Consider the following 239,038-nt stretch of genomic DNA (forward strand, 5'->3'; position numbering starts at 1 on the left):
GTATATATACAGAGGAGTTCAATGACTGCAAGGTGTGCAGGTCCTGAGGCTACAAAACAAGCTCAAATCATCACTCCTCCACCGACATGCTTGACAGCTGGTATGAGGTGTTTGTGCTGATATGCTGTTTGCTTTTCTCTAAACATGGAGCTGTACATTATGGCCAAACATCTCCACTTTGATCTTGTCTACACAAAGCACATTGTTTTAGAAGTTTTGTGGTTTGTTCAGGTCTAAACCTTTTTGTTTTTAGGGGGCAGGACTTTTGCCTTTATTAGATAGCGTAGCAGTGAAGATAGACAGGAAGCTGGGGAGAAAGAGAGGGGAGGACACACAGCAAAGGGCTGCAGGTCAAACTTGAACCCACGTCACTGCGCTCTGACCATGTTGCATGCCATCACCTGCTCACCCACTGAGCTAAAGTGACACCCCTGCCATGTTTTTTTAGAAGCTTTCTCCTGGTAACCCTTCCAAATGAGCCACACTTGTTCAGTCTTTTTCTAACCGTACTGTCGTAAACCTTAACATTTAATGTACTAACTAAAGGCTGTGGAAGCTAAGATTTAGCTCTTGGGTTTGCAGTTTCTCTAAGCAATGGATGATCTGACCTCTGCTTTTACACAGGTTCTCATACTCGCTAATGATAAATTAATTAGGTGCATCTGACTCGCAGCATCTGGCTGCTACTTATCTTCTTGATTCCCGTGAAAGCAGTGGGGAAACCTGCAGCCAGCTGAGACTGAAGAAGTCACTTTGATGAGTGACGAAACGTTTCTCCCACTGAAAATGCTATGTCCAGATGAACAGAATCAACCTTTGGAGATTTACTTACCTGGATGATTGAGAATGCATCAAGACGAGGGTGTACTTTGTTTTTCACAAGTCTGCATAGAGTCCAGTGAAAATGTTCTTTTTCATGTGATTGTATCGTTTATTATTTTAAGGGAATATCTTTGTAGGTGAGATAAAGAGCACAATGACTGAATGAGCCTTCCTTCATCGTTCAATCTGGGTCTACCTTCAGCCATACATCTAGATACTGGTAGACATTACATTTTTCTTCTAGGTCCTCATTAGACTTTAAATATAAAAACTTGAGTTTATACAGTACCATGCAAAAGTCTTGAATCACCACTCATTTATTTATATTTTTCTAGGAAAATTGGTGCTGTGATTTACTGAAACATGTGCAAACATACATAGAAATATAGTATGTAAGGCAATAACAGAGTGTGAACAATTCAAATGAGTTTTAAAGGAAGTGTTTGACCACCTTTATTCTTCAGCACAGTCTGAACTCTCTTAGGCAAGCTTTCTTAAATCTTCTTTAAGTAGTCTTCAGGAATAGTTCTCCAGGCTTCTTGAAGGAAATCCAAGGCTCTTCTTGGGATTTTGGCTGGTTTTCTTCTTGTTCTTTTTCCAGATGATCCCACAATGCTTCAGTAATGTTGAAGTCCGGGCTCTGGGGCGCTTGTCCATGACTGTGTTAATTGTGTTTCATCTTGTTTTTCTGTCCAGGTATACTTTAGTGGCAGAGCAGGTCATCTACTAGTCTCTGGCTCGTCCAGTCTGCATGCCAAAATATCCTTGGGCAAGATACAGAACCCAAAGTTGCTCTTCATCTTTCATGTCTTGTGTCAGATCCCCCCATTTCTTTGTTTTACATGACTTTCAGATACATTTTTAAATAATTTTTAGGTCTTCCACTTCTTGTGTCCTCTCGTTTCCTGTTTCCACATATTTGTTAAAGACTCTGCGTATCATACTGGGATATATCAAATGTTTAGCTAACAACTCTTGGGAATCACCTTGTTGGTAAAAAAAAAAAGAGTGGTTATTTTATGCCTTGTTATCTTTGGGGTCTGAATGTGTAAACACAGCACTGGATCAACTCTTGAGTTTGGTGCATGTTTTTTCTTTTTCTTTTTTGTAAGTTTTGCGTGAATGATTCATAGGTCAACTTTAAGTGACTTAAACTAAACAAAAAAAAAAAACCCCAACTCATCTGAAAATGGTCTGGTACAAAAAATGGACTATAAATGAGTGAAAAAGAGGCCAATGTTTGTGTTTATCTGAAAGGGACTCTCAAGCTCAGTATCCATTTTCTTTTCTTTCTTTTTAAGATAAAAAAAATTAATGTTATTAAGAGATAATAAACCAGATGCTTTATTTTCTTCTTTTAAGGGGCAATGTTAAAAGTATACTTTTTTTTTCTCTTTGATTGGTAATAAAAATAAAAACTTTCATCCAAAGTTTTGCAGCTTTCTCTGTTCACCAGGGGATTCCCCTTTGACTGGCCAGCAGGTTGTTGGTTTCCCACATGGGATACTAGCGTTTGAATGTTTGTCTGTACAGAGATTCCCAGAGACCAACTGGGCTTTAGACTCACACACACATTTGCACATACAAAGGGCCTGGGCCCACAAATATAGAACAGTCATAAATAGAACTGGTATTCCATGTGCAGGCTGCATTACCGAGGACATTTGTGTATGTGTGTTTGTGCGTCCCCTGGGCAGAATTGTCTATTCCCACGACCTGCCCTCCATCCGTTCTTCCTTCTCTCACTCATTCCCTTCCTCCCGTCTTCCATTCACTGGCCAGCATAATCAAACAGACGCTGGTCTGGCTCAAAAATGAAGAATAAGATGCATCTCACAGTCCATCTGTGACACAACCAGTGCAGTAATGTTCAAACAGCCATCTACAGCAGTGGGAATTTGCTGTTTTGTAGTGATTTCTACCTTTTTGAGAATTTCAGAGGCAGATATTTTTCTCCATAACGTCTATTTGACATTTATGTTATATTTAAATAATAGGGATAGGATAAACTGGTATAAATACAACTTTTTAGCCTGCTAACTCTCAACAGACATAAATAAATAAATAAAAAAAGCTGTGAAAGTAGTTAGAATCGCATCTCTATCATGTGACTCTTTAGAGAGGCTTTGTTGCTGGCCTGTTGGCTAGGAGCAAAAACCAATCACACCACCTTGACCAGCTTCATTGTTAAAATTCTAAATTTCTACTTATACACGAGTATTAACTTTTGAATAATATGGTGATATTGCAGTCAACTGAGGCATATATTTTCTGCAGACAAAGTTCTTACTCACTGCTGAGATGCTATTTTATAATAACCTCTGTAATAAATTCTGGTATTATTTCATTTCATTCACCAGCGCAGGCATTCAACAGTCTGCAATTTCCGTCAAAATACAGTATATTAATATAACATATGATTCATAAAACACTATATATTCCTCTGAAAAACACAATTCAGTTGTCAGATGTCATCAATAGAATCGTTTATCACTCTTCTCCCTGTCTTTACTATGTCTGCAGTGACACATGTAGATAAAAAGCTTTATTCTATTACAGAATGGGTGGGTGGTGATTTTGCGCTATGGCACTGAACAAATGAATACAGGCTGGGTTGAGTCATCAGATTCACCTCCTGATTATAGCCTGCAGTGAGAATGACATGAGGCTCGCACATTGTGAAGTTTGTATTCAGTGTCAAGAAACAATTACATGGGCTGTCCAGTGCCATGAATAGAATCAAGAGTACCTTCAGTACTTTCTGATGTATTATTGAACCTAAGTATTATGTTTGTGGAGGTTTCTATAAGGCCTTCGTGCACATTTGATGTCTAATGATCATCCTTTAATTTGAAATATTCAGATGCAGTTTGTGTCTTCTGAATTTATCCACTAAATAAAGGCACTCAAGGTTCTTTATAAGCCTGAAATAGCTTGTTTTATCTTTTTTATATCAAGCTGCCTGTGGACAGCTTTTAAGAAGCCAGCTCAATTTAAGAACTGACATGTTATTTGCGCAAGAAGCTCTATCCCAAAGCCTCTGTGAGCTATAAGCGAAGCTGACTCTGTGCCATGGAAGCCTGGTCAGAAGCTATTTAGTTAAGAGCTGATGTTGTTGACTTTGTTTGACATTTTACTCTCAAATGAGCTTCAATTCTTTGTTGTGTTACCTAAGAAAGTGAGCCCATGTCTCCAGAAAATGGCTTTGCGTGCCTCAGGGGCCAGGACAAATTTGTTTCTGGCCATGAAGCACAATGTCAAAGCCTACTTCACTGTCCTGATAGCAAAGGAGAGCGAGAGAGAGACAGAGAAAGAAAGAGAACGAGAGAGAAACATAATTAAATTCCCCAAAAAATCATTTTATTGCCCTCTAGATAAAAAGGTTCACAGTCAGTCCTTGAGCATTGACCTTCCTGAGCCCGTCTACTTTATGAGATTTGAGTTTGCATTTATACAGCATCCGAGGATCTAAAAAATCAACTTCCCTTCAGTTTCTTCCTGTTTAATAGAGCCATGAAAAGATCAGAGCTTGAGTCATAAAAGAGCTGGAAAAACCAGATATTTGGTGTGTGTGTAAACACAACGTTAGCCAAAGAAAAGAATGGGGTTGAAACAGTCCAGATGTGTGGGCACTACGGACAAATCAGATGTACACATAACTTCTCGGATCTCTGTTTGTTCCTGCAGAAATTAAAGTCTTTGTAGGGCTCAAGCCTGCCATGGATCATTATCCCGCTTTATTTCCCTTCTCTCATACACACGCAGGCACACTTTCCCCTTCTTCTTCCCTGTGCTCTCTCCCTCTCTTCCTGTCTGCAACACACACTCTCACAGGTTTCAGCACCTTTCTTTCATCGAGCCCTCTGTTCCCAAATATTTTGCATTTTGTGGGCCCTCCTCTCCTTTCACCACCCACACACTTCATCATCATCATCTTTGTCTTCCTCCTCACCATCCTCATCCTCATCTGGATACCAGCCGCCAGTTCCACACTATTGCATATACAGTCTCCCTCCTTCTTTCGCTCTCTCCTCTCTCTCTCTCTGGCACACACACACAGGCACACACACATCTGGAAACAGTCAAAGCGTCTACATGCACTGGGAGGGGGGCTACCTCTCGCTCTCTCTCTTTCTCTCTCTCTCTCTCTTTCTCACTCTCTCTCTCGGTATCACTGCAGAGCTGAGCCGCAGAGGCAGCAGAGGCAGAGAGAAGAGAGAGTTCTAACTCCCAATCAGTAAGACACAGGCAGACAGGCACACAGACTGACTGACAGACACACTGCCGGACCATCATGGACTGGATCAAGACAGAGAAACCCGCCTCCGGATGAGACAGGACGGCCTGGCTTCTGTTTTTTGGGGGGACTCTGCTAAAGATACGTGGAATAACCGACAACCTTTTGGGAGATTTAACCCCGTGCTTCCCGTGATGGAATATTTACGCTCTTCTCATTTTCTAATTTTTCTCCTCTTCTCTTCCTCCTCCTTTTCTTCATCCATCACTTCCACCTCCCGTGCTTCATTCTCTCACATTTTGACACGCTGTTGAAGATGCGCCCGAATGCGTCTTTTGCGCACTTCCATTGCGACCGTCACTGACAGCGCCCGTTCTTTATAACATTTTCAATTGCTTTCTTTCTTTCTTTTTTGTATACATTTATTAAAAACACGAGAGAGGGGAGGAAGAAAGAGAAAGAGAGAGAGAGGTGTGAATTGAATTGAACGCGGTGCTGGTCTCATGTTTCTTGCCTAGGGCCCGGATGTACCGAGGGATGCACCGGTGCGTTTTCCCAGCCGGTTCCGCCGAAAGCTCCCTCTTTTTTCTCGCCTTCACCTCCATCATGGGGATTAGGTAATATTCACTCCATCGGAAGAAACCCTCCCCATAAACAAAAACAACGGAATACCCAAAACTGTCCGTGTCAGACAGTTCTTTCTTCTTTCCTCCCCTCTTCTTTAATTTCTTTATTTTTTGGGGGCTTTCCCCCCCTCTTGTTATTTTCCTCTCCAGCTTTTCCCCCTCTCTCTCTTCCATTTACCTATAGGGATAACGCCGGACTACATTTATGGTAAATGAAAGCAAAAACATGTACATCCCGGAGGACACCCTTGAGAACCATCAAGGTATGTGGTACCTTTTTTTTTATTTGTAACTAACAAACATCTAACTGTGCATGAGGGAGGGAGGGAGTAGGTAGCCTATGATGTGGTCTCGAAATGGGGATGGGATGGGGAAAGGAGGAGGTGGAGGGAAGGAGGGGGAAAAGGGGGTGGTAGCTCTTCCCTCATTTTCAACAGATGGACAGATGCAGCTCTCTTTTCTCCACTTCCCCTCTGTGTGTGCAGTTTGTCTATTTGATCTTTCCCCGCAGGCCCGCAGCACTTTGTGCAGCAAGTGAACTTGTGCCATGATCACGCAACAGAAGGCTGCAGGTAGCCGCGAACAGATACGGATGAGGCCTTTTTTCCTTGCTTGATTTCGTCCACGCTTGTGGGTTTGACAGGCCGGAACTCTGTGAGCTCTGTGGCACAATGGGTGGGCAGTGGTCATATTTAGCCAACAGGCAGTTGTAGGCGGTGTATATTATTGTTCAAGAAACATCTGACAGCATTTTGCACAACTACACGAAACTGCAGATACAGAATGTTGACGGTACTTCACAACCCGGCGTAAGGCGCTTGCCAACGAGCTCGATCACTATCGATCCCCTTTCTCCTAATCACTAGTTTTATTTTTCACATTTTAAAAGCAAGTTTTCAGTTTTCTCCTTGATGGCAGCACGAGAGAAAATAGCAGAGATGACAGGTGGCAGTAGGAGGGCCTGTAGGACTTATTTGTCTGCTGAGAATTGGGTTGATGGTGTGCTATTTTTGGGATGGCAGCGAGGACAGTAGATTGTTTTGCACAAAACACGACCCAAAGTTCAACCTTAAGGAGTTTTCAAGTGTTTAAGGGAATCCGCGGGCAAAGAGTGGATTGAAATCCTGTGCCGTGCTCTGTTGTACTGTGGAAAGGCTCTGTTTGCATTGCGCAGTATTACGCGTCGCTCCTTCCACCCACGTTGCAGAGAGCAAAGCCCAGCAATGCATTCGCCTATGGCCAGCCGAACCATACAATTCAGCTAACCCTTATTTATCCGATCACTATTATCACCCTCCTGACCATCATCATCGTGGTCGTCGTCGACTTCATCCACCACCTCCAGCACAACCACATACCTCTTCCTTGGCGACAGGTTCCATAGCAACAGGGGATGAGGAGAGGGGTGGCGGTGTATGTGTGTGTGTATGTATGTAGCCTATGTAAGTGTATCCGTGCGTGCATCTGTGTCGCAGCGAGCCACCTTCACCAACAGTTTGTTTCAAGGAGGAACTTACCACAGGGTGGATGTTACCCAGGAGCCTGAGAAGCTAGTTTGATGACAGTCAGAACAGCACGATGATGTGTGTGTTCAGGTGTGTGTTCAGTCTGTAAGACAAGTGTTGCCCTGATTGCCACAATGTCATCTTAATCCATTATTATCAACGGAAAACATTTTTTTTGTCCCCTTTAAACGATATCCAAACAAGTAATGGATACCATCACCACCAAGATGATCATTATCGTTGCTTCATGGGGTGTAAGTGTGAGTAAGCAGATCAAGAAAACTGCTGTTTAACACATGTGATTCTTTTTACGATTAGGGGTCACTGTGCATAATGCTGTCTAAAAGTGTAGCATGCGAACTCTGCAAAATGTATTTTACTTTAGGACAAGTCAACAGCACATGGATACAGCACAGTTTAACAGTCATGTCAGCTTTTTCTGATGGAGATTGATTTATGACTTCACTTGTAAAAGTGAAGTTAAACCTTGTAACAACCTTTTCTGGAGTGTCAGGTTCAAACATTGAAAAAAAAGTCAGATTAAGACTTTTAAACTCTTTTAGAGAAACCTAAGTGAATTTTTGGGCCCTGTTATTTTTGGATTTAGCATACTTATCTCAGGCTGCACATGTGGGTGGTGGTTTCAGCACCACGGACAGTTCATTCTTCATTGGTCTATTGACAGCTACATGACAGCTATTAAAGAATTACAAAGACATCGACGCTGAGATAGCATTCTTTATATCCTGCTCTACTCTAGTCATTTGTTTTTTGTTTGTTTGTTTAAATAGTGAATGAAACATTTGCATGTATGGGTCAAAGTCATAGAAACCATATTAAATTATGTGCTATATTTATCTGTAGTTTTCATTTGTTAAGAAGGGTTAAGTGGAGGGAAGGGAGGTGGATATATTTTAGGAGCCACTTAACGAGTTTTCCACACATGAAAGATGACAGCAGCCTCATGCAGTGTAGCTATTACAGACATCATGGTTTGGCTAAGTTACAGCAGTTCGGTTTTAACAATAACCACAGTTGAGCCCTTCCTGCCCCTCCTCTCCATCCAACCCTGACCTCTCTTCTCTTTATCGATGGACCTGAAAGAAAAGACAAGTCTCAAGCCAGTCGATATGTGAAGCTTTAGTTTACAGTTCCTGACATCTAACACCAGATCTGACATTCTCCTTCCTTCATCGATTAGCGTGCATCTTTAGATCTACCCTGTAATTCAGAGTTGATGATCATCTTTACTGCATAATCTCAGTTTTAAGGACTCTTTTGAGTGAGTTGTGAAAGTGCACTCTCGCACTGAGGCACATACAAACCTGTTGCTGCAATGCACGTGTGACCGACAGGGCTGGGAAACAAACAAACACCTGTGGAATCTCTAGTTATTGTAGAGATGCACACGCGCACAAGTATTCACACACAGAGACATGCACACTTATTACAGCAGCAGTTTTTAGCTGTGTAATCAGCAAGTTGATTTTCCCTGTGGGCATTGTGCTGGAGGCATGATACCTCCGTTAGGGGATATTAATTGATTTGCAATTGTTACCCAGGGGTGTTGGCCATCTGCCAGTTCACCTCACTCTGTAATGACTTGACTCGATTTTCTAAACCCCTGCACTGACGTTTTTTAAGGTTGTTTCTCACTTACAGACGTAAGCAGAGGTTTTTAAGTAGAAGTGGAGCTATGCAACTTTGACAGCAGGTTTAAAAAAATCTTCAATTCCTATGCAGGACTAACAAGGAGGCTTAGACTGGCTTTAGGTTTGTTAGACTCGATGACAATAAACGTAATTAAAGAAAATCCAGATGAATCAAGGTATCTTTTGAGAAGTCAGATTTGCTGCAGGTGGTAAAGTTGTTGCTTTATTTAAAAAAAGGGCAAAAACGAATCAAGCATTTCTTCCAGACGTGTTTTAATTAGAATCCACAGGGGCAGAGTAGCTGCTAAGGAAGCTAAGGCATCAATCAGTGTGCTTGACATAGATGGAAATCTGGGCAATTAGGCACCAGTCAGCTGTTACCCAAACCAGTTGTTGCTCAGTATTGGTGGAATTGAATTCTTGGTGTGATAAAATGAACAGAAACCAATCATTCAACAGTGTTTTGTAACATGAAAAGTGTCATTTAAAAATAATACGAGTCACAATTATCTTTGTGATCCCTTTATGTTAGTTTGCATTATTCTTTTTTAAAACCTGCTTTCATCCACAGTAAGGTAAAATCAGCTAATGTTGGGGCTTGTATCATGTCTTCAGTCACTGCAAGTTGAAGAAATAATCCTAGATACATTTGATTTAAAAACCAAGAAAAACAAAAAACCTTTTAAACATTTTTCAAACTTTTCTGTTCTTTAAAGACATACATGTCAAGCAGCAAACACAAACACAGTAGATTAAAAAAACAATAAAGAAAGATCCAACCTTGCTAGTTATCCCCCAACACCTTACATAGGATGGCTGTGGCTCAGGAATACGACATGTTTGTGTCCACGTCTGTGAGCTACATGAGAATATAGAGACAGGGTCATCCTTCTGAGCAGTGATTTACACAGGACATAATCACCTTCAATAATTCAGTGCTGTGGCTGAGAGGATTAAATAACAAGTCAAAACTGCTGCATGTGTGTTCAAACCTTTATTTAAACCAACAAGGGTTTGTTATGTTTTTTCATTTTTTAAATCTTTTGCAGTTTTGCCATTTGCATTCAACTGCAGCCCAGCATCATTATCTCACACGATCAAACCGGGCTGCTGTATGTCGGGAAAAACTGAGCTCTATATGCTGCAATAATAACTCAGTTCCCAGTACTGTAGTGGTCCAGTCAGATAGAGGAAAAAATACAGATTAGTTATTGTGAAATGGTTATGAACAGACAGCCACACAATGTCCACTCTACACTCCACTCCTGTTACTAGAGCCTGCTTTTTACAATATATACATTTATGTTCATCTTATTTATTTAATTGTGTTTTCCCATGGTGAACTTAACATATCTGAACTATCATGATGAATTTATTATTATTGGTATGTAGTCACTTAGGTCATCGGGATGAAAGGTTACCATAAACATTTATACATTGTTTTAGATATTTTTAGATATTCCTTTTTGCCACCGTAATCAGTAAAAAGATATTATAAAAGAATCCTTGAACACAAACTTTATCTTGTTAGAAAGTTTGGCAAGAGTGTTGAGGTACTTTCAGAACTATTTTGAGCTGATGGCAAACTTGCGTCTATGATGCTGAATCAACTTTTATTTTGGAAGTATTTTTCAAGCAACACTAGATGTCATGAAAAGATGACCAGCCAACAGTTATTCAGTGTGGAAATATTATCTGAGAGTCTATTCCTGGTGGTCACTGCGCTGTTTCAGCATTGTAAATTGTGTTTAGTAACTGATAATTTACTAAATGTTTTAATGAAAAGATGGCCATATGCTTACTTTATCACTAACAGGTACTCCGGCTTTCTCCCACGGTCCAATTACATGCATGTTAGGTTGGCTGTAGGTGTGAATGTGAGCATCTCTGTGTTAACCTTGTGACACACTGGAGACCTGTACAGGCTGTACCCTGCCTCTCGTCCTCTGACAGCTGGGATGGGCCCCAGCCCTGTCATGACCCTGAATTGGATAAACTGAAGAAAATGGATGAACTGCAGGCTTTGGGTCAGAGAGACCCAGCACCAGTGATGACTCTTGACATGAACCTTTGGTCAGTTTGACACCGAAGCTGATGTTTTTACTCTGTGTAGGCATGTGTAAATGTAAGTGGTCAGAACAGGAATGACATAAACTAAGGAGCACTAGATGGTGAAGCACTTTGCAGAAAAGTCTTCTGAAAGTCTTTTGCAAAGATTGAGCCAGTTTAACTCAGATATGTTTTCTGATTTTTAGAGGGGATACTAGCAGAAATATTAAGCAGTGCATCAGATTGTTGAAGAGCCCCTATAATTTTGTACTGCGCTTCAGAATCCCTTTAATTTGGTGAACCCCACCCTGGAAGTTGAGCAAAACCACTTAGGTTTTGAAAAAAACTGATTTGCCAGTTATCAAATGATAATTCAAATGAACTCTTAAATAGAATTTCTCGCAAATGAGCTGTGGGCTTGCAAATAGGTATTGCTTTATATTATAGGGTCACAGACAAAAACATCTGGAAACTGCTCTCTCACACTACCCTTAATTCAGGCTTTACAAGAGTAGTATAGAATCATAGAGTCAGCTTATTGTTGACGGGATGTGTTTGTGAGGACGTGTTAGTCACGGCGAGGTTGTAATGTTGTAGTGGAGGATGTAATGAGCGATTAAAGGCCAACCAGCATTAAAGAAGCTTATATTAGCATTTTAGAGAGTATAATGGCTTTAACTTAAGGCTGTGACTCATCAACAGCTGCGCTTAATGTAAAACTCCATCTGAAAGACAAAAGAAGACATCACAAAGATGGTAGGAAAAGAGGGATGGGGGGAATGAAGGAGAAATTAGAGAATGGAATGACAGATTGCATTAAAGGTGATAAAAGAGAAGCAAGACTCAGAGAGTGGAGGGCAGAGCTGAAAAGGAGGGATGGAGCAAGAACACTGCCTGGCACTAAAACAGAGGGATCGTAGAGGAGCAGGCAATGGAGAGAAGAAACAGAGCTGTAGGAGAAGGGAATAAAGGGATGGAACGACCATGAAAAATAGGGAGCATCACAGGTTGGGGGACAGAGGGAGAACAAGAACTGATGGAGCACAGTTGGAGGAGGAGAAGGAGGGAGGATTATCCGTGACTCTGTCTTGCTTAAGCCTCTGGTTGGGTATTGGAAATCTATCCAGAGGCTGTCCTCTGCTCTTAGTGATATCGGGCCTCAGTCTTCATTTCTGGTGGGACAATATGCCAACACCGGCAGCACTGAGTGTGTTTTGTGAGTGTATGTGTGTGTGAGAGTGTGCATTTGCAACTGGCTGCCTGCCTACATGCATTGTGCCTGCTTGGCTGCCTCAGTGTGTGTATGCATCTGTGTTTGGACATGTGTCTTACCTCTCTGATGCAAACCCATACACAGACACACACGCAGCCTCCTATTCTATTGATCTGGCTGAAGCCACCAGTGGAAATAATGAATCCGGACCTGTAGCATCTTCTGCGCTCTCTACTCTTCACCACGCTCCCTCTTTTTGACTGCACGTTCTCCGTCTCAGATGCTACACCTTAGCTAACCCTCAACTTATTGGCCGCTGTTTGACTATCAAAGTTCCCTAAAGCTTCACTGAGGATTAGTGCTTCAATAATGGTGTTATGGTTAGATTCTTCAATGTTTTTGCAGGAATTTTCCAGAGATTGTGTTGATGTATGTCATGAATGCACAATTGATTATGTGGCAGTGAAAGTATTTTTCCACCTTACATGAATTTAATGATAAAACATCCCTGCAAAGCATTTTATGCACTTCTATGTGCTTTCAAGAAAGATTTATACAAAACCAATTCTACACTAAACATAAGAGCAATGAAATTCAGTGCTGCAGGCCTATTAGAAAATAGTTGGAGGGACTTAATTATAACTTATTCCACATTTAAGTCACATCTAGGCTCTTGCATGGACATATGGAAACTGGTTAAAAATTTACATTTCAGTCTTATGTGCCATGTCTATGTTTCATGTGATGCCTGCAGCATCTACAGCACCCATGTGTGTTTAACGCCTCCACTGCTCAGGAGCTGTATGCAAGTTTGTCTTTGGGTGTGTTTGCCTCCTCTATGATGAAGAAGTGAGAGAAGAGTCGGGAGCAGTCTGTCATTCATGATCTGCCATACATTTGCCTCTTTCGATTTTTCAGCTTTTTTTCTCTCTCTATCTCGCAGTTTCTAAAGAATTTCTGCCTGTAGAGAAATTACTTTGAATTCTCTCATTTGCTCTCAACCCCAACCCGACCCGCCCTCCAATCAATCCGCTATCCATTTGGTTTTAGTTCATGAGGTTTAATACGTTTCCTTTCTTCTGTGAAATAATCGGTCCATCTGCCTGCATTTACTGTAAGGCTCGATAGCATTTGCTGTAGATATAACCACAGAAAAGCAAGATAGAAAACACTCTTTATTGCCCCAATGGGGGTGCTCTGCCTATAAGATCAACACACACACTACTCAACACAAAGTAGATAAACCACAAGTCAGTACACTAACAAGTATGCAACTGGCCTGTTGCTCTAATGTATATGCAGTAAGAGCTTTCCCCGTAGCCGCACGGATGTTTTTGATAACCACTAGCCCGTTCTTTGTGCACTCATGACTTGATATTTATATTGTGTATTGCTTTAAGAAAGGTGTGTGCTTGAAAGGTTGACTGTGGAGATTTCTTTTTAGATTGTGTAAGTTTTGTCAGCAGACATTTAAAATCAGCTTTAATAAAGTAGGAAGCAGGATATCCTCTGTGAAGCAGGAACATATTGCCTTATTTTAGAGGAAACACCAGAGCGGTGGATCATGTTACTACTGGAGCTTTCTGAGAATTTACTCTGTCCAAATTAGTAGCCTGATGTTAGAGGAAATTGTCTTTCCACCCCGTTTCCAACTTCAGCCTGATATTGTTCCCACTTTAAATGATTTCCATGTGAGAGGGGAGACCATAGTATCTGCCTCAATCTAACGTCATTGTATTTTAAAAGTGAAGCAGATCATTCAGCAGCAATGCCAGGATTTGCTCCTGGTACTTGACAACAGCTAGACATTGACATTAATCTTAGCTTGTCCAACCCTGTGGTGTTTTGTATGTACGAGGAAGAAGGGTGTGCACGTTTTGATAAGTCTGGTGCTTTCTTAGCTATCAAAATCCACAAAATGACACTAGAACAGGGGTCCCCAATCCCAGTCCACGAGGGCCGGTATCCCTGCAGGTTTTAGATGTGTGCTTGATCCATCACAGCTGATGTAAATGGCTAAATGACCTCCTCAACATGTCTTGAAGTTCTCCAGAGGCCTGGTAATGAACTAATCATGTGATTCAGGTGTGTTGACCCAGGGTGAGATCTAAAACCTGCAGGGACACCGGCCCTCTTGGACTGGGATTGGGGACCTCTGCACTAGAAGAACAAAGGGGATGATGGTGATGCTTTAAGCGTGCAGCACCGTGAACTTCCACCTGACGTCATCCTTTTACTGTTTATGACAGTCAACAATGTCAGCGCACGTCACGGCTGTCATTTTGTCTTCACTTCAAGAAACACATTAATTCCAACCAACATGAAAATGCCAGGAATTTAAAATAAGAAGGGGCTTTTTATAGTCTGTTGAAACACAACAGTGTGGTTTGCGAAATGATGTTCCTAAAGTTCCCGAGAACTCGGCTCAAACTGTTGCCTATAGCATCAAATATTTATGGGAACAAAACACTCAGCGATATGATATCATTGTTTATGAAACATTTGTGTGCCGCACTCATTCATCACCGTTTAGATTATGCAGTGTAAACACCTTTTTCAGTATTATTGTGTTATTTTCATTTAATTCTACTTGTCAGTAACACCTCAGTAGTCAGTAAATTAGCTCAATTTCTTTTGGTATTATTGTTTTTTGGGGTATTGTTTGGCATTATTGAATAGGACAATATTAGAAGGAAAATACATGGATAGTAAGACAGAATGGTTCCAGAAAACTGAACCATTTGGCATACAGGTCACCTGTTCAACCAAGTGAGCTATAGTTTTACAAAGAGCTACTAATTGATGATTGGTTCATGGCCTTCACCAATGAACCCAGATGACAAATCGCAGCAGAAATCTGTCAAGTCAAATAACACAAAGTGTTCAGTTTTGGCTCAGCCATACAGATTCTAATAGCTTATTGCAATAACAAATGCAATGAAATGCTTTAAGTTTTGACAGCCTTTAAAGTAACAGTAGTGTCCATGATGTGTTCCAAATGTGCACACTTGATGTTGAGATTATTTCAGTTGCTATACTTCACATTTATGACTATCATAACCTAATCAAATAGAGTGACATGTCGACTAGTTTCTTTCTGTTTAACAAAGCAACTATATTTGTAAATAACATCCATGTTTTCATTTCACACGCTGTATTTCTCCTATTCTGACACCCGGTGACAAGTTTAACTACGGCTTGCCAGATCACACCCAACTTTGACCTATGTTACACTTGAGTGCACCAGCATGAAGTGTCAACTGTTCACACTCGCATTGAAGGAAGGACTTACGCCGTGTGCATCTGCAGTATAAGAGCAGTCTTTCCCTTGTTTCCAGCTGAGTGTTCAGGCGTGAGGCTGAGCTGTGTAATCTGCAGAGATGATGAAACCACTGTCAGCATTAGAGATTCTGACCCTGTGTGCTCAAATATACACTGATCACATATGTGTGCGCCAGCAGTGGTCCCTACTGTGTTATGCAGGCATGCACTCGTGATTCACCAGACATAAAACACACCAGCCCTTTATCATTTATTTTAGTTAAGGCCAATTTAAGAAGGTGGGGCCTTAGCAGGAGGAAAAGATTTAAAGAAAGAGAACATTTAAGATAGAATAATGGTACAGAAGGCACAGATCCACGAATTTCTGCAGCATGTTAGATTTTTGAGTCTGTGTTTCTATAGTCAAACCAGTGAATCCACTTTTGCTACATTTTTCTTCTTTCAAATTGAATTAATTGAATTAATGATTCCAGTTGTTCATGAGTGTCCCAGCAGAAAACAAAGCATTTGGTTAAAATGAAGATTTGGATTGCATTGAAGCAAATTGAATTTTATGGTATAATGTGTTCCTCTGTTATTAGCTCCTACTGATATAAGAAAAAGTACATCACCCTTAAGGAAACATACCATAAATGCTTATTTATTCATTCATACGAGTATGCATCTTGCAGATATGTTTGTTGCTGGGCATGTTTGACTCTCAGGAAGTGAGCTTTAAAGCACAGAGGATTTGCACTCATGTGTTTTTGTCACGCTCCCAGTTCCAGAAAGTCTAGTTAGTCAGGCCTCTGGTGGGCTTGTCATAGGTGAAAAGCTGCCCTAAAGAGAAGCTGTCACCGTAGGCATCTACACGTAAACACACACTTTCCTCTGTGAGTGCATCACCCCACTTGGTGGCGGCACCCAGACAAGACAGATAAACCTAAGAGTGGCGTGATGCAAGTTTTTGTGTGTATTTGCATGTATATGTGTTTACCTGCCTCTGGGTGTTTGTAGATGTGCATTTTTTTTCTTTTCCTTTTTGTTTTTTTGGTCTTGGGCCAAAAGCTGTCAGATGACTTCTTGCAGCTAAGAGTCACAGGTGTCAAAAGCCTGTTGTGTAGCCCAGGGCACAAAATTCACTCTTTTACTTTTTCTATTATGCAGCAAGACTGGCAAAGGTTAAGTAACACCTCAGCTTGGAAGCGCAAAGGGCTGTTGGTTGACAGAGGTCATCTTGTTCTAAACAACACCATTTCCAGAAAAGATGCAAAAACCCAACATATTCTAAATCATATTTAGCACTAATGTTAATGTCTCGCCCCAGTGTTTTTAAAATTCTTTGTGCAACATCACTAATGAGAGGTTAGGAAATGAACTTATCAGAATGACTGCCATTCTGGTAAGTTCTTAGATTTACATGCACAACAGTTCAAACATCAAGAGAAGGTAGCCTATGAAAACATGATCCTTGTAGAAAAAGTGTCTTGGCAACTGCTTTCAACTGAGATTTTGACTTAAAACAGTATCAGGAAAAGTCACCGGGAAAACCAAGAAAAATTATGTAATTACTTTTAGGATTATTTGAAAATATCTAAGTATTTTTTGGTACAGTAACAGATAAAGCGAGAGACTGTTGTACTTATACAGTGCTCTTCTATTGTATTTAGCACTCAAAGCGCTGTCCTTCTTCCTTCTTCATCATGTCCTTCTTCTTCGTCATTCACCCAAGTGCTGTTTTCTGTGCATATGTGCTTTTAACCTAACATTCACACACACTCAGACTCGAAAGGATGCATAAGGGGCAACTTGGGATTCAGTGTCTTCAGGGATTCTTGTCTGTGAAGGTTCTCAGTCATTCTGGTCATCGTAGTCTAAGGAGCTTGGAAAGAAAAGTATCTGGACTTCTTTAAGTTGCTTGAAGACGTTTCACCTTTCATCTTCAGAACTGAAAAAGCTTCTCGGATGAGAGGTGAAACGTCTTCAAGCAACTTAAAGAAGTCCAGATGCTTTTCTTTCCATTCTTTGACATGGAGACTAGAGAAACTGGGGATTGAATAACCAACCTTCTGATTGGTAGATGGCCCACTCTACCTTTAAATTTATGGAAAATACACTATTAAGACATGCAGTCTCAAATTTAATGGAGCAGTTTATTTATATATTTTTGAATGGCCACAAAGTCATGGCGCTATGAGGGCTAAGGTAAAAAAAAAAGAAACGTTTCAATGAAAGCAGCAGCAGTAGTAGTTTGACTTTTAGTCCTTGGCCACATTGAGTTCTCATGATCTCTAAACATTTAAAATGATCAAAAAACGCCTTCTCTCTGAGGACCGAGAAGACATTATATTATAACTGGTCACACACAGACAGTAAAAAAGAGTTGCCCTTTTAAGCCTCTGTTGATGCTGGTCTATAGTGTTTTTTAAAGAAATGTCTTATATGAGACTTGTCATTAGCAAATGCACTGGTTACTGTACTGGCAACATGCATCACCCAAGTAGATTTCTTAAAATAAAAAAAACAGGGTTTATTATCCGTACATGAATTCACATCTGTGTTCTTGATCTTATCCTTTCTGTTTATTTCTATTCTGTTACTTTATTCCAGTTATTTTGTCGAGTCGCCAGTGACTCTGTTCTTTTCATCAACTCTCTCTGCAGAGATTAGGGTAGGATTGGAGAGGATGAAACTAAGGTTAGAAGGCGAATCTTGAGAAAATCCTGCAACAATTCGTCTCTCTTTCTCTCTTCTTTCACACTCCAGTGGCCCCTCTATTTTATTTAGTGGTTTCATCCCATCATTCTATCTTTCTTGTGCCACTTGTGTGTGTGTGTGTGTGTGTGTCCCCTCCCCCCCCGACTCCTACTCTTTTCATATATAAGACAAGGGTAAGGTGTTCTGGTATGAAATGATCCAACTATATAGGCCATAAGAGTGTCCTTGACTTTCTATGTGTGTAAAAGAGAAGAAGCTGGTATGTGTGTGTGTGTCCTGCCATCCCATCTATCTAGGCCAGTCTTGATGTGTGTGCTCTATGGACCACTTCCCCACAGACCACTGTATGTGTGTGTGAGAGAGTGTGTGTATTACAGAGAGACAGAGAGCAGTCCACTTCCCAAAAGACCAGACTCACTTTCACACTCTGGAGTTATAATGGCAAAAACAGGCTTGTTACATGACTCCTTTTACAGTGTATCCATGCATGTGCACGTGGACTTCCATCTCCAGAGATTAAAAAACAAACAAACAAAAAAAAAAACAAAACAGGTCCAGCATAGTTCGAGGTTTTAAATGGCTGGTTTAACTGTTGAGGATTTTTTGTGTTGTTTGTAGCTCTGTGGATAACAGTGTTTGTACATGGGTCAGTCATTTCACCTATTTTGTCTCTACTGAAATCTAAAAATATATCCTAACCTAATAACTTTTGGCAAATCTTTTCTCTCATAGATGCGTATGTTTGTTCAAAGGTTTTTGTTATGTAGGTTGGTTGGGATGTTTGTTGCTTCTGGCATGAAAACTGATGGCGACCTGTCTTTTTCCTGGCTAATGTTTGCTAAGATTAGCTTTTCTAGCTTTCCCGCTAATAGGGATTACTTTCTAGCTGCTGAATGTAGCATAATCCTGTATTGATAGTTATTAGTGTTACCTTTCCATTTTATCTACATTACAATCTAACCACCATCTAGATAAAATGGTAGCATAAATGTAGATAAAATGGTAGCATGTAGCATAGCTAAGTAACAACTGGCTGGCTAATGTTAGCTTGTTTCCTTGCTACTGTAATGGAGCAAAATACTGTCTTGGTGGAGCTGTTCTTTAGCTAAATTGTAAAATTTCTTCACCAGGTTTCATGAATCACATATATTTCATGAAAGAGTATTAATTTTATGATAAATGGACAAGTACGTAGCCCAGCGGTCCCCAACCTTTTTTGCGCCATGGACCAGTTTATGTCCGACAATACTTTCACGGACTGACCTTTAAGGTGTCCCGGATAAATACAACAAAATAAAACCAGTACCGGTACCAAAAAAAGAAGATTTATTCATAACACACGAGAAAAGACCCAGGGAAACTGAGTTAACAATAAAAACAATAAAAAAAATAATGCTAAAACCGAGAAAAACCCAGAAAACCATGAATTTCACACCCAAGCCTCAACTCTTGCGGCCCAGTACCAAACAACTCACGGACCTGTACTGGTCCGTGGCCCAGGGGTTGGGGACCGCTGACTTGGCCTATATACATTTTTCTGCTCTGAGTTAGCCAACAATAAATGTTGTAACTGTATAAATCCCAGAAAGAAAATTCTGTTCATCTGGACTTTGTATTTTCAGTTGGAGAAAATGCAATGTCCAGATGAACATAATCAGCTTTCTGGGATTTCCTTTCCGGGATGACTGAACGTGCCTCACATCTTTAGCTAATGATTGCTTTCCACAGTAGAGGTTTAAAAAGCGATTCAAGGCAGGGTTGGTTAACAGATTAGATATATAACTATATAGCTATGTAAGATGTCTATGTAGCATGAATGTAGCCCTTCACTGTCAAAAGATTGACATTTAGGTATGCAATAGACACACTAGCTTGTCAGTGGCAGTGGAACCTATTACCACATGTTGTTTAAAAAAAGCAAGAAGGGAATGGTCAAAAAGCAATTAGCCGTTCTTACTAATGGGTGACGTCACAATGCCTATGTCCATCTTTTTATACAGTCTATGGTCTCATCTCTCAAGTAAAAGGATCCTCGCTGTTGTTTCCTTAATGTTCATGTCATTAATAGCAATGGAAGTGCAAGACGTACTTTGTCATTTTGAATATTCTTGGAAATGAATGAGCTATTTCACATTTGCCCATCATGTATTTTGTTTACCATAGACAAAAAACATATCCTAGTAGGAAATCCCAGTCACAAGAACTCACAGAGAATGCAAAACGACTTAACATTCTCCTTGCAAAAATGGATTCAACAAATTGATTCTACATGTGTGTGCCTGTGATTTATACCAAAGTCACTGAGTATGGAACACACACTCCATTTCAGACAGCTGAGGGGAGATAGTGGGCATGGCAGTAGTTCAGATGTTAGTATAGCTATTCATCTTTCTCCCTCTCTTCTCTTACATTCCTCTCTTCTTCTTCTTTTTTTTCATCTCGTCTCCTCACCTTTTACCTCCCCTCTTTCATGTCCGCTTTGCATCTGTGATTAGTATTCCAGATCAATATGTCCCAGAGAAAGAGAAAGAGAGGGAGAAAGAGAGGAGATGATGGGGAGCTTTTTTGGGGATTGGCTTGGCGCCTGTAGTGATGTCATCAGAATAGGAGGCGCGACATCGCCTGTCTGTTGTCATGTCAACCGAAAGAGATTCAGCAAGCTCATAAAGCGAGATAGATGGATAAAAGGAGGAATAAGGAGAGCGTTTATAAGGTGTGTCTTTGCCTGTGAAAGCACTGATTTACCTCAGTGTACACCTCAGACTGTGTGCCATTGCTCTTTAATGTCTGCAAGTGTACCTCCCTTCGATGGTTTCAGCAAAATGTCATAGCTGGTCCTTTGCGTGCATGCGTCTAGGTTGCAGTGTGATAAAGTTGATGATTAACGACATTACCTCAGTGTGGCAGACGGGTAACCATGGCGACACCGCATTAAACAAACACTGTGCTCCAACAGGGACACACAGGGAGAGAGAGGGTAAGAGGCAAGGAGAGAGGGTGCAGGAGAGATGGATCAGATGGGGAAGAAAAAAAGGAGAAGAATAGCGAGATGCTTTTCTTTTTGGTCTTATTTTTCTTGCTGATTCATTGCGATTGTATTGTTGTAACATCCTGGGATCTTGATTGGTACCCACAAGTGGAGGTCAGACTCCCGCCTCAGACCTTTAAAGGGTCACTTCAGCTATACACTGTATAATGAATTGCCACTCTTCCAGGAAAGAATGACATAACTGCTTTTCTATTTGTTACGGGAACTGTTTCATGGTCACTCATGTACTGAGTGATTCAATATCTTTGGTTTCTGAAAGCTGTTAGAAACCACATATGATTTAAAGCAATTTCTTCTGGTCTGTATCCATTTTCCATCCTTCCTAACACCTTTTCTCCTTTCTGCTTTGCTTCCTCTTGGGTTAGCAGCATTGTACTCAACTTCACTTGGCTTTTTGCTTCTTTGCCACCCCCACCATTACCACCCAGCCCTTACCCCTTTCCACTCTCATGTCCCTTCTCTCTCCTCCTCCAGCTACTGTGAACTCTCCTGCTTCCGTCTCCCTAGTCTTCGCTAATGAAGCAAAGATCTGCTTGGGGCCATTTTCCTCTCTATCAATATTCTATGCCAGTTACCAGGGTTCGGTTATTAACAGTGACACAGGAAACCATGTCACACTGCTAACCCCCCACACGTATGTAGTCACGGTAACAAGGTAATATGTACAACAGCCAGCATATGGGCATAAGAGACAGATATTTGGGTGACTGGTAAGAGCGATGATGATAATTCACACGTAAGTTCTCGTCAGTATTTTGTAGCTCCGTAATTAGATCATGCATGTGGGAATTTGTGAAAATATGCTTAATACTCTGACTTCTACTGAGAAAGTGTCAAGAGACTATTACAACATGCAGTCATGTGACCCACCAGTGGTAACATGAGCACTAGTTAGCGACAGTTTGCTGTGGGTTTGACTCAATCTACATTAAATTTAGTCCAGCGTGAAAGGATTGGTAATTATTGAGTTTGTAGTGTTTCTACAAATCTCTGCATCACATTAATTTTCTTAACCAGTTATGCAACCAAAGTCACTGGAGCTTAGGGTTCAAACTAGACAGGTCCCCAGCCTATCACAGGGCTAACACAGAGAGACAGAGAACAATCCACACTCACAAGTAACCTACGGCCAATTTAGTATTGCTAATTAACCTGACATGAATGTTTTGGGACTGTGGGAGGAAACTGGAACACCTGGAAAAAGCCCACACAGGCAAACAGAGACCATACAGGCTCTACACAGAAAGGCATCGGCCAGCAGCTTTGAACCCAGAAACATCTTGCCCACAAACAACAGTGTTAACCCTTGTAGGCCGTACTTTACATTAGAATTTGCTCAGTGAGAAAAACAACTGTTGGAGGTGTTGCAGCATAATTTGGAAACCACTGCCCCCCTGAAGCCTTTCTGTTTGCAGTTACACATTGGTAAAGATATTAGACATCTATGTCGTCATCATCGTCATCATCTTTTCCCTCTAAGCACATTTCACTTGGCCTTGGGGTGCTCCAGACTGAATATATGATCCAGCAGTTGCATAAACTTGACTCCATCCATCATTTTAGTTCTTACAAAATAGCACCTGCTTGTGGGAATCACTATTTTCCAGTCATACAAATATATTACAGATGTGTTTCAATTTTATCCTGTAGTTGTTTCCTGGATATCTTAAAACTGCAGTTAATATCACCCTCTGCTTGTGTGTTCAGTTCCTTATCCTTTCTATGATTAGCTTGACTCTGGGGATTCTTCCATTCAAAACCTCAGGAGAAGTATTTTTCTAAGAAAATCATAACAGAAAAATTTCTATCTACATGTGAGATATGATACATTTAAAACATAGATAAAAGAACATTATTTTTGATACCTGATATTGCTGTTCTCTTTTGTAAAAGTACATGTTGTGTGCTTGTTAGACTATCTACTGCTTTTATCAATAGCATGTGTGCATCAGTCTTAATATTACATTCCCCTTAACACTACTTTCCCCTGTGTGTTGTCAGTTACTGGGTGGAATATTTAAATGGCGAACTAATATCCAGTGCTTCTATATGCTAATGTTCCCCCAGAATAGCATTGGCTGTGTAGGTACTACCACTGAGCAGCTTCGAGCTTCCCCATAATTTTCTTCAGCTCAACTCCAACAACAGCCCAGTGTAGCAGCACAGTAATAAATGCAAATGTTCTCCACATTTAACTTATGCTAATGCTAATTATTACAAGTGCTAACAGCTCAACATAACAGCAGGTTGTTGAGTGTTAATGATGCTGGATGTCGCAGCACAGTAAGGCTGATTGGAGCACAGATGTTGAGGAACTTGGTAGAGTGGTTCATAAGGTGTTTTGCTGAGGTGGGTTGGGACCTAAGAGAGAGAGTGAGAAAGAGAGGGCGAGAGAAAAAAAATCAATTATACATTTTTAGATGCTAGATCATTGGGGTAATGGTCTTTGAAGCATCCTCACCATGGGATCTCAAATTGAGTTTGGCTAAATATGGTTGAGTCTCACTGTAGGAGTCAGCTGCAGTAAAACAAGCACATAATTTGCGATAAGCTGCAACAAGTGCGATGCTTTGATTAGGATCAGGCCATGAAAGGAAGTCCCGTTCACTTCATGTCAACAAGCATGCCCCATACTTACAATAATATTTGCCAACTGCACATTACTCATGCAGGCAGTCATACAGAAGAGGTTTGTTCCCTTTAAACTAAAGCTCATTTTCTATTTTAAATACATGCATTTGTGGAATTTGGATTTTATTTGATATACGGATGGACTTCTGGAAGTCAGAAATGAAAACATGAGTCCCTGATCCCTGTTTTAAGCACTGCCTTAAATAATTTAAATGGTTCCTGTTTTAGATTGTAGTTGGGCCTCGCTAATTCTGTTAGATATGCATTCCAACTGATAAAATGGAAATATTACACTGTAAATTGAAAATAAATTACTGTATCATGTCTGTCATTGTACATATATTCATATTTTTTATGTGTTTCGTCAACAGCAGTTGTTATGACAGAGTCTAGGGTTTCGGTGTTTGGCTGTTTTAGAAACGCAATACCAATCGAGTCCCACAGTCTGAGCCAGCTGCTTTTTGACTGCTCAATCTGATAGGCTTGACTGATAGCGAGTTTCCAGTGAACACACACACGCAAACACTAGGGGCGAGCACATGCATGCACACACGGCGATGTACTGTCCTGTCACACACAAGTGCCCTCTGGGAAGCAAAATGAAAATAAGCATTGTAATCCACCACCACCTCATCGTTCTCTCACACACATACATACATGCACAAATACCAGAGAGCAAACAACATCTGCAGCATCTGGCCACTCAAAGCTTTGATCTGGGGTCACATCCGAGCCATTCTGAAAAAAAAAATGTGACAGTCATCTGCCTTCACTCATGTATTGTTTGTTCTCCAAAACAAACCTCACAAGGAGCGTGGGCTTTTTGAAAAAAACAAAAAAACAAGTAGTACAAAGTCAGCACTTGCTGTACATGTTGTAGCAACTTCATAGTGTACACACATGCACCTCTTTCCTCCTCACTCGCTCTGTCTTATTTACATGGCACTCCCCCTTTTTTTCTTTGCGGTCTCAGTTTATGTCCATCTCCTATTTTAAAGTTTTTATGTGTGTGTGTGTGTGTGTGTGCATACCTCTGTGCAAGAGAGAGTGTACCGCTATGTTGGGCATCTGGTGGCTATCAGAGTTAATCACCCAAGCTTCCTACGACTTGCTGTGTCACACAAACTGACTTGAACACACACAATGAGACACACACAACTTTTATTGGAACATGACAGCGCATTAGACGGTGTTGGAAAGAAATACTGACAGCCTAGCAGTGGCCAAAATGGAGGGGGGATGGGACAAGAAAGGGAAGAATGAAGGATAGGCAGAGGGAGGGAATGAAGGTGGAGAAGCAGGAAGAAAGGTTCCAGGATGTGTGAAACGGGCTATCGCACAAAAATAGGAGGACTTGATAATGACACAGCTGTACAGCTTAAATGGATGTGAAAGAGAGGTGTGAAGTGGCCTGACAGCAAAAGCAGTATTCGTTTAGTGTGTGTGGAGGCAGGTGAATGAGTCAGGAGAAACACACATGAAAACAAAAACATCAGACTGCCCACAACAGAGTGATATCTGTTCTTCTCGTGAATTCATCTCTGAATAAGTGAAAAATTTAGACCGAATGCATTTCATCATTGCTCATCTTCTGATCAAATTGTGGTATAAAAGAAGGCGGTGGGGTGATCTGTAAGCACAGGTCAGAGTCAAAGTCACATTTAGCAACCTTAGAGCTGCTGTATAATATCACAAGTTCTGTGATTTGGTCAAAGACTTTTCATGGTCAGGGTCAGCAGTAATTTGCAGGGCTGAGTCAGAGCAGGGCCGCCCTGTCAGGGAGGACAGGTCGGAGCCTGGAAATGATAAATCCACTTAGGAATGTAAGACAGGGAGAGCAAGACAGGCAGTTCTTCTCTGTTCTTTTCCACTAACGCCCTCTTGTTATGGGTAGCTTTAGAACTGAGATATATTACTGCCATTATGAAGTCAGAGAGGCTTTAAATTGCAGGCCTATGTAGTTTTATTATTTTAATTGTTTTCTTTTCAGTGAAATACAAATTCTTATGCCCAATGCTTGCTATTTGTTGGGCTCTCGTTTTTACTTTGTTAAGGCTTTGACTCACACTTTCCATTATTGATTAGCAACATTTTTGCCCGTGCTGTGAGCAAGGCCAAGCGGCGCCATGCTGCTCCATCCACCAGAGCAGTTGTCATCCTGTGTAAGGACAGCCGTATTCCATCTTAACTCCTTAATGTCAAGTGGACAAGGTTGGGACACCTGACACAGTCTTTGTGTGCCTGCCATTCTTTCTTACTCTGTATGTTTCTGTGTTACCATGCCTTCTTCTTGACCTATATCCGCGCTGCTCAAGTCCTTCGTTCACTCTACATACAGTGCTTGCAAACTTTATACACGTTGCCAGCATTTGGCCAAGTTTGGACACTGGTTATTCACTTATAGTAAATAATATAGTTCAATAAAATGGCATAGACTTCATGAAAAGCACTTTGTCGTGGACAGTAATATCAACACTAGCACTCTGACCTTTCTAATACAGCACAAAATGACAGGAAATGATGTGTAGTCAATTTGCTCCACTGTTTGTTCTTATGGGTGTCGACTGGATTCTTTTATTGGTTAGTTAGCATAGACGTCACCTCTTCCTCATATTTGTGGTATGGATGCTTTTGTGTGCGTTTGATGGGTGTGTCCTGTAATTGCAAAATTATAGATTTCATCATTTTAGGGGGAAATTTGTGTGTTTTAAAATGTTTCTATTTATTGACACCATTTAGTGCATTGTGGTGATTGGCAGCATTGCCTCACAGCAAGAAAGTCCTGGGTTTGAATCTAGTCTGAGGCCTTTCTGTGTTGAGTTTGCATGTTTTCTCTGGGTACGCTACCTTCTTCTCACAGTCCAAAGACATGCACTGGGCTAGGAAAACTGGCAATTGGCCATAGGTGTGAATGTGAGTGTGAATGGTTGACTGACTGTTTGTGTTTTACCCTGCAACAGACTGGCAACCTGTCTAAGGTGTACCCTACCTATCACCCCATGACAGCTGGGATAGCCTCCAGCCCACCCTGTGAAGAAGATGATTGGATGGAAATGTATTGTTAATGTTCTCTATTTCTCATTGAAATGTTTTTTTTTTCTTTTCTTTTTTAAATAAATATTGTTGTTCAAAGATACCTTACTTGATAACCAAAAAATCTCTTTGGCACTGACAGAGAAAATCTGGAATTATTATCATTTTCTCTGTAAACACAGAAGTTGTGCTTGTACTGTTCTAGAAATAAACAGGCATAAAGGCGCAGTCAGAAATAGTGACATCACGGGAGGGAACCCATAATATGCACAATATGGAGGGAAAACTGGTGCCACTACTTAGTGTCTGCTGTTATATCATCCCTACACACACACACACACACACACACACACACACACACACACACACACGAGTCATGCCACTTCCTCCTGGGATGAGTGTGAGCAACTGTGCAAGCAGTGCAGTTGTAGTAAATCAGAACTTTCTCCTAACAGACCTGCCTGGCTGAATGTAGGTAAAAACGAAAAAGGTGCCTGGAAGAGGAGAAGTGTTTAAGTCAACTAAGCACAACGACCACAGACTAAACTATGAAAAAGTGCAACTGAGAAACGTGGCATTGAGTGTCTGTGCTCTGGAAACCTGCGCACTCAAAGAATGGACCAAGTGTTTGCATTTGCTTGTTTTCTTCTCCACATTGTATTTACTGTTATTGCTCTTATTAATAATTAACTCCCCTTTAAAAAAACCCCAAAAAACACCGCTTCCATCATCCCTTTGTTCATTGTACTAAGATTATTGTTGGAGTTGTCTTATGATTCTCCTCTCTGAGCGTGCTCACTCGCATCGCTTTGATTGGGTGGAGAGAGAAACACCATAGCAACAGCCAGCTGATGGATTAAAGCTGTAATTGGGAAGAGAAAGTCACTGTGATTACACACGCACACACAAACACACACACACACACACATGCACGCACACACGCACATATAGACATACACAGTGTCACTTGATTAAACAGACAGCGGAAGCCGGAAGAAAACTTACTTTCTCTCTCTCTGTGCGACACTGTTATCATTTATGTTCCCGCACATACAAACACACATGCACTCAATCAGGCTGTCACTCTCTCCCACTGCACTGTAGGAGCCAAACATGGAGGCTTCTCCCATGGCTACCACTGTTAGTATTAACGAAGCATAGACGCAGAGTTTTCCCCATTCCCCCTCCATCATCTGTGTTAATCAGCACCGTGTGGAGCCACTCCACTTTCATTACTGCTTGATTAATCCATTAATTATAAAGACATCTCTGTTAGATTATCACAGAAAAATATGAATGTGCGTCTCTGTTTGTGTGAGCACATGTGCTTTGTGTTTTTGCACATGTAGCTGGGTTTTTCTTAACTAAAGCCGTGTGTGCAGAATACACTATTATGTGAATGTGGATGTACTCTGTGGAGGACTAACAGAAAGTGCAGGCAGAGCTAGCCGTGCATTGCAAATTACTACACCCGGGCTTCTCGTTCTTGAAGGTGACATTCAGCTTCATGTAGTTCACCTGAAACGGTGTGTGTGTGTGTGTATGTGATGGCGTGTTATCTCTGTCTCCACTAGCTTTGAAGTCTCCGCACAAATAAGAAGACCTGCAGCGCCTTGATTTGTGAGGGCTGTTTCTTGATGCTTCCTTGGAAAATGATTCTGCTTGCGGTCTGCAGCCTTAGGAGAAACTGATGAAAATATTAATGCATGTCGGAGTTGAAAGCGTTCTTTAGAATCAGTGATTCGTTAGCATGATGTTTATTTGAGGTTTGTATTTAGAATCTCGCCACAGCTGGCATTTGTAATCCTTTCCCCCCACCTCACATGTATCCATTTTTAATGGGGGTTTAATGGGTTTCATGCATTTTCCGTAATTTCTTTGTCATTTCTGGAGGTAATGCTCCTTGAATAAAGGTCCTCGTGTTCCACTGTGAACTTTCAGTGCTCCATATTCAGCTTTTCAACTTTTCAAAAGTGCAGGCCGAGGATTCTTTCTTTGTCCAATAATTGAACCAGCAGAATAATCAGCCTTTCCATTTTCTGCGGCTTATCTATGTGTGGGTAACAGCCACAGCAGCAGCGTAGTTTTCACAACATTCTCCTCAGCCGTGTCCTCCTGAAATACTGGGCAGACACTTGGGGTGTGGGGTACGCGTGTCTATTTGCACGATTTATGCACCAAGATGAAGATAATTTAGACTTCTTTTGTCTTTACTTTGATGGAGTAGCTCATAGCACAGAGTGTGCCACCTAAAATCCAAGCTGACTCATGTACTTATTACTCATTACTTGATTTTTTTTTCAGTGTTTTGATGCTTTATTCCTATACAGTAAAATATTTAAGAGGAAAATATTGTGCTCTTTACTTGATTATATTTACCTGACAACTTAAGTACCTACATTAATTGAACAAAGAGCTCTTAAAATATTTAATAATCCTTTGTTAGACCGAATAATGTACACATTCTATCGTTCCAGGCAAATTAGTGAATTCCTGCTTATTGAGAATTTAGAAGTTAGACTGTTGGTTGCACAAAGCAGCATGGTGTCATTCTGAGCTCTGACACTATTTTATACCCACCTTTTAGTTGGGTATAGAGACTTGCTTGAACCACTTGCGCTTCAGCCAGGGTTGGAAAACTAAACATAGCAAACAAGTGAACTGTTTTACTCCTGCTTCATCTTTTCTGATGCCCAGAGCATCGTCAGTTAGCTTATAGTGAAAGAGGAGGATGTAGCATCCCTCCCCAGCTGACACAATCTAACACCAACCTCCATGGAGTGGCACTCAGAAGGCATCTCATATCCCATACTCCCCCTCCACACTTAGGTTGTGCTTCCATTCCATATTGGCTTGACTCCAAGATGCTTGATTACCACCACTTTTAGCAGCAAGTATAGATCATGACCCACCATTTTTCCAGTCAAGCCATGCCTTCAGTGCTTGGACATAGTAACTCTAACCTTGTCACCTGCTCTGTAAACTGCTAAGGAGTATCTCCAAAACAAGGATGACCTAATTTGGAATAAAAATTTGACCGTGTCTTGTCTGGATGTGCATTAGAACAGATCAGCCAACAGATTATATGAAACGGCGAGGAAAGGAATGCTAATAAATTCACGCACAGGATAGAGTCTGTCACTGCTGCACATTGTCATTGTCTCCACTTCTTGCTTTCACTCTGCCTCTTTAGTTTCTTTTTTGTCTGTTTTATCATTTTGCTTGGCTTTATTTCTTTTCATCTTTAGTTTTCACCACCCCGTTTTCTCACCCCCACCCATCCTCTCGCTCCCTCTCCCTCTCTCCTTTCACCCATCACTCTTTCTCTCTAGCGGTGGATTATTTTTGGGCTGCCTGGTTAATTTCAGTAGGAAGTCACGCTCAGTGCCAGGGAAAGTGGAACGCATATAAAGAAGCCAAAAGACAAACAGAGACATCAAAAAGCTTCTCGTCTTTTTTCAGCATCTCACCAAGACACTGCATTACAGCTTTGTTTCCAATATCTGTGGGTGCATGCATGTGTGTGTGTGTGCGTGTGTGTGCTTGGAAAATTTTCCATTTGTAGTTAAATTATGTCATTAAATCACCTTTTTTCTCTCTTTTTAAAAAAAAAAAAAAAAGCTGCCCCATGATCAGTTCAAATTACAGCATTATCGATCTTTGGGTAACTTTTTGAATCTTGAATTAACTTTAAACATCATGTCTTAGGAAAGTCTCAGGTGCTCGGTGTGGTGATCCTGTACAAACTGACAGCGTCAATCCCAGAATTAAATAATCTGTCTATCAGCTGCTATGCTATTAGTCTCTTTGAGCAAGACACTCTACCTCCACTAAATCACTGCAATTTACTTTAGACAGCAGCACCAATTAAAAGCTTCAAATGAACTGCAACAGTTTTACAGCCTCCCCAGAATTGATTTTTTTTCCCCTTTTTGCTTTGGGATGTAAGAAATACGCGTGTTTAATAATTCAAGCAGCAGTGGGCTTGATGCTGATGAATGTCGGTGATCCAGTCAACAGTTAGAGAGGTCTGAGAGCCTGAGTGGAGACACCAGATTATACCGTATTACACGCAAAGAGGATGATGGCGGTTATTAATTGAAATGCGGCTAATGGAAAGATGACATGTGTGATGCTTGAGAACACGAGCCAGTTTCGTGCGCGTGTTTTTCATCTGTCTGTGTGTGTGAGTTTATTCCCCCTGCTGTTTAATGCTAGCACTGCTTACGGCTGTGGCTCAGCGTGAGTAAGATTTACACTGTGTGCTGCGCTGACCTAGCTTATTACTGACTCCGAGGATATGTGTGTGCTTGAGTATGTGTCTGTGTGAGTGACAGCCACAGGTTACACTTTAGATGGTCTCCGTATGTAGGTGGCACATGATAGGCTTAGGGGACAATACGCTGCAGGACACACATGCACACGCGCAGACACACACACACACACACACAGGTGTTAATATCCTCTTGGGCAGGTCTGACTCATACAGTCTGCTCTCTCTCTCCTTCTCTCTCTCTTTAACTTGGTGACTCACAGAGAGGTAGATTGCCCTCAGGTGTCATGGAGTAAGATGAATAATTCACCCCAAGGACCCCTTCACCCACTTTCCTTATCTCTCTTTTTTCTATCCTTCTCTCTTTCCCTGCCCTTTCTCTCACCTCCCCTCTCTCTCACCCAGACTAGTTCTCTTTTATTTTCCTTCTTCCTTTCTCCTCCTTCTGTAATTAGTCTGTGTGTGTGTGTGTGTGTGTGTGTGTGTGTGTGTGTTCGAGACAGAGAGAGAGAAAGAGAGAGAGGGAAGTGGTTGCATATGTTGCAGCGAATCAGTCAGAGAAAGCAGAGAGGAAGAAAGAGCTTTAGAGAATGAAGAACGTAAAGAGATAACGAAAACATCAGTGAAAGTCATCAGGCGGAAGGAGCGGGGTTTGACAGCAAAGACAGAAACAAAATAGGTGAAAATAATGAAGAGTGAAAGGTGAGAGTTAAGGGCCGTATGGCGTGTGAGCAAAGCAAGTGAAGGAAGGCAGGGAAGGAATCTGGTTACCAACAAAACAAACAAACAAACAAACAAACAAAGGAAAAAGCCCCCACACAAAAATGCACACAGTTTAGTTGCCCTGTGTTCTCCATGTCAAGATAGAGGAAGGGCAAGGGTGCTATTAAACGGACTCGGTAAATTGTGTTTGGATGGCTGACAAAACACACATTTAAAGTCATACCTGGGCAGCAGTGCAGCTGGATGCATTTAGAATTCCTAAGATACACTTTTGGCTTACTGGAAGCCCTATTCTTGTCTCTGCTATGCCGGTTTTGAACTCAACAGAGCAAACAACACAGCAACCCCATTCATTTGAATAAGAGTGTTGCTGGCTGCGAAGCTAAGGAATTATTATGTGTTCAAGTTTTTTTTATTAATAATTTCTTAATGTAATAAAAACAGAGGGTAAAATAAGTAAAATCAGTGTAAACAGTGTAATTATTAGTCCAATCAAAACCACTTTAGTTATCTGTGGTAATGTAGATTTGATAACATCTCTGTTCTTAGAGCTCTGTTCTCTTCCATGCGAAGAACAACAATAAGGCCCTCATACTAAACAAAGCAGGAATCAATGACATGAAATGATGCTCTGTGTAATATTGTCTATTATTGGTTAAATCATTGTGAAATTACAAAATACTGCCACATTCATGCTACTCTTAACAGCTTTTTTGTCACCAAATAACCTCATATCTTATTTATTTATTAGCTTTAATATCCATCCACCCATTTTTTTTACTGCTTATCCAGTGCTGGGTCGCAGGGGCAACAGCCTAAGCTGAGAAGCTTAGATATCCCTCTCCCCGGCCACCTCCTCCAGCTTGTCCGGGGGAACACCAAGGCATTCCCAGAGCAACTGAGAGATATAATCTCGCCAGCGTGGCGTACTCCCAGTGGGACATGTCCAGAACAAGTCGCCCAGGAGGCATCCTTGTCAGATGCCCAAACCACCTCAACTGGCTCCTTTCAACATGGAGGAGTATAGGCTCTACTCTTAGCCCCTCCCAGATGGCCAAGCTCTTCACCCTATCTCTAATGGGGAGGCCAGCCACCCTTTGGAGAAAGCTCGCTTCCGCCGCTTGTATCTCATTGTGAGGTGAGGGATCACATAAAGACTTATTAAAAAACATCTATGAGTGAAAGCCTGGAGCCAGGCTTGAGGAGGATGCCCAAGGGTGAGTGCCTGGTGGCCAAGCCTTAGTCCGTGGGGCCCGGCCGGGCACAGCCTGAAAAAGTCACATGGGCCCAACATTCTGTATTCCCACCACCTGCAGGAGCCACCGTAGGGTCGGGTGCAGGGTGTGTTGCGATACCAAGACTAGCAATTGGGACATGGAACATCAACTCTTTGGTGGAGAAGATATAGTTGGCTAGATATAGTCAAGGTCACCTCAACGCAAGGTTTTGACTCTGGAACCAGTCTCCCAGAGAGGCTCTGGACTCTGGCTCAGTCTGAAGTTGCCCTTGGTGAGAGGCAGTGGGCTGGGGTCGAAATCTTGTAGCCCCTCAGCTCGCTGTCTGTACATTGGAGTTTTTCCCGGTGTTGTATGTTTGTTCTGGACACTCGGACGAAGAGAGGTCACCACCTGGTAGTGAGTTGGATCAAGTGGCAGGGGAGGATGCTGGACAGACCTGGGGCATCCAAACGTATAGCGAGGGTGTGTTGGAAACGCCTGGCAGAGGCCCGCATCTGTGAGATCTTCCAATCCCCCGTCTGACAGAGCTTTGACAACAATTCCAAGGGAGACTGCGGATGTTGAATCTGAAATGACCACGTTCAGCACCTCTATTGCTAAAGTTGCTGGGCTGAGATGCAGCTACAAGGTAGTTGGTGCCTGTCATGGTGGTAATCCCCAAAACAGATGGTGGACACTGAAGGGATAGCTTTAATATATAGTACTTCACTGTGCAAATGACTGTATGTGGAAGCTTCTTTGGTTGTCTCAGGATTTCGTCTTTGCTTTTTGCGTCTCTCCACTGCTAGAGCAGTTCATAGCTGAGTGTGAAGTGGCAGGAATGAGAATTAGCACTTCCATGTCTGAGGCCATGGTTCCCAGATAGGATGGAGTCCCCACTCTGGGTCAGGGATGAATTGCTGTCCCAAGTGGAGGATTTCAATTATCTCAGGGTCTGCAGTGGTGCATTGAGGAGAAAACAGAGCTGAGTGGTAAAGCAAAGCTGCAGATTTTCCCGCTGATTTAAATCCCTGCCTTCACCTATGATCACAAGCTCTGGGTGAATACCAAAAGCATGAGATAGAAGATTCAAGTGGAGGAAATTAGTTTGCTATGAAGGTTAGCTAGGCTCCTGGGCACCTCCTGGGTGAGGTGTTCTGGCATGTCCTACCAGGAGGAGGCCCTGGGGTAGGGATAGGTCTATGACACGTGAGTGGAGTTTGCTGGAGGAAAATGAGGTCTAGGTTTCTCTGCTTAGTCTGTCTGTCTGTCTGGTTAGCTTGGTTGCCTGGATGGATGCATTGATGGATGATGGATGTATTGATGGATGGATAGATGAATAACTGTGTGTTGCTTTATTCTTTCCTTTGTTCTACTGTTTCATTGCAGATTATATTGCATAATCATATTAAAAGGCTTGGGGCAGGTTTGAAAAGTGGCTTGCATAGGCACAGGAAAGGTAAGGAGGCTAAAGCAGGTTAAGTAGTAGTAAATCTATTAGCTTTATCAGCTGGATGCATAGAAAGGTGTCTGTTGAGCCATAAGCTAATGTGGGTAAGCACTCAGGTCAGCTGTTAGCAGCTGATTTGTTGGGACTGGAGAACTAGCCTGACTTCATGGCCTTCCTGAACTAAGGAAGGCTCTAAGTAGCATAGCATACCACAAGAACTTTTGGAAGTATGATCATTATTACTCTAGCAAACTTCACAGCTCACGTTGATGTTTTCCCATCACTTACACCCATTGTGTTGTTTTACATTCACACAGTTAAACAACATCACCATTAGAAGGTTCTATTGTACTTTATTTTCATTGTGATTAACTAATGCACTATAGATATAAAATAGTAGCAGGTTATAATATGTTATCATAACATATATCATATCCTAAATGCTGACATTTAGCTAATTTAAAAAACAAGAATTTATATCTGCACAAATCACCTGATTCATTTATCTGCTCTTTAATAGGTTAGCTTATGTGCTAGGGATCTGTGTTCCCATTTTGTGTCCTTAATGCATCAATAAGTTGTCAAAAATGAAAAGAAAACCAAGACAAAAATATCTGTTTGGACAACTTAAGATTCTATTTCAGTCCATTTCACGTTAGCTTTGAAGCTACTTGAAAAGCCTTCACTGTCATTTTCTCCTCCCTATTCACTCAAGGATCATCTGAAAACGAAAGCCTTCTTCTCTCTCGCGATCAGACCTCGGTTATTCAAAGATAAGCCCTTTACTGCAAATCGTCAGGAGTAGAATGCATTGTTGTATGAAAACAACTGTTTAACTGAAGTCTAAAAGACAGAAAAAAACAAGTAGAAGAAAGACAAAGTGTAGATCTAGAGATGGCAGAGAAAAACATCAGGAAAAAAGGGATTTTGACATGAAAAGTGTTTGTTCACTGCCAGCATCCATCCGTCCGGATAGTCAGTTTCCGCTTATTCGCTCATTAAGTTCATCAAGTTCACTTCCTGTTAGGCTAGGTCACATCCTCCCTGGTATGACATGATTGGGTGAATAGCTACCATACGCTCCTACTGTCTTACATGCTCTCTCTCTGTCTCTATCGCTCTCGCACACACACGCACACACACGCACACACACGCACACACAGAGATATCACTCTCCTCCTCATCCTTTTTCCTTTCCAAAAATACCTTTAAAACCAATTAGTGGAATTAATTTCACTTATAGCAAGTTAATTATTTTGTGATGGATTGTAAGAGGGAGGAGGCAGGAAGAAAGGGAGGAGAGGAGGACGTTGAAAAGAGCAGAGGAACCTGAGAGGAGTCCTCAGGGGGAGTGCTAAACTTAGTCTCTCTTTTTAGTCTTTCTCTCGCTCTCTGTCACTCTGCCCGTCTGTCCGTTTGTCTTTTTTCAGCCTGTCTTTCATCTGCTTTTTTCTGCCTTTTCTCTTTTTTCGTGCTCTGTCACATAGCATTTATTTGTTCACTTTCTTTGTTTGCAAATGACATATTCAGAGTCATTTTGATGAGTTCTAACTGTACAGTTTAGCTGCAGGGTAAGACTTAAACATGTGCGAATTCTAATTGAAGTATTTTTTTTATAAAGATTTAACTTCTGGTTCCACATGGCCCACAAAATGCATAAAGATTGATTGTTTAAGTCTTAGAAGATCCATTGCTGAACAGCGGTCTTCCAAAAGTTATTATCTTGTTACTTGAGTTGGGCTACAGAGCTCAAAAATGAAGCCAAAGCAGAAGTGCAAAAAACTGAAGTTCCTTAAATGGCCACTTGGGGCTGGCTCCAAATCAGTCCCCATAGAGAGTTTGCAGTCCATGCCAGATACAGCCAGTTATAGCTAGGAGCTATATGCTAAACTAACTAAACTGTACCTTTAGATTGTATTTGTGTTGTTTGTACCATTTGGAGAATTTGAAGCAATTAAATGGCAAATTATATGTCCTGTTGTGTAATTTTATTAACAGCATGGCTAAGAAGCATGTTACTTAGCACTAATTAGCAGGTGTCTGTACAATGTACCAGCACATTCTTGGATTATCCTTGCTAATAAGGGTTGGTAGCATTAGCTACCCCTCCTATCCTCTAATGGTTAATAAGTAATTCTGATTTCAAGTAACCAACATAGTTGTAGCCATAAAGCAACTTCCATCTTTCATAGCAATAAAATAAAATACTAATCACCAAAGCATATGTGACCTAGTCTCTGTGTGTGGCACAAGTTTCTTATGGTGATTTCTTATGCTATGATGGACTAGTACACGTTTATCGACATTTAGTTTAGAGGTTACAAAGCAATAGTGGGCGCTATTCATTAGTAGCGTCAACCACATGCATACACTTTTTTGTTCTGTCCCCATCTAAACCTTCCTAATACTCTCTGAGTTATACCCAACATTTCCTGGATTAAGCTCTAAGATCAGCTCATTGTTGCGCAGTGACAAAACTGGTAGGAGGCTGTCCTCTGTGTGTCCTGGATCCACTGCTTTACATTGCTGTCAAGATGATGCTAAGCAAGCTTATGCCAGTTGATTTACTGAAGCCAATGCACGAGGCAAGACAGAGCAGATAAATGTTGAACACACAGAGGTCAGACTTCTGGCAATCTCTGCATGTAATCCTTATACAGAAGGGCAAAAAGTATCTTAAACAGAAAAGCTATTATACCATAAAGAAGACGGTGTCTAAGTCTGGGCTACCAGTTAAAGCTAGACTTACTTTGCTATTTTATGGGCTTTACATTTTAGTGAATCATTGATCTCAATATTGTTTTATTCAGGTCTACTGAGCAGATCGTATCTACTAGTAATTAAATTTACTTCTCTTCTCTTGTTGACATTAGTATAAACAGTAGTCTGTGGTTTTCCCTAATTTTCCCTACTGTCCCCCATCAACTCTATCCTAGTCTGGGAAAACTTCCAGTTGTAAATGCCACATGGCTTCCCAGTATTCCAGATTATTTTTTTTCCTGAAAGTCTAAAATTCTAGTGGAAACTCGGTCATACCATAACTTTTTTTAGCTGAGGAATGCCTCCGGGAAACACTTCAGCCTGCGTGTGTTTTATTAGTTAGCCCATTACTTGAACAGGACAAACTCATGATGAGAAGAAAGAAAGAAAAAGCGCAAGAGGAGAAAGTAGTAAACTTTAGACACACACATAGACCTTCATATGTGTGCGATGGCGGAGTGATGGCACTTCAGTGTAAGTGTTTATAATGGGACTCGGTTACGAAGAGAGGAATGCTGGAGAGAAAAAAGTCCGTTCGTAGCAAGCTATCTAATAGCTTTATGACTCAGACGTAAAGGCAGCCATGAGGTGCAGTTCTGTGTCTGTGTGCCTGTGTCTTACAGTCAAGCCTTGCACAAGCGGTAAATGAGAAGTCACTTGTTGTTTATTGAAACATCAGCCTCCGAACCACTTAACCACATATGCATACACAACTCATACTGACACATTGTGGCTTTTTTCTTGTACTTGAATACCATGGAAATATGGACACAGACACAAACCCAAACCCCCACACACAAACCCACACACACACACATATCTTCAGGCAGGGGGTATTTTGCTTCTGCCCAACTCTCTGTGTGTGTGTTGAAAGTAGTCCAATGAGGCTCTTTCATACCAAGATGATCTGCTCACCCTGAACTGTGCTATGTGAGCTTGCACACACCCGCTTGTGTGTATGTACACATGAGACAATGCAGTCACTGTTTATTTTAGGTACAACAGTAAGCCCCTATAATGTCAATCACTAGATTGAGGAGAAAATGGATAGATGGATGGACGGATTAAGTTTAAGCTTAGGTTGGGTTAGGATAAGGTTATGGTAATACATATAAAACTATTACCATAGCATCCAAAGGACATTAAAAAGAAATAACAAAAAGGCAATATATTGCCTGATAGTTATTAACAGTTCTTATAAAAAACAGACCTAGTATGCACATTCATGTTTTTGTTAAATATTAGAGACTGATACCAGATGTCAGTCTAGAGTAGGCTATACAGGTAGTAGACAGTTTAGCAGGATGAAACACATGAGGCCAGTCATTTTGACTAGTGAACCAACAACTCCATGCAGCCCTTTCAAAAGCATTATGGAATATGGTTGTAGCCACCATAAGGATACTCAAGAACTACAATTGTGGACTTGCATTTTGAAGCCATGGATGTTACCATGCTGGTTTTATCAACAGAGCAGTTATCAGCTAATACTAGCCAGTTTGATTAGTGTAAAAAACTAAGTTCACCCAAGCTTCCATTGTTCCAAGAGTGCTGCTAATCAAATACACTTGTTTAATTGATCATCAGTAAGTGTGAATATCTCTATAAAAGCAGATGCTTTTGCAATTTGATGATCCAACACTGTCTGTGTATTACCAAAATGCAAAAGAGACACTTTTAGCAATGACCTGAAAGAAGGAATTCATGCTGCAAATAAGTCTTGGAAAGGTTTTAAGGTCATTTCCAAACAATTTGAAGGTTTACAGTGAGAAATGTTATTCATAAGATAAAAAAAACAAAACAAAAAACAAAAAAACATTCAAGATAGCTGCTAATCTTCACACAAGTAGTTGTGCCAATGAACCCTGAGTGTGATTCTCAGAGAAAGGGGAAAATAAAATGAAGTCATCTCAGACTCTACAAGCCTCAGTTTGCATGTTAAATATTAAAGTTCATGCCAGTGTAATTGGAAAAAGACTGAACAAGTATGACCTGTTTGGAAGGGTTTCCAATAAAAAGTTTTGTAACTCTAAAAAGAACATGGCAGAGCAGCTGAGGTTTGCATAGCTACATCTGAGCAAACCACACGATTTCTGGATCAATGTCCTTTGGAAAGATGAGACCAAAGAGTTTTTTTTGCCAACCTGAAATGCTGTATTGGGATCTTAAGAGAGTGCCACAAAAATGGAATTAGGCAGTGTTTTAAGGAGAGTGAGCCAAATTCTTCCATAACCATGTCAGAGACTGATAAAGTTATACAGAAAACAAGTCATACTTGCTACTGGAGGATGGGGGACATGGGGATTTTACACACTGCTTCTGAATTATGGCCTAGTTTTTGTTAAATAAATAATGCCATGTGTTGCTTATTTCAGGTGGTATTTACAAACACGCTGAGTCCTTGGCAAGGACTAGATGGTTTTTTTTATTATGTCCTGATATGATATCTTTTCACCATGACTCTATGGATTTGTGTACGTGTGGTTCTGCAAATGTGTGCTTGAGGCAATGTTTCGACCGTAAAACCAGCAAACACATGATCTCAACCCTTTCAGCACTCTGATTGCACAGTGGGAGGGGCCAGTTTAGTTTTACAGAAAATGTGACCCCCCCCCCAAAAAAAAAAGAAGAGAGAGAGGAAGCACAATGAAGAGAAAAAGGCTGAATGAGAGAAAGTGAGAAAAAGGGAAAGTTAGATGTGCGACAAAAGAAAGATGATGCTACTGGAGCACTTGAGGATGACTCATCCATAAGCTGGTGATGCCTCACGGACCGATGCGCACACACAAGTACACACAAATGCACACAGAATCATGCATCCTCAGACACGCATACGCTATACACAAATATTTAGTCACGTGATTGAACACACACCCAAACACCCACCCATACACACACCAGTACACCAGTCATCCATTAGTCTGAAACTGATTCAGTGAGACATGCGTGTTGGTTCAACAGCTTGTTACTAATGAGCCAAAATGGCTGCCGCCGCGCCACAGTTTCCAGGCCAGAGCAGGGAACGACGGCCCCTGGGGCAGAAAAACTGGGCGAGAGGAAGGATCAGAGGGGCTGGATTTAAATGGAGCTCATTAGCTTGTGGTAGCCATGAGAGGTCCCTGCACACTAAGGAGAAGTGCACACACACACATAACACACACACCGTGCACACACGCCCACACACACACTCAGGCATGAATGCAAACACAGATGGATTGTCTTATACGTACATTATGGACACACACAGGCAACTATAAAAGCTTTCTGCAATTTCCAGAGAAGAGAAAAGAATTAGTTTAGAGATCAGGAGAAGAGGAAAGAAGTTAAGACTGAAAGGCAGGAAAACGGAGGGAAAGAAAGGCAGAGAAACAATCATTTTTGGTTGGATAGGACCACTGGCAGGGTGGTGAGTTTTCCAGATGGCGGAGAGACTTGCATGTGTGTGTTCGTGTGTGTGTGGTTTTCGCCAGTCGTACCCCCTTCCCTGCCTTCCCTGCTTGTCCACCCACTCAACATATGTCCTTCCATCCTCTCTTTCCTCCCTTCTTCTCCTCATCCCTAATCCATTTAATCATCAAATATTTTGTCGTGTCATTTCTACCAGTTCACTGAGTGAGCTGAAATATGGGTGGCACACATGTTTCTTTTGTCACAGGAAGTGCCCTTTGTGTTCCACTTGAGCTTTCTGATGTATTTATATCCATAAACACACACATACACACACTGTGCCTTTTTCACTCTGCAGCCAAACTCTCATCAAAGGGGTGTTTGATTTCTTCTTCTGCTGCCCAGGCCCCACATGTCCTAGTAGGCTGGGGGTAGAAAGAGCAGGGAGGGGCTGAGCTCTAAGCCTGGAACTCTCTGAGGCTCAGAACTATAAATCTGCAAAAACACCCAATTAGACGCTTCGCATTTGTCAGTCAAACATTTTGCTAATCTTTGTTGGAAATTTTCAATGCGAGATTTGTCATGAATCTGCTCCACTTTGCTGGGATTTTTAGAATTATACATTGATGACTGGTAAAATGCAATTAATGTAGAATAAAATGGATAGATGAATGGATATTGTCAGTTTGGTTTAGATTTTGACTGACTGGCAATAATGTGTAATTCACGTCCTGGTAATTTATCATTAATCTTTAAAGTTCATATACTGTTCCCAGTACAAAACCTTAATGTGTATAGTGTGTCTTGGCACATATTCATGTGTTTTGTCCACACTTCTTAGGGCCACACAACAGTTTCTCATGTAAGAGCATATTTGTGCATCGTTGTGCTGGGAAGAGCTGTGCATTTGTGCAGCTGTAAATCAGAGAATGCGGTAATCTGATAAACACAGCGAATATGCTAATGTGGGCACTGTGCTCACTCGATGGATGCATGTTGGATTAGTTTTGAAGATATCCAAGCTTTAGGCCATTTAACTGACTGAAACTAAGTTTTACTTTTCTAAGTGTAAAGAAAAAGAACAGAGGAGAAAGAAAAGAGTTTGGAAAGTAAACATCACAAGGTGCTTTGCATGATGTGCAAATAAAATCACATTGCAAACTTAAAACCAGCATGCTGCAAACAAATGGATCACATATTGAATAACCTAAAGAGATATGAAATAATGGAATATAATGAAGTTGGTATAAAATCAGGGCAGCACGTTGCTGCAGTGGTTAGCACTGCTCCCTCACAGCAAGCAGGTCCTGAGTTTGAATCTACCATCTGGCCAGGGCTTTTCTGTGTCAAGTTTGCATGTTCTCTCCATGTTTGCGTGGGTTCTCTCCAAGTACTCCGGCTTCCTCCCACAGTCCAAAGACATGCAGTTAGTGGGGTTAGGTTAACTGATAGTTCTAAATTGCCTATAGGTGAGAATGGTTGTCTCTCTGTGTGTTAGGCTGGTGACTTGTCCAGGGTGTACCCCACCTTATGATCTCACCCTCATGACCCTGATAAGGATAAGCGGAAGAGAATGGATGGATGGTGTGAAATCAGTTCACAATTTCAATTTTCATTGGTGCCCAATGCCTGTTGGGAGGCCACATCACAAATGAATGCCACTAATTATAATTTGTCTAAGCAATCAAAGCACTTGCTGAGGTAGTTTGGGACACTTCTGGACAAATATCTTTTGCAGCATAAACGCTTATGTGTCATGATGTGTCCCCAACAAAGACACAACCAAAAAATCTCACCACTGCAGGACGGGGTGTTTCTTTTTCATCTAAATCTCATGAAGCATTTTTGCTCGACAACTGGAATATTATTACAAACCTTTGTTCTTGAAATGCTCGCTTTTAATTTATTCATTTGTGTGTTTTCGCTAGCTCTTGCTTAACAAATGCAGTGCCTGACTGGTGATGGACCAGGGGGTTAATTTGGCTGTCAACTTGTAATCCTATCACCTAAACACATATCTCAAAAACAATGGTCCAGGATTTTACTGTTTACTCTTCTGTATGTGACAAAATATATTTTGTTCATTGTTAGATTTAAATGCCACCATAAAAGAAAATAACTGGGAATGATAAAGGAGAGTCAATTGAGACTATTCTGTCTGAAAACTCTGTCTCATCTAATATAAAAATCAAGTATAATGGGGGGGGGGGGACAGTAACCTCCAGATGAACTGGAATTCCATGAAATCTATTAGTTATGGCTAAAGTGAATAAGAAAGGCGTTCTGTTGGTTATAGCGTGATTATAGAGTACAGGTGTCACAATTGTTTTTTGATCTGTTCTAATGACTGCTGTTCTGCTGGACCTTTGTTGACTCCTAGCTTCTTTACTATTTCCCTTCTTTATGTTTTCCTTAATAAAGGCAAACATTTTGAGCCAGAAGGAGACAAAAAACAATTAAAAAAAAAACAGATACATGATTCAGTGAGATATTAAAGAGAGAGAAACAAGGAGTGACATGTTCAAAGTCACAATTCACCGTCACTGTCTTCACCTAAGACACAGAAGAAGCCAGGATGGAGTCTTTTTTTTTTTAAATTTACATTTATTAAAAGACCAATGACATTTTTATCCTGGTAGATTTAAAGAGTGCGCCAGGTGACTCGAGAGATCATAAGTATTCCAAATGTGCTTATCATCAATCTGTAAGCAACTTGTTTTATTCCTGTTTCCTTTGCCTTTTTTTTATTGTACTTTATAAACACAGAATACTGACTGTTACATAACTTGAGTTTAACCACAAAAAAAACAGACCTTTGTTCCCATGGCCCCTCATCACCTGATGGGGGATGTGCAGGATGGGTAGAGCTGGAGCTATAAACTTAACGCACCCTCCGAGACTGTGGCTCTGCCAGACTGTGGAGCTAAACTATGAGAGTACATTCATTAGCATTTTATTGCTTGTAGGCACATCAATTAATCACAGACGTGCATAGCTCCAAGCACACACGCACACACACAGACATACTTTTTTTGTCTAAACATGACAACACTCGACAAAGAGACACACGCTCACCTTTGCTTCTGAGCACACACGCAGACATTACAGCATATGTACTTCACTTGATGGCTCCCTGGTGTGTTGTACCTTAGACTACAATTTCTCTCTGGGTCGCCATATCACACACAGACATATTCGCTCATGTAATGTCTCTGTGCAAACTGTGAAGACACTTATTGACTCAACAGTAAAACGGCGTCACCTCGGCTCTCCTCTAATTTCTCCATGAAGGTTTTATGGAAGGAATCTTAATAGTGGTTAATTGTAGTTTCATTTATAGTTTCAGGGCCATTTGTATTTGTGTCAGAGCTCCTCTTAATGACAACTGCTCTTCTTAATGACTTTTAGTCGCGGTACAGAGTTATTAACCATTTTACAAGTGAGATCGTGATTTGCACTGCAATATTCTTCCGTTATCTTTTATCCTCAAGGTATTTTACGCTTTCGGTTATTAATTTCTCTTCTTTTTTTGAATTAACCAAGAGCTTTTGGACTATGTGACAATTTTCATTCAGTCTGATGTTCATGACCCTTAAATCCAATTCTGTTTTGGCTGGTTGTACGCTTTTCTTCTCCTAGATTAAGGTGGCAGCATCGGACAAGTCTCATTTCAATCAAGTTTTAAACATCAAAAAAATAAATAAACCTTGTCTTTCATCTGAAGTGATTGTCTTTAGCTCAGAGTAAAGCAGATTTGCAGACTGAATTGGAAAATAGAATAGAATAGAATAGAATAATCCTTTAATTGTCCCACAAGGGGAAATTTGGTTGTAACAGCAGCAAAAAGACACATATACAAACAAACAGTACACAGGACACAGAACAGAAACATACACAATTTTTCTTAAATATTTGTATTTACAAGTGAGATCGTGATTTGCACTGCAATATTCTTCCGTTATCTTTTATCCTCAAGGTATTTTACGCTTTTGGTTATTAATTTCTCTTCTTTTTTTGAATTAACCAAGAGCTTTTGGACTATGTGACAATTTTCATTCAGTCTGATGTTCATGACCCTTAAATCCAATTCTGTTTTGGCTGGTTGTACGCTTTTCTTCTCCTAGATTAAGGTGGCAGCATCGGACGAGTCTCATTTCAATCAAGTTTTAAACATCAAAAAAAATAGCCACCATAGTTGAAATAAAAGCATTTCAGCAGGTGTGAAACTTAGGAATTTGTAACACACTGAAAAATGTAGACACACAATAGTCTAAGGAGCTTGGAAAGAAAAGCGTCGCTAACAAATTCACATGACTTTACAGCTAACTGTGTGGACCATAATTCCAAGATTCAGTAATAGTGATATAGTTGCTGCAGTAAGGTGATTTACATGGTGGCCCTGAGAGGCCAAACGGACTGCAACTTAAGAAAACACCAGCAATAAGAAAAACGCTGCAAAAGCACTCAAAACACAACAGAAATAGGAAAAACGACAACGGAAATAGGAAAAAACTAAACAGAAATTGGAAAAACGAAAACAGAAATAGGAAAAACAGATTTCCAAAAGCACAAGGGAAGTGTTTCAGGGGAGACAATAAACCGACGGACCAGTTGCAGGAACCCAAAACATGGTAGGTGTGTTTTTATCATGATTCATATAATACTGATGACGGATTTTTAGGCTAATAGTTAGGTTAAGACACTTACCTCTCATCTTTTCTTTCCTCACAAAACCGATAGATCCTCCACTTCTTTTAAGTGTCTCCCAGCGCAATTCTTAGCATATTTTGGTTCCTGCAATTGGTCCGCCGGGTTATTGTCTCCCCAGAAACATTTCCCTTGTGCTTTCGGAAATAGTGATGGGAATTCCGACTCTTTTTAGAGAATCGGCTCTTTCGGCTCGCCTCACGAAAAAGAGTCGACTCTTTCGGACTGTTTGGTCTCTCAGTGCCACCGTAGATTTAACTGCAAAATGAAGTAGGCACTTAGCATCCTTGCTTTTATATGGGAATATATTCACAATGCAACCTGCTAGGAACAGGCTGAACTGAGTCGCCTGTTGCAAAAAGACTCGCTACAGATCAGATAGACTCCAATTGGTTGCAACTTGTAGGGAATCTGTCTGCATTCATAGATTAAATGGCAGTTATTCATAAAAACTTGCCAAACTGTGAGTGACTGCTTTCAGTTCAAGTTGAACTGCAGTTGTTTGGTGTCAGATTGTTTGGCCTACGTGTGCGACTTGTGTTGTCACCTTGAGATCGAAAGTGGTTGCCCAGAGGTTGAGGATTTTGCATGCTCTGACTCTGTGCTAGCACAGCTAAGGTAATGAACAAATCATAAATAAGTGAAATCTGAATTGAAACGTGTGTTCTAACTAGATTAGCTGTTGTTTTTATGGCAAGGTACACAGTCACAGTGATGTTTATGAAAGCCATAAGCAAGGTTCAAGTATTTCAAGTATTATTGTAGCTACAGGCTACAATGATCATTTTAAAATAAAAATGCATTCATTCATTTATCCAGCGGCCTTTTGTAACTTCCAGTAACAAGGCAGTTTCATTTTATGAGAACACAATTTTGAATAGAATACGAATACGATTTAAAATACAGTTTCAGCCCTGATTGAATGCTTGATCCATCTCTTATCATCGCTTATGATTTACTATATCTGGGGTGACCTGTATCAGCTGTAAGGTTGAGGTGATGTGTGCAGTGGTGTTAAAATCCTAAGGTCTATTATAATGTAAACATTGCGGTTTATTTGTGAGAAGCTTGAATAATATGGATTTGTCAGGAACTGAGTTAATGTTAAACAATTAACAGCGTTTTCAAATGCAGGCTTTCCCAATAGGGCCTGTTTAAGTTCAAGAGACAGCAGTCAGAGGGAACCTGCTGGTGAGACTTTCACCTTTTAATTAACTGAAATTAGCTCAGTGAAATCAAACTCATTGTTTGCATATGCATATCTGTGTAATATTGTTAAAACACTTAAGAAAAATCTATTTCAGATCTAAACTGAAGATTAAAAGCAGACTGAGCGCGAAGCTGTGAAATGTGAATTTGTTATTGCTTAGATAAACTCAAAATATTGATTTTTAAATTTGTTTTGGCCTAGTTAACAAAAAGAAAGGTTCCCACAGGAGGCAGCTGACAAGAAAGAAACCCAGCTTTGTTCAAGCTAATTGTACTGGGATGTTTGCCTCACTACATTGTATTGTGAGTCCTTCACTCTCTCAGCACCTGAAAACTATCTTTTAAAAGAAATTTTTAAAAAAAAGAAGAAAATATCATAAAAGACTGAAAGCTTTTTTGTTTGATTTTGGTCACACTTGCACAGAAAGTGGTGTTACAATTTGTAACTGCTTATCATCAATGCTCTGCTTCGCAGTAACATATCTTCACACAATCCCTCCTCATCTCAGCTGCAGAGTGCATCCACAGTCTCCTACTGCGGCTCCTGGAGCAAATACAATCCTTGCTTAAGGGCATATGGGGAGTGTAAGACACATTGTTATTGAGCATTTTTATTGTCTTTGATTTTGGCATTTTGGTTATTCTTTATGTTTCATTTTTAACCTCTTGTTGAACTCGAACGAACAGGCTCTGTTTAATGGCTAAGCCAGGCGACTGCTGCTGGCATAGCTGAGAGATTTGATATATTCTGCTGTTTGAAAGGTACATGGTCACACGATGACTTGAGAAAACGAGTGACCGGGTGGGCAAACGGGTTGACCTGGTTGGCTGCCAAAAAGATAGAGATAACAGCCAAAGCAGGCATCCATAAATATTTGAAATCTGGCTGGTGATATTTTGAAAGCCCAGCTGTAGAATCAATATAAATTCAACAATGCAGCATTTAAACCAGCAACAAACAGATTAAGAGATAACATATGTTTTGTCGAAAGGTTACCTCTGAGATGTCTTGTGGTGCAACTGAGGCCTGTGAGCCCCACATAAACCGTGCCTCAGGTGACCTCAGTGGATCACAAGATAGAGGGGTACAACTGTTAACTCTCAGTTTTTGTAATGACTGAGAACTTTTTTCCCACTTGGCTCATGTGATGATGCACAGGATCATTAGTCAGTCCAAAGTGTACAACCAATAAGGGTTTAAACACCTGTTACTCTCCACCTGTTGTTTTTAGAGCTGAAAAAGTCTCTTGGATGAGAAGTAAAACATCTTCACAAACTTAAAGAAGTCCAGAGTGCCTTCTTCTTTCAAACTCTTAAGACTATCATGACCAGGATTATTGAGAACCTGCTCAGACATACAGTCTTTCCATCTATTGTACTCCTTGAGGTTTGGGGATTGTTAAAGGCAATCTAGGATTTGATGATTTGTGTCACACACCTGCTACTATAGTTATAGGAGCTAAATGAATACATAAATTAATGAATAAAATTATTAATACAGATACTGCAGGGTGTATGCAGTATGTGATTTGTATTTTTCTTTTGCAGTGTGCTGATCCTCTAGTAGATGGTTGTTGAAATTTCTTTAGTTTATTCTAACCTGTGTATAACCACTACCACGCCACCTGCAATGACTTGATTCTGCACTATACAGGCAAGGATCAGTGGGTTTTGCATAAAATGACCTTGCCAAGGTCATGATTTCCATTCAGTGGGATTACAAAACGTATGCATTTACTTTAACAGAAAGGCTCTTTAGATGAACACATGCCTGAATGGCATAAGCTGTACAATGCAGGCGCCCACTGTGGCCTTTACAAAAGTAAAGGGCAGATGTGAAGTGGGAGGTGAGCCAGACAGGAAGACAAAAGCAGAATAGAAAGAAAAGGACTGAACAGGAGTTGTGGAGGAGAGTGGATAAGGTGGAACCTGCCACTAATAAATATTGCATGCCGCTTTGTTTAAGCGTGTTTGTATCTCAAAAAGGAGAAAATGCATTAGTTAGCGATGCTATTGTGTGGAACTTGTGTGTTGATAGTTTAGCTTTTGACCTTACTGCATTCAGAATTTCTGCAGCAGGAGTGTGGCTAATCAGAGTGCAGGAAATCAAAATCAACTGTTTTAGCCAGCAAATATGTCCAATAAATGGTTAATATATACATTGCTAAGGCAGAGATTGATAGAGATCACAAACTTTAGATGCAAGGAACACACGCGCGCACACACACACACACACAAAGACAGGTAGAGAAAACTGTTCGTATCTGGGTTACTCTGGCCTCACATCTCTCCACTGCAGATGAATATTAATAAGGAGTTATTAATATCTGCTGCCTGCACTGTGTGCATGAATACTCGTGTATGCGAGGTCGGCATGGAGAGGCAGTGCGAACGAACCTTCCTCCTCTTGCCTCTCCTCCTCCTCTACATGTCACTTTCTCCTCTATTTTCCTCCTCTTCATGTTCACGCTTCTGTTTCCTTTAAGTTCTTTTATTTCTCAGCATCCTTTCCACTGGTTTCGCTCACGTTCTTCACCCTCACATTTGTCCTTTGTGTCTATGCTTTGTGACACAATTTTCAGCTATTTGTCAGCTATTAAGACACAACTCCTCTGTTTGAAATGTATTATACCCCAGTCATTCTGCAGTGGCTTTTACTGTACATCACTTAGAGGGCAGATGTTCACTGACTCTATTTGACACCTATAGTGGTAAATGGCGCAATGCTGAGACAGAAAGTGGCTGCTGACTGTTGCGTTCATGTTTTTAGGTCTTGTCTGGGTAAAGAATAGGCTGTATGACCATGCTAATTAGCCCTCAGCCAATCAAAAGCAGAGATAGACTTACTAACACACTGCTTCACAAATTTGAGCTCCTGACACAATCCCCAACAGATTTATGTCTCCTCTAAGAATCAAACCAGGGATCTTACCACTATTGCCAAACAATATTTAAACTCATTTCCACTCAAAGGCTGTGAAGAAGAAACACACCATAGTTGAAATCACTCCACAGAAACTGTCTAAAAATGCCAAACTATATAATGGAAGTGAAGTTTAGGGAGGCTATAAGGCATAATTTGGACAGAGCTACTGTAAGCTTGTTGAGTCTCTAAACTAAGCTTATGGGGTGCTCCTTGTAGAGTGCTGTTAATCTAATCACTTATTTAGATATGGAATAAGCATGCTGTCCAGAATGTTAAATAATTTCTTTGAAGGGACAGGTAGAAGAATCCTGAAACATTACATTACAACAAATTATTACCTTAACTAAAATCCTGTTGTTGCCAAACCTTCAGGACTCTCAGCATCCAAAACATTTATTAAAGTTACTTAAAAAAAACTAAATCATCTGAGAGGAATTCACATTTCACTGTGTAATGAAAAAATAAGACCTTGTTGGATGTGGCTCAGACTCAAACAAGTCAGCCAAGCGCTGATTTGACTTTCAAAGTATTAAACAATTTAAAATCAACCTCTTATCTTTAGCTTAAAGTTAACCTCTGAGGATTTAAAATAATGTGTCATTGTTATAACAAGTGTCACTTCACAAGGGATAAATTGCAATTAGCTACATTTACAGTCCCGCAGTGAACTTGTTTTATTAATTTTCTGAAAGCTATGGCATTTGTGTGAATAAACATCCACTGATCAGACTGTTTTAAGAGTGGTGGATTTATCACACGGTATTAAATCCTAAATCCTATACAGACTGAATACTAATTGTACTACTATATATTAGTATTAGAGCTATATTTAATTTTTTTACCCTGTGCTTTAAAGACATGTCCTTTGTGACTTCCTGGGAATATGGAGACAACAACCAATCATTGCTTTAGAATCATGATTGACAGAAGGAGGGCTGAACCCATGCAGTGTTGAATACAGGACGTTAATGCATAATTCATACAACATTTACATTTTTCTGCGGAATATCCACATACACATTTTCTTCACTTTTCATCACCAGGTAGCTTGTTTAGTTTAATGAATAAATCAATTTACGACAGGATTTTTATAGATAATGCTTACACCAATGAATAACTGTTACAATAAAAAAAATGGCTTGAGCAACACAAATACACGCACTTGTTGTTAGTTTATCATTTATAACCAAAGAAATGTCAATATGTCTTGCTGTTACCTCTTTGTGTTGACATCGCAAAGTGGGACAAACTACCTCCGCTGTAAGAGCCAGAGGTGTGTGTGCTGACTGGTTGTATTAAACCAATAAGAAGCATCTTACTTTCAGTGTGCGCTAAATGAGCCGGAATTTCTCCTGACAATAGGCTGCCCTTTTGCCCATTAACAGTAAATTTTCTGTGCAGTGTGGCAAATTTTCAGTTTGTTTGGTTGTCATGATTGTTCAACAATGCCCCGATCACAAGCATGTGATTTCCACTTTGTGTATTTTCCTTGTAAATTACATGCGTGTCCTGCTTGTTTTATGTGTGTGTCTGCTGGGGAGTATCATAGATTAAGAAAAGCAGGTGTGTATGTGTCTTATTTTTCAAGGGGAGCAGGTATGCTTATGTGTTGAGGGTAGCAGGTGTGTGTGCATGAGTGTGTGTTTGTGTGCCGTGCTCACTCGGCCAGATAATGGGCACATATGGACAGTGTGAGAGAGAGACAAATGAGAGACACACATATGCGCACACAGTGTGTACATGAAGGCATAGACTGTGTGTATGTAGAACAGATACAGAAACCTTTTAGCTTGCTTTGGGATATGTGAGTACACTCGCTCCATGTATGTGTAAGTGTGAGCGTTAGTGAGTGGATGACACATAAATTGGATAAAAATAGTATTAGGCTTACAACTGGTATTTACGATGACAGCGATAATGAGGGTTAAGCGTGATGGGATGTCATTCAAGATCTGAAAAGCGTGGAAGAAGTGACAAGCTTTGTCACTAAAATATTTATTTGTGCTGTCTTTTCGCTTAGTGTCTTAGTCCAAATGTGAGGCCGGAGGTGACTGCTAAAGGCAGCGAGGAAGGAGCGGTGTTGTGGATCAGATTAGTTATGGGCTAACCTCTCTTTTCAGCTAAGGAGATGGGTGAGAGCAGGAGTGAAAGAATAATTGTCAGCTATTTGGAGATGACAGAGAGGGAAGTGATGGGAGAAAGAGTGAGAAACAGCGAGGCAAGAGAGATAGGGAAAAATGGAGAGGCGATGGGTGAGGGGTGGGGGTAGATTAATGGAGGAAGGGTGCACGACTGAAAATGAACTTGTCTGCTGCTGGAGAGTCAATGGAGGGAGTGACAGTTGTATAGATTAGGGAGAAAAGAAGGAAGGGGAAAAGAAGGAGAGGATGAGGAGGTGCAGGTTAGGGAAGGAGAAAGAAATAGAGATGAAAAGATAGAGGGCAGGCTTTTAAGAGGGTATTTGGCAACAATCAGGAGGAAGAGGAGGAAAAAAAATAGGAGAGGAGGAAACAGAACTCTTAAAACAAAGGAGATAGTATTTTCATAAGATGGAAAAGAGACCAGCTTTCGCCACAAAAATATTAGTTTTTTTCTGCGTCTTATTAGAGGTGACATATGTTTGTGCGTGCCTGCATGTGTGGACCCTAGCTCAATTAGTGTGCGATCAGGTGTCATCATCAGTTAACTGACTGATAATTGCATCTTTACTGTCCGTTCAAGCAGATCCCTGTTTAAAAGCAGACGGAGAGTGAGAGTGTAAAAACGAGGAAAAAAAGACCAGATTGAGGGAAAGACTTGAGAATGATTTTGGATGGCATAATCTGATTGGTCCTTGTCTTTGTTCGTTATCTGGTTGAGCCAATTAACAGAGCAAAGCGGCATAATACTTTGTAAGCTTTCCACTAATGCAGTTATTGACACTGTAAATAGCAAAGGAACTGTACTTTGCTGGTAACCAAAATTAGACCAACCAATCTGGAGAATACTCTCTGTGTGCAAGTGCAGAGCAGCAATGATATTTTGAGGCAGAGTGCTTAGAGTTGCAGTGATAGTATCTTTCGCCAGTCTTTATCTTTAAGTAGATAACAGCTCCACTGACTTTAGTTTGAATTACAGCTCATTACAGTCTCCAGCTCTGTTCGCAGTGAAGTTTGACTCAGTTTCACTTCAGGTTCACTTCAAGTTCATTAAGAGTGAATGCTGACTGTCTTTACAGTACACAGCTGGATGTATAAAGTTGCTGTGCTTCCTATTCATTGATTTGACCCTGATTTATCCCTGGACGATCATATATGAATTCATCACGGTTTATTTTCCACTTGCTTTAGCTTGTATTCATTTAATTCCCATGCATTTTTAGTTTACTATTATTATATGTCACAAGGGAGGGGACCCCTTGGGGTGCCCTGTGTTGTCTCCCAGTGTGACGTTGGCAGCAGATCCTTTGGGTCCTGTGGGCTTCAGGGTTTGGCCTCTGTGGACTGGCTTTGTTCTGGCGCTTGCTGCAGATGCTCGTACAGATTGGGATCTGGGGACTCTGAGAAGCACAGCAAAGAGCCTGAGGCACCGATGAGGCTCCCAAACAGTTTCTGATCAGTTTTGGCGGTGTGGTTCAGCTGGGGGAGGTCACTGAATTTTGGGGCGTGCCATTGTTATGGGAAGCAGGTGTGCTTACTCTTGCAACAATGTTTAGGTGAGTTATATTCATCAGAGTAACATGAAAGCACATACCAAAGAACATTTATGACGAGTTAGCCTGGCCTAAATGGTGCTACACTACAAAACTTGTGGTGGATAGATGTTGAAAATGAAGAACCTTATGTCTGCGAGTCTACTAAAATAACAATGACAATAACAGCATAAAAATGAACCACTATTGTCATTACAGTGTCGTGTAATGACAATAGTGGTTTTAAGTCCTTTACACTTTTTTCTGTTCGCTTTTTCTGATTTCATTCATATATTTTTGTTTTCCCCTTCTTTAGTCTTTCAGCCTCTTCTTCCATTCATCCCACTCTTTCTCATAGTTTAAACTCCCTTCATCCTCCACCCTTTTCCCTCCTTCCCCTCATCCTTTGCTTGTCCCCCCTCTCCCTTTCTCTAGGAATCATATTTCCATGGAATGCTGTGTTTCCATTAGAGCTGCTAATGGAATTATAGTCGGTCACATGAGCTTGTGCAACACACACAAACGCATGTCCGTGCATATGCATGTGAGAGGACGGACACACAGGAGAGACACGCGGTCAGACAGATTAGTATTATTAAAGTTTTACTCTCCTCTAATCCTCTCAAACTCGCTCATACAGCACACATACTAACAAACACACACTCTCTCGGTGGGGTACACCCTGTGTGAGGAGCAGGCTATGTGAGATAAACTGATCACACAGCAGTACAATATGCTGAAAGTGATTATGTGTGAGTGTGTTTGCGCGTGTGCATTTGTGAGAGATAGAGAGCAAAGGAGAAATGATGATGTGCAACAGCAGTCAGGAAGCAGTTATTAACTTGCACTGGAGGAAGATATGCTCCAGTATAAAGGAGCATCTGAGACAGAGCCAAAATGCATGTTTGATAAAAGTAAATTTTACTATGCTGATTTTAAGAAAACCTCTAAATTCAGCCCCTCACTTTATTTAAAAAAAAAAAAAATGAGGGGAGCGCAGTTTCAGCCAAGTAATGAGATGAAAGATATGCTCGAAAATTGAAACCACAGTGGTTTTTCTCATAGGACACAGCTGCATCTGATACCAAGTGACTTCACTGCTGGTAAATGTAAAGAGCACCTCCTTGGGCATGACTGCTCTATTCAAAGCACACTACTCTTTAAATATTTGCAGATCTGGTGCTGTTGTTTTTTAGTGCATTTGTTTTTTTTTTTAAGATCACTTCTACCTTCAGGGCATTGCAGTTTATTTTGTAATAGAAGCAATAAAGTTTATTTATATAGCACTTATCCAAACAAATATTTTAGCAGACTTGCCATAAAAAAACAACTTACCCACATACACAAATAAAACCAGCAATCCACATTATTAATAGAACAAATCATAACAGAAAAGTCTGAAAATGCAAAACCGCTATATCAATAAATACTAAGAATGAATAAGAGTTAGCTAAAAGGCTAGCTTTGAGTTATATTGTTTTCCTTAAGGATGACAAGCCAAGCAAATGACGGATGTTATCACTATGAGGAGTGGAATATGGCTATCTATTCATATTTTCATATAACATTAACAGTAAGACTGCATTTTGGTTGTATATTTCAGTCACTAATCCTAACAGAAGGTCGTGTTAGTTGCTAGCTAAGAGTGCTAGCTGTTGCCTCAAAAGTAGAAAGACTCTTATGGCATGTAAACATGCTGAGTCAAGTATTATAAGGATCTACTAAGTTATTTTTTTATGTCATTGCTGTATTATGGTTTTGTGTCTTGACTTCTGCAGTGCTGCAAAAAGTCCTTGATCCCAAGTTAACTTGTTGGTGATAGCTGTGAGTCAGAGTAGCTAGTTCTTTGCTATATTTCTAAATGTGTTGTGCAAAGTAAATGTAGCTGTATGTGCATAACATCTTATTCACTGTAGGTTATTTACGCAAAGTAGGCTACGGATAATTTTCTACAATGTCTTAATATAGCTATATCTAGCTGTACCATTATTTCTTTTGGTCAAATTAAACTTATTAATGGTATAAAGTCAATAAAATTAGGCCTGCTACCATGAATGCATCAGTAAATTATCTATCTATCTATCTATGGTTTATGCCACAGTTGCATGCAAAAAAGCTGAAATTAGTAACTAACTTCTCAAATAAGTTCAGTGTGTTGGTTTTTTCTGTCATGTGTGTATAATATTTGTTTTTTCCTGTTTTTACGATTGAATGCCTAACACAGTTATCATCATCATTATCATGCATATTTATATAAATATTTGACTTTGTTGGATCACTTAAGTAGCATTTAAATTCAAGCGCATTTAAGACTGTTGTACTGTTTTTCATGGGAGTATCAGAGTCCAGTAGCTGTACATATTTGAAGATTCAGTGTGCTTGTTGAGGCTTAAGAGTTGTTGTAAGAGGCATGGTACATGGATTAAAAAGAGAGGGAAAGAAAAATAGGGAACTAATTATACTGATTAAGTAATTAGCAACTTCAGTAATGAATTTTAATATATCTTTAGTAAGGGACAAATTATTACATTTTACATTGCCAAAAAGCATGTGAGATTTGCCAGCACCCTTCTAAGTTGCTCTTGATGAGTCAAATTCTGTGGATAATGCTACAGTCACAATGAATTTATAATCTTGTTGCCTTTTAAATAGTTTCTTCGAAGACAAGGACCAGGTCTGTGACCACTTGCTACTGTTTTCAAAACAACTTTGACGCTTAAAGATGGCGATGAAACGCTATCAGTTGACTATCAGTTTGGCAATTACATGCAATTTGTTTGTGATGATATGCGAATTAACTCTTATAAACGCAAATATGTTAAAAATATTTTGCAAGCAAGTTCTGTTCATCGGCACAGGCTGACTGAGATGGATTGCGACATGTTGACAATCAATCACCGCAACTACTTGCATTCAATCGTTGAATACGAAAAATTTTTTTTAGTCCAATCACCAGGCAACCATCCATTTTCCCTAGTCACAGGGATATTGCTGTCCTATTTTTACTTTACTGTGACTGAGTAAGAAAGCAGCACTTGCAGATGATTAGGCGATAGATGTATATACACTCTGTGCATGTATTATAGTCACTATAGTCCTCAGGATCTGATGTACTGTTCCCTCAGGCCATCGCCCAGTGTGAGTGCATTTGTAAAAACCTGTAGCAGTGAAGTGGGAGGAACAGGATTTTAGCAGACATTGTGAATGCCCTGTAATTGTAGGATAAATCTACTTCTCTCCTCCTCCTCCCTCTGAACCCACTCACATTTCTCCTTCCTCTGTCTTTCTAGCTCCTTATCTCTGTTGCAACAGCACAGGATGGATTAACTTTACAGAGGTTCTTTAACTTTTGGATTCTTCCTCTTCCAAAAGAATTGCACTTTATGAGATTTACGAATTCGACATTGCTAAATCTACAAAGATTAAGCTTTTCATTTCCACCATGCATTAGTTGTGCTAAAAGATCTAGTGATCTACTATATGGAACTGCAACATCGAGATAATGATATATATTCCAGTTTGTATGAATAAATAGTATATCTACTAAATCTATTGCGTTCAAGCAATTTAACAATTTTGAAATTAGTTTTTCTTTATAATCATTAAAAACAAACATTTTCTGCTTTGATATCAGTAGCTCTGATTACTGTTTCACAAACATACCCTTGTCTCTGCAAAGCACTGTTACTGTAGAAAATTTCCATGTGCACTTGCACGCTTGGCTTTGTGTTAATAATAATTGTTTGCATAAAATTTCAGCGTATAATCTATATGCACAGTGGGAACATTTGTTGAGTTGTCAGAGAGAAGGAGGGCTGAGAGGATATTATAACTGTCTTTAATCTGGCTAAGCATACAGTATGGTTAATCCGGTGTCTTCGTTTTACACCGTCTTATTCCCACGATTTGTTTGCGTAAAACTATGTAATCTCACAGAGATTATTGTAATTCTGTCTCTCTCTTCTTTTTTTATCTTTTATTTCAATACAAGCATTTGTTGTCCCCAGTCTTATTCTTTTCAGGGCTAAACGCTTTCTGGATTTTCCAGTGTGTATTAGTCTTTAAAGCTGGGAGACCTATCATTTTAAACATGTTAGTTCCCTACAACTACACCCAAAGAACTGTTGCTACTCAGTTGTTTTTAATCTCCCCAAGTAGACATTGCTAAATTCTTGATTGCAGGGATCCAGCCATGCACAAGTGGTACTAGTGCCATCAGGTTTTTCAGATGGATGTTGAAGTACTACATTTGATGGCTTGTGATGAAGACATAGAGATTAGATGAGATGGCATTCAAGACTGCCAAGACCTTAGACTTTCAGTTAAAGCGGTTAGCTCTTGACTTGATAGCTAACAAAAATATAAAGCACAGGGCACCATAACTGATGAGTTTGTGCTTTATCCAGCCTCTTCAGAATAATCTAACAAACCAAAAACTAAACAGTTTATAAGCAATCCATAAATTTATGTAGCTAACTTCCTGTCTCCTCTGTTTTTTCTCTCTTTCTCCATTCCAGGCTCCGACTACTCTCCCCCTCCCCCTCTTCCTCGACCTCCTCCACCTGGCCTGACCAATGAGCACAGTGGTGGCACTAGCCATGGCGACCATGGTGGAGGAGGGGGCGGGGTCAACCATGGAGTGGGCGTGGTTGGTCTGGCTCCAGAGCACATCCCCACACCGGGGGCAGCCCTGAGCTGGCAGGCGGCGATCGATGCCGCACGGCAGGCGAAGATGATGGGTAATGCCGCATCGGGGGGAGGGGCGGGGCTTGGGTCCGGAGGGCGAGGGCCAATCTCCACGGCCAGCTCCACGCAACGGAAGAGACAGCACTATACCGCTAAACCCAAGAAACAAACCACAACGACAGCCACAAGGCCGCCACGGGCTCTACTCTGCCTCACACTCAAGAATCCTATCCGCAGGGCCTGCATCAGCATCGTAGAGTGGAAGTATCCTTCAACAAACTATGGGCAGAGGGTTGTTCCCTGTGTAGTGCTTTCTCACAGATCAGATCCTTATCGATTGGTTGCATAGTCTAAAGAAAATCAGTTAAAAGTAGAATTTGTCCATGTCAGTTTCAAAATGTAAAGGGTTATGGCCGATCTTTATCAGTGTACTGGAGATTTGTATGATGACATTTCTATATTTTACAACTATATATAATGTTCCTGTGCAAACATATACATGTAGGATAACTATATTTCACCTGCAAACCACGGACTTTATCTGATCGTATTTCTTTATTGGTCCTGTCCCATTGTGAAGCCTCAAGCTAAGCTTTTTTGTTGTTGGCATTTTTGAGTTTTAAAACTGGATGTGATGAGAAAGGGGTGAATCTGAGAAAGTGATATATATATGTAGCAGTCTCCCGGAGTAGAAACTTGTCACTCAAGCGGTGACTCAAATCCTTCCCAAAAGCCCATAAATTCATGAGTATTAGCAAAGGCTATAGAGCAAGGGGGCCAATTACAGTTTTCCCACAGACTTCTAAACAAAAAGATATTCGCCCTCTGCTGGCCATTGTATAGAATGCAGGCTTAAAGCACTTCCTCATTGGCTCACTTTTAAGGCCCAGAAGCTACATCCATCTTTTATATACAGTTCTTGCTACAACCATATTCCACCCCCTATTTTCAGATTTAGGATGAAATTATTGGAGAGACGCAGATGGAACAGCATGTAATAAAAAAAAATTATAGCTAATTGATGTCTTTATATGTATGATTAATAACTGGTGGATGATGCACAGATGGATTTACAAACAGCTGATTCTGAAGCGTCTTTTTCTGTTATTTCAAATTGGATTTATGTCTGACTTTTGGGCCTTTATGTCCTACCGAACATCCATTCCCATTCTTTAATTTTAACTTTAAAATTTCTTTCCAGGACAATGAGTAAAAATTTCCATGGTCCACTGAGAATATTTTATCCCCTTCCTCCCCCCCATAATGATAATCCCGTCCGTATGGGGCTTTAATCAATCTCTCTCTGTCCTCTAGCTCTCAATAAGTGTGATTTTCCCTCTTCACTCAGTAGTCTTAATCCCTTCTCCCCTTCCTCTGCCTGCCCTTCTCCCTCTTTTTCTACTCTTCTCTTTCATCTTACATTCTTTATTTCTGTTTTTTCACAGGAGGATGAAACAAATTGTCTCATTTTCATCCCTCCTTCACACTTCTCCCCTTGCTATTTCAAAGTGTATTTATCCTCTCTCCCCCAGGTCCATCCACACCTCTGTTCATCCTTTACCCCCACCCCCCATCCTCCACCTAGCAGTCTCAACATTTAATAGCCAACCCTCCCTCTGTCCACCCAAATCCCAAATTCTTACTGTTCTTCCTTTTAACCCTGCTTCTCCAGTTTTTTTAAAAAAAAATCTATTTTTAAGTTCCTGAACATAATGACATGGTTCTCCCTCAGGGTGCAAAAGAGACGGGGAAGTTGAGAGATAGACAGAAATGGCCTGTGTCACACTCAAAATAATCAATAATAGGTGCATGTCCACATAAGCCTCGACTCAGCAAGAGCACAATTGCACACGGTTCTTAGAGGAACAGAAGGAGAGGAAGAGGAGGGGTCAGGGAAATGAGAAAGGCAGGGATGTGGGCAGGACATTGATGTCGACAGGAGAGATAATGGAGCTGAGTAACAGAGAAGGGACAGAGGGAGTGAGAGATTGAGGGGAGGACGGAAAAGGTAAACAAGAAAATAGTGAGTGGAGTGGAGGGAAGGAGGTAAAGGTGTGGGTTTCGAATAGAAGGATAATAAGGGAAGAAAAGAGGAAGGAAGCAGAAAGCAGGGCAAAATGGTAGGAAATAGAAGAAGATATAGGAAGTATGTGTTTTAATGCATGTGCTGGGTGGGTTGCATTAACAAATTATCACATCACAATAAATCAGTGTTGATAATATTATAGGCTCTAATGGACAAGTGTCTTAGTGTCTCTTAATGAACAAAAAACAACACTGCATTTGGGCTGCCTAATGACTTCCAGACAGAAAGATGAATATGTTATACTAGCTCTTTTTGTAGAAGGGACAGATCTAAAGGGGGCAAGGGGAGCAACTGGCCCCCTGCTGTAGAAACTTGCCCCATCCAGCAGCCGCCCCAACTTTTATGTCCTTAAAATACTTTTCGTCTGTGCGAGACTGCCATTGTTTTGCCAGTGAGTACTGCACGGTGTGAGCAAAGTTTTTCTGCTTTAAAACTTGTAGAAACATCCCTTTGTCTTTGTTTTCTTAGAAGAGATAATGATACTTTAAATGGTTTTTGTGGATATTTTGGTAATTTGCCCCTGCTTTGCCCCACCATGTAAGGTTTTCTAGATTTTCCACTAACCCATTGTGGATACTACAAAATTTGTAGTGTTAAGAGCTGTGCTTTGTACAACTTTACACCTGGAAAAACAAAATGGGAAGGATACTTTGGCTTTATCTAGGTGGTTAGTTGCTAAAGTCTCTTTACATTCTTTTCCTGGAAATTGCTAGCTAGAGCCTCCTTTCCAACTGTCATGAATATGGTGAAAGACAGGAAGAAGGAATAGTCAAGGATCAGACTCTCGTCTTTCAGGTCTTTCAGTCATCAAAAAGCAAGTTTTATGACTATAACCTAGCCTAGCCTGGCACAGTGGGCATTGTTATAGTCTGAGCCTGACATTACAGGCTATATTTATCAAAAAACTGCAACGAAAAAAGTGCTTAAGTTTCACAAATTTTAATTTGAATGAAAGTTTCCATTTTCATAGATTCCCTCCATCATGCAGGTTAACTTGTGAATCTGCCATGAATTCATGAAGGTGGAGTCAGACCTATATTATTGAGTTTGTTTATGGAAACAGTGAACGTGTCTTCCCGACGGTCACCTTGTGAATCTGTCATTATCATGCTAATAACCTATCAACTGTCCAGCTGTGCAGAAGCTGGAAAATATAAGCCAAAAGCATGAATAAACCCTGAGGGCTGCTGGAACAATCTAACCCAGTGACTGATGAGCATTCAGATCATTAGCCACAATTCCCTGAAATTATTCATTTAAACTGCTCTAAAGTGTGGGAAGGAAAAGAGCATTGGTGAGGTGACAGAAAGAAAATGGACATTAAAATGTGCTCTTAAAGAAAACTGCAGCTAAAAAGGCATGGCCTCTGAGTTACGAAGAAACGTGGAAGAAACACAATTAACACCATTAACACCAAGTCTTTGTTTTTCTGCTTTTCTATTTAACCTCCCTGCTATGGGATGTCCTTCGTAACCGCAGTGCAGGCATGCTGTTGAACATTAGCATGTGGGTGACTCGGTGTCCACTCTGGTGTATGTTTTGTTTATATATGTGAGGCTTTATGCGTGCATGTCCTGTGTACTGTGAGTACCTCTGTCTCTGGAGATAGAGATCCAAAATCCTCCGCTTTTCCTCCTCTGTTACCATGACAACTGCTGCTGCTCTCAACAGGTCAATGGGGCCTGTCTAAGCTCACACAAGCACGCACTCAGATTAGAGAACACACAGCAACACTCTTGAAGAACACACACGTACTTGAACACAGATGATAAAGGACTAAAACACAGACACACAGTGCTCTCGCGTGCTGTGTAATTATAGCCTGGAAACATTACCTGCACGCTGCAAGGTCAGCGAGAGAGACGTCTTCCTAACTACCATGTTCTCTATATGAAATCACACTAAGTTGTAATTTTCAAAAGGTGTTATTTAGCGCATTTACAAACAGACACATGCATGCACACACTTCCCAGCTACAGCTAATAAACTCCACAGGCTTACATGAAGAATTGCACTGTTCGTATGCATTTTCAAACTCAAGAAACTAGAAATTGGGATATCAGCATAACAAGTAACAATGTTGACCTCACTCTCCTCGATAGTTTAAGTATAGCCCAGATTCCTTACGGGCTTTTGAAAAGATAAGAGATTATCTGAGTTATTGTAAACTGTATGTGGCGTTTATGTGATCCAACTGTATGGAGAGAAGCTTCAGTGGTACTAGGATGCAATCCCAAAGTGAAATTCTGTTCCAAGCAACACGGTTAGCATGTCAGAATGCAGAATTTATATATATATATTTATATATATATATTTGTGTGCTGCTGTCTGAGGCATGTAGCACCCAGGAAAATGTTACATTGTATCAGCCGTAAAAGCCTCTCAGCTTCATGGATGTTGATTTCAATTTTATTTACTGTGGTTAATTTTAGAGCTGTCAGTTTGCTTGCAGCAAAATACTGATTCCCAGTGATATTTCTTTTTTTCCTGTGGTCTTAAAGATGCATATTGCTATTGTTGTTATGCTAATTAATGTACGTTACGAATAGATTTGGTACAGACCTCCCGAATTTCCTCCAAGTGTTGTTTTGCTCTCAACAGCACAGCAGACAGTAGATTTATTATCATGCTGATGGAAGCAGACCTCAAGGGTTTTTTAAATTATGGGTCAGGAATGCAGAATGAGTCACAGGCCTATTTTTCAGTGGGTCCCCACATGTCTGAAGTGAGTTTAATGAGCCCTTGGTAGAAGGGTGAGTGATTAACTTTGATGCATTTTGGTCCCAAGCTGAACGAGCTGAATGATCTTGTGGCCGATGATGTTGAAGAGTCAATTCTTAATCCAAACATAAACAAAACATTTGCTTGATGGTAATAATGTGAAGCTCTTTCTCTTTTATGTGTTTACAGTGCTGTTCTTACAACAGAAGTTAAGCCTCTAAAATGAGTAGGAGGTCTGTTTCTAGTGAGGCCACACACAGCAATTATTAATGGTGCAAGTAGTATGATTGCTAAAATTGTTGGGGGCATTTTTGGGGAATTACTTACCCATTTCTTATTGGTCATCTAAACCTATTGCAAGCAATACTTCAGAAGATTATAAGGCTGTGATCTGTAGAACTTGTTGGGGTTAAAATGAGAAAATCCAAAGTAAATTCAGACTTTTGCATCCAATTCTTCTTCTTCTTCTTCTTTTTTTTAAGTCATTAAAGATGTGTGCTGCAGAATCATTCCACTCTGGAAAAGAACAGTTCAAAGAAAACATTAAAAGCCCCCAAATTACCATGGCATTCATGCCCATGTTGAATGTATGTAAACTTCTAACCACATCTGAATGTTGATTTATTTTTTACCATCTGCAACTCAGATTGTCTAAATAAGAAGTTTATGACAGGCCAGACAGATCCATGCTTTAATGATTTCTGCATCAAATTCTGACCCTACCATCTGAATGTAGCAGCAGAAATGGAAACTCATCAGACCAGGCAACATGTTTCCAATCTTCTATTGTTCAATTTTGGTGAGCCCATGTGAATTATAGCCTCAGTTTCCTGTTCTTAGCCGACAAGAGTGGCATCCAGTGTGGTCTTCAATTCCTCTAGCTCATCTGCTTTAAGGTTTTATGAGTTGTGCTTTTGGTGATGTTCTTATGCAAACCTTGGTTCAACAAGTGGCCTCAACCATGTCTACATGTATAAATGCAATGAAGTGCTGTCAAGCGATTGGCTGATTAGATTAATTTACCAGTTGTTACAGCACCTCCCAAACCGCCACTTCCAAGTCCAACAGTCAGATTTGGTGTAGTGAATAATTAAACTCTGGTCTCAAGGACAAAAAAACCCCAACTGCTTTCGCGGTATGATGCAATATGTTAGTGTCAGCTAATATATATGACTTTGCTGACGGTTTGTCTTCAGGATTGGAGGTTTTGACAGCCCGAGTCATCAGTACATTGCTGTTTACATTATACCTTGAGGTCTGGAGTCTAGACTAATTTGATATGCAGCCGAGAGTGAAGGCAGACAGGAGGGGAACAAAGTAAGAAAAGGAAGGTAAGAATAGAAGAAGAGGGAGGGCAAGAAGAAGGTGGAGGGAGGTGACAGCAGTGGCAGTTTGTAATTGTGTTGATGAAAACCAGAGCTCCTCTATCTCTCCTTCACACTCTCTCCCTTTCTTCCTCTTTATCTGTAGCTCTCCTCTCTCTCCCACCCCTCTCTTTTTCTCTCTCTCTCTCTCTGAGGCCCAAAATAATGAGGTCACTCCCCTCTGAAGGACCGTTCCAAATAAAAGCCCTCTGTGTCTCTCTTCTCTTATTCCATCTTGCTCTCACTCTTTCCTCATCCCGTCTTCCACGCGACAGGCCTGCTCCTTGCCGCACCCATATTAGGCCATGCAGCGTCTCTCAAACCCTCCCCTCCCTCCACTACGCACAAAGAGGTCTCTAAGTAACCCAGCGTGTGTCATTGTTAACAAAAAGCCAAACTCACTGACTTTGATCTCTCTCCTTGTGTACACTCCTTGTGCACTCTGCGATGTTTATATATACCTATGCTTATGTAAAGATGTATTACTGTGGTTAAAAATACATCTCTGTTGAAACAACATGCCTAATATGAAGACTTTTTCTATACAAGGAGGTCAGAAACCAGAGTCTATATTATTTTGTGCTTTCCATCACAGATTTTAAAACCAACTCTGAGGTAGATATATTGATATTTTACAACCTCCAAAAGCAGTAAAAATGGGTTTGACTCAGTTTAATGTTTTTAAAGTGTACTCAAGTAAACCAAGATAATTATTGCTGTGTAAATGCCTCTGTATCTCTTGTTTTGTGTACACTATTCCACCTTAACTTTTCACTCAGACCATTTGAGATCATCATCCTGATGACAATTTTTGCCAACTGTGTGGCCTTAGCTGTCTACATCCCCTTTCCCGAGGATGACTCGAACGCCACCAACTCCAACTTGGTGAGTAGTGCATGATATTTAAGCTCTTTTACAGCTCAGTATGCTCGCTTGCGGCTTGGTATAATAGATGCTGCTTGGTTCACTGGGTATGTTTTTGCAATCCTGTTGCTTCGTCCTGACACTTGAGTTTCCTTGTGTTTGTAGGGGGTGATTTATTAAGCAATTCATTAGCAGCATTTGCTGTTTTTCCTTAGCGTTCTAGCGTGTAATTTGCACATTTCCGGTTGATTCATCCTTGTATGATTTACTGTCATGAACTGTATGCGGTTTTGCCAAGTTAGCGAAGGTACAGCATAAGAATGAGCGAGTGAAATTAATGAAAGGCAGAAACTTTGGGGAAAATGAGCATGGAATTACCCTAATTTTTTGAAAAGGTTATTGATTATAACTTCTAACTTCAGTTCAGAGTAGTATGAAATATACAAAGCTTTGTAGGTTAATCTGATCAAAGATGAGGCCTCATTTTTTGTGGGCGAAAACATCATTTTGGTCTGCATTGAGGAACTTTTGCTGGTGGTCTGACTTGACTTGTTTTGATTGGCTGATTTTCTTTCTTTCTTCTTTCATATTGTACTAAATGTTGCATATTGAAGCAAAAATGAGTTACTACTAAAAAGAGATTTGCAAATTGTATTTTTGGATTGTCCGTTCATATGTTAAGAGTTGATAAAAAGCTTTGTAGTAAACCTTTGAAAAATTTAAATGGGTTTCAGAGCTACACTGACAGTACCCACAATGATGACACGTTAAACTCAGCTATGATTCGATAAGCTTCTTGTGATGTCAGGAATGCTTGGCTTTTTCAGTCATAAAGCGTCCCCATAAATGCTCAGTGAGGCTGCGGTCAGGTTCTTGCAGAGTATTACAGGTGAAGATTACACTTAGCAGTCAGTTGATTTACTGTTATTGTCCAGCTTTACAGTGTCCAAAATAGTCATGATTACGTTTTCCTTGTGAGTTTGATACACTACAGTATACAGCGTCAGCTTTCTCCTGTTCCTTACACGCACCTTTTTGTTACTGCTGTCATTCCTTTTTAACAGGTATTTAGTGGACTGAAGTGCTGTGTACTTCATTTAGCAAATCCCGTATCTGTGGTGAAGCTACTTTTCTGTCTTTCTGTGAAAATAACGCCTGATATATTGATCTTTTGATTATGTGGTCAGTTTTGTTCTGCCTGACCGTGCTTGGGAAACAGCTGAACCAGTTTCCCCCTAAGAATCCTTCAGCCTAGCCATGAGTTCATATTGAGAAATACTCTATTTAGCCCTACTTTAGCACACTTGATTTTCATGCCATGTCACAATTCTTCACATTTAGCTTCTCAGCTTCTTGTGCTTTAAAATGTTTGCAAGTGCTCAAAGGATTCCAAAACTTTTAGACTCGACTGTACATGTGATTTATGTGCGTCACATATGTGTGAATGTTTGTGTCAGCTGGCAAATGTATGCCAGTGTGTAGTTACAGGGTTTTTCCTGGCTCGAATCTCTAGGGCTTGACTGTGACTATTAAAATAGTGAGTCTATTTTAACTCAAGCGACGGAAATCTATGCATTTTCTTGTTATTTCATAGAATTCTTCCATATTTGGTTAAAAACGAATGTTAATATAATGCTGGTGATTTTTCCTTTGGCTCTGGCTAAAACCTCTTTGGGAGATGCCAAAAAATCCTGTATGCAGACAAAACCTTATAGTTAGAGGAGACTAATCCCTCTGAGGCCTTGTAACATCTGGCGCTCTGTTTCCAACTCTTTCTTTCCTTCTTCCTAAGGATATCTTGTACAACTCACACTTTACTATGGCATTCACATTTCCACGCATCTCTACATGCTTTGCTGCATGTTTGGAGAATGGTTCCGTCTTATCTTCTGAATACAAATAGCAGCAAAAGAGGCCCCATTTAGGCTTTTTTCACCTTGCATACTCATAATGTTGTGTTGGACTTACAGCACATCTGTGAATGATTAAATATTTGTTTTTATTTGTTTAACTGTATGCCAACCCTCTAATTTCTCGCATAAAGATACAGTGTCAGAGCAGGTGCATATGAGTCAGCAAACAGACAGCTGTTTTTTATCTTCTAGATCCATGCCCATCACCTACTCTCTCTGCTTATCACGCTTTGCTTTTTAGCTCTTTAATCATACTCTTTCATATAATTTGAAAGGTTCTATTTATGTTATCAAACCGTTAATAAGATTAGCAGCACAGACTGTCAGAACTTGATCCTTCAGAGGCATCGAGAAAGGCTGAACTTTCAGGTGAAAAGCAGCTAGCACAGTCATTCATATTGGAAACCCAAATGGAAATTCTGTTTTATGTAAATTATTATTTTGTCTTTCAGTGCAGAAGAGGTTTTTACTTGAAATCTGAACTGTATAATAAGTCTCTCAGTTTTTCCCAACGTACAGAAGCACCATGAAGAGGGCCTTAATGTTCCGAAACCGTATAAAGCACAAAGCCCTGGCACACTGTGAGGAACACTGTTAGATAAAATGCAAGGCCTAAACAAAACTACTGTCAAGTCATATATTTTAGCCAAGTTTTTCTTTTTTTTTCTTTTTTGGACCCTACGGGTGGCCCCTCCCCACCTCCTAAGTTAATGAACAGATACAACACACACAACCACTACAGCTGTGCTCAATTAGTTTTATAACCTTCTGACAGACAGGAAGCAGTGCGCAGATGGACCAGAGTCTTAAATATACAGGCGAACCATGTATATGTAAGTGTCTGTGTCTGTGCAGTATTAACAACTAGGCAACTTAAATCAAAAAGTACTTCTTTTTTTTTTAGGTGGGTGGGGGGATAGATCTATTGCACAGCTGTCTGGCTGATTAATGTGTGGAGGCATCAGTGGTTCAGATCTTGTTTCACTCAGACACAGATGTCGTCAAATGTGTGACGGTACAAAAAATATTGTGGTGGAAATATTCCTCAGAGGTTTTGGTGCATATTGACATCATAGCATCACACCATTGCTGCAGACTTGTCAGCCATGCATCCCTGAGGCAAATCTCCCGTTCTCCCACATCCCAAAGGTGCTCTATTGGTTTGAGATCTGGTGACTGTGGAAGGTATTTGAGTGTATTGAACTTACTGTTATGTTTAAGAAACAAGTTTGGGATAATTTGTTACATCTGTTGGAGTTTCCATTTTTGGTACTAAGGGGTATCCTATTACACCACCGGTAGCAGCCTACTGTTTGATACAAGATGGGATTGATCCATGCTTGCTTTTTATGCCAAATTCTGACCTTACCATCTGAATATTACAGCAGAAATCGGGGCTCTTCAGACAAGGTGGCATTTTTCCCAATCTTCTGTTGTCCAGTTTTGGTAAACCTTTGTGAATAGTAGCCTCAGTTTGCCGTTTATTAGCTAATAGGACTGGCATACGGTGCGGTCTTCTGCTGCTGTAGCCTGTCTCGTTCAAAATGTGATGTGTTGTATGTGTCTCAAAGATGCTCTTCAACAAACCTTGCTCGTAACAAGTGGTTATTTGAGTTATTGTTGCCTTCCTATCAGCTCAATGCACCCTGGCCATTCTCCTTTGACCTCTGGTATCAACAAGGCAATTTCACTCAGGGAATTACTGCTCACTAGGTAATCTGTCAGACACCAAGGAGCATGAGGCAGTAAAAGGCACTTAAATCACATTTCTTCTCTATTCTGATGGTCAGTTTAAACTTCAGCAAGTAATCTTGACCTTGTCCACATGACTAAATGTGATAGGCTGGTTAGATACTTGCATTAATGTGCAGCTGAGCAGGTATACCTAACAAAGAGGCCAGTGAGTGTATTTTTGTCTTTATTCAAACATCTGCCACTAAACCGATACACCATTTAATGCTTTTTTAATGTTTTTTGGTGGGTTTTTTTGTGACAAACACATGTCAGAATGAGAACATCATATTTAATAACAGTGCCTTCATCTGATAATGCCATAAGGGCCTCTGAAGCATGTTCTCTTTATGTTTACACTATTTAACAACTGGCCCTATTGAGCTTTTTTTTTCATTGTGTTTGCACAGCAGTAATTAAACCAAAGACTGCCAGAATCCATATTACTTTCCACTTTTTAATTCGCCAGAGTGTCTATTGTGATCCTCATTATATTCACATAATAATTTAGAGGATGGCTTTATCCAGAGCTGCTTTGATTAAGGACACTAACGGCCCAAATGACTCTTAATGCACATTTAGGAAGAAGGAACCTGTGACCATATTGTTTAACCAGCAGGAAACTCAGTGGCATGATCATTCCCGTTACACTAAGATAAGTTAGTGTCACCTTTCCAGTGCTGCAGACTGTGAGGCAGCCCTATAATGTTAGTTTGAACCACAGGAGTCTTATAAATACTGCCTTCCTCACAGCTTAACCTTAACCTTTTGTTTGTTATTTAGTATTGTTGTAGCATTTTCCATCCTTGTTGGATATTGCTGCCATTAATTTTCTTTCCCATGTAGCTTATCACTAAGTGTTTAGTCCCGTGTGATTTTGTTTGTTTACCAAAAGCTTTATTTCTTTCCATTTCTCCTTTTTTTATACAATTATCCTGCTGGTTGCATATGGCTGTTGCAGTTTGGAATCCATTTGCACAAGTTTCTGCCTTACCGTCTTCGCTGCAGCAATGGCACACTCCCAAGCTACGTGTTTCTCTTTTTTTGTATCCACTATTTAGTCCACCCAATGATCGATGCCACCTGTCATCAGTCCATTCCTGTGATCTTGTCTTCTAAAGTTTTTTCATTGGCATTATATAAGAAGAAGTTGCAGAGTAGCTGACGTCAACTACAAATGGAACTGAGGAATATTCAAAATGTTCTTACAGTTATACTTTTAAGTATACTTGTAATAATGTATTTATAAATATACTCCCCCCAACCCTGCGTTTAATCATACCTGAGTTTCAGATTCAGTGTGGCACCCCCTCAGTAGGTTTGCAAGTCCTTGTTATGTAATACCACAGATCTGTTGTATTTCTCCCAGTTCAAGATTTCTATTTCTGTCTGTATCCCATAATGTGCCGCTCTGTCTCCTTGACGACATGCCCAATAATAGCAGTAGGAGAGGTTGTCATGGATATGGTAACCGTAGTGATGTGCCTCATCTGTCCTTGGTTACAGATGGGAAGGATAGGAACCAAAGTGTGAGAAACTCTCTTCTCTCAGGGAGGATATATATGCTGCACTTTGGATCGTTCAGTTTAGCGACCACACTTTTTTCCTTTTCTTTTTTTAACTGTAAAATTTTCTTTTTTTAAATGTGAGGCTAAATTTAAACACATTCACTTCACCACTTCTCTCTTTCCCCCCAACGCCTTTGTTCTATTCAGTCACATTTTTACTTCGCTGCTCTGACTAATCAGATCAATATCTTTTAGATTGACAGAATAATGTTGCCATAACAAAGCAATTAGCTAATCGATACATCAGACTAGACACTGAGTAATTGAGAGGAGGGGTAAGAGAGCTACTTTCAGCTCGCTGTGGCATCCTGTGTGCACAAATACACATAACTAGTTAAATTTCTTTTGCGTTTCACAAGGGGTATATTTGTGTGTATCTGTAGTGCGTGACGGAGTCTTCAGTGTTGGATGAAGTAGCTGCCGGCTCTGCAGAAGGTGTGTGAAATGAGCACCTTTGTATAAATGAATCACCTGTTTGAGGGTAATGGACCCCGGCACATCTCAAACACACTCCTACCCAGTCTCTGCGTCTCATCTTTGCTTTTCTATACAGACAGCAGTATTTGTTAACACAGTTAACATTTTTTTTAAAACCAAACAGGATTTTTCTCTTTTCTTAAAGTTTATGGTGCTAAACTATATTGAGTGACACATTTTTGCTTTTTAACCACCTCCTTTATTTATGGTACAGGTTTTGCTACATATTACAACAACTAAAGTACTGCCTGTCTGCTGGTCTGCAAACTCCCATACAATCAGGAGTTGAAAAACCAAACTTCCCACACTGGTACATCTTAGGTCCCTTAAGATTCTTATCTATATCAGATATTATGATGTAATCATGATGCCTAGCAACCACCTACCAAATGGCTAGAATAACTCATTTTTAGCATTTATGCACCTCATAAAAGCTTCTTGTTATTTTAATTTCACACCAATCTAACTTATATCCACAATCCTTGAATATATATCTATATATATGTGTGTTCATATTATAACACCCTGCCTGCCAAACACTTAACGATGAACTAAAATGATATTTACATGGCAGAGCAGGACAAGGGTATAGGCATGTACGATTAATTCACTGTACATAACTTCAAAATTCATCTCTGATGATTGCATAACAATTTTTTTATTGGCTGTGCCTGTTTAATTTGAAAGTGGATTGTATTTGCTAAGATTTTACCTCTTGATGGACCTACATGTATCCTTTGGATTAGTTTTCTTTTAATTAAAGTAATGAAAATTCCATTACCCATTAGTATATATTATGTTTATATTTCACATAGTTATTAAGTATTATTTATCACTGGAGCTAGTTGGACTTAAATAGGCAGTTAGCTCTCTGGACAGCAGAAACCCAAACTGAAAGCTCTGTTGCCTTCCTTTACCCAGGTTTACTGTGTTGATCATGACACTACGAACCACTTCTTTTTTTTGCAATTGCATAAGGTCCCTTTGACAAGAACCTTTTACATGGTGAAATTATAGAGTGGCATAGTTTGAAAAGCTGCTTCTTTGGTACTTAGAGTAAGCATTTGCCTAGATAGGTTTTCTTACTGGCCCTGGGCCAGTGAGCCATTGCTTATGTTAAATTCTGACCTGCATGTTCCTCCAAATATTGCCTGGTAAACTCTAGACTCTCCACTTGTCTTTCTCCACTTGTCTTGTCATCATCTCATCATTTGTGCTGTAGAGGATCAAGTTGACATGTTGTTCCATTGGGTGCTACTCTGCTGGTTGCTAGGAATGTCTATTTATAGACCTCAAGGAACGATCAGCATCTGTCTTTATGTTCACTTATCTAACCACATTGGGTCTATGTTTTCTTTTATTGATAGCGATAGTGTGCGTGTGTGTGTGTGTGTGTGTGTGTGTGTGTGTGTGTGTGTGTATGTCACACAAAAAGTGACTTTTAAGCAAGAAATTGGAGCAACTAGGTGGGAGTGAAGGATGTTTTGACTGACCCAAAAAAATCAAGCACCTAGCCATCCAGTGTGGCTAGGTTGGCGGATCGATCCCTGACTCCTGTAGCTTGCATACCAAAGTATCCCTGGGCTAGATATTAACTCCCAAGTTGCCCATGATGCCAGAGAAAAGCACTTAGGCATACATAATGTATGAATGTGTGTGTGAATGTTGCTTGAATAAGACTGAACTGAGTAGAAGTTGTTATGCAAGTACTAGTCCATTTACTAAATTAAAACTTTTATATTTATTCTTTTATACTTTTTAAAACTTTTTATAGGATACCACACCTGCAACAAGTGAAAACTTTTCCCTCCTATATATTTCAACTCCGCTAGAAGTGGAAGACCACATAAAGCCACAGAACAGTGTCGCCGAGTACTAAAGCACATAGTGTATAAAAGGCTCTGCTGACTTAATAACTTTAGAATTCCAAACTTCCTCTAGCATTAACATCACCATCAAAACAGTGCACCAGCGGCTTCATGGTCAAGCAGCTCCTGTAGATGTAATGTGTTGATGGCCCAGTACTTTTGTCCATATAGCTGCCTGTTTAAAGGCAGCTTTTCCTGCTGCTGTTGCGAAGTGCTTGGTGAAAAGGGGTCATTTGATAGTTGGGGTTTTTTCTCTATTATTGTAGGGTGTTTGCCTTACAACAAGGGCCTGATGCGACTGCTGTTGTGATTTATAAATAAAATTGAATTGAATTGAATAGCATACGATGCAGTGCGAAATACAACCGGTGACTCTTGCAGCCACAGCCTGCACTTGCCACTAGCAACCCACTGTTACCTGCAAATGGTTTAGCAATGAACAAATTGCTTTACATATGCACAGGGAAGGGCTTTTTTTTCTTTCTTTCTGCTAGAGTGACTACTATGAAATGTGTCTGATCATCTCCATCTGGGTTTAAATTAATTCAGTACTTTGTGTACTAGCAAAGACAAATAAAAAATGTAGTTGGCATGCAGTATTTCCATACATGGTGCTTTGCCACATGGAAGAGATACTGGATTATAGCTCCCAACTTGCTCCCAACTCATCATCACAGTCTTGACCTTACAGGATAGTGCTTGAGAATAGACTTTTGCCAGATGAGGAAGCAAATGTGGAAGTAAATACTTAAAAAAAAAAAATTGGTTAGTGTTTGGTTGGTCTAGCTACCAAAAATGATCGTTAAAACACGAATGATCAATAATCTACACGTGCATTATTTAAAAAAAATAAAAAAAAAAAAAAGGAAAAAGGAAGCTGATCCTTTGCCTACATATTATTTGTATTCCAAAGGAAATCTTTTTAGGAAGAGTACAGGAAATACAAAGACACTTTTCCATGAATTTAAGTGTTTAGCAATATCTGCTTGTGTAGTTAACCATTTTCACACACTGGGCAATTTTCATTCACCCCTTTAAACTTTACACATTATACGTTTGTGCCGGGGGGGGGGGGGGGGGGGAGTGCGTTTTGACACTCAGTTTGTTTTCACACTGTTTTGAAAAGCTTTCATGGCATGGTTGTTAAATGGAAACCATTTGACTAAAGCAGAACATTTTATTATCCGCTTTGGTGATATCATTGTTTTGAACTGAAACTACACTTAAGCAATAATTTTTCTTCCTTGCTGCCTCAGTCTGCCCCTCCCTCCCTGAGTCTTTCTCTCCTTCCCCTCGCTGTGCTCCTCTACCTCTTATAAAAATGAAAGATAAAGACTAAATGATGGCAGCTGTGGCACCGCATCCATTACAGCGCCGTCCTTCCCCTCCTCCCCCTTTCCTCCTCCCTTACTTTTTAATAGTCACATTTTGATGATAAAGATTAGGAGATTTCCACACAAACCTCCTGACCTCTGCCTCATTTTTTTCTCTTCTTTTTTTTTGCATGCATCTTTCTTTTTTTGTGAAAACACTGTCTTAAGCATGTATTTCATGATTCCTGAGCAAATCCCTGGAAACGATCCTATCCTACACCCCCCTGCTTATGCCAAATCTGCATAACAACCCCTGCGAGTTCTAAGCCATGTTTGTGTGTATATTTGTGTGTGTATTTGGTGCATTTTTTGTGTGGGAGGAAATATATAGGATGTACCATACATGCTTGTAGATTTGAATTGCTGCATTGGCATTCAGTGCTGGAGTAATTTGGCAAGTGAGTAATGCTAAATCAGGTCAAATGAGCCTTATGAAACTAAAATAAAGTTTTCCTAACGCTCATGCCAATGTAGGAAATAGCATTACATAACTGTCTGAAATAGTTGATGCAGAGGTGCATTTTTTTTTAATCGTTTATATGATGTTCCAGATGTGCCAGCAGCAATGTGGAGAGAGGCAGAGAGGTGGTGAGAAAGACAGGGCGACAGAGAAGGAAGAGAAAGAGATAGAGCAGAATATTTTTACTGAGCTAAAAGTGTCCACCTCTGCCTCTGTTCGACCCACATTAGAGCTCACACAGAGCACGCAGGGAGATGAAAGAGTTATGTCTCTGTCCATCACTGAAACTTTGGTTCTCACTGCAACCTTTCCACAGGGAGCCGTGTCAGTCTTAATGTCCCCATTTCTGTCAGGAGCGTACTTGTCTTAGTTTGCTATTATGACAAATACGGTCGGCTTAAACTTAATGGCTCCTCTGCCCAGTAGGAAAAGCAGTTCATTATGGTAAGAGCAAACAAATCACAGAGCAGAGCCAAACATTACACATGTGTTGTGTAAATGTAATTATTGCAACATGCATAGAACGTCATAGAAATAGTGATAAAATTGAGCATGAATCAGCATGAGATTAAATAATGAATGAGTGATCACCAAGACAGTGGGTGGTGCAGAGGTTAGTTTCAAGTTCTGAATAAAATATAATGTTTAATTTTACTAAACCGCCCTGGAGAAATTTGAATTTGACCCTTCTATATTATTTTAACTCTGGCAGCCACATTGTTCCCAAATTATCAAGGACAATGTAATGTGCACTGTCACGGATGGAGGCAATGAATGACTTTGCTCTTTTTAAAAAGAAAATCATTTTGTAAACGTAGGTTGATATATGACAAGGCAAGTTTATCGCTTTTTTAAGTAGAGAGGCAGCTTTTACAACATTTCAGGGACGTGTGTGCAAAAGCAAAAATGTACATATTAGTTAGCAAAGTAAAGAGCAAATGCAACCCATCAATAATGACACTTTGGCTTGGATCAGCAATTCCATACCAGCGTCTATTTAGTAAGCTGTGTTCTGTACTGTGACTGGGAGTTATTCCCAGAAAGTTGATTCTATTCAGATGGACGTAGGCTTTTCAGTGCAAGAAACATTTCGTCGCTCATCCAAGTGACTTCTTCGGTGTCGGCTGACTGCATGTTTCCCCAACCTCAGAAAAAGTACAGTTGCATAACAACCAAAACTAGCACCATTTGCCTAACAATGAGCAATGAGCTTAGTTTCACGATTACTGATGCGCAAACTGACTGAGATTCTGGGAATTGCTGCAGTCGTGGCATTTTGAGATCTTACAGTGCTGTGATTGAAGACACTTTCTAGGATTTCCTTACCTGGATTATTGAGCATGTGTCAGGACACTGTGAGTAATTCTTTTTATGTGCAGTCCAGCCGGATTTCGACATTTATTAAATTTGATGATGTAGGACAGCGGTCCCTAACCCCCGGGCCCGTTTGGTACCGGGCCGCGAGAGTTGAGGCTCGGGCGTGAAATTTATGGTTTTCAGGGTGTTTATCGGTTTTTAGCGTTATTTTTTTTAATAGTTTTTATCGTTAACTCAGTTTCCCTGGGTCTTTTCCTGTGTGTTGTGAATAATCTTCTTTTTTTGGTACTGGTACTGGTTTTGTTGTATTTATCCACGACACCTTAAAGGCCAGTCCGTGAAAATGTTGCCGGACATAAACCGGTCCGTGGCGCAAAAAAGGTTGGGGACCGCTGCTGTAGGAAATATAGATTATCATGTAACTGAATTTACAAGATCATCCAGACCTGTTGTGACAGATACCTTATTCAACTTTCCAAATGAATTTCAAAACAAGTATTGGATCTAGGATCTATAGGGGGAAACCAGTAAAAACATGAAAACCAGGCTTCATAACATTACACACATGTGCCTAGCAAATTGTGTATTTAGCAAATATCAGAGCCATGGCAACACATCGGTAATGGAAGATCACAGTAGATCTTTGGGTAGTTTAGGGTCGCAAACAGGTGTCAGTGTGCATACGCATGCCTTTTTCAATCCAGACTAATATTTGACTAGCCATAAAAGCCTGTTGTGACATCACGAGGAGAAATGCAAACTCTGCATCAGGTAATTTCGGCTCCCCCCACTCCCCATTCCCCCGCCTCCATCCTTCCCCAAGCAGCAGGAAGCAGACTCGTCAGCAACAGATTTGCAGAATAACATGTTTGGTTTTTTTTTTTTCAAAATCAGCATGAAAATTGTTGTTGCTCTGTCACTCTGTGGTCACGCTCCTGCTTGTGGTTACTTTTTCGAAGCTCTGAAATGAAGTCTCAGCTCACTTGCTCACTGAATTAATAGGTGAAGCTGTGTTGCAGTGTGTACTCGTTCTGTTAGGGAGAAGTAGCTGTCATGTTGGTGTGGTATTCACTGACATTTAGCCATCTGGTCGTGGTTCTGGCAGCCATGCACTCTTTTTTTTTCACTCCCGTCCCTCTCTGTCGTGCTCTGTCTTGCTGTTACACGCAGACATGCGATGTAAAAGTTTTCATAGATGTACTCTATACACCTGTGTTGAAACTGTTGACAGCGTGCATTAGTATGATGTCGAACATTAGTATGTGTGTAAGTGTGCGTTTGTGTCTATCGGCACACTTGCTAGCGTGCTTTGTGTGTTTTGCCTGCATCATCAAAGGGCTGGGTTCCCATAGAAACAGATGTTTCCATTTTCCTCCTTGGTGGCAACATGTGACACAGTGCTTCATTGTGTTTATTTCTGTTTATCTGTGATATACACAGAGATTCTTAACATAGGGACATGTATTTTTTGGATAAATACATAATGAGGTAAATACAGGTAAACATCTCTATCCCCTTTTGATAACCCTTCTTAAAACTAAACCAACCACAGCGGATATGTACATAAAAGTTAATCACAAAGAATGTTTTTTTTTGCTCACTATGAGAAACAAAATCCTTACATTTTGTACATTCATCATTTAGATCCACCTGGCATAAAGTCAGCAGCTCCAGGATTTGTTTTATTCTTATGATGACTCATTCACTATGTAATAGTGATTTCACATCAAAAGATGAATATCAGTTAGCTTTTGCCGCTGGGTCTTTATCGTTCATTGTTGAGAGGCTGGTGGGAGGCAGATTGGTCATGATCAATAGAGTGGCCTTGTTCATACTGTAAATTGCTGCTTCCACTCATATCTATTCACTGAAATCAGTTTAGTGTGGAATCAATAAGCATAAAAAGCATCTACTGTTTTCTGACAGGCAGCAGAGTGGGAGCATTTGTGATTAATGCATTGAGTACACAAAACCTTTTTTTTAAAGCATGAAACTGTTGGATAACAAATATGGAAGTTGCAATTGATTTTCAGTTCTTATTTGCCGTACTACTGGCTAAATTAAAACTAATCAAAAATACTTGTACTGGTACTGATTTCATTCAAAATCTGAAGAAGCTTGATAAACACCAAGGGCCGAGGGAATAGTGAAGGTGAAACGTGAAGGCAACAGTAGTCACTGTGGTAATCAAAAGACATGGGACAGTAGACCCCAAATTGGGTGTGCTGACTCCAGTACTAGGTGTGCAGTACTAGGAATAGCTAAAATACTACCAGGTAGAGGACCTGAGCTTGAAGGACAAGACAATATATATATGAAAATAAAACTTAAAAACATAAATATATATACTTATTCAGTAAAAAAGCTAACATAATGACACCAATTATATCTCTCTCGTCTCCCACACTTTCTTTTCCTGTATCCAGCTTTGTAGGATAAATCAGGTGTGTCTATCCATATGTGTGTGTGTGTGTGTGTGTGTGTGTGTGTGTGTGTGTGTGTGTGTGTGTGTGTGTGTGTGTGTGTGACAGCGACCTCCCTCTGCTGCACTCACCGCACCCTCCCGCTCCTGGGAGGTGACCCAGTTTCCCATGATCCAATGCGGCTGCTTCTGCTGCGTTGTTGCCGTAGCAATAATGCAAGGTCCTTTAATGCCGACTGTGACTGTGCCATGAATAATGGATACAGAGAGTGACAGAGTATTAGACGCAAGGAGAGGGAGAGAGATAACAAAGAGAAGGAGTGATGGAGAGAGTTGCGATACTGAAGGAGTGTGTGGATAGACGGGACAAGAAGTCCGAAATGGAGGAGACGGAAGAGGGGTAGGGGAAGAGAGATGAAAAAAGTACTGAAAGGAGAGGTGGATGACAGAAAGAGAGATGAGAAGGGAAAAATGGGCCAAATATTCGTACTACTGAACCATCTACAGTCAGTTCAATAGCAGTAATTTTGTGCACTTTGTCTCTCAAGACAGTAGCATAAGACTAGGCAAACAGCCAACAGGTCTTACTACTGACGTTAAACTTACCTTTAACTGAACATTATATATTATTAGTAACAGTAAGACTGTATCTGTTCTATTAGAATATTTGTATTTTATGTGTTTGATTTATGGCAAAGGAAAACTTTTTCTAAAAAGGATGAATTCAGTTGGTTTAATTATTATTGCTGTTATTATTATAATGACATTACTCTCTTCATCTTAGTTGTCTTTCTGTCTTTGATGGACTCTTCATAGAGTTAAACACTCTTTACAAAGCACAGTAATTAAAGCTGTGTATTTGAAAATGAGCCCAGCAAATAGTAGTAACAGACGTGTTTACATGTGTTACCATTTCATATCAACATGGCTGCTTTGAGAAATTGTTCTTATTTTCAGATTTTAGCTTGTACCTTGTACCTTGGGCCCTGGGCAAAGGCCATGCCGATCAGCTCCTGTCTATGTCATTACATTTGCCTTCGAGAAAGTACACTGTTTTCTTTTCAGTGTTTTTAGTGAGCTGGGTTTTGTTGTCTTGCGCTGTAGCTTCTGAGTCGTTGAAGGGGTTAGTTTCAAACAAAACACACTTAGGTCTTCTTAGAATTCAACCAGAGGTCTGAGTGACTTATTGATGGTCTCACGTACATCAGCATCCTGCCATGAGGAGATGAGAGTCTGACCTTTCTGTCATTTGAAAGGACTTGGGAAATGGCCATCTGCTGCTCGAGGACCCTGTCAATCATGACCTGCCTAGATCCCCAAATAGTTGCCTTAGCAGACACTCAGGAACATTCACCTTCTGCTGTGCTTCTGTCCAGCTTCTTATAGAGCCTGATTGGACTATAAGTTGTGGGATCCTTCGCTCAATTCTACAAGATTACAATAAATGTGAACATATTTAATATCACAAGGATGTGCATTTGTGTTAGTGTAAAAGCGAGATTATCACAGAGTAGTGGCATATTCGGTTATTTTTATTCTTGCTTGCTTGTCAAAATGACTCATTATTACACACATGTAAATCACAGCACAGTTGTATATGTGATGCAAATTGATATTTTTTATTTGCCGTTGCATATGTTAATGTAGTTCATTTATTTTTAAAGCTGAAGTTCTAAATGGATGGGTTAGAGACTGCTACTATACAGTCAGTGAGTAAAAGTGTGTGTGTGCTTGCTTTTATGGCTGCTGTGTAGCTTGTATTAAATCTCTGTTACTGCTGACTGCAGCAGCCACCTGTTGAATAGCATTTTCACACACTCGCACAAACACACACACACACACACACACACACACACACACACACACACACACACACACACACACACACACACACACACACACACACACACACACACACACACACACTCTTTCTGTGCAGCCGACACATACATACAGGGGCATGTAGAGGTGACTGCTTTTTACCTTTCTACCAGAGCTGTCAATTCTTGTGACGGCATAAAGTTTGTACAAAAGTGGGTCTGAACAGGCAAAACACACACACGCACAAACAACAAAAGCCCTCTCATTGGGTGTTGTGAATAATATATTTCACTTTATCCGAAAGGCTTTAAAGTGCCCACACAGCCTTTTTACTTCAAAGCACGGTGTTAGCACAGGCATGCATACATTTGCTTAGTAAAAACAATTAAAGAAAAAAAAATACAACATGTAAGCAACCATCAATGCTTGGTGAACGGATGTTGCGGGGGCTAAAACCATGTTTAGTCTCTCGGTTTTCCTGTAGTAAATTTTTTATTGCGTTAACTGCATGTGCATAATTATGAAGAGCCAGCTCTAAGTCTGTAATAGCCTTTTTGTTGTAAACCAAGACCTCTTTACAGACAGAGCGACAGTGTCACTGCAAGATCTGCAGGACAGTTAAAAGTCTCCGACTGCAGTTTCGTCTCACACAAACCTAATCGACACGGAGGAATTTGTTCAGAAACTACATTTTAACACAATTTCTGTGTTTTTTGCAAACACTTTTTATACAGTATTGTGCAAAAGCAGAGCCACTATTCATTTCTTTCGATTTTGCTAGGGGAATAGGTCAAACAGGTTGAAACGTGCAAACATAAATGGAAATAGAGTATATAAGGCAAAAAAAATGGGTTTTGTGCAGTTCTAACCAGCTTGAAAATAAACATTGGGTATGAACACCTTTATTTTTCAGCATAACCTGAACTCTCTTAGGCAAGCTTTCTTGTAATTTATTCAAGCAGTTTTCAGGAATAGTTCTTCAAGTTTCTTGAAGGTCTTTCAAGGCTTTTCTTTGGATGTTGGCTGCTTGTTTCACTCTCTGTAAAGATGATCCCACACTTCCTGAATATTCTTGAGCTCTGGGGAGGCCGATCCATGACTGATTCCATTATGTTTTTTTCTATCCATGATGCTTTTACTGCATTTGCCATGTACTTGGGATCATTGTCATGCTGAAAAATGAATATCTTCCCAATCAGATGCTTTCTGAATTCTGATGGTACTTTTCTGCATTCATTATTCCATCAATTTTGACAAGTTCCCCAAACCATGACAGAGCCCCCATGGTGTTTTACTGATGGCTGCATGCATTCATTCACCACTGTCCTACATAAATATTGACAATTTGAGAAACAAATTCTAAATTTGGATTAATCACTCCATAACAAAGTCTTGTTCAATTTTAACCTTCCACCAAGCTTCAGCAAACAATAGGTCGGGTGAAGGGTCAGATGTATGTCTCAGGTCCTGTTTCAGGTCTTTGTGGGATTTTTCCTATTTCCTAAGGATATGACTTTTAAATACTGTCAGGCACAAGAACTGGACTGAAAATGAAAAAAAGCAGAGAAATGTCCAAAGAAAAACTTTTAAAAACCTTCTGAAACTTTCTAAACCTGTGGCTCAGGCCATTTTAAACAATTACAAGAGAATCTGGCTCTTTGGAACCAAAATGTAAAGACATAACTAATGTGTGCCTACACTTTTAATTGTAGGAGATCAAATATGTTTTGTTGTTGTTGTTGTTGTTGTTTTCTTTCAAATGTCTAGTCCACCTTTCTGTTCAGGTTGTAACTAAATGTAATGGAACAGATTCCTAAGCCTCCATGAGGGTGTATCTTTCCTCTTTCACTGATTGATCATTGTATCTATAAAATGTCAGTGAACAGAAAAATAATGTTATTATATTTTCCAGAGCCAAAGGTGGCTTTTTATGAAATATAATTTTGTCTGGCTACTGATTAAAAAAACCTTTTTATGGATTCATGAAGAAGACAGAGTTCAAAGTGGCTGACCTTTAACACATCTGCAGCACACACAAGCACATTCTGCACACTTTATCCTTCCAAATATCACATTATTCAGAAGATTAAGCAGCACATGGCTTCACGTGTTTGGTATTAGCCTTTACTATTAGTTTCACCAAGGTGGCTTGACAAGGGCTCTGATGTGTGTGTGGGAGCCAAAGTATGAGACACAGACAGTGAGATGGGCAGAATAGACACAAGTAAGTACAGTATGTAGAGGAGCAGTAGCTCACATTAAAAATGTATATTTTTAAGTAACGTAAAAGTATATATATAATACTATATTTTAACTTTAAGGCTTTTTAGAGTGGTCACAATCAGAGTTGAAGCAGAACATGTCTCTCAAGAAGTTTTAGTATTATTTATATATATTGCTAATATGACGTTTTTACTTGGTTATGAAGCCTCTGAAATACACTGAGGTGATTATTTTGTGCATGTAAACACATAACATATTATTTTGTGCACCCTGGGATGTCTGTGGAAGATTGTTCATTCAGTCAACATGTCAGTATCTGACTGTTCTATCTGAATTTCATAGACTAACATTAGACTGACATTGGATTGAAGTTGTCAGAGATGCATATGGATTTAAACAAAGTTATCCTGTCTGCACCAATGGGAATTTGGCTTATAGCACTTTCTAGTGTCATAAGCAACAAGGCTCTTCACAATCTATGTTCACCTGTATTCTCACTTGTCTGGACGGAGGAGCTGGGGATAGATCCAATTATCTTCCCACTAGTGGACTACCTGCTCTACCTACGGAGCTAGAGCTGCTAATACAATAACGTCTTAGATCAGATAATTATCATGTCCTCCCCCAGAAAATAATAAAAAGATACAACTTTAAAGCACAAAGCAAGGCAAACCATGAAAATGCAATTTCTTCCTCATTTGTGCTTTCTAAACGTTGTTACACTGTTTTGTTCTTTTGATAACTAACAATCCTTTATGGTATGATGCACTGAGGCCCATACAGCAGTGCTACACTGAACCTACACACAAGACCTCAGTTCTATCATAAATAAACACTGTCCAAAGCATCCGTGTTCATGTCTCTGGTCTATTTTAATGAGCCTCTGTTGCTTTGCAGTGTGTGAAGTTGCTCTCTGCTAAATCTCTCTCTTCTCTCTAGCTTCACTGTAGTTATAAAAGGATACAGATTGTTTCACAGCAATAATGACTTGGCAGTGAGATTCAAGCCAAACTTTTAGGTTGCCAGGCAACTCGAGCGACACCAGCGACCGTATATGGACATTTCTTTTTTTATCTTTGCTTTAGACTTCATGTCACTGTGACTCTCAGCTTCTTTCTTCTTCCACTTTCATTGTATCCTTCTCTTTAACTCTCTCTGTTTTAAATACAGTGAGGTATTTTCTTTTTCTAAGCTGTGTTTTTTTTTCTAATTCTTGCACTCCAAAAAAGGTTACATATATTCAACTACAGTCTCTATTAATTGTTAAATTGGCTTTGTTAAAATCATGGGTGTGATAGCTAAGGGTGAAATTATGAGTTAGAAAACTTAAGAACAAGAAGAAAGTGAGAAGTGCACAAAGAAAAGATATATATGTATATGTATATAAACAGTCTAACTCTGTGTGAGTTCCTTTAATTTCAGTAAACAGTTCAACTCATTGAATCCGCTCCAGATCTTTTATCTGCTTAATTTGTCATGAAACAACAAGGGAATAGGACTCACCTGGGCATGAAACTGCTTGTCAGGGAATTGCTCAATTACATTTGAGCCTGAAAATGCAGGACAGTGTAAAGAAAATTCTGTATTTCATAAACAGTTAATACTATACTTTTGTTAAACCCCTTGGATTAAAGCTGAAGGTCTGCACTTTAATTTAAAATCCACTGTGGTGGTGTACAGAAGTAGAACTACAAATATTTTAACATGGTCTAAAACCTTGTGGATCTTACTGTATAATTTTAATTGTACATTTCCTTTAAGTGAGGGGTGTCGAACTCCAGGTCTCGAGGGCCGGTGTCCTGCAGGTTTTAGATATCACCTTGGGTCAACACCCTAAATCAAATGATTAGTTCGTTACCAGGCCTCTGGAGAACTTCAAGACATGTTGAGGAGGTAATTTAGCCATTTAAATCAGCTGTGTTGGATCAAGGACACATCTAAAACCTGCAGGACACCGGCCCTCGAGGCCTGGAGTTCGACACCTGTGCTTTAAGTCATTTAAAATCTGTGTTTATCAATTAATTCCACAAAATAAATGCTCTTACCAATTTTTGGACAATAGATTTTATTAACATCCAGTGACCCTGATTGTTCATTGAACATCACATTTTTCTTCAGCAGTGGGTGAACCTGCAATGTAGCTGCAACTAAAAAGAAACAAATACAAAATTAGAACCTAAGTATTTTGCTTTACAATATATGAACTATTTTTTAAACGATTTCCACTCTTATGAGTTTTCTTAGTCTTTTCTATTTTGAAAACGTTCATTTAATTATGATTTTTTTTTTGGGGGGGGGGGTTACTTTGCTCACAGGGTGGTGAAAATCATCACAACCATCATAATTTCCTTTCAGTTAGCATATTTAAAGATCCCCTTTATGTAAAAAATGCCTCAGCCTGTTAAGCTGAGTTTTGAGCTGCTTTTAGCTTAAGGAAATGTTCAAACACCCCATCTTTTTTCAAGAGCTTGGCAGTCATGTAAAGCAGCAAGCCTGTTTGGCTCAATACAGTGTAACAAGTGATGATTGCATAGTTATGAAAGAAGATGCTTTTTCCTCTAATTATATAGCCAAAGGCTAACAAGGTAAGATGCATATGAAAGCATGCTCCTTTTCATTTCTTCCCTCTTGCTCCAGTCTTCTCCTCCCATGCTTGCTATCTCTTTGCTTCTCCATCTCTTCCAGCCTCGCTCATTCCGCGTCTGCTCCCTGATCTAATTAAAATGCCATCTTCAATTCACTGGTGAGCACCCTCCCTTCTTCTCTCTGTGCTCTGCTGCAGTGTAAACACGCTGTGTCATATTAAAAGTCTGAATCCGCTGTGTCATGATTTGGAAGCTTAGCAGCTGATCCGCCATGTTTGACAATTTGGCTGTGCCTTGTTAGATGGGACTAAGGCAAGGATTTTAAAAATACATTATGTTTAGGGCTGCTCAGGGCCGTTATTGCCTTCTTAAGAAGGAGCTGGCAGCTAGCAGGTTCATGTTGCATTGAAGGTTGCAGGTATAGATTCAGCTGCCATTTCAAATACTTTACGATATGCACTGATGTTTTTGAAATTGAATTCCCCCCCCCCCCCAACTCTAGCAGTTTGCTAGACTTATTTTATATCTGTCCTTGCCTTTTTCCTTTCTTTCTCAGACTCTGCCGCCTCATGCAGTCGCACACTAGCGCAAGTAAACACATGCACAGAAGTGTTTAAAGAAAACATAAGCCGAGTTCACGAAGGTGCTGTCCTCAGAGACACACCAGCGTCTTCACTATATTGTGTTCATCTGCTGAAATCTCATCAGCTTTTAATGAAAGCTGACAGACTGACAGTGTGAAGCACCATTCCTACTGGCCCAGACCTGTGATGTAACCTTGTCTGTGTGTGTCTCATACATTGTTGAATTAGTGTTAAACTCTAATCTAATTCTAATCTTTAGCGACCTTCAAGTCAGATTTAATTATGAACTCGAGCACTTGCACATTCACACACGGGAACATATCGTGTGATGCTCCACAAACAAAGGTTTAAATGCAGCTGTGAGGGGGGCAGAAACAGATGAAGTTTTGCTCTGATGGCTGACCGCTTCATCTTTCTTAAATAAATGCTGCCAGAATGCAGCTTTTATTTAACAGCTACCTTTCATAAGGTGTGCTTCACTGTCACCAAGCGCTATAAAGAATGCAAAGTGGAAAATGTTGGAAAATGTTTCGGCAATACCGAAACATTTTCCAAAATATGTCAAAGGACTGGAGTAAAAAATGAACACACTAACTACTATGATAGAGCATTTTAATTTGTAAGGTGTCATTTAAAAAAAGGGAAATGTTCTTGTGTTTTCACACACGCGGTCTCTCACTTCTGTCTAATTTTGTCTTTTCTCTCGCTCTCTTTCTCTCTCTCTGTTGCTACCTGGCAACAAGCTGGTTTCCTTGGTGATGGAGCTTAGTAGCCTCACATTTGCAGAGATGGGAGTGTGTATGTGACAACTGGTACACACGCAGAGCATGCAGCAAACACATGCTCATACTCACGCTTGCATAAATTGCAGGAAATATTTTACTGTTTTTAGTGTGAATATGTTTAAAAGCGGGATAAATAAGGCAAATGTGTCACCAGTGCATGACAACAGTTGCCATGCTAAGCATTCAGTTAAACAAGCTCAACAAATTCAACTTTGCAGTTTGAGAGCTTAATGACATGTCTAAATTAAAAATAGCCCAAGAGGAAGGACACGGAACATCATGTATAAACATGATCTTAAGAACAGTGATTGACCATAACACACAAAGTTCACAATATATAAAAAAAAAAATTGATCAATAATCACAATTTTCTTTATTATTTGTTGTGCCTTTTGATAATTTAGCAATTCCACTTAAACGTTCATGGCAGTAAAGCCCTGAAATTTGAATAAACTGAAGAAGATCTCTTTAATATTATTGTTATTACTATTATTGTTGTTATTGTTGTTATTGTTATTATTATTATGCACGCAAGAAACAATGGGGTCACAAGTTTTTTGCATAAAGCACTAATTTTCCCTGGAGATCTGGAACACAAGACCACAACCTCAAAGTTATCCACATTATTTTGGGGTTTTTAATACACCACGACCTAATGGGAAATGATGGCAAAATGCATAAAGTCCTGTAAATGGGGCAAGTCAGGCTTCTGCTTACACTCAAAGTTCAGGAAAAGCTATCTAATGTTGTCTGTGGCCAGGTAACATTATCTGATGTCAGTACTCAACCTTAATGATGCCATGGAGGCTGAATTGGAGGAGAAATCTTTTCAAGTTTCCAGCATCTTTTAGAAGGCCTTCACAGAAATGCATAAAAACAGGATATCAATGCCCAGGGCTTCAAAAAATGTATTTATTAGCAATTACCTATACAGGCATAACTTGGATGGCAAATGGTGCTCACATACTTTGGGTTACATGCTTTTCTTTTCATTGAATTCTGAAAATAATTATGATATTTCACAGTACAGTAACTTCTTTTGCATGTTGTAATTTCATTAAATGTACATGATAATCACTTATTACATTGTTGCTAACAGGCTTTTTTGTCATCTCTGTTTTCAGACTGTGTCCTCGCGTTACCCTTTTCATTCCTTGGGAGCAAGGTTTATTTGTAAAAATGACTTGCCTGAGAGGTGTGCAGCAAATTTTAGAAATTTTTAGTCAGTGTATAAAAGTACCATGAGAAATGATGTCCCCATCTGGCTTTCACACTCAAGTTTTAGGTTGCAGTCACAAAGGAGACAGATGGGCTGTGAGGAAGATGGGTTTGGTTACAGTGTGTCCTAGGGAGAAAGAGAAAGATGTTTATCTACCGCTCAGCAGCGCACACACTCACACATGCATATTCTCAAACTGCGGTGGTGAAGCTCTCCTCTGTTTACCATGTTTGGAGAAAGAAGGTGAACGAGTGACACAAAGACAGAGGGAGAGAAAGAAGGAGAGAGAGAGAGAGGGAGAGAGAAACAGTGTCTTCAGTGTAAAGATGACATTTTAATGAGCCAAAGAGGCAAAGAGAGATAGGAGTTAAAACATTTTGAATTGCACAGCCAAAATTTCATAGCGTGTATGTGCATTTTGTTCAACCGTTTGAAATCTGCATCATTTAGTCATACAAAGGAATATTAATGCCAGAGTTTTCTGTCTTTCCTTGTCTTACAATTTACCAGCTGTTTGGCTTGCTGCTTAAGCAAAACAAAAATGTAATGATTTGACTTTTTGGTCTAGAAAATGTTAATGTTTTAAACAATTATTCTATAAATTAAAATAATTATTCTAGACAATGGAAGTGGTCTTTACCATTTACAGTTACTGTTAAGAGTGATTATTTGGGGGCGGAAAAGGACTGGCAGGTACAAACACAAGAGGGAGAGGACCTGAGGCACAGGAAGGACGTTCTAAGCTTGATCAACAAAGTGCAAAAACTGTCCCAGAGAATAGATGGTAAAGTTGGGATATCTACTCGAGATGGGCATTTTCCGGGAAACAGAGTATTTGAGATTTACAATGCATCTTTTTTTTAGCAATGCTTAAAAGATCCCCCGTGGCACATTTATAACATGCTTGCTTTACCTGGCACAGCATGCACAAGACCTCATTTTCCACACAGAACTTTTTGATGGCTGAAGTAGTCTTTTCATGCATTTCCTTTTTCCTTTCCTTTGGTTTTTGATAGTTAGCAGCATTCAGTTCTTATTTTAGTCAAAGCGTGGTGCTAATATCAGTGGAACATGTTAGTTTAGAGTACTGCTAATGCTAGCTAGCTAACAGCTGCGTTTTGATTTTTTTCAGGAATTAACATAACGTGTGTATCTGTCAGAGCCTCAGGAAATGCTGAGGCAGGCAGCTAGTGCATTTGTTTGATTTGCGACAACACTGCCTGGTTTAGTTTTATGCACTACACTAGCAAATATATTGTGCATGTAGTGGTGTCCAATTTAAACTATTTATGACAGTGAACTTGATTGTTGTTATTGATTTTTAATACCTGCTGGAAGAGTAAAACAGTCTCTATAGTTTCCAATTGTCTTTAGTGTCATTATCTTACATTGGCTACTGCATTGTCGTATTTAACCTACTTGACTATTCTTTTATTGTAAGTCAGTTGGAGGGGCTTGTTTCATTAAAATCTGGAAGCGAAACATAGTTACAATTCTTGCAGCAGGGCAGTAGCAGTACTAAGAACAGCAGCAAGTTGAACTGCTTAAGTGGGATCAGGTGAGATTTGTGTGTGAGGGTGGCTTCAACTCTGAGTGGCCTTGTCTGCTACTGCTTGCTCCTTTACTGGTCCTCATATCACAGAGAGGCTAATTGGAGAGGAATTACCTCAACAAGTCTTAATGATATGCTAGCAACAGAATCAGAGGGCTCTCCTACAACTGTAATGACTCAAACTCTCAACATGTCTCAGTGGCTTGTTCTGATTTACCTGCTTCTTAGCCAGACGAGGGGTGTTGTTAATTGCTTGAAAGTGCACGACAGAGCAGTGTAGTTTATGGAGAACATCTAGTTAGAGATGGATAGGTTTAAAATGATGGAAACATTGTCACATTGTAAGTATGATAAATGGTTTTTGTATATTTTCGTGTGATGTTTTCATTCAGAATATATATTTTTCTCAGTTTATTCAGAGCTTTAAAGTCCAGTGAGTGCAATTATAGCAAAGGAACCACAAAACACACATACACACACTTTGTGTCGTTCTCTCTCAGTGGGTCACTGACCTTGGCAGAGATGCTCGTATGATTGGCCATCTCCCTGTGGTTAGTGCGTTGCATGTGTGTTATGTGTGTACTTTGCCTGTATGGTCCTGTAGGCCATGTTATTGTCCTAGCCTGGTGTTATAGTCCATCTGTCTAGGCTGCTAGCCAAACAGATCTCTCTGTTTGCTCTCTAGTGGTTTTATCATGATGGCTATTGAATGTGTCTGATGGAAATGATATGGCCCTCTGGTGGAAATTGACTGCTTAATTGAAATATGCTTAACTTAGCATGTAAGATTGATCATTATCAAGTGAACAATTGGATTAAACTGTAATTTCACAAAGAGTTTTTTAAAAATCACTAATAAAAATAAAAACAAATAAAAAACATTTGTCAGTTCAGATCTTTGTACGCCTCTGTTGCCCTGCCCTCTAAAAACAGTTAATGAGCAAATAGTTTTCTTTAGGCATCTTTAAGAAAACATCATGGAAAAATTACTGCGACCATGTCCAAGAAACTAGCAATCTTGTTGCCTTAGAAATGACTGACGCCAGGTATCAGGTTTAAAACCATTTAGGTGCTATCTTCAAGGGTGACTTCAGTGTGTCAAGACAGTGATAAACCTGCAACAATATGCAGTCAGTCTGGTTTAGGTTTGTGATTGAATGGGACAAGTTGGCATTTACATGCAAACTGAAATAATGTGGCGATTAACTGTGATGAATCAGTGAAAAATGCAAATCTGTTGCTATCTGTTGCAACTTTGATGTCCAAATTCACATTACACAGAAATTCATATAACTATAAAACTACTTAAATTCAGAGTCCAGCCAGACCCTCATAGAGAAAATCTGAAAATCCATCACAAATGATAATTGCTGCAGGACGTAGGACCTCGGCAAACTTGCTTTGTTAAAAGAGTTATAACTAGAATACAATCAGCTGGGACCCAGTTGCATCTCCTGTTGCAAGGAGATGCAGCACAGACATGTTATACTCATTGGTGCAGACTGATTGCAACAGTGCCACCCTATCTTTGTGTATATATATGTATAAATTAGCTGGTATTTATTTGCAGACCTTTGCCAATCTGTCTGACAGTGACTGTAGTCTCTCTAAATCAGTCCATGATTGCTTGAACACAGATTTTTTTTCCCACCAGGCGACTTGTATGATCACCTTGCGATCAAAAGCGCTCACCGCAACTACTTGCAGTCTGTTGGTGAAAGTGGAAAAATTCTATATAATACTACAATATGAAGCAACCACCAATTTTTCCTAGTACAAGGAGGTGAATGAGTCATTAGCAAGTCCTGATTTATGAGTAAATATGAATTGAAATGCAATGTAATGTGACAGTAGAATGCTCTCATCTGTGCATATTATAGATAGATAGATAGATAGATAGATAGATAGAACATTTTCAAAAAGAAAATAAATACGGGCTACAAATAAAACTAAATCATGTATTATTGGTCTGATTTATTAGAGGTGTGACATTACTTAATTTGATTTACAATTTGATTTGTGTTGTCAGAACACTGGCATATGAAGATGTGATGATTCAGTGTTGCATTTTTACATTAATCATTCAAATTTGCTTCCTGGCAACCGTCATTATTGGAAGAAAAAGGCAAAAACAATGACAACATAATTCACAAATGGCCCTCTGTTAAGAAAGCAGCCAATATTAAGTATTCTAAAGTGCTGGTTATTGTGGCTGTACTATCATGTTTGCATTGATTATGCTATTTTCTATGTTATCCAGCACTTTACCAGGAATCAGATTGAAGCTTTTTATATGGGCTCAGCTGATTTGCTTTCATCTTCTGCGTGCCCTCGGATTGCCAGTGCATGTGTTTGTATGTGTCGTGTGGTTTACTCGTTTATCAGAGTAGTCATCTTCAAGCTCTGTTAAGCCATCGCCTCTGAACCCTGAAGTCTAACCAGATCAATCTGCAGACACATGGACAAGTATACATAGATTTAACTGACTGCATAAGCTAAAAAAAGAAAGCTCTGCAGATCTAAAAAATGTCCACACGTCCAGAAAAGAGACAAACATTTACATAATCAGAACCTACTGTACACAAGCAAACACACACATCAAGTGGATCACGAGTGCCGGCTTCCAGTAAAAGAGCAGACTTGTCAGTTAAGTCCGCCTCATCTTCTTCTTTTTCTTTTTTTTTCTAAGCTGCATTTCTTTGTATTATAGTCAGTTACACTATGGCAACTGTCTTTTGTTTTTAGCAAAGTAACCTGTGATGGCAACAACTTAGCTGCACAACAGACATTAACGTACATAAAGTACATACAGGATTAAAGTACAGTAAATGAATGGATAAGAAAAGGAAGTGGAAAGATGACAAACAAAGTGAGTGTAACAAAGAATCCAAATTTCAGTGTAGTGACTCTCAAAACTCTTTAAATATTATTACAAAAGTTAATTGAGGTGTATAGAGACCACAAAAAATTTGTGCTTTCACTCAGCTTGTATAACTACCTGCTCCAAATATGTGTAAAGCACACACAGGGCACATTTATAGTACAGTGACACAGCGATGGATAAATGTTCTTTGAAGGCATATTTTCCAGGAAAACCTTTAAACCTCTTGTGCTCTTGTAGGTGTGTCTTTTGCATGTGTCAGAACCTTTTAATATGCACTTATCTGTGTGAATTGTGAGCTTGTGTGACCAATTGTTCAATCAGCTTCTATTTGCTGTCACTCCCCTTGGCTTCTTTTTTCACCAAAGGGCATGGAAACCATTTCATCAGAGCAGACAAGACTGTACTTTGTGTTTTGTTATTTAATATATGTGTCCTTGTACATCTGCTGTCAGACAAGCTTGTGCACATTATATATCCATTTAAAAAGATATAGTAATTGAAGACATAAACTACTTTGCATACAACTTGGGGCATCCCTTATTTCTTTATGGGAAATTATTTGGTATGAACACCTTTAATCGTTAACACAGTCTTCTAGGCAAGCTGTCTTGTCATTCCATTAAGCAGTCTTTAGGATTGGCTCTCCAGACTTTTTGAAGCTTTTCTTTGGCTGCATTGTTTTTGTTCTCAAACCAGCATCTACCTTGATTACAGATGGCAGTTGATACCTCCCCTGAGGTCTTCTATTTTGGTGACAATTTGAACCACAAATTTTGATTTTGATCAATTATCATTTCAAATTTGGATTCGTCACTTCATAAGACATGTTGCCACTGATTTTCAGTCTTGTTCTTGTGTTACTTGGCCTACCACACCCCTTTCTCCCTGTTTTATTCCTTAAGAATGGCTTCTTGACAGTCACCCTTTCATTTAGACCATTTCTAATGAGGCGTCAAAGAACAGTAGATGGATCGGCTGAAGGGTCAGATGCACCTCTCAGGTCTGAGTGAGGTCTTTGCTGGATTTGCTGTTTCTTAAAGACATGTCATTTCAGATACTGTTCACCTGTTGTAGGTAGGTTTTAGGCCTTCTACTTCTATTTCTCCAGTTTCCTTAGAAATTTTTAAAGACACAATACACACCATGCTGAGATGCCAAGATTTTGGCTAATAACATTTTGGGAATCACCTTAGTGGTGCAAAAATACAATTTTATGCCTATCAAACTGTATTATCTTTAATATCTTTGGTAGACCTAAAGACATGGGAACAAATTGTGTGCTTTTGCCAAAGGCTGCAAGTAGCAAAGTGCCTAAACATACCATTTAAAACTGGTTCTATGCTGTGTCTGTTATGTGTAGACACAACACTGGATCATCCCTTGAGTTAGGTGCCTTTTCTATGCTTGAATGATTCATAGGTCAGTGTTAAGTGGTTTAAAAGAAAGGGGAAAAAAATCACACACACAAAAAAACATTATTTTGAAAATGGTCAGATACAAGGACTGGGTTGAAAATCAGTGAAAAAGCAGCTTCTTGTGATGATGTCAAAGCCCCAACTTTCTAAGTGAAACTTTGTAAACAAAGGATTAAAGATGAGTCATGAGTCAACAAGAAACCCACAATGAAAGTTCATTTTCACGCCAACTAGTTTTAAGTGTAGGTGTGATCTTTTCAATATTCTCTTTTGGAATAAAACTTCTTCTGGTGTAGGACTGCATAGTTCATCCTTTGATCAACAGGACTATTAAACTTTCAAAATGAAGCCCTTCAGTTGACTTCAGGAAAATCCTGTTAATGTGATTTACAGCTACGCAGAATGTGGATATCGGGAAATGTTGCTGGCATATTTTTACATGAAGTTATTTTTCCTTCCCTTAAAATGCAACCTTATCCCCTGGCAATAGGATAACTGGAACTCTGTTCAAACTGTTGGTATCCTTTCTCAGAGATCATACGCACATGGACACACACCCACAGGCACACACACACACACACACACACACACGCAGAGAGGAAAACTTAAAATAAAGCTGGAGTGGGGCAGCTTAGAAGAGGAAAGAATGAAGCCAGATGTTGAGACAGAAACGGGAAAAGAAAAGGAAAGAGATGGAGCTAGAGAGAAAGAGAAAAATAGAAAGAGAGAGGTATGCATGGTTTTCTATGAAGCTGACCTAGATAGAGAACTAAGAGAACTGGACACACTACGTCTCTGGAGGAAAACCGTCTCAGCTGCAGAGGACTGTGTGTGCGTGTGTGCATGTTTATATATGTTTACAGCAAACTGTGATGTGCCGTTTTGGGCTTTTTATGGTATTAAAATGTCCCTAAAACCTAACAAAAGTAGTACCTGTGTGAGAGTGTGTATGGGAGGATGAAAGGAATGACAGAAAGATGAAGTCAATGAGCCAAACAGCCCATGTGGAGAGACAGAAATCCAGTGAGCCTTTTCATCAGTTTAATAGGATGAATGAACATTTACGTTATTATTAAAGGTGGAGGGGTCTTATTATATATGCTGAATTTGCTATTTTTTTGATTTCTGTATCAGCATGTGTATGTGTTACTACTTGTGAAAGCTACCATACTGTTGCTTTGTCTTTTGGATATGAGTGCATATAAGTATGGTAGTGTTTTTCTACCCATTAAAAGATAGTGGTACACCACAAGTATTTATACACATCATCTGATTGGTGAATAAAGTCTAACCAGAACCTTAAAAAATGTGTTGCTGTATTAAGTGGGATGGTATAAAATGAAAAAGAAAGGGCAGTGATGGCAGGGTTTCAGCCAGTTAACAAATCCTATCACTCTGAGTTTTTAGCAGCTCTGTCTTGAATTGCATCATATTGCCATAGTATATCCGTCGTAGCTGAAGATAAATGCTGCATCTGGGGAAAAAAAGCTGTTTAAATTGCAATTGCAGTTCACTGCTTGCTGACGTTTCGCCTTGTTTCAAGCTAAAAATCTTACAGTTAGGTAACAGTGTGTCTTGGTGGAGCTGAGGTGTAACAAGTGACAACTGTCAGAAAGTATTAGAGTCAAAGAGTCTGACCTTGAATAAACAAAAATACCTCAACATATTTTGCCTGACTGAAATAGTATCAGTCAAAGCTCTTTAAGTGTTCCAGAGACAAATTAGTACAAAAATGTTTCGGTTGTCTTTGGGCTTCAATGGTGTGACCTTTTTTATTCTTATTCTTCTTATTATTATTTATTATTTTTATTTATTTTATTTTATTCATATTTAACATTAGCACACTGACCTCTGACGAGTACACACATACACCACACTGAGTGTGTGTATGGGATCTGACTGATTCTGTTCTCCTCTACCTTCCACTTCCTGCCGTTGTTCTTTCTGGACTGTATTCCTGAGCGGACTAGGGGTTTTAATGTTTAATATGCTGTGTCCTAGGTGGGAAGGATGGAGGGAAGAAAGGAAAGCAAAAGATAGCCAGTGTTTGGCACACAAGCTTGCGTTTCTTTGTTGTTTAGCCCTCCATTTGGTTACATCTTTTCATAGCTTACATACATTCCAGTATCCTGAATTTTGTCTGCTCCTTTTTTTCTATTTAATGTGACTTTTATCTAACTCTACGTGGGCCTCTGTTAACTATGCAGGAACTAAGAAAATCCTGGTCCTCTGATCTGCATGAAAAAAGTTTGGTTAAGAGGTGATTCACTTTTAACTCTTTGGCATTTTTTCTCTACAAAACATGCAGCTGCGACAAGTGATCTTTGTGCTATGAATTTCCCTTCCTGTTCCCATTCCTAAATAATTAACCAATCATGAGTCAGAAGAGCGAGTGAACAGGAAGTTTAGCATGGTCAAATATGGCCGCCGGCTCTTGCACGCTCCTCCATGGGGGACTCTGGATAGAGGGGCTAGGAATGGCTCTCGGCTCCGTGTGTACATGTGAGAGTGTGTAAGTGTACGTGTATGTGTGGGACACGGTGACGCATCATGCAGCAGTAGTCTGAATATTTTAGCAGGAAACATTAGTGACGCTTTCTCTTCTTTCTTTCATCATTCTCTCCGTTTCCTTTTCCATCATTTTTTGTCAGTGTCTTCTTTTCCCATTCGGTGTGATGAAAAAAAAGAAAACTAAATTCTAAATTCATCTAGTCGAAGACTGTTAATAGATTTTCTGTAGCGTACAAACCCAAGGTTTTCTAGTAGCAGGCTTATGCAAATTAAATCAGAAGGTAGACAGCGTGGCAGGACTAGGTGTGCACACACTGAGTTTTATTTTTATTTATTTATTTTTTGTGGCTTTCTGGTGGGGCTCTAGCTTCCTGCACTGAGGTTTTTTCAGGTGAAGATGTTCTGGAGCACACTTACTATGCAATTGATTGATATCACATAATTCTCTGATGTTGTGTATTTATTTTTTGTACAATTGCACATGTGAATGTGTGTCTTTTGTGGCATAATATTATCCATGTTGTGCATACAGTATGCACATTGTAAACATTTGCTATTTTTCTGCAGTATTCATTATAATAGCCTGCAGCATCTTTACTCGCTTTAGCCTCTCATAGACCCCATAAATCATGTTTTATTCTGGCCTCCCATGTGTGTGTGTGTGTGTGTGTGTGTGTGTGTGTGTGTGAGAGAGAGAGAGAGAGAGAGAGAGAGAGAGAGAGAGCAAGCGAGAGAGAGAGCAAGCGAGAGAGAGAGAGAGAGGAAGATGTTTAAAATGAAAATAAAATTCGTTTTGAACCTGATTCATTTGAGTATGTGTGTAAAAATTGCCAATAGAGACTCTTTAATTCCATTACTTGCCTCTTGAAGAAAAGAAGACAGCTCGAGGTGTAAACCACTCTCACACACTTAAATACACACACTGACGTTGGGCTACAGTCTGGACTCACCCTCTCTTGGCTGACCATGCTGTATGCTTGGTTTCAGCCATTGTTTCTGATGCAAAGAATGTATGTATAATGCATATAATATGTATGTGCACTGTGTACTTCATGTCTTATACTTTTCCTTATTTCACTGTAGTTCTTAGTTCTTCAGTCAAAAAAAATCTTGTCCAATCTCAGCACACAATTGACTGGAGAGATAAAGTAAAAAACAGTGCAGCCTTTTTATCCTAAATAAATTATAAATATAGAGGAAAAAAAACATTATTTGTCCAGTTTTTATTATTATTAGTCCACAGCCCATTCACAGTTTTAATTTCTGAAAAATGAACTACAAGACCTGGCAGTCCCAACACAGTAAATATAGAGGAATAACACTAACTGGCCCCATATAGTGAGGATTATATTCCACAGTTCCCATATGTGATATCTTCTTTTTCCTTTAAAAAGAGACAAGGCTAAGTCTGGGTATAGCTGCTGTTACTGAAAGACCTTGAACTTCCTTGTCTCCCATCACTTTGTAGTGTTTACCCAAGCTAAGGTCTAGTTGTTAGGTAACCCTGTACTTTATATTCCACACTGTCACATTTCAGTCAAGGGTTTGTTTGATTGGTTTTGTGTTTTGGTTTTTCTACTTCCATTTGAAGAGTCTAAAGTAATTTGCTTCTTTGAAAGTAGTTCTACTCAGTCAGTACACTTTGGATTTCTAGTGCTTGGTTCATCTGTCGTTGCTGCAATTGATGGAAATTCACTGCCTTTCAGCAATCTCCCCACATTGCCACTAGTCCCTTCCTGTGTGTATATTTAAAGAATTAAGCAGGTGACATTGCTTTATTTTTCTTACTGGGGGTGAAAAATCATAATAAGTCCATCTTGGGTTACAGCTCTGCAGCATCAAATCTGTAGAGCCGCATCACTGGGATTGTGGTTGACTGCCGCACATTGCTAGTTTTGATCTTTTCGCAGGATTGGTTGAATAACAATAAAACTCCAGAAAAACCAACACCCTTATCCTCCAGCGTAAACGTTACTGACAATCAATCAAAAGTCTCAAAGCATTCATTCAGGAGCAGAGATTGAGTTTGAAGTAATCTGCAAAAGATGCAGCAAACAAAAATATCAGCGTAGAAGTCTGCGACTTTATATCATCATTCATGTGCCAATCTGTTCATCTCTGTGTAAATGACAGTTGTCTTTGAAAAGCTCCAGAGATGTCAGACCAGAAAGAGGGGGGAGAACAATTAAATCACATTTGGCATTTTCATATGTTTTCAATATTGTTTTCAGAAAATATCGGCTCACACACATGTACACACGCTATGTACAACAACATCCCTAAAAATTACAAACTTGTTGCCTTGGAAACACTGAGGTAGGCTTTCTGCCAGCTAGTTAACACAATGGAATTATCAGCACGCGTGCGCGTCAGTGTATGTGTGTGTTTGTTGGACACAGCAGTGGAATTGTGGGTATGTTCTCTCCACGTGCAGTGTTGCCTCTCTGTTGTCTCGCTTCCAAGACACTGATAGCTTCAAGATGTAATAGAGAGAGAGAGACTAAAATGAGAGTACAGCAAGGGAGGAAAAAATGACACAAAGTGGACAAAATGCGAAATAAAACGAGGCAGAGACGTCTCGCTACTGCTTGCCTCACTGAAACCAAGCCCTGACAATTCACGGGAGACTCACAAATCACAAGCGCTGGTTTTTAAAAGGCAAAGTCAACCTTCTCCAAGGAGACTTCTTAAAATGAGCCAGAATGAGCTCAGTGCCAATACATGACTTTATTACACAAGCAACATGTTCTTGTGGTGTGTATCTCTCTGCAAGAGGGTGGTTTAGGAAATAAAGCTTTAGATGATTTGGAAATTACATCGTTTGAACAGAAGTAAAAGTTAATGGAATCGTTCTCAGAAGAACTATATTATATGACATAATTTTAGGTTAGGTTCACTCAGTCACATGGGCCTATGACCTCCTGGTAACCTCCTGTTGCTATGGACAACTGTGTACTGCATGATCAGTTTGCGAGCAGCTGCTGGAGGTTGTTAGCAATAGCTAAGCGAAATCAGCTGGAGAGAGTGTTGCACCAAGAACCTCATTGTGATTGTTTTGGTCGGTAGCAAATTGTCATGGTTGCCCATAGTCTGCATGGAAGATGGCAGCTTCTCTATAAATACCATTTACTCTCTGAGCTGCAGTTAAACCTGAAAAAATGCTTTAGCGTCGCAAAGAGCATATATGTCAAAAGGCACAGATTAATTTGAATACTTATTGTCTCAGATTCTGGTCTGCGTCACACAGTTTCATTAATGCTTGTAAGTGTTTGCTGACAAATTTCATGCAAACTACTGGCAACCATGACAACCTGATAGCAACCAAAGCAATCATGAGGAGGTTTTCAGTGCAGCATTTTATGCCTCTTTGCGTTTCCCTCATGACAGGTGGTTGCTACATGGTCCCTGACTGGTCTTTAGGCCTGCATGATTGGGACACAAATGTCACATTCCATAATTATTTGGTTTGATATTCTTCTTTAACCTACAGCTTTCACACATTGATGTCTACAAAATTTTGCAACCTGTACCTGCTGGAAGTAGCTTTTACTCAGGCTTTGGTGAGGTCAGGGTCTGATGGTGGTTGGCATGGCCTGCTGTGTTGTCAGGCATCCAGTTCAGCTGAAAGATGTTAGATTGCTATGTGCAGTCCAATCACATTTTTATGGATCTGTCCTAAGTGGAAGTAAGTTACTGACCATATCAGGAAACACAGACATAGACCAAGTATGTACAGTCTTGTCTATTTACTTTCTGCCTGTGTTACTGACACCTTCCCCGCTCCCCAGGATGTAACTTGTTTGCTAAACAGAGATGAAATCTGACAGTTTATTCTCAAGTACTTCTCTCTAAAGCTGATCTCCAAAACCTGCTAGAAATATGAAAATATATTTTTCAAAAAAAGTGGCAAGATCATGCAGCTAATCCTGCTAAGCTTTGAACAACAGCCCAGAATCTACTTTGTGTCTCTACCCACAGGGGGAAAGAGAAAGTGAGAGAGGGAGCGCATTTGTGTGCCTGTGTGCCACTGGGTGTCCCGCAAGGCTTCGCTATCCATTGTTAGCCTAGGCCGCTTGCCTGAAACAGACCTCGGGACCACTGCTCACTTGTATGTTTGCAATTGTATATGTGAATCCATGTGTGTAGGCAGGTACTGCACGTAAGGGTCTGTGTACATACCTTATTGTGTGTCTTTTTTGGCAGACGAGTCTTCAATTACACTAATCCCAAGTCACTCACACATTTACATGAGCAACAGAAGACTCAATAATCTTTAATGTGTGTGTGTGTGTGTGTGTGTGTGTGTGTGTGTGTGTGTGTGTGTGTGTGTGTGTGTGTGTGTGTGTGTGTGTGTGTGTGTGTCATCAATGACTCATCAATGCAGTGGCACAAAGCTCAGTCTTATAAAATAGTAAGACAAAGAGGGAAGGATTGTGTGTAGTGTTTCAGTAATTATATGAACAGTGAGGGGAGTATAGTATGTTGCTCATTTGTTTCTATGTACATTATAAGTGATATGGACGTAATATGGAATGTGTCTCGTAAAGAAATGCTTTCTCTGTTAATCCTCATAAACCAAAACATTTGGGGTTTTTCAACTGCATGAAAATATTGATGTTTCCTTAGGCTTTCAGAAACTGTGATTGGCATTTTTTATTTCTTTTGTACATTCGTACAATTAAGTCAGATTTCCCCAGGAAACACAAGGGTTTTCTGTTTTATGGAGGTAAGCCAAAAGGGTGGCTGCCAGATCTTTTAAGAAGCCAACTAGATTGAGTGCCCAGACCAACAGGGGGAAACCCAGGCTGGGCAACGAATGAACCACACTTCCTGCTGGATCTATAAATGTGGTCGAGTGGCCCTTGAGCAAGACACTTAACCTCTGCTGCTTCAATGAAGCTGCTTTGAGGCCAGTCAGACTGGTGGTTAAAGCGAGCATCCGCCCTAGGGTGACTGTGTTTTGTCACATCATGACTGAGGCAAAGAGGTTGCTGTAGAGGGGATTTCCTGGTGCTAACAGTCTGATTTTTTGGGATTTAATGTCAGAGTCACTGTTTTTGGTTTTAAGCAAATCTGCGTGCAGTGAGTTAGCTTCCGGCGAGGGAATCTGTAAAGGTAGTTTGCACAGATAAGTCCATTTTATTGCACATGTCTTGTCACTAATACCCTTTAATAGCCTCTTGATTATTTATTTTACTCATATTCTTAAGCCCATATTCATAGATACTCATTCTTACCCCTCTTCTGTTTTCTCAGTTGTTTTATACTATGAGTGATGTTTAAACTGTGTGCATTTGATTGGTAACTTATTCCAAATGAGTCTTGCACATTTGAGTCGGGTGTGTGCAAGTGCACATTATGTTGGGTGCTTGTAGGTATGTAGGGGGATTACACAAGGCCCTGTAAAATCCATTTATTGAATGCTTATTAACCTTCTTGCCCTCTACTGTGCTTTTAGTGTATCAGCTTAGACCGTGAAATCTTGTTGCTCATGCTGACACACACACACACACACACACACACACACACACACACACACACACACACACACACACACACACACACACACACACACACACACACACACACACACACAGACATGATAGAGAGATGGCCACATGATATACAACAGAGCACTGCTGAAGGGCTTGTGTTTGGAACGAGGCAGGGACAAAACAGTTGCTCTCCGTTATTGCATCAGAGGTTTAGTACCACACCCACAACAATCGCCATTCCTGCAATTTACCAAGTACCTACTCTCCATTCTCCATCTCTCTGCATAACACTTTGGGTTTTTTTGTGTGTCCCCTGCCTCTGTCCTCTCCTTTACCCTCACGTCTTGTCAGCCATCTTGGCTCCAGGTGGCCAGCAGGGACTGTGCCCCTTGAGTTTCCTGCCAGCTGCAGGGTGATTGATGAATCAGAGGTTCCATGGCGGCTCCAGCGGGGTCTCTGAGGGGGCCGGCATGGCGGACAGGCTCCATCGAACACCAAGCAAGCAGAACTAATGGGCATGCTCTTGAGGAAAAAGAGGGAAGAAAGGAGGGAGAGGTGTGCTCATATATAGGTGAATAAAGCTGACAGACACACCGATATCAGAAATGGTTTGATTTTAAGAGGCATCCTATTTAAGTATAGATTAACGAATGAACTCCAAAGACGAGAAATGTGGCAAGGTTGTCAGTGTGCTGAGTACAAAGCTGTAGCATGGGATAAAGTACAAGGACAGGTAACAGAACGACAGATGGATGGAAAAAATACTACAGGGAGGAAGGATGAAAACAAGATTTATGAGGAGGTTGTTTGATTAAAGGACAGTTAAAGGAGCACTGAAAGAGGAAGAAGAATTCAATTCCCTACTTTGAATGCTAATAGCTCAGAGATTACTAAGCAGGATTTTTTCATACTAATGCTAAATTCATATGCAAACATTTAAACTTGCATTCAAATGTTTTTAAAAGAAGTAGTCGTATCATTCATCCATCTGGGCTATCATGTTGCTTCCTCTCCTCTTTTGTCTTCAAACATGCATACTGGGTTCTGTAAGAGCATCCCATTTATTTTTGTTCCTTTTTCTCTTCCCATACTGTCATTGGCTCGTCCTCATACAATGACAAAGTCTGAAGGACGAATCTCTTTGTGAATCTTTATGATCCGGCCACAAGTTTACACGCTGGGGAGTGACTGCATGTGTCTGTGGCACACTAATACACAGCAGCCGGGCTGCTCTGTATATCTGTATGTCATTGTGTCCGGTATCGGTACAGTGCGTCCTCTCTGGGGAGGCGTTCCTCTGTGTCTGGTCAACCTTATGACATCACCCTCTAGCAGACCATTAGGACACTTTGTCCTACAGATGTGCTTCCAATGGAGATGAAGAGGCTCAGGTTTAATGGTGACGCCACAGTGTTAATGCTGTCCCTCAAATCACTTACATCTGCTCTTCCACTTGCTATTTTGAGTGCATTATTCATTCACAATGACAGGTATGGCTAGTTGGGGTGCACTGAGGTTACTTGAAAGATGCTCTCGTAAGTGTAATAGTTGTGTGGAACACTTTACTCATCTCTCTGTGTTTGCCATGTCGGAGGGACTGTGAATCAGTTTTCAGGTAGTCAGAGGACGATAAGTCGTTAACAGCAGCTGATTTTTGTGAGACATTCACATTGCATGCGTTGTGATGCATGCTTTTAAATTGTCGTCTTTAGAAAAAGTAACTACGTGTAGTCATTTTGAATATTTTCAAAATGTGAAAGCTAGCAAGACAGTCATGGTCAAATACTATGTTTGCTATGTCCAGTAACTGAACACACTTAAGAGGCATCAACACAGGAATGATTTGCAGTAATGAGGTGACCATAGAAAATCAATGATTGTCAGCAAGTTCCACCAGTAGTAAGTGTAACTGACGTGAAGTGATTGGTGGATGGTGCCTAGATAAACTCATCTCATCTTCAAGATGAGCAACAGAAGCGACTACATATAAGACAAGAAGATAAAAATGATTCAAAGATGACACAATGGTAGATACATTAGAGGGTTACGAAGGCAACCTGAGCCTGTAATGTCCTCTAGTGACAAAGCGGTGCGCCACGAGCAAATCGCTTCATGCGTGGATGCCCCTTTACTGTGTTCCATTTAAGAAAATTTAGATTTCACATGCTTTAAGAGACATTTACTCCTTGGACGCTTGGACACTATTTCCTGTTACCTCTTAAGTTACTGCATTTATACAGGAAAGGGTTCATTCATTCAGGTGCACCACTGGGGGAGCACAGCAGTTTTTAACTGTGTTCTCTGAGCAGGTATGTCAGCACTGGTAGTGTTAAGTTAGACTGCATTATAAATCTTGAACTGGAAGAACTAACTTGTGTATGTTTAAATAATAAAAGATGCAGCAACAACGATGTTTGGACTGCTTATATAAGGTGGCATGTAAGTTGTGGTTTATTGGAAAGCTGTTACACTCCGCAAGTGGGTACATGGTGTGTACCATGTACTACACGGAAGCTTAGTTATGGAAGGATCCAAAATAAAACATGGAATTAGTTGGGAAGTAGGTTAACTTGATTATTAGCTAGGTCTACTGGTACACAACAGCATAATGATAATGTGATTAAAGAAGTCATTCAGGTAAGCTAGAACTTGTGTACTTCTAAAGTCTGATTATGATCATGTGATTATGTCCAGCATAGATGTTTTGAAGCCTTGTACTTATTTTTAATGTGACCAGAATTTTAAAAGGAGGCGATCATCAGGACAATATTAGACATTTGGCTCATTTGCGTACAGACTTGAAAAAAAAACCTTTCAAATAGACACCATTTTATATATTAGTCCATGCTGTTTGTAGTCATTGCAGTTGTGTCTCCATTTAGTCCTGTGTGCCCCATGTGTTCAGTGTTTAGTCCATAAAGCTTAGTTAGTGAATTCCTGGTTTCTGCCTGAGTTATTTTTGTTATTTTGTTATTTTAGCTTAAACAATAAAGCTATTGGATGTGTTCCCCAAAAGTTGATTCTGTTCATCTAGACGTAGCGTTTACAGTCACTCATCCAGGTGACTTCTTCAGTCTCAGCGTACTGCAGGTTTCCCCAATCTTACAATGCTGTGATTGCAGCCATTCCCCAACTCTCTGTGGTACTCATGGCCATTGATCAGTGATCTTTGATTAATTGGCTTTGATCAGTGGTTGTTGATCAATGGTCATGAGAATTTGCATATTAATGATCAAGGAACTGACCTCCCAGCCCATTGTTCCTTCAGTGGTGCTAGTCTCAGTCATTATGCAAATGTACTGTTTATAAGATTGGGGAAACCTGCAGTCAGCTGAGACTGAAGAAGTCACTTGGATGAGTGACGAAACGTCCAGATGAACAGAATCAACTTTTGGGGATTTACTTACCTGGATGATTGAGCATGCATCAAGATATTGGTTGTATTCATCCCTGATTTCGAGTCCTCCATTTGAGTCCTACTCTGCCTGCCATACAGCGAAGCCTGAAAACTTTAACTTGAGATCACGTACAATCACGTTGCCATGCCTACCCCCATTCCCACAGAATCCCAATCTGACTTGTCTATGGCCGATTTAAACTATAGTGCTGTCCTTGATGCTCTTGCTAAATATAATGCTGGCCGAAAAACACTGACATTTTGTACATGACCTGCTTTATCCCCAAGCCAAGTGTTTGTTTTTGCCCATGGAAATGGGAATTTTAACAATGGCAACAGATGCTGGGATAAAGACCAAGCAGCATTCAAGAGTCGGTTGATGAGAGGCTTATGCTAGTCCAGAACAATGACTCATCATCTCTTTGACAAAGTCAGGATCAGTGGCTATGCGAATGCCAACAGCACGAAACCTTCTCAAAACTTGTCAAAACATAAGTGCTGGCATGTTCACACATTCAAGATAATATAATGGTCTAGCCATACAATATATAGAGCAAAGGAGCAATATTTTTCCCACCATGTTATTTAGTACAATCTACAACAAGCTCAAAAGTTGCTCTTTGGGCCGCTCACAGTTTGTGAAGATAAGCATTGAATAGCTCAGCAAATTGCATGAATATGAGAATTGTTTATTTTGGGAAAAGGAGATGATCCATTCTCAGTTTTTATCATTAAATCATTAGCATTCTCATAGGCAGCAGAGGAATGCCAGAGAAAAGTCGAGCATCAGAAACAAAAGCCTCTTAATGATACAGGGACGGTTTCCTAGAGCTGGTCAACATGCCAGACTCAGCGGGAGTTTACATCACAACGCTGGGGTGGATGGTTAATGAGAGGCCAGCTTTCTCTCACATTCAGTGATAGACACCCGCACACATGGGGTCCAAAACTGAGCCAATATAAATGATTCAATCAAAAACTAATGTTGGTGTGCAAACAGCTTTTAACAGCGAAACACACATACACAGTAAAAGGCGGGTCTGAATGCATTGCAAAAAGTTTGCAACAGAAGTTATTATGGAGACTGCTATACTAAAGAAAGATTAAATAATGTTTGTGCATTCAAGAGGCAGAAGTTGCATGGCAGTGAAGCGATATGGATAATAGAGAAACACATACTGAATAAAGAGAGGGAGCATGTCCTTGTATCTATCCTATCTGTGTGATACACTGCTGTGGGGCAGAACTCTGTGTTAGTGTGTGTGTGTTTGTGTGTGCCTCTGTACCTGTGTGGTTGTACACGTCTGACAGGCTAATATCCAGCATCATTCATGGCTCATCACACACTCCCTGTGACTCATACGCTCATGCATACACACACATACATACAGCAGGGAGACAATGTGTTGCTAGTGACAGCAAGGGTAAAATGACAGCATGCAGACTGTAAGAACACAAGATACTAGATTCATTTTATAACCCCATTTCCCCTCCATCTCTCTTTTTTTCTCTGCCTCATCCCTCTTTACATTTCTCTGTACCTCTTCACCCCTAAGCAGTGCATTATGATTTCTGTAAATGGGAGAAATTGTGCAACATATATCATATGTTAGGCAAATTGCTTTGGTATCTGATAGAGTACAATTTCATTACCCTGCGCATATGTAATCAAATTAGGAACACTGGGATAAAATAAGCAATACCAGATCACTAAAGTGATCACTAAAATACTATTGCATCAGCTTAAATTCCAGAAAGAGTAATGGGGTTAAAAAGCAGTGTGAAAGAAAGAGCGACTGTAATTGTCTGTAATTATAATTACAGTTGTTGTTCCTTTCATTTTCACGTCACCCCTTTTCAGTGCTTTTGCTCCTTAAACCTGTCTTTCCCCTGTTTTGTAAACTATGTCACCCCAAAATCCAATTAATGCTATTTCCCCCCTCTGGTCTGGAATGTTGTTTATCCATCATTTGTTTTGGTTTGAGTCTGCCTTCTCTTGAATACACTGGAGCCTAACTTTGCTTTTTCTACACTCTACATCTGCCCAGCAAAAAAAGACCATGCTGTCAAACTCTTTAATAAATGGTCAATATATTATTATTTATGAGAATATAAATAATAGATCTTTGTTAGGTTACTATCCATGTGTGAAATTGCATGTTATATTTCCTTAGTGTTTCGAGCCGTTGCTTTTTAGCTCTGTTTTCTATTTGTTTTAGAGTTTATTGGTCTCTTTAGGGTTTTCTCTGTCTAGTCCTCCTTTGACTTTCCCCGTTGTTAAGTACAGGCACAAGTTCATTCTTGTGTCTGTCTTTCTCTGATTAGTAGTTGTTTCTCACTTCCTGTTTTATTTTGGTAGTCATTTGTCTTCTTTGTCTTGATTATCTACACATGTGGCTCATTACCCACCTCTTTTTCACTGATAACCCTTATGAGCATCTATCCCAGTCATTTCCTTCAGTCCTTGTTGTGACTTTTATTCTTACCTGAGTAATTCCCCTCACATTTCTACCAGAGAGTGTTACCTAGCACACAGGGCTTTGAGTTTTTTCTTCATGCATAATAAACAGCTTGACTTTTGTTGAATCAGTCTGCCTCCATAGCCTGCATTTGGGTCCCTCTTCCTGCACTTTATGACACACGCAGCTTGCTAACATTAAAGTCACATAAAGTTACATAACCCAATATACAATGTACTCCAGCATCGGCATTTATTTTGCTCGTACCAGCTGGTGGTTGCTCAGTAACTTATAACTACTGTAGTGTGTAGAACTCTATTTTCCAAGGTTGAGAAAGCTGCACTGTGCTGGGTCTGAAAACTGAAGAAAATCAGTACAATATTAAATAAAGTCTTGTTTTTTCATGTGATTGCAGTTGTAGCCCCGCAAAAGATACATAATGCTACATATCTGCTCAAACACGCTGAGAATTAAGTGCAGTAATGTTTGTATCTTGTCACTGTCATTCGTGCTTTTTTCTTCTGTGAGTGAGGTTAACAAGTGTAGTTTGGTATTATGAAAATAGTCAGTACAAGATTTATGGATTGTTTGTTTCTAAAGCAACCGGGTTATGATTTATGGGAGAAAAAAAGCGACACTGTTGCTGAGTTTTTCAAATGTGTTTTTCTTTTGGCATATGTTTCCATCATGTTTAAGAGAAAGCTGACATCCCTGCAGCTGATATCTTTAAAACATTGGAAAATATCATCTAGTTAGAAAAATAGCACCACATGCCACAAGACAAAGTTAATTTTTGGGATGAGCTGTGCCTTTAATTATCCCATCATTAATCACAATGTTTCTGTCTGTTTTCACACTCGCAGCTTTGATGATGTGTTTGATTTTGAGTCAGTCTGCACAGTCCACACTGGTTATACCAGAAAAGTCGTTCTTCTTCCCCCCAGTGAGAAACCAGAGAGTGAAGTACAGATGATGCAAAAAGCAGCAGTCCAAGTGCATTTTAAGAAGAGTTTTACTTCTGAGTTACCTTCCTAAGTACTTTGAAGTGAGGGCAAAGTGATGAATATGGTAAAAGAAAGTGAAAGCACAGACACACATGTATACACAGGCATGCAATATCAGCATTAGTGCTGCAGTATTATGCCTTGATGTGCAAACACATGCATACAGAAAGGTTGGACTTCTTCCAAACATCTATTGACATGCACATATATTACAAAATAACTGCACAGGACCGTAGATATGTACACATACAAGCTCACATGCACTCACGCTCTTTCTTTCTTGCCCTAGCTGAATCAGTAAAAGCACAGAAAGGCTGAATGTTTTATCAAAAACACCCTAGTCAGCACCAAACTCTGCACTTGACCACTACACAGTCAAAAAAAAATCATGTCTTTGCTGCATCAAACTGATCACTTCAGGAAGACAGTGTGCTGACTTGTTTTAAATTTGTTTCAACAAATTTTGATATGGAGGTCAATATGAGGGCTGTGGGTACACAAAATAACCAAAAGTCATAGTCCAGCCTTCTTTTTACTTTCCTGTTATATTCCCATATGTTTATCCTGTATGATTTTGACACTTTACCTCGCTCTAGTTTTTGTTATTCCATTTTACATCTATCAGCTTTCCACAATCTTTCTTGTTTCACTGTCTCCCATAGGACTCTGAACTAACCAAAGCCAGTTTAACTGTTTTTAGGTAGGCTGAGGCAATTAATTGATGTTCAGTTGGTACTAAGTCCATACCATTACACCACCAGCAGAAGGATGAACTGTTGATACAAGGCAGAATGGATTTTCATGTTGTTTATGGCAAATTCTAACCCTACCATCCAGATATCACATGTGTTCTTTTGTCCAGTTTTGGTCAGCCTGTTTCTTGTTTTTAGCTGACAGGAGTAGCACCTGGTGTGGCAGCAGTAGCACATTAGCAATTTATAAAGCAAAGCAACCTTTATTTGTCACATACACAATCATACAACATGTAGTGAAATGCTTGTGTCCAATGTAGCCACACCATTCCTTGGTTTTAACATGGGGGGTCTAGCCAGGACTCTTAATGGATACCGGGTGGGAATCAAACTTGCGACTCCCACTTCAAAGGTGTGTAGTCTTACCACAACACCTTCCAGCTGCTATTTAAGTGACTGCTGCCTTCATATGAGCTTTAATCAGTCTGGCCGTTCTCCTATGACCACTGGCATACGGTACTTTCACCCAAAGAATTGCTACACCCTCTTCTCTGGACCATTCTCTGTAAACCCCAGACATGGTTCTGTATGGGAAAATCCCAGCATAGACATCCTAACCACACATCCAAATCTTGCTTCTCATTGAAATGCTAAGCTTTCTGGTGTCTAAGGGTCTTTGGACCCTGCAACTATACTGAGACAGTGAGTTATGTGTGAGATGTGTTTGTCTCTGTCTACATGTCTCTTTCATGTGGTTAATTATGGCCATGTCTGAAAAGGGCCACAAGCAACATCTACTGCGCTCCCCGCTGAGCTGAAAGGGAAAGTGTAGGTGGACCGTGTGTGCTTTGTTTTCTCTTTGATCTGAGAAATGCATACAATTCAGACAGATGCCTCAAAACACAGCATATTGTTCACCTCCTGATTTGTAAATGCTTTTCTGTAATTTGATTGGTTTCAGGAGGAAGAAGGAAAAGAAATGTGGCACGCTGTATGCTATAGGCCTGTCGAAAGGTAGCCGTAGTTCAGGATTTGTCTTTGTAACTGTAACACAGTCTGTACACTCATACAATATCACACAGATGTGGAGTCTACATTATTAACAAGGTATGAGATGCTATCACAAACTGTGTTTAGTATGAAGGTAGAACAGGATGATGCTGGGGTACAGGAAAAAATAAATCAGCATAACCAGTCACAGGAGCATGAATGATCAGAGGAGAGTGAGAGCGCAAGCTTGTCAGATTATATAAACTGAGTCAGCTGATACTGATCAGCTTAGGGTGTGTGCAACTTCAGTGCTCTGCCTAAACCGGTGTGATGCTCTGCAGGTTCACTCATCTCGCTTCTTTCGCCATCTCTCCACATTTAGTGATCACATCACTGAACTCTTGAGAAGTGTCTGTCACATCGCATATGAAAAAAAGCCCAAGTTTGATTAAATGTTTGTGTTTATATATTGTAAAGATTTATATGATTTATATTTATATTACTCATGAAAGTGACCTGATACATTTTAAATTTAAGAATGAAATATGAATCATAGTAGCAACATTATGGTGTCTGAGAAAAACGATAAAGGGGCCACATTTATGAGTAAATCGTAGTATGAGTCATCGAACTCTTATGGGATGCATCGCTGCTGCTGCCTTGTTTGATTTTGTATGTGCTTCCTATACTGAATTTCTCACTTATGGTGACAAAATACCTTATTTTGAGAAAAACTAAAGATAGTTAAGGAAATATTTTTGAAGTCTCAGGTTTGAAGAAATGAAAAAGTCCAGAAGAAAGTCCTTGTAACTTTTGGCACATAAATAACAGAGTGCAAGGAGCTGATTCACTGATTAGATATCAGAGAAAAAAAACATATCTGACTAACCTTTTAGGGTAAATTAAAAGTAAAGATGAATATCAGTGCTCCTAGTTCTACAAATGTAAGTGTTAGTTTCTGCTTAAGATCACTGCAACCGAATACATCTGGGTTATGTCTTTTTAAATTGTTTGGTAAAACAAGTATAGTGTTGGAGAATTGTGCCAAAGTAGTTGTACAATTATTTTAAAAGGAGAGTTTTCACAGGACTCTGTACACCCTTACTGCTGCAATTGAAATTAAAAGGTTAAGTAGCAGCCAGGTGTTGCTAATCAAATGTATTTCATTAACTCATCACCAGCAGTTGTGTGCGTGTTGTGTTCAGTTTGGTAGTTTGCTGCTCTGGAGCATTCAGGTATCTGTTAACACAAAGCCACACTCTTCCCTGAAGTGGACGTCCCAGTAAATCCACCACAAAGTCAGACTGCAATGTTCAAAGACACTGCAAAAAACCCTAGAGCTACATGCCGGACTCTGCAGGTCTGTTAGCATGCTAAATGTTGAAGTTGATATGATGGTAAACAAGTATGGCTTGTGTGGAAAGGTTGCTAAGAGAAAGAATTGCATCTGAACAATCTACAAGAACAGCTGAGACCAAAGTGGAGATGTTTGGCCATAATGTACAGCACCATGCTAGGTGAAAACCAAATGCAGCACCTCACACCAACTGACAAGCACAATGGTGGAGGGGTGATGTTTGCGGTTTGTCCTGCAGCAATGGGACCTAGCTACCTTGCAGTCATTGAGGCAACAATGATCTTCTCATGATACCAAAGTATTCTAGAGTCAAATCTGTCCAAGAGCTAAAGCTTGGCTGAAACTGAGTCATATAACAGGAAATCAGAAAACCTGCAACAGAATGACTGAAAAATGTGTGGAGGTGCTGCAGTGACCCAGTCAAACTGTAAAGGGAGCAGTCAGTGGACTAAAACAACACTGTTAAGGAGAGACGGCCAAAATTCCTCCATAATAAAAATCGTTGGTTCAAGTTACTGTTGGTAAAGGTGGTTCTACGAGCTACTGAATCATGGCAGGGCTGCATAGAGTCAGTTCTTGTACACACAAACTTGTATCTATACCTAGTGCCTCTTTTTCTCTCTCACACTCTTACCTACAACCTGTCCATGCTTGTCTGTCTGTGTTTTGGTCACATTTCCACTCTTCTTTAATTCCAACTGACTCTCAGACCTGCTGGCTATACCTTCAGCCTTCATTCCCTTTCCTGCTATGATTATAAGTGAATGCCCATATCAGTGGAAATTTCAGGAAAGAGACTCCACTCTTTTTAAAAAAGAAAAGAAAAATAAAAGTAGTGTTTTCACGCTCTTTTGTAAAGCCTTACTTTTGCTTCATGGCCTTACACTAACAAATTTTGATAACTTATGAAATAGATCTGTGGTTATGTGGTCGTATCACTCTACCAGAATTGTCAGTGCGCGTAATCTATTTGAAAAAGAACCAGAAATTATTCATATTTAAAAATATATGTATTAATAATTGTTGGTTATTGCGTCTCTAACACATGACAACGAGAACACAGAGAGAGGCAGTGTCCAAAATCAGATGTTTCTCTTGGTTTGGCAAAAAAAAGTGAAGGTTGAATTTCACAGTCAGAAAGGAGAGGTGATAGGAAGACGGGGCAGAGGCTGAAAGGAGACAAGGTGAGGACAGGTCCTCTGACGTTTCAACAGTGAAGGAGGAAAGAGAAAAATGGATTTTGTTCTGGTTCATCCTCATAATAACCCCGTTTGCCATTTTAATAGTCCTCCACAGCTTTTCCCTCCATCTTTCATGTCCTGCTCTTTCTCTTTTTGACCTGTCGGTTAAAATGTGCTTCGGTCAAATCAAACAAGTTAAATACCCACAAAAGATAAGTTGTTACCCCTTTAATTGCTTTCTTTTTCTGTTTGATTCTTTGCTTTTTGAAGTTTAATTTGGCTTTTTATAGCTTGTGGGTCGCAGTTTCAGCAGTGCTACTATGGTAACAGCAGGGGAGTGGGTGTTAGCAGCTAATCCTGTTTGGGTGTCATGGTGACATTGCTATGGCACCAAGTAAGAGAGCTAAACAAGCTTTCTTCTTTTTAATAATATTTTAATATTTCATCAACACAGATTAGGTTGATCACTTAAAGTCATTGCAGTTCCGTTGATTTCTTTTAAAGGACACTATATGCATTTTTTGAAAATATATATATATATATGTATGTATGTATGTATGTAATTTTGTCCAGATTACATACACAATACATACTTTGAAAATGCAGTGTTAAAAAGCTTTTCTCTTCCATGTTATATTATCATACATCACTTACAAGTATGTGAAAATGAAATAGCAAAATGTATTATTTCACTTTCATTGGATTTTTTGTTTTTTTGCTCAAACAGCACATTTATATATATATAAAAAACATATTTTCATTTTCAAGTTTAAATTATGATTTTAATATAATCCCCTTACAGTCTCCACTAGGAATTCTTCAGCTTCAGATGAATTATGGCCTCATAAGTCCCAGAAAAGATTTTCCAGTTTTCTTCTTTTTCCTGGTGTTTTTTAATCTGTTTATCTATCTTTAGGTAGATATCGTGCTAAACCACAACACTGTCTGTCTTTGTACTGTCTTTGTACTGTACTGTGAAGACTCTACAATATTAGAATGAAAGCACCAGGCAACAGTAGGAAGGAAAAACTCCCTTTTAAAAGGACGTGCCAAATGGTTCGAAGAAGAAGAAAAAGGAGAGCATAGTGAGACAAACTATGAGAAAGCGATAGCGAAAGTTAATTATGCGCAGCAGTTGTATACAAAACACCTGGAGAGTGAAAAAAGGTAAGAGGAGAAGAAATATTCAGTGTATCAGAGAAAGTCCCACCGCAGGACCCGGCTTTGACAAAAAGGAAAGTTAAATCTAATCTTAAAAAGCATCTAGTGTCTGGAGTCCTTTCTGTTGTGAGGTGACAAGGAGAGGGACCTGCAATTTTACCTTTAAGCTGCATACACACTGTAAGCGGTTGATCCAATACCACAGAAAGGGAAAGATATTTTACGACTTCAGGTGACTACGAGTGAAATGACTGCTGGCGATGCAACGTGGGCAGGACTCGCGCTAAACTTTCAGGCGAGGGACTGAAGAGACAACAAATGAGAACGATAATGCTAAACAAAACATTTGAGGGTCACCTAGGCAACTGGAATCTGGAATGTCCGCAAGCAATCAGCTGGCACGCAGCTTTAGAAACTTTAGGAACCACAAACTAGCCTGTAGCATGAGAGTTACGTGCACTATTAGGATACTAAGATATTATGAAAGTTTAAAGACATTGCATTAAGGGGGACAAATTATTCAAGTTTTTTTTTTTTTTTTTTTGCTGTGAGGAAAAGGATTTTATGAAAATGATTTTTTTGTGTGTGGAAACAATCAGAATTATATTATTTATCCATACTTCCATCTATATTTTTGGAGCATCTTATCTAGCTTGGTGATCCAGAGACAGACAAAGGCTCGTGCTTACATTCACATCAGTGGCTAAATCTGAATCCCTGATTAGCCTAGTAAGTTTAAAAAGAAGAGCTTCCGCATGTAGTCAGTGTACAAGTGAAACAGGCGCCGTTTATGTGAAAGGAAATCCAAAATTGCAATATGAAGATAATTAGAAAAAAAGCAGGAAGGTGATTAAAAAAAATAAAACTTCCAGTGTGTCTGTTCATTCTTTCTATAATCTTTTACCCCTCGATTTAAGTTTCGCTTCTGTAAATTCTCTCCTCTAGTTCAGTCGCACCTTGCTTATCAGCTTTAGCTCCTGAAATATAGTACACATCTCTCTCCACAGCAATCAAGTGGTGCAAACATGTGATAACTTCCCAGCAACAAATGGCACATGAAAGCATGATCCCATATGACTTGCTTTAAATGGCATGTTTAAGTGCACTTAATGACCCTGTAATGAAACCATGTGTAGTTTACTAAGAGGAATTGTTATTGATTCCAGGTGCCATTCGAAATAATTGACATATCTGTTGCAGTGCTTTTATAGCTGAATGACATTCGCACCTCAGTGTTATTTATTCTTTTTTACACACACACACACACACACGCACACACAGCCAAGCCACACATGTCAGTGTTTTCCCATTGTATCTCTGTTTCTCTATTTTCACCGTGTTGTGCTCTGGTCTCGCTCCACTGAACATTAACCAGCGGAGGAATGATGGAGCAATTCTAACAAAAATGCAAACAAGCGCACATACATTCCCAGGCAGGGCTGCTCGAGCCCTCTGCGGAGAGATAGAGTGGTGTGCTTGCTTCTGATAGGAGCAAATCAACATGGACAGAACAGTGTTTCCTCTAGGATTTTTTTCTTTTATTCAGCAAGCGGGGAAACAGTTTTGTTGTGGCACAGTGTAGTGCGCTGGCAGTCAGTGTGAATATCAATAGGAAATGAAAAAGCAGGAAATAAAGTGACGTTTAGTGACTATAAAGCAAAATATAAAATGTGTGACTGAATAAACATATAATCTGAAATGCTTCAGACTAGAAACATTTAGAGGGGAGTTATCAATAGCTACTTTTTATGTTAAATATTTCCTAAATTTCTGAAGCGAGGACAGCAGTCATTTGGCTGTAGCTGGTCATTGCTGCAAAAATCCATCCTGCTCTGTTTTTATGCAAGTCAAGTTCAATTCAGGAGGTGGACACACTAGCGAAAAGATAGATGCAAGTAAAGGTAAGTTGGCTGGGGAATAGTATAGAGTCATGGTAAAAAGAAAGTAAATGTTTTAAATGTCAAAACACAATAAAGAATTGTGAGATCTTAAAATTATTCCAATACAGACTTAGATGCACAAAAAAATGATATATTACACCGCTCCATTAATTATTTAACAAAACTGTATTTTAAAAACTAAGTACACCCTTACTGCTTCCATCTGTGTTAAGTAGATAAGTAGCAGCCAGGCCTGCTAATCAAATGGAGTTGTTTAACTGATCACCAGCAACAGATGAATTTGCATCACAGTGACCTTGACCTCAAGATCAGAGGTAAGGCTTTCTGAAAATCTTGAGCATGCAATAACTTGAGAACAAGTTCATGTAGGGGGCTGAGGGGTAGTCCTGGCAGCCACCAATATTTCTTCTTTTATGGTCACTCTTTCAAACAGTGAGCGAGAACCCAAAGGTATTAAAGGCACAGTACTGACTACTACCAATACTGGAAGTAAAATATAAAATACATTAAAATATTCATTATTCGCCTTGCAAATGCATAAACATCACACTCTGTGTAAACCTGAGGAGTTGGATTTATTTCTGTTTTAAAAAATTCTGTCCGTCATTTAAAGATTAAAAAGTATCACAGCTTCACTGAACAGCATTTTCCACGATTGCCGGCCCATCCTGGATCATATCTGAGGAAAACTTATGTCAGCACATCAGCGGGCACATACTCATGTTATGTTTGATCTCAGTTGGCAAAGAACTAGAAGGCAAAACTCGGTCCTCCCTCGCATACAGCGCATATCCCACATCATCACCGTATGTGCGTGTGGTTAATGCTGTCCTATGCTGGCGTCATTGTGACTAATAGTTAAAATTGGGTTTGCCATTGCAAATCTTGTGTTATAGTTTTGGATAGTTTGAGTAGTTTTGATATTCTTTTTAAGAATTCTAATCGTTGGTTTTTCAGGGTAGTCTTTTTTTCTGATTGCTCGGTTCAGTTGATGCCAGGAGGAGAACAACACCAGCGACGTCCTCTTTCTTTCTTTAAGTGATTTGTCTGTTGCTTCAGCCATTTTCATTCTACACCGTCTTATTGTGAAGACAGGACAACTGATTGAGATTTGAGAAGAATCTAAAAAAAAGGACAGAACGATGTAAAGGTGGATATGAACAGAAAGGGGGAAAGCTTTGGGGTGACAAACCAAGCCCATACTGCACATACTGGCGTATTTAAATCCCCCATTTATTCCAGTTGGCAGTCCGAGATGTTTAAGAGTTACTTTGGTTTCTTGTGTTCTCAGTTTATTAGTTTTTTACTGTAGACTTTACTGTAGTACTCGTATTCCTGTAGATGTGTGCACAAAAGTGGCATGTTCACATAAGACAGAAGTGAAGTGCAACTATAATCGGGCGACATTTGTAAGAGATTGACGAATAATGATGCTATTTTTAATATTCTATATCAATATATGCTGTGGTGAGGTCTTGTCATTCTATACCACCTTTCAGTCTCTCCGTGTTCCTTAGAAGTCACAGCAGCATGATCAGCCCAAGAGGCATATTAGATGACTCACATGCATGCACGCACACACACACACACACTCACTCTGTACCATGAGTCATGCAATGAGTTATAGAGTATAGTAATCTATCTCTTCCTGCCAGTTTAGCAAGCAGCTACTCTGATCTTGATGCACTACAGTGATCCCGCGTCTCACTTCACTTTGTCTTCATTTGTACCTTTGCATGTGTGTCCCCTTGCGCGCACAAATCTGTGTATATTGTGAGCGTATACGTGCGAGGGAGGGTGTGAACGTGAACTCCAAACTCAGGACTGTGACTTTTATATGTGTGTGTGTGTCTGCGTGCAGCATCTGTCTCCCTGCGTGGTGAGGCAGGACGCAGGCGAAGTCGTGATAAGTCAGGCACAACACACTCAACGGAATGCAGAAGTGGAGGGGTAGCATGTTTCAATTGATCGGGAGAAAGGAAAGGGAGTGTGTAAGCTGGAAAGGAGGCAGTGGAAAAAACCAGGAAGACTCGCTTCTCCAACCTTTCATCTGGTCTTTTTGTTTATTTTCTTCCTATTATGTACAGTATCTTTCTTTTTCTTTCTGCAATCTCCAGCTTTCTTTCTCTCCTTCTCATCTCTCAAGGGTACCAGTTACCTCCCCCCAGATATCAACTAGTGTACACACATTTATCAACACTCTCTAGTCACACACACACTGGCTGTCTATATTACATGATTTATGCCCCTGTGTTTTTTAATTTTTAGACCAATTACTCTGGTTCTTTTTCTCGCTTTTTCAGTTCTCTGCTTACGTTGACAGCCTTCTAAACATTTTATCGTCTCTGGTTTTCTGCTCTTTGGTCTATATTTGAAGATGACTTTAAATGTTTTGTCTCTGTCAAAGGTCAGTTTGACTTTTGCTTGGCTTTATGGCTTTATGGATGTAAGACTACTTGTGTGTTAAGTTATTTCTCAAACTTCTTCCAGATGCATTCTAGGATAGGCTGCCAACATTTTAACTCAAAGGAAGAGAGGCAGCTTAAGAGCATAAATGAATGAATGAATTATTCATTTAGAGGAATAAGAACTTGATGCTACTTGCTGTCTGGTTTCCAAAAGAAATTTCAGCTGGGATGTGGTTTATTGACATATTTAATCTCTCTGTGTGTAGTATGTAAAAGTGAGATCAGTTTATAAAGGAAGAAAGAACTACCTCAGAAAACAGAGGTAGATATTGTTATACGTTGTTATACGTTGTGTACGTTCATATTGAATTTGGTCACAGTTTTAAATTAAGAGGCTTGTATACATGTAATCCCAGTGAGCAAGAAGCTCTAAAAGCTCAGTTTCAGGTAGTTTTTTCTTCTCTTCGATGTCAAAGATCATATTCTTAGCACAGTACAGTTGTCTCCAGAGGTATAACGCATTTAAGGGGAAGTAATTATTACACATAAACATGAGCCTAAATAACATATAGAAGACAATCCCGTTGGTATCATCACCAGTGTCCATCACACACAAGGAAATGAAAAAGGTGAAAAAACAGCCAGTGGCATGACACTATTTAAGGTCCATAGGCTGCGGTTGGAGTAGATCAGCTTTATAAAAAAGTGAGCGAGCATAAAAAGAGTAACTGTTTTTAAGTAGTAAGTCATTTCAAATGAGATGTTTCTAACAGCTCAAATGTCTGCTAAATACAACTACAGCTGCTCTATTTCACAGGGAGAGAAAAGATTGAGAGAGAACTTCACATTTTAGCGCAGGCTACACTGGTAAGTTTGCAGCACTGCGGTTAAGTTCACTGTAATACACTATGTTGGACTGGTGCAGAGGAGCTGTGGTGTTCATGGTCAGTGTCGGGTTACATCAAGGGTAGCGGACATCAATATGAATTTAAGCTGATGATGATGATTAGATTAATTTCGGTTGAATTAAAGTTTGTGTTCATATTATTTTATTATTATATTAATATGGCATACAGTTCTTTTGTTTTGCGCAAAGGACCTGGTAGAATGTACTTCTAGTTATGTGAAGAATGTCTGTACTTTTGAACAGAAAGAGAAACTGATAAGAAGAAAGGTGGTTTAAAGGGCCAGGAGCTAAAAATAGCTTGTTTCATACAGTTAATAGATTGATGTATAAAGTGGTATGAAGGAAATAAAGATTATTTCAAACTATCGGTCCAATTTAGTACCCCAATTAATGTAACATGCATGTCTTTGACAGTGAGAGGAATCCAGAGTAAACTCCACATAGAAATGCACCACAATACCACCAGATACTCTGGAGTCAAAGTATAAAAAGTATAAAACTACATTGCTGCTAATTCATAATTGTTCATATATATCTATATCTATATAAGAGCATAAATGAATGAATCTCTCTCTCTCTCTCTTTCTCTCTCTCTCTCTCTCTCTCTCTCTCTCTCCATATATATATATATATATATATATATATATATATATATATATGTACATATATATAGATATAGATATGTAGATGTAGATAGATAGATAGATAGATAGATAGATAGTGTTGTCCTACAATCCATCTATCTAAGCTTTGAACTTCAGTGTTTCTGAAATGATTGCATATACTGACATACCAACAGTATGAAATAAATCTCAGCCCTTCACAATACTCATCACTCTGCATTCTTTCTTCACATTATGTCATTTCTTCCCCTAAAACTTGCCTTTAAAAAAAAAAGCTACAGCTAAAATGTGCAAACTCCCTGGACCAGCATGAGAGAACACAGCATGTCATCTGTATTTGTAAAAATTGTTATGGAAAGACAAATGTGAATCATTTTTATCACATTAGACACACAAGTCTCATGATAATCAACCTCCACAGACAGATTGCGTGTCAAGACGTTTGTTGCATGGATACAAATGTCTCAATTTCCTTTCTTCTTCCCTTCTTGTTTTCAGGCTTTTTCTTTTTTTCTTGCTTGCTCTTTTTCTTTCATACTTTCTTCCTGTCTTCTTTTCTCTCTTGCTGTTCTTATTTGGTAGTTACAGTGCTAGTTGCCTAGAAACTGGAGTTTTTGTCTTTATGTAAACTTTGATATTCAGTATACTGCAGGAAATAAACAATGACAGTCTAGTATTTTTCCATTCATAGACAAAAGTTCATCAGTCATATTACTGTAAGCTTGGGCCTACAACCATTGTTGTGTGTGTGAGTGACTGTATGTGTGTGATCTATCATTGATCTATAACTGTAGATCAGGGGTCATGACCCTTGATAAGTATAGATCCCTTTTCTTGTCATCTCTCCCCAGCTGGATGCATGAAGACAAGATGTAATTCCTGCCAGAGTCCCACAGATTGGAACTGAATTTTATAATTTAGTCTTGATTTAAACATGTTATGCAGCATGTTACCACTGTGTTCAGATCTGTGGCCTCTCAACAACTAAGAGACTGAAGTTGTGCAATAATAGACTATTTATAAAGTTGTTACCAGGAAAATCTCTAAAATAATTGCAATCACCTGTAAGTGGCAGAGATACCACCGCTTACAGGTTGAATATGTGTTGGTTGGCCTTTTTTCAAATGAAATCATAATATTTGCTAAGCTATGTTTGCTGAACACACGCTGTAGCTGAAGGCTTCTGGATATCATAATTACATATTATGTAGACCTCCTTACGTCTTGTTTTGTCCCCTTCCCTTGTGTCAGCCTTTAATTATGTAGAACATAAGCACTCGTGCTCTTACTGTCATATATATTCAGTGAACCAAACTCATACCTAGTGTCTCACTAAAAGCTCAGAATTAGTCAGTTACATTAAAGGGAATGAATTCAAAGCCGTGTTGAACCTGTAGTATAACCTAGCATAATTTAGACTAAGTTAAAGGTTTAAGTTTGACCTTTATATTACAGAAAACTGCAGAACATGCTGAAATTTTCTTTCTTTTCTTCTGGTGTTTATTTCTGCTTTGAGATCTGTTTCATCAGGCAGTGAGCACAGGAAAAAGACACTTTTCCATTTCCGACTCATGGAACAGGGCAGGAGACATAGATGATTGACAATATATTAAACTTTACAACCCAAGGTGCTGCCATCAAAACTCAACCTACCTTTAAGAGCCTTTCTCAATACAACCTCAATAGTAGACTTTGGAAAGAAAGAAAAGAGTTCTCTTCTCTTGAGTGACCATGAAAAGCTGATAGCTGGATGTCCTTAGTGCAGAGCAGACTTCAGGAATGGAGAGCTGAGTGTTTCCTTTTTATGACTGTCAGATGTGGTACTCAGGATGGATTTTTGGCCTCCAATGATTGTGAAAACAAGGTAATTGAGATAAAAGAATTATGTGCTCCACTCATTTACTATAATGATCTTTACAGTTTACAGTTCACCCTCTTTTAAGTCTAGCCTGAAGCCAAGTGACATGCCTCACTGTCTACACAATTGAGTTAGAATAAATTCCAAAAACCCAAGTAAAAATTGATATTTTTAATTTCATTAAATTCATATTGTTTATAAAGTTAATGATTAATTATGTTAAATAATTGGCATCTAAATGTAATTTTGATTAGGATTTATTTTTTTCATTTTCAAGCAACCCTTTACAACTGTGACAGATGGTGTGATGTGAATAAAGACATGATGGAAAAAGAAAACTTTGCTTACAAAGAATCCGACTTTATTCAAATTTTTTAAATTGATATTGAGCAATAGTTTTTTTGAAGGTTTTGAAGGTCAGTCATCGACTCTTTTCTCACTTATTTTTAGTCCAGGCCTTGTACCTGACTAGTTTCAAAGTAATGCTTCGGTTGAATGTTGGAATGTTGAGGAAACTGAACAATAGGAGGCAAAAAGAAGAAGTTGCAGCCCTGAAAAGCAGATAAACAATATCATGTCCTTAAGAAATGCGGAAAAAAAAATCCAGCAAAAACCTGACAAAGGACCATTGAGCCTGTGGTGTTGAGGAATTTGACAAAACGTGTGGAATTATGGATGCAGAAAAGACCCCCCCCCCCAGAAAAAAAAAAAGAGTCTTGGATTTCTCAATAATGTTTGAGGCTGGACCTCAACATTATTGAAGCAGTGTAGGATCATCTTGGCAAAGAATGCAACAAATGGCATTCAACATCCAACGGTTTTGTGTTACATTATTCTGTAGATCACAAGTGTCAAACTTATGGCTCGTGAGCCCACTTAAGGATCTATTCTGGCCCACTCATGGTCCACTTTGGACCTTAACTGTACCTTCCACTAACAGTGCATTAAGCCATTAAGAACAGATCATGGCACGAGAGTGACAGTCTGAATTGTTTATTTCACCTGAGACAGAGGTCTGAAATATGGTCACTTTTTGCCTTTCTACTGGCAAAGACGTGCTCATGGTCATCCATACCAAAAAGGCTAAGGTTAATGTTATAGATGAAAGGCCTGTGTAAAGTGACACTAAAGTTTTAGTATACATAAGTGCACAAAGACTTACAATAGGAAGTTTGAATGCTGATAGAAGAGTAGTAATTAGGACTATGTGCTGTGGATATTCTTAGTACTGTACTGATCAGTGTCATCTGTGTGTGTGTGTGTGTGTGTGTGTGTGTGAGAGAGAGAGAGGAAGAGAAAGTCTGCTGCCGCTGCTGTTGCAGCCCACAGTTTCCATGGTAACGTCGAAACCCATCTTGGTCTCTATGGTAACTTCTTGTTGGCACCCACAGAGATAGAGAGAAAGAAAGAGGTGAAGATGTAGAAGAGAGGAATGAGAAACTGAGAGAGGGATAGAGAAAAATAATTGGGAGAGGAGGAGTTGACACTTAGAGAAAGAGAAGAAGACAGAGCCTCAGGTGTGGCCCTAACTTTACTTGGGGTTAAAAGAGTTCGAATTCAAAGCATCATCCTCTTACTTTTTTGTCTGAGCTTCTAATATTGTTATCTACAGCCTCACACAGGTTTTTGGTTGGCTTCATATAGGAAAGAGGTGGTTGCTAGTTTAGTCTGATGTAGGTGTTGAGCATATGACTTACATACAGAGCCCACGTTGTTTAAAGAATTTCCATCTGTTTAGGGTGTTGGGTATTGATATTACTTTACCAAAGTCTTTCAAGAAGCAAGTCTTGCCACTCAGCCATGCATCTTAACAACTCCTCTGGGCAGTTATTTCAGCAGTTATTTTTAAGAGAATCAACAATAATTCCAAAGGTAGATGTGGAATCAAATCAGATTAGAAAACATAGGTTTAAACAACTCCCACCCCCTTCACCCCTGCAAACTATATTAATAATTCTAATGTGCAAACTTTTACAACATTGTAACTTCACTGATAAGGATAAATTGACTTAATCTAAAGCGCTGTAAAAAATAAATGAAATGATTAACAGGTTTTTCCACCAATTTGGGCTAAATTTAACCCCTTACTGTGTATTTGTTCTTGTTTTTACCCGGCAACTAAAACCACTGAGTCATTGAATATAGTCTACTGCAGCTATTTGCCATTTTGCACTTTTAAAAAAAGCTAAAAAAAATTAAAAAAAAGACAATGAAAAAGTTTTTAAAAGGAAAAAACAAATTAGAGAAAAGTTATAAAGTCATACTGCTTCACCTGATAACATTAATTAACTGGAACTACTGCTCCTGCTACACTCATCTGTAACTTGATTAAGCGCACCAGCAGTACAACTGCTCAACTTCATTCACACCTGGTTAATAATAATATCTACGAGAGGTTTCAATCTGGCTTTCGCTCATGTCACAGTACATCTGCTTTACTTAAAGTTACTAATGATCTTTCAGCCTTTGACACTTTCTCTCACTCCATCCTTCTAAACAGACTTTCCTCTCTTGGCATCTCCAACACACCCCTAACCGGGTTCCAATCATATCTCCTTGACCATTCCCAGTTTATTCAACTTAAATCATTCTACTCTCGTCTATTCCCAGTCACTTTTGGTGTACCCCAAGGTTCAGTCTCAGGCCCTCTTCTCTTCATAATATACATCCTCCCTTTTGGTACCATTTTCAATAAATTTGATCTTCACTTTTACTATTTTGCTGATGACACCCAGTTATATCTCTCCTGCAGGCCTGATTCCTCCAGAATGTTTATCTGAATTAAAATCCTGGTTCAGCTCAAATTTTCTTAAGCTCAATCAGGATAAAACTGAAATCCTTATCAGTTCCAAATCCAACCTACTAAAGGCAATTGAGCCTATTGAACCTTTGTGGTTTTCGTTTCACCTCGGGTTAAGAGCCTTGGTGTCATCCTAGACAGCTCACTATCCTATAAATCTCACATCAGTGATCTCACTCATTCTGCCTATTTCCGTCTACACACCATTAACCGATTACATCCTTCTCTTTCCACCCAGTCGGCGTCCCTTCTTGTTCATAGTCTCGTTACCTCCTGCGTTGACTATTGTAATTCTCTCTTAGATGGTCTCCTCCAAAAATCCCTCCATAAGCTTCAACTGGTTCAAAACTGCCCGCATTATTACCAGAACCCCGTCCTACCAGCACATCATCCCTATCCTTCAAGAACTTCCGAATAGTATACAAGCTTCTTCTCCTCACCTTCAAGGGCCTTAATAACCTTGGTCCTCCTTACCTTTCTTTCCTTTCTTACCTTTCGTCCAGTTATATAACTGCATCTGTGGATGTCAAGTAGACATGCTGAAGATCAAACCAAACACCAGAATGTGGAAGAAAGATGATTTAAGTGGCACCAAATCATTTCACATTCACTATTGACAACTTCGCGGTTTTCATTTCACCTCAGGTTAAGAGCCTTGGTGTCATCCTAGACAGCTCACTATCCTATGCCAGAAGGGCTAGTCTGAGTGTTTCAGAAACTGCTAATCAACTGGGAGCTTCTTGCACAACCATCTCTAGGGTTTACAAAAATTGGTCTAAGTAAGAGAAAATCTCCAGTGAGCAGCAGTTCTCTGAGAGAAAATGGGCTGTTGATGCCAGAGGTCAGAGGAGAATGTGAAGATTGCTGCAGACTTATAGAAAGGCAATTAAACTAGCTCCTGATTGCAACAAAGTCATGCAGAAGAGCATCTCTGAATGCACAACACTTCAAACCTTGAGGCAGATGGACTACAGCAGCAGAAGACCACACCGGGGGCCACACCTGAGGCTTCAGTTCACATAAGTACACAAAAGCTGAAGATTAGAACATTACTGGCTGGTCTAATGTGTCTTGATTTGTGCTGCAACATTCAGATGATCGGGTCAGAATTTGGCAGGGACAAGTGAAGAATAGGATATTTCTTCTGTGGTTTTGAATTGTGCTGTTGTAATACTTTTGATATGATACTTTTTTTGTCTTCTTCTTGCACACACATGCCTTAACACACACACACAGTGCGATATATCTGTGGGTTCCTTCAAAAGCAGCTTAATAGCTAATCCTGTCTTGCAGCATACACACAAACACAGAAGGTCATTGCAAATGGAAACAATGTCTGCTCTATGGTAGAATGTCGATACTATAATCTGATTGGCCTAGTTGATGGATAGGTGGTTTGGTTGACCTATCACAGTTAACTGAATTATTGCCCCCACATGCTTACCTTTCGGTCATTCTGTCTGCTTTCTTTTCTCGCTCTCTCTGTCTCTATAGTCTGCCGCTCTTCCTCGTGTACTCTCATCTTCTCTCGTCTTTTTCCAGTCACTAACCAAATTAGTCTTGCCCCTTTGGATTTTGCCCTTTACAGGTCTGGATGAATTGAAGGAAAGGAGGAAGTGTGTGTTTTCTGTGTGTGTGTGTGTGTGTGTGTGTGTGTGTGTGTGTGTGTGTGTGTGTGTGTGTGTGTGTGTGTGTGTGTGTGTGTGTGTGTCAGGCTAAGCTGTTCCTACCAGATGTTTTTCTTTGTTTTATGTTTCTGAGCGCCGCACTGTCTGCCTGTCACCAGCAGATACACAGCTCGGGTGTGTGTATCTTTGAGAGAGCGTGAGCGTGATAGAGAGCTTTTGTATATTCGAGAGGGAGGATGTGTGTGTTTGTGAGATTAATTACTTCCGCATACACTGCTAACACTCCACTGTGCGGTGAAGGGTCGGCGGTACAAACGGTGAATATTAAACCAAATCAATTCTGCCGGCTTTGAAACTGATACTCGCACGCAGAAAAAAAAAAAAAAACAGGTGTCGACTGTGAAAATCTCAGTTTTTATCTTTAAGCTGGACACTTTTGGGCTGAATAAGACACTGAACAGACTTGAATTGAAATGAGTGAAGGTTAGAAACTTAGAGAGCAGGAGCACAACAAGTTTAAGACAGCTTTCTGAGCAGGTGACTGAGGCGCAGAATCCCTGGGCTAAAAATCGACTCGCCTTTCACGTATTCTGTGTTTAAATCCACAGAATTATAATTCATGTCACTTCCTTGACTGTCAAGTTACTTGAGCATTTCTAAGTGTGGGAAAAATCATGGTTTACAAGTTTAATTGCTTCATTATGAACAAAAAAAGAAATCAAAGGATGAGTTTTTTTAGTTTTTTTATCAGCCTCTTGCAGTTGTAATGTGTTGGCAGCTGTGATTCACGAGACATTTTTGAGATGGCTCTTATATAGAGCTCTAAAAAAACCCAAGTTTAAACACTTGAAAAAAACTACTTGAGAAAAAGTCAGATCAGTGGTTACAAAAATGCCTGATTCCCATGGTACTGGAAATGGCTGTGTTAAGTGTCACTGCAACTGGCCTAATGAGAGTCTGATGTAGTCTTTTCTTGTTTGTTTAGCTGGATGGCCTTTGGAATTTCATCAGCCTGAACATCTAATCTTAATGCAGCTACTGTATACACAAGTTTTTCCAACATAAACATTAACTTTAGAAACACTTTAGCGATTATAGACTGATCGGACTGACTTGGATTTAACACCATTACAGACATTTAACCTTCATTCAGCAATGATTTGAGAATGTTCACTCTTTGTACTGTCCTTAAAATCACCAGCAATCAAATAAATACATTAAAGAATAAGAAATTTTATTCTCAATGAGAAGGTTGGCATTCAGTTTTAAAATGCCGTCCCTGTATAAACACCGGTGTTGAACTCCAGGCCTCGAGGGCCGGTGTCCTGCAGGTTTTAGATGTGTCTTTGATCCAACACAGCTGATTTAAATTGCTAAACGACCTCCTCAACATGTCTTGAAGTTCTCCAGAGGCCTGGTAATGAACTAATCATTTGGTTCAGGTGTGTTGACCCAGGGTGAGATCTAAAACCTGCAGGACATCGGCTCTCGAGACCTGGAGTTCGACACCCCTGCTGTATAATCTACAGAAGAATACATTTTTATTTTTTCCAAAACCAATGTCATGTCCATTTTATGACAGTGGTAAACAGATCTTTCTTTTAGATCCTTGCTAATCACTTATTCCTTATCAGTTTTAAGTTTTAAAAGATGTTTCCGCTCAGTGCAAATGATTTAGTATTTGAGAGCCTCAAAACAAGCCAGAAACAAAAAGAAATTTAAAAACACAAAGGCCAGCATGTGACTCAGGTGTTGCACAGTCAGTGACGTCAGCTTTGTAGCTGTCAGGAGAAAAATGTCAGCATTGATCAGAGGAAATAACAGGCTTGAAGGCATATAATTCCAGTGGATTGGACAATTTAGAAGCTGTTTTCCATCAGTATTGTATGTGGTTATGTAAGTCAATGATGGAATCCAACCTAAACTCCTTTGTCAGTCAGCCTGTGAAGATATTTTGGTAAATTTAAACACAGCTTCTTCAGGTTTAGCTGATTCTTCCCAGGGATGAGACTGGAGCCTAGAGAGACCTGCCTGGCCTTCTGTCCCAAACCTCTGGCCCGCTGTGTGTATGTATCCATGGGAAAATAGAGGGAAGAAGAGGAGGAGCAGGGAATAAAATGAATGGATGGACTGATAGATGGAGCTAGCTATGTTTTTATTACCCACCCCCAAAAGAAAGAAAGAAAGAAACTGGGCAGAAAGCAAGAGGATGTTGAATAATTCTATATATAGGATGTTGTATTTGCACAGCAAGAAATAAATAGATTTCTGCATTGCTTTGATCTCATTTTCCTTAAAAACTTGACAAAATATTTAAAATCAGATATGAAAAGGGATTAGGTGGATGATGAATTGTTTACGACTTTGCAACAGTCAGAAAGTTATATGATCCTGCTCTCTTTCAAGGCCATTTCAGGACATTTCCCAGGACCCTGTCAGGCTGGGGTCGGCAATATGACAACAATCCCTGAGGAGCTCTGTAGTAAAAATCCTGTTGTGTGTATGTGTGTTTGCGTGTGCATACATGTGCACATGAAATCATTCCTTCCATCAGACAGTAACCTCGTAGGACAGGAAGAGAGCTGGTTTGATTAAATAATCAAAATGCTTTGATTGTGTACACGATTACAAGTTAGACAAATACATGTTAACATATAAATAATCAAACATGCGCACGCACACACACATGCATACGCACAAAGCAGAAGCCACATAAACAGCGGCAGAACATCTTGTTCTGGCTGATAAATTTGAAAGAGTAGGCAGCCAGCACTTCAAGTGCTCACAAGTCATATACAATGTCCTTAGTGTTGATGTGGGAAAAATAAAAAAGTTTTATGATTGTGAATGAACGTGTGTGTATAATAGTGCTCCAGCATGTCAGTTTTTTCCAATAAGTCACCTCTCACGATGAAAAGATTTACTGCACATAGTTCAAGAATACTGAATCATTCCTTTGCAACATGAATTTAGTATTTAATCTGATTTCAAATTTTCATTTATAATTACCTCTGATTTTATCTGTGTCTGTTGCTCATTTTATGTCACGCTGCAATGATGCCCCTCAGATGACTAAATGGACTTTTTTATGTTTGTGTCTGCACAGGAGCGTGTGGAGTATCTGTTCCTCATCATTTTCACGGTGGAGGCGTTCCTGAAGGTAATAGCCTACGGCCTGCTCTTCCACCCCAACGCCTACCTGAGGAACGGCTGGAATCTGCTAGACTTCATCATTGTAGTTGTAGGGTAAGCGATCAGAATCACACAGAAAAGAGACAAACTGTGAGGTGTTATTTGATGGTTCTCTGTTACTCCAAGTGAGTCTATGAAGTTTGACAGATGAAGCAAATTTCATAGATTCAGTTGTGTAATTGTGATGCATAGTCTCTTTTCAACAGCTACCTGACACACACACAACCTCAGCACATCATTAGCAAATTAATCATAGTACCTTAGTATAATTACTGTCAACCAATGGAAGTACAGCCAAGTCAATTGGCAGCCTCTGTCTAATGTAAGAGGTAATCATAGTGTTAGCATCTATCAAAATTACAGTAAGATAGCGTTTCACGTGGCCTTCTTTACTTTCAGTTGCAAAGGCAAAGAAGCAGGTATATTTTATCTTGTAGCTCATCTTTTACTCTACTTCCTGTTAGTAAAACCAGAAGGGCACTCAGACTGACTCCACAAGGCCAATCCCATATTTTGCGATTTTAATGAAAGTGATCCAGGTCTGCACTAACATTTTATAGATTCTTCTACTGCTCCTCCTTGCTCAACATCTCCACTAGGTTTCGTAAAATTCAGCTCGACTCGTCTCATTGACAGAGAGACAAATATACAGCCTTGGTGAGAAGCTGAAGTCTGTTAATTTATTTACTAATTTAACACGACAGTCATGTGTTTATTTAACATCCAACCATTGAAATAAAAAGTTCAGTTTGTGCCAAAATTATGTTCATCTTTCACAGTCGAATTGTCTGTGTTGATAGCCTGGATCAGTGCAACTTCTGTGATCTTGTCAGCGTTATTGAACACTCTCTCTATTTGTGACAGTAAAATTATTTGATTTGCAATGTCCAACCTGCTGGCACACAAAGTAATTCAGAATTAGGAAGCTGATTGAGGATATGCATGCTCTTTTTTCACAATATCTCGAGTATATTTAGTATTTTGTTGTATTTTAGAAAGATTACTGTAGTAACCATTTGAGAGGAGTATTGTCCATTGACAAAGCTTTCTTTAGTTCACAGAAAATCTGTGCTAAAGCTGTAGCAAACTTTGGCCATCAGTGTATTGGTGAAGCTTAAACTGATTAGCTTGTGAGATGCTGATAGCAAAGCTCTGCTCTGTTTTTCTTTATCTGCAACTCAGCAACATAGTCCATCTGCTAAATCCATTTTGCCTGAGTTTGTGTGTGTGTGTGTGTGTGTGTGCGTGCCTGCGTGTTTGTGTGTGTGTGTGAGACCCTTGCCAGCTGTGCTGTATGTACATAATTGTGGACTTGACTACTGGACTTGACAGTTACATTTATGCCATAAAGATGGTCTAATTGAGCATGTGCGCCTATGTGTGTGTGTGTGTGTGTGTGTGTGTGTGCATGCTCATGTGCGTGTGTGCACGAAAGCACCCTCAGCCTGGAGGAAGCCTTTGTAAATACACCAACACACAGACATGCACATTCAGTGAGTCTTGTTCATTGCAAGTCAAGTGTTCACTCATATTAGCCATCACTAACTGAACACGTTTGGCTTGAGCCTATAACCGCACACACCACACACACACACACACACACACACACCAACCACACACACACATACATCCCATCGGCTGAAAACATGGTGCCAGTGCCCGTGGCATAAACACAACCTTTGCCACTCTTAAGCTGTTATCTACCCTCACTGTCTGTCTCCCTCTGTTCATGTCTCTTTCTCGATGTGAATTGTGCCTTTTATTGTAATGTAACATGATTTAATTTACAAGTATAATGCACTGATGCCTGCAAATAGTTTTGTTTCTCTTACAACCCTGCCAAAGGAAGTTCAGAAGGCGAAATACACGCCTATTTGACTGCATGACTCTATTTGGAGTCATGCAGAATGACACATCAGTCTATTTAATGATTAATGTTATAGGGGACTGGATATGGATGCCTCAAAAGGCTAAAAAAATATGTATACTAGAGGGTTAGGGCCACTGAACATATATATATAAACTTGGCACAAAATGTAAGGAAATTTGTGTTTGGTGATTATTTCTTTGTCATAACTTTGCTTCTTCTTTGACACATTTGTAAACATATTTAAGAGTTGAGCAGCAGAGATGAGCAGTAGAGTTGAGAATGTGGGTTGCACCCAGAGGGAACACCAAATCTTCTATGCCAATGCCAAACAGCTTATTGACTTTTGATTAGTGTATTTTATTAGCTTGGATGATTAAAGTCTGAATTCTGGCTTCAGTCTCCAAATTCAGATATTTTTTCCCCCAAATTCGGATTTAGATCTGAGAATACTGAATAATTTCAAAATTCTTAGTTTTTTAACTTGAGATAGAATTTAGTGCAAAGGTCATGTATGCTCCTTTTTTGCTGCTATGTAAATCAGTTGCGAAGATGAACATGATCATGATCATAATTCTTTCCTAATATCCCCCAAGCAGCTTATGTTGCCTAATCCTAACCACTTCTTTGCTAAAGGGCTAACACATTAGAAAGCACTCCGCTAATGTCCAAACTCAGTTTTAACTTGACATTTAAATGAATTGGAAACCGAATAAAATCCACTAGAATAGATGTGAAAAGCTAACAAACACAAACTTCTTCTGTTTCACAAGCTGCAAGGAGTGTGTGTGGCTGGGTGTCTGTGTGGCTGTGTGCATGAGTGGCTGTTTGTCTCTGTGCCCTTGCGAATCTAACTGCCAATCTGTCTGTGTGTCTGTGTATAGATGAGAAGTGACAAGAGTTCACTCCCTCTGGATTATTCACCATATGGGTGAAAGAGCTTGTACCTGGTGCTGAGCAGCCTCAGAGACACACGCACACACACGCACACACACACACACACACACACACACACACACACACACACACACACACACACACACACACACACACACACACACACACACACACACACACAAACAACCATAGATACTATGGTCCATACTTGGCTGGCACTTACCTGAGAGGTCATTAGTTAAGGCTCAGTAATTCAACAGGCTGTGTTCATGTGTGCATGCGCAATATGAATATGAATGAGACTCAAGCTCAGCAGTTTTCAAACTTTTTCTGTCACAGAGAAAAAAATGTGTACCCCATACCCCACCCACATTTTTAATAATCATTAACAATTAAAAAAAAAAAAGACCCACGTTCAATTTTAATAACTTAAAGATCAGATTGGAAAATAAATGTTAAGAACCTTGGTCTCTGCATTCATACGTACCTTACTTCTTCATTTTTGACTTCACTCTTTCACTCTTTGTCATCACTTTTTCCACTTTTGTTTTTCCTCAGATATATTAGGTCCATCTCCTTCCCCATGCAATTTCATGTTTCTTTCATTTTACTTTCCCTCCCTGTATTAAGGGTGTGATCAATACAAAATACAGAGTGAAGGATTCAGGCAAAAAAATGATCTATTCCATTTGTTCAGCATTTACAGGGTCAGAAAACTACCACGTGACACCTACTGTACATCCAGGATGTAACATTTGGGCAGAATTAATACAAGCTGAATGAATATTTTGCTTTACACTGTAACAACAACAACAACAAAAAACAGGGGACAAAAGCCTGTGGAACAACTCAGATTCACTCATATTCGGCACTACAGGCAATACTTTCCATGCTGTCGAGTTAAAGACGACAGTGAATGTGATGTGAATAAACTTTCATGGCCTGACCCGCAAAAGCAAAAGCATTTGTTTTTTCTATTGAACTTTTCTTGTTTGGAGAATGTTAGAAATTATTGTGAAGCAAACTTGTGTGTATTTACACAGATATATGTTCAGATTACACAGGAGTACCATACACCTTTGGATACTGAAGATGAATGACAAAACGTGCTGGGAAAGAACTTTTCCTTTCACGCATACAGAACAATTTATAAAACAATTCATTTATATTATAAGCACAGAGTTTGTTCTTGATGCTTTTATTAAAATGACAGTTTGTTTGAAGAGTTTTATAAACTATGTTTGCTTTTATAAGAGATAATATAATGTATTGTGGTTTGGTATAATATTTCATGAGTCAGTCGTAGCTTTTTGTAAAAAAAAAAAAAAAAAAAAAAAGTCAATCATTTAAACAGTAAGAATAAACTGCAGTATAAGATAAGATAAGATAAGATAAGATAAGATAAGATAAGATAAGATGACCTTTATTAGTCCCACACGTGGGAAATTTGTTTTGTCACAGCAGGAAGTGGACAGTGCAAAAGTTATGAAGGACAATTAGAATAAAATAAAATAAGAATAAATACAGTACACAACTGTACAGAATAGAATAAAAATAGAATACTATATACAGTAGAATAAAATAGAATAAAATATACAATAGGATAAAAATAGAATACAAATGCTATATACAACAGAGTGAAAAATACAACGGTGCCAGAAAGATTATTGCACATTTGTGTTATTGCACATTTGTGGATGTGTGTGTATGATCAGTTAAAGTCTTTGTTGTGGAGTCTGACAGCAGTGGGGAGGAAAGACCTGCGAAATCTCTCCGTCCCACACCGTATCTTAGACTAGCCAAACTTGAGGAAACTTTCAATATAAAAGCATTAAATTTAGATCAGAGTAATGATCAATATCATTACCATCTCTTATTACCTGATTTGATCCACTTTTTATCTAAATACATCCCTTTATATAAATATAAATACTTCTGTTATTACTGAAGCTCACCTGCAGTACCATTACAGCCCACAAGGGATTTCCTTCCTGCACAATGACTGTGTAAAAATTTTTATACAGTCATTGATCCTGCACTGTGGGAATCACTGTTTTAGAGACTTGACTGTTAATCAGAGCCTTTGATGGATAGTAATACTAGATAGCAACTCCATATACCTCGTATACCAAAATGAGCTAAATTAGGCTTATCAGTGGGCTGATATTATCAGTAGATATTAACTATCAATATCAGCATTTATGACAGCCAATAAATAAAAAATGTAAAAGGAGAGATAGTAGAAACACCCTTCAATATATCACGTGTTTGGAACACCACAAACGCAACAACCAGCTGATCCGATCAAAGTTGGCCAAGGCCTAAACAATCACACAGATAACTACACAAAAATAAAATAAATTCAATTCAATTAAAAAGGAAAGAACAAATAAATAACTGTAGATATATACAGACTATTGGATGTTTAAATCCACAAATATGTGTCAGTCAATTTTTCTCTGTTCGCAGGATAGCAAACAAACAAACAAAGGTATCTAAAGGTGTAAAGTATGTGTATTTACAGCATAACACATTATCAGTTCAAAGTTGTCTTGAGTGAGTCAGTGCATCAAGGACTGTAGTGCCATCTAAATGTAAAGCAGAGACTCTGCATTTACCTTATCACACTTTGCTACAAGTGCTATTTACATCGCTTCAAGAATCACTATTTAAACATGCTCAAGCTTTTAAAACTGTAATAATTAAGTGTAAATATTTTTTTCTCAAGTGACGCGGTGTTGACATTTTGACGTCTGTGATACCTCTCAGCCTTTTTCTCTTTCTGAATGCGTGCGGTTGGTACTATCTTTAGCTGTGGATGTATACAGCTCACAATGTGGTGCTACACTCCAAGGCTCTAATTACCTTTAAACACCCTACAACAAAAGAACGTGCTGGTGGTGCAAAATTGTGAATCTCTGACGTACTGTTCGTGCTCAGTTTCAAAGGAGTGCTTCCCACCAAGAGAGAGGGGGAGAGAGAGGAAAAGAGAGTTAATCAAATTGAGAGGGAGGTAGTGCGAAATAGAGAGGCAGAGAGAGTGTGAGAGGGAGAGAGAGGGAGATATGTTTGAGAGGCCTTTTCAAGTGGCCATTTCATCTGTGCTAATTGATAATTCACCATGACTAACGTGCCACTGACTAGCCTTTGAGCCACGCTAGCTGGAAAATGGTATTGTATGGTGATTTCTAAAGGATCTCAGAGAGCCAGAGACAGGAAGGGGAGAGTGATTTGACTCATGAAATATTATACCAAACCACAAACCCGAAGAGTACAGTGTGATTGCTGATCATGTCATTCAAGACATTTCTGGGCACTGGCCTCTGCTTTCCACCACAGCCTGCCTGATGGGATCAGTGTTGTATTTCATCCCAAGTTCTTGCAGACCAATGTGAGAAATTATGACTTCATCGACCTCGGTTAGCACTCATGGGCACTGTCGCGTTATACGACATTTCGCTTTACATTTACCACAAACTTTTACTGCTCTACAGTAAAACGGTGCTGCCCAACCTTATTGGCTTGTGACCCTTCAAACTCAAATTCAAGGCCATCCTCAGAGTGCACCTGTTTAGCTGTTTTGGCCCTTTTCTGTAATGATGTCCTTTCAGTCCCAAGGTTGGTAATTGCTGGTCACTCTGACTAAAATCAGTAGCCCAAAGTATGAAAATCAGTCCCAGGCCTGAATTTCACCAAAGTAAACTGTTCACACATTTTGGCCAAAGTCCATTAATTTAAACTCATGAGCAGTTCTTGCTTAAATCTTTCTTGGCTGGATGTTTCTGTTTTCATGGAGGGTAATAACTAAAAAGGGCAACAGTGTAAAAATACATTTGACATTTTAAAAGAGAGTTTTTCTGCATAGTACCACATAACCTGACTGTGCAGCTCTCTTCACTACAGTCATGCACAGGCTTCTGTGGAGCTGACTGTCAAATCATTAAAGCCACATGCCTCACATTTCCTTATCTGTGAAAGACAGAAGAAACAGATGAAACATTTTCGATTGTTTTCTTGGAAGGATAACTTGCTAAGCTGTTTTATTTTTTGCTTTCGAGTTTCTTCAAGAGTCACATTGTGAAACAAGACTGATGACTTCACCAGGCCTTTACCTTCTAAAAATCTGTTCCCAAATTTGACTCCTGTAAGCACATTTCACTTATATTGCAATGTTTCCACTGGTGATTCATTTGGTATACGATTAATGGAAAAAGTGTATAAAAAGGCCAAACCCACACTACCTCGACAACAGTATTAAAATTTCACCTCAATCATACCTTTTCCGATTTGCTTTTTCCAATTACCCTTTGCATACTGCTTAATTTTCTGTCAAAGAATTAAGTGTTTTATTTCAACTGTAACCTGATATTGTGCAACACTACTGCCAATGTCTAAAGTGGCAAACAAAGATGTAAAAAACATGGCCAGAATGACATCAACTGTGGTGGGGCCTTTACAGTTGTATCTCTTTTATTGTTTTCTTTCTCTCATATATTCTCTAGTATGTGGAAATGGGATGTCAATGTGAAAATGATGGTTATTGAAGTTATTACCTTCTGTCTTACAGGTTATTCAGTGCAATCTTGGAGCAGGCCACAAAAGGGGATGGGGCTACTCCTATTGGAGGGAAAGCAGCGGGCTTTGATGTCAAGGCTCTGAGGGCATTCAGAGTACTCAGACCCCTCAGACTGGTCTCTGGAGTACCGAGTAAGTACTGAGAGCTATGGAAGTAAAAAAGAAGAATGAAAGAGAGAAAAGCAGGAGCACAAATGGTGCTCTGGGGATCAGGTGTGAATGGTGATTGGGTGTTGTGGGGGGTGGAATGGACCAGAGATTGAAGCTTGCATTGGTGCTTGACGCCACACATGATGACACACATGTACTCACACCCAGTCTTCTTCTTGTTAGAAATGCAGAGGCTTTCAGAGCTGGACGATTTATGTGCATACTTGTCTGTGAAGACACTCTTAATGAAAATAGTGTGTTTCCACCTTTATGTGCATTACACTTGCAAACAAATGCAGAGGATGCAAGTGCACAGCTATCACTTTGTCATTTGGTGTAAAAGTGCTGAGTGCCGTTGTGCGCTGCGCTGTCCAACATCACTGGGCTGTGCGTTCAGTCGGTGTCATGGCAACTGATCAACAGCGTGTATGCCAGCTGACTTGCACACAGATGGCATCCAGTTGCTTATGTGCTGTGGAATTTATTATCTTTTTATTAAAGGCTGATCATTAAAGGAAGAAAAACATGAGGCTGTGCAATCTAGACATCTTAGCCATGCCAGTTATTCACACCTGACAAGTGGAAAAACTATCTAAGTGTTCCTCACTCCATGACACCATACTGATTTTGCAGTTGCGTTTCAAAAGTTCAAAAGAGTAACTGATTAAATTAATACGAGTGTAATCTAATAAACTGGTCTCGTCTATATGCGCAAGCCTGTGAGCTTTTTTTTTAAAAGTTTAGTTTGTTTTAACAAATTAGTCAGTTAAATAAACCCACAATTTCTCCTACTGCCTTTTGTATTGTTACGCCTCTTCAGCGGCAACATATTTTTGCTCCTCTTGTTTTAAGTTATTAATATGCAGAGCACTGAGCTTTTGTTCATCAAAGCATTTATAAAATTAACTGGAAAGGTGTTCTGCTCATAGACAAATTTGCATTTAAAAATACCATGTTTTTTTCTTTGCCTACAATTAATAGAAGTCATACTTTTCAATAGAATATCTGTACATTAAAGCTTCAGGTGAAATATAACAGTCAGCTTAAGTGCTTGCATGGTGATTAATTATGACAATGCTGGTATATGAGGTGCCAATAATGATTTTTAATAACAGTAAGTCTCCAATCCTCAGATTTTATAAGAACTGTATGCCTTTTTCAAATGTTCTGTACACTCTCATATGCATTTTTGGATTCTTAGCAAATGTGTGCCTCCTGCAGGTTTACAGGTAGTGTTGAACTCCATAATCAAAGCCATGGTTCCTCTGCTCCATATCGCCCTGCTGGTCCTCTTCGTCATCATCATCTATGCCATCATCGGTCTGGAGCTCTTCATGGGCAAGATGCACAAGACCTGCGTTCATAACCTAACAGGTACACAGAAACACAGACAGAGAGCGTGAGGAGCTTTTAGAGTACCTATTTGTAAGCACTGATGCACAGATATAAATAAAAACATGCACGATCAAACACAGCCAATGGCACACAACACTTCAGTTGCTTCGATACATGATCAAAGCATGTATTGAAGTGTATGTGCAGGCATGCTTCAGTTAGCATTTATTCACATACATACAAAGTGCAAACTTTGGTGTTCAAGGTCTTTGGTTTGACTGGTCTTTGCATAAATTTGAACTCTACAGTAAAACTTTATCAGCAAACAAACCTTAAACAGTTAAATGATCACATCAATTAATTATTCAAACTATCATTTATGTTTCTGAGCAGGAACAATTTCAGCAATAATTGAAACAACAGCTGCCATAAATGATTGAAACAATTTTCAGCAAAGGGTCTCAGGTATAATGGACTGGAGTGTTATTATGATGGTGTTATACATCCCCTGAGAGGCATTAGCTTTCCACAGGGTAAGTGTCAGTGGAATACTCTGCTCTCCTATACATCACCCTGGAGAGCTTGTTTTGTATAATTAGTAAAACACTTTTTCCACATTGATTTTTTTCATGGTGCCTTTGTTTGGTGTTATTTCACTGTGTCCTTTTAGCCTTTCAACCTCTTTTTTTTATGTGAATGGATTGAATCTGTAACAGAGCTTCCCGTAGCAAAAAATCCAAATGTTCAGTGAGCACTGCTTGGATGGGCGTAAATCTCTCCTGCTGGGATCTGCAGTTCAAAAGACAAGGAGCTGGGTTAGAAAAGTATGCTCGATAAAAAACTGAAAGTCTGTGTAAACAAAAGCATAAGGAGTCATGATCTCAAGGAGAATTTTGATAACAAGGATCCAGTCGCCACTATATATCATAAATAGTACATGGATATTCCCTTGAAATGAAACATTGACTAGAGTTTTGAAGCTTGGAGCTTCTGCTATTGCTAGTGTTGGCAAATAGTATGAACTCTGTTGCAAACAGGTGGCACACCAAAAGCTTCCTTACAATTGCTTTGGTTGCTAGCAGATTGCTGCTTTCACCCATACTTTGCATTGAAGACTCCAATTTGTCTGCATACACGCTAACTAACTGGAAAAAGTATGACACAAACTGGAAGCAGAGACAGTTCACCTTCACAGTAAGTGGTGCTTTGCCACTGAAATCAACATATTTCAGCATATTCCATGTCTTCACAGTTAGTGGCAATCCCTATGCAGTTTGTTTGCAACCTCTTTTCAATTAGCTACTGTAAGCAACTTTTCCCTGGCAATCGCTGATTACAGGTGGTAGCTGACAGGTCTCTAGACATGTATGACTGGAGCTTAGCAACTGATTTCACAGCGTAAGCCAACAACCTCTTGCAACCAGTAAGGAATAATCCTAGCAGTCAGTGGTTAGCAGACAATTGCCAACTGCTTTCTAGGCCTGTGTAAAGTCACTGCATTGTTACATGAGATGCTAACTTTGGCGAGTGAAAAACAGGCTTAAAACAAAACACAATCGAAAAAAAGTGAGCAACTTATAGTTTGCAGTATGTTTTAATATGACAAAATCTTAAAAAGTTACAGAGTTATTGGGAGTGAAACTTGCACGCGCTACCAATGCAAAATACACTTAAAACAGTGGGTTATGTGAAAATTTACAGTTGGCATCAAAGCAGACTAAAGCTACAGAGCACAAAATGTTTTTATACCAGCTTCTAATCATGTTTATTTCTGTTATAAATTTGGTTATCGTAACATGTGAATCCTTGACAAGTGACCTCCTTTTGGAGCATGCCTCAAGCAGGCTTTCGAGGATCTGTGGTTTTTGCTACTTTCAAGTTGGCTTCCTGCTGCTTGATTTCTACATTAAAAATCATGATGGGTAAAAGCTAAAAATGGCTTTTTCTATGAAGTTTAACTCACTACATCTGTGGTTTCTAAATTAATTATAGCTGTCTTGTTGAACTGTTTTTTTCCCCACGTACAACAGAAAATGATCATTGTGTGTAATTCAATCTAATTTTCCACCTCTGACCCTCCTCAACAGTGCATCATGAAAGCCACAAAAAAGACATTATTTGTCAGACATCTGAAAAATTAAAAAAAAATGGCCATTGCCACTTTTTTCTCTTTTGTCACAGGCACTATCGCAGAGGAAAAGCCAGCACCGTGTGCACCTGATGGAGCTTATGGTCGACATTGCACGCAGAATGGAACACAGTGCAGAGTGGGGTGGGAGGGCCCAAACGACGGCATCACAAACTTCGACAACTTTGCCTTTGCCATGTTAACGGTGTTCCAGTGTATAACCATGGAAGGCTGGACAGACGTGCTGTACTGGGTGAGTCGGACACCAAAGCAGTGTTTTTGTGTTTGTGTGGCTTAGTGAGTGCCAGAGGGATTGGTGCGTGGAGCCTCTTTACTGTATCTGTAACATCAGTGCCAGATGAGTGCTTTTGAGAAAGGAGTATAACACAATAACAAAAACACTTGTTTTAGAAAGGTGGGTACATATACAAAGACTGAACAAATACACACAAAGAGTTAGCTTCTATCTCAGGTTAATGCAGACAATACACTGTGTAATTGAAGCCGCAGATTCATTTAGAACGTGTGTAGAATCCCTACGCTTGATTTCAGTGTCAAGTGAGCAAACATGGGGCCTCAGACAACTAAATATTTCCGCAGGGACAAGTTTCCCTGTTAATCAAATCAAATAGAGCTTGGTAAATTAGAACAAAAGGGCTTTCAAGATGCTGGACAAACCTTTAGAACAGCTTTAAGTGCTTTGTTGTAATTGCATTTTTGAAAGTTTTATCTTGTAGGGAAGTAAATGCATTAGCTTTCTGGCTTGACATTTTATGAAATGGTTACAAATTAGTTACAAAAAGTAGCAAAATAAATTTCTCTTGTGTTTGAGATCTACATGGCACTGAGAGGTCAAATGGACTGCAGCTTAAGAAAATAACAGCAACTAGAAGAACACTGCAAAAAAACAGAAGCTGAACAACACACCGAGGAAATTAAAAAAAAAAAAACCACAGCTGAAATTGATTAAAACAAAAAAGAAGTTGACTAAAACACAGTAGAAGTAGAAAAGAAAAGAAGAAGAAAAACACAAAACACAACAGAAGTGTTTCTGGGGGACACAATACCGTGACGAACCAGCTGCAGAAATGACAGAAACCAACGCATGCCAAGCATTAAGACACGCTTAAAATAACCAGAGGGTTCATCGGTGTTGTGAGGGTTAAAAAGATGGAAGGTAATATTTGTTTTAATCACATGATTCATATAATAACGTAGATACATTCTTGGTATTAGCTATTTACTTGGCACTTCCGCAGCTGTTCCGTCACCTTATAGTCTCCCCAAAAGTTTTCTGTTTTTTTTGTTTTCACTTTTGCTTCATTTTTTTTCCATTTCCATTGTATTTTATTAAACTTCCACTGTGGTTTATGTGCTTTTTCTGTTTCCTGATGTTTTCTTAAGAGCCACTGTAGGGATCTCACGTAAAAATGTGCATCCAGTATGTGCTTGTTTGTTAAGTTACCAGCTCTACATCCGTTCTGCTATTCCTGCTTCATCTGCTGCAGTTTCCTGTTTATATTTACACACAGCACTCCTATAACAAATTTGACGTGCTGTAAAATGTTAAATCTTCGATTGAAGCACCAGTCCTTTGACAATATTTTGTTTGTGTTGTAATTTTACATAATTTTCAGCGGCACACACGTTCACTACAAAATATCAACATGTAACATTTGCTGCTGTCAAAGCACATAAACCTGCTGTCAGCCTTTTTCTTTATCATCTCCCTTTTTTATCTCTGTCCCCCAGTCTTTGTGTTAAATTCTTTAATTAAGAGCCTTATCATATTATTATCCGCTTTTTCTTTAAAACAACCTAACCTTTGTATTTACAACCTCAATCTAATCCAGTAATCTAATAGTCTAATAATGGGACTTTTGTTTTGAAGTAAAATCCTGGATGCTAAACTGCTCACTTTGTCAGCATCGATTGCTACATATATCCACCCCATTTATTCATCACAACAATTTCCACATTAATCTCTCTTGATACTGTTATATCTTTGTTTCTAGATCCATTCACCAATCTAAGATGACATTACTTAAGTTACTGTGGAACTGTTTAAAGAGATTTTTTAAATTACAGCCAGGGTTTGCCATTAAATTACAAAAGCGGTTAAGTGTTCTTAATTGTGGATCGTGGTCTGCCTGCTCTCCAAGCAAAGGATAAAAGGCTTATAGTCAGTTTTAATCATACAATTATGCCATTCTCGCTGCTATCTGCTGCTCTTTTAACATGCACTGCTCCTTTTCTTTTTTCCTGCTTTTATCTCCTTTTAACCTCTCTCTCTAACACACTTTCCTGTCCTTGACCTCTACCGCCCTGACTCATCCGTGACTTCATCTTCTCTCTGTCAACCTTCTCAAAACCTTTTCTGTCATGTTTCCTGTTCTTTCCCTACTTTTCTCACCCACCTGTTGATTCCACATCTGTACTACTCCCCCCTTTTTCTCCTTCCTCTTCTTTCTCCTTTTCTTTCTTCTTCGCTCCTCTTTTCTCTCTCTCAGATGCAGGATGCTATGGGCTATGAGCTGCCATGGGTCTATTTTGTCTCTCTTGTCATCTTCGGCTCTTTTTTCGTTCTCAATCTCGTTCTGGGAGTGTTGAGCGGGTAAGAGGTTATGCTGTTGTCACTTGTGTATGTGCAGTAGGTGTGCTGTGTGGCTTTATTTACTATTTTAAATGTGATAAATGACGATGTTGCAAGACTCCCGTAATGCAATCTAAAGTGCAAGTTTTTCTTATTATTTCTCTTTTTGTTGTCATTAAGTCACATGTTTTAACACATACATACATACAGACCCAGTAAAATAATTAATTAGATGCAATAAGAGCCGTGTGCTGACAGCAGTCTCACCTCATCATTCCAACAGAAAAAGTAGAGCTAGACAACCGTAGTCCTCTGTTGTTGAGGAAAGATAAAATGATGATCACTGAACTGAGCAAAATCTTTCGCTCTCTTCCCTTTCTGTTTCACTCAATCAATCCTTTGGCACAAGCCTGAAAGAAATACACAAAAGCACTCAGAAAAAGCTGTGAGTGACCCGGCGTCTATCTGTCGTGTTCATGTCAGTTTGCCCACCTGTCTGTGCTGAACAGGTAGACACATACACACAAATATTTACACATTTCCAAAACTTAACACATTTCAACTTAAAATGAACACTACTGTGTTCCTACATGTTTTTTAGCTTACATGCACGTTTGACTCTTGCAAGTTAGCATTTATCTTTTTTTTTTTTTTTACATTTGTGCGCGCACCCACAGAGTGTTTATATTTGTTTAAAGGCATGTGCTGCGCTGTGTGTTTTGTTTCAACAAATACTGCTCGAGCAGGCTTGCTGGGTGCTGTTTTACCCCACTCTGCCAAGTCACACTGTTTCAGTACAAGCGCTTCCCGGTCTGCAGGGACACACTGGGGTATAAATAATTCACCCCTCAGGTCAGCCGTGGAGGTGGAATGCTAAAAAAACTTGCACAACAGGGAAAACACAATAAGGACAGAGTGGAGTCTGGAGGAAATGTGGCATTAAATATGGAAATTATGAAACAGCAGGCTGCACTGAGTAGTGAAAAGCATTTTTTTAAGCATCCGTAAAAAACATTGTTTGCAGATCACACATGATGGTAATAATAATGATGATAATATCAAAAAATAAAATCATAAAATAATAATAAATTGGGAGAGAATGGTTTTGACTTGATATCTATTTCCAGTCCATGGGAGTCTTGGTGCACAGTCTCTTCATTTGTCTAACTACACTCTTATTTCTCCAATGATTAAGGATGAAAAAGAAGAATTACAGTGGAAGTAGAATCACCTATGTGATTATTAAACTTCTGACTTCTTTTTTTTTCTTGCAGGAATGCATTGATTCATTTTTTTTTGTCACGTGAGACTCGCAGCCTCCTATAGGTTTCACTGTTTTAAAAGACCCGCTGAATCCACCAATGCATCTCTTTATCATTTCTCAAATTCATATTGCCCGAATACTTTTCCATGTGGCACACTAAGTGACTGACAAATAATATCAATGCACCATAATCCCAGCAGGGAACAAGCAGAGGTAAACGGTTCCATCTGTTCGGAACTTTCATCAAGAATCTAACTCATTCCCTTATCCCCCCCCCCCCCCCCCCTTCTCCTTTCTCCCTTCCCCATCATCCTACCACTCCCTGCCTTTTCCATCAATCCCCTGTCTTCTTGTCTTACTTTTCCTCTATTTTTACCATCCATCCACTTCCCATCTTCCATCCTTCTGTGTCCTCCCTTTGCCCCCTATCCTGATGCCTCCTAGGTGAATGATGCTGTAGGTTACAGGTGGCCCTGGGTCTATTTTGTCACCTTAATCATCATCGGATCCTTCTTTGTGCTAAACTTGGTTCTGGGGGTATTGAGCGGGTAAGGGCAGGGTCAAAGGTCGTTTGAAACAAATTTTTCTTTCTTGCCTTTTTGCTGCTCTTGGAGAATTTTGCTTCTGGTCTTGTGCTCGAGGGATCTCTTCACTTCCTTCTCCTTCCTGCCTCTTGCTGCTGCTGGCGTTTATATTTAATGAGTACAAAGCATGTACAAGAATGTGTTTCTATATAGTCCCATTTGGTTGCTTTACAAGACCATGTATCTGAGGCTTTGTGACTCTTCCAACTGAGCAATGCTGACTGCACATAGATTTTTTTTTTTTTTTATCACTGTAGCTGACTGTAGTGAAATCATACTCGAGCATCTGGCTCGAAGACCACTGAAACCTTCTGGGTATTGTTTCTCTTAGTACAAGGCTCCACTGCTGTTTCTGTAAAATAGCACTAGTGCTGTCATGAAGTGCTCTGTTTTCAGCACTGACGCAGGGTGGAAAAACTACCATCTCATTTTGTTTTTTTTAAAGGAATTAATATGTAAACTAAGAACCCTTGTGATTAAAAAAAGCTGTTAATAAACCAGCAGTTAATACACAAAAACATGTACAAAAATGTATCTGAATTCAGCAGTAACAGAATTATATCAATTGCCACCTAAAAACATCTTAAACTTCTCAGTTCCAAGATCAGCTCTGCCAAGGAACACGTTTTAGAGTCAGATGTCTCACCCCTGACTGACTGACTGACCTGAATCTGACTTGATACCCTCAGGAGAGGTGGCAGCAGTATTGTAGGGAAAATAATAGAGGTCTATCTGTACCAAACAGCTTGGGGGGTTTAGTTGTCCGACTCTTTGTCTGACTTCTGACTAATGATGCTGTCAGCTCACTACACAGCCTGACCTTTTACCAACTGGTTACTCCATGGTGTGTGTAGGTCTCAGACTGGCATAATAACTAATGGCTAAACAGGAAGAAGGAGAGTGACGGATGTAGAGACATAGGCATAGGGTGTGACTGTGTTTTTCTGGATTTGATGTAATACGTAAACAGAGAGGATGGAGAAAGTGGCTTGACCAAAAGAGAATGAGTAGGTAGAGAAAGGAGAATTAAAAGATGACTGAGGACAGAAAGGTGAGACAGTGGAAAATTGGAAAATGAGCGTGGAGCCTAAGGATTTAGCACTCAAGGCCACACTCGCACACACACATACAGGATATGCACACTAAACTGCACAAGCCCAGATCAATAGAATTGGATCTCCTGCTAATGTTCTGACAAGTGGGACAATAGCTGTTTGTCCTAATGCTCATTGATCTGCTGTTGTGGGTTTGAGTGTGGAGTCTGCAGTTCAATCTGAGGTTCCATCATTCCCCTAAATTTCACACAGATATCCTCAAACCCACTTGGATTCTGTCCAGCCAATAGACATAACCAAAAAAAAAGTCAATAACAATACCAAGAGTTTCATCAGTTCTTGATCTCTGGAGAGCAGTGAAACGCTAACAGCCTACACAACCTCTCTTAAAACCTTTGTGCTAATTGCTTGAAATCTGATTAGGAATATTCAGATAACGCTTAAACCTGAGCTTCAAAAAGAGTCCCACTTGAATGTTCAAAACTAATGTAGGGAAGTTTACTTCTATGTAAAATATTCATGACAAGGAGGCATTTGCTGTGTTTATTTTCCAGCAGGCCTTTAAATATGAATTTGTTCACGTTTTAACTGCAAAAATTCCCAAGTCTCCCAGGTCCTGTCAGCTCTCATCTAAATAAATTTCCTTTGTTCAGACTGGATCTTTGGTTCTAACCTGTCTTTGACCTTCCCCGAGTGCACCGTTTAATCAAGTGTTCCTCAATTCTTTCTTCCCTCCTGTCACCTGGAAGCAGTTTCACTGAATTTCATCATAATGATATGATATTTCACACTCGTTGGTCACGTTGGTTTTAATTGTCTTAAATTATTTTTTCTGCACGTGTTATTTGTGCACAAAAACTCCGAAATCCAGGTGAGGTACAAACCTATAACTTTTTTCTGTAATCAATGTCTCTGAGTAGTAACTGAAAGAATGAGCTGGCGGGCAGAAGGTTAGGAGCTCAGCGATGCAGGATGACTTTAGTGCAGAGCCACCTCTCCAACTATTTGACAACAGCTGAGGCTGTGCAGCTGGTGAGGGCGCCCTCTTTGTGCCTCCCTCCGGGGTTGTACCAAGCACATTGCAACCTGGGGTAGACCCAGAAAACACCACAGGAATCCCATTTCCCAGCTGGCCTGGATCCACCTGGGGTCCAGTACAGATAAATTAAGTCTTGAACTTTAATATTTAGTAAGTTTTTACAATCGGCAGACTTTTCACTGTAGCTTTTTATCATATTAGCTGAGCATGCATCAGCCAGAAATCATCACCTGTTCCCTGCTGAGAAAAGGTGGTGCAATTCATCAACTGTGCAACAGCCTAAATGAATAGGGTTCCTGCTGCATCACTTCCTTTCACTCTTTTATTTGGTTCTTCCTTTTGTCTATGTGAATCACATGGAATCAGTCCTCATCATCTTTCATGGAACCCCAGCTGGCTTGAATGGTATTTCATTATTTGAGTGGTTGATATGTAAAAAATTATTTTTAATAAGGTATAAAGATCTATATTCTAGGAAACCAAAAGCTGCATTTGCATACTAACACCGTTTCTCCGTGGCAAAACTTTTCTTTCGTTACTTAACTTTTCTTCTCTCTGGCAGGGTTTTCCCTCTTCTTCTTTCCGAAGTATCCTTTTCTTTTAACTTTTTTCACATGATGATTTTGCCAAAACCTTAGTCAAGATTTTCAGATTCTCTTTCCTGTCTCTCTCTCTGTTTGCTCTCTCTTTCCCGTCAACTCTCTGCCCCGCTCCTTCTCTTCTACTCCCCTCCTCCCAGAGAGTTTTCCAAGGAGAGAGAGAAGGCCAAGGCACGCGGTGACTTCCAGAAACTCAGAGAAAAACAGCAACTGGAGGAAGACCTCAAGGTAGTTTGGTGTGTGTGTGTGTGTGTGTGTGTGTGTGTGTGTGTGTGTGTGTGTGTGTGTGCATGCGGTTGTCCCCATGCCAGAAAAGCTGTTACAGTCTTTACCAAAGACTTAGGTTCATTGTACTGTCAGTGTTTCAGTAACCTGTAACCCTTCAGTAACAGTGAGCAGGGAAAGCAGAGCAAACTTTACTTAGAAGTTACCTAAGCTACAAAACAACACAAGCACTCCTCTTACCTCATGGAAAAGTGTAAAAAAATAGGGCACATGAAGATTGAGACACATGATACATATTCTAAAACATTTCATTCTTATGATTCCAAACAGATGTGAAGTTTGATCTTTCTGTTTACCCATCAGTATTTCCCTTGTTTGTGTGTGAGTACAGGGCTATTTAGACTGGATCACTCAAGCTGAAGACATTGACCCAGAGAATGAAGAGGAGGGCATGGACGATGAGAAACCCAGAAATCGTGAGTGTGCGTTTTTTTGACAGAAGGAAGAATGGTTCTCCGTGAAGATGACGCTGTATGCATGTGTGACTGAATTATTGATTGGTGGTTAGTATTAGCTGTGTCAGGATATGGTAAGACTTTGGCAAAGGCTAGCTGGAATGATTTCCTCCCAGATGCATCACAAGTTTGTCAGGATAGATGTGGATGTGGATGTGTTTGCACTACATTTATTGCTCTGTCTATAAGTAGTGAGCTTTTCGCAGTCTCCTTCACACTGTTATGGCACAGTCATTAAATGAACAACTGACGTATGGGCAGAGTGACTGACAGACCAAGAAGATATTAATATTATCTGCTTGCTTTGGCTGAGAATCATCCTGAGGATTAAAACCTGTTTAGATATTAGTGGAATGTGTCAGACTGCAGCTAATAGCCTCTGGGCCCACACTGTGACACACAACAAACACACACTACTGCAGCTATGCAAAATTAACATAGGAACACACACACACACTGTAGGTACACCCTAAGGAATTTGTTTACTTGTGTTTTGACAGAAATTTATACACACAAATTAACACCTTGTCTCTCTATACAAACACCTCCGGAGAGATGCAGCCACACATGGCTCATGTCTCCTCAGGAATGCACTATATTTCCTTGGGAGGGAAAATAGACACTGGCCTCTTTAACCTGGAGGTTGGAGCTCAGAAGTTAGACCTTAAAAGAGGGACAATAAGAAAGAGAGGCAGTGATTTGACAAAATGCATGTCTGTTGTATTCCTGCACATGTACCCTTAGTATAAACAGTATGGACTGTGAAGTATTTTATAAAGGCTTGGAGCTAAGCTTGCTCACACTGGTAGTGGATGAATGAATAATGAGGACTAACCACGAAGAGACAGAGCGTGCATTCTGCTTACATTCTGCGCACAGCCACGCTCATCTCCTGAAAATCACTGTGGTTCATTCTGAGAAAACACTGATGACTGCCAAGGGAAAAAAGAAAGAAAGAGAAAATCTAATGATGATCTAATCTTTCAGGGAATATCAAGAAATTAACATGGTCAAATGAGCAATGACCCAATTTACATGAAAATAAGGCACAACACCCCCGTGGCTAATCCGTAACAAATCTGCTTGTTTTCACCTGTAACCACTGTGCTCCCCTGGGCCAATCAGTCTGGCAAACACACATCAGCAGTCTCTTAGATAGTGTTTTGGCCCATTAACAAACAAACAAATACAGTATGTGGCCAATTTTGAAAATGTCACATCAAAATATTATGATATTTTTTTTTTCTGCTCTAAGTTTTGCAAATTCTGCATCAGTGATATATTTTGCAGTGTCTGAACAAGCCAAATATGGCTGTAAACCAGAACCTGTAAGTGTTTGCTATACAGTAAACATACACACATATACATATTTTCCTCAAATAAATCTACCATGCAATCTCTGTGGATCACTTAGTTGCAAGATTAAGTCTGTGACATCTTCTAAACAGTATAAATTAGGCCATTAGATGTAGATGATTCAACAAAATGATTAATATATATGATACAAAGTTCTCTATAAGAAAGATCAATCATCGCTCTCTGTCTGTGAAGGTGAAAAATCAAGTCACTTGCTCTGTCTATTACTCTGCCTCCCCTCTCCCCGATGGATGGATCCTCTTGTGGGAAGATGAACGAGGGCAGTTTGTCCCTGCTGCCCAGGACATTTTGCATCAGCTCATGCATGCACAGCTCACCTAAATCTGTGTCCTAAGAAGCGATAGGAGACTCAGAGAGTAGAATAGATGAAAAGGGAAAAGTAGATGTTCAGACATAGAGGCAAAAGATGGAAATAGACAGTGTAAGGACTGCAGAGTGTACACGGACTCCAGACAATATCTAGAAAATCAGGTTAGGGGATTGTCCAAAGTTGCCTTTTATCACATGTGGCACACAGCAGCAGCAGAGGTTTGCTTCACGTGCATTACTGCTGTAGATAGTCCTGAGCAGGGTGTGCAGAAGTCACATGACACTCCATCGACTGCCTATAAATTCCCTCGATATTCACTAGACTTGCTGTTCTTATTCAGGTTAAATCAGCATCATCGCTGGACAACCCTGCTGTCTCATGATGTTCTAACATGAGGCTCCCAAAGAAGATTAGGCTTGCAGTGCAACAGGACTGCACTAACATCATATTCAATATTATGAATATGAGAAGTTGATGATGTCAAGTATAATATATGTAAAATATGTGTGTTTTCTGTCATCTCAAGGGCATAGTCTGTATGTATGTCTTCCGTGCTGTTGCTCTCTACCATCTTGTTCTTGCATGCTGTCATCTTGTTTTGTTGTCCTTGCTGTTTGTGTTAGGAGTGTCTCCAGCCCACCTGAGAAGCAAGACCAGTATGCATGTCTGATCCAGTCATTCTCCTGACTGTCAGGATGGTGTTTGTGTATCCTCTGTGGCGTTGACGTGTGCTTCCATGTAATTCCGGTTGTGATTAGGCATGTGTACACCAAAAGTGGTTGTAGTTACGTTTGGTCTACATGGCTTCTGTTTGGGATGCCGTCTTGATGGTGCAGTGATACAGTATATTGCATCTATCCTGGAAACGCACCGATTCCCCTAAAGATTTGTAGAGGATGTGACTAAGATGTTCAGGCTACTGCTCTGTGGCTTCCCGTTGTGTGGAGTAATAAAACAGAAATTTTCAATTTATCTTGCAATGCATTCTCATCCAGGGATGTCAAATACTGCCGTTTTGTCCGATTCTCCTTGTCTGAGATTGATACGCAAAAATGTGTCCTACAATAAACACAGAGCGATGAAAGATGTCCACATTAGGACATTTGAGTTGTTGTGGTGAATAAATCACAGGTTTGTTAACCAGGAGATCACAGCCTCCTGGTTTTCAGTCTTGTTTTTTCTCCTTTAAACCTGCTTTTGACGTTAGTTTTCACTCGCTGCCTGTTTAGGTTTAACAAAAGATTGGAATTTGCAATTTAATGCTACACCTTGAAAAATGTTGTATTTGCCCAGCATGTTTAAATGCAGTGATATGAGGTCTTTCCCAAATATTATGTGACAGACCCAGTGCTCCATAGCACAGATACCAAAGGACAGCTGATTATCTGTGAGGTGTGCTGGCACTGAAAAAAAAACCCAGCAGCATTTGATGCTGTGGGAATGATGCTCTACTGTCCATTTTACAGAGGCGCCAGTGTTATAAATGTTGCTTGCTTTTAGCTGCTTCTGCAAAAGTGGTTTAATAGATCTTACACTGTGGCATGGTAAATATGCATTTCACTTGAGGAAGGATTTTTGCTGTAAACCACAACTTAAGAAATCAACTTAAAAACAAACAAAATAGATTAAATCATTATTAATATTGTTCAGTTGAGCATCCACAGTAATCTAAATGCTGTGCCACTCTTTTGTGGTAAAGAAAGAGCTGTTGATTTAGATCTGCATTCCTATCTTCACCTATGGCCATGAGCTCAGTGTAGTGGATGAAAGAATGAGCTCGCATATACAAGTGGCAGAAATGACCTCTCTGAAAGGTGTCTGGTCTCAGCCTTTGAGACAGGAAGAGGAGCTTTGCCACACTGGCTGCTATACATTGGGTACTTCATATTGAAAGAAGCCATTTGATATGGTGTGATATAGTTCTACTAGGATGATTTCTAGATGAGCAGTTTCAGTTATGTTCAAATGGGAGTAGGCCCAGAGGTAGACCCAGGGCACGCTAGGCATGCTGAGATTATGTCTCTCAGTTGGCTTGGAACCACTTTTGGTGTGTCCCCGGAAGAGGACCTAACTTCTTGGAAGTGGATTTTAAGAGGTCTCTAGAAGACAACCAAACTCTCTGACCTGCGGTATATTGTGGGGCAGGGGGCCCTCTGATAGTCATCAAGGTGTTGATTTTGCTCTGAAGTTCATGCTGCTTTTGTCTGCTTCCAATATAGACAGTGGTAAAGGTGCTAATACACAGAAGGTATGGTTACCTCTCCAGCTACCCCGTTTGCCACCTGGCCCTTTGGGCAGGAAACAATTGATTTTTTAACAGGCTTTGTTTAGCTCCAGAGTCAACTAAGGCTACGTCCACACTAATGCGTTTTCGTCTGAAAACGCATCGTTTTCTCTCCGTTTTGGCCTCCCGTCCACACTGAGACGGTGCTTTCCTCAAGGAAAAATGCAGCGTTTTGAAAACGCTCTCCAAAACGCATACATTTCAAAACGGAGCTGTCCCGTCGCAGTGTGGACACTCGAAAACAGAGACTTTCTAAAACGATGACGCATTTTAGTCATGTGATGCAGTCATGTGACCAATTAAACAAAGATAGCAGAGTGCATTATACAGCAGTTGTTTTGATTGCTCTCAATTTTGACAGCCCTAAAAATGATTAATATCAGTTTGTACATGCTCCAGATAGCTTTTCTTCAAATTCTTTAACTCTCACTCACTTTTGCGCATGCGCAGGACTGGAACGTAAGCGTTTTTGGCCGTTTCAATGTGGACGCACAACTCTGTGAAAACGACTGAAAACGCTAGTGTGGACGCGGAGCATTTTCAGACCAAAACGCCGTTTTCAAATCTATCCTGGCTAGTGTGGATGTAGTCCAAAGCTCAGCGAGACAGTGTATCCTGATTAAAACAAAGACTGGCTGACAAAAACATGCAGGGAATGGCCTAAGTACTGCTTACTGGTATCTCTGCATTTAGTGATAGGCTTTCCCTTTTGGCCTCACTGAAACGCCCGAGTTTACCACAATAGAGTCTTTGCAATTAGTCTCGATCCTTTGTAGCCGTTCCTTAAGATTTAATTTAATGTAGCTAAGATCTATCAGCTTTTCCAAACAATCATTCAGAAAGCTTGAAGCATTGGGACCAGAAGTGGAAGGTAGAGATGATTGGGTGGAAGGAACCTGAAGGAAACCACATACAGAGGAGAATAACCAAGATTTGTAGTGCTTTTAGATTCCTTGTAGATTAAATAATCCACAATAATAGCACTTTCGTCTCGGAAAGTTCATTCATCCTTCAACTGATTATGTAATGCAGCATGGGAAACCAAATGCAATGCCCTGGACTCCCACCCGGTCTCAACTGCCAAAACTCATAACTTCCAAACCCTGTAACACTTGTTGGATGAAGGAATCATACCCTTCCCAATCAACCAGAAACTGGAGAATCCGCACACAGCACACCCAAAATGCTACAGACAGCACTGGCCGAATGGTCACCCACCACCCTGCCAGGTCAACGGAGGGCTAGCCAAGAGGTACAGAGAGCTGGAAGATATGGGATTGATTTGGAACACATGGAATGGAGGATAGATTTTTATGGAAGCAGGTAGTTTAAGGCACACAACAGAAGTGCCAGTCTTGCATGCTTTCATTGCTATCTTGTTCTTACATTCTGTCTTCTTCTTTTGTTGTCCTTCCTGTGTGTGTTAAAATTATTTCTAGCCCACTTGAGAAACAAGACCAGTATGCATGCCTGGTCCAGTCATTCCACTGACTGTCAGGATCGTGTATGTCTGTTCTTTGACTTGTGCTCCGATGTCTATCCAGTTTAGGATTAGGCATGTATACATTAAAATGTTTTCAGTTGTAATTATTTTTGGTCTGCAGGGCTTCTGGTTAGGATGCCTCCTTAATGGTAGAGTGATACAATCCCATCTGTCCTGGAAACACACCAGACTCCTAAAGAATTTGTGGAGGATGTGACGAAAAAGAAAGATGTTCAGACTACTACTCTGTGGCATCTCACTATGCGGAGCGAAACAACAGAAATTTTTCAATACACTTTGTTCTCAGTCACCATCTCTTTTTAACCTGCCTTTTTACGTTTGTTTTCATTCGCTGCCTGGCTAGATTTGAGAAAAGATTGTGATTTGGGTTCAAATATGTACCTTTACCGAGCATGTGGAGATTAAAAGATTAAGCGGTACAGGAGAGAAACAGACATGAGTGATTTTGTGCCAGTAATGCCAGTAATGTTAGTACTCTGTTTCAAATTACATACCTGCAGTAATGAAATGAGGTGTGACTGCAAAGAGGGAATGCCATTTTTCCAGAAGAATTCATAGTTCTTTGTGCGTATTTTGGTATATATGAGCATACTTGTGTGAACGCTTCATGTTAGTGTTTGTGTGTGTGTGTGTGTATGTGCGTGTATATTGGTCTGTCTTGCTGAGCCGTGCTCTCTATCCCCAGGTAAGAACCATCATTTTCTGTCCCTGCGTGGAGCCGTGAAGAAAAATGCGGCTTTCCTTCGTAAGGCGTGTGCGTCTGTCTGCATGGTCCAGCACTAGTTAAAGCTTTACTGGATTCTAGACATGCAAGCAGATTGCAACCTCTCTGCTCACCTATACTCCCCACTTTCCGATGCCTCTCTTCCTCCCTTTTTTATCCACTCCCCCTCCAGTGGAGTAAGCATCTTTCTCTGCAGCCTCCAGAGTGGGGATCAACTGCCTCTCAACACTGTAAAGTAGTTTATTCTCTTCCTTACCCTTTTTCATGCACCAGCCACTGAATGATGATTAAATATGAGGGCCATATATATGAATATCCTCCGACAGTGGAGACATGGAATTTTCCCCCTGATAACTACCCCTGCTGCTGGCAAAATTGCATGTCTTTATTACATTAAAATCTTTACAGTGTTTCATGGCCCTTTAAATTACTTAAGTACATCCAAAATGTAAAAAAAATAAACCAAAAAACCTCAAAGTCCAAGGAATAGGGATACAAGGAGAGAAATAACATTACTGTGCTGAGATGAAACAACTTTTGTAGGAAAGGATCTGCATCTGCCTGACTTGTCTGAAAAAATAACAAGAGGATGTCATCACAGAAAACAACTGGAGTGATGGTTTCGTACCACACGACTCATAAAAAACACTATTCTTACTATTGTTAGTGATGTCAGAGTCCTCTCCTTGGTTTTTCAGATTCCTTTCCCTAAAGTCCCCCCCCCCCTCCTGCATCACTATTAGCCTTGCTAGCTGCGATAATGAAATACAGTTGAGAAACAGCTTTGAAATGAGAAATTTAACATTTTTATAAAATCAAATTACCAAAAGCCTGCATGAAAAGATTTGTGTTGTCATTATTAAGACAATGATACAAAGTAGAATTCAGTGTCTTATGGGGGGGTTTGTGTGACATTTTAAATTAAATATATTTTTCATTTTTGTGACTGGAAATAAAATCTGTTTTAGTTTGCTGACAAAAACACCAAAACAAACACGAGACGCTGTCATAAAAACACAAATTGTTGTGGAGGATGCTTTTTTTTTTCCAGAAATAGCGCCGTGAGTTCATGTTCAAGCTCACCAACACATGCCAACACTTTCTGTTCTATCACTTTTCTGTCTTCCTGTCTTCCCTCCTCTGCCCCTCCTTTCATTTTTCTTCCTTCAATACTCCGTGTTCCTTTTCCTTCTTCATCTCCTTCCCTGTCTCTGTGTCTCAGGTCTTTGGGGTTTTACTCTAACAATAGGCATTAAACTAGTTCAGCGCTCCATTGAGGGGAAGGCACCAGGCTGCTTTTATATTTGAAAGGCTTTTAGCCTCAGGAGAGACCAGAGGGCCCTGAGTGCTTTTAACTAAGTAGCATAGCAGCAGGTGGCACGTGTCGAGGTGAAGAAACACACAGCGTGTTCATGGCAGAGGTATTCAAGTTGAGACAGACCATCGTGATCTCTACAGCACTAAACTCGTTCATCCCTAACCATGTGTCAAAGTACAGTAACCTAATGCACTGTTCACTCACTGTAGCTTACTTTGACACATCATTGGGCTTACAATCCATCTCTTGGGATAACCACATAATGCAAACAGATTCCTTTGGCTCAGAAAGATACACTCACTGGCCGTTCTGATAGGTACACCTATTCAGCTGCACATATCTAATCAGCCAATGACAAGGCAGCAACTCAATGCGTTTAAGCATGCGGACATGATCAAGACAACCTGCTAAAGTTCAAACTGAGCATCAGAATGGGAAAAAATGGGGATTTATGTGACTTTCAACATGCAGTGGTTGTTCTGTGCTGGACAGGTTAGTCTGAGTATTTCAGAAACCTGCTGATTTACTGGTATCTTCCTGCACAACCATCACTAGAGTTTACAGAAAATGGTTAGAAAAAGAGGAGATATCCAGCAGCAGTTCTCTGGGCTGAAATGCTTTGTGGATACCAGAACTTCAGAGAAATGTTTTTAGCAGCAACTTGTACAAAGAATTGGCCATTTCTGAATGCAATATTCCTGCGACACCGTACTAATGAACTAACTCATAGTAACTAACTAATGAATTGGCCAGTGGATGTATAGCTACATACAAATCTGCACAAAAGACCAACAAAATGCAGGAATACATGTAACTGGACTTTTTGGCCCAGAATCAATGAGTAAATGAAAAAGATAATCCCAGTCAGAATAACATTATTAATATCTTTTTTTCTTTTTTTAAAAATTGGGGTTTGTTTGCAGGTTTTTTGAGAGGGTCGTGGTTAAGTGCTGATCATATTATTTGGTTTCATGCTGTAAGATCATTTGCACCAGTAGGTTTTACTGAAAATATCTTATTTTAACAAAAGAGGCATTGATATTCATATGCAGTACCTGGCTCTGGTGCCCAGAGGGTGTTACAATAAGTGTTTGAGGTGACAGTAAGGGGAACGCAGCTCATTCTCGCCAGCAGGCAAAGACTGACAGAAGCAATAAAAACCAATGTATCACTTCATATCAATCTCTCCAGCAGCCATCCCCACATTCTTTTCTCCCCGTCTCTCCCGCTAACCATACCTCCCTCAGTGCCTCCATTACTTTCGCCCTCCAATCCTGCCTTTCTATTTTCCTTCATTTTTTCTTCTATTCCATCCTTACCTGCCAATTTATATTACTCCTGCCTAAGGACAAAGTGCCACATTTGCAGTGTACTTGTGATTTATATAAACAAAGAAAAAGCTTTCCACCTGTTTGCAAATCTGCAAAATTATCACTGGGGCGAGGAGTAAAACTGTACTTTTTCTTTTTAATAGTTTGTTTTTAAAGACCAACCCCCTCCCCACACACCATCTGTAGACTACAGATAGACATCTTTTTTCCCCAACTCTTTGGGTCTTGAAATCACAAATGGATTTTATCAAGGTTTAATCCCCTCAAAGTAAAGCAATCCCCCAGCTTGAAAATGGAAATCCTTCCAAATAGCCCCAATGTTGAATACCCAAAAGTTAAAATCGAGCACAGAAATGGTTGACTAATTTCAAAAATTGTGGCGATGTCAATAAGCATGCTAATGCTTCAGCTTAGTTTCATTCACCACAGCAGCAATTGGCAAAATTAGAATTAGTCAACCTTTTCCTCAAGTGTTGTGTCTGTGCTACCTTTTTAGCTTTAGGCATTAAGCTGTGGAATTATATTGCTTTGGTTTAGCACCACAAACTAACAAGGTTGCAAGGTTTGTGTCCCAGGATCCCTAACTGGCAACTTAGTGTGTAATTAGTGTGGGCAATCAGTGCAAAATTTGGGAATGGTTTTATTGACTCTAGGGTATGTGTGTAACCATGTGCCTTAATTAGCAGGATTGAATAATGCTGACTTTATACTTCAACAGTGGTTTTAATTAGCTTGTATGCTGGTGTAAGATAACTCCAATAAAGATCAAATGTTTAACACCAACCCAGTGTCCAATGCTCCTCGGTACCTGAACACTGGTTGCACTTTGTAGCTCTCAAGTGTGTTGTCTTGCACCTGTAAAATTCTACAGTGTTTTCCGTTGCATAATTATGATGTCCGACCCATTCCTCCTTTTGGTTGATTCATCTCTCTTTCTGTTTCTCTCCACATCTGTCAATTTTTTTCCCTTTCTCTGCTGCTGCTCATCTCTGTCTCTCAGTGAGCATGCCAGCCAGCGAGAATGAATCAGTCAACACAGACAATGCCCCCGGGGGAGACGTAGAGGGTGAGACCTGCTGTACCCGGCTGGCGTAAGTATCTCACCGTCTTTCACAGACACACCTTTTCTCCTCCCTCTTTTCCTCAGCTTTCTCACCCATCTTTTGTCAGGTTTAAGGACAGATTGCATCCTGCAGTATTGTGCATGGCAGAATTGCCTCAGATTGCTTGTATACTTTGCTGATCTCACAAGTCTGTTAGACTACAGTAGCACAAAGCTGTCAATATACTCCACATGGATAAAGTTCTATTAGAGTAAAATTGGATAGATCTGAAGGGGAACTAATCAGAGCTGCTGCTCCTGGAAGTGTTTTTTTTTTTTTTTTTTTAACTCGCTAGTTTATTAGTAGTGCTGTGCCAACTGCCCTTTTTTCCACTTTCTTTCGGCAAACTGTTGCTAAGCAAGCAAATTGAGGGAGCAAAAACTAGTTGCTAGATCGCAGTTCCAGCTAAAAAATGACTTTAATCTCGTTTTACGGTTGTTTTCCTCATATCACAATTATAAACGTGCTATTGCTATCAGTTTGCGAACTAGAGGTTTATAATTTGAACACAGTTTTTAAGTTTATCTAGTTGGGTAGTGAGTGCACACAACTGCTACACGTGGTACAAGGACAAAGCCAATCATTGCTTGGGAGCTAATGAATTTTGAAAAGCAAGACAAATCTATCTTATGTAAATCCTAACTACATCTAATAGTATTCCGTCTTTATTTTTTCTTTCATCTCTCTCCGAGTTTCCGTTCTCTCCCTCTCTACCCACTTTTCTGTGTTAGCTGTTGAAGTGCTTTCTTCCGCCCCTGTGGGAGCTCACAAACAGCTGACTCACTCATTCCCGCTTCCCGCTCTGCTTTCATTTTTTACATTATTCAAACAAATGTGTTGCTTTCTTTCTTAGACACGAGACAGCACAGGGGCCGCGACCCCAGCGGACTTATTTCAGTACACACATGCAAACACGCCTGCATAAAAAACTGTTCCTCACGAGCAGAAATGCATTACTCAGAAACTTTAATCTTAAATTTAAACTGATTCACTCTCAACTGCAGGAGCGATAAGGCTAGTTGGCACACGTGGATGGCACGCTGTTGTTTATCTGTACTCTCACTGTCCATCTGTTATTTCGTCTTTGTTATGTTGTATGTGTTTATTTGTGATCTGTCAGGCTAAAATAATAAAAATAAAAGGGTATGTCATATGTGAAGCTTAAGCCTGAACCAGAAATGAAACATGCAATAATGAAATGCCAAATAAATAAGAAACCAGCAATTTGATACTTACAAATTAATTTTGTAAGTAAACTAATTTTGTATTACATTTTATGACATTACTTTTTTTCTTTTTCACAGTTTCTTTTTCTTTGTTGTCATAAAGTAGTAAAAAGGTTCTGCTCTTTTGTTCAAGAACACAGATGTCTTTTTCCTTTACTAAAATTAGTAATTAGACAATTATTTGGTTGGCTATGTTGCCTCACTTTAGTCACCACTAACCTGTGAGGACATGCAGTTCTGGATTACATTTTTTTTTTTAAATGAAATAATATTATTGGTTACGTAACGGTTTTTCCAAGTACTCACGTTGCCAGTCAGTGTAATAAAGATGACGTATTGCAATACATCCTCATCCCAGGCACTACAGGCTATGGGCATCCATGCCATGAAGCTCCAAGTGTACAGTATCTGTACTGATTTTAATGCCAGAGGAGGTTTGGAATTCTGCAGGTGTCGAGTCAGCAGGGTGTTGGTGACTTTTGCACACTACACACCTCCGCACTCGTGCATGGTCTGCGGCTTTATGGCTGTGGTTTCTAAATGCTCCCAGTTTGCAATAACACCACTTTTAGTTCACTGTGAAATATCTAGAAAGAAAGAAATTTTACAAGCTCGCTTGTTGCAACAGTGACTTTCTATTATGGTACCATGGTTGAATTCAATGATCTCTTTAGAACAACCATTCTTTCACAAATGTTTTAAAGGCAACCTGCATGGCTAGGTGCTTTTAATTCAGAGATTAAGATGTGTGGCCATATACTTTTGTCCACATAGTGTAAGTGGCCGCGGCTAAAGTCATTTATATCTTGCTTGAACTTTCATTTGCTGATTTGGTTTCTTTTTTTAATCTTGGACTATGTTTATATATTTTAAACTATATTTATAGGGTCAGGAGTTCTGCTACTCCAGCAGTTTTAACCAAACCGCATTAGCTGACATGCTGAGGATTAGACGGGCCAGAATATTTAGGAAATAAATGACATAATATTTGCTTTATTATGTTTTCTTGGCGATCAGTAATGCCCTTGTTGTTACCATTCATAACATTTAATTTAAATTCACATATCCAGAGAATGATATGTAGTGTACCCTGCCAGGACTAGAAATATAGCCCCTTATTCTCTCTCTGTGAGATTTCAACAAATTTGACATGGAGCATTCCTCCCAGTATTCCGGAGGAAAGACTTCAGAGTATGTCAGTTCTTCTTCACATCGGCATGGAGCTGTTCCTCACGGTACAAGCTACTTTAGCACCCACTGGTCTCGTAATCAAGACGGACACATGAAGACAAGAGATGTGTGTCCTGTCAGCTCCCATATCCAGCCAGTCAGTCATTTTAGTCTTTTGTTCAGTCAGTCAGTGAAAACATTTCATTGCTTCGGTCAGTGAGCTCGTCGGTTAATTTATCTGCTTTTACCAACATCAGAGTAGTCAGCAAAAACAATCCAAGAAAAGTTTCATGGGGACCATAAAATTTTCTTATCTTTTTAAAAATGTGGATATAGTTAAACTAATCGTGGTCATTCAGCATCCCCACAGATTTGTGATCAAATTAAATATTAAAAGTCATAAATTGAGTGATTCTTTTTTTTCTTTTAGTTTTATTTTTTAGATTAAAATTTTCCACCATGGGGACTCTTCTCTCAAAATGTCTTCCATAATCTCTTGTCCTCAGTTATCCATGTTGTACTTTTTCCCGTTACAGTGGTGAACAATCAACAGACATTTTGTTACAATAATAAATGACGTTTCTTTTTCACACCAGGATTGATTGAAGGAAATTCAAACTCGCAGTTTGCTTTCTTTTGACTGGATGCCACTGTATGTGTGTTTGGGGGTGATTTGTTCAAGAGAAAAGCAGGAAATATAACGGCAAAGTGCATTTTGTTATATTGTACCCAAAATCTGTTTCCAGTGGGTGCATAAAAATGGACAGGCCGTTTCTTTTAAAAAAAAAAAGCAGATATGTTCTTTGATCATCCTGTGGAGAGAATCAGCAGTTTTTGTGCTTGCGTATCGGGGAATGTTTGAGGTTGATCAAGAAACATATGCCAAGACATTTGTGATAATAAGGGAAGCTATTCCCCTTTATCCCTCTCAAATCACCCCTTTCATGTGCACCTGTCTATATGTGTGTTATGTGTGTATGTATAATCCATTCTGTTTTCTGTGTTCCAGAATTAGGATCTCCAAATCCAAGTTCAGGTTAGTACATGTTGTTTACCATAGTCTCTTAATTCACCTGCTCTAATGTCTCTAATGCTGTGCTATTTAATTGGTCGTTGGTGTTTTTGTGTGTGTTTGTGCCTGTGTGTGTGTGTGTGTGTGTGTGTGTGTCGGGGGGTGTTTGTGTACAGATGTGCAAAAGGAACACATGCAAACATAGCCTTGCTCTTTGAAGAAACTTGCAAATATGTTGGTTCTTCTCTTGCAGAGTTTGATGAGAAGATCGTTGCCATGGTTATGTTTGTGCAGTAAAATAAATTTATGGTAACAATTATTTAAGCTTAGCATAGTAGTTATCAGACTGCAGATTAGCAGACAGGGGAAAAATATAGAGTGAATGAGATGAATGAAAATGGAAGATAAACAGACAGTTTTGGTGGTAATGTTTAATCCGAAAAATAGATTATTTCTTTCTTGGTAGTGATGTGAACTTTTTTCCGTTTCTTAAATGGGGTATGTCAAATAAAGCTTAACATAAAGCAGATTTAACATAAATACTGTAAACAGCCTGGTTCTGTCCTACCACCACATTTAAAGCAAAGAAGTTGGCAGTTCTCTCCCAGTTGCCGGTAAACATGTTAGATTCGCCACTTCTAAGCATTTGTGGAAAATAATTATGGAACATGCTCAAATGATTTTTTTATGTCTCATTACAGAAACAAAACACACATCACAGCTTCCACAAAATCTGTATACTGACTGTTTACTATTTGTTTACTATTTGACTTCTATGGAAACCTAATAAGTCCCATTATTGTCCCTCTCAATTCTCAGTATCTAGATTAAATGCATACATAATACATTAAGACCACACTGGTTTCATTAAAGGTCAATACAGTGGTCCCTCGTTTATCGCGGGAGTTACGTTCCAAAAATAACCCGCGATAGGTGAAATCCACGAAGTTGCCAACTTTATTTTTTACAATTATTATAGATGTTTTAAGGCTGTAAAGCCCCTCACTATACACTTTACACACTTTTCTCAGACAGGCACGAACATTTTCACACTTTTCTCTCTTGTTTAAACACATTCAAAGTTCAAGCCTTCGTAGAAAAATAAGTCCAGTATTATAGAATGAAACCAAAGGCACCCGCGGTTGCCTTTGACGGTGCAAAACGTTTCATCGACATTGTTGTGTTTGTTGGGGAGAAAACTTACAAATAGGGGTGGGTTTTTATAATCGATTTATCGATTAAAATCGATTCTTGCTTGGATAACGTGAAATCGAATCATTAAAATCCTGAATCGATTTTTTAATATAAATTTATTTTGCTCGAAATACCAGAATCTCAGGTGAAACCTCACAAAATTTCAACAACCACCAAACAGCCCCCCCCCCCCCCCCCCCCCCCCAAAAAAAAAAAAAAAAACCCAGGGAAAATTGCACACACAAAAAATCCGCGAAACAGCGAGGCCGCGAAAGGTGAACTGCGTTAGAGCAAGGGACCACTGTACTCCTCAAATAATACACTTAGACTATTTAATTTAATTGCGAGAACAATAAGTTGTTGTTACAGTGATGGAGAAAAAAGCTTTTGATAAGGTAAACTTTGGATTTGTTGAATCATTCTATAATTGCATCCAAATTCTGTATACCACACCATTAGCCACTGGCACTACGAATGGAATAATCTCACAAAATGACACACGAAACAGGGGTACTAGGCAAAGATGCCCATAGTCACCATCGGTCTTCTTTCTTCTTTTTATTAAATTGAGCTACTCATAGCTATCATCTGAATCCCAACATCTAATAATAACCTCAAGATTAATCTTTATGCAGACGACATTTAACTTTTCATGCAAAATCCATATTCATCACTACTTGAAAAAATTTGCATTATCAAGGAATTTTCAAAAATTTCCAACCATTCCATAAAATGGTCCAAATTCTTCCACTGATATCTCCATAGCTGGGATGGGACAACGAACTAACTATCCCTCTGTACACAAAGTATTTGAAAAACACTAATGTTTCTTGAATTGGAGTCACGGACACGATAAAAAACTGTACACCTTCTAGCGTAACGATGCATGCCTGCTTGTGTTGTGTTGTGAGTGTGTCTCATGTAAAATTCAGTGTGAGCATCATGGCAGAAGCCAGTGTGTGCCATAAGTGACTATAAAAAGCACTCACGCACATTTAAACAGAAGACTGATGCAACATATACAGGCAGAGGGAGAAGATTCTCTGGTGGGCTGTGTTGATCTGTTTGAATTAGAGGAGTCACGATTGGATGAAAAATCCTCTTGCATGTTTGCTGCGGTTGACAAATGGGTCAAGTACGCATAATGCAAAGACACCCACATGTGTACAAAATAATGACAAAGTGACTTACAGTGTTTATTTGTAGAAAAAAACAATTAATTGCTCATTCTTTTTTAAAGCAATTCATTAAATAAATATATAATCAGTGTCTAGGCTATTGAAATTAAAAGATATACATGTGAAAATCTTAAGTGAAATTCATGCGTCACTACCTCTCCACCTGTAGGCCAACAAGACCACAAGCTGCTCTTCGTTAGTGGTTTTGATGTCACTTAACCAGAATAGGACAATTATGAAATTACAGTCGTCACCTTATCAGTATATGAGCGTCGAAACACCCTTTGAGTGGAGTTTTTCACACAGATGTGACTGCAAAGTTTAACGCTAGCAATTATCAGAAACAATGACTTTAATTTCCAACATGAGAGAGCATTCAAGGTGCAAAAGACCTGACCACAGCTTAGAGGAAGATATTAAAATCACTAAATCAAAAAAAAGGGTTGGCATGCTAAAATGAGCTACTTCTCTTTTTAAAGCATTGTTTTCCTTTGTGTTGTGAGTCACAATACAACATATTTCACTTTAATTTGCCCCTTCGATCATTTTGGGAGCGCAAATGTTCTTTTTCTTTCTCAAACGGTGCATATCTCATGCTCCAGCACAGCTCTTTGTACTGGTTTCTCCTTTCTGTGAAACGCCTTTGAGAATGACTAACCCTGTCTCGACCACAGACCGAGGCGTGATGTCATCACTGTTTTGTAGAAAACCTAATTGACTCTTTCTTGTCCTTTTTCCACTTCCTCTATTTGTTTTTCACCATTCGCTTGTTTCTTTTGATTATTTTTCTTGGTTTATCTTATTGCTCGTGGGTCCTTTTCTCTTCCTTCATCTTTCCTTTTTCCCACCATTCTCTGTCCCATCCTCCTACCTCTCTTTTCTCTCCCACCTTTTCCCAACTTATTATTTCTGCTTCTTCCTTCTCAGCCGCTACTCCCGGAGGTGGAACAGGCTGTGTCGAAGGAAATGCCGGGCAGCAGTCAAATCACAAGTTTTCTATTGGCTGGTCATTTTCCTGGTTTTCCTCAACACTCTGACCATTGCCTCTGAACATCACCAGCAGCCTCAGTGGCTAACTGATGTACAAGGTACATTGCTCAACCCACACACATGCACACAAAACAGTAATATGTCTGATCTGGGCTTAATTATTGACCTCTGTGCAATTACTTTCTTTGGCATTATATTTTCATCCCACTCTAATTTTACTCCCCCTTTATTTCCCTCCCCAGACATAGCCAATAAGGTTTTGCTAGCACTCTTTACTGGTGAGATGCTGTTGAAGATGTACAGTCTGGGCCTGCAGGTAGGACACTGTATCACTGTTTTGTGTTAACATTGACCACATTCTACCCTTTTTTCTACCTTTAACTTCTGCGTTTTGCTCCTCACAGGCCTACTTTGTTTCACTCTTCAATCGGTTCGACAGCTTCGTAGTATGCGGAGGGATCCTTGAAACCATTCTGGTGGAAACAAAAATCATGTCTCCTCTTGGCATCTCTGTGTTACGTTGTGTACGCTTACTCCGAATCTTCAAAATAACCAGGTTAGTGTAGACCTTAAAGCATATGCATTTGATAAGCAGAAGTTATTCCATCAGTCCTCCAACAGGCAAGATACTCACACAGATACCTAATGCTATACTGAACATAAAGTAACAGCTTTTTAATAATGTATACTTTATTGATCCCCGTGGACAAATTCCTCTCTGCATTTAACCCATTCACTCAGTGAAGCAGTGGGCAGCCATTGGGCACCCGGGGAGCAGTGTGTAGGGACGGTACCTTGCTCAGGGGTACCTCAGGGTAGCCGTTCAGTGGATTCGAACCCTCAACCTTCCAATCATGGGGCCACCACTCTACCAACTGAGCTAACACTTCCCCGTTTTGCAGTGTTTATATACCAGTGGAGCCCTAATGTTGCATTCAGCAAAGCGGAAACAGAGGATGAAAAATTAACAGATTACAATAGGTCTGTGATGCAATTACCAAAAAAACCAAACAAACTTGGATTTCCATGAGATTAATGTTTATCTGAGGTTTCACTATATCTCATATAACATCCATGGTATTTAAAAATGTCTAACCTGAATAATTGTTTTTGGGATTTTATTTTGCCACAGTAATCATTTGGTGAGAATTTCCTATTATGACTAGTTTACATACACTCATTGACCGCTTCATTAGGTACACCTCGCTTATAATGGGTTGGATCCTGTTTTCCCTTGAGAACTGCTGTAATTCTTCAAAGCATAGATTCAGGGCTGTGCTGGAAACATTCCTCAGAGATTTTGGTCCATATTGACACGATAGCATTTGTCAGCTACACATCCCGTCCACCACATCCCAAACGAGCGCTATTGGATTGAGCTTTAGTGACTTTTGAGGCTAATAGAGTACGGTGAACGTATTGTCAAGATTAGTAAAGCAGTGGGAAATGATTTGAGCTTTGTGACATGGCGCCTTATCCTACTAGAAGCAGTCGTCAGAAGATACTGTGGTCATAAAGAGATGGACAGCAACAGCAGTCAGGTATTGGACTGGATTCAAGGAAGGATGGATCTATGCTTTCATGTTGTTTATGCCAAATGCTGACTCAACCATCTGAATGTCGCACCATAAATCAAAGCTCATCAGACCAGGCTGACACCAACAACCATGCCACATTCAGAGTCACTTAAGTCACTGCTTTAATCAGTTTAACAGGTGTACCTAATACAGTGTCCAGTGATTGTATATTGGCTTTTTAGACTTGTCAAGGTTTGGGAAGCATAGGGGTGAGAACCCAAATACAGGATTCCAGAAAGAAACCTTAATAACAAAGCAAAGTTTTCAATAGTAGCTTTCAATATATGTAAACAGGAGTAAAAGTTAACAAGGTCTAAGAACATAAAATCAGCACTACAACAACATGCAAAGGCTACACACAGAGAACACACTGTGACAAAGACTGGACTATTTATACACAAAGGGCTAATTAGGAAATGACTAACAGGAGGGTAACACACCCACACACAGGTAAAGACAATCATGATAATCAGGGAAAGACAGATTGGAAGCAAAACATACACAGGACGCACAAAAAAACCCCTTGAAAATAAAAAAACAACAGGGAGTAACCAAAATACTCACAGAGATACGACGGTCACATTAACATGAAGACAGATACAAAGGAACTCTGGAGGGCAAACACATAAAACAGAAGCACAGAACAGAGGGAAAAAAACAATAAAGGAAACACTGAAAAGTTCAATCCTACAACTGAAACACTAAATCATGAATCCAGGATGGCAAAACATAAACTTCTTAGCAGGAAACTCCAGCAGCACTGTTAAACTGAAACAGAAACTATCAGACTCCCTTCTAGTCACTTCTAAAGAAATCAAGATAGAAATCCAACAGTCAACCTACCAAATATATTATAACAAGACTACCATTCCAACTAAATTTCTCTTCCTTTAGATATTGGAACTCGTTGTCCAACCTGGTGGCATCCCTGCTGAACTCTGTCCGCTCCATCGCTTCCCTGCTGCTCCTGCTGTTCCTCTTCATCATCATCTTCTCCCTGCTGGGCATGCAGCTGTTTGGGGGAAAATTCAACTTTGACGAGACTCGACGAAGCACGTTCGACAACTTCCCCCAGTCTCTGCTCACTGTGTTTCAGGTAATCATGCTCCACTTTTTCTCATGAAGTGTGTCCGGCCTCCATTGTCACCTTACATTTGTCCTTGAATGATACAAAAAGTGTAAATTTTATAATGTTGCTTAATTAAATGTAATCTGTCACTATCACGAGGCTGAGGCTTCTTTTAAATGAAAATACATTTTTATAAGATTTTGTTTACTGTCTTCTGTCTCTACAGATCCTGACCGGAGAGGACTGGAACTCTGTGATGTATGATGGTATCATGGCGTATGGTGGTCCAGCTTTTCCTGGCATGCTAGTTTGCATCTACTTCATCATCCTCTTCATCTGTGGAAACTGTATCCTACCACAACAGGAGGTCCCCATGGTCACAAAGCACTTGGTCATAGGGAATCTATTGGTTGTTCTAGATTGTTGCAGAGTCTTTCTATTATAATGTCAGGTCCTTTTAGATGTTGGTGCTATGTAAATACAAATACATGGAATAGCTACACCAGTAACCCAGGACATGCGGGCGTGATGCTTATACATGTAGAATTTCAAAATAAAAATATGGTGAGTCAAATCCAGTAACTGACAGTCAAATTTGTTTTCTGACAATCTTTAATCCTGTCATCAAATGGATACTGGTGTTGCTGATTGTGATTTGAATCACTGAATCACATCTGATATCTAACCCCTTGTTAAGATGCAGTTGCAGGGGAAAAGAACACATTTTGCATGCAGATGCTTTCCCTAAAGCTAAAAGATTTTAGTGCGGGCCACTGAGCATCTGTACTTAAAAGTACAGAGTAGTTAAAAATGTGTTTTTCAGATTAAATTGTTACTATTTATCAGCTTAACCTGTTGAATCCAAAGCCAGTGCAGGATTAGTCATTTGGCTTTTGGAGCATTCATTGGTTTTGAATGCTGTTTATCTGATCACTTCAACATAACAGTCTATGAACATTAACTCACTTTTTAACCCAAGCCTCAAGTGGTCATTACAGGAACTGTAGGTTTTGGCTTCCTTTTTTTAGCCCCAGGGGTTGCCACCTGTTTATAGCCAGCTTTGTTTGTGATCTGATGGGTCAGCAACATCCTTAACATCACCCCTCTGAACAGATATCCTGCTGAATGTCTTCTTGGCCATTGCTGTAGACAATCTGGCAGACGCCGAGAGCTTGACATCAGCCCAGAAAGAGGAAGAGGAGGAGAAGGAGAGGAAAAAACTGGCCAGGTAAAGCAGAAAACTGAATGGAGGCAGTCAGACAAAAAATTGTAAAGGGATAGAGGGAGATGTTGAGACCTGGCCAATCCAAACAGCACCCAGGGAAAACTTTAGCTTGCAGCATCTTGGATAGCCTATTATTTCTTCAAGGTGAATAAAGATGCTGACACTAGAAGCTTGAATTAAACCACTAAAATTGCTTTTTCATACATAGAATACAAACATATTATTTGGCTTTTCTCTACAACAGTTTATTATTTTTTTCAGTATCATTGCAAAGATTAATTCCCAGCAAAGATCAAAGTTGAGTTTAAAGTGCAGCTGAGAAAGAAAGTGTTCTTTAGTACAAATCATAAAAATGTATTCTGCTTGGTTGCAACCTGTATTAATCTATGGAAAAGGTGCAACAGAAAATTGTAATTTTCCTCACAGCTGAGAAAATACCACCTATGATTGCACGTCTTTATGTTGTCCCTCTGATGTTAATTTATGTATGGAGAAGGGAAGATGCTAGAGTTGAGGATCTTCTTGTTCTCTCTCCTTCTCCAGGCTTGGCAGTCCAGAGAAGCGTCATGAAAATGAGAAGCCGCCTCTGGAGGAAGAGAAGAAGGAGAAAATAGAGCTGAAGTCCATTACTTCTGACGGGGAGACCAACACTGCTACAAAGGTACATAGAGACACAAAGATTCAGTAAGAATATGTGTGTGTGTTCAAAGGAGTGAGAAAAAATGAACGGAATCTCATACTTCTCCTTTTCAGATTAACATGGATGACTGCTGTGGGGATGAGAGCGAAGAGAAGAATCCATATCCCGCCAATGATTATATAGGTAACACACACCACAGCCATAAATATTATGTGTTTCTATAGGTATAAGGTAAGAGGTGGTTTCATTGAGAATTTTGTCTTTGTTATTATAAAAAAAGGTTAGTTACTAACATTGCACTTATTTCCACCTTTTCCCCTTATATTCCTTCTTCCCCCTTTCCTTCTTTATCTTACTCTCCTCTTTCCCGTTCCTCCTCATCAGGAGATGAAGACGATGATGAGCCAGAGATGCCTGTGGGCCCGAGGCCACGGCCCCTCTCTGACATTCAGCTGAAGGAGAAGGCTGTCCCCATGCCTGAGGCCCGAGCTTTCTTTATCTTCAGCCACACCAACAAGTAATCTTCCTCTCCAACTTCATTTTCTCCGCCCAATATTTTAGTCAGCTTCTGCTGTATTCGTTTTGGCATCCTTTTCCTTTAAAGAGACTAGATGAAAAAATTTTGCTTTCTTTCTCTCTTGCACTTTGTTTTGTAGGTTCAGGGTTCTCTGCCATAAGGTCGTCAACCACAACATCTTCACCAACCTCATCCTCTTCTTCATCCTGCTCAGCAGCATCAGTCTAGCGGCAGAAGACCCTGTCAAAAATGACTCCTTCAGAAATAAGGTAGCATATAAGTGATATAACGCCCGTCTACTCGATTTGAGCGCATTCATAGAGTGCTTTTATCTATACTTAAGCACTTTTATCTAACATTCACACACACTCTCACACTTCAATTAATTAATCTGGGGAAAATCAGGGTTCAGTATCCACAGCAGTATTTCAGCAGTGTATCTAATCTTATGATCACTGGACGACCAGCTGTACTGCCTGAGCCACAGCCACCTGTAAGCATAAAAAAACCCCATATATAACGGTATAAATAAAGTATATATAGACATACAATGCCGGATGTACAGTAAGACACAGTAGCCATAATTAGATGCCCACACGCACACTCATTCTGACCTAAATGGATTATAGCTATAGAGGAACCAAAGCTTATTGTGAGTGGCCCGTTACACTTAATGAGATTTCGTGTCGAGTACTGTAACTGTTACTAACTTCATGTTAAGAAGATATGAAACGCCTCTTAAGCTTTGCTCTTTTAAACTGTTTTATTAGCCAAAAAGAAAAATGAGTAGTTATTGTATCATTTTCTACACATACAGTGTGAAAATATATTTATGAGGGTGTTTTTTGTGTTTGTTTTGCTAAATGTCAACATTTAATCAAGAATTTAATGTATTTACTGTTTTAGTGTTTGCACAGTCTGTTTTGACAATGTGTAAGAAGTTCTGTCTTTTAATTCGTATGCAGCAGCGGAGACTTCATGTTTAGCCTCGAGGCGAGCTGTGAAACCGCAACATTTTCAGTTACTTTGCAGTATATGAAGGATATATCTGCAATTGTACTCGCTGTGTGACATCAGCCCGTTTTTCGTAAATTAATGTGGTGTTTATGACTGTAATGGAGCTGTAGTCTAATGTAAACACCATGTGTGCTGCTGTATCTGTTTTTGTACACAGTTTCCTGTCTCAGTCAGTGAGACGTATTCCTCAGAGGCCAATAAAGATCTGTTTTATTATATTTTCCCTGGCTTTGGTATAGGATCCTATTATATATTCTATTAGTCTAAACCAATTAACCTTAGTCTGAAACAGTAATGAAATAAAACAACCTGTTTTTCAGATTTTCCAGCATTTCTACTTTAGTTCATTTGGACCTGAACATTATTATTATTTCAGTAAGTTGTGGAGTCATTTATGTTATGCTGCAGCTGACCGTAAGTCCTGCTTTTTCCCAAAAAGAAGCACACATTCATTGCCAAGTTTTACCAAGTTTAGGTCTTCAAGAGTTCTTCTGCTAATGGGGCACAAATAGATTGTATATAGGCAGTGGACATCACCAACTGGTTTGTAGACTGATGATCTGAAGCCTCTAGATGAGCATTTTGACTGTTTCTATCTTGGTTTTTTTATCTTCTGTATAAAAATTTACTTCTATACAATGGATCAGCACAAGAGTTCGCCACCTTTTCAGGCCCAGTAGCTATTGCCATCGTTTATGTACAGACTATGAACCTAAAAAAATGCCTTCTAATGCTGTGTTTGGGTCGTGGGTGGCGCATCGGCTAGTCGTACATCTCTGGATTTTTGTAAATCGGATTGTGCCACAGCCACCGCAGCTGGGTTGAGGACTCGTGTGTGCGGCCGTGTCGGTTTTTTAGCGGCATTTTAATAATATTCCAGCACAGGAGCTCAGACACATACAGATATACAGTTTGAAAACATCCGGTTTTGATTTCTTCTCCTGCTACATTAGTGCTTATGTGGTGATACTGTCTGAGTGGCAACACCTATCCTTCAGGAGAATACTGCAGCACCTTCCTGCACTGTAACGGCAGGTGTAAATACGGGTTTCTGTTAAAATCAATTGCAGTGGTCAGCGAAGCGACCATTACAGCGGGTATACTGCGGCCTTAAGAGAGTCATGAGCATTTCTGAATTCATTCAGCTTTGCTTTGTGAAATGTTAAACAATCTTGGTTCATTAAGAACTTTGTCATGGCAAATGAAACAGTGTAACAACTTTGGTCTCTGTTCATTCAGAAAGCCTTTGCATGTTGGGCAGGGGTAGTCCAAGTCCAGTTAAAATACAGTGTTGTATTTATTTTCAGATCCTGGGCTATGCAGATCATGTGTTTACTGGACTCTTCACCATCGAGATCATTCTTAAGGTAGTATTTAATGTTTATGATGCACACTAAAGCATTCATTCACTGTTCCTTCAGTTTCTTTTTTTTTTCTTTGCTAAAATTAACATTTGGCTGTACTGCTGTCAAATAATATTTAATCATTACAAGCTGGTTGATGTGCTTACCAAAAATTATTTACTGGATTTAGATGTATAGAGAGGCAAACTGTAGATGTGGTAATATAGTGTTGTTTCTAGTAAGCTAGCATTAAACCCTTCTAAAATATTGCTGCTCATGGTAAAAGGTAATAATCTGAACTTTGACCCCTGCAGATGACAGCCTATGGCGCCTTCCTCCACAAAGGTTCTTTCTGTAGAAACTATTTTAACATCCTGGACTTGGTAGTGGTCAGCGTGTCCCTCATCTCCTCTGGAATACAGTGAGTACAGTACGATGTTTTATGGTGCATGTGTTTTACCTGATGCAGTCATGTTGTAAGCTTTTGTTCACCGATATTACTAACATTTTCCAAATATCATTAAACACGCATTTGTGTTATTGTCTCGTATATAATCACACAAATTGTGACTACTGCGTGAGACACAAATCAAGTGCCTAAGTTGGAAAAAAACATTTTTATTAGTAAATTGCTCCGTGCTTTACACTTCTCTGTCTTCTCATAACAAGTTCACACTTCATTACTCCTAATCCGCTGTCTCTTTGTGATGTTTATTAAAATGTTCTCTTCTTCTTGCAGCAAATAACTCATTGCATTGAAATGCTGTGATGTTTAATATTCTATACTGCACTTTCTGTCTCTGATGCTTAATAGACTAGACTTCTCGACGTAAGTCCATATTAGTCCGTGTTATAACCCCTTTAACAGACCGTCACCTGAACCGTGTAAAGCTGTCACTTTTTTGATTTGATATTTCTATAGTCTTGGAGAGTTTAGTCGAAGACTCACCCAAAGCAAGAACAAATAAAACCAAATCTGTCACTGAATGGTTTTGTTGAGTGGGATAACACTGAACTTGTAATGAATGAACACATGCAGTTCTTTTTGAGCCAGATCCACTGCAGAATGCATCTTTTACAAGCAGCAACATAATTGGTTTCTACCCAGAAAAAGTGTTACATTGAGTAAATTATCCTGGGTCTTCCAATACTCTCGTCGCATTTCATATCCAATTGATGTTAATGAGTTTGTTCTTCTTTTTTTTCACTTTTTGTCATGGATTTTGGGGGCAGGTCAAATTCAGTTCTCATATTTCTAGATAAATGCAACTCTCCTGGGTTATAGAAATGACGCCCTATTGCTAGAATCCAGTGGTTTTTGCCTGTTAAAAGTAGCGAGTGAGTGGGATTTTTCTTTATTTATCACAGTTAAAAGAACTGCAATGATGTTATGATCAACTAAACCACTACTGTGATATAGTTTTTTTATTTTTACTCCTACCAAATAAGAACCCATTTTAAGTATAAGTTGTAGAGAAGCTGTGAAAAAACGCTCATAAAAAAGCATGTAAAAAAACTCCTACTGTATACACTACATATGACAGATTGCTTGTTTGTGTTGTCACCCAGAGTAAGCCTCATAATGTGACAGCATGAAATATGGCTTACATCGGCTAAGAAGACAGAACTATAGCAAAACAATACCTGATGACCTCATCTATTTTTGCTCTCTTATTGCTAGTCAGAGTCCTTTTCATCAGGTGGATGGCGTGCTTCATCCCTGTCATCAGACTCCGACAGTTAAAATATCGCCTTTTAAAATAATTTGACGTTTCCACGAATAACCTAGCAGTTGGTTTGACTGTGATATGCGATTGATAACATCCTACTCCACACGAGCTACCTTTAAGTGCCTTTAACTTCCACATTTCTCTGTAAAAAGTTGCACAGCGGGTATTTTTTTTCTTTTGTTTCTCACTCTTTGTTTCAAAGTTAGCACAGAGTATTGTTTCCCTCCAAATCACAACTTTACCCATCAAGAAAGTCACTCCTTTAAATATATTTATGTTGACATTTTGAAAACACCTTCTTTTCCTTGTACTTGTGTCACACAGTGGAAAGCGTTTTTGTATTTTTCCTTCATTTATCTGAAAAACTGGCTTGTTAAATAAAGGGAAGCGACCTTGACCAACTCAGCTCAAGTATTAATAATCACGCTGAGAGAGGCCCGGTTCAGATCAGAGAAGGACTAATGCTAAAGCTCTTTCCAGACAGTTATTGTACAACTCAAAATGTCAAGGTATTAATTTGATTCTTTTTTTTCCTTAGTATGTAAATCACTTTCTTTTAAAGCTCCACCTGAAAAAGGTCACACCATTTGACCTTTGGCTTGTAGTGACACTCTTTTACAGTACAGTAGTTTGCTTGTAAATGTCTGTCTGTGTCTTTATGTTGGCCCATCCGTGTTGTTTCATTACGTGTGTTTGTCCATATATTATATGTGTTTCATGTGCATTACTATGTAACGGATACAGTGTTACTAATATCTGTTTTTGAGGAGCTACAGTTAGGTCCATAATTTGTCAGACAGTGACATAATTTTGGCACTTTTGCCTCTGTGAACCATTACAATGGATTTTAAATCAAACAATCAAGATGCAATTAAAGTGCAGACTTTCAGCTTTAATTTAAGGGTTTTTACAAAAATTTTGCATGAACGGTTCAGGAATTACAACAATTTTCATATACGCCCTCCTATTTTCAGATGCTCAAAAGCAATTGGACTTTTGGTGGACTAACATTGATGGCCTGTTCCTTTCTTATTTCATGACACACCCAAACATAATATCTGAAGTGCAAAAAATGTTGCATTTTCAAATATGAGGCTCAAAGAGATGTCAGTGCAATTGAAGGAGGCCCTCATTAAAAACAAAATAAACTAAGGTAATAAACTTTTTTAAAAATCAGAGAGATGGGAGAAACACCGCAAAGGGCTGAAATACCACAAAAGACAACTAAGGAACATGATGTATGATGATATTACTTTAAGATTGATGTTTAAAATATATTTAAAAATGTGCTTTGTCATTTAATTGTCCAATTACTTTTGATTCTCTGAAAATGGTATCAAACAATGGCTTTAATTACTGAAATGTTATTGCAAACTTTTGTAAAATCACCTTGAATTAAAGCTGAAAGGGGGAAATTTATTCACATCTTAATAGCTTGATTTAAATCCGCTATGGTAGTTTAGAAAAAGTAAAAAAAAAATTCCAAAAATTTGTGTCTTTGTCCAACAAATTATGGACGTGACTGTATGCTTTCTGCTTTTGAAAGTGACCCCTTGATAACTGATGCTAGAACTACTCGTAACACTAACAAAGTCTATTAAATTTGCTTTAAACTGTCTAAAAAGTAAGTATGTGCATAGCTAAATAGTTTCTGTTTATAAAATAAATAACATTAACAACACTACAGCAACAAGCTAGGCATAAAGATTTATTTATTTAGTAACATAATACACGTTGGTCTCCTTGGGAAGAATGCTTTCACAGCCATGGGATGTTAGTTAAAATAATAATAACAGTAGTTTGGTGTAGATGATGAAATGCTTGATGTTGAGTTCTGGGTTCTTGGGTTTTTGTTCCTGTTTTTCATGCTCACAGTACCCCCATTGTTTCTTTGAGTTCCTTTTTCTTGTCTGTGTTGTTGTCTTTGTTTTGTGTTCCCACTGTTTCTGTCACCTTGTTTAGTGTTTGTCTTCATATCTCGGTGTTTTTTTCTTTTTACTCTTCTACTTGGAAGGTTAGTCTTCTGTGTCCAGTTTTACTTTCTATTTTTTTCCCCTCATTGTTTTTACCTGTTGCTGACTGGCGCACCTCTCCCCTCTTCCTAGCTGTGTGCCATCATGTAATCAGTTCCCAGTGTATGTATACTCCGACCTTTCTGTTTGTCATGGCGTCTGTTTTCTTACCTTCTTTTGTTCCCATGGTGTTTTACATATTTTTTCATCCTCCTTGTGTTCTTGTTTGGTCTTTTTTGTATTTTGTACAATTTTTCAGCAGCCAAATAAACTGCTCACTTTCAGTTACTTCTCCTGCCTTCGACTTCTGCCTCTCGGTGCTCTCCACTCTAAGCCGTGACAAAATTTCAGTTTTACATTTTATGTTTCCCTAAAAACAAATCAAGGCTGTGTTAAATTCCTTTTTGTATCTGTTTTTTGTCATCTTTCTTAATTTCTTGTGAACTTTTATTTCAGTTGTCCATTGTATTTTGTCCATTTTTTGTCATTTCATTAGCTTTTCGTTGCATCAGCCTCCACAGTTTGTGTTTAAAAGTAAAGACTCTACTGAAAGCAGTTTATGGTGTGTGTTGTTCCAACATTACAAATATATTTTTTTAAGATGGTAAGATGTGGTCAATCAATTTGGCAGGTCAGTAGTTTAATCAAATGTGTGTCTACAGGTCCAGCGCAATTAATGTTGTAAAAATCCTGAGAGTTCTGCGCGTGCTTAGACCACTGAGGGCCATCAACAGAGCCAAAGGACTAAAGGTTGACATAGTCACGCATTTCATAAAAAATACACACAATGCACACTTATCTGTCCTCTAAAAAAAAAGGCATAGATTTATCACTCACTCTTATGTTTGGTGTGTTTTTTGCAGCATGTAGTGCAGTGCGTGTTTGTGGCCATCAGGACTATTGGCAACATCGTCATTGTCACCACGTTACTCCAGTTCATGTTCGCCTGTATTGGAGTGCAACTCTTTAAGGTAAAAAAAGGGAATGTGATCAGCTAGTTATTGTACTTTTTGAACCGTTTTTTAAATTCTGACTAAGAAATTGTCTCATGTTTCAATCAGGGAAAGTTTTTCTACTGTACCGACAACTCTAAGCAGACTCAGGCAGAGTGCAGGTAAGAGATCCCCCCTGCAGACGGCATCTTAATCTTTTTTCTTACAGTCTAACTACATTATGTGTGTGTATGTCTGTTTGCGTCCACAGAGGTTCTTTCATCACGTATAAAGACGGGGATGTGGGGAAGCCTGACAAAGCCCCAAGAGTGTGGGAGAACAGTGACTTTAACTTTGATGATGTTCTACAAGGCATGATGGCGCTGTTTGCCGTGTCTACCTTCGAGGGATGGCCAGGGTGTGTGTCTATATAACAACACAGTGCGGATGGGTTTTTTTATGTATATATATTACGATCCCTTTTTTTTATGACCTCTGCCAATTTTGTGGTTTAAGTGAGTGTGTGCATGTCATTGTGTCTGAATTCAGATAAAACTTTGTAAGAGTGTAGAGTGGGGTCATTCTTACAATCCACATCCAAGGTCAACTCAGTAATTTATTGGTCCAAAATTGACAATAAGTCTTATAGCTATGGTAAGTGTGGTTTCTATTGTCAACATAGAAATAGTACCGTATAAAGATTTAAAATATCGTGTCAAATTTGACCTCTGACCTCTTTTTCAAAATTCTTAGATTGATCTGAAGGTCAAAGTGATAATAATGACATATAGAGGGTTTTCAGACTGACTAAACTGACTGTTTAAATACATAACAATTTGAATACATGCACAGTGTTCAAATATAATAGTTTTTTGTAAAAAAAAACAAAACAAACAAACTTGTGATTGTGAAACTTCTTACTAAACAATGGAATAAATGCAATTTGTTTTTTAAATTCCAGATTTTATTTCCCGTCTCTTTGTCAGGTTACTGTACCGAGCCATTGACTCTCATGCTGAGGATGTGGGGCCCATTTACAACTACCGCGTGGTCATTTCCATCTTCTTTATCATCTACATCATCATCATTGCCTTCTTCATGATGAACATTTTCGTCGGTTTCGTCATCGTCACATTCCAGGAACAAGGGGAGCAAGAATATAAGAACTGCGAGCTGGACAAAAACCAGGTAGTGTTCGTGTATATTTTGTGTAAAGTTACTACTCGATAAAATTATTAGTACTTTTGGAGCTTTTTTTTTGTTTGTAAAGTGATAACTTTCTGTCTTTAAATCTCGTAGTACGGCAGACATACAGCAGAGAGATTTTTTTAAAGGTACAGAGGAGTGATTCTACTGTTCTGACAGGAGCGGGAAAGTCATTGTGTCATTTAGGAGCCACAAGGGAGAAGGAATAAGAGCCAGGCAATTGGGGTGTGACACGGATGAATCTGAAGAGGCTGAACATGAGTTTTAGGGGCAGAACCACTTCAGGAGCCCAGCCAGGAGGAGCTGCAGCAGTTCAAAAAAGATGAGACTAAACCTTACAAAAGGAACGAGGCCAAGGGCCTGCGGCTGCGTTCTCTGAGATGATCCATGTTTCAGAAAGAGCATGTAAATGCAGACAGAGGATAGAAGAGTAGTCTGGCTTTTTTAGCGTGCCAAAAGACTTCTTTTCTACAGCTTTTCCTCCATGACTGTCTGGGAACAGGGAGACACACAGATGAATACTTTTGGAACTACATCAGCAGACAAATGTAAATGGCAAATGCTCACCTTTGTGTTTGTGTGTTTGTGCCACAGCGTCAGTGCGTGGAGTACGCTCTAAAGGCTCGTCCGCTGCGTCGCTACATCCCCAAGAACCCTTACCAGTACAAGGTGTGGTATGTGGTCAACTCCACCTACTTTGAGTATTTGATGTTCACACTCATCCTTCTCAACACCATCTGTCTGGCCATGCAGGTGAGTAATGTGTGTGTACATTTAGAAAAAAAACTCCCATAGAACTAACATTGTGTAATGAGTTGGTGTTTTTTTTTCCTGCAGCATCATGGACAGACCAAAAATTTCAATGATGCCATGAACATCCTCAACATGCTCTTCACGGGACTTTTCACTGTTGAGATGATCCTTAAACTGATCGCCTTCAAACCCAGGGTACGTTCACTACTCAAACAGCAGGCTAGAATAACAGTGATACCTGTGTAGGACTACAGACTAGAGAAATGTGAAAAAGCACAGACAAAGAGACATTTTATAATGTAATGTTAGATGAAATTAGATAAACTCACAGCTCTATCTATCAGTGCTCATTGCAGCCCGGAAGAAAAAGAGTTTAATAGTTTTTTTTAAAGGCTTTTGAGTCACAGCGTTGCAGAAGACAGATTGTTGTGCTCTAAATTCATAATTCTTTTTCATTTCCTTCCTTACGATACGATGGATTTAAACCATGATTAGAGGAAAGCGTTTATGTGCTTAATCCCATTGTTCCCTTGTTATCCTGCTGTTGTTGCCGTGCCCAATCTAAGAACTTCCTGGTGCTTCAGCTATTTAAACAGTAACAGATGGGCATGCTCCCTCTTATTACCGCAGGGTTAGTGGAGAATCTTGAACGCAATCAACAGCAATAAGATAGTTTCATATTATACTTTACTCCTTTGACTACTGTTGCATTGTACTAATCAAAAGAACAAAGGTTTTCCAGTCATTACAAAAGTTAATTGAGCTCATTAATGAAGACCATCTACTATTTTGCACACAATGTTTTCCAACCACTAATTAAATTACAAGTCTTCTGTTGTTTTGTTTTGTTGTTTCTTCCAATAATCCTCTGCAAAGTTTGTGCTTTTTATTTAAATAGTTGCAAGATGGTTATCTTGTAATGACTTTTGAAATGCTACGGTTAGAACATTTTGTCTGAGTAACATAATGCATGCTCTGCAGTATTTTAGCCAACGGTGGATTTTGGAACAATGAATTTTAGGACTTGGGAATTTACATTGTGCTGTGCTGCGTTATGTAAGTGAGGAAGATGAACTGCCAGATCATGAAGGCAGCGTTTCTCTTTTTAAAAAACGTCAAAGTATCTCCAGTTAAGTTGTGACTCTTTACGTATAAAATACTGACAAACTGATACTTGTTTTGCATCTTTCCTTCTTTTGTTTATTGTGGTGCAGCATGACAGCAGATTCCCAAGCTACAATGAACAGTGCTTAGGACATATGGTGTTGTGTATGCTTTTCCTTGCCTTGATAAACTTTTGCCTTAAACAGCCATCGCACAGGACGGAGGAGCTCACTAATGCTTTTGCTTCTCAGGTCTCACAGATGCCAGGAATTTGCTCCAGTAATGTTTGCCTCATTCTATTTAACCTCAGTACTTTTTGATAGGTTGATCAATAGATGGGCAACAGTAACACTAACAAAGATTTTTACATGTTTTTACAGTTTTCCCTCTCTTTTATATTTTTAAGTCTAATGAATCACATAATCTAATTATTTATTTAGACTACAATGCTTTTTTGTCTAATCTCTCTATTTAATCAATTCATAAATGAGTATTTGGGTACTAATGCCAAACCTCCGTTTGACTAATATTTAACTCTCAGTTCTCATTATTATTCCTAAAACTGAAAGCAACTTCATTAAAACCACTGTTGCCAAGGATACCTTCTAATATCTGCACTGTGCAGACGAATTATGGCAGGAGGAGTTTTTTCCCCCCTTTTTTCATGATATCTCAGCTGCTGATGACAGATGAAGAAGCTTAAAATAGATCAGCAATGATCTCCATTCCCCGTCAGTGTGTGTAACCACCAATTTAGCAATTGGTGCAAACAGTTGCGTGATATTTGTCATGCATACCTTACAACTTAATGTTTTTGTTGAAAATATTATAGCTAGTCGCTAGTTCCATTCCAGTAAAATATGCAAAAATATGACAGAGAACGATAAAAGTTAAAGTGGTCCAAATGTGTTTAAAAAATAATAATAATCACAGTGACGTATTAGACAACAGTGTATGCAAACGAAACTCCAAGGTTCATTAATGTTCGAAGACGCAGCTCTTTGTAATTACACTATAAAAATAAATTTGAATAATACCATTCTGGCCTGAAGATATATGGATGTATTTTTGCATAAATACTTCCTTTGTACCAATGCTGATAAAGAATTGCCCACAATAAGTTAAGTAAACAAAGTCGGCTTTCAGTGTAATCACTGCCACAGCTTTGCTGAATAGCCCCGAGATGCACGTGGAAGATGTAAATAACCGCCATTTAACCCACCATCCTTCGCAGAGCAGGAAATTCAGCTGCACTCGATGAACAGATAGCTCAGTGGAAACTTCTTATCCTTTCATGTGTTGGTTCATCAAGTGTAGCTGATTTTCTTTCTGTTTCCTCAATGTACTGTACAACCTCATACCACCTTGATAGGGGCTGCGAAGTGGCAGCAGATGTTGTTTTCCTTCTAACCTACCTTTCTTACCCTCCTCCTCCTCTTGCTCACCTCATCCTGTGTAGGGGTACTTTAGTGATCCCTGGAATGTGTTTGATTTCCTCATCGTAATTGGCAGCATAATAGACGTCATTCTCAGTGAAATCAACGTAAGTACGACGTCCCCCCCCCCCCTTCCCACTTCACTCTCCTTGTCTCTCTCTCTCTGTCTCATGTCCTCTCACTCTGTCTTACCTTCTTCTGCTCTCCTTTCCTTTGTGGTTACTCTCTGTCGTGCTGTCATTTCTCTTCATCTATCTTCTTTGTCAGTCTCCTCCTTCTCTTCTTCCTCCTCCCTCTCTTCCTTTCATTCTTAAAACCAAGATGGCCGCTGCCACGCACGGGACCCCCACTCCCCCCCACCCACAGCCACAGAGGTTCCTGAGCAAGAACAAGCTTCTTCCTGGGTTTCACAAAAAGTCGAGGAAACAGAGGCAGGGTTTAGCTTTGAGCACAAAGGTTTCTGTCTTGCGTCCTCTTTCCTAACTCTTCACAGTATCTAAAATGTTGTTGGGTTTTTTGGTTTCTTTTCTTTTGTTTTTTTGGCCACACTGTGACACTCAGGTTTGATCCCCCTGACTAACTGAACTAACTCACTGACCAATCACAAACAGCCTTACGCAGCTTTTTCTCATTTTTTTTTAGTTGTGATTTTGTTGCATATTGTTCCTTACTGTTCCTGTTCCTGTTGACATTTCCTCTCATGGACAAGCATGACCGATCGCTGCTGCTCTACCTGTGCTGTCCATCTTCTTCAGACTGCCCCCTCTTTTCTTTTTTAGCCTTTTTTAAATTTTGTTGTTTCTTTCCCTTTCTACTCCTACTAAAAACTCCAGTGCTCATGTATGTAATGGTTTTTATCTTATTTTTTCTCCTCTCTCCTTTAATTTCCGTTCTTTCCATTTTTTTAAATGTCTTATGTTTTGTCCTTTTCTTCTGTTGTTTTCCTTTTCTGTCCATCCCCACACAGCATTATTTTGTTGATGCATGGAACACATTTGATGCCTTGATAGTTGTGGGTAGCATTGTTGACATAGCGATCACTGAGGTTAACGTAAGTAGTCCAAACTCCCTCCCTCCCTTCCTGCCTGCCTGCTCTGCCATTCCCACACACACAAACAGACCGAGCGCTGATAACCATCTCGCATGCTTTCAAATGATTAGGAAAACTTCAGCTGCACAATATTTTAACCTAAGAGATGGCTGAGTAAGTCTGGCAGATAAAACAGCCATATGGGGCCCAATCAAACTGGAAACTACTGGCTTCTGAAGGGTTTTTGTAATTTTTGAGCTTTGTTTTGTTCCCATATCTGATTATCTTTGGGCGTGGTAAGGTATCGCCTCCTTTATTTTTGTTTTTGTTTTTTTTTCTTTTTGTGTAAGAAAATGCCTCCTTCCCAAGCAATCCTAATCACTTTTTTACTATTAGAAGCAGTGTGAAAATGCCAAATTTTCAGTGCGGCTTTTAACATTTGAAGCTGCTTGAGATATGTTTTCACACCTCGGTCTGCTTAGCATCAGTAGCATCAGAGACTATTGCATTTGTCAATAGAACCGATTGCATTTCCTCAGCACTTGGTTTGGTTACACATTGGTTTTATTTGGTCTTTCATCACTGCCTTAGGGGATACATTCCCCTTGCATGATGGACACTGTATAGCATGACAGATACAACAGTGGTATATCCAGGCCTGTTACTGTATCCAATTTATCTTGTGCAGAAATTATATTCTGAATGAAGGAACAAATGCAGATTCTCATATTATAACAATAGTGTTTTGAGGGTAAGAAGAAAAGCGCTCTGAGTTCATAAATAGCGAGAAAAACTTAAGGTAGCTATGAGAAACATACACGAGTTGCATTTTTTTTTTTTGTCCAACAGTAGCAATGTGGAGACATGGGGAACAATTTGATCCATAAATGGATTTACTCGGGACCCATGAAATTTATGTAAATGTATGTATGAATTCATTTATCATCGACGTGGAGGCCCTATGGTCAGTGGTGGGGCTGAATAAGAATGAATATCCCAAACACAAGTCAAATGTTGAGTGTCTATTGTATTTACACTTCAGGGACAGTTGGTGTTTAATTCATGTGGTACTGAAAGTGCTCTTTGGCAGGAGTAGAGTTTAAGAACTGCACGGTCCTTTTCATTTATCCTTAGAGGAAAGTGCATTTGTACTAATGATCGGGCTCACTGAAGACCTTAATGTTACTTCGACATTCCTTCTACCTGCCCATCATTAAAGTTTCTTTGATGGTTTCCCTTCAATCTGAAAAGCTTTGCATCTTTTGTAAAACAAAAAACAAAACAAGAGAACAAGTGTAATTCTCTATACACTTATGGTAAAAAAAAAAAAGTTCACCCTCTGTCAATTCTAAAATACATCAAGACATATTTTTAAAAAAATTATCTAGTCCTTAACAATTCTTAAAATTAGGTCTTACTTATTTAACAAAAATTGAGCCAAAATCCAGAAGCAGTGTGTCAAACATTGAGGACTTTGACTGGACCATTGCAACACCTTGATTCTTTTCTTTTTTAGCCTTTATGTTGTAGATTTGCTGCTGTGCCTCAGATCATTAACCTGTTGCATGACCCAATTCAGCCAAACCTTAGCTGTCAGACCGATCGCCTCACGTTTTACCCTTGTATGCTTTGGTATACAAAGGAGTTGATGGTCTATCAAAACAAACAAAACAAGCTCAAATCACTGTTGGAGTGGTTGGTATGAGGTGTTTGTGCTGTGATTGGTTTTCTCCAAATGTTGTGCTGTGCATTATGGCCAAACATCTCCACTTTGGTTTCCACTCTTGGTCCAAAGGACATTATTCCAGAAGTCTTGTGGTTTGTTCAGATGCAATTTTGCAAACCTAAGCTGTAGTGGCATAGTTATACATTCTTTTTCTACTTGTACTGTCATGAACTTTATCACTTAACAACTAACTGAGGCCTGTAGAGCATGAGATGTAGCTTTTTCCAGGGGTTTTTTGCAGTGTCCCTTAGCATTGTATGGTTTGACTTAGAGATAAATTTCCTGCACATGGCTTCTGGATTTTGACTTATTTTTTGTTAAATAAATAACACAGTATGATATGTTTAGTTTTGTTGTTTATCTCAGGCTGTATTGAGATCACTTTAAGACCTCCTAAGGACTAGATCAAGGACATAGCACCTTCAAGAATCAGTAATTTTACCCTAACTTAAAGAAGTAAGTGTTTAATATTAGTATAATGTTGATCAGAGTTCTGACTACATGTTTGAGTCAAAGTTGAGGGTTAGCATAACTTGAAAAGGAAAATAAAGACACCAGGAGAGAAGAGTTGGCCCAGTTGTGGTGAAGGGTTAAAAAGAAAGCAGCCACCTATCTCTTTTGTTGATTTCAGTCACAAAACATAGTGGTGCTGGTGTTCTCTACAGTGATCTTGGAAAGAGCTAGGTGTAGCCAGTCTTTTTGGTAAGCAGAGCTTGGCTATCCCTCAGCTAGAAAGAACAATGTCCTTCAAAGTCAGTCATTAGTCTTCTAATCTAACGTAATAAGAGCACTAAAAGACTTTTATTTAGGAGGTCACAATAAATGCAGCCTTTTTCTGTTTAAGATTGGAGATCCACATATTACCAGCTTAAAAATTCCAACTGGTTTAAAAACATGAAGCAGGAAGAGAGCATGCATACAAGTAGATCAGTACTTTATTTCATATGCAGCTTTTCCTCCTCAGATAGCACTGGTGAGGCATACAAATACAGTACAGTTACTGTATTCCAGGCATGTATGAGCTAAGCGCTTGTATTCATGCCATGAGGAAGGCATTTGTCCCCATGAGAGGCTGACAAAGCTGCTTATCGTTGCTTGGGTATGCTTAGATATGTGCTTTATTTAGTTTTTCTATTTAGTTATTAAAACAATTTGCTGTCAAGGGACTCAATAAAGGATCATAAAGTATCTTCAATAATGTATCTGATCTTGAAGCTCGTGTTTAGAAAGGCACAAATGTCAATTTAAATAAACAGGTCAAATAACCACCTTAAGACTGAGGTGTGTTGGGCCAGAGATATCCACTTTTGTCATCTATACAAGCCGCTGATGTTGCACTTAGCACTTTGGTTTGGAGATTGCCTTTGATTTGAGTGAGTTGGTTAATTGAGAGATTGATTGATTTGGTTAATTGGTTTGCAGTTCCTTCTGAATGATTCATCATATTGTTTTCTAACCTCTAACCTAAAGGCATGCCCCAAGTTTGTTTGTTTTTTTCCTCCTCTTCATTTTCTCCTCTGGTAGTTTTTAATAATTTGGGTGATGCACTGCCCAAGCTACCTTTTCTGTCTTTATCTCCTGTAGTTTTTTCTTTTCCAGTGTCTTTTTTTAAGAAACCCTCCGCACTCTGAGAACTCTTGACCGTTTTTGAACTGGGGCCCTGTCACATAGACATTTAAAATCTTAGCCTGCGACTGCATCAGCCACAAAAGCACAAGTGAATGTATTTAACAGCCGCCATCTCCTTAGTTGCATCTCTCAAATGTACACGAGTGTACAGTGGAGTGCAGTAACAGGCTGGCGTTTAAAACCTTATCACTTTGCCTGTAGTAAATATTAAAAACATCCAATCTAAATGCACCCACTTCGCCGCTCCTTTGGGTGCCTGGTTGACTTAGATTAGCCGCATATCTTCCGGTCATTAAAACCGAATATCCCCTTAATCCTGGATCTCTAATTCTCCCCAGAAACCTGCGGGTGCTTCTTAAACCTTGTATGGTTTCTTTTACGTTTTGGTTTTGGTTTGAGTAGCAGTAGTTTGAACAGATCAGTAGTGGTTTGCTCTGAGCGGTGTCTTGCGGACAATGCCAGTATGGACTGCATCTCTTTCTCTATCTTCGGAATGCCTCTTCTTCTCCTCTCCATCCTCCTCCTCCTTCTCTTTTTCTGAGCCTTTTCAATGCACTGAACTCTTCTTTTATGGATGTTTATCTCTCTCTTTTTCTCTGTCTTTTCTTTGACGTTTGATTGCGGTGCAGCTTGCTCACATAAAATGAAAGCTGGGTAACATGGGTCTCTCATGTGTTTCATATGCCCTACGAGGTCCACAATTATCTGCTCTATATGTAAACATACATTTTAAAATATACATAAATATGACAAATGAAACAAAAATATTTTCTAGCTTCTGTAACGTAAATTATCGGGTAAGAATAATCCCATGACACACATGTTACCCATTAAACTGACTGAACTGATGAAATTTTTTCTTGAAAAAATTGCCGTGCAATGTGAGTGAACAACTCGGATCCATTTTAAATGTGCTCACATCTGCACTGTAGTTCAGCCTATATATTGTGTATATATTATAATTTGACTGTTTGATTATTATTTTTTTAGCACTAAATTTGTGTTTTGCTAAAAGTATATTTTATTTGAGGATCTTCCAGGGCCAATTTTTTACTTTTGACCTGTTTTAAAAGAAGATAAGTGAAGGATATTTTAAGTTTAATTGGATTCTGTGTCAAAGCTTTGATTTCAATTTGAAATGAAAGCACATTGCAAACAATGGCCCTTAATCATAATCCTCAGAAAAACACTCAAACATGCCTTTAGTTTGTTACTTAGTCCACACTTAATATAAATCAGGTTATCTTCCTCCCCTATACCCTTCCGTCCTTCCTTCCTGCAGATCCTTCCTTTATCCCTCCCTCCTCCCTCCTTCCTACAGTTGCCCTTTCTTCCAACCTTCCCTTCCCTCATCGCCCCCCAATTGCACCTCAGTTTTCTCATCAGCACACACGCTCACACAAACGCACATATACTCATATTCTCTCTTCAGGCTTGTTATGCCTGATCTCCTTTTTTTTTGTCAAGAGATTATTACTTTTGTTTTTCTATTATTTACGTTTTCTATTTAGAGAAGTGGTGCATCGTAAAGACTTTTTACTCTGTGTACATCGTTAGTATGTGTGTGTTATCATAAAGGCGTGTAGATGGCCCTGTTGAAATCCCATAAAATCCCTCATTCCTTCCTTCCTTGTTTTCTTCCTCTTTTAATTTGTTTTCCAACTCTCTAAAATAGTTTCCCTGCATGTCTTCCTTCCCTTCTTCTACTCTTCCTTTTCTTTCCCAATTTTCTCCTTAATATTCTTCCTATTGTGTCTCTTAAACACCCTCTTTCTCTCTTCCTTTAAACTCACCCGCTCAGGCCTTTTTGATTTTGAAAACAAGGACAGGAAGTAATGATGCATTTATTTTGTGAAGGGTATTTCAACATGGCCATTTCTAATGCAGAGTGACGCGCTTGCGAGTCATAGATTGAACTGTTAGTTAATCTATCACTCCCAGCAGTCTGAAAGGTTGCAGTGCCAGGGAAAACCAGTGGGTGGCTCCCTACAGCACAAGGTTTGTGTGCTCGTTAGAACACGCAGACACACACAAGCTCTAATTTCCACAGTCTAGCATCGTCTTTGCAGTTAGTGGAACTTACAGAGTTTTATATGTTATCTTGCCAGCATCTTAACTGTGGATGCTTCCTTCAAAGTAAAACTTCCAAAAAAATCTTAATTTCACATGAATTGTGACTATTCTCTGGTGAAAGATGCACCTGATTAATGTAGGTAAATTTGGTTAAATGTAGATTCACTTAAATTACCCCCGATCATATACAGATATAAGCTATTGCACATAGACACACACTCAACGACAACTCTCACCCCCTGTGTTGCAGCTCCTGAGCATTATTCATTTTTTTGTCCCTCAAGGACAGAAATTTCCCACCATCTCTCATCACTACATGTTTCAGTCTTCTAGTATCTCTGATAAGAAGTGATTCAGCCTGATGTGGCCCTCGCAGAGGATAGGTCAGTCTCTAGATGCAGTAATATCACACAAATATCTCCCTCTAATATCTGGCTCTGATGAGTTTATATTTATTCACCACCATATGAGTCTTGATCAGAGATTAAACTCTGTCGGTTTGTGATTTTTTTTTTTCCTTTTCATTAAAAACAAACAAACAAACAAACAGCAAAACACACAGACACACACATAAACACACTTGCACCGTGACACAAACACACACACCAAGGCGCTACTCTGGTGCTGATGTTTGTTGCCTTTCCTTAAAGCCGGCTGACTCCTCCTCGTCCTCGTCCTCTTCGTCCTCCTCTTCCTCCTCTTCCTCCTCTCACCCCCCTGTGGTAAGGCCAATGGTACGCTCCGACGGTAACCTCGCCCGCCGCCCTACCTCCTCCACCATCCCTTCATCCCTCCATCATTCCATCCCTCCCTCTGCTATGCCATCCACGGTATGATCTTCTCGTCCACCCTGTCATCTCCCCCTCTGTCGCTCATGCTGTTAACTTCTGCAGCATGCCGAAATATATATTGCTGTTGTTTGTGCTTTTATAAATGTTTATACATGTGTAGTCCTATATGGTGAAGGACACTGTACATTATGCAGGCCTAGTATCACTGGAGTCTTGTGACTTTCCTTGGTGGCTGTCATTCTTGCCATGGCGCAAGCTGCCCCCACTTCCTGCCCATGGCTTGCAAGTTGCCCTCCGTATGGAAGTGGTGTCTTTCGCGCTTCGTCATCAGTACGAGCCATCATGGTCACGCTGTCACGCTGTCTCTCTTTTTTTCACTCTTCTCCACTGATCTATCTGTCTGTATCTGTCTATCTGTTTACGAATCAGTCTTGTGATTTGTCTCTGAATATTTCCGACAATTCCTTATCTTTAGTCTCTGTCTTTGGCTCTCTTTCTCTCTCTGTTACACTTACTGTCACTGTACTTCTTCTGCTCACTCCCCACCCCCACCCCCACTCTTTCAATGGTGCAATGGTGCCCACTGTGGTCCAATTGTGGTATTTACATGCAGTACAGAATTGTGATTTTCCACTCCTCAGAAGGATGTGCCACTTTTAGCATATCTGGCAGTGGAGTTTGGGATAATGCATGTTATCGGTTACTTGTCAACACTACGTCAGAAAAAACAAACAAGAAAAAACAAACAAAAAAAAAAACCATATTCACTTTTATCCCAGAATTACATAAAAATAGAAGTGACTAGTCATTTTTCCAAACTTTGATTTATTTGCAACACATAGCAAGTGACTAGTGCAAATAATGAATGCAAATCAGATCAGTAATATGTTGAAAAGTAACGCACCGTGCAACATCTGTTATCCCAAACTGCAGCAGGATGTGTGGAGAATGGCAAGTTCTTTGTGGGAGCACACTGTGTGTTCTTTGTGGGATTAACATAAAGAATTAATGGCTTCTTGGAAAAATACAAGTGGCAAAGCAGATTCAGAGGTCAGAGAGGCTGATGCCGTGTTTCTTTGGGTCACATTTCATTATTACAGTGACGAAAGATGTAGCACGTCTCTCCTCTGGTTACACTTTGCGTGTAGTCAGGTTTGTTCTGTGCATACTGGCCAGTCAGATAATGGCGAACTGGAAATTTTCTCCTTAATTTTGCATAACTAGTTTTGTCATTAGGATTGCTAATGATCCGATATCCTTGCTTTCACCCGATTCATCTGCCATTTGTGGTGTAAATTGTGGATATTTATTCCTTAGCTTGGCCCTTAGCTGCTGTGTTGTGTGCATCGTGCTGTACAAAAACTCTGATGTTGCCTTTGTTTTTCTGCCTTTTTGTCCTAGAGAAGGAGCAGGAACAGCATAAATAAATAAATCTGTATTAGAATAGCACTCAGCGAGATGGCTGAATATTTTATTGTGGACTTATTTCCTGTGGATGACAGAAACCTTAGCTAACCTTACCTAATAAAGCAGCAAAAATTCAAATAATGGAATACGTAAATGTCTGGAGATGCAAAATACTTTGCACTCTGTGCAAGAGGCTCTGTAAATAAAAAGAGGCCTAGAAGATCACAGTACACAGATGGTGTAGATATGGAGATTTACCACACAGGAAAATAATGTTTCTACATGGCAGTCACTGCACTGGGCAGTAATAACTTTATCCTCTGGAATATCATCCTTGGATTTTCTTTCTCCAGGTGGCCAGTTTATCTGTGACAAACAATTAGCCTGTCTGCATGATTTATTGAAACAGGAATCAGCCCACAGGCTCGGATTTTTGTATTGTATCTACTGTGAGTTGTTAACAGTGATTTATGAGAGTGCTTACCTCCATCGATGGAAGACTCTCTGTCCCAGTCTCAGATATTAGATTTTTAGTCTATAGCAGTGCAGAATAAATGCAGAAGATTTACTTCAGAGGTCCCAAAAGTGTTTAAAAGCCTGTTTGTCAAATGTCAGCGCATGGCTAGATTTACCTGTAATTGGACGCAGACAAAACGGCCAATGGTGCTTTCTTTGTTGTGATTATGGTGGCGGTGTGGTGAGGTCAAAGAAACAGCGTTAAGGTGTATCAGATGCTTGCGCGTGGCTAAAGATTGTAAACATGAGTGAAGCGGATTCAATCAGAAATGTCAAGTGATTTTTCCATGAAGTCATACACGTAAGCATGACTGCCCGATTCTCTCCCAGATCTCTTGTGTCAGTTGATTTTGATGGGATTTTGTAGGACGCAAGTTTCCATTTATTAACTCTGTATGTGTGTGTGTGTGTGTGTGTGTGCGTGTGCGTGTGTGTGTGCCTTTTATTCATATTAACACCCATATGTGTGGGTGGAAATATGGATACAAATGTTACTTGTATGTCTGTGTGCATATGCATGTATTCTCATGATCATTTATGCGCGTGCGTGTGTATATGTGTGTGTGCGTGTGTGTTTGCTTCATTTCCTTATCTATCTGCATGTGTTCCCATGCGTCCTGTGTTTTTTTTTCTAACAAAAAAAAAACACCAAACCCCACCAAAAGGGACTGCAGAACTCTGAAGAGAACGCCAGGATCTCCATCACCTTCTTCCGGCTGTTCCGCGTGATGAGGCTGGTGAAGCTGCTGTCTCGCGGGGAAGGGATTCGGACCCTGCTGTGGACCTTCATCAAATCCTTCCAAGTGAGGGGAGAACCGGACACAACATGCTAGAATAGGGGGGTTGGGTTTACACAGGGAGAAGTGGCAGGGGACGAGTAATGTGGCTCTCTTTGTCCTTCCTTTAAGATCAGAGCTCTGTTTGCTTTCACTTAAGTTCTGTTTTTTAAGAGATTTTACAAGACATTTTAATTTTATCCACACATGTAAAGTCTGTAAATTAAATTTAAAAATTATTTTCAGTTCTGAGACGCATGCAGCTATAAATGCCCTTGTTCTTGTGTAAATCCAGCCTGGTAGAGTCTCACAAGCTACCTTTCCTTGCCTTGCCTTATCCCTCCTCATCCCCACCTCTTACTTGCGTAGAAGGTCAGGTAGATGCTATTTAAAAAAAAAAAAGAGGGATGGTGTGAGGTAATGGAGAGGAGGTTTGGGAGTCTAACTACAGAAGCAGATTATGAAGTTTGAAAACAGGAAAAAAAATCCATACCTTAACGAGAAATCTTTTCTTCATCTTTCCACTTCTCCTCTTTTCTTTCTTCTTCTTCTTCTTCTATCTATTACTATCAAACACCCTGCGCCCTACTACTAACCCCTGAGAGTTCACCATTCCCCGTAGGCGAGTTAAGCCGTAGACAAGTTTTGTTTAACGAAGCACTCCACCAAAAAAGTGAAATCATTTGATAGAGAGTTGTGGGGACATTAAAATCATCTGTTCTCTCTCTTGCGTTAGCTGAGACGGGCCGCTTCATGTTGTACTACTGCTGCCTGTTTGAACCACAGGCTTAAAAATCAGCAGTGGTTGTGAATATCATTTTGAGCTATGCATTAATATTTTGTGTGCTTATAGAATTTATTTAATTTATGAGCAGGCTTTAACTTTTTCATTTATTCATCATGACTTGGCCCTGCCCTTCTATGCACAGGAGTAATATTAGCCAGGAGCACAGTTCTGCACATTTGCTAATGCGTCTCAATATAGAAAAACAATGTTCTGCCCTTGTTTGGTGCATGTGCTGTATGTTGGGACTGATCTCCTGACTAAGTCCAGAGAACAGATTGTATTTTGCTGAGGTTTTTCACTCTGAAGTCAGATGATTTGTCCTGGATTGTTTTTGGTGTTGTGCCACACAGGACTGCAGATCCATTCACTTTCACAAGTTTGAACAGTTTTTAAAAAAAGAAAAGAAAAAAATAGATTGTGACTTTGAAGATTAATTGGACGAGTGAGATTTGAATGAAACTGAATGGACTCCAGCTCTGGTGTAGGATAAACCTGCAGAAAACTTGCCACTGATGCGTCTCTCCTCTCTTCAGGCTCTGCCCTACGTAGCTCTCCTTATAGTGATGCTGTTCTTCATATACGCCGTCATTGGCATGCAGGTAAGCTGTCAGGTTGTTATCCCCTTGTTTCCCTCCCACTGTTATCTTCTCTCACCTTCTCTCCTTTAGCAAGCCTCCGTCCTGTGTCTGTCCCCCTGGAGTCTTGTCACTCAGAGTTCCTGTTTGGTCACGTTGTTATTTTGCTCTCCCATTATCTTCCTCTCTCTGTTGCTCCTTAGTTACTGTTTGTCTTTGTCTCTCTGCTTCCTCTCTGTTTCACCTGGAAGCTGTTGTATAGTTTGTTTCACTGACGATGAGTAGGAGACACTTTGGTTTGATTTGCTGGGGGATGTCTGGCCACTAAATGTGACCGACTTTCACTTGTCAATGCTGACATCATATGCTGTGTGCTGTGACTACACCCTCCCCTCCTATACAGATGTTTGGTAAGATAGCTCTGCGGGACCACATGCAAATCAACAGGAACAACAATTTCCAGACATTCCCTCAGGCGGTGCTGCTGCTCTTCAGGTAAGGGTGATTAATTTGGGCATTTGCTGTTTTTTACTTCCTCATCGTCTTTGTTTTTCCACTTTTCTCCTAATCTGTATACTTTGTGTAACTGCTCCCATTTGAAATATTAACTTCTCTTATTCCTGTTAAATGTTCCTATATTCACCTCCTTTTATAGTGAAATTTTGTACATAACTTATCACTGATTTTTATTTATTATAGAGGTGACTTAATTTGGCATTAAAAACTGCCAAATCAAACATGCTAGTCTATATGGGAGCAGCCAAAAACAGCTTGATGTTGATTTACGACAAACGCCCTGAAGGTTTTCTTCCTCTTTTCTGCTTGGTTGTGATGATGGTAAGATTCCATGAAGGGGGACAAAAACCACAGAACCTGAAAGGATGGAATCACACATAATTTACTAGCATTACACCAAGTTTATTCTCCTCAAGTTCAAAAAATGTCTATCCTTTCTTATTCTGGATACACCCCTACATGGAATATATAATAGCACTGGGTCTCCATTAAGAATGACAGTATACTTGGAAACTTGATAAGCAGAGGAACTCAAAACTGAATGGAAAAAATAAAAATCATAGCTATATATATATATATATATAAAGTGCTTATATATAGTCATATTTTATATGCTCAGATGTAATAAGAACAAAGTCTAACATCTGCGTCTCTCTCTTTTTGTCTTTGTAATAATGTGCATGTGTGTGCTTCACTCCATGCTTGTATGCGTGAATGCATACATGCGCACATGCATGCATTTGAATATGTGTGTATGTGTGCCTCTTTGTTTCTGTTTTGTATCTTTCTCACAACCGCATGCACGCCGGCATCTGCGTCGGCGTCCATGCATATTTGGTTGGTTGTGTGCATGCGTCTGTCTATCAGATGTGCAACAGGTGAGGCGTGGCAGGAGATCATGCTGGCGTGTTCACCCAAACAGCCGTGTGAGAAAGGATCAACCAATGAAAGCAGCTCGTCCAATGAGGACTGTGGCAGCCAGTTTGCCATCATTTATTTTGTCAGCTTCTACATGCTCTGTGCCTTCCTGGTGAGTAGAGGCACATATCTAATTTTAATTAGTAAAAGGAGAGTATTTCATGTGATTGTCATAACCACAAATAGCAAATTAACATATTTCAAAATGTGCCAGAAAGATGACTTTGAAATTGTGTGTTACATTTAATAGACTGTAGAGAAATTTAGTACATGGTGATTGAACTGGCAGGTCTATAATTGTTTAGATAGAAACTTAAGGATTTCTGATTTTCCCCAGATCATCAACTTGTTTGTGGCCGTCATCATGGACAACTTTGACTACCTGACGCGTGACTGGTCGATCCTGGGGCCACATCATCTTGACGAGTTCAAGAGGATCTGGGCTGAATATGACCCAGAAGCTAAGTAAGTTTACAAAGCTATATTTGCCACTTTTCATCTGTTTCAAACATGTATTCATGCATTTATTTTGGCTGTGTATTTTTACTGCTTATAGTTTAGTTGACAGGGAAGCTTTCTGCTCAAAACTGCTTAATTTTCTTCTTTAATTAAATCCTAAATTATGTTCAAGTAGTTGAAATAATCTGTCCGTGCATCCTGTTTCTACTGCAAAAACACTCCCTGGAGTACTCTCTATCCGTGGTTGAGAATCACTAGTGTAGAGCGTCTCTAAAATTCAACATCTATGCTGGTTTTTAGGGGCAGAATAAAACATCTTGATGTGGTGACTCTGCTCAGAAGAATCCAGCCTCCCCTCGGGTTTGGAAAGCTCTGTCCACACAGGGTGGCTTGCAAGGTAAACAGACTTGCATGGTCACACAAATTCCTAAACAAGGCTGCAGAGTTATCAAAAATATATATAACAGCTCAAGTACCATCACTGCATGAGTTAAAAAAATCCTCATGTTGTGTTGTATTAGAGTGGTGACATATGCACAGCTAATAACGCCTTCCACAATGACTCAAAACACACACTGACAACAAATCGTACCTGGGAAAATATCTCAAAAAAATCTCTCTAACGAAAGATTAGCGTCCTTAGAGTTGAACTGCTGTCTGCGTATTTTTAACAAACTGTCAGCTGCCAGTATCTGTTGGCAGCTGTTAGGGAAATTCACTGTGTTAAAAAGGTGCGTGTGTTTTTCATCTCACGTAGCGTCTGGTGTCGATGAACATGCCTCTGAACAGCGACGGAACAGTGATGTTCAACGCCACACTGTTTGCCCTGGTCAGAACTGCACTCAGGATAAAGACAGAAGGTAAAAGACACGTATGGGGGCAATCACTAGCACACAACTGTAAAGGTCACACATGTACGCACCAGTGGGCACATCATCATACTTGATAGCATAATGTGAAATTGCGTGTTTTCTTATTTTGCCCCACTTTTTTTTAAACCTATTTTATAGAGGGGTTGTAATGTAATTTCCAACTATGGAAATACTAGTTTGAATCTACAATGTGTACTTCATACTGCGCTTTGTGTGTGCAGGGAACTTGGAGCAGGCCAATGAGGAACTGAGGGCAATAGTGAAGAAGATATGGAAGAGAACCAGTATGAAGCTCTTGGATCAAGTAGTGCCCCCTGCTGGTGGTATGTATACCCTGCAGCACAGTTTCTTATGCACAAATATTTAAGAAGTGAATGTTTCCAATAGACATTACTGTTACCTTACTGTGGTCAAAACCTTGGTTGCATCACTTGCAGTGGAGTTTCTGAAAAATCTTGCAGCATGTTACTTTTAAGCATTAATATTTTTTAATAATGATGCTTTTTTTGTTTCTGTAGATGACGAGGTAACAGTCGGGAAATTCTACGCCACCTTCCTCATCCAGGAATATTTCCGCAAGTTTAAGAAAAGGAAAGAACAAGGGCTGGTGGCCAAGGTGCCCCCCAAAACTGCACTCTCTCTGCAGGTATACAGACAAGTTTTGTTCACAGTAGAGCTAAACGTTACAGAGGTAGATTTCTGACATTCGAAATTTGCTCCTGGGTTACAACATGATATGTAAGCAACACTGCTGTGTCTGTGTGTAGGCGGGCCTGCGGACATTGCACGACATTGGTCCGGAGATTAGGAGAGCCATCTCCGGAGACCTAAATGTGGAGGAGGAGCTGGATAAAGGTGTAAAGGAGCCTGTGTCAGCGGCGTCTGAGGACGATATCTTCAGGGTAAAGGTTGGATACACACACCTTCACTCACTCTCCAGAGAGAGAGAAAAAGAAAGAGAGAGAGATGATCAACACCAGCTTGAAGCCGTATTATTGCATCATGCACATAAACATGCATTCTTGCATGTGCTTAGTCAAGAAGACATAATAAAAAAGCCTCATGTTCCACCACATAGCTTGGCTACAAAATGCTACACTCACTGAACTATATTTATGGATGTTGGGGGGGTGTTTGGGGTCCAATGAAAATAAGTTTTTAATAAACACAGCAGTATTTTACACACTATAATCACTAAACAAATATTCAGCGCTGCAACTGTAAGGATTACACACTTACACATACACGCAGCTCCTTCTACAGTAAGAGGGTGAGTTATGCTATCGACCTTTCATTTTCACCACCATTATAACATTCATATGCTGTTTTGTTTTGTTTTTTTTGCTGCAGTATTTGCATTGTGTACCAAAAATAGACAGCCAAATGTCTGTGCCTAGCTAAAATTAGGGTTCACAGAAAATAAACTCCAGTGTCCAGTTTATTTCATTTTGTCAGTCTGCTTTCATTTACTAAAAATGTTCTGAAGTTTTTTGCCTTTTGATAAAAGCTTTTTGCTTTGCATTCCCATCATTGCTGCAAGCAGTGTTTTGAATTATGGATGTTGGGGTGTGGTGCTGTACATTATTAAGATATTCTTTAACTTAACCTTTCCATTTCTCTTCTCAACTTTTTCTGTTCCTCCATCTCAACCATCTCCACCCACACCACAGCGCACAGGAGGGTTGTTTGGCAACCATGTCAACTACTACAACCAGAGTGATGGCCGTGGGTCCTTCCCGCAGTCTTTCACTACCCAGCGTCCCTTGCACATCAGCCAAAAAGGGTCACCTTGTGAAGGCGAGAGCCCGTCTCATGAGAAGCTCATGGATTCAACTACTTTCACCCCTTCCTCTTACTCCTCATCAGACTCTAACGCCAACATCAACAATGCCAACAACACTGGCATGGCCGGGGTGGCAACCCAGGGCATCAGCCGATTCCCAAGCCCATCTATAAGCACTGTGGATGGGCACACCGGGCAGCCACTCACCCCCATCCTGCTGCCAAGATCCGCGTGGTGCTTTCCTCCAAAGAGGTGAGTGCAGGCTCAGCAGCAGCTTCCATTTACACCTTGTTTTGAACTTTTCTGCTTCTTTCCTACTTTATGTGCTCCTTGATTGTGTTGTGAATAATTTGCTTCCCTCTTCCATAGCCCAGGCATTAGTACAAATATTTAACTGCCTTGTTTTAACATAATTAACAAAAAAGATGTCCATATAGACATAAATGATTCAGTGTTTATTTTACTACCTGCTTTCTTTCCCTGTCTTTTGTTTCTGGTGGCGAGCAGGACGTGTTTTTATGACAGCCTCATGCGGTATGTTGCCAGGGGACAGAGAGAGCGAGAGAGAGAGAGAGTGTGTGTGTGTGTCTGTAATCTCATAATGGCATATAAAATAACATAGCTGTCAGGGTGCTATAGTAACACTTGTTGCTATGCACACAGTGCTTTATCTTGCAATAGCAAAAAGCAGGCTACATGCTGTTACTATAAAAATCAGCTACCAAAGCCGTAGATAGACTGTTTGGTTCAATGGGGCCAAACGTTTCCTATCAAGGCTTCTCTGACTGCTGTTTTTTTTGTTTTGTTTTGTTTTGGGGGGGGGGGGGGGGGGGGTGTTAATATGTCAGATCTGGGTTAGACACTGTATAGAAACATACAAACATCTGAAAGCTTATACTTGTTTGCTAATTTTAGTGCAAATGTGGAAATGTGTGATCTACGCTCACTGCCACTTTAATAGGTACACTTTGCTAGTACCAGGTTGGACCCAGTTTTGTTATCAAACTGCCTTTTGACACGATGGCGTCACACAGCTGTTGTAGATTTCTTGGCTGCACATCCATGATGTGAATCTTGCCTTTCATCACATCCTAAAGGTGCTCTACTAGACTGAGACCCTTTCTTGGATGTCTGCTGCTGTGATGGTTATACTGAGATCTGGTGGCTTTGGAGGCCATTTGTGTGCATAGAACTCACTGTCAAGAAATTAGTTTGGGATGATATGAGTTTCATGACATGATGGACTGATTCTTATATAGCTGTATTTGAGTACTCAAAGCATTTTATGCAACATGCTTCATGCTTCAACCAGTTCAGGCCCATTCATTCAAAGACTTTTTTCTGCACCAAAGTGCTTTCTTTCTAAGATTCACACACATTATTACTCCGATGGATGCATCAGGAGCACATTGGGGTTCATTATCTTGCCCTTAGAATACTTGTATGAGATCTAGACTGGAGCAGCCAGTGATCAAACAACCAAACCTTCAACTGAGGTACAGCCACCCCAAATAATGTGCAGCCATCAGAAGGTGGGCACACTGTGGACATAAAGGGATGGACATACAGTAGTTAGCAGCAATACTCAGGCTGGCCGTAGTGTTAAAACGATGATCAGTTGGTGCAAAGCATCACTATCCACCTGTACTATTGATGCAGGTTGAATTCATCCTTTAATTTTTTTAGGACAAATTCTGAGTCCACTATCTGATTGTCACAGCAGTATTTTTCAAAGATCATTTTTCATCATGAGCTTGAACTTCTGTAAAATGTCGCCTTATTTTCCTGTTTTTAGCTAACAGGAATGGCACTTTCTTTAGTCTTTTGCTGCTGTAGCACAAGGTCCAGTGTTGTTGCATTTAGAGATGCTGTACTGCTGCCTTCCTATCAGCTCGAAGCAGTCTGGCAATAACACTCTGATAGATATCTGCATTGATGAGCTCATAAACAGGTTTACCTATCAAAGTGGCCGGTGACTGTATATCCATGAAATTTGGTTTATATGTTTTGAAAGTTGTGCTTTATTTGCTCCATGTCAAGTTAAAATATATTACCAAACTTTGCATTTATTTTGATTTTAGTGGCTTAATTAGCATCCCTTTCTGAACGACTTCACATATTAAGTCACTGTAGTTGTAAGGCTTTAAAAACAGCAGTCAATTAATATGTATATCATTGCCTTGATTTATTTTGCCCACTTGTTGGGATGTTGAGCCAGCTTTACACTTTAGTTACGATAACTGATTGTGTGTGCTGGCATGTATGTCCGCAGTTTTTCCTATTCATTAGGCCTACTCGGACAGTAATTAATCTAAAATAATACACTTGAGTACAAGCAAAGCAAAGTATAAGCTTTCTGATGGACTGGATTTAATCAGTTCAGCAACAGGTTAAGATCCACCAAGGCTTGGCCAAAATCATCAAGTTAGGTCGTTGTTCTAACCCAGAGTTTGCCGTGGAACCGTTAGCTGATTAAAGGGACATCTGGCATTTTTAGGTTTTTTTGTTTGATTGTTTTTTTCCCACATGATTTGTTTTTCTTCACCACACTGTTGTTTGGGGAGGTTTATGTGCTGCTTAACAAAAATTAAATTAAAAATTCTGGGACTTGAAACTGAAACTTGGCATCATATTACGCCTCTTAATTCGAAACTCAGGGAAACAGAAGTGCTGTTGCTTGGAAGTAAAAACACATCTGGTGAAGAAGAAGAGAATAAAAATTAAATGCCAGAATGTCTCCTTAAAGCTTGAGTCTTGGGTATGAAATACAGTTGTGGTCAAAAGTTTACATACACTCATTGTAGGCATGAATGTTGTGGTCATTTGGAGCATTTAGTGATTTCTTTGATTGTACTGCATACATTTGTAATAATTTTTAAAAAACTGAATCGCATGCACAAGTTTAAATTTATTTTGGATTGTCTCTAATCCACACAGGGTCAAAACTACACATACATGCTCAAGCATATAGATGCACCCCCTCTAATATTTGGTTAAGTATCCTGTGGAAAGTTCCACCTGAACCAGGTGATTTGGTAGCCCTCAACAAGCTTCTGGGATAATTCTGGCTGGATATTTGACTACTCTTAGCAGAATCGGCAGAGTTCATTTAAATTGGTTGGTTGAAGCTGGGGCTTTGGGAAGGCAGAAGCTTAATGTCAGCCTGCTTTATCCATTCTAAAACCTGCTGTCATCTGTTTTTGGGGTCATTGATCATTTTTTGGATCATAGCTTCATCTTTACTTCACTTCACTGATGTCAAATGTCTCAGTCTTTGTTCCGTCTGAACATAAAACTTTTCTCCAGAAGTCATTTGGCTTGTCCAAGTGGGACTCAATATATACATGCGTTGACTTAAATCTTTTAATAGGTGGTTCTGAAGGTTGTACGATCTCTTTTAACTTTGATGTTTCACTACTTTGCCAAAGAAACTACTGGAAGATGAGTGTTAGTATCCACAATGAAGCATTTTAAATCCCAGTGGGCTGAGAAAATGCCAACCAAGAAATGAGCCTCTGCTCCAGAACCGACACCTTTAAGCTCAACTGATATTTGCAGCTGCCCACATGGGTGAGCCAAATGGCTGGTCTAGTTGGAACTTGCCAAGGGAATTTTAATGGAAAATTGGTGGGGTGTATCTATATATTTGAGCCCATGGGTATACTTTTGAACCTGTGTGGATTAGAAAAAATCCAGAATAAATATAGATCTTGTTTTTAAACTTATTAAAGATGTATGCTGTACAATTATTCCACCCTGGAAAAAGAACATCGCCAAATTACCATGGTATTCATGCCCATGATGAATGTAAATAAACTTCTCACCACAACTGTGGATGTGACTGGAAAGAAGACATCTTTGAGACGCAAAGAGAATTATAACCTCCTCGCACCAGAAAAGCACAAGTATATTATAAATTGGATTTGAATCTTAGTATCCTGAGGGAAAGTCTCGTACCTAACCCACCATACCACAGATTCTGACTCGCTACATGGTCTTGCTAGCTCTTTATGCTACTTTTACAATTCACTCGGTCTGGTCTGAACATATTTGTGATTAGCCTGTCAGAGCCCAGAGAAGGTGCATGAGTCTAGTTTCCTATCAGACAACTGTGTGAAAGGTTGCTGTGGAAATTTCCTTCTGTCCAGTGACGCCAAAAACGCCAGCTCCAGCTTTTTTCTCTGATAAGCAGTGATTCGCAGAAAGCAATAGCCTCAGATTCTGGGACTTTACTGACCTTCAAATGATGATAGCAGCATAAAAAGTACTATATTAAAATAGAGCTCCCTGAGAGCAACATTCCTTCAGAATATAGTCTCTTCTGTGTTTTTTAAAGATGTCTGAATTTCAGTCTTGCTATCAATTGCCACAATCCAGGTGTTGCCTTTTAATGCTATTCACCATTTTGCTTCAAGAAAATAGCCGCAATATCCACCCGCTTCTTTTCAGACTCTCCTCCTCCTTTGCCTTCCTAATTGCAGTAGCTAAGCATCCATGGGTTTCTCCTTTCAGTTTTATTGCAAATAATTTTTAGTGTATTTACATGTACTTGTCTGTCTTCCTGTTTTTCCGTGTGTCGTGCGTCTTTATGTTCATTCTGTGTTTTTGTTTGTTCGGCCGTTTGCTTGTTTGTCTGTAGCTCAGACTCGTGTGACAGTCATCTGCCAATCATCCGAAGAGGGGAGGGGTCAACAGAGGAGACATACGACGAGAGCTATGTTGAAGACAGGGTGTACCATGAGGATGACCACTCGCTCTCGTCTGACATGTAGTGTTTAAACACATATGCACTCAAAAACAGCAACGAAAAAAAGCACATTTATTCCCCAAGCCTTTAATATTTCACAACTTTTTTTCTTTATTTTATGCACTTGTGTGCTCTTGTTAGGCTGGTGTATCACGATGAGACTTGTAAGCAGTTGACTCCCATGGAGGAAGCAGAGGAAGTCGAGGACAGAAGAGGAGGAGGAGGGTGGCAGTCTCCCAGGAGAGTCTTCCTCTGTCCCACTTCTCTGGGTGAGAAGAGGCATATGCACTTTTAAAAAAAAATCTTGCGTATAAATTGTGCCTGCTGTCATTTACGCATCTTTACGTGCTGTGTTTTTGCATATTTGTGGCATTGATGTCAGGGCGGAGATCGTCCTTCCATCTGGAGTGTCTCCGGAGACAGTCGAGGCCAGACGTCTCTCAGAAGACGGCTGTACCTTTACATCTTGTACATCATCAGGTAGCAGACGCCTACATAATAGAGGCAAACACACAGAGTTACAGATGCACATAAAAAGATGTGCAAAGCCAACATAATCCTCCGGGCAGCTCCTCTCTAACTCTCTCCCTCTCCTCCTCCAGGCTCTGGCTGTAGCAGGGTTGAGTCCTCTGCTAAGACGGAGTCACTCACCGACCCTCTTCAGTCGGCTGTGCTCCACACCTCCAGCAAGTCCCACAGGTATACAAAGAATTTTGAAGCACTTTCTGTCCTTGTCATATTAAATCAGTGAGATAGTTCTAACTAATGTTTTATACTTTCCTTAGCTCAATGCAGTGATGCCTCCTACCAGCGAGTTCCCTCTCTGAGGCTAGAGGGCTCCAACTCCCATGAAAAGCTCAATACCAGCTTGCCCTCTGTCAACTGTGGCCCATGGTAAGAAAATAAAGCTGCTCCAAAAACAGTTTACGCACAAGTGACATTTTTTACGTTTAAAACAAATCACTTCCCCTCCTAGGTACAATGACAGTAATGGGAATAGCCCGGTGCCCAGTCCTAGCCCCACCCCTAGCATGCCAGCGTCCAGTCAAAGGGCACCGAGGCCGGTGTCGCTCACTGTGCCGTCGCTGTTGGGGAAAGACTCCAGCTCGCTGTCTCACGGCAGCGCAGGCAGTCTAGTGGAGGCAGTGAGTATGAGTTATATGTACCTGTATCTGTGTATAGGATGATGAAGGATATTCTCTACCTGTTATTTAGCACATATTCAACACCATACTGTACCACATGACACATTAAACCTTTCTCCTCTCTGTCTATCCCTCTTTTCCCTGTCAAGGTCCTAATATCAGAGGGCTTGGGTCATTTTGCCCAGGACCCCTCGTTCATTGAGGCGACCAAAGCGGAGCTGGCTGATGCCTGCGACATGACCATCGAGGAGATGGAGCACGCCGCCAACAACATTCTCAACGGCACCTCGCCCACAAACGCCACATCCAGCACCACCTCCACCTCTCAGCACAGCCCTAACGGCAACGTCCTCCCCTTCCACACAACAGCAGCAGCAGCAGCAGCAGCACCATCAACGCACAGGGACCGAGTGGTCGGCTTGAGTCCTAGTGAAGGTGGGGGAGAAGCCACAGGAAGCAGAGGCTCCATACACGGTCCCTCCTCTATAGAGGAGCGGCAGGAGCTGCTAGCCAGAGAGAGAGGACAAGAAGAAGAGGAGGAGGAAGAAGAGGAGGAGGCAGGAGGGAGGGAAGAGGGGCACTACAGAGGCTCGCTTGTGATTGGAGGAGCACGACAGAGGAACAGCGGGCTGTTGGAGGACGAGGATATGGAGTGTGTGACAAGTTTATAGGAGTCAAGTTAATGGGTTCGATCGACGAACTGGCCCCTCTGACATCATCAGAGACTGATGCTTGTCAGGTGCTGCTTACAGCACCGCAGCTGGCTCTGTCTGTCCCCACCCTTCACATACACACACACAAACACACTCTGTCGCTCTGGAGAGTGGCGGCCAGTGATGCAACCTTAAACACCTGGTTAATGACTCTGTTAGTCTATGAGTTAGTATATGGATGGATGTTTGCTGTAAAAGCGATATACTCTACGAGCGTGTGCTTGCGCGCGTTTGTCAGTGTGATCTAGGATTTTTTTCTATCTGTGCGCGCATGTGCGTGTTCTCCACACGTGTCTGAGTGTGTCTCTAAAGTGCCTCACAGTTTTATCATGTCCTCAAAGTGTTAAGCGCAGAAAAGTAGACACAAGCAAAAAAGAAAAAAGACAAAGGGAAGTATGACTGAAGGAAGGTAGACAAGAAACAACACAGCCAGGAAGTCCTTTCTATGGATCTCCTACAGACAACATAGTGTGTTTAATGTTTTCATTTCCTACACCTACTTTGTGTTGTTGTTGTTTGTCTGGCCGCCATGACACCAGGTAGGGGACAGCAGACCAGCTTTTGAAAGGGGTCAGTTTGGATTACAGTATGACCACACCCACTTGAGGTCAAAGGTCAACTCCTCCTCTTTGGTTCACTGATGATGAAGCGCTGTATTGAGTAAAACAGGGATGAAAAAAAGCCCTGTTTGAAATCTCATTTCTCCTCCTCTTCCAAAGCTAAGGAACCATGGAGCACAGCCCTGCCAGCCTGGAGGTGGGATTGAGGTGACACACCACCTCCAGCCAACGGGGGGAAGGATTTGAGGGATGGTCCAACAGCCCCAATAAGGGTGCCATAGGGATGGGGGGCCCAGGCAAAGGAAGACATTCTCTGGCCAACAGGAAGCTAGCCAGCTCTTTTTATTTTTTTCCACCGCTGGTCAGGAAAACTCCAGCGAGAGACAAACTTGAATCGTCTGTCAACGTGATCTGGCTCCGCCTCCTCCACCGCTTTTCCTCGTTTGGCCACACCCACTCGCTGCCCCGAACAGGAGGAGCACTGGGTGGCAAAGCAGAGACAGCGAGCCCCCCCTTTCTGCCTCATACCTCGCCGTTCCTCACTCCTTCCTCCCTCCTTCCTCCCTCCTCTTTGGTTACTTCACCATCCCTCTCCCTCCATCGCTGAGTCTTTTTGCTTTGTCAGCCCTCGGGGAGGCGTGCGTTTGTCGAACGGGGCAACAAAGATGGCGGGGTGCGCGGGAGAACGGGAGTGAGTGATTGAAATGAAAAACAGACTCTGCCGTCAATCAAAGACACTTCCTTCTCCAGGACCCTCCTCTTCCTCTCAGCGTGGAATCCTACTGGATTTGCTGCCACACACGATTTCTACAGACCACGCCCACTATGTATTTAACAGTTCAATATTGTGCAAAACTGGCTAGCCATGACTATTTTTGTTTTATATTCATGATGTTATTGGTTTAATTTATCCTTGATTTGTTTGCACAATCGGGGTGCTGGTCTTATAAATGTATTTTTGCTCGGTTTATTTTAGGAGAATTTTAAGAGGTTTTAAGTAACGAAGCAGGGCGTAGTGTTTGTGTGCGAGTGCATAACTATATTTGTGCGTGCGGATGTGTGTCTGCGTTTTAGTACAGGATGTATGAATGCGTGAGATAGAGTGTGTATCTTTAAAAAAGGGGGGGGGGGGAGGGGGGTCTTTCTCTCTATCAGTATGCACCTTTTACAGATTGTATCTATTTATTTATTTATTTTTTTCCCAGAAGAGAAAAAATGTGTGCGTGTGTGTGTGTGTGTGTTTGAGTGATTTACTTGTGTATTCTAAAAGCTGATTTTAAGCCTAGACAGTAAATTAAGGTAGCATTACAAGTATGGTCTTGTTTGTGTGTATGTACGTGAGGGTGTGTGTGTGGGTACGTGCGCGTATGTGTGATAATGGGCCTCCTTAACACAGGGTTACCATGGACAGGCATGCTTCCAAAGCTTTGTGATTTCATTAGCAAGATTTTTACTTTTTAGCCAAGCTGCAGACTCAGAAGCTGCTCTGTCTTCAACAACTAGTTTTTGCATTACTTTTCTTTATTTCCCCACTCAGAGGTACTTAACTGTAAGGTCTCCAGCAAGGTCAGAGTGAATTATAGATCTTTCAGGCATTGCAGTTTTTCCAGACGGTAAGAAGCCTTTTGGCAAGTTGCTGTTTTTCTTAATCATGGCGGTTGTTGCTCTGAATTTTAGAAGCCCCCTTATTCATAGCGGCACAGTGACAACTCGTAAAGGAACTCAGAGTGGGGGTGGTCCCCCGCGTATCACACATTACACGACCATTTGAGTTTAAACTCCAAATTAACTTTTAGGGCTGGTGTACAGATGCTGCAAGACTTCTGAATCACACGTCTTTATATGAGGCTCGTATCATAAAATGTATTTTTTTATCAGGGATGGTTTCAGAGATAAAACCGACTTCCTGTTTGTGATATTTATGATTTACTGGTAAAGACAGTTTGCTGAAAAATTAGCATACAAGCAGGAAATTTTACTGATAATTATGAGACGATGATAATTGTTTGGTTAATGTGATAAATTATTAGATAGAAATCACAAAGCTTACATTTTGGATGGAAATTGTATCCTAAGCTACTTTTTTTCTTTATAAGTAGCCTGGAATTTTTTGATGGATTGTTCTCTTTTTTAACTCGATCCTTGGGTATAGTTTGAATACACTGAAAGTACGACCACTGCAAGGTATTTCATTCAAGCCTCAGCATTTTACACAGGGCACAGGTCTCACTTCGGTACTGTACCGTCTCCAAAAGCATTCCTGACATCAAAATCACCTCATTGGTACCAACTGCCACATGTATTATTATCATTATTATTATTTCTACAATTTAATATTTAAAAGTGAAATCGATAAATATGCAGAATGTGTGCAGGTAAGGAATAAAAGGGGAACAGATTCATGAAATTCAGTCTTAAAATTTTCAGAATCAGAGAAACTTTATTAATCCAAGAGGGAAATTGAGTCCCAGAGGGACATTTGCCTGTTGTCTGACGAGATGAAGCGTATTATCAGTTTTATTTTCCAAAGACTAGGCATCTTCCACCTACACTGTAAGTCCCTTAAATACAGGTTGCCAATGGCCAAATAGGGAGAAACCTAATTGGTGTTAACAGCACTTTCAAAATGCAAAGTACACTAGGAGAATACCAAAAGTCACCGAACAGTGCATCTTCATGTTTTGCTTATGACATTAATGAGTCATTTTAAACCTAAATCACAAGTTTCTCTAGTTAATTCCAAGAAAAATTCGAATACACTGCAAAAGCCTTTGCCATTTCAAGTCATCAGCGATGTTGAACGACCACCTAGAGACAGTCGTATGTCTCAACTTACGGCCATTCATTTCTCTTTAATTTACCATTAAGGACTTACTGTCGAGCTCTAATTCCTTCATGTTAAGCAGAGCAGCTTTGTGGCAGGGAAGGGGGGTATGCATGGACACACTGCCATACACTGCGTCCTGTGCCAGTACCAGACTTCTGACATTATTATGCAAACTAAATGTGAATGTTGAGTATGTTCTAGTGGCAGTGATGATGTTGTTTTGTGGTTATGACACTGCAAACTCTTAAAAAGTCTTTTTTGTCAAAAGGAATTAACCCTCCTAACTTATCCCCCCCAAAAATCATTTGCCTTCATAAAAATACTGTCAACATTTCTTTGAATTATTGTAAAAGCACCTCTTAAAAAATAATAATTTGCTGGCATAAGCTGACAGGACCCTTTGGTGGCTAGTTTTGGTATAAGCTGCAGATCTGGGTAAAGTCAAGAATGTTAATACCTGAAAAGTAGCACCAAACTTTGTTCAGTTCGTCAAGTTGAAGTTTAGTTAACCCTGAGTTTAAAGGTCAATGGTTCTAGCTGTGCTGCTGCAATGGAGCTATCAGCTTTCTACTATTACTATTTTATCAGCTAGTATATCAACAGGCATGAATGTGGAAACCAGTAATGAATGACAGTATTGGATAGGAACATTTCCACAAGGTTGCATAACATATTATAAACAGTCCAGGACCATCTCCAGCTGATAAATAATGAATTAATGTACTTAGACTACATTCACTTTACTTTTGTGTTCCTTATAAATTTTAGCATATAGATAAATACACAAAGCAACCCTGCAAATCAGAAGTACCACCCAGGCTTGGTGAGTGTGATTTCAGAATTAAGAGAGCTGTGGTGCCCCCATGTGGAGTGGAGCAGCAGTGCCGTTTTTATGTCCCACATAGAATAGTATGAGACATTGTGTTGCAGTGGAACGGTATGAGTGGGTGTAATCCTGCAACCCACAAGATATGCAAAAACAATGCAATAACTATGACTGTATACAAGGATCCTGAAGTAAATATGTTTGTGAAAGTGAAGAAAAAAACAACAACACAGTATCATGAAGCTGTATTATTTTCTGTTTGTTATGTTTTTAAGTCACCTTGGTGGTTTCCATGCCAGGAAACCTAACATACTTGAAATCAGGTACATTGCAGTGAGGTATAGTGCAGATGTATTTATTTTTCATTCTCGTCGCAGGGTGTAGGTCGAGCATGTTCTTTTTTGTTGTTTTTTTTGAGGCAGTGACCTGAAGGTCAGTGTTTTCCTCGTGAATTAACAAGCAGTCAGTGGAGACGCAACAAAAGCGACTGACCATATTTCCCCAGGTTGCTACTTTCTGACTGTATCTTTTTATGTTGCTTATTTCCCCTTTTTGTTTTTTTGTTTTTTTAAGAGTTAAGCTTCTTGGGTGTAAACATTGCATGAGGTTCACGTGTTGACATTTGAGCGTTCCGGGTTTTGCAGTTGTTTTGTTTGATTCAGGTTAAATATGGCTATTTAGTGTACATAAAATGATTAAAAGCAGTATTTCTTCTTCAGAACTGACTGGACAGCGGTTGAAGAGTCCACGGAAGGTGATTTTGCATATCTTGTGTCTTATGTGCTTTTAGTTTATTTTCCTGATGCATAACCCTGAGGAGGACAGCGAGATGATATTTAAGAACAGACAAATGATAAAGTTTAATATTTTTCCTCTTGAATTCAGTAAATAAGGCTTTGTGTTGCCATATTACTTTTGAATTGATTACTGGGACAGACTTTGATTTAAATCCAGGTTGAGGACAGACAGGTAGGAGTTACACAGCATATATTCAAATGTTTCTACTCTATAGGATGATATTCTAACATTTTTACTATTCAGTGCCAGTCACAAATAATTTACTAGGCTTTTATCATGCTGCAGGTCATATAAACACTCATCATTATGAGTAAAATTCCATTCTGTATCGGTCAAATTTTTGTGTATCAGCTCAAATGGAAAATAATCTTATGCAAAACCTGCAAACAAATCTACTATAAAGACTGGTGTGTAGCTGTGCTGTAAACAGTCAGTGTGTAATATGGTATTGATACCAACCTGCAGTGAGGGCCCCTTTGAACAGAGCTGACTGATTATCAGGAAAAGCTCAGTTATAATCATTTGCTTTGATGGGGACCTAATATGCTTTTTCATATTCCTGTCAGCTATATACTGTTACAATATCCTCATATTTAAAGCTTCAAATAGCGTATGTACGAGTATTAAGTGTGAGCCAAAAGCTCAAACTTCTGACTGATCTAAAAAAAAAATTTTCAGATGTTGGCTCTACATAAATATACATATGCATAAATTATCCCAAAATGGTAATTTCGGACACATATCTTTGACTATGAGCACAAAAGCTCTGCCCGCCTGTGCTTCGAACCTTAGAAATTTGCCTTAAAGGGAGTTGAAACGTTTAAAGTGCTCGTTTCAACTCATTTCACTTGTATTTATATAGTGCTAAATCACAGCAGCAGCCACATCAAAGAGATGTATCTTCTAAAATGAAAGGTAAATGACCCCTGAGCAAGCACTTGGCGATAGTAGGAAGGAAAAACTCCCTTTCAACAGGAAGAAACCTCAAATAATAGATGAACAGAGAGGCTGCACTAAAGCGCAGTGTAAAGTAAATAAGAATTATTTTAAAACGTAAATCATGCTAAGCTACTCTGGTAACATCTGAGAATAATAAAAACAATATTAAGCAAGCATAATGGATCCCCTTTAGTCATGGCTCATTTCAGTTTGTGGTAAACGTGCACCAAACGTGCGTCTGTGAAGCTCTTATCATTTAATAGCCACATCTTCCACCTTGAATCCACTACGTGTGAGGGGGTCTTTTTGTATACTTGTGCTCGCTTTTCCCACATAGACAGTTGGCAGCGGGTTTATCAGGCTGATAAGCTGTAGCCGTCCTGGATCTCCACCTGCAGCCAGTTAAACTGTAAACAAAGCCCCTCTGCCACAAAGGGTGCAGTTCAAATGGAAGTAATTTCCTCAAGTGAAAGCAGAGCTGGAGAGGAGAACGGCTTAGTCCCTGACAGATGGGTGACAATCTATTCAGCGGTCGATGACAATGGGAAGACGTGGGCGTTTGGCCTGAGAATGTTGAACGCAGAGATTATTTCATTATGTTTGGATTTCTGGAGGGTGATCTGACATGGTGGATTATACAATACATTTAAGTAATGTTTTATGTGCATAGGGATATAAAATATTGGTCCTATATAAATGATGATATCTTTTGTCTCACCACTAGCCAATGATTGTATATTTTTATATACCATATATAGCAAAATATTTATGAACATATGATATTTAATCACCAGAATGTTAGATTAAGGAACAGGAAGGACACTTACTATATTGGAAATGTTCTATATAGGCTTGCTGACAGGAGGTCAGTATGAATTCCCACTTTAATGTATTTTTTAAGCAAAAGGAAGCAGCGGGAAATAAGTAAGCGCCGAAGAAGAAAACTGAATGTTTAAGCTATGGACATTTATGGATGTTTCATAATAGACCGTGGAGCTTTTGAGCTTAATGCCCACATCCTGAGCTGTTGAGGAAGATTCGGAAAGGTTGCTTCACAATCAGCTACACCACAGGAAAGCAATCCATCGCCCCCGCTTGTGACTCCAAAAATAAAAGGCTCAAGACCCCAACTTTAAGCAGCAGATAGATCCAAAACCTGACATGCTTTTGCTCATGTTTGTTTTTGTGTTTTGGCCAGAGGTGTGAAACGTCCTACCAGCAACCTGTAAGTGCAGGTCAGAGTCTGGTTATTACTCCTACTGTAGCACTGAGAGACGTGTCTCTCTTCAAGTAGTCCTACATCAGCAAAACATATACACACTGTACATTTTTAAAAGACCTAACCAAAAATGGCACCTACCAAGGACTAGATATATTTATGGGGGGGTTTTTGAGCCGTTTAAATCGTGTAGCCTCTTTTCTTTTTCTTCTTTTACTTCCAAAAAAGATATTGGAGGACTTGAACTACGTGTGTGTAGAGTCATTTATTCATCTGCATTGTGTGCAGAGTAGGAAGTCAAGTAGTTTTGCGCCTGGCGAACTAATTCCATAAGATCTTTTGTCTGCATTTACAGTAAAAGCTCCAGACTCCAGTGCAGCAATTTGACCGTTTATTTCAAAGAATGCAAAAAAAAAAAAATTCAGGTTGGTTTTCCCATATTTATTCACCAACAATGTTATCTGTTGGATTTAGCCTGGAAATACAAACATGGTCACTGCTTCATGAAATCTTGACACTGAGGAGCCACAAAAGGATGACAAGACTGATTTTTATCGTTACGGAGAAAAGCTGCTGTACATTGAGAAATTTTTAATCTGTTCAGTATTTAAAAAAAATGAAAATAAACTAACAAAAAAATAGCATTTTTACACACTTTTTAAAAGTATTAGAGTTGTGTGTTTATCCTTAACTTTGCCAGTTCGGAGAGTGTGAGGCTGGAGAGCAGAAGTCTTGTAATCTTTCCCCGTGTCGGTCACTCAGATCTCCTCACGTGGATCTACCATTGTTGCAGCAGATGCATATTATATTTTCTTGTAAATCAAAGCGTTTGTTGATCACTGTTTGATGCCGACAAAGATATTTTAAGATGACTATTTTGAATATAAATTGTATTTTATTTTCCAGGTACAATTATAATAGCTAGCTGTCGTAGGAGTAGAATTAAAATCATCAAGAGAATCACCTCAGATGTTATTTTGACTTCGATGCTAATGAACGCTCTGGGAAAGAGGGCAGAAACGGAAAGAGGGAACATATTGTTACATGCAACTTTGTACTGCATGTCTTCTATTTTAGATATTAAATAATAGGAATATTATAGCTATATTATATGATATTAAATGACTGTTAGGGGCAGGTTCTTGCAGCTTGTGGGATGGATGAAAGAATCTGGTTTTATTTAAAGAAACACCCTTATCAGGTTTCAGGTGCCATTCTGTGAGTTTATTTATTTTAAAGAGAGAGAGAGAGAGACTGATTTTGTGTGAAGATTTACGTTCATCTGTTTGTTGCTCGTGCAAAGACGTGATCTTATGAAGAAACATCACAGGTCGGTAAGGAAATGCAGTGGGGCAGAGGTGCATTTCATTCACTCCTTGATGGACTAAATGCGATTAAGGACACACAGCCTGTTTAAAACTACAAATTTGGATTACATGATCATTACACGTTGTATTTAATCTGTTGGGTTCAATGAAATCAATACATCTTCAGCAAAGTAGAAGTGATTGATTTAGCTTTAAATAAGTGATCACTGCTGAATTTCATAGCCAGCTCTTTGCATATTAAGCAGCACTCGCACATAGCAGCACCCAAACAGCTGATTTTATTCATTTTTTCCCCTCATAGCACCACGTTAAGTCATCAGATATTGGTGGCGACTTTTTTCCAGGGCTGCTAAGCTCTTAGCTGAACCTGATAGATGAAATTTGCTTGCCCAGTGGGTTTAGGAATAATGTATAGACTAGAATTCACTCATCATATAGCAGCACCTACAACAGCACCTTTTATGTGAATATTTAGTATGACTGTTTTGTCTCAAAGGCCTTGTGTGTTATCCCCCATTCATTCCTAATCACAGAGAGCCCTGCCTGGCACTGAGTTTTGACACTAAGATTGAGTCTTTCTGTAGCAGCAAACGCGACTCTCTTTGGGATATTACTTCAGAGGTGTGGCAGCAGCTTTACAATGCAGACTTGACTGTCAGCGGTTCTGGTTTTGGAACAGCTTTCACCTCATTAGAACCACGAATGTCTCCGCCTGTATCTGCTTCTCCACTCTTCATTTTACAGACAAGAGCTACTTAACATTGCATCGCAGATGAGAATTATTTCTCCAATCACCCCGTGAATGTAGGATACAGTTATATGCTCTTACTCACGCCTGAGGAGTCACTTTATATTTGTAGATTTTCCTTCTACGTAGCCATTAATGGAAGAGAAATGTTCTGACCAGCACAGACATAAAAGGCCTCAGTTGAGTTAGAAACATAGAGGTCTTGTATCTGTCTGCGTGTGTGCAGATGCAGCTTTAAATAGATGAGTGGGCCCATTTGAGAGCATCACGAGTGTTTTCTTCCATTACTGCTGAAGCAGGAGGATCTCTTTAAGCAAAGAAGGCACTTCCCTGCTTTTGGCCAGCTTGATTTAGTGGCAAGAGATCCACAGCTCTACGTACAGCACAGTGTTTACCTTCTTTCTGTTCCTCATTTATATATCAGGGCTATGCTGCTCTGTATACATGTATGTCACTACTCATGCAAAGTGTTAAAGGGCCATTAACAGGACTGAGCTGTTTTTGTTCTTCTTCTCTGTCAGAGAGACGTCTGTTGTCAATCCTTGAGTTTATTTTTTTGGACAGAGGGGATCACACAAAGACCAATTCCTTGTAATATTAGTAGTGACGCTACTGTTAAATGTAGTATTTAATAACAGCACTATTTACGATCAGAAAAATGAACTAGAGTGTGTTATTGTGCTTGGTAGCTTTGGAGGCAGGTGGCCATTTTTTTTTTTCTTTTTTTTGTAACTGAATTCTTTAACGTAAGCCACTCCCCCTCGACTGTGCGAGGAATTTCATTTGTTCTGATGTTGCTAAGTGACATGATCTCACGATTGACACAACCTTTTTATTTTTTCTTCCTCTCGTTTTGCTTTTTTTCTAAAAGAGAGATCTTGATTTTTTTTCTTCTCCTTCATTTCATTTTAGATTTTAGAAAGGGAAAGAATACAAATGAAATAAATCCGAATATTAATTCAATCACTTTTTCTACTCCTATTTTCAATAAAAAGTGAAAGAAAAAAACCAAACAAAAAGTTGATTTGTAAATAAGTAATGTACAGTTTGTATCTGTAACTTGTCAGTCTGTCATTGGTGACAGAGTCTGTCTTGCTTATAACGCACGCTACAAGTAAATAAAAAAGGAAAAAGTATATTTAGACTGTATGGTCCCTTGAAAGCAAGTTTTAAATTAATATCTGATGTATATTCCTGTAACATTGCATTTTTATCTGAGGAATGATGTTATTAAAAAATTGCAAATAAATTGCATTTCCTACAGTGTGTGTTTTTCACAGGTCTCTATCCTCACATGATCCTCAATAGACTAACTCTGACACGACGCAAGTGCCGTGAATGCACTACGGCAAAACTATCAAAGGTCCTGAAAAGCTATTGTATGGACCAGCTATTTTACAAAGAACAAGAGTGTCTCATACAAAACAAAAAAACTACTGAGTTCCTTCTAAGAACTGTGTGAGCTTTTGCTCTCTAAACATGTCCAACTTCGGAAGAAAACGTGTTCACTGTAAGTTTCCAGATGCCTACATTTGTAAAGGACTCTGTGGATCAATCCTGGCTCCTTCCAAAGTTTGAATGCAGGGAGAGGTGGTGTGCCTGATTTGCAGAAACTTTAAGGTGAATGCTGGGACGACATTTCTTGGCTGGATATTTCATTGTAACAAATAAATGTTATTCACTTCACCTGGCAGCAGTGAGGTGATCCCTCACAGTAAGACAATGCCAAAGAAACAACTGAAAGTTGAAATGACACTCAGGCGCTAACGGATATGTAGATTGCACCAGTTTTCTCTGACGTTTCACCTTTCAAGGGAGAAACAGTGAGAAACTTCAACATGGGTTGTGTCCTACAGAGTTTTGGTTCCCCTGCTGAAAAAAATGCCTTCCACAAGTCAGAATTTAAAGTTGTTGAAACATTGTTCAAGTGAATACGTCTAAATTTTGAGAAAACCCCCAAATTTTAAGATAATTACATTTTGACATGAATGCCAAAAAAAATTAAGTGGCACAAGAACATTCATAGGATTCAGCTCAAAGGGAAGGCTGCAGGTTTCTTAAACAGGGATGAAGTTAGAATAGTTTTACAGAGAGCTGAAAAGTGAAAGTGTTGCATATTTAACCAGCACTCCACCCAGAAAGCTTCATCATCAGATTTTCTACACTACAATGTGAGCGAGTGTAATGGTGTGTGAAACTAAAATGAAATTGACATTGCTGATGGTAAGCATATGCTCAAGTGCACTTTAATGCCTGCCGAATACACTGAAGAAAACAAAGCTTATACTTCTAGCGATTGCATGGTTAATGCTTCCCACACTTATTTCTTCGTACAGAAGGCAGTTCATTCTGGAATTCCAGTTTGAAATAAACTTGTTTGACTGACAATAAAATAAGAACTGCAAACTACATGTGGGGTTTATGAGTGGCAAGGTGTCTTTTCAGATTCCCCTGCTGCGAGAATTCTCTCTCGCAGTTCGGACACTTGAATGGTTTCACCCCATTGTGGCTGAGTGTGTGTCTCTTCAGGCAGTTTAACGTAAGGAAACGCTTGGGGCATTCAGAGCACAGGTATGGGCGCTCCCCTGTATGAGAGCGCATGTGGACATTTAGGTGACTTTTGCTGGAGAAACCCTTCCCGCACTGGACGCAGGTGTAGGGCGTCTCCCCCGTGTGAGACCGAGTGTGCAGCAGCAGCTCGCCCGAAGACAAAAAGGATTTCCCGCAAGTGGTGCAGAGGTAGTTTTTCTCCCCTCTGTGCATCTGCATGTGTCTTGTGATGCCAGCTTTGCTGAACCATTTCCCGCAGATGTTGCACAGGTTGGAGGGACCGTTGTGCAGGCGTTCATGCTGCTTGAGTGAATACCTGCACAGGAATCCCTTGTTGCACTGGTTACAGATGAATATTCGTCCTCTCTTATGAAGCCTCTGGTGCTGATAAAAGCCTGATGGGCTGGTGAATCCCTTCTCGCACTGGCTGCAGCGGTAGGGGAAGCTGTGGAGCTTCATGTGAGTCTTCAATTGATTTGGATGTTCAAAGAACTTTTCACACATCGGACATTTGGTTTCTTTCTCTGTGAAGTTTTTGTTCACAGGTCGCGTGCTCAGAAACCTTCTGTCTTCCTGCGCGGGCTCTTTCCATCTACGCCTTTCCTTATTTTCTACATTGTCATTTTTCTGCTTGCGTTCCCAGTTTTTAGCCACACTTTTTGGTTCGGTTTTCCTCCGTTTCTCTGAGTCACCTTTTACTTGATTTTTCACAGCATTCTGACTTTTCTGACGCATCTTCCTCCTGACTTTTTTCCCAGAAAAGTTTGTGTGAATAGAAGTGGTTATCTGGTGCTCACTCTGGATGTGCTCCTGGACTTTTCTCTTTATGCGGTGTGTGAATGAGCACTGAGGGCAGATGAATAAACAAGAGAAAGGACCTGAAAACAGTACAAAGCACAGCAAGTCAGAGAGATAAGACTAACTGATTCAAGAGTAATATTGGTCTCCCACTTTTTTTTCTGACCTGGTTTCTTTTTTGGCAGCCAATCATCTGCCGTGACATCAAAGCTTTGACTTGATTCTTCTTCTAATCCCTCCAGTGATGGTGTTTGTTCTTCACTGTCATGATCTTCCTGACTATAAGCCTCAGTGAACCTCTCTGCAACAGTTTGAGAAGGGAGGGCTAGTGTGGACAAAATGACATCCTCCTTACTGCTTGACCATGCTGTCAGAGAAGAAAGCCCAATATATTACACATTACTCACTCATTTATAATACTTCATTAAAAAAAAAAGGTTCTCACCTGAACTTAGAGTCCCTGTCTGTCTGTGATGATGCAGCAGGGTCTTCAAACTGAAGGGTTCAGACAGATGGAGTCCAATTTCTTCTGATACAGGTGTTTCACTGAGCCAAGCTGCTGTCTGAGATGGAAAGAAAAGACCACAGAAATGCAGGTTGTAAGAGAACAAAAAATCTTAGAGGTTACAAATTTTGATCTCGTGCTGCAAAGTTACTTTTGTAGTACTGCTGGAGTACCTGCTGCAGGTCTGGTACTGGCAGCAGCTCTTCAAGTCTGGACAGGAAGACAGACACAAGCTGCTGGATCCTTTGGTTATAGGCGGAGCCGTAGTTGGCAGGAAAAACCTCCTAAAGAAATCATATCTGAACTATAGGTTCATCTACTTGATGTGAAGCATAGATTATAGATTATAGATTTAATACAACATGTAAATTATGGTACCATGTGCAGAAAATGAGAAAAACAGATTGTGGCTACCTTGTGACTGATAAGTTAGAACCGTATGAGCCACTGATAGTAGCTAAATCAGAGGCTTCAAAACTTATGACTTGTGAATTTTTCAGAAACCAACTTACCTGAAAAAAGAACTCCTTCTCAAAAGGAACATTCAAAATGTTCTGAACCAGGCTAGCAAAGTTGCTGTATGATGTCTTCAATATATCAGAACTGGCCTGTCAAAAAGAAGACACACAATACAGGAAAAAGGTTTTTTCTGTATTTTTAATCTATCTTTTCCTAAAGCTCATTGTTTGCCTAATTTTTTGTTTGCTTGCTTGTTTGTCTTTTTAAATTTGGTGATGAAACAGCTCTGAATTGTCTTTAAAAACACCCACCATCTCCTCATTGGAGCTCAGCTCAACACTGCAGGTGTGGATTTTATCTAGTTGACTCTGGATCATCTGCAGGTTGGATACACCATCACCTCGACACAGCTCAAGAACCAGCTGCAAAAAAAGAAGATCACGACACACTGTGAAAAAAATGACTGCCACTATGAGCAGAAGCACACTATTTAGGCGTGTAATAACAAGCAACACAAAACACTTCAACTTCGAAAGCAACAAAAATGTAATGAATGAAATGATGAATAGCGGAACTCATGCCTTACATTAAGTGCTGTGAAAAAAGTATTTGCCACCCTCCTGAGATCAGATTTTTGTCTGGTTCTCACACTTACATCAAACAAGTTGCAATATTAGACAAAAATAAGCTGAATAAATAACCTAAATAAAAAAAACTTTCAGGGCATGACCCGATAGCTGGACATTCTCCTTCAGGATTTTCTAGAATAGAGCAGAATTCATGGTTCCACCAATTATAGCAAGTCATCCTGTCCTGAAACAACAAAGTAGCTTCAGACTGTCACACTACCACTTCCATGTTTTACTGTTGGTATGATGTTTTTTTTTTTTTTAAAGAAATGCTGTGTTACTTTTATCCCAGATGTAACAAGACTGTTTTGCAACCACCTGGATGAGTTGTCGATGTACTCTTGGAGCACTTTTGGTAGGTTGGCCACACCTGGGAACGTTCACCACTGTTCCAAGTAGTTCAATTAAGTACCAAAGCCTTTTAAATGTGGTTAAAATGTAAATTGTGGTTAACAACAATATTCAAAACCTACCATATATATTATTACTTAGACATGCACTAGCACATTAAGGTGAAGGCAGGAAAAAGACCCTCTGAGGGGCCACATAGATAAGTACTACATTAGTATAGGTTATTAATTCCTCATCTCAGCTTCACTGACATTAAAATGTATTTACAGTTGGGACTAATCACTTACCCTTGCTCTCAGGCCCAGGATGAGCTGAGCCTTCTGGGTGGGACTGAGCAGCTCTGGGACCATCTCTGTTGCCAAACTGATGAAGTCCGCCAGCTTGTCATACTGCATCACTTTGAGCTGCTGCGCTACCTGCCACATGAAGGCAGACATGAGTCTCACTGGAGGGACAAGGAGACGCAGAGAGGCTGGAGGAAGAACACGGTCTGCCGAAGACACTGGAAACAAAGGTTTTGGAGTGAAAGCACCACATAATTTAACTAGAAACTGCAATTAACAGGTTACAGCTATACGAATAGAGAGAGTTAGCAACGTTAGCTTAACAGCCTAATTGTTTTAAGTTTTCTCTGAGCTAAAAATAAATAAATAAACCTACTAGCAAACAAACGCGCAACATCGCACAAACCTTCGCTTTTCCACGCCATTTTCGTATTTTATATATTTCTATAAAATTGACTGATTACTACTTCTGCAGACATCCTAATAAACACGGAAATAACCTCTAGGTAAAGCGGATGTTATGACGATATCGTGCCTTCAAAATAAAAGCAGACAGCGAGAGGACAGTTTTAGCTCAAATGTGGTTCACGTTTACTTTTTTCTAATAGACTAGAAAAGAAATAAAAATCATATTTTTTTCCATATGCTATTTTTTGCCCTTTTTGTCTCTAATGTTGCATTCATACATATTTACCTACAATTGGGCTTTTATTTTTGTACTTATTGATAATGTAACCGTTGTTTCCAATTAATAAAATCCCAACTCAGTCTTTTAAGTCAGTGCTTGGACTCTGTTAATATCAGGGGACAGGTTGTATGATCTGTTGTGGAAAAAAACAAAACAAAACAAAACAAAAACACAGTGGGAAAAAATGGGAACACCCAGTTTTTACACACCCAGCTACTATCAACCAGGGTCGGCGGGCAGCTGGGAACTCGTTACCTTACTGTTATGTGTCAGCATGTCAGCAAATCAGTCGTCGTCATCATGCTGAGAGGTGCTCGGTTTAACCTTAGGAAACACCTTTTCCCAGCTTTTGGCTCTTTTTGCGCGCAAACTTGAATAAAGACGCTCACCTGTCGCCATGGCACGAACAAGCAGAGGCGCACCTAGATCTGACGAGGAGTTTACGTTTGTCAGCCCAGCTGTGAAGTACCTGCTGTTCATATTTAATTTTATATTTTGGGTAAGTGATCGCGCGCTATTGTAAAAGCATTGACCGACTGATCTCAGCATGTAGTGACCTTCGTTTTAGGAACTCTGTATGCTGGTTAATCATTTGTCTTTGGAACTTCCAGGGGACATTTGAATAACAAATAGTTCAAAGACGTTTATGCTGTGATTTCAGTTATGCCAACCATGTAAGGCATCACTTCCTTGTCAGCGGCCAGCAGCTCACTTTGTTGCTTTGTTTCACTTAGTTGTTCTTTAACTTTGGTGTTCAGAGTGAAACTGAGGGAAAGAGTAGAAGGGAGAAGGAAGTATGGGTCTCACTCACAAAGGCATACACACAAACAAATACACCAGGTGTTCTCAGCTCGGTGTTTAAACATTGACTAAGTTTTATTCTCACTTTGAAAATCAGGATTGGATTTGGTCACCTCAGTCAGTGCTGTGGTTTGTTTCAGCCACCAGAAAAGGTGAACACAAAGGAGTTTTCCCAGTTTCACTGATTTTACTTTTTTGTTACCAAGCAAACTTTCAGGGTCAATGTGCTCATGGGGCCACACATTTGTTTAATGTCCCCACCTCACATCTGTTTCCTGACAGAGGTTGTCTCCTGCACCAGGTTGTGCAGGTGGTGATACGTCTCCATTTCAACAAATAACTGAAGTGAATAACATCATTCAAATTAAAATTCCGCGAATTATGTAAAACTGTGAAGCTCACAAAGTGGGTTGTAAACAAAAGAAAGTTCCCATCAGTGGGTTGCGGTGTCAGGTGACCGTGGGCCAGAACTTAAGGAGATTTCTTACAGCATTTTTAGAGTTGATCTCTTGTTGCAGATTTAACCAGCTGAGGTTTAGATCCATGTGAGGAGACTAACCCTTTTTCAGGAAAATTAGAATGCTTAAACCAAGATCTGACATGAATTTTTAGTGTTTTTCTTATGTCCTTGCTGCTCAGTGTTTGTAGAAGTGTTTCCTTTGCACATTCTATTATATTTGTAATTGTTTCATTTTTTGCATGTTGTTTTTTGTGCATTAGTGTGTCAGCAGTATTGAAGCTGTGCTCCTGTACAAACAGGATAAGTCTGTGTAAAAACTTGTATGGAATGTGTTGTCATTTCTGCTCCCTCCAGCTACAGTGAGTCTCGTAGTGCGTGCCACTTCTTTTCATGGGAATTACTGACTCGTATGCAGACACGAATTACCTTCCTAATATCATCCCTGTTTTTTTTTTTTTCCTTTTTTCCCTTTGACTGTGAAACTAAACCCTTCCAAAAAGACAAACCTGACCTCTCTCTCCCACCACATTAAGGCGCAGTGTCTGCAGTAACTCGATCTTTGTCATTCAGGCTGGGAAGAGTATTTACTATTATTCTATTGAGACTGAGAAAGCAGTGCAGAGTGAAAGAGCCTTTATTTTTTTAATGAAGTCTGCAGGTTGCTGTAGGTTAATATAGTCAGATTAAAGCAGAGAGACTGGAAGAATCCCCTAGTTTTAACAACCAATTGTTGGTGATGAAGTCTTGCAGTTTAACACTGATTCAGAGTGAATGTTTCTGGAAAATCATCAGTGCAGCCTTATCGGTGACTCATGTATAGCCACTGCACATTTTACTTATTATTGTAATTGAGTGTTCTGGAAAGATGATGACGCACCCTGTACAAGCAGAAACATAAAAGAAATATTTCTTCATATTCCCCTCGAGTGCATATTACACTTCACTTCTAATTTTTTTTAATTGCCCCAAGTATAAAGAAATCTTGGGTAATCCTTTTTTCTATGTGTTTGTTCTCAGATAATTTCTCTGGTGTTGGTGTTAATCGGAGTGTATGCCCGCATAGTGAAACACGCAGGTAAAACAATTCTCTATTTATGAAGCATACAGTCTTTTTTTTATATAACTCAGTGGGAGTCCCATCACATATAGGTAGAGTGCTTTTGTTTCTGTAAGGCTTTGTTAGTCCACTTTTTCACTAAAAACATACTTGAAAATGCAGTTTCTGAATTATTTTTTCAGAAATGTTTCCCAACCAGCCCTCTCTGTCTGTGTTATCCTTTGAGTGTCTTCTCTCTCCCGTTCTGCTTTAGAAACAGCGCTCGCATGTCTCGCTGTGGACCCCGCTGTAATGCTGTTGATCGTGGGGGTCCTCATGTTCATCATCACCTTCTGCGGTTGTGTGGGGTCCCTCCGAGAAAACCTCTGCCTCTTGCAAACAGTGAGGAAGAAGAATTTAATGGATTTTAAAGTTTTTATTATATCTTTAAGGGTCCAGATGCACAATCTTTTAAGATCACTGGTCATATTTGTGCTATCTATGCCACGCAAACAGGTTACATTAGGAAACCATTAAAAATATTTTGTTTCCTGGAGTTCATTAGTTGTTCTCTGCTTTCTTGCTTAATCTGCACATTTTTTTTTTTTTTTTACAAGTGAGGGCGCTCATAAGCAACAGCTTCATGGAGACACAGGAGGAGGTTTAAATTACAATGTGGTAACGACTGCTCTTTTTCCCTCCTCCCAGTTCTGTATCTGTCTGATCGTGATCTTCATCCTGCAGCTGACTGCTGGTGTCCTGGGCTTCATCTTTTCAGATAAGGTAATCGAACAATATGGACTGTTCTATCAATCAGAATAATGTAAACACAAATGTATTTCGGTTCTCTGTATTCTCAACTCTTTCAAAACTTAAATAGGTTTCTTTTGTTGCTCATTCTATAATAAATAACTTTGGGTGTCATAGTTTTTTGGGGGACTCTTTATCATTTGATGACTATTATACAGTTTTGTTTTATGTTTATACAGAATATCAGCACTAGTCATATGAGAGGTTATACAGTAGCTTCACATTAATATAAAACCTTGAAAAGCACGCTCCAAACTGGTCCTTAAGACTACTTTTTTTGCCTATTAATGATGTTGCACATGATATTCTTTTTTTTTTTTAATTAAAAAAAACCCAACAAACAAAAAACAACAACAAATAAAGGTCATTTTAGCTCATCGCTAGTTGGTTGCTGTGCAACATGATTATATAATATATTGTATCGTGTATAACTAAGCTTTTGTGGATATAAATATGACGTGATTGTCGTGAAATAAAAATATATTGCTTTAAAAACAGGCCATTATTTCCCATTGCTAGGAAGATGCTTAGTTACCTAAATGAAGTTTTTGGATAGAAAGGAGATGTTGTTGTTGTAAGATTTAAATATAGGATGATTTTAAAAAGGTTTAGGTTGCTAGGCAACATGATGACGTTACAAAATCTGACGGAGATGAAACTCTTCAAGGCCCTAACATGTACATGTGTGCCACGTTTGGTTGCTCCAAACTCCTGATCTTGTCAGAGTTGGCAGCCAAGGAAGCAAACAAACACACACAGGGAGAGAGGTTGTGTATTATAAGATGAGAGCGCCCTCTGCTGCACTTTGTCCATATTATTCTAGATTTATTTCATTGTTTTATTTACTTTTTTTTTTATCCATAAAATACTTTTTCAATTTTCTTTCAAGGCAAGAGGTAAAGTGACCGAGGTGATCAACAACGCCATTGTCCACTACAGAGATGATATTGATCTGCAAAACCTTATTGATTTTGGTCAGGAAGAGGTAAGGATTTAGCCTGAAGGCAGAATTCTTGGGGTGATGGCAGCCTTTAGGTGGCTACTCCATCTTCTGATCTCTTCTGTCTCATCAGTTTGACTGCTGTGGTGCTTTGAGGTACTTGGACTGGTCACAGAACATGTATTTCAACTGCAGCAAGGACAACCCCAGCCGAGAACGCTGCTCTGTCCCCTTTTCCTGCTGTATCTTAAGAAATGACACGGTGAACTTGCTTTTATGAATATGCTGATACTGATTTTTGTGGTTCATTTTTGTTGTTTTTCATGTGTTTTACCTGTGTGCCGTTTGCGGGCAGGTAATCAACACCATGTGCGGTCACAACATTCAGGAATTGGATTACATCGAGGCTGGAAACCGCATTCACACCAATGGCTGCATAGACAAAATAGTTGATTGGATCCACAGCAACCTGTTCTTACTAGGAGGCATTGCGCTTGGACTGGCTATACCACAGGTAGAGCATTACATATCAACACTCACACAGCTTCTAATAGAAGAGACACATGTTGAACCTTCTGTCATGTTCTCTGGTTTGCAGCTGGCTGGAATGCTTTTGTCTCAGATTCTGATGAACCAGATCAAAGACCAGATCGAGCTGCAGAACTACAACCAGAAACACAGCTTTGACCCGTGGAGCTGATCCAGGAGAAACCAAAGTCTGATGAGGAGAACAGGAAGCATGTAGACACCAGCATAATCGGGGTTGATTGGTAGAACTAAACCAATAGAGTCCTTTGAGCCTGTTATGATTCTTGGACAAAGCAAATACTGAATTTTGAAATGGTTACTTTAAAAACAAACTTTATACCCAAGCAAGGGCAGAAGGTATATTTAGTGCTCAGGATGTTACGTTTTAGTGAAGAGATGCAGTCAAAAATATCTACAGCATTAAATCTTTTTTATTTTGTGTTATTTTATTTCAAAAGTAAAAAAAAACACAACTTTTTTTAAAAAGCAGAAAGCATAATTTTACCATCAGTGAGGTGGCTCTGATTTTTGCAATATGCTGAAAATTACTGTATATCACATATTGTTTAATGTCATCCTTTAGAACTGTGTCTGTCACTCAAGTTCAGCATACTTAAAATATTTTTTGAGACAAGGCCTAGCGAATGCATACAGACCATTTTGTGAAAAGTTTCTTCCTCTTTCTCAAGCTTGTATTACCTCAATGCTCCAGAACCTCCCCCACCCCCCACCCCTCACGCTTCCTCCGAACATGTTACAAAGTTAAAGCAATAACATACAGTATGATAAACAGGTTTCGTTCGACAAAAACCGCAAGCAAATGTTTACGCTGCTGCTCTGACCTTTCATAATCATGCTGCCATGTTGGGCTGCTCAATTGTTCTGCCAAGACCTCACACTGCACATGATGTCATCGCCTCCTTTCATTTTGGCCAGCTGACTGCCTGCATGGCTGTGGAGACGCGGGATTTTCTTGTAGGGTGTATATTGAAATACGTTGCCATTGCAAATAAATGTTTGCCAAACCACACAGTTCATATTCCTGTGTTTTGAGTGATCTAGTTTAAATTCTGAATTCTTCTTGCTGTCACTTTTTTAAAACTAAAATACAGAATTCTTTAAAAAGAGGAAAACAAATGTCTGAATATCTGGAGTGCTGTTGAATCACCCTCTTGAAGTAGTTATTTGTACAGGCCAGTTTGTACTTTGTGACCCGTCACTGTGCAGACTGACCTTCCCTGACTGAGGGGGGAAAATATTTATTGACTCTGAAAGCAAAGCAAAGTCTGGTTCTATTGAAATGTTTCTGTCAGGATTAGCTTCAGCCTAGTCATAAATGTTTACTGCTTCATGAAGCTGTAAATTTACAGTACTATGCAAAAATCTTGAGCTACCCTTTTTTTTTCTTTTTGGTGTATTGCTAAGAAAATGGGAAAGGTGTAGCAGTGACTTATCGACACATGGAAATACAGTATATAAGGCAATTCTAATGAGCTTGCGAGTCAGTATTTGGTATCACTGTCTTCATTCTTCAACACAACCTCTATTAAACAAGCTTTCCTATAATTTCTCGAAGTATTCTTCAGAAATATTTCTCCAGGCTTCTTGAAGGGCATTCAAAGCTCTTCTTTGGACATTGCCTTTTTTCCATTTTTTGCTTCAATAATTTTGAGGTGCAGATTCTGGGGAGTCTAGTCCATGACTCAAAGTGTTCTAGTTGATATTGCATGCACAACTGAAATCTGAGGTTACATTTCCAGGTACATAATTCCATCAATGTTGACACAATCTCCAACACCACTGGCTGAAATGCAGTCCAAACCATGACAGAGCCTCCACTGTGTTTTATAGATGCCTGTAGACTACTGTACCTCTCTCCTGACCTCCATACATATTGATAATGATTTGAACCAAAAATTTCAAATTTTGATTTAACCCTCCCAATGACCTGTTGCCTCTGATTTTTCAGTCTGATGTTTAATTTGGCAGACCTCAGCCTTTTTTTCCCTTTTTTTTCTATTTCCTCTGTTTCTTAAGGACATGACTTTCAGGTACTGATCATCTGTTCTAGATAGTTTTTAGCCCACCTGTTCAGTTTTCTCAAAATGTTTCAGTTTTCAGCTAATTGCTCTTTGGGAATCACCTTGTTGGGGCAGAAATACTATTTTATCCCTGTAAACTGTGTTATTGTTGCCATTTTTATAGATATAGATTCTGACAGGCTACTATGAATAAAGTGTCTAAAGATCCTATTTGAATTTTGGTCTTTACCAAGTTGTCTGTTAAATATAAACACATCTTGAGTTAGGGGAGTTTAGGGGGTTAAATCAGTGATAAGTGGTTTAACAAACAACAACAAGTCCTCTGAAAATGGTAAGGTACAAGGAGCAAACTCCTTGGAAGCAAAGAAAATGAAAATGGGGAGTGGCTCGAGACTTTTACACAGTACTGTACATATTCATTAAAAAGAAATGACACAAATCCTGTTTCCTAACTGGAAGAGTTAACTGGCACAATTTTTACTTCTTACCCAGGGAGCTCTGCGTGGCCAGAAGTCTAATGTAACTGTGAAGAAGCAAACACCAACATGACCTCTTATCTCCACCCCATTTCTCTCCTTGGCAAATGAAAACCTCCGAGGAGATCTCAACTTGAAACCTGATGCCTGTGATGTTTAGGAGCGCACACAGTCCTGTGTTTGTAGCAGCTTTTTTTTTTCTCCCAATCTAAACATGACATGTCTTTGTGAGTTTAACTCCCCTCTGAGATTCTCACCTCATTAGCACTTTTCAGAGACCTGAAATTATGTCATTATGCAGAATAAACTGATGACAAAGTGACAGTTCAAATCGCAGTATATCACTCCGTAGGTGTCTCTTATTCTAGTTAGTGAGTCAGTGTGTACATGAAAGTTGGAGTGAGTGTGTGTTGGCCTGGGCTCCAGTGCTCTGTGTGTGGTCCCCGCTCCTCTGACTCACTGAGGGAGCCGTGTTACTGTAGGTTTTAAAGAGGCCCAGACGCGCATCACACACACACACAGAGAGAGAGAGAGAGAGAGAGAGAGAGACATGCAGGACAGAGCAGAGCTAACCCAGATTCACTGAGAACACAAAGCATCAGCAGTCATCCAAATACCACAAGTGCACTCTCCAATTAGAGCAATATCAACAACATGGTGGAGTTTTGACCTTTTAGGTATGTGCTTTTTCTGGTATCCCGCCATAGTCAAAAGAAAAGAAAGATAAGTGGATGAGCCTAAAATAATGTGACTGTGTGAGTTCTGTCCGTGTGTTTGTGTTTTTATTAACAGTATAGCCACCTTAACCAGAAAAGAGGAAGTTCAGACCATTATGAGTGTCCCAAAGGAAACTAATTTTGAGTTGTGCCCCTCCCTCTCTCTCCCACACACAGATATTCAGATGTCGTAATCGCTAAACCTTCATGTAAACAAATAATAATCCCACACGATTAATAATAAAGGTTGAGGTGGCTGGTGAGCACCTTAAGATATTTTATTTTCACTAGAAAATCTTATGTAATGCCTGCACATGTACATTCCAGTGCAAGGAGTGTTTACTCTGCATAACTGTGACCAAAAACAAATGTCATCAGCACAGATCAGCCTACACGTACACTTTCTGTACATCCAACGTTCTCCATGTGTGACCTGCAGGTAAGTGGCTGCTCTAGAAAGCATTTTAAGCACCCGCTGTTCTTCATTTCATCCACAGTTCATGTCATAATATAAAAACAAAGGGTTATATTTCCAATATACATACTTTGAAAAGATGCATTACAAATGCTGGACATGCTGATGTTCTACACTTACACTGTGATCAGAACATTGAGAAACCCTGATCTCTATTCCACTGTTATTGTTGCAAAATGCATAGAAATACCATACCCATACATATACATGTTCTATTTCTTATTATTTATTATTTATAAAAGCTCATAACAGGATTATGTCTGAGGGTCACCTGGGATCCTACACGCGGATGAAAGAATGCAAACATTTCATCTTTACTCCCTTCACATTGTCAATAAGAAGAAATTACAAAACCCTTCTCACATGAGAGTTAACCTGTCAGACGGGAGGGTCGGTGCTGTTTTGGGGTGGTGGTCCTCGAGATGAGAAACTCTGAGAAGGTCTGCCATAAGGCACATTCTTCCACTTGCAGAGGGGGATGGGAAGGGAGGTTTTGTTGCCCTGGCTTTCCCCCACCATGTGCATACCAGAGATACAAAAAAAAAACCCAACAACCAGCAGACAGTGAGGTGCAGCTCACAGGGACTTAACAAAAACCTCTCATCAGACACTTCACCCGGAGAAAAAACACTTCTTCAAACTCATACAGAGATATAGGATAATTTATCACCTTATTTTTCTGCCACTATAAAAAAAAAGAGGGGGGTTTTGGAGAAGGGGTGGCGCATGTGAGCTGGAGATCCTATTACAGAGATCCAGACTTTTTCATGGCAAGTTTTTTTGGAAGTTGGGGGAGGGAAGAAGAATCTGCAACTTTCCTATCCAGCTTAAACGACACAAATGAATACTTTATAACGCTCTAAGATCACCATCCGCGTTTTCAACACATGAGGACATTTTGCGCGGCGGTTAGATTTTGGATAATGAAGGAATTCGGGAAAACCCAAAAGGGATCGGATGAGAAGTGCAGAATGAAAAAGTTTGGAAGGACTCCGGGAAAACTTTAAAGTTAGTTTTTTTTTATTTACCATGCCGCTTTTGGAAACCTATCCTAAATCTAAAGAACAGAGCAACCCATCTTGGTCTTTCGGTACATTAGTTTGCTGAAGCACAAGAAAACAAAGTGATTTTTTTCTCCCTTTTTTTGCGCAGTTGAATCTCTCCCCCCTCCCCTCCCAAGATGTCTTCCAAGAGTTGGAGCCCCATTGTTGGATTTTACAGGATGCTTTGCGTCTGGGCTGCCTGGCTTTCTGGCTGCGGGGCAGTGCTGTCTCCAAACGGGACGATATTTGAGGATACCTGCAAGAAAACCACAACTTGCGAGGTGCTTAAATATAACACATGTTTGGGATCGCCTTTACCATACACTCACACTTCTCTGATCCTGGCGGAGGACTCCAGCACCCAAGAAGAGGCTTTTGAGAAGTTGACCATGTGGTCCGGTAAGATTTGAAAATCATAATTCATATTTGCTACTTTAGTACGTTTGTCTTTAATGTCAGAGAAGTCAGCTTCTTGATATCGCATGTAAATAATTAAGAAAATGCTTTTATTTTGTAGTAACAATTAAATCATTAAGCTTTTTAATAAGCCGAAACTCTGAAAATTGGCTGTTTTTCAGTCAATATACCGTATTTATCAGTATTTACTTTGTATTGTTCTATTGTGATAAGATGTTAAATGCATGATAATGGCCTGTTGTGACAATTCACAAGTACTCAGGAGGTTTAAGTAATGGAAAAGATCCTCGAGAGGAAAAGAGGGGTTACAATCCATTAAAGGTAACAAAGGACAATCATTCAAAGGTGTTAAGAGCGGAAACAAATGAAGACCGGCTGATAAAAGGGTTTTTAGATATTCCGCAAGAAGACTTTGACCTTCATAAACTCTCACTAATGACCTGTCAGTACCAGGCCAGCCTCACAGATCTTAAAGAGTCTCATTTGTCTCGATTTTTACTAATTTAGTAAATCATTCTTGTAAACAATAATAAAAAATTTTGCAAGTGTTATAAGGTGAAGTCTGTAACCATGCCCGTACATAAGTGTTACACGGTTGAAAAAAATGCTTTTTTAATTTGTAAATTTTTAATCCCAAGTTTTTATCATCTAGACTATAAACTGACCTATAATTGATATCACGAAATCTCACTTTGTCAGACTGCCAAACCTCAAATCTACAGCCCCCATATGGACAATAATCAGAAACAATTTTAGCCATAAGACCTGTAAGACCTCTATGACTTGATGCAACATAATTATAACAATTATGTATACACAGGGTGTTCAGTTACTGTTAATATGTTCCATTAATAATTCTATTTTGAAAACTGTGAAAGGGGCTATTTTGATATGAAGCATATAGCTCTTATAAAACACATTTAAAACATGTACATTTTATATGGGAGGGAATGTGATAGTTTTCATTTTACAGTCACACAAAATGATTTTTATGTCTTTTTTTTTCTCATGTGTTTTATTTATTTTATATATTCATTTATTTATGTCTGAGCAACAGTCAAGAAAAGTATGCAGTTAACTACCTGCTGGAATTTGAATTGAATTGAGCCTTTATTTGTCATTTGCAGTTGGCTGCCAGCGAAATTGGCAGTGCATCATTTGTGCAACTTTAATGAATTGGCCATAAACACACAGTAAAAGACTGTCTGAAACGCAATAAATACAAAAAAAAAATCTTATGTTTAATGTTCTGTTCAATGAAAAATGAAAAGAGCTCAACAGTAGCAACAATCTTACTACAAAATGAGAAAACACCACCAACTTAATGCTGCTTCCTTAGCACCTTATCCCTTCACATATCTGGAGAATAAATGTAATATGGACGCCTCAATATTTGTTTATTCATCATATGTTGTCATTGCAATATTGAACAATACATTGAACATTGTAGATTTTTCTCATATTGTACAGGCCAACCTTCTCTGTTTTCCACTGACTGAGTTGTGGATTACTCGATTAATTGCTATTGTACAAATAGAAAATGCAAATTAAAATAATCAGATTCAGTCAGTCATATTCAAAGTGAATAATTTCTTTTCCCCTTTTTGCATAACTTCTCTTAATATGTAGATTTCCACCTCCAGCTCTTGGAAATTGATAGGAAGTGTATAACGATCATCACTGTCATCATCACTGGTCTCATAAATCTAACAACTGATGGGATCATTGTCATTCTTGTTGTGAATCTATCATCTCTAAATTAAATGCCACAGGAAGGTTCAGTTTTGTTTTTGTGTCCTAGGTTTGCGGAACGCCCCTCGCTGTTGGTCCGTCATCCAGCCTCTGCTCTGCGCCGTCTACATGCCCAAATGCGAAAACGGCCGAGTTGAACTGCCCAGCCAGAGCCTCTGTCAGACTACACGTAGTCCATGTAGCATCGTGGATCGGGAGCGAGGCTGGCCCAGCTTTCTCAAATGTGACAAATTCCCTGTGGGCTGTTCGGTATGTTCAATTGTCATGTAATGTCATGTGAGACTTTTTTAAAAAGTCAGGGCTCAGAGGTCAGGGTCCAGTAGAGAGCAATGATTTCAAACTGTTAGGCAGCTGTAATACTACCCATTATATCCTCTGTTTGCAGAATGAGGTGCAAAAGCTGAAGTTCAACACATCGGGCCAGTGTGAAGCTCCTCTGGTGAAGACGGACATTCAGTCGAGCTGGTACAAGGACGTGGAGGGCTGTGGTATCCAGTGTGACAATCCTCTGTTCACTGAAGAGGAGCACAATGACATGCACGCCTATATCGCTTACTTTGGAACCATCACCCTCCTCTGCACTTTCTTTACCCTGGTGAGACAAACTATAGCACCATTCATTTTTGGGGGGGATTGGGTCACATTTAACTTAAGCCACATTCTCACTTTGTTAATTATTTCTCTTTATTTCTCAGGTCACATTTCTTGCAGACTGGAAAAACTCTAACCGCTACCCAGCTGTCATTCTCTTCTACATCAACGCCTGTTTCTTTGTGGGCAGCATCGGCTGGCTGGCCCAATTTCTGGATGGGGCACGTGAAGAGATTGTATGCAAGAGCGACAACACGATGCGACTCGGGGAGCCCTCGTGAGTGCAAAACCTCAACCGCCCCCCCCCCCCCCCCCCCCCAAAAAAAAAAGAAAGAAAAAGAAAAACAATCACAGAAATTCTCTAATCTTGCTCTTTTCAGGTCTTCGGAAACGCTGTCATGTGTCACCATCTTCATCATCGTCTACTACTCCCTGATGTCAGGTGTGATTTGGTTTGTCATGCTGACATATGCCTGGCACACATCCTTCAAAGCTCTGGGCACTACTCACCAGCCACTGTCTGGTAGAACCTCTTACTTCCACATGGTCACCTGGTCCATCCCCTTTGTCCTCACTGTGGCCATCCTAGCAATCGCTGAGGTGTGTATGAGGCTTTTCATTAAAATTCCTCATTCTTTGAGATTTTAAAATGTTTTACAACTGAGGTTGGTCAGTTTTATGATTCCTTTTGTCTGTGCCTGGTTGTCTAAAGGTTGATGGAGACTCTGTGAGCGGGATCTGTTTTGTGGGCTACAAGAACTACAGGTATCGTGCTGGCTTTGTGCTGGCACCCATTGGAGTGGTGCTTGTTGTTGGTGGCTACTTCCTCATTCGGGGTAAGTTCCGAAGAACTGGTTTGTCATGTTTTGAGCTCAAAGAGCTAAAAAGAGACACAAACTGTCATAAAAGTTACTCTTTAATCTTTGCAAAGACTTAATTAAAACATTTCTCTGTTTCTAGGTGTTATGACATTATTTTCCATCAAAAGTAACCACCCCGGTCTCTTGAGTGAGAAAGCAGCGAGCAAAATCAATGAGACTATGCTGCGACTTGGTAAGTTCTCTACTCTCGTCTGATCAATATCAGAGAGAAACCATCCTGAGAGTTGAAACCTGGGCTTAAATGCTTGTTCATCACAGAAATCAGGCATTTTAATAATGCAGGGGCATAATTTCCAGGGGGGTTAGGGGGGTTATGACCCCCCCAAATAGGCTGTTGATTTTCTTTACTCATTTCATTTATTACCAGAAAAATAGTTGCATGTTTAATCATCTGCCATTTGACCCCCCCCCCCCCCCCCCCCCCCCCCCCAATGTTCAGCACAAAGTTACGCCGATGTAATAATGCAATAAGGTTTCTTATTCTGTATGATGTATACAAGGAGCAAAGCGTCTAATACCTTACATATAATTTGTTGTCCTTGTGTTTCTTTACAATACAGGAATATTTGGATTCCTTGCCTTTGGTTTTGTCTTTATAACCTTTGGCTGCCACTTTTATGACTTCTTCAACCAAGCTGAGTGGGAAAGAAGCTTCAGGGATTATGTGCTGTAAGTTGTGTTTTCTTTTAGACAGAAATCATATAATTTTATATGTTTTTACTGCTCACACTAACAAAGTCACCACTGCTATTGCACAGCATATTACCCTTTCCACCTTAAAGGGACCACCATGCCAGGTCCAGGATGCATATCTCCTAAAAAATAAATAAATAAATACCTGCATTTTTCCAAGTATGTCACATTAATTTAAAGTAAACCTATTATGTTAATTTCTATCTCCATATATTTATAATTGGAATCTATTAGAGTACCTTTGGATGAATTGTCACTATAGCCTGACCGATTTTTAAGACCAATATTTGGTGATTTAAACATTCCATATATTGGCTGATATATTTTTTTTCTTTCAAACACAAAACACATAAATAGTTTCCCCCAATATTTGTTATTTGTTGTTATTTATGAGTCCTAACATAATATGATAATGCAGTTTAAAAGTAATCTTCCTTTATCGTTACTAGTCGTGGATTACTTGTTTACACCCTGCCTGAGTCTACTTGGATCAGCTGGTTATTGTGCTGTGTCCTTCTGAAAATGTGCTGTCAATTTGGAAGTTGCAGAGTTCCCTCTGGTGGACAAACTAAGCAACTAAGCAACACTTGTTACATGCTTAAAGGTGGTTTCTTCCATATGATTTATACCACAAAAAATGTATCGCCCATTAAAAATCCCAGTCCCAATATATTGGCAAATAGCTAATATTGGTCCACCAATATTGGCTCCACTCACAGTATTTAATGTTTGCAGACCCTCATCAACTGTGTGAAGCAAGCTGCTCCTCTCCCTTTAAGGCAACTTTCTTTTCATTGGCTTCCCCCTTGTAAACAGATGGTTGAATGGAAGGTGATCGGGGTGACCATATTAAGGATACCCCTTCTCAGTGACATCATACACTGAGCAGTCTGAGGCCTGAGATTTTGGCTCTCCTTTTAGGATTTAACCAGCTGATCTCTTGCTGATTAGGCCAATGTGCAGCTACCTGTGAGAACTAATAAGCCAAAGCATGTTAATATCATGCATTACTTCATTTCTGTTGCATTGACATTTAGTTGTTGTTTAAAACTTTTAGAAAAGGTTAAATAACATTAGTTTTTATGCTATTAATCTTTTATTTATAAACTCATTATGCACTAAAGTTTTGATTACGTGGAACTAAAATGGTCAGTGGTAGTGATCAGTATGGAGTCATTCAAATCCTTCTCTGGACTGAAGGAAGTTTTGCCTTACAGTTTTGCAGCAGTTCAAAATCTCAAACAATCAGCTAAGACCTAAGGTGTTAAAGTTTACACCTGCTTGCTTCAAAAGCTGCTTTATACCTCAGCACTTCTCAGTTTCACCCTCCGCATCCAGTCACACACAGATATCCACAACCTGATGCACACTCCAAACCGCCGTCTAACCACTCAGCGCGAAGGAGTGAATGCAGCCCTCTTTCCCCACCGTGTTGACACTGGCCGGACTGGAATGAATTTTGCCTCAAAAATGTAAACCACTCTCTCCCCACCCTAACATGTAAAAGACCTTCTTATTAACCAGATCCAGCATTTGAATGCACCTCAGTCATATGGCTAGCTAGAAGGTGTGGGAGGCACACACTGTGGGCACTGTTGGAGACACAGACTAATGATCTCTGTCGTATTTTCAACAGGTGTGAGGCCAACGTGACAATCGCCTCTCAGACAAACAAGCCCATCCCAGAATGCACCATTAAGAACCGCCCCAGTCTGATGGTGGAGAAAATTAACCTGTTTTCAATGTTTGGGACGGGTATCGCCATGAGCACCTGGGTCTGGACTAAAGCCACCATCCTCATCTGGAAACGCACCTGGTGCAAGTGAGCAAGTTACCACAAGTTAGCACACACATCTCTGGTGTTATGGCTATAGCAATGAAGAGATACTGTAGGTTATGATGATTATTGGCCTTTTTTTGAAGTTCTTCTAAAAAGATTTAGCAACAGTCTGTTTTTAAAATCATTGTTACACGCCTGTCCGTATTCATATGTACAGTGATAGCAGTGTGTTAAATGTCTGCTCTTTGTCCAAAATAACTGAAAAGTTTGGATTCTATCCCCATCACTTTAAAGTATGAAGACACACACATGCATTTAGTCCTGTTGTGTACCCCCAGTGCATGCATTTAAGTTTGCACTGTTGATTTTTTTTTGGTTTGCATTTTCAGTCGAGGCCAAGGCTTTCTTACTCTGTATTTTTCCATGACAGAGCTTGATTGATTTCAGCATTTTAGCTAAGGTCAAATGGCAGCTGTTGGATTGAAAAACATTAGGTCTCTTGCTATCAGTGGATCAGGACTGAATTTTTGTTCTCAGAAAAATTAATGTAGCCACCCGTCATTCTACTTTTCCAGAATCATCGGCCGTAGCGATAATGAACCGAAGAGGATAAAGAAAAGCAAGATGATCGCCAAGGCATTCGCAATGAGGAAGGAGCTCCACAAGGACCCAGAGAAAGAGCTGTCCTTCAGCATGCACACCGTGTCCCACGAGGGACCAGTGGGTGAGTATTTCGGTGAAGTTATTGAACTAATACAGATAAATACTTCTGAGTTAAAATGATATTTTATGATGAACCAGAGTGCAGAGATGTCATTGTATTGACCAGTAAATGGGGTTAGTTACTTCCATATTGTGGTGAACAGCTGAAACTGCAATAAGTCCCAACTCCTCCTATTAATATGGTTTTGTATGCATATCATTCATAGAATTCTCCTCGCAAGGGTTGCTTTACCAGAAACTTGAGTTTACTGCCACACTTGTTTATGCTTGATTATTTCAGGGCTAATGAAGCATTCTAGCGACGCTATTAAGACTTAAAACTGGCTTTGGCTCTCATTTTTTTCTTCTCTTTCATAGCCGGAATCAATTTTGACCTAAACGAGCCATCAAATGACATGTCATCGGCTTGGGCACAGCATGTGACAAAGATGGTGGCCAGACGAGGTGCCATTCTCCCACAGGACATTTCTGTTACTCCCACTGGTACACCAGGTGAGCTCTGGAGACCATGATTCTGGCTTTACACCAACTCCCTTGAATATAAATTTCAGATCAGATGCTCTAGACCTTGGGTTTGTTTTGTTTTTTTTAAAAAAAAATCTTAATCTTTACTTTCTTTTATTTTGTCACAGTGCCCCCTCCAGAGGAGAGGAACCGCCTGTGGATGGTGGAGGCCGAAATTTCACCGGAAATGATAAAGAGGAAAAAGAAGAAGAAGAAGAGGAAGAAGGAGGTGCGTCCGGTCGAGGAGATGGTGGACCACCAGGTTTATCGCCAGCGTGAGTTTGGTCGCAGCTCAGTGCCCCGTCTGCCCAAACTGCCTCCTCATCCAAGCCTGGTTGCCAATCTGCGGGAACAACAGAGACAACAACAGAAGATTGAGGAGGAAGTTCTGCCTGGGTCTTACCCAGACTTCCAACCTTCGCGCCGTCTGTCATGCGAGGAGAAGTGTCCCTACCTGCAGTACCAGACCAGCCAGAATGGCTATGGCCACAGCATGCTATCTGACCACCTGACCTTCAGAGATCGTCCAGAGGATCTGGGTCTTGGTCCGCGTTACCCTCCCTCCAATTGGCAACCTAGTGCCTCTTCACGCTATCCTGGAGAAATCGATATCACTGATGGAATATCAGAAAGAATGGCCCACGTGGCTCGGGTACCAGCAGGTCGGAGGGCTGGTTACGGACCCATCCACTCCAGGACCAATTTAATGGAGGCGGAGCTTATGGATGCTGACTCTGACTTCTAAAATCATAGCTGAAATAGACTGTTTTAAGGTATACGTACATAGCAAAGTAAAAAAAAAAAAGTGCTGGATACTTTCGCAAATTCTTACTAAAGTGCAGCAAAATCCCAATGCCTGGACGTTAAGATGGAACAAAGCTGGTCATTTTTTTTTCTTAAAAAAAACGCAAAGGGATAAAATAGAATAAAAAGTGTTGTGTATAAGAAATTATTTTTATATTTTATTTGTGTCCAGTAAAATTTTAAAAGCAATTCCAGGATGATAAGTCAAATAAGGCAGCTAAAACCGTACATGGCTTGAAACAATACAGAAACCCAGATGTCTTTATCCTGAAGCACCGACTCATTCATCCGCCTGCATCAGCTCCAACCTGCTGGTTACAACTTCAAGCTCTGTGTGTTACAGTGGGGTCCTACGCTCCCATTGGTGCCAGTCAAGGATGAATTAACCAGGTTTACTTTTCCTGGGATTATCAATGAATGACTTCTTTAAAAAGATTTCACCAATTCTAGAAGACTATTTTAAAATGTCTTTTTGTTGTTGTTGCTATATTTAATATTTTTTATTGACGTCTTATGTCACGAGTATTTCATCACTCCTAGGGCAGCAGAAGCTGCATAATACTGTTTAACGCAAGTCTTCTCTTATATTATATTTTAATGTTTTGCTCTCTCTTCAAGCTACTATATATCTATTAATTGTTTGTTCTTATGTACAGTTGGGGTACTAACCATTACCCACACACCCCCTCACCCTATAAATACTAATAATTGCTAAATGCTAAATGTTCGCACTTCCTGAAGAATTTCTAATACACACTGGGACTAAAATTAAATTGGATCCACATACGATAACTCATAGCTTCTTTTACACTTCATTTTCGATGCCTTAAATAGTAAAGCCTTTTTCTTCTTTTATTAAATAAGCTACTGTAACTGTGTAGTTATATGTACACACTCTGTTGCCTGGTGCAATAATTCTACACTTTCTGCTTTGATTGGAGGAAAACTTACTTTACAGTTTTGCTGCATTGGACTGAAATGAATGGCTCTCTTTTACTTGTACATTTCAACTTTTCCTCTACATTTTTTTTCAGCTGTATTTCTACTTTTTCTTATTCTGTTGTAAATATTAAGTCAAAACTGCATCCTCCTCGGTTCAGTTAAAAAAATATTTTTTTTTTTGATAATGCTCCACAGGGAGCTTATTCAGATCTGAAAATAAAAAGTGCAGAATTTTCCATCTCTCTCTTTCTGTGTGTACTGTATTAGCCGCTCATAGATTTCTCAATCTGTTATATTTCCAGATGTACAAATCACTCGATTCTTCTGCTTACATGATGTTGAACAAAAGGGAAGAGTCAACTGCTCTATAAAAGAAAAAAATCTGCCGCTGTACTCATGCTGTAACCAAATGATCACCTACTATCGTCACGTGTGTTTACGCTTACTGTGGATAAATGATGCTGAAGTAAACTGTGTTAAATCGCTACTTAGTCAACACAGACACATTTTGTTACATAGAAGTGTATGTGAATTATTTATGTTATTAGTAGTTGCCACACTGCCACACTATGAATTCAATAACAAAAAAAAGCTGATGTCCACCTAAAACATTTGTGTTAAAAAAAAAAATAGAAATGAAGATTACTTTTGAAAAGTAATAATTTCTGGGTTTTTGTAAGCTGTCTGAAGATTAACTGTGGCGCTTTGTGTGTTTAGTCTCCAAACTGAGTACAAGAATACTGTCACTTTTACTGTGCAGCTGTATTTTCTTTTGTTTTTATATGTAAATAAAATTTTAGTGAAAAGTGAAACAGATATGTGCATTTTTTTTTCTTCATGTTTTGCCTTTTGTAACAGTTGTAATCTCTGCCACGAGGACAGGAACTTTTATGACATGCCATTCCAAATCGTTCCACGTTTGCAGCTACAATAATTTTTACTCTTCCAGGTTTTCTACAAATTTTTGGGCAGTGTGTAGGTGTAAAATTTTAGCCCATTCTCCGTTCTACTTCATTCCAAAGTGGTTGCAAGGAAGGAGGTCAAGTTCTTCTACAACAAACTCATCCAACCATGCCTTTATGGACTGAGGAACAGTCATGCTGGGACAGAAGAGGACCCAAATGTCCCCACTATGTATGAAGTACAGAATTGTCTAAAATGTCCTGTTAAGAAAAGAATTAGGATTTAACTTTAGTCAAATTAAAGTCGCCATGCCAACCCCTGGAAAAACTGCGCCACAATGTGGCCCAGTACTTTTGACCGCAGCATGTACTTGCAGCATGCAGCTTGCACTAATGATGTGCAATACTGCAAATTTTGGTATCAGTCTGAAACCAAATAAATACAGGGCCTGTATTCCCTATACCAATACCGATACCAATCCTGATACTTTTAACCCCTAAAGGCAGCTTATGGAGGGTAGGACAGTGTTTCATGATTTATGAGATGAATCATAATTTATTTGCAAATGATGAACACACCTGAATGACTCTTAAATCACTGTGATATTTTCTTTCCACAATAATTAGCTAAGACAACAAAACCAAAACACACCTTTCAGGTTTAAATATATTTTGAAACTGTGTTTTTTTTGTTGTTGTTGTTGTTTTTGAAGAGCTGGAATGGAAATGTGCCTTTTGGGTCAGCTTCTGTTCTTGAAATGTACCGCAGGCTATGAATAAAATGGACATAACAATCAACGTAAACACTAGTAGGAATCAAAGTAACCTTACAAAAATGCCATTAGAAATAACTTAAATGTTATACATAAAATTATAAAGTGAGGTAAGTGACAAAAAAGTAATTAAATATATAACTTATATTATATATTATATAGATCCAATGGGGGCGCTAACATAAGTACAGTTTTGGTTTTATGAGATTTGGAAAAACAAAAAACCATAATAATATTAGTATAAAAATAATATTAAGAAAAGTGAAGTT

The 239,038-nt window shown here is 39.7% G+C and overlaps 4 protein-coding genes across 11 annotated transcripts; 3 read left to right on the forward strand and 1 right to left on the reverse strand.

Annotated features, from left to right (window-relative positions):
- The first annotated feature begins 5,071 nt into the window (after positions 1-5,071).
- On the forward strand, positions 5,072-204,832 carry cacna1c (calcium channel, voltage-dependent, L type, alpha 1C subunit). 4 transcript variants are annotated; one of them, XM_063501407.1, is made up of 53 exons: positions 5,072-5,948; positions 57,636-58,068; positions 64,755-64,860; positions 128,515-128,654; positions 135,932-136,071; positions 137,311-137,463; positions 139,606-139,805; positions 142,063-142,166; positions 146,827-146,914; positions 147,303-147,387; positions 157,275-157,365; positions 160,783-160,809; positions 164,085-164,245; positions 164,390-164,463; positions 164,552-164,703; positions 166,619-166,820; positions 167,020-167,140; positions 167,907-168,021; positions 168,562-168,679; positions 168,772-168,841; positions 169,043-169,175; positions 169,315-169,444; positions 171,500-171,559; positions 171,850-171,956; positions 172,350-172,364; positions 175,940-176,027; positions 176,141-176,248; positions 176,339-176,391; positions 176,481-176,627; positions 177,196-177,397; positions 178,010-178,168; positions 178,253-178,363; positions 180,732-180,815; positions 187,817-187,900; positions 190,546-190,683; positions 191,977-192,042; positions 192,422-192,513; positions 193,402-193,564; positions 193,790-193,917; positions 194,212-194,308; positions 194,669-194,771; positions 195,005-195,106; positions 195,302-195,429; positions 195,551-195,685; positions 196,454-196,818; positions 197,074-197,100; positions 201,206-201,334; positions 201,455-201,582; positions 201,696-201,793; positions 201,916-202,012; positions 202,099-202,207; positions 202,290-202,458; positions 202,608-204,832. In XM_063501407.1, exons 1-53 carry the CDS (start codon positions 5,891-5,893, stop codon positions 203,127-203,129), a joined length of 6,915 nt encoding a protein of 2,304 aa, XP_063357477.1. In that variant the 5' UTR covers positions 5,072-5,890; the 3' UTR covers positions 203,130-204,832. The 4 variants fall into 4 exon arrangements, with proteins under 4 accessions (XP_063357477.1, XP_063357478.1, XP_063357479.1 ...); XM_063501408.1 differs by lacking the exons at positions 172,350-172,364; positions 180,732-180,815; positions 187,817-187,900 and adding exons at positions 175,774-175,839; positions 181,676-181,759 and having other exon boundaries at positions 147,303-147,393; XM_063501409.1 differs by lacking the exons at positions 172,350-172,364; positions 180,732-180,815; positions 187,817-187,900 and adding an exon at positions 181,676-181,759 and having other exon boundaries at positions 147,303-147,393.
- Positions 204,833-214,655: 9,823 nt separating this feature from the next.
- LOC134646835 (zinc finger protein 484-like) lies at positions 214,656-218,498 on the reverse strand. Of its 3 annotated transcripts, none has more exons than XM_063500818.1 (8): positions 218,399-218,498; positions 217,996-218,210; positions 217,040-217,150; positions 216,782-216,877; positions 216,443-216,553; positions 216,210-216,327; positions 215,931-216,131; positions 214,656-215,844 (listed from the first exon to the last, which is right to left on the reverse strand). In XM_063500818.1, the coding sequence occupies exons 1-8, from the start codon at positions 218,415-218,417 to the stop codon at positions 214,823-214,825; spliced, it is 1,893 nt and encodes a 630-aa protein (XP_063356888.1). In that variant the 5' UTR covers positions 218,418-218,498; the 3' UTR covers positions 214,656-214,822. The 3 variants fall into 3 exon arrangements, with proteins under 3 accessions (XP_063356888.1, XP_063356887.1, XP_063356886.1); XM_063500817.1 differs by having other exon boundaries at positions 216,443-216,550; positions 218,369-218,486; XM_063500816.1 differs by having other exon boundaries at positions 218,369-218,485.
- tspan33a (tetraspanin 33a) lies at positions 218,207-224,376 on the forward strand. Of its 2 annotated transcripts, none has more exons than XM_063460535.1 (8): positions 218,207-218,222; positions 220,959-221,016; positions 221,252-221,379; positions 221,686-221,760; positions 222,677-222,772; positions 222,861-222,989; positions 223,083-223,241; positions 223,326-224,376. In XM_063460535.1, the coding sequence occupies exons 3-8, from the start codon at positions 221,290-221,292 to the stop codon at positions 223,425-223,427; spliced, it is 651 nt and encodes a 216-aa protein (XP_063316605.1). In that variant the 5' UTR covers positions 218,207-218,222; positions 220,959-221,016; positions 221,252-221,289; the 3' UTR covers positions 223,428-224,376. The 2 variants fall into 2 exon arrangements, with proteins under 2 accessions (XP_063316605.1, XP_063316604.1); XM_063460534.1 differs by lacking the exon at positions 218,207-218,222 and adding an exon at positions 218,927-219,179.
- A 3,318-nt stretch (positions 224,377-227,694) lies between these two features.
- On the forward strand, positions 227,695-237,906 carry smo (smoothened, frizzled class receptor). 2 transcript variants are annotated; one of them, XM_063460478.1, is made up of 13 exons: positions 227,695-227,972; positions 228,117-228,406; positions 230,226-230,425; positions 230,562-230,771; positions 230,872-231,044; positions 231,148-231,367; positions 231,480-231,603; positions 231,728-231,820; positions 232,209-232,317; positions 233,978-234,163; positions 234,697-234,845; positions 235,202-235,336; positions 235,477-237,906. In XM_063460478.1, the coding sequence occupies exons 2-13, from the start codon at positions 228,145-228,147 to the stop codon at positions 236,091-236,093; spliced, it is 2,478 nt and encodes an 825-aa protein (XP_063316548.1). In that variant the 5' UTR covers positions 227,695-227,972; positions 228,117-228,144; the 3' UTR covers positions 236,094-237,906. The 2 variants fall into 2 exon arrangements, with proteins under 2 accessions (XP_063316548.1, XP_063316547.1); XM_063460477.1 differs by having other exon boundaries at positions 227,695-228,406.
- The last annotated feature ends 1,132 nt before the right edge of the window (positions 237,907-239,038 follow it).

The sequence above is a fragment of the Pelmatolapia mariae genome, linkage group LG17 (assembly GCF_036321145.2).
Source record: "Pelmatolapia mariae isolate MD_Pm_ZW linkage group LG17, Pm_UMD_F_2, whole genome shotgun sequence".
NCBI classification, from domain to species: Eukaryota; Metazoa; Chordata; class Actinopteri; order Cichliformes; family Cichlidae; genus Pelmatolapia; species Pelmatolapia mariae.

Coding starts and splice junctions, on each gene's coding strand:
- tspan33a (XM_063460534.1), top strand. CDS start 219,078: ATGGCACGAACAAGCAGAGGCGCACCTAGATCTGACGAGGAGTTTACG. Junction 219,180..220,958: donor TATTTAATTTTATATTTTGG/GTAAGTGATCGC, acceptor GTTTGTTCTCAG/ATAATTTCTCTGGTGTTGGT. Junction 223,242..223,325: donor TTGGACTGGCTATACCACAG/GTAGAGCATTAC, acceptor TCTGGTTTGCAG/CTGGCTGGAATGCTTTTGTC.
- smo (XM_063460477.1), top strand. CDS start 228,145: ATGTCTTCCAAGAGTTGGAGCCCCATTGTTGGATTTTACAGGATGCTT. Junction 228,407..230,225: donor GAAGTTGACCATGTGGTCCG/GTAAGATTTGAA, acceptor TTTGTGTCCTAG/GTTTGCGGAACGCCCCTCGC. Junction 231,045..231,147: donor ATGCGACTCGGGGAGCCCTC/GTGAGTGCAAAA, acceptor TGCTCTTTTCAG/GTCTTCGGAAACGCTGTCAT.
- cacna1c (XM_063501407.1), top strand. CDS start 5,891: ATGGTAAATGAAAGCAAAAACATGTACATCCCGGAGGACACCCTTGAG. Junction 128,655..135,931: donor TTCATCATTGTAGTTGTAGG/GTAAGCGATCAG, acceptor TCTGTCTTACAG/GTTATTCAGTGCAATCTTGG. Junction 167,141..167,906: donor CCTCTTCATCTGTGGAAACT/GTATCCTACCAC, acceptor CCCTCTGAACAG/ATATCCTGCTGAATGTCTTC.
- LOC134646835 (XM_063500816.1), bottom strand. CDS start 218,417: ATGGCGTGGAAAAGCGAAGGTTTGTGCGATGTTGCGCGTTTGTTTGCT. Junction 218,211..218,368: donor TGTTGCGCGTTTGTTTGCTA/GTAGGTTTATTT, acceptor CTTTGTTTCCAG/TGTCTTCGGCAGACCGTGTT. Junction 215,845..215,930: donor GCTGCCAAAAAAGAAACCAG/GTCAGAAAAAAA, acceptor TACTGTTTTCAG/GTCCTTTCTCTTGTTTATTC.